Source organism: Atractosteus spatula, chromosome 11, assembly GCF_055471065.1.
Source record: "Atractosteus spatula isolate fAtrSpa1 chromosome 11, fAtrSpa1.hap1, whole genome shotgun sequence".
NCBI lineage: Eukaryota > Metazoa > Chordata > Actinopteri > Semionotiformes > Lepisosteidae > Atractosteus > Atractosteus spatula.
In genome coordinates, this window is record NC_142716.1 from 3426152 (window position 1) to 3656737 (window position 230586).

General features: G+C 44.7%; 10 protein-coding genes across 21 annotated transcripts; 3 read left to right on the top strand and 7 right to left on the bottom strand.

Moving 5' to 3' along the window:
* Positions 1 to 11777: 11777 nt before the first annotated feature.
* Positions 11778 to 30764, bottom strand: kncn (kinocilin). The gene is made up of 5 exons (XM_088927180.1): positions 30617 to 30764; positions 25294 to 25362; positions 19472 to 19543; positions 16565 to 16655; positions 11778 to 11853 (listed from the first exon to the last, which is right to left on the bottom strand). The coding sequence occupies exons 1-5, from the start codon at positions 30762 to 30764 to the stop codon at positions 11778 to 11780; spliced, it is 456 nt and encodes a 151-aa protein (XP_088783306.1).
* Positions 30765 to 37872: 7108 nt separating this feature from the next.
* mknk1 (MAPK interacting serine/threonine kinase 1) lies at positions 37873 to 53597 on the bottom strand. The gene is made up of 14 exons (XM_088928084.1): positions 53502 to 53597; positions 52416 to 52478; positions 51337 to 51457; positions 50130 to 50231; positions 49529 to 49626; positions 49077 to 49156; positions 47130 to 47203; positions 46680 to 46784; positions 45823 to 45878; positions 44525 to 44620; positions 44232 to 44426; positions 43363 to 43527; positions 42804 to 42847; positions 37873 to 40921 (listed from the first exon to the last, which is right to left on the bottom strand). The coding sequence occupies exons 1-14, from the start codon at positions 53550 to 53552 to the stop codon at positions 40699 to 40701; spliced, it is 1473 nt and encodes a 490-aa protein (XP_088784210.1). The 5' UTR covers positions 53553 to 53597; the 3' UTR covers positions 37873 to 40698.
* Positions 53598 to 56975: 3378 nt separating this feature from the next.
* mob3c (MOB kinase activator 3C) lies at positions 56976 to 73576 on the bottom strand. 3 transcript variants are annotated; one of them, XM_088927371.1, is made up of 5 exons: positions 73262 to 73553; positions 71115 to 71240; positions 67854 to 68444; positions 64715 to 64917; positions 56976 to 57824 (listed from the first exon to the last, which is right to left on the bottom strand). In XM_088927371.1, the coding sequence occupies exons 2-5, from the start codon at positions 71158 to 71160 to the stop codon at positions 57795 to 57797; spliced, it is 870 nt and encodes a 289-aa protein (XP_088783497.1). In that variant the 5' UTR covers positions 71161 to 71240; positions 73262 to 73553; the 3' UTR covers positions 56976 to 57794. The 3 variants fall into 3 exon arrangements, with proteins under 3 accessions (XP_088783497.1, XP_088783498.1, XP_088783496.1); XM_088927372.1 differs by lacking the exon at positions 71115 to 71240 and having other exon boundaries at positions 73262 to 73576; XM_088927370.1 differs by lacking the exons at positions 56976 to 57824; positions 71115 to 71240 and adding an exon at positions 58285 to 60532.
* Positions 73577 to 81981: 8405 nt separating this feature from the next.
* On the top strand, positions 81982 to 113019 carry elovl1a (ELOVL fatty acid elongase 1a). Of its 5 annotated transcripts, none has more exons than XM_088927377.1 (10): positions 81982 to 82130; positions 84261 to 84351; positions 95245 to 95339; positions 103560 to 103669; positions 104252 to 104442; positions 106524 to 106604; positions 107185 to 107241; positions 107987 to 108092; positions 110168 to 110304; positions 110944 to 113019. In XM_088927377.1, exons 4-10 carry the CDS (start codon positions 103609 to 103611, stop codon positions 111241 to 111243), a joined length of 933 nt encoding a protein of 310 aa, XP_088783503.1. In that variant the 5' UTR covers positions 81982 to 82130; positions 84261 to 84351; positions 95245 to 95339; positions 103560 to 103608; the 3' UTR covers positions 111244 to 113019. The 5 variants fall into 5 exon arrangements, with proteins under 5 accessions (XP_088783503.1, XP_088783500.1, XP_088783504.1 ...); XM_088927374.1 differs by having other exon boundaries at positions 82061 to 82130; positions 107987 to 108089; positions 110162 to 110304; XM_088927378.1 differs by lacking the exon at positions 95245 to 95339 and having other exon boundaries at positions 82061 to 82130.
* Positions 113020 to 113822: 803 nt separating this feature from the next.
* cdc20 (cell division cycle 20 homolog) lies at positions 113823 to 121495 on the bottom strand. The gene is made up of 11 exons (XM_088927373.1): positions 121458 to 121495; positions 120050 to 120278; positions 119320 to 119459; positions 118890 to 118986; positions 118427 to 118555; positions 117876 to 118072; positions 117649 to 117743; positions 117018 to 117246; positions 116790 to 116915; positions 116261 to 116378; positions 113823 to 115326 (listed from the first exon to the last, which is right to left on the bottom strand). The coding sequence occupies exons 2-11, from the start codon at positions 120252 to 120254 to the stop codon at positions 115148 to 115150; spliced, it is 1515 nt and encodes a 504-aa protein (XP_088783499.1). The 5' UTR covers positions 120255 to 120278; positions 121458 to 121495; the 3' UTR covers positions 113823 to 115147.
* A 1827-nt stretch (positions 121496 to 123322) lies between these two features.
* cc2d1b (coiled-coil and C2 domain containing 1B) lies at positions 123323 to 140894 on the top strand. 4 transcript variants are annotated; one of them, XM_088927001.1, is made up of 26 exons: positions 123323 to 123446; positions 123966 to 124158; positions 125195 to 125336; positions 125552 to 125655; positions 125771 to 125884; positions 127416 to 127553; positions 127961 to 128198; positions 128409 to 128533; positions 129237 to 129312; positions 129807 to 129911; positions 130114 to 130244; positions 130343 to 130415; positions 130656 to 130795; positions 131201 to 131333; positions 131533 to 131705; positions 132471 to 132596; positions 132837 to 132895; positions 134335 to 134451; positions 134861 to 134934; positions 135282 to 135340; positions 135488 to 135539; positions 135913 to 136012; positions 136639 to 136729; positions 137146 to 137268; positions 137664 to 137706; positions 139413 to 140894. In XM_088927001.1, exons 2-25 carry the CDS (start codon positions 124093 to 124095, stop codon positions 137673 to 137675), a joined length of 2571 nt encoding a protein of 856 aa, XP_088783127.1. In that variant the 5' UTR covers positions 123323 to 123446; positions 123966 to 124092; the 3' UTR covers positions 137676 to 137706; positions 139413 to 140894. The 4 variants fall into 4 exon arrangements, with proteins under 4 accessions (XP_088783127.1, XP_088783126.1, XP_088783128.1 ...); XM_088927000.1 differs by having other exon boundaries at positions 137664 to 140894; XM_088927002.1 differs by having other exon boundaries at positions 129813 to 129911; positions 137664 to 140894.
* Positions 140895 to 141769: 875 nt separating this feature from the next.
* Positions 141770 to 173625, bottom strand: zfyve9a (zinc finger, FYVE domain containing 9a). Of its 3 annotated transcripts, XM_088927005.1 has the most exons (20): positions 173418 to 173625; positions 169343 to 169557; positions 164354 to 164439; positions 163413 to 163520; positions 159463 to 161216; positions 156634 to 156733; positions 156191 to 156367; positions 155498 to 155667; positions 155065 to 155206; positions 154419 to 154541; positions 153749 to 153904; positions 152015 to 152239; positions 149153 to 149235; positions 148632 to 148736; positions 147916 to 148066; positions 146870 to 146950; positions 145982 to 146144; positions 145749 to 145854; positions 145036 to 145212; positions 141770 to 144412 (listed from the first exon to the last, which is right to left on the bottom strand). In XM_088927005.1, the coding sequence occupies exons 4-20, from the start codon at positions 163480 to 163482 to the stop codon at positions 144251 to 144253; spliced, it is 3945 nt and encodes a 1314-aa protein (XP_088783131.1). In that variant the 5' UTR covers positions 163483 to 163520; positions 164354 to 164439; positions 169343 to 169557; positions 173418 to 173625; the 3' UTR covers positions 141770 to 144250. The 3 variants fall into 3 exon arrangements, with proteins under 3 accessions (XP_088783131.1, XP_088783132.1, XP_088783130.1); XM_088927006.1 differs by lacking the exon at positions 169343 to 169557 and having other exon boundaries at positions 155086 to 155206; XM_088927004.1 differs by lacking the exon at positions 169343 to 169557.
* Positions 173626 to 175942: 2317 nt separating this feature from the next.
* btf3l4 (basic transcription factor 3 like 4) lies at positions 175943 to 181726 on the bottom strand. Its single transcript, XM_088926530.1, has 6 exons — positions 181550 to 181726; positions 180640 to 180701; positions 178767 to 178880; positions 178101 to 178302; positions 177171 to 177230; positions 175943 to 176350 (listed from the first exon to the last, which is right to left on the bottom strand). The coding sequence occupies exons 2-6, from the start codon at positions 180691 to 180693 to the stop codon at positions 176304 to 176306; spliced, it is 477 nt and encodes a 158-aa protein (XP_088782656.1). The 5' UTR covers positions 180694 to 180701; positions 181550 to 181726; the 3' UTR covers positions 175943 to 176303.
* Positions 181727 to 182543: 817 nt separating this feature from the next.
* txndc12 (thioredoxin domain containing 12 (endoplasmic reticulum)) lies at positions 182544 to 191311 on the top strand. The gene is made up of 7 exons (XM_088926529.1): positions 182544 to 182705; positions 184756 to 184816; positions 186366 to 186418; positions 187182 to 187255; positions 187760 to 187829; positions 188900 to 188983; positions 189839 to 191311. The coding sequence occupies exons 1-7, from the start codon at positions 182618 to 182620 to the stop codon at positions 189916 to 189918; spliced, it is 510 nt and encodes a 169-aa protein (XP_088782655.1). The 5' UTR covers positions 182544 to 182617; the 3' UTR covers positions 189919 to 191311.
* Positions 191312 to 193198: 1887 nt separating this feature from the next.
* On the bottom strand, positions 193199 to 204080 carry ptgfr (prostaglandin F receptor (FP)). Its single transcript, XM_088926531.1, has 3 exons — positions 203876 to 204080; positions 201384 to 202191; positions 193199 to 195114 (listed from the first exon to the last, which is right to left on the bottom strand). The coding sequence occupies exons 2-3, from the start codon at positions 202170 to 202172 to the stop codon at positions 194788 to 194790; spliced, it is 1116 nt and encodes a 371-aa protein (XP_088782657.1). The 5' UTR covers positions 202173 to 202191; positions 203876 to 204080; the 3' UTR covers positions 193199 to 194787.
* Between the last annotated feature and the right edge of the window lie 26506 nt (positions 204081 to 230586).

Consider the following 230586-nt stretch of genomic DNA (forward strand, 5'->3'; position numbering starts at 1 on the left):
CAGATAGTGAGGAAGCAAAGGAGAAAATTACTAAGCCATGACAATCCTGAACCATGACAGTGAGCAAAGCATAGATTTAAACACTGAAAATTGATTTAAAGAAACACTTTACAGCTTTAGAGGTTTATATAAGTTAGCAACGTGATTCTAAATGTGATAAGAAAATCCAGCTAAAGATCTTAGCAGGGCTCAGCAGGAAGTCAGTTTGGAGCAGAGAGCTCTGCCTTCTTGACAGATCCTGTCCTCGTTCCCCTCCAGGTTAGACTTGGTAAGTTTACAAATTCCAAGTATTTCTGTCCTTTATTCTTTGTTTTTTGGGAGGTCGTTCACTGCTGCAATTGTTATATACGGAGTCGCATTGCTTGCAGTAAATCACAACTATTATTCTTTGATTTTTTTTAAATTGAATTTTGTCCCAGTGTTATTTGTAAAACGATGCCCAGCTATTGCTCTCAATGAAAGGGCCTGGCACAGTTATTGGGGAAACGGATAAGTTAGTTGTTGCCCTAAGAGGTGTGTTGAGTCTTCTGGGATGGAACTGGTGAAGGGAGACAAGTTGCTTCAGGGAATTGGGGTGAAATGCAATTGTTTGTTTCGTCTTTTTTCCTAGGCCCTGGTATTACCTGCTTTGCCTGCACAGAACTTCTGATACTTAAACCAGCCCGACAATAATTGTAGACCTGCTGTGGGGAGGCTCTGGCATAGGGAAGGCTGAATTTAGAAAGGAAAAGGCACAAATAAAATCAGGGCTAAAGTGTTAAAAAAGCCTTTCTAAACTGCTTGTCTCAGTCCTCTCAGTCCGGTGACTTCAGAGCTTGTACATATTCATTTGCACACTTTTAAACATCCACGATGGGTCATGACACCTACCAAGGTTTAGAAGTGGTTGTGTATGAGCTCTTTATGTGATGAAGGGCTTTTTTGTCATGTGATCTCCTACGAGATCTTTCATACACATACATTCGTTGTTTACTTACCTGTTTTATATAATTGGAATCCCGTTTCATCATCATCCTGCAGCATATATAAAGAAAAGCACATTTTTAGTATATCTGTCCTCGTTGTTGTTATTCTAAATTGTGTATTAGATGTTGTCTCTCGTTCTCGTACTTTTGTTTTTAGTATTTTCTGTGTATTACCTATTGTTGTGGTGGTTCCACACTAACTCTTCATTTCTCTTGTTGCCTGTCCGTTTTGTCGGGTAACAGACCCTGACTCACCTCTGATTCACACAAATCCTTGCCTGCCCATCAGGGTGAGCTGGGGATGGAGCCAGTCTTTGTTTAGATATAACCTAATCTTTCCTGTGTGCCGTTTCGCAGATAGCTTTAATCTTAAAACTCTGATATGAAGCTTTCTTAAATAGAAACTTGTTCTGCTCCTCATTTTGATTTCCTGTGCAGTTCCTTCTGACCTGCCCTGTGACGTAATGCCAGGAAGTTTAATGACACTGTCCCATACCATTACTTTTACAGCAGCTTGATGATTTTTGACAATTCATCAGACAGGCTCATAGTGGGCGTGGTTATTCGACAGACACGCCCATGGTGGGAGTAACACCCAAAACGAGTTCTCTGTTTTTATTCCGTAGAGATCCATTGTATGTCAGGCAACCCACCTGAATGAGTGAAGTTTCAAAACTCAGAAATTGGTACAGGGTTGACACCAATTACGAATCCCGTTTGTAAAGAGCTGAAGAAAAATTAGCAAATATGCTCCAGATTGAAAACAGAAAATCAACAGACAGGACTGGGAACCATGCTATAGGGACACATCTGGACAGCTGGGATGGCAATAAATACCACCTCATTTTAAAAATCATCTCACATAAGTAGAGTTAAAAAGAAGCTTTCTATGCAGATGTTTACCGTACTTATTTCTGCTGTTTTCAGATAATTTCTGGATGTGTGCTTACATAGTTAATTAAGGTGTGGTTGTTAAATATGCATAAAGGACAGTACACTTATCACAGCTGCCCTTTTCCTGCAAGGCAATTATACTGTTGCCCTAGGACTTTTACAGTGGAAGAGTAAAGACTCTGGGAACCTAAGGAAATAAGTACAGAAACTGAAATGATATTGTACCATACTGTATTTCAACCAGCAAGCTGAAGAAAGGAAATACAGACAGAACATCTTTTGAGCTAAACTATAATGAGTACTTCCAATCAGTGCATTCTAATGCAGATTATGTCATCAAATGTCTCTCCTTCAAATAGCTGGGGGGTATTGGTATTCAAAAACCAACCATACTGTATTAAAATTACTCATATCAGTTCAGAGCTCATTTCTTATGCAGGATCATTTCAGCGGCGAGGATTATGCAGGACTGCAGAGCATTTGGAAAGGACAGAAAATGTAGAAAGCACAGTACTGAAACTGTGCAGCAATTGCACAAGTGAGCCACACATATTTAATATTACTGGCCAGCTTTGCCCTGGCAGGGTATTGATAATTAAAGTTTGGAGGGCCTACTGCATGATGTTTTCAGCTCAGTGTCTGTGAGAAGGAGCATCCTCTCAATGGCCAAGAGGGTTACTGGTTCCAGTCATTGTTAACAGTGTCGTGCTGACATTTTAGGTTTTACATTAATATTTTATTATGTTTTTTTCAGCTTCTTTTCAATAAGAATTTTGTAGCATTTCCTGAGTTTTCGTACAAAGAAATGAAACAATTCTCCTTTTGATTTCAAAGGGACATGAGACTCCAAAGAAATTTCCATCTGAAAAGTGATCCGTCTCCTTGGTTGTAAACTGTTGAGAAAATGTGCAAGATTCAGCTTACACTTTACTACAGTATTGTCTTGTCTGCCTAGGGTTGCAAACCCTCAACTAACTGAAACACCGACTATGTCCAGTGTCATTTATATGTTGGTCACAGTCATATATTCTTACAACACTTGACAGCCTAATATTCTTCCAGTTTAACCTGCTAAATATATGGCACTCAGTGTTACTTCCTCTTTCTTATTCCTTCTGCTTTCTGTGATAATCCTCCAAATCAATGGCTTCTTACTTGTTGGGATTTGTACACTAGTGTAGTTTTTGCACTTGTCTAATGATCTGTGTGGGCACCCAACAAGCTATTTTATTAGCTTGCTTGCATGCATTTCTGTATGCAAGATCTCATTTTCCACTTGGAGACTTGGAACACTACTGCTTGACAAAATAACACTGGATGTTGAAACAGAGCAAGAAAAACCATCAGCAGAACTGCTCAGTGTGTTGCAATTAAAACAGGCTGGAATAATTAGGTGCATCAAATCGAATCGGAATTAATGCAATATCTGATGAGAGCATGTGGATATCACTTCTGCGGTGTTTGCTCATTCAGCTCATGCTTTGTTTACATTTCCAAACCCTCCCACTCCTCAGAGAAGGGCTATCATCTGATGAATGTGTTTCCTGAGCTCAAATTGACCTTGTTAAAGAACCATTGCATTTTAAGCTTTCCTACTGTACATTTCATTTTATAGTAATTCTATTAATGCTGGATGTGCTTGTTCGGACCAAAAGTTCATACTTTTGTCTTTTGCTATGGGGACCTATTTATTCAGCAACCTTTAGCCTGTGAAGTGCCAGCTACTGGAACATGCAACTTTTTTTTGGTTTCCCTAAAACTAAATCGTGCAAGTGACGGGTAAAGGCTTAATCAGGGCGGATGGTCAGAGTGTCTTTGTTTTGCCCTATCATGGCTTTGGTCTTGGTCAGCAAGCTGCTGTCCCAGATCCTGCTCCTTGTCTTTGTGATGCGATGGTTGTATTCGCAGGAACTGTCTGCTGTATCTGCCCACAGACAATTGGGGAGGGTGGGACTAATTGCATCAAGCAAGGAAACTAAAGCAGAAAAGAGCAAGGAAGATGGATTAGAAACGAGAGGAGGCCATTCGGCCCGTTACTCATTGCTTGTAGCATATTTATCTAATCCGGCCTTTTCCTGAAAGCAGCCGAGGTATCAACTTCAACAACAAGGCTAGGATTCTCATTCCATATTACCTCAGCCCTGCCTCTAAATGTAAAAGGCGCCAAAAAAGATTTGGACACCTGAAGAAGGCTCCACGGCCGAAACGTTGTGTTCTCTTTCTTCTTTTTTTCAGCATGGAATAAACCTATTACTTGTTCCAAGATTCAGATATGTCAGGCGTGCACTGTGCTCCGCAGTACAGGTATGTACAAATGTGCATGGCACCAACTTATACAGAGGATATGAAGAACAGCATGGCCAGGAAAACGTGAAACAACCAAATGATAGACCGTTGTAGATCTGCTCTGCAGGCTGTGTGCCCACTGTGGTTCTGATCTGGGCATGCACCTGCCACTGTTTGTGGGGTGCCAACGTGCGTGCAGCAGACATAAACTCCAGCCTGTCCTTCGTCGGGGCTGTGCAGGACCCCCTCCTGCCTCCTCTGTGTAAGCTCACATGACAAAGACTCGACCCCATTCTCCCTGTGAGCCTCTCTGCCTGCTCCCACCCAGGAGGGACTGGGATCTCCTCCTGCAAGTCGACGTGCGTCTGAATGATGGGACTCGGGTCTGATCGGAAGAAGAGGGAAGAATCTAAATGGCAGTGCACCGTAATGTGCACGGATGGCTCCAGGAGAGAGGGGCCGAGCAGGGATTGAGATACTGGATACAGGAGTATGCAGGATACCAGTGAAGGGTGGATTCGTAACTACACTTACAACCACAGTTAATATAACACCTGGGCAGAGCTGAACGTCGGCGAGACAAGTTGGGTCTTCTCTTCTGTTTGAAGCACAAGTTTGAAGGATGTTTTAAGGTAAAAGGTCTAAACTCAAGGAATTATTATGAATGTGCACTTAAATTAGCACTTGAGTTTGTTTTTCTTCTGGCATTTGAATCTTCTGAAATCCTGTTGCTCATTTTCAGAGCCCTAGTGAAGCCTCAGCAGATCGTATGCTTTTCGCTCAGGGCTACAAAAATGGACACGAAAGTAGAGTAAGGACAAGGACTTCGTGTGTGTTTCTTCAATTTTATTTTGTCTTGTAGATTTGATTTTTTTTTTCAGAAAGCTATCAAATGACAGTATAATCATAGCTCCCTAATAAAACATTCGAACTATAAGAATTGTAAGCAAATTTAAGTCGTTTTCCCATCAGATGCAAACGAAATGAAATCCCTAACAGTTACCTTTGACATTTTCTTATAGCACAATCAGTGAAGAAACATGATGCCAACACACATACAATCTAGATGTTTTTTTAAAACCTGTAATATTCTTGTCTGGTAGCACTTGTTAGTTGTAATTCAGTAATGAGGTTAGTTATTCTAATTATTCTTACAAAAACTAAAACGACAAATTACAAGCAAATAGCGGTAGCATAAATAGTGTTTTCTTCATTTCTTTTTTTTAACATAGCGTCTACTTATCGGGAGAAACGAACCCATTCTTTATTCACCCGGGCGAACGACAAACCGATTATCTATAACTTCAAATGCAATCTCCCTGCTCATTGCCCTCCATCGCCTGTCCCAGACCGGCATCAAGCCTGCTAGATTATACGTATTCAACTCACAGCCGTACGATTTTACATAAACCCAGTCAGCGCTGCGACTGAACAGGCAAGCGAGCCGAGAAAAAAACATCAGTGTTATCTTGGTAATGATGACTGTCGCGTCCGTACGCTTCTGTAGCACTGGTGTGGTACTAGCAAGAGGCTTGCGTCTGTGCCCTTTTCGCGTGTACAGATTAAAACGGGAAAATATTAATAAACGTGTATAAAAATATCGGAGCACAGACTACCCGCATACTTCAAATTAAAAATACAGGATAAAAGGAGAGAAAGTAGGAGACGTCGACGGTCGATTATAAAACGCATTTTATAGTTAAGCGGTATTATATTGACTGTTGCAATTCAAAGGGTATGTAAACACTACTGTACTCCTTTGTCGAAGAGCACATCGGGGAATGATGCGATTTAAACGAGCGAGGTGAGTGATGTTTTAAGTCCTATTATAACATTCGCCTTACCTTTTCAAAAATTCTTCAGGTGAGTCGTTTGCGCAAAGCTGTGGTGCAGGCGTGTTTTTCCTCGGATCAACTCTGCCTTCTCCGACTTACACAAGGGTTTTGAAACGCTGAAACACAGGCTCGCTTGCCTGACTGCTTGAGAGAGAGGGGGAAAAAAACGGGGAAAAGGGTGTGTGTGTTTTTTTTTTAAAAAAACCCTTGAAGAAAACACCGCTGTCTTTCTGCTCCGTTTTGAGATCGAACCAAGACGTCTTTTCGAAAACTTTGCATAAAACCAAAGAGCTACTCGCGCTTTGCATCTGCTCCCGTCCTTCGTCAGTCCTTATTCATTTTCGGGGGAGGGTTGTATTGAGGGACAGCGGAGGATGTACTGTATCGTGGTTGTAGTGTTTAGGAGATCTTTTGCCCTCTCTCGAAAGCACAAGCAGACTAGCGGGCATGCGGCTCTCTTGCCTCAGACCTTCCTCGTCTGAATGCAATACTTTAACGCTTGGACCTAAACGCAGTTTCCTTCGCATAGTTTTAACTTCTTGCTCGTAAGAAGATGACTGAAGACTAAGTAACGCAACCTAAGACAAGTGTAGGTTTTCCGTCTCCTTGAAAATCATCGCCGTTGCATTAACTTGCCGCAGCATTCGACCCCAAAAGTGACGACATCCCTGCATCTGATTTTCTGAGGAAAAAGTATAACCTTCCGCCTCTTACATGCAACGTCACTGAGTGTTTTTAAGATATGCAGTTGCAGAACCTTGAATCAGCGTCCCTCTCATTCATTCCCCTCCCCGTCTAACCCGCACACACACACAGTACACACAGTCACCCTCTCTCCTGTGTGACGCCTTGGGTTTTAAAAGTTAATCTTGCCCACTGGAGGCGCTGTGCAGCTCTAAATCAGGCCGCGGACAGCTCCCGGTTCTGAAGCGAAATTCTGTTCGGTCGATTTTGATGGTCTTCCCGCTTGAAGCGCCTCGGTGTTCAGTCGTAAACAAGAGATGCAATAATTCCGCCATCCCCTTTCAAGCACGTTAGCATGACGCTTATTACTGCGCAGAAAAGGAGATCTGGAAGCTTCTCGTCGTGCATGGAGAGAAAAAGTAAATTGATTAGGACAAGAGTGGAGGACAGTTACCTGATACAATGTGAGGCTTCTGAACTTGCAACCTTAATCAGTCTAAACTTAAGTTTTAAGCCTCCAGGGTGTCACTGTCTCTCAACTTTCTGTTTATATATCGCATCAGACAGACATGGTAACCTTAAACCTACTGTAGGTCCTGTGTTGGCTATGGACCTTGTACAAGTTGTAGATCAGGAAGAACGAAATGCAGTTTGACCATAGGTGGTGTTCAGGCTGTGTTGCTCAGTGTAATTGTGAATTATTCTTTACTGAACAAACTTTGCTTGTGAGTGTCTCAAGTTCCCCAGTGAAATATTTAATGCTCCTACCATATGTTGCCTTTTTAATTAGCAATGTGTGTGTGAATGTAATGAGTCACAACTGAATATATTATTTTATCTTCCCCGTGGTTGAGTTTTAGAGTAGAGTCTGAAGACGTGTACAGTGCTGAGGTTACACAAGTACTTCTTCTTCAGACGTGCTTTTCTCAGGGTTTGCCAGTCTCGCAGAGTGCTCTGGACATTTGGAATAAGAAGCTCCTGAAGATCTTAATGGCCTTAACAGTGAAGACCTTCTTAGGGAGATGTAGTCAATACAGCGATATTATTGCTTAGTGTCAGGCAGCAGCCTTTGGGCTAAATTTTGAACAACCTTCTGATTTTCGCACAGGGAAGATCACCAGGTAAGCATCTGTGAAACAAGAAGTAGATTCGCATAATAACGCGTCAGCATCCCTCAAGTTAAGTACGTTTCAATCAAGCTGGATTTCTGAGATGGTAAATCGCAGTCTTGATCGTAGAAGTCAAATGATACTCGAGAGAGCGCTCCGAGCATAGTGTAACATTCTCATAGATGTACAGTAGCACGTTCAATCAAGGATGTCGTGAATGTGGTCGTGAGTTCCCAACCACAGTCTAGGGTCAATGAAGAAAATTGTTTGTTTCCCTGGTATTAAACACGTAACTGAATGATCCCTAATTCTTTTCTCACTGGCTTGGGGACAGTAATTGTGTCCTCACATGCTGCAGTTCAGGTACGTGGGTGAAGATGTGCTTGGGAGACTCAGCCCACCACATTGTATGCACTAGACCTTTTCCACACACATCACAATTCATCTGGTCAGGGGGGTGCATAATGGACCCTTACTGAGACTCTAATGGCAGTAAGAAAGTATCTCATATCTTCTCTGTTAGAAGGAATGAATATTATTCGCTCAGCTTAAACCTTAAGGGCAGTATTTCCATATGGTCCGCCAGCTGTTCTGTGAATCCAGTGGCACCCAGTGCATCTCTGCTCCCGTTGCATTGACATAGAGAGAGACACGGAAAAGGTCTGTTTTTTCCGTTATCCTGACCCGTCAGAGAGCGGTTGACTGAATTCTAAATATCTTTCTTCAGCAGAAGTGAGTGGGCAGGAAGCACTCTGGTGAGTCATATTCCTAATTGGTGTGTTAACAGGATGTCTTTAGGGTCATGTTGGACTGAAACACACAGGCACTGCGTTGGTATGAAAGCTCCAGTGATAGTAGGTGGGTGAGCATCTCGATTTTCCTCTAGTGGCTGGTCAGTGAGCAGGATTCCTCTGCTCAGAAATCTCTGGAGTTCAAGGTGGTGGGATACAGCAAATTCCACAGCTCTCCAAAGAGGGGAAGGCGATGGAGTGAGTATCTGGCTCTTGCTGAAAGTGTTTGTGACAGTTGTGCTGCAAACATTCGCAGCTTATTGGCCTTCCCCAACTGTTTACCTAGAATTACCTTTGTAGGAGGAGAGGATAGGGTGTTAAAGGAAAATGGTTTTCTTTCTGAAGAATCTGTATTTATTAATTTGAGGAAAAAAGGTAGGGTCTTATTTCTTTGGGTTCAAGTGGATATTCACTAAAATATAAACACATACAGTAGATTCTTAGAACATATGTATTTATTCTTTGTGCAACATTCACACTAATTAAAATCTAAATTGTAATGTGATCATTTTGTAACGCTGGTTTACTGGAGGCTAACTGGTGTCTGTGCCCAGTGAGGACCTGGTGCTGTTGTCAAGGTCTAGTCTTGTTTTGCACCCTGTATCTAGAGATAGACTCCGCGTTGCCAAGACCTTTACTGGGATCACATGGCTTTCTGATAATGGAAGGATCAGGAATATGCTTTCTCTTTCTCAAAGCCTTCCCCTGAGAACCAAATTATTTCAAATCCATTATTGATAATCTCTTGGGGCACGGAGGTCACCTGCTTTGTGGAATGAAAGCAGTATTTTTACCGGGCATGGATGAATAAAAAAAAACACAAAAAGAAAAGAAAATAGGCTGGATGAGGAAATTGCAGTTAATGAAACCGTGCATACGATAGAACTGCCAATAAGAGCTGACTTGGGTTTTCTGACACACTGAATGGGACATTTTTGTTCTATAATTGAGCTTAATTTCACTCTGGAAGAAAAACTGGAACAAGATGTTTCATTTTAGTCAAGAAAATAGTATCGAAGAAAGAGTTTAATATAAACACAAATAAAATATCGAAGCATATATGGGTTGTTAAATCATCTGCAGAAGAAAATGGAATGGCTTATACCATACCTACCAAGTCGACTTCTAAGAGAAAGCACAAGCCATGATTTATTTTGTTGTTGTGTTCTACTTTCTCATTCAAAATTGTTTCCTGTAAAAAAAAAAAAAAAAAGAATGACTTTTTGCATTTCTGATTAACAAGTGGCTTCTCTGACATTTAGCTCGCAGCCTGTGGAGGCTGATCCATGATTCAGAACCAGTGAAGTGTGATTTAACCTCCAAACTCTCTGGACCTTCAGGCAAACACATTCACTCGCTGTTCTGTTTTCATTTTGTCCCTTTATCAGAGCCAAAGGTTTTCCAGCTGCCTGCATCTTCTGTGCACTTAGTCAGCAGCAATGTAACGGTCAGATCTACAGTCCACAGGCTTTTCTGTTCAGGATGGACAAAACGGAACAAAAGATGCATAAACCATTGTATGCAAGGGCATTCTTCACTCTTTCCCTGTTTAGAAAGTTGGTAGTTTAGAAAGTTTATATACAGTATATGTGTAATGATTGTGCATGTGTATTGTTAATGAATCCTTCATGCCATTATACATGAAATGAAAACCAAAAAGGTGAACAGTCTTACATTCTTTTCCACCCCAGCACATTGTTGAGATTTTTTTTCCAACAGAAGGTGAGGTCAGTCACAATGCTCACTATCTGATTTGCAAGGACAAACTCCATCTTTTCTTCTGCTTTAAACAGCCTCGAACAGCAGCTCTACCAGTGTCCTTCACCAGCTCTTTCACTACACTTCAGAAGGATTGCGCTGTGTTGTGTGCATGCTTTTGCATTTTAAATGCCTCTTAATGTCTCGATTTAGGCAAAGGCTGAGGCCAATCATTCTTAGTAACTGACTGACGTTGTCCTGCTTTTTAGTCCAGAAAGGCCATGTGACCTCTTGAGCAAAACTGGATTCAAAGTATTCAGAGCTGGCTGTGGTGCAGTTGTGCAGTGCTGTGAGATACCCCTGCATCAGAGCTATAATGAAACAGTTGCACAATTGGCCAGATCAGCTACTGAGGTTATTTTGATTGTTTTACAATGTCTACTTTTTTTTTTACTTGAGACTCCATCCAAATCGCCAGAACCATTACTGCTCTTGGCCAAATGATAGATTTTTAGTACTGAATTTTGATTAAGAAATAACCGCAAGTATTTGTGTATCATTTTGTTTTTAGCAAGGACGGCATTTATTTGTCTGGCCAAACTTTAGTTGAGCGGTTGCAAATCAACATTTTACAAAAGGACTGAAATTCACCGGTCATACCAATAAAGCTTCTAGAATTGCATTTATGAGAAGAAAGTTGTAAATACATTTATAAATGTGTTTTTTATTGTCTGAAACAAGATTCAATCTGCAAATAGCCCTAGGTTTAAGGCTAGATCTGTTTTTCAGGATTAAGGTCTAATTATCATACAATTAATCTAAAGTATGGGGGGGGGGTTAATATCACATTAATATCATTAAATTGACTTTAAACATGTTACTGTTCTTTTTACATGATGAGCAATTTGAACAGTCAATCAGTTGAACAGTACCTTCGTTTTATTCCTACTTTCACCCTTGCCATTTGACCTCGTTTTTATGAGATGCCGTAGAGATGTTTCAGAAGCGAGAGGAGAGACACTGTGGCATTGCCTTTCTCTCCCCTCTTGCATTCCTGCAGTGTGACTGAGCTGTCTGACTGTGCCACTGTCTGTTACGGTGCTGACCCGCTAAATTGACCTTTTCCAGGTGACGCACAATACCTGCTGACACCCAGCTCTGTGAAAGATCAAGCGTTTTTTGCCTCTTTCACGACATGAAAACGCCAGTAAAAGGAAGCAGGGAGTGGTACTGGAAGTGGATATCTGACTTTCTTCATCTTGAGGAGTATGATGGAAAGCTGGCTGGGGGGGGGGGGGGTACTGTTCTTTTGAGAAGAAATGTGCTGGTGTTTAGCTGGTATACAAGATGAAACATTCAGACTCAATGTCTTAGTGAGCTATTTATTAACCAAAAGGGCAACGCAGGACCTCCAAGTTGCTGCATACATCATGTTTCATTTCCTTTGCTGTTAAGTATTTACCCTTTACAAAAAGGGTTTCATTTTTCCAAAACCTTGTTGAGATATCTTGGAGATCAATGGTCATCTAAATCAGATGGCGACTGTTTGAACTTCCGTTTGGCGATGATGTCAGGTGTGTCCGACGAAGGCCTGTGGGATAAACAAAGATCAAATCAGATTTGAACAGCACCCAGATCTGAGAATACCGAAATGCAGCAGCCTATTCCCTTGCCTGAGCACAGAGAGATCCATTGAAAGCTGGCTTCCATTCAAGCAATGAATGGCACTGTGAATATCTACTGAGCACTGGTAACAACAGGGCTACAAGAAAGCTGGCAGATTGTCCTCTTCATTGCTTTAGAATGGGTGAGATTAAGAAGATCATGTTTATCACAAGATGAACACAAAAAGTGAACTACAAGGAAGATCTCCCCTAGACTGACTTTCAGGTTGTATTTTTTTTTAATGAAAGTCAACATTAAAGCAGGGTATGATTGAACATTGTTTTCATACTGAGGAATATATAATGGAGATTAAGTGTTATAAACATCTCCACTGTACCTTTGTGAAGTGTATACAGTAAATATGAATACTTACGCACTGTACCTGATGAAATATTTACATTAGTTATTGGATGCAGTATTAGCCTGCTTATAGAATACAAGACAAATACAAATACTGTAATTTCATTTCATGCATTTAAAGTTGAAGATACATTTTTTTTTTTCCTCGTATGACCTGCATTTTAAAGTCAGGACAGTTTCATCAGCTCCAGCACTCCACTCGGCCAGTTGATTTAAAAAAAGGTAATGCACAGTTCATCACTGGTAACTGCTGTTAGTCTGCTGGGCTGTCAGTGGTAAAATCATGACAACCACCCAAAAACCTGTTCTGGGGGGTCAACAGCAGTAACGGGAGAAAGGTGATGTTGTTTGTATGCAGTTGTAAGCAGTGAATGATGATGACTGAGAGATGAGTCTCTGTAACCACGGCAACAGATGGGAGAGCTGCTCAATGAGAAGCTGTAACTAACAATGTAGCAGAACTGAATGAACTTCCCTGTGGCTTTAAAGAGGAAAGAGGGGCACAGGTTGAAGTCACCTCCACCTTTATGTGTCAGCACTGCACTTGCTACACGTATTAGAAGGAACAACTCTGAATGTGAAAATTATTACCCATGAGTGGAAGCTATCTGGCCCATCCAGGACACTTGGCTTTTCAATAGCTAAAAGATCCAGGATTCCCTCGGGCGTTTCTGGAAAGAAACCGGGGCATCGGCTTCACCAACATGGCAGGGTAGCTTGTTCCACACTCCCACAACCCTTTGTGTAAAGAAGCACTTCCTGTTCTCGGTTTCTAAATGCACTTTGCTCTAGCAACTGGATGTCTGCTTCTGTGTTGACACTTGCCATCAGGACCTGACGATATTAGAACATGCTGAACACCGCAAAGTGTTGTTTTTAGGGGGAGATATATTCAATCCAAATGTTATAGCCCTTTTAGAAAAAAGATAAACTCATGCAACTCCCAGTCAGAGGGAATATAAGGCATTTGAAGTTTACAAAGAATCTTAAATTAACTATTTTTTTACTTTTTATGTAAAAAAACCCGAGAATTCCCACTTTTTTTTACTGTATGTGGTTTAACGATTTCTGTCCTTACCTTCGTTTTTATATTTTAACAGTTAATGCAACATTTTAAATGTTCTTTCAGACAGTAGTCATAGCAGTTGCTGTAGGTAAACATTACACCTTCTGAATCTTGTGCCATATGGTGCAAGGCTCTTTTGTGAACGTTAAGAAACTCAGATTGTACAAATTATTGCCTTTTTCTAAATAAACATTGGTGTGTAACTCGCAGGGATCGCACTGCCTGTTATACGCCTGTTGCTTTTATGCACTGGAGAATCCCAGTGCAATACGTTGCTAGAATCTAATAAAATCGACCAGCTTTTTTTTTTATTATTGAAACAAGGAACACTTCAATCAAGATCTGTGTGAAATTATACTTTAGCTGATGGCATCCTTGTCTATTAAATAGAAAGGCTAATAATCATAATCTGATGAAACTCATACAGTATTGTTGACCCCCATCGAGAATGAAAGAGCTTTGATTACGCATTTTGGAGCCGCACACATGGTATTACAATTTCAATATATTTATAGCATAATTGAGGGTATATCGCATATACTGTACTGTGTTTCTTTCTATCTACTCCTGGACACATCTGTGAAAACCTGCCATAATCAATGTTTCCAAAGTTTTTATCACTGATCCAAAATTCAAACATAATACTTTTATTCTGACATACCACAAAATAGAAAAAAAAACTATGCTGGCATTACTCCCCGAATAGTACAGCAGCTCATTGCGAAACGGGTGTTTTTGATGTGCAGTCCTGGCACAGTTTTGAATAGGATGTGATTGCGGTCTTCGAGCTTTATACATGCCAGAGAGTGCAGCTCATTTCAAACAGTAATCAGCTTCGTGTTTCGGGGGAACAGATTCCGCAAACATTTGCTCCTCGATGCCCTCCGTGGAGAAGAAGGGATTATCTGAGAGGCCAGGCAAAGAGCAGAGGCCGGGCATCTGAGGCCGATGCGGCCCAGCTCCTGCCAGTCGTGTGAGAGATGGCCCTAAAGAAACTGGGCCCGAGAGCAGAGCTGTGGCCCGGCTGTGGAAGAGGTCACTGGGGTTGCACACGCGACACGCGCTGACCACCTGTAACTTCTCCCGCCCGGGGTCAATCGGAGCAGGACGCGAACTACACTTGCTGTTCTCGTTGTGAAGAAAAGGAGTTGTCTCTGCAGTGAGTCAGGGGATCAGACTGGATCGCTCTTCGTGGTCTTTTTGCAGGTTTCTATGATCTTAATCCAGTTGATGCCAATAGGTAGGATTTCTTCTGTCCATCTGTTGTGCAACTCACTGGTCACACTTAAAAAGGGCCGTGGCCCAGCCTTCTGATTTATCTTCGTGTGGAGTCTGAATGCAGGGATTCACCGTCAGTTGCTCACATCAGACGCAGAAAGTTTACGGGGAGCGTGCGGCTGTGGGTGTCGGCGTCTCGCCAAGAGAGAGTGACACAGGCTATTAAATTCTTGAACAAATGATCCAAAACCATTAGACCATCACAGTATTGGTTCTCATATCCAATTATCGTCACTCTGCCAGGCAGCGTGCCCTGAGTCTTCCTGGAAGTGCCTTTCCAGATATACCGTTGAACTGTAGCAAGGATGTTAGAGTCTGAATGCAATCCTTTGGTTTCAGTTTGAACTAGAAATACAGTTTGGATTTAGTGTAAACTTGAAGCATGTCAATATACAGGTGTCTCCTGCAGAACCCTCACGAAAGCAGCACAGGCTCAGAGTATCTCCCAATCCACCATAACCCATAATATCTGTATTTTGGGGGTGGTGATTGAGTTAGACTTGTTATCCACAGTAAATGAAGAGAGGAGCATCCTCGGATTTCAAAATCATCACTAATCTGTTATGATATTCCTCCCCCTCTGCAAAACGTTTCTGAAGCCTTGCTGTCTGTGCCTTATTTCAATAAATAGTGTTATAATTCTGTGAATTATAATACAAGTTATAAATCTGTGATCCCTTCTTGAAGTGGTACAGTGATTTGTTTCTGATGGGGAAACACCATGCCTGTTAATGCTGGGAAGAAAGGAGGCACAGCTACCTCTCCCAGCCCCCTGTGCTGCTGATATGAAGCAGTATGATGTCAGGTGTGAAAGTGTCTCATTTTCCTCAATCTAAGGCAAGCGTCATGATGCAAAACACATGGTCACAGTATTGTGCATATAATCTGGAAGTACATCGTAATGTCTTTACTTTGCTGAACAGATGTCTCATTCTGTAAACAGATTTTCCAATGTATATTTTAAACAACTGTTCTCAGCCTAAACTTTGGTAAACAAGTTTTTTTTTCCAGGTTTTGTAAGCAGCATGGGTAACACTTCACAAAGAAGCAGATAAATCTTCAAAGCAAAATGAAAATGAGTTACTCTTTATAAAAGGGCTGTGAATACCAGATGAAGGCACCAATAAGACAGCTCTCAAAAAGAACATCTGCAGACTTTGACTTATTTACAGGCGTGTGGGAGATCTGTTCAAAAAAAACGGAAAACAAGGCAAATCTCCCACACACTGCAATAGGCAAAAGTCCAATTTTGCTGTAAAAAGAAAAGCTTTTTATTCTCTGTACAATAATGTGTTTTGCATATTGCAATGCGTGTGTCTCGTTTTTTCAAATGAGACAATTTGTCACTGTCGACAAATCAGTCTTCCTGCTCAATGTCACCTGTCAATCATCTAAGGATGAACAACCAATTAGGAACTTGCTGGGTAGGTAAGGACACTACACCTGATGATGTCATGACCAATCGCCAACTATGAGTACTGGACCTAAAACTGGCCAGAGTTTTGGCATTTTGTTGCTTTAAAGCTAGCTTTCATGTACTGTACTTCAGAGTAGCAATTAATATTTGTTATACACACAGTGTTTTTCAAACAATCAAACCAGACAAGAAAAAGAAAAACAGACAAAAAATGATTACAATGAAATAAAAATGGAAAAGTCATGATTTTATAATTAATCAAAGTCTGTGGTTTGGCAAACTTAAATTAATTTTGGTGCCCAAAACTGCTGTAACAAACTACTCAAATAGTTGAGTCTGTATGCATATCAAAACTGAAATAGCCGTCTTGTTGGACCCCGAGTAGGTGCATAACATTTGTGTTCCAGTGAACAGTATGAAGTGTTGAGCTACTAAATGATCCATTAGCAATGAAGCAGCTGTGGAGTCACCTGTTGGAAATGGAGAAAGAGATAATAGGGAAACAGCATGTCTTACCCCTCTTCTGGTGACAAATCCTTAGTCTGGGCATCCTGGAATGTTCCCATTCTGCTCTTCGACAGTTCTTGATCCAGGTGGGCTTGTGTTGCTAAAAAAAAGAATACCCCAAAATATAGTAATGACAGAACTTATTTGCCATATCCTAGGGATAATCAAACTCACATGCCCTCTTTCTCCTGTTCAGAGAACAAAAACTGTTTATTTTAACGTGCTCTGCTTCCAAGGAATTTAAATGCGTAACAGGGCTTAACCTAAGCCTCTCTCTCATATTTCCAATTAATTAAAATGTGTTCGTTTCGAAAAAGATAACAGATTCGAATTAAAAAACAATATATTTACTAGTAGGAACGTAAATGTGGTCCAACCAAAGCCTGAATAAATATTTATGGGTTCAAAGTCCTTGATGAGATTGAATTGAATAGATATCCTATTAGTGTCACAACACGAGACAATTAAAATAACAATTGAGGAAGCAAGTAAATCATTATTTGTAAAAAGGTTTTTGGACTTCTGTACACATCTAAATGAAATGCAGACGATATCTCTAAGGAAATGAAGAAGGATTAAAATGAAAGAAGTGTGGGTTTTTTAATCAGCAGGTGCTCTAGGCAGTGCTCTGAAAATATTATTTAATAAACAAGGAAACAAAACGGCTACAACGGGCAACAACTGTGTTGAACGCACTGGAAAGACATCGTGGGTGAGGGTGTTGATCCAGGGAAGGGAATAACAAACTCCTCACTAACAATGAGCTGGAGCAACGCAGCCGGGATTAATTCTCACTGCCAGAAACGTCTTGCTGATCGGTCGGCAGTCCATTTCCGGCAGGAGGAAAAGAGGGCTGGAAGCCTAAAAACCCGAGAACGTGTTCACTGTTCAGTCTGTGTCCGACAGAGCTGCTCCTGCAAGGCGAGCAAGATGCATCGACGCAAAGGCAGCGGGCGCAGGCTCTCCTTTAAGTGTCGAAAGAGCAGCAGCCTCTTCGACGTGACGTAGCTTTGTGGAATGCAAGAGAGGCTGTCGGTCGAGAAAATCCAGTTTGGGAATACGTGAAATGGACTCTAGGAATAAAGACCTAGCAGCACGGGATCTAGCCGGCATGTCAGCTTTGTAACGGGGTGTTTCGCACGTGAAAACACCAGCACAGGAGCGAAAAGGTCCCTTTCTGAATCGGTTTTTAAACCATATTTCACTTACCACAGTCCAAATAGCATTGTTATCCTTTCCAAGAAAACTTGGTTACAGAGCAAATTGGAATAGAATATATTTGTTAAAACAGCCAAAGTGAGGGAACCCCAGAGAGCTGAAGTCTCAGCCTGAGAGGTGCACATGCATCTAAATTATATGTTAGAGGAAGAGAGAGCCACTGTGGCACTCTGCTGTAGACATATTGCCCATGGGAAGTCATGAACCTGTCTTCGGCAGAGGAATCTGATTTACTCCCTGCTAAGTGGTTTTTTTTCAACTGTTTATTCGATATTAAAAGGAATATGACCCTCTGGTTACTGCACTTTAATTTGATCTGCTCAGCCTATCACAGACGTAATTAGCCTTCATTGTTTCCTCTCCCTCGGTGATTATAAAGTTTGTCACTTGCGCAAGAAGGCAGTCACGCACTTTGTCTGAGGTGTGGCCAACTGACACAGAGAGAGAGACCAGCCAGGCAATCTGAACCTGAGCCTCCGACTCGGACTGCGTCCAGCTGGCTACGTCAACCCGACGGGTGAGGTTTTCTTCATTCCTACGGAGATGCTGTTACTGTGTTACCGTTCAGTGTCTTTCACAGTAAGGGTCCATCCATCCCTTGTGACGGGACTGAATTCTACAACACAGGGAGTCTGGGCTTCATCATCATTTGTGCACAACGGGCCGAGTGCCCCCGGGTCAGAGTGGCCGTGAAGGAGCTAGAATGCCCTCCTCACGCTGTGCAGTAAAGGCCTCTGACTTTCTGGACACCTGGCAGAGAATGATTGCCTTTTCCGTTTCTTCGGCATCCTTATTTTCAGTATTGTTTCTTCCCCATGCAGAAAAAAATAAACTGATTGCAGAACTATTGTTGTGTGTTTGTTGGGGGGTGAGGCGGGGGATCGTGGCTGAGAAGAGTAGAAGTGAAAAGGGGAAAATATAGGGACATTTTCAAGACCTCGTCTCGCCAAACTCAAGGGAGGTCTCAGTGTTGCAGTAGGAAACAGAAAAATTCCCCTCCTATCACTATAAAAATCCGGTGCTAAATGACTTTATCATTAATTTCTGTACCCAACCACTGTGCTGAGCTTAACTGTGAGAAATGCCATGTAAGGATTTGGCTATGTATGCTAATTTTAGGCTCTCAGTTTTCAGTACTGTCCCAGCTTTATGTGGGAGGCTTTAATCTATCTTTATGATTTCCTTCTAATAAAGTGTGTGCCCTGCATTATATTCACCCTTTTGCAACAATCCATTTCACATAGCGCTACGGTCGTCAACCACAATGCCACAAGATGATCAATAACGTAAATAACATGTTTCAGTCATTCTGTGGTTTCTTCCCACTGGGAGATCACACTGACTTACACATCAGACATTTCACTTCATCATCATAATCCAAACACGGGGGGGGACAAGTTCTTTTTCTTGCAACCCTTCTTGCAAGTCCGAAAAATATCAACAAAGATTAAACAAAATTATAGGAAAACATCTTAATTGTGTATTGTATGAAAAAGTGGTTCTGTACTAGTAAGAATCTGAATCAAGGGTTTAGGATATCTGATAGTATTGGGTGTTTGATGCTAGTCTGGTCTCTGTTGTTGATGAAATAATAGAGACACAGTGACAAAGAGAGTAATCTAGTGTTGAAATCTCCTGGGGTCTCCAGGAGACACTGTGTGTGCCATGTGACATTTCCATGATGCTGTGCGCACTTACCTTCTCGTTTAAATGCTTCTGCGGGTTGTTCTGCGTTGCTGTGGTGGGGCCTGGGGTGAACACGAAAATTTCCTGGAGGAAAACGGAGAGGATTCCCGAAATAAGTGGAATTAGAACACTTTGTCAAAGCAGCCCGGGTCTTGGCTTTGACAGCGTGACTGGGCAGCTTGTTCCATTCTCCCAGAACCCTCTGTACGTCGCAATGCCTCCTGTTTTCTGTGTTTAAAAGCGCCTTGTGTTGATTCTGAGGAGTTCGCATGGGTTGACTTTTTGTCAGTGCCCTTGGGGATTTATGAATCCTTTACACACGTTCCTCTACTTTACTTTAGGACATTCCTTTAAGCCCAGGATTGCACCTGGAAACGGAACAGCAAGTGTGTGGAAGTAAACCAGGAAGGCGGAATGATTTCAGTCTCCACAGCATGCTTTTTTCTGGTACATCCATTGCAGTGGCACTTAATGCAGTGTAACTTCAGAGCAGGGTTTCAGTGTTTCAGAGACTCCTGTTCCATTGGAACCCACTCTTTCCTCACCAAGTACATGCATCTTTCACAATCAGCAAGACTGAGATCAGTCTTCGGGATGGGCTCCCTGAAAGATCTCTTGCTCTCGCCTCTTTTTTCATGATCTTTGTACCGTTTCTCTTCGTCTTTCCCTTTACAATAGATCGGTGACTGAAGGGGAAGATAATGTAGATGATAGGATATTGTTAAACTCCGTTTAAAAAAAAAAAAGCAGGTCAATGTCTCAGTTTCAGGTACTGGGCCTCTATAAAAGCTTCAGATCTTAGCATTGTACTGCAGCTTCAAGTTGAGGTGATTGTAAAAGGGTTAGCTAAAGACAGAAATGAGAGCAGTAGAAGCCCGGTCTTGTAACAGATGTTTAATCAACAAGCCAAATGTGGTGACTGATGTGAGGGGTCAGCCTGAGTTTCTTTTACTGGACCTCTAGGTGTGGCTGTGAAGTCTCCAGTGTGGGGGGGTGACTACACCTGATAGCTAACATCTTCACCGAAATTCAGCTGCACTCCTTGGGAACTGGCCACCTGCATGCTTAGCCTGGCGAAGGCCTTTCCAGGGAATTAACTGAAACATGCAATTAGAGAATCTCCCAGGATCTCAAGAGAATCGGAGATCTCAACAGGCATGTTCCTTAACTGAGAGGAGATGTAAGACTTTCTGTAATACTCTAGTAAGAATTGCAGTACACACTTTACTAAATCTGAATGCAATTATATAGTACTCGAAATAAAATCCTTGAACGATTTTGTTATTTTTACCTTGAATTTTCAAGGAATGAATCTGACATCCTTTTGGGCTGTTTCATACTTCTTTAGTGTTGTGAAGGTTCTTTCACTGTATAATCTCCAGCAGCAAAACTGTGATTCTCCAGTAACACTCTGTTATAATCCCTGTCACAGCCTTCCAGTGACATGACCCGGACTTGAACCTACAGTCACAGAGCTCAGGTGAGCACACCTGCGCATTCCAGAGCCCCTGGAAGCCTTTCTAAATCTTTCTAATCCGGCGTCTCGTCTAATCCGGCGGGACAAGAGCTAGCTCAAACCTAAGGATGAATGGGATGATCCCATGAATGTCTAGATGGGGGTATTTCAGACACAAAAAAGCCTGTTAGCTCTGCACCGTTTTCTCTAGAAATTATTATTCAAATAGGAGTGATAGATGCAGAAATGCTATCAGCAAGCACTTCTGCTGTTGCTAAGATGACTGATACCTTTATTTCAAAATCATACAAATCATACAAAAAAAAAGGCTTAATTGTGTCCATTCAGACCTTGGGTGAACAGATAATATATAATTACCAGTACAGAATGGAGATAGAAGGCGAATTCAGTTTGCCTTATGGCTTATCTTCCTGAAGGTTCTCTGCGGCTGTGCTTTGTAGTTCTATTCAAACTTTATAAAACTCTTTTTGTCTCTCTCTTTAGTCGGCCCCGATCGATTGATCACCCTTATAAGTGCAATCCATGTACTTTATGATGTTGCTTTTATTATCTACAGTATAAAGGTTCTTTTTCTTAATAATAAAAGGGCTTGAAATGATTGTGTCCAGGAACAAGGTCAGAGCCTCTTTGAGTGACTTCATTGGGTTGAATCTAATTTCAGCTTTGTTTTTTTGAAGATATATGTCAGAATTGTTATAAGCAAAGAAGAGCGGAGGAACTTGAGCTGAAGGGTATTGAAATACTCCAAGATTGATTAGTCATGTTTGTTAGGCCCTCAGTTTCACCTATTTGTATGAAATAATTACTATTGAAACCGACATAAAGAATCCACAATTGCATCTTCTTAAACACTGGGAATGTTTTGTTCGTGATTTTTTTCAAATGATGTGACATTGTCCCACCCCTTTTCTGAGTGATTCACCAGCGTAATTGTCTTTCTGACATTCTAGGACCATCACATTTTTATCAAAATTAAACAGATTTAGTAAAATAATTACAGGAGAGGAGATGAGAGTGGCAGTATTCTCTCCCGCTGAGTAAAGAGCAGATAAGGGCTGTGTTTTAACAGGTTTTACAAAAAGGAGCCAAGCATGAAGCATCAATAGGTTAGATCATTTGTAGCGGTTGATAGTTAAAACCAAAGGCTTTATTCACAATAAGGCAATTAAAAAAATCTGCTGTCAAATGTACTGTCAAAAAATCACTATTAAATGGATTTTTAAATTAATTTGCTGACTAAATAATTGGAATTGTCCCCCGAGCAAAATTATTATTCATATCTCATTTCCAAAACTTGTCTTTATTTACGTTTTAATGCAATTAGCCTGCTGACTCTCCATTGCTGTATCTCTGGGAGCTCTTGTGCACACAGGGGTGATGCACACATCTTCCAGGAGGGGGCAGTACTAATAACATGGGGCAGTTTCCCTATGTAAGGCACTCTGGGATGAAAAGCACTATGTTAAATGCAAAGAATGATTAATTATTATAAATGGAACTCTCTTTGTTCTCCCCATTCTGAAAAACGTGCACTGAAACCCTGTGTTTCACTTTATACTGCCTGTAAAAAAGCGCCATGTGACTGTACCTTATCCCACTCCTCTCCTGTCTTGTGTCTAACATGCTGTATATCTTTTGAATCAAGCTCTTTCAGGGTACAGGGATTCATGCTCTGAAAACGAAACCCTCCAGTGGCACTTGGGCATAGAATTAATGTCTATGTTTTGCATAAAGAGCAGTTTTTCATCTGCAGCACATTCAGACAACTTGCAAACTAACAGAAGCGCGGAAACAAACTGGGAGCCATTTTTAGGGGACCCCTCCTGCACCAATGCAAAATCACAAGACTGCAAATTTCAGTCCAGTGACAACACATGACCGAGAGCATGGCGTGATGACAAGGCTTCACCGGAATCCTTATTGTAGCAAAGGGTGTCTATACAGATAGAGTGGACAATATTCAGAAGCGGCAGGCACAAAGATTCCCAGAGAACATCAGAAGCATTTAAACTAGGATGGAGAGGGGAGAGAATAAAACATATACACTGTGTATCAGACATTCCCACACAAGGAACTTTTTTTTTTCCTACTGCAGAGGTCCAGTTGTTTGCACTTGAGTGAGGGCAGTTCTGCAACACTGAAATCGGTACAGGATTGATACCAATTACAAATCCTGTTTGACCTTTCAAAAGCCAAAAGCACATTTACAGACATCCCCCAAAGAGCAAACCGCATTCAAGATTTCCTGGGATTAGGCACTGAAAGCCTCAGATCAATTAACTAGAAAAAAAACCAGACAAATGAGTTTAGATTGATAGAATGGCCTCCACTCCTTTGTGACATTTCTGGTGCTCTAATCATTTTGAGGTGCAAAAATGGTCCAAAAGTGCTCAAACACCCTTGTTATCATCCGGTGCCTTCAGAGCCATCACACCAATGCATGATTCTCGCATGTGTCTGGTGCTATTGTAAAGCATGTCACCTGCAATTTCAGTGCATCAAGGCTCTGGGAAACATACAGATCAGCAGGGATCAGAATAAATAAGATTTAAAACCCAGTAGCAAACAGGTGTTGTGGCAATTCAGCTCAGTTGCCTAAATATGTACTTTAAAGCCACACTTTTTAGTCAGCTTTGTTCCTCTGTTTCACAGTTACCTCTTAACTGATAAACCTCTTTAAAACCGTTTGGCAAACATTTATTTCTCCTCTTACAAGACTTCCTTTTTTCCCCAGATAGCTTTGACTTATTAGCTGCAGATTATTTGCAAACGTGCACTCGAGTTGCTAAAAAGACAGCACACCAGAAAACTCAGGAGGGCTTCTGCGGGAGGTTCAAGTCATCCCATTAACCTCACTGTGCGGCTCAGACAGTGACCCTGTTTCATTACACTGCCCTCAGCCCGGAAGACAAGAGGGGACAATTAACACACGGCACAGCGTGTGCACATCTACTCCTGTTCCTTTCTCTGCTGAGAGAAAAGAACACAAACTTATCCCGACTTAAGTTTAAAAAAAAAAAAACCCAGACCGGATGAAAATTTAATAACTCCCTATAGGAAAACATGGAATTAATCGTGCTGGCGGCTATGCTATGGTTGCTATGGAAACCCACCTCGGCTGTACCGAGATGAAAGGCAGGACAGAGGGTCTCCCGGGGGGGCTGGGAGTGCGGCTGCTTTCTGGGAGGGAGCGGATCATCAGGGAGTAGGGGGTCCGAAGAAGGAACAGCCGGACTGCGGCTGCAGGGGTCCCGTCGGCGGATCCAGGCTGCGGTACGGCCCTGACCCCTGACCCCTGACCCCCGACCTCTCCCCTTTCCCCTCTCACCCAGGGCTCCTAGCAGCTTTCTACTCCTACACCCCGCTTCCGAAATGCGTGCGGCCTGCACGGCTCTCTGACCCCCCGATCATTGATTGGGCACGCCGGACGAAGCCGAGCTATCGAGAAGGATGTCGACTTGATTACGATTTCCCGCTACTTTTCCCTCCCCCTCCCGCCCCCACAGCTTCCCACTTCGAGGAGGCGTGAGGAAGCTGTGAAAGCAGTTGTGCACCACGGACGCAGCCGAGACACAAGAAGTCTCTCTGATTATTTCCAGACCCCTGGACTGTCGCTGGCCACAGCTCTGAATCTGCTGCTCCACAGTGAGGAAACAACTGCTCCTCATTCCCAGTATTAACCTGCTGTTAACAGAGGGATGCAAGGCCACGTGCTGCAGATCTCCAGCTCTGAGTGTTTGCTTACAATTACATTCTGGTGAGGGTTATGGAGGGTTATTTTTTTCACGTGTCTTTGCTCACGACTTTTGAAGGTTAATATCTGCGTGGTGGGCGCGGTGTTAAACGCACTCTCTCGAGCTCTCAAAATACACTCCAGCGAGGATAGTCCCCAGAAACAATATCATTTTAAAACATTAAAAAAAAAACAACATCTGCATTAAAACCTTAATTAATTTGAAATTAAAAGTGGTGCTGATTGTTTAATTTTATGTCGTGTACTCCTAAGTCTTGTTACGATGGAAAACATAGCCCAAGAGTATACCTTCTCGAACACAGACTGTTTAGTGTCCTAAAGTTAGTGTTTTCCTGATTTCTGTGAGGACGTAAAGTCCCGGGCCAAGTGTTCATGTATGTCTGATGTCAGTGAGGGCTCTGTACACTTTTGCTGCAAAGGTCTGCAGTTATGACATTCAAGCCAACAGGTCTTCTATGTCATGTAGTGACATGAATTTGGCCTTGATCCTTCAGTTTCCACGAGTTTGAGACACCACCTACTGTACAAACCAAAGGCAAGCATTGCCTGTTGTACTTGATGAGCATGCAATGCTCATGAGAACAAGCAGAGGAGATGTCTTACCTAGAACTGGCAAAATGTGATTGAAGTTGAGCCAGGCTTTTATAAAAGGGAAGATGGAGATGATGAGACCTGGAATGAAATAAGGACAAGCAGTTATTGAGCAGTGGGTGGCTCAACCAGGAATCACAGTACAGTACATCAAATTATATTCTTAATGAATGGAAATGCTCTGTCAAAAGAAAATATTACTGTAAGTGTTCTAGATTAACTATTAGATTGCAAGAACAAAGTAGACTAAAGAAGACATGTAGAAGGAACATAAACCCTCTGTACATTTTCAGTAAACATATTATCTTTGTAAGGTGTCAGTCCACAGAGACAGGACACAAGATGGGAGTACTCCCTGGATGGGGTGCCAGTCTATCAAAGGGCACACACAATTGTTCACAGTCATAAATGGTGGGCATACAGAGGCACACAATATCCTGGGCAGCATGATTTCAGACTGTGGGATTAAACTGGAGCACCTGGAGAAAACGCACGCAGTCACGCACACTGACAGAACATGCAGACTTCATACAGAAGGTGACAAAGGCTAGTATCAAACCCAGGTCCCAGGAGCAGACCACCATCCATACATGAATCATACTCTTAATAAACAGCAGTTGTGTGCATAGTTTACACAGTTCAGAAAGACAACATTCATTTTCATACTAAGTACACTTTAAAATGAATGTCTTTATACCATGAATATTTTAATTCCCCTTGCTTATCCTTGTGATCATTAATATTGCAATGTATGGCATATTCAATCTCATTAGGGGAGCTGGACAAGAGAGATATTTCCTCTATAATTGTATAATTTCCTTTTTTCTTTAATTAAATACAGATATTTGTTTCTGAATGGCACACTTATTCATTACACATACTGTATATGTTAGGGTTGATCCTGTATTGTCCAGTGAGACACTTCTCTCCACCGAAACATAAAGGGCTTTGGAAAACAGCAAAAAGTGGGTTGTGAAGTCTGTGTTTTTGAGTATCTGTGAATTCAGCTGTGAGGCAAACCAGAGGCCTAATTAACTTTTAAAGCCAGCTTAAAATGGAATTTTAAATAATTTTCTCCATGGTTAGCTTCTGAATAAATTTCAGGCCATACATAAAAGCCCAAATACTAAACCCCATTAATCTATCATTTTTATGTGCTGCAAAACAGGAATCATGTCTTTGTCAGATAATAACCCTCCTTTTTTTTCTTTTGTTATTTCAGCCACAAAAACAGCACCCAGGGTTGTCCTTCAGATATGACAAGCCTAGTGGGTTAGTGCAAAAGCATTATCTATAAAACTACAAGCATTAACCAACTCCATGTCACGCACTGGAATAATACAGGTTCAATATTATCGATCTAGCATTGTAAATCAGTCTTTATTCTATATCCCCAGCATCTCCAGGGACAAAGATAATTGCCCAGAATTCCCATTCCAACATAGCTATTGCTACAGTATGTAAACCGTTATGCTTGACTATACTGACCTAATCTACAGATGGTCTACTGAAAGCAACAACCAATCACATGTGACAGCTGCAGGTGAAATTACCCAGAACACAGAGTTGTTTCCTATTATTATTTTACCTCTTCACTGAATGACTTTTGCAGCCTCCCCTGCTGTGCAGATTCATACTGTGTGTTTCTATACTGTATGTACATAGTTATTTGATAGTTTGTCAATTTGTGTTTCGAAGAATAAAAGAACAAACTGCACGTGCCAGGTCTAGATTGACTGGCTCTTTCATCAGCCCGTTAACAGCCAGTAGAATGACAATGTTTGCACAGTGAGAAGTTAAGCAGTTTCCTGGCCTAGAGACAACATGGTACCAAAGCTTGCTTGATGGTTTTGGATTGTAAACTGTGGCTGGTACAGTACAGCAGAGATGAATACATTACCTAAACAGATCTCAAACACATCACATCAGATTGGTGTGATAAGCTGGCCACGGCTCACAGTGGCTGTGCTGCTCCAGCTATACTGGACAAAAGTCTATTTGGTTTTATTGTTATTTGAGAGGAGAGTTTACTGCTTTCGCTATATGAATTCCTGACAGCAAATCTACTTTTCTTCTGAAATGATGTTTTGCTGGAAAGCGCGTCATTCGTCTTCCTTTCATCTACAGTAGCTGTCACTGAGCAGTCCACTACAGTCTCGTGGACGCCTCTGTACAGCGTTAGCAATATGTATCAGAAGGAGATTTCAATTTGCACTAGAGTACCAGCTGCTACATGATTTTCTTTTCTTTTCCTTTTTCCTAAGCAGCCAGATACTTCTGTACAGCAATAACTAGAGATTTGAAATGGTAACATCCAATCTGCAATGTCCAAAAGATTCCTCAAAACTGAATTGCAGGACACTCTGAAACAAGTAATAGTTTCTCGGGTGTGGCGCAGGTGCATCTCCTAAATGTGACCAAAATGACAAAAAGATTGACTTGTGTTATGGTAGACTCTGACAGGTTTCTTTCTCCGTATACAGAAAGAAACTATTCATCTCTACTCTGAGTCCCTGGGGAGACAACATGCATCTTTATAGGATATTCAACACCGAACATGTCTACCATTCTGCTCCTATTAATCATTTATTAATCAAATTAAAAATGATTCCAACAATTTTAGATTTGAATGTAGTTGAAATACAATACTAAAACACTAAACGTATTGATTCAGAATATTAAATAAAAACAAAGTTTACTTCATGACTTAAAAAGCCAGGGAGTATGTGAGCTGCCTCTTTAATATAAATCCAGAATATTTTCTTCTAATTGACAGAAGTGCTTGAATAATATAACCTAATCCAGCAGAAGCCAAAGTGTGGTCAGAGTGCACCAGGACTCAGAAAACCCACTACAAGGTCTGTTAAAATTATTCTTTTAGTTTCTTGCTTCCTGAATCCTCAGTGCTTCAGTGACAGCTCCACATTCTTCACTGTAGTATCTCTTCTAAATAATGTAGAGCAGTGTTCAGGAGCTGGCTTCAAAAATCACAATTTCACATTCACTTTTGGGACGAATTATGTGTCATTAATCACCAGCTCTCTTTGTGAGGGCTCTCTGTCTGTCTCTGAGTCTGAAGGTAAAGACAAATACATCCTCCAGAGAGGCTTGTCCTACTACTCATTCCCCTCTTCCTCCTCCTCGCAGTGCTGGAACCTTTCCAGAATTACTTGCTTGTTGCTTCATACAGTCTTTTCTTATTTCTGTATAGATCAAAGCTGTGTCTCGCAGGTTTAACCTAGAACATTTCCAGATGTCTAAGGAATTGCTTGGCTCACTGGGATACTCACACTCCCGGGAGCTTGCAGAGGAGGTTTGGTGTAATACATTTACATGACATCTGAGCACCTTCAGAGACAAACCCCCTTTTTTATCAAGACTGGCCAGAGGGATAATACAGAATGAAGCCAGGAGATGCTATTAAATCTTGATTGCAGCCATATCCTACACGAGCTTTCATTTTCATTTCATTTTCATTCAGTCCGGTTTCAAAAGCTAAAAATGTTAGGGGTAATGTAAAAACAAGTGTGAGAATCTAGGCTGGTGTATTTAAAGCAGTGCCTTCTAGCAGAGCTACAAAAATGGCTTTGAGGGATGGGCAAGGCACTGCTTGAGAGTCTGTATCCGTGTCCGTGTAAACCGTGCTCTTCAACACTTATCAACATTACTGAACAACAATGACAGATGCTCAGTAAATGTAGTGAATGTCCAGCCATTGACAGAATCAAACTGTGGAGAACATTATAGGCTAGTTTGCACATGATCACAGTGCCTGTTGTGCACCAGAAGTAAAATTCTCCTCTCTCTTTGAAGGAGTTCAATAAATCACAATTTTGGGCTGTACTAAAAATACCTTTTAACATCCACAGGACATTTTTATAGGAAAGGCTTTGCTCTCTGAAGCTTTGAAAGGTAGAGGCTGCATCTCTTTGCTGGATTCAGTTTCATTGTGGCTTAATCTGGCTTTTCGTGAAGAAGAGAACTGCTATCATATATTTGACTCTTAGCACTAAATGCCTGAAAGCCCAGGGTCCTGATTACCAGCCTGCATTGTGACTGGCATCCTCAGGTTACACCCCAAGATCAGATGACATTTAATGTAGACAAGTGCAGATTGTGACATACAGGTAGAAGAAACACACTATAAATATAAGATAAGAAACACAGAAGAAGCTACTGATGAAAAAGATAATTCTGATCTTCTAGACAATGTGGGGAAACAATGGATAAGGCACACAACAATAGCATATACAGTGGTATAGTGTATAGAAATTAAATCAAGGGGTATTATGTTAAAATTGGGCTTTGCATTAGTAAGGCCTCATTCAGAACATCATATATAATTGTGGTCACCACGTTACAAAAGACACACTGCTACTCTGGAAGCTGTCCAGACAAGAGGGACCAGATACGTCTTTGCACTCAAAGGTATTGTCTACTCCGTCAGGTTAAAGGAACAGAATCTATTTAGTCTCAAGCACAGAGGGTATGGGGAGACTTGATTTGAGTATTCAAGATCCCCAAGAGATTCAACAAAGGCAGCCCAGAATCAAGAGGGGAACATGAACCAGAGGATGCTGTAGGCAAATCAGAGGATTAAAACTGAGAGGAGGAGGTTGCTCGTTTACACAAAGTGCTGTAGGAGTCGCTGGCTTCCTTTAGAAATGAGCAGGTTTTCCTGAACAGACGATCTTCAAGTCCGCATACACTCACTCACAGCGCACTGTCCAGAGCACAATGCGCCTCCTCCCTCAGCTGAGCTATTTCTTTACTGTATCATTTGTTTCAGTGAGACGCTATTCACCTCTGCTCTGCGTCCTTAGGGAGACATGTGTCTTAATAGAATATTCAACCTTGAACATGCTAAATATTCCTTATCTATTACAATTTAATCAATCAAAAAGTTTTCAATCAATTTTAGATCAGCTTGTAGCTGAAAAATAATACCAAAAATACTAAAGTGTCATTTCACAAATATAGATTCTGATTATCGCTATGGATTATGGGACTGGCTCTTTTAAATTAAGCAAACCCAGATTGTTCCTTTCTTTGGACTCAAGAGATGTGCTGCCACAATGTAACTAGGAGAGGCTAACTGTAGTTCTCTGGGGTCAGGGTCCTGCAGGGCTTAAGGCCTCAGCAAACTTGCAAACTGCATATAACCCTAAAAGAAGGGTTAAAGATATCCAGCTAAACCATTAATATTCCATCTGTGCCCTCGCCAGGACCGAAACTCTTCACAGCCACGACTTGGCCACTGTGACCTGGAAACCTTTAAGTGTCTCATCGGCAGGGATGAGGTGCTGGATGAAATGGCAGTGTGAAATGTACTCACCCAGCCCGCCCGCTCCCAGGAAGATGCCCCCCACAGCATCCGCGCCGCAGTCTCGGGACACCCCAATGATGATGCACCCTGCCACGATGCTGAGCAGGGCGCAGCTCACGCGCAGGCAGTGGAATTCACTGATGCTGACAGCGTTCATCCACCGCGCGGCCTGCCGGCGGCCAGCCTTCAGCCCCTACTGCACGGGCAGCGCGTCTCACTTTCACTGCCTGCCACTCCACCGCCGGACTTCCTCCCAGCTCCTCGTGAAACTTGAACCACTGAGCTTGTGTTTCCCCTGCGGGCTGGGCTCGCTACTGCAGGTGAACTCCGGTCCAGATCCCCTGCACAACCTCAAATCGCTGTCACTTCAGTAAGAATATTAAAATCCCGTCACTGCCCTGTGACACCGTACTGTTGCAAAACAGATTATGTGTCAGAGTGCAGTGCAGCTTCATATAGAGCCATACAGAGAATATAGAGATGCTCCGACTGGCAAGCTACCATAAATAACCACAAATGGAAGGGACCCCAGATGTACAATGTAAACTTATGTTGGGTGGTATGGCGGCACTGTAATTAACATTGCTGCCTCGAAGCACAAGGGCCCCGGGTTCAATTCCTGAGGTGCTGTCTGCATGGAGTTTGTCTGTTCTTCTCATGGTCAGGTGAGCTTCCCGCAGTCTCCCAGTCTCCCTCCACAGTCCAAAGACATGGGGGTAGGCTGATGAGCTTCAGGAAAAACTGGCCCTGGTTTCAGTGTACGCATGTGTGTCTGCTCTACGATAGACTGGCGTCCCATCCCAGGGTGTGTCCTACCTTGCTTGCCATAATAGGCACCAGCTCCCCTCACAAGCCTGTGTTTTAAAGCAGTTAGAAGACGGATGGATGGATTACCTCATATTAAAAGCGGTGTTTTTCGCTGCAAAGTTTATGATAACAATGAAAAGCTACTCCACGTATTCTTACTCAGCATAACTTGTGCCTTTTCAGACTCTACAGACAGCCCATCTGCAGCCAGCAGCTCAGATCAGCATCACGGCTTCCGTCTGCGGTAGTCTCTTATGGACTGGGCTACAGAAGTATGCCCTGAGTGTCTCACAAGCTGTGTTCTGCAGCTCTGTTAGCTCCGGAGCACACACTGAGTTCATTACCACAACACAGGGCAGGCTGGCCTTCAAGGACTGTCACAGAGACATTTCTTCTTGCTTTTCAATAGCAGCACCGAAGGAATAAGGAGCAGAATGTTATTACTCAAATGCCAACTTCAATTTTCGGTGTTAACACAATTGCCTCTTAGGAAGTAAAAGATTACAGTTTGAAAGAGCTGAGGCTGGAGGATATGCTAATGAAAACAGTTTCCGGCCAGAGGAAGAATGAAAACCAAATGTTCATTTACTGGGATTTATTTTATAGAGGTGATATGGGAAAGTATTAAAGCACTACTGTATGGTTTCAGGGGGGGGTGATTACTACAGGCTTCGGCTGCAAGAATTAGATTGCATTCAAAACGCAATCGACAGGAAATGGAACTTACAAAGGAACAGGTATTTAATTGCTCTTTGTACTCTTGCAAGATTTCTGAAACAAAAACCTCTCTTGGGGATCATAAAGTGTGTTTGGCTAATTAAACTCGGGGTCCCATTCTGAGCCGCGGTGCAATAAAGCACAAGGAAATCTCCATCGATGTGGCAGCAGGGTGCTTCAAAGAGTTCAGGTGCGTTTCGCTGTAGCCTGAATGAGGTACAAGAATGAAGAAGCTGACGTTAAGGAAACCAGGCCAGACCCAAACAAAGACCGACGAGCTGGGGATGAGCTGTGTGCTTTTGTTCAGCCTCTAATCTTCACCATCACCTGCTATATAGCTTGCAAGCATCGTTGCTTTTAGATGCATGGATGATAAGCGCAGAAGATTAGGGAATATTACTAGATATGGAGTACAGTATTGACCTATTTTGAGTGTTGAACACACCAGTCAAATAACAAATCCTTTCCTTCTTATGTTACACATAAGCTTTAGCAGTTTTAGATTTTTTTCAGATTTCTGAGTTTGTACTCGAATGGTATCTGAAAATATATGACTCGCAGTCACTTCTTTAGACGGATGGTTTTCTTGTCAGATACTATTTATCGTTTTCTTTTTTTCTTTCTTTGCCTCCAGAACTTGTTAACGGTGCCCACCACGACTTGTGCAGTTGTTCCTCTTTCATCAAATTAATCCCAGAGGGAAGACATTGTAATAAAAAATGGATTTTGGAACTGTTTTGTCAGATCCATATTGGCTGACTGCATGGTGCTTTTATAAGGAAGATCTCTACACTCTCACTTTCAGACAACAGTTGTTTTAATGGAACCACATGTAAAGAGCAACCAGAAACAGAAATGAAAAATGTCAATAAATCGCTTTTACTTTTCCAGAGAAGAAGAACACAAATTCGGTAGGATTAACAGATCACCCTTTTGTGACACAAGGCAGAAACAAAGCAGGTATTATTATTCTGGGCAAGTCATAGTACAATGCAAAGCACAGTAATTTGGAAGAAGAGAGCAACACTTTTGCTGTGCTTTTATTAAGACTTGAAACAGACACCGAAGTAACTATTCCCAGATCGAGTTAGTTAAGAATGTCTCTGGAATACCAATATTTAAACTGTTTAAGGCCTGTGACTGAAGTGATGTATCATTTAGAAATAATTTTAAGGTACTGTTCAATAATACATTCAAAGCTTTAAATTAAGAAACCAAATCTGAAATAAATATATGTTGCTGTAACCTTGTAAGTAACCCCCACTTTTAAAATATGCAGTAACGGCTGTTGTTCTGATCACATATTTACTGACAAGCACCTTTCACGATCACATTTTCTTCTTCTAACAACATTAGAAACTCCCATTCTTACTTTTCTAGTACACTGTGTGTGTGTTATGGACATACGTCTATTTTAGATGCCACCTGTATCCAGGGATATAATTAATAAAATGTAAAGCAGCAGAAGTACAAGAGCGGATTATAGCAAGTGAATTTAAATGAGGAAATATGTGTTTATGTCAAAAAACAATTCCACACAGGTAATGTAGTCTATACTAAGTAAACTAAAGTATTACAGTACGGTACAATATATTATTACTTATGGTACTTATGGTAGATTTTGTCATGAAAAAAATTGAAGTATCCTGTTTCTACTCATGTGGTTCAGCAGCAAAACAATTAGGAAAAAAACAAATTTAATTAATTTATGGACATAAGAAATTACCAATTTTGTTTCCTGCAGACTGTTGGTGTCCATAGCAACTTAAATTACTTCTGGTGGTGACAGCATGAAGGACATCAATCCTTACTACAATACTGGAGGTTAACTTTATGTGTGGTAACACTTTCTTGTCCAGTAGGAGCCTGAGGGAATTTACAGCCCACAAAAACACATGCCAGTGATAAACACTCCAGTTCTGACCAACCCTGAGCAGTAGGTTACACACACTTCAGAAAAAAAAAGTATTTTGTTAAATGTATGAGCTTCTCCCTATCAGTATTAGGGTGTAAGAAAGTGTGCAATACTTTATTGTTGTATACACCTTTTTAAAATGATACACAAAGCTGGCTATTGAAACAAAAACCCAAATCATAGTAATTTTAACAAAGTACCAGACATATCGGAGTAGTTTTGACAGTATTATTTTACAAAATTAGAATGGTTTTCCTCTGGAATGCAATCTCTGATCAGTTAACCCAGGCAATCAGTGCTGACATAGCCCTTAAACAACATTTACAAACTCCACAGCTTAGATAAACCTTTACCTACTGTACGTAGTGGAGAGGATAAAGTGTGGAGAAGGAAAGGAGCTGCAGAGGCTCCAAAGGACACCAGCTCATCTGTGAAGCCTGGCAGAGGTGGGGTCATGGCTTGGCCATGCAGGGCGCCTCTGGAACTGGCTCACTGGTCTTTATCGATCACTTAACTTATGATGGCAGCAGCAGAATGAACCCCCGAAGTTTCCAGAAATGTTGTGTTCTCTCCTCTGATCCTATTAGGCAAACTCATAAGTGCGTAGCGAAACTGCAGGACACAAAAGGGCTCAGCAAGACAGCAGAACTGGCCTTAAGCATCATGACGTAAAACTTAAAGTTCTGCGGATGTAACATTCTCCCACTTCAGGCAATTAACTTGTCATCCTCATTATTCCAGGCACCTGGGCTAAAGAACTATAGGATTACAGTCAGGAACCGAGGAAATAAAAAAGTAATGAGGGGAGCAAGCACCTAAGATCAAGTTCATCACAAATCCGACTAATTTGATGCCCCATTTATACATTCCCTTCCAAGTGGAACTTCTCCAATTGCTATATCCCCACTCCTACATTGTTAAAGAGTTCGAGAGCTAGGGCATGATGTGAAGGTCACATAGCGGACCTACAAGCTGGTACATGTGAAGAAATGTATAATTAGCATAAAAAAAGATTGTTCATTTTACACAAAAAAGGATTTTTGACACCGATTACATGTGTTGATTAATTGATTATTCATGACAGCCCATGAGGCACTCAAGTGCCTTTGTTGCACTAGTAGCAACTCAGTCCATTAGTGAGAGAGAGCTGACTGGGCGCAGACAATGGGGTGATTTAACCTGTTGTTGAATGTCACTCCTGGGGAAAATCAAGACAGGAAGAGACAGAGAAGAACCAAAGTGCCCTGCTTTATAAAGACAACAATGCCTTCAGTGTGCTCAACTCACCAGCAGTGGAACCAAGTCCTCTTTAGGGAGGTTTTGTGCAGACCACCCTGATGAACATCAGAAAGCGTTGGCGCATGCATGGAATGTTTTAATATAATTACCAGATGCAACAGACCAGTCGATGGGGAGGTCCGAGTGTGATGGTCTGGGTAGGAGTGTCTAGTGGCTACAGGAGTCCTGTTGTAGTGTTTGATGGCAGCCTCACAGCACGGCGCTGACTTGGATCCTGGGACCTCACCGGCTGCCCTTCCTGCAGGACAGCGTTTCCTCCCGCTGTTGTAGTGCGAGATGAGAGTGACAGCAGAGCTCTGCTCACCAGACTTGAACCCCACCGAACACTGTGGGATGAGCTGGGATGAAGGGGCTCGGAGACCAGTGAAACGTTAATCAGCATAAAGAAGTTATACATCATATCTGCTCACTATAATATCAGTGCACCATCTACAAGAAGCAGTAATTTTTCTAATGCCTTTATAAGCAGTATGTTATTTTTTTATGCTCAATATACTGTACTTCCATATACTTGTCTTTCAAAATGGCATAATACTGCTATGTTACGTCAACACGATGGATCTATTGTTTCTGTGAGCTCCATGAAAGTTATTTTCTATTAAGACAATTTAAAAATGGTTGATGTTTTTTTTGTAATCTTAGGCACTTTTAATAACTTCTTGCATTTATATGCATAAGTTTCATGAACTGAGAAGCTGCTTCACCCATTGAATTAAAGTGGAACTTCAGGGATGCCAGGTTGTGCCAGGTATTGCTCTCGGGATATTGTTTATACAGCTCGATTTTCCACCTTAAGTTCACATTTGAATACCTGGATTTGTTTTTTTCAGACAGAACAATTGCACGTTTAGCACAGCTCTTTCTATTGAAATTCAGAATACAGAATACAGTCCAGGTCTTCACTGGACAGCCTTGGTCACCATCCCACAGACTTTGTAGGACTGTGAAAAACAGGCCAGTGTTTATTTTGGTAAATAACGGGTTCAATTATGGACACAGGTTTAATGGACACAAACTCTGTGGCCCACAAAGACCTTGGTCATCTCCCGCCAACTTAAATCAGAGGCTCTGAGAAGCTTCTTCCTCTGTAGCAGAACCTGTGAAGGGTTCACAGTTGCTATGGGGATACAGTAGCCATGGCAACTGTGTTGAGATGCTGGTCTATGCAGTTTACACTGGCGATGAGGGAACAAATGAAGCCAAAATGCTGGCGAAAATTCCTCGCTGCACAAAGTGCACAATGGTACATTGCGTTAGGGTGGGTGGGTAGTTGACCGTTACTACGAGTAATTAGCCCTCAGGAGGGTTGCAGGAAGCCACAACCAGTTCATGCTCAGGCAGAACCGTGACATGTCATGGCTGGGCTCTTGCTCTGGATGTGTCACCAGTCCTTTGTAGGGCCACAAAGAAAGGAAAAAATCAGAGGAGCCAATCGAATCCCGCCAGCAAAGCCCACGTGAACACAGGGAGAACACGCAAACTCAGCACAGACAGAGCTGGCACCTGGAGCCATGAGGCACGGCTCACGACAACTGCGAGGTGAAAAACGGTCTTTGTGGAAAAAAACGCAGAGAACACAAACAGCCATATTCCAGACAGCTGTATGAACTGATCATTTTAAATCCCCTAGGGTACCCGGGTGGAATAAATCTGCACCTTCAATAATACATCTTACACATTTTATTTCAATTTAAAAACTGTTAGAAATTGAAGACCGAGAGTCAGTGTCAAAAACAACGGAATGAAAATGCTCTATATACTCCAATACTCTCGGTGTGTTTTCTCCGAGGCTCCAATGGACTACATTAAAATACGAGAGCTTTTTACTACATTAAGTAATGCTCAGAACCTAAAATGTATCTAAAATGATAACTAAGGACATTACCACATACGATTTTTGCTAGTATAGTATTCAATTTGCTGGAAAACATGTGACTTGCTGGGAAAACAGTTCAAATGATTGGGGCCATAAAGACAAACGCGCACTAACATGGTTCACATCCTTCATTTACAATGCTGCTGAGCAATTATTCTTCAATCAATCGGTGTTCAGTACATGAAATGAGAAAACTGAAAATGTAATCAAATGCATTATAATATTCAGTATATTTTAGTTATATAGTTAACATTACTCCTTGACTAGAAAGAAGAGGACCAAATTTCTTTATGACGTGCAACTACTGGCGTACCATCACTTTGCTGAAGCAGAATGCTTGAGGCCACATTACTGTAGCTGAACAAAATTACATCAAAGCTAAAACAAATGACACTTCTTCACTGTGAATTTTTCAACTCTTCTCTTTGGATTATGATATTGTCATGTCTGCTCCTTTCCAGATGGGTTGAAATAATGTAACTAAGCACAGTACTTAGGCTTATTTAACTTTTACTCCATGAAGTAACAGCAGTCTACAGATTCCATGCAATTTAACTATACAATACACACTTTACAAAGTACATATTCAATTATTTTCTAAATGTTGTTTAGAGACTGAGGTAGTTAGAGATAAAGAAAACAGCTGCAGACCTGTACCAAAGAATAATCTTTATTTTTATAAATGGCTTAGATGAAACTTTGGGGCTCACAAATGAAATAGGTCACATTCCTGTTAGGTTCTTTCAACCAATAAAAAAAGTGACTTGCGTGTTCCAGGCAGAAATTCAGTCTTAACAATGTATCCAAAAGCAAAAAAATAAAAAGCCTGACCAAGTTCAGTATCTTTCTCACAAATCACACTGAACAGCTAACATTAAGTGGAAACTGTTTTATGACCTACAGTATATAACCCAGTACTGCAGTGACCGAAAAACATCCCATTTTGTACTATAAGCCTCAGAAGGACACCAGGCTTCTTACAGGCCAGACTTTACTTCCTTTAATGCAACTGATTTCACTGGTGCTGCAAAAAGCCCTGAGTTTCTCCCACAGTGCTGCCAGCTCAAATCACTCCACTGCATTATTAGCTTTATAACAGGTTATTTTAGACAGAAGTCTAATCAACTCATCTGAACTATCGCACTGTTGTGCCGAAACTTAGGTTTTTGCATGAACAGTTAGAGAAATATTTTCACATGCATTTTATACCCCTTTTAGGACCCTAAAATACACCTCACTGTGCAGTAATTTATATGCAAATGTTTGCCATTTTTCAGAGATGAGATGAAACATAAATATGGCTACCTAGCTGTCATCTGTTCCTTCAATTTGATCCTTCCATGTGGAGCTAGTTCACAGCCATCTATCACACAGCCTGTAAGATGATGCCCCTTGACTCCCATACCCACCAAGAAGGTGCCACTTGAAAAAAAAATGACATTTGGTAGTATTTGACATTTATGACACACAAACACTACAACAGAATTCTGCAGAGATGGTGAAAAAAATACATGAACCACAATGGATCCAAAACGCCACTGAACATTTGTTTTACCAGCTCAATAATGTGGTTTTCACAGAACTATCAATACTAAATCTACTTCAGCCCTGAATTGTGCTTCAAACCAACATAAAAAGCACACTTAGAATGTGTACATAAGAACTATGCACTTCAACCAAAGATGACAATTCTTGACCTATGACAATTTACCTTACAAATCTAGTTAAAAAATGAGAGTTAATGAGAGTCTGTAACAAATACAAACTAACTCAAATTTAGTATTCTGCATCAGGTGAATTCGTTTGACAGCATTCATCTGTTACACTGCCTTACCGATACAGAAGGAAAGCTCTGACAGGGCAGAAAGGGGTGTATTGATACATGTAAATCTAATGTGCAAACAGCAATGTGCAATTTTTGCATGAATCAAAAGACTGAGGTAATATGCACAATTTCAAAAATCAGGTTCTGCGCACAGGAACTGCAGACTGTCACTAATTTTAGCAATCAGACACAATCATATCCAGTAAGAATTAATTTGCAGTTAATAGGAATGTAATACTCAGACAATGCAATAAACCTAAAAAAAACTATCAGCTATGCATACATTTCTATTTCAAACATAAAAGGTAACATTTAAGAGCTTTGACAAATTCATAATTTTCATTAAAAGTTCCAAGTTTAAAATGCAAAGCAGCTCAGTGGAAAATTTAAAAGTGCTGAACAGGCTTTTTTTCGGCTTGTTCAAACGGCATAAAAACTGCTTTGTCTTTTTAAAATGTAAGAAGCCTGTATAAAAAAAAATTCTAGAAGAATAAAAAAGTAATTTGCAACAACACTGTGGGTGGATGCATTCTTGACATTTTGGAAATATCAACTCTATTTCTAAAATATTTTTAAATGTTCATGGAAGGATTCTGCAATTTAACACCCCAAGTGTTCCCAGATGTTCTTTTTAAGTGTTCTAATGTAACTTCAATGTTTCTCTACAGACCATACAAAAAAAAAAGATGTTTACTCAGTACTTGTAAAAGTCACATCCTCAGAAAAAAATAACTAGGTAATGTTTCATGTGACTTATTCAGAATCTGCAGCAAAGAAGTGCAGAAAGAACATTTATGCATGTATAATCACAGCCCTGATGCCCTGCCTCCAGGAATACAGCAGCCTCTCCATATCCTGACTTGATATTATCTGAAACTCAAATGAATATGAAGATTGGACTACACTCTACAAGACATGAAGTCCGATATCCCGGTGGGGGGGACTACCATTTCTTACCAGTTACCATTTCTTCACTGATGATGACTGCGATAAAAACCCAAATGGCCCTTTAAGACTATCCGTATTCAAACGCATGATCGACTTTCAGGTCTAGAGGCCCCCGAGGCTAGCACAATGATCACGGGCCAAACACTACTGGGCAGAAACAACGTCCTCGGGCCTGTTCTTACACGTTTAAAATTCCCAAAACCCATCGCTTGAGATAGTGGCATAAACGCTCACTGAACCACACTTCACAGCTTGTTCTCAGGAAAAATAGCTTATTAAAATAAAATAAAACAAGAACAAAAATAGGAAGGAAACAGTAACCCCATTCAAAGAGCACCTCACTGTCACTCATTACTCCGTTGATAAAAATGAAATTATTACGAACGATTACACAGGTTACCGACAACCTGGGCTGTAATTTAGCACAATGGAGAACGCCTACGTAGTGTTATTTAGGCCTCCAGCCTTTGTTGTGATATAAAAGTCACATCATTACGGATATGCTGGGTGGCTACATTACTGCTCTGTTTGGAAAGTGTGCCGTATCCTTTTACCTCTCATCTTGTGTAATCACAGTGAACAGTGAACGAGGCTTCTGAACCCAAGGGACGCCTCCCCCTAAGCCCACCTATTCCTGCTGGGGATGTCACTGGTGGGCTAAAACTAAGCTGGAGCAATCGGCACACTGCTCACGTCCCGTCAAGTTAAAACAAGCCCGATGCGTCAGAACCAGACTGGAAGTCCTCGGCCCGGAGGGCGTGTGTCTGAGCCCTGCGCCGGGCCAGCCGGGAGTTGGACGGAGGGGAGAGTCTCATGGAGCAGATGATGGCGGTCATGTCTTCCTGCTCCTCGTCGTGCTGGGACAGCTGCCGGTTAAAGGCGATGGCGTCGGCTGCAAACTGGGTCAGGTCTTTGGTGCTGCTATTCCTGGAGAGCAGGTGGGAAGGACAAGCACAAACTCTCCCTCGTGAAGTTGTCAGAAAAATAAACATGCACTTGAACTGGCCCGAAAGAATAAATCACTTGCGCGTCACTGGAGGTATTTTGTATAAAAATCCAAGAACAGCAGCACAGTTTCATGAGATTAAGATTAAATGCAAAGTTCAGCTGCCCATGCATGTTATACAGCTGAAGCATGGTTACTCATCAGGTCACCCATGTCTATGCAAGTAGGACAATCACCTCTCTTGCATTTATATTCCTATGAATGGATCACATACCCTCTGATCCCAGTCTGCCATTAAGCACACACATTACTTCCAGTGGTAGGAAACTATCTCTAGTATAAAACAACCTGACACACCTGCAACTTAGGTAACTTAATCCGACCAAAAGCCATAGTTTTTAGGTTCAATTTGAAAATTTTAAGAATTCTACCTGCAAATTCCAACATGCAATGCATATATCTGTCATTTAAAACATAGGTAGTTGTAATATACCTTTCTGGTCCATTAAGAAAAGCTGAAGACTGTATTGCCCTGTCTTTAACAGATGAGGCTGTTTCCATATACAGTATATATACAGCACATATGGAAAAACATTTCTGATTTTTTTGTCCATGCTGTGTAAAACGTCCACAGCCAGTCCAGGGCTTTTATACAGCACTCAAAGTCATTTCATTGTGAACTAATATGGAACTCCCAAATACCATTACACTTCGCAAGTAAATGAGATTAAACATTTTAAGGTACTGAAATTTACCACTGTAGTGTAACCATTTCTGAAAGAAATCAGATGTATTCTTACATACACTTTCCACTCAGTATATGAGAACTGTGCTTTCCAATGCATCTACTTCCCAGCCATTAGCAAAAAACCTTACGCTGCTGTGCCTTTCGATATAGGCCTAGCTATTAAACTTATTACCACTGACAAAGGTGTATAATGCACCGGCCTTTTAAACCAAGCTGTTCACTAATAAGATCTGTATTAAAGGCTATAACAAAGTTCAACTCATCGCAGCAGCCACCACATGACAGGACATTTATCAAAAGAGCAAAGATTGTGGAAATGTCATCTGCATGCTATTAAGCAGCAATATTAACCCTGTTACAAAGTGTAAGATATTCACGCTCTTTCATTTTCCCACATCCACTTTTAGATATGACTACTGAAATGTCTAAGATGACAGATGCTGAGTGTCACCACTACAAAGACAGTAAAGGCCTGTATTAAATTAGGAGACATCATCATCTTCTGCCCTGACCATCACAACAGCAGAGGAAAACAGCAAAAAAATCTTCATTATTGTGTATTGAAGCAAGACAGCCACTTATGAAAATTAAGCTGTACTGCGTGCTGCGCTTCCCAATACCTTTAAAACGGACGTGGTATAGCTCCGTTAACGCACTGCTCCATTACCTTCAGTAAAGTGGAAGTTCATGTTTAATATAATTTACATGGTAATTGGAAAAAAAAGAAATAGTTTACTCTGACTTTCTAGGAGTCAGCGGCAAGAACAAAAACTTACAGTAATGACTGACCACATGTTGGAAAATATTTCCTGAAATACAAACGGTGTTCTGCCATTCAAACAGTCACACAACCATAATGAAGTAGTTGCTTATTAGGAGATAGCCAATCAGGTTAAATGGACTCTGAACACTGCTGACTCACTCTGGAGCACAGAATCAGAAAACTAACATGACATTACACTGGTTTTCACAATACACCTATCGAATTTCTTGCATTGTTACTTTTTTCATGGATTAATTCCTTTCTACATCTCATATAGGTACTGCTGTTTCCTTCTTGCTGGCCTATTTTCGATCTCATTTCAGATGAGAATTACGTAGTCTAAGTAGCTCACCTTTGCAGTACATGCGGGGTAGGAAGGCCTCTCTCAGGAGCATTCTGGAAGCAGAGCAAATTCAGAAAATAAAAGCTGATGAAGATCTCGCAGAAGACACACTGGCCCCTCTCTACAGGTCACGACAGGAACATAATGAGCGCACTCACACAAAACGCATGCAATTTTAGAGAGTAAATCGTGAATGAAGTGACCAAAGACACAACTAAGGAATTGAAAAGTAAGTCTGCGTGTTAGAAAGTGGAAATCTCTTGCAATGAAACTTAAAATGAAAAGCATTCTTCACAGGAATTTTACGATGGTGCTACGAGGCCAACAAGCTTTTAGCAGCCTGTAAATGCCAGAATCTATTCCTTTATTCTGGTTTAATTACTCTGAGAACAACGTAAGGGTGCCGTTTCTGCAGGTCATTTTAGGGCAAGATATTTCACTGAACTTTTGAAAGAACCTATGAGCATGACTAAGAATGCTTCGACGAAAAAGAAGCACAGTTGAAAGCTTTTAAAAAAACAGAACCTGGTTAGAATTTTACATTCGAAGTAGTTGGCAGAGCACTTACCCCCTGCACCCAGGGGTGCTGTAGGACCTGGGCAGCACTCAGTCTCTGCTTGGCATCACGCACAAGGAGCTTGGAAATGAGGTCTTTAGCCCCTTCAGATATGTGAGCCCAATCCTTCTCCGGAAACTCGTATTTCCCCTCTTGGATGCTCTCAAATAAGTTGTTCTAAGGAGAAATAAAAAAAATAAAAGATAAATTGGCTGGCCAAATAAATATATATTACTACTGTTACAAGATGCCAATTGTTTTGACAATGCAAGGAAAATGAACTGCAAAATTATATTAGTGATAGAAAATTTGCATTTACTAGACTTAAAATTCTCAATTATTAAGCCATAATTTCTGCACTAAGAAGAATACTCGTTGTCCACAGTGTTTTGTAATCTATGAGGTGTGAAGTACACACATCCCTTGAATTTCAACACCTGGTTTATGACGTTTCAGGGTCCAGGGTTACACACCTACTCTTTACAAGAAACGCCCCGGGATCTTTAAAGACCACAGAGAGTCAGGACCTCGGTTTTACGTCTCACCCGAAGGATGGCACCTTTTTACAGAATAGTGTCCCCATCATTATACGGGGGCATTAGGACCCACACAGACTGCAGGGTGAGCGCCCCCCCTACTGGGCCCTCTAACACCTCTTCCAGCAGCAACCTTAGCTTTCCCAGGAGGTCTCCCATCCAGATACTGGCCAGGCTCCCACCTGCTGAGCTCCAGTGGGCTGTCAGATGTGGGTTTCGGGGCGATAAGGCTGCTGAAAACACTAAGTGACTTTCTAGGCCTCAGAAAGGAATCTGAATGGTTTTCCTCTTGTGAAGGTGTTTTCTGATGAACGGACTGCATTCGGAGCCCCCCCCACCCCCCACCTGACAGGCGCGGCACGTCTCTCCCCGCTCCCAGCCGCAGTCCGTGCCGCAGTGCCCGGTGAAGGGAGGGCAGCCGCTCAGGAGGATGTAGAGGATGACGCCCAGGCTCCACAGGTCGCAGCGCTTGTCGTAGAAGGAGGCCTCGTCCGTGAACACCTCCACCACTTCTGGAGCCATGTACTCTGCTGAGCCGCACTACAAGACAGGCACAGGCACCTCGCATCCAAGAGCACATCTTATCTTAATAACAAGGCGTCACGGAACAGGAAGCCTCCAGTCTTAGGCTGGATTACCGGGGTGGTGAGCTCAGGAGTAGTTATGGGCGTACAGGCACTGCTCAGCTTCACTCCACTCCCCAGGTCAAAGTCACAGATCTTCACCGGAGACACCTGAGGCAGGGATACGAGTGTCAACGCCATGCACCCCTCTGCCACTGCTGAACTGTTTACCGAGCACCCAATTCAAAGAAAGACCGCCGACCTTCAAATGCGAATACAGACAGACTCTGCCTTCAGCGAATAAAAAAATCATTTGGTCACAACGAGGTTACTACTTAACAATTGATCTGCCAACACTGAACCAATCCTGAAGGGCTCTTGCAGATGTCTAAAATCGCTACTGGAGATTTACTATTATGCCGGCAATAATAATTTTGAATAAAAAGATGCAGAGCACAGATAAGGCAAGAAAGAAAACCAGAGATGCGTCAACATCTATTATAACAGCAGTAAAGGCCGAGAACGAGATCCACTTGTTGTGGGCTGATCTTTTATCTTCTACAATCATGGAGCTCCCAGCTTTTCAGTGATGAGACAATATGAAACTAACACTCAGTGTCTCAATAAAGTATTCTTTTAAATTGATTAAGTTGAGTTCTCTCTAAACCTCGCTTTATTTCACAAAGTACTGTACACAAAGGAGAAAATCTGTGAAGGTAGACGCACTTAACGGTACATACTGTATGTGCTGGGCAGTCAAAGCCAGATGTCAGAAATAGCACTTCATGATATCCTTTTTACTAAAAAAAGTCCTTTTTTAAAAAGTTATTTTAGAACTTATTACACACTACCAAAAAAGAACAATTCATATTTTCTAGATATTTCTTATAACCAGTCAAAATGATTTGAGAAGCATGACTGAGGATTTTATGAATAATGTTTATAACCGAGTATAAACTGTTAAAGAAAACTGAAAAATAGAATTTTAGAATGTTATTGAAGTTTCTTTTTAATTTTGTTTTATTTTAGAGAACAAATAAAACCATATTACACAACCATCCTTTTATACTACAAATTCGCAAACATACATTAGACATAAGAATTTAGTCTGTTCTTATCTGTTCCCTTAATATTTTACAATTATTTTACTTGGTTCTAACCAAACTATATACATTCAAAATTCTGCGTTTATGATTATGAAGAAAGTTATGTATACATTCTTTTACAGAAGATGCAGAATAAACTAATTCAAGTTTTAGTTATTCTGTATCTCAACAAATCCAGACTTCAAAGGTTTAATGTACTTAACCCATTGAGCCCAATAGTAGAAAAACTTGTTCATCTGTAACTTACAGTAAGTGGACAAACCTTACCTGATCAGTGAATTCACAAAGAATATTCTCAGGTTTCAGGTCTCTGTGGGCAATGCCTGGAATGAATGCCAGTATTAGTGAAAAGTGACACCACTGATTTGAAAAAATAACATGTCAGTGATTCGGAGGGGGAAAAAAAAGTGTCGGGCATTTCCTGTTCCCTTACAACTCTTGGTCTGTTCGCCACCGGAGCGAACAAGCAAGGGAGACTAGTGATGACCCAAGCAAGGGTTTCTAGGTCTTATCCATCCCGTGGCAAACTCACACAATTCTAAAAACGTTCACATCGCACCTCCCCGCACGCTATATCATTATAAGCAATACTCATTGCACCCTTTCACTAGTTTGCCTAGTGTCTAGTCCCCTCTGGACACAGGGAACCGGAGCTCTTCCTCCGCCTCTCTCAAGTGTTCTCCCTTTATGTTTATGCCTTGAACAGCCATAGTGCGCCAGAACGCTCCCCACACATCAGCTATCAGTGGGGAGGAGAGCAGAGTGATGAAGCCAGTTCAGGGATGGGGATTATTAGGAGGCCATGACTGGTAAGGGCCAATGGGAAATTTGGCCAGGAATTAACAGGGCTGCCATGTGGTGGCAAGTAACTGGCTGTGCCACTATGGCAGTCACTGGCTAGCCAGGGTCCTCCTGTCATGCAGGGGAGGGGACCAAGGGTCCCGCAGGCTAGCGGAGACCGTGCGAGCCGTGCGAGAGACTGCCCTCCACCAGCCGGTGCAAACTCTCCTGTCTGGCGCTGTGGAGCTCACGGCACGTGCCAAGAAAACACACGGCGAATTTCAGAGTGGGCGGGGTGGGTGAACACTGCACTCGGAGAAGCACCCTTCGCCCGACTTCCTCACCTTTCGTGTGCAGGAAATCCAAGGCTGTTGCGATGTCCCTCACCACCCGGCTGGCCTCCCTCTCGTCGAAGTGCTTGCGGCTCTGTATGTGAGTCAGAATGGAGCCTGAGGACAGGACAGGACAGGACAGGACAGGACATCAGAGTGGGGTACATTACAGAATACCCGTTACTCTTCACAGCTGCTTCTCACTTTTATTAACTCATAATAATTATCAAAAAACATATATTCAGTATACGTGATCGATAGGTCGCTGAATGTATAAACTAATAACATTTAGCCAAACTAATTATTTCAATCATTTATTTGTATTTCCTTCCCATGCATGTCTGTCATATTAAATATCATACTGAATGCATCCAAATTGTTATAAATCTGTTTGACTAGCAATATTTTTGTTTTGTTTTTTTTAAACAGAAGAAAGGTTTCCTTAACAGGCCTATACTGTACCTCCTCGCAGCTTCTCGAACACCAAATAAAACCGGGTCTCATCTTCAAAAAATTCAATCAGCTCCAAAATATTCCTAAAAATAGAAACGGCTTCAACGTATGAAGCTACAAGATAAACAAGTACAAGTGACACTACGGATTGCAGTGACCCTGTGCGTTTCTGAGCATTCCCCCTCCGTCGAGAGGTACAGTCAATGTGACAACGAGCAGAGCTATGCCACACACTACATCCCCAGCTCTGGCACAGCTCTGCTTCTGAAACGCAGCACAGCTCTTTTCTAGCTTTGACAAAAACTGGTTGAGAGACAATCCACTCTGTGACTGCGACCACCGCCTCAGCCTTTGCCAACTATTATCTCAATGAGCAAAATAATTAATTCCCCCACACAATATTCATCACACCTTATTACAGAACAGTCAGCAAACACCGACTTTAATACTGTCCTTATAAGTAGGCAGATTATCTACTGGAGAGTCACAGAAACGACACACATTAAGAATGTCAATTAATAACATTAACAAACAAGAGCTTGGTTTAATAACAGACCACCAGTAGTTCCACTTTTACTCGTCTATGCAACACTACCTGGTGCGTACTGTTATCTGTTGTTTTAAAACCAACACTAAATGTCAGCACCTCAGTTTTTTGGGGGGAGAAGAAGTAACTGTAAAAAGATATAAATTAGATCAGTATTGCCCTGAATGCTAAAGGTACTGAACCTTTAGGTAGGTGAAACATGATACCCAGACATCTCAGATGTTTTTTAATTGAATTATGCTGCAACCTGTTAAAAGCAGCACATGTTCTATGCATGTTTTATATTTTAATTGTTACTCTGCATAAAGAAAGTCAGCAAAACCTTATGATGACAGTGGTCATAATTATCCTTTCCACCTCTCACAGGTAAAGATGTGCTACTGTACAATAATAATAATATAATACACTGTGTAATTAGGCTTCCCATATAGGAGGGGCCCCACTTCATCCATCATTGACCTGCAGCATGAAGAGCCTGAAGCCCCACTACACTGCAGATCAGGCAGAAAAGTGAGATTGACAACTGAATTCAGAGAAGCCAGACTGTCCAAGCCCATAGGACGATGGAGTTAAGACCCCTCCCTACTTTATTAGTAGTAACCTGGAATCTTTAATGGCACCTCCTGGTGCACTGCATCTGCAGTCACCTTTACCTGCTAACTTACTGGTGCGGGTTTGGAAATCGTGCTCAAGACGGAAGAGTGCCACCTTCTGGTCACCTGCGCCACTTACAGAACTAACCCATCTTTCCTTAGACGTCTCCAATCCCAGCACTGACCAGGCTCAGCTGTGCATCACTCCCAAGATCTAATCAGGTCAGGTTAAGTGGTCGTAAATGCTGCTTTCGAGTTATTACCAACAGCCCCAGCAGCACTGCTTTAATACAAATAGCAGTATGGGGGACCTCCCTGCTGGTAAGATCTAGCTATCCACCACCAGGAAGTTGTGTTGAATCAGTGCCTAACTTGGAAGAAGAGGGCACAGAACAGGCCTGAGAACCCACAGCAGCTCCTTCACAGAGCTTGTCCTTCACAGAGCAACAGAGCAAGAGTCAATCCAGCACTGGGAGGAGGCAGGAAACAAGCATATTTTCTTTTTTTTTTAAAAAAAGAACCTGCTGTCTATACGTCTATAACCCATACCCCAGGAAGAACACGCAGACTTCACCCAAGACCGGGATTAAAGCCAGGTGCAGCTCTGGGACGGCACCAGTAATGACTGTACCACCAAGCTGCCCTACAGCACAGACCACAAAAGAGTACGTTCCGAAATGGTTCTGGTATAGCTCGACTCCCTGCAAGCAGGAAACGAGAGACTCAACAAAAGACAGGATCGCCGCTTCCTTGAGGCCATCGCGCACAGGTCTCGGCTACGGGCTGGTTGCTATGCCGAGCTGAGCAGCTGCTTACCGGCTGCCCTGGCACTGGTAGAGCGTCTCCACCTCCCGGAAGACGCGGCTGCGGCTGTGTCCCACGTTCTTCTCGATGATCTGCGGGGCACAAAACACCGAACGCTGACACCACGGCGAACTCCCGCGCGCGTGAGGGTTACTATACTAAGAGCCCGTGCGCCAGCACAGCCGTCCTGCTGACCAGCGGTTTGGTTGTTGCCGCACAGGAAGAGTGAACTGCTAACGTTACTGATCATGTGGCCTCAAGCAGCACAACGCAGAACTGCTTCTTCCACCATGTCTTAAAAATTAAAAGCTGCAGTGTGCTTACAGTACACTTTTGATTCTATAATAAAGGAAATGCGCTGTTAATCCATTCACTTCCAGTTATTTCTTATCGAGAGCCTATGCACACCTACAGCAATGCTGCCGCTGCAGTAAAATGCAGAGACGCCTCACTGACCCCCTTACCTTGGCAGCAAATTCCTTCCCATTCTGCAGGCTGACACAACCCTGGACCTTAGCATAGGCCCCCTGGCCCAGCAGCTCATCCGTGAGTTTGTACACGTCTGGGGAAAACAAGGAAAAGGCCACGGAGTCACGCCCCTTTCTTGCCTCACCCTTCATTTCACCAGGTGAGTCACCCCTGAACAAATTCTCATCCGCGATGAAGACCTAGATGGTGCTCACTCACACAACGGGGTCACTGCAGCAGTTCTGCGTGAAGTGCCTTGCTCAAGGGTACAGAGTCACGCCGCGGTTCAGAACCCAAGACCATCCAGAGTCCAGGGCTCTAACCACTAATCCCAGCTGCAGAGATGGTATCAGCCCTCCCTAGAACTGATACCTTTTATTTTTAGTCAGCTAGACCTCTTCGCCCCCCAGAACCATCTAAGAGCTTTCGAACATCGCTGTCCCTCCTAATAATGGCACATATCATCTCAACATGTCATTATCAGTAATAAAACTGTATCTTTTCTTGAGGCAGAGGCGGCGTTGTGCAAAAAAAAACACACGCAATATAAAAACTCCACCCAAGCATGCCTCCGATTTTAGAGGGGAAAGGTCTTACCGTTGAAGTTCCCGGTGAAGCTGTCAGTAGCTTTCGTTTTCCTTTTCTTCTTCCTCTTTTTCCCTGAATCCGGTATGCTGAGCGGCTCGCGGGCTCCCACCGCTGGGGCAGCAGATGCAGGGAATTCCATTGGAGGGATAAAGGTAGGCAGGCACATGAGTGTGGAGCAATGTTGAGGTACAAAGCACAGAAGAACTTGGCCAGACAAGACAATGGACATGGGCTCAAATTCTGCTTATACAAATAACAATACAGATACATTACAGATACATTAAAAAAAAAGTCCATTGTTTTCCATTTTTTAATTCATAAACTTGGAAAATCTTTCAAATAAAAAACATTTAATTTTTTATCAGCAAGCTAAGTGGAGTCCTTGGAACATAGACGCATCTCTTCCAACATCCAATCTGCCCGGATTATTTCTAAAAGCTGCTGCTGTTGAGGCCTTTTCATGCCTTCATGTGTTACATCTGACCCTCACCTGACCTGAAGGGTTTCGTCTACACTGCTGCGCCAGCCCATTTTAACCCGAATCAAGACAACTGAACACGCTTCGCTTAGGGATAAGAACAAAGTTCAAAAAGAGCACCGTTTAACTATTTATCTCACGTAAACCAAAAGAAAAGCAGTAGGGAAATCTAAATCAAAGTAATTTCCTATTAATGTGTCACTTCCTCCTCGGTATGACTAATAGTGGTTTCAAGGGAATATCTACAGATAAGATCGCCGATTTCTTGAGAAACGCCAGTGTAGATACGCAAGGATGTTGCTACATAGTGTGGTGCCGATAAAGTCTTTATACGAACAAGAACCTATTGGCAAAACACGAAGCGACGCGAGCCTTAAAAACAACATGATATTTAAAAACATGCCACCAAATGACACCCGGCCCCATGAACGAGACGCTTCCTCATGCAAAAGCTGTACTATCCCATCCAGTATCCTGAAAGGCTCACAGCTTACAGCTGATGAGAAGACTGTCCTTCCCATTGCTTTAAAAAAGCCACCCATTAATTAAGAATTATTCCTGTATTAAACAGCAGCCTATTTTAAATCCCTCAAGTACGCCGCTACTCATTTCAAAGTGGCGGGGGCAGTACCGCTCTCGAGTGAGCTCTGCGCTTGCTAATTTACAGAATCCCAGCAGGCAGGCAGGCAGGAGACGCGCGGCAGTGAGGCTCTGCCCGCCTCGGAGGGGGGCTCTTACCGGTTGTGGCGCCCGTGTCGGGTGCCAGCTCCTCGGAGGTGACGGCTGAGCTTTGGGGGAGGGCGGCAAGTCCCGCACAGCCCCCCCCAGCTGGGACAGCGGCCAAGGAGCCGTTCTGCAACTGGAGGAGGGGGCAAAAAACACAAAACGTCGCCATCGCCCTTCAACACGACTGCATGCAAGCACACGGATTCAGTTTCCTCCTTTTTGCATGTTCGGCGTTAGGCATGGGCATTTCTGCTGTCAAATGGTTAAATTTAGGGATCTTTCCAAAGGTATGAAACGGCGGAAAGCGAAAGACATCTACAGGAGGAATAAGAGACACCTAACTGGAAGCACACGAGGGGAACACACAGTAGCATTTTCACTTCTGCTTTAAACAGGGTTCATTCCTCTTCCTAGTGATAACAGAATCAAATACTGACCAAACACAGATCTCATAATACTGCACTGACTGAAAAGGAAATGAAAGTGTTAAAACAGGCATCTTTTTTAAACAGATTTACACTAAATTTCCTGACTCTTTGAATTGAATCCACACCACAACTGACCACACTCAAAAAAACATAGCATCCATTCTAAACTGCATAACAGGAAGAATGTGCAATCGTTGACAAGATATTTTTAAAAAGGTTTCCCTACCATTTTTTCCCCACGAAGAAATAAAGGTCTTAAACTTCAGCTGAGGAGACACCCCAACACTAACTGCACATGTAGTTTAATTCATGTACTTTTTGCCTTTGTAACAGTGAATGCCAGGTTTCTCAGAAACGGCATTCTTTTTTAGTGCACAGGAACATGTGGGTTTGAGGTTTGCCTGGTGATGACAAAAAAGTTAGGCTGCTCTTTTTTTTTTAAAAAAAAAGTAGCCTACATCACAGTGGTCTATTCTGCGGTCTAGCCTAGGCAACACTGTCTTAGACACTGTGAAGCCCTTCCCGAGTTTCCAACAGCTCTAGTAAGCTGTGCGTCTGCGGGAGGGGGTGCTCTGTTAACCATAAAACCACATGAGAGGCAGGCAGGCGGATCCTGGCAAGGGGCAACTCAGGGACAAGATGAACACGGATCTGGGCGTTTACCTGCAGAGTGTGCTGAAAGGCCTGCAGCTCAGCAATCTTGCTGTGTCGCACCATCTCCGCCAGCTAGAAATGACAAAGCACATTCTCAACATGAGCAGAAACCCTCTCCATGCAGGAAGTCAGAAAGGGAGCAAGCTCTGGTCTGTCGATCTCTTGGTGCGTGCATGTTGCAACTAGCAGGAGAAGGCTTAGGGTTGCTCTCTCCCCGCCCAGAGCAATTTCTGTCTCCACCACTGAAGATCATCCATATTGAACCACAGATGCACTGGGAAATATACTATACCCTTTCCAGACCAACATGACAACAGCGCTTGGCAAGCATACCTCGGGAACATGCAAACACAGGCTGACAAGGGTCAAAGTAAATTTCCAGATCCTACGCAGATGAAACCGCGCCGTACTGACCAGCAGAATTCCTGTGTTTTAATTAAATTAGAAATATATATATATAATGGCTGTGTGTGAACATTGTAACGGTAAGAGAACAGCCCTTAACAGAAACTAGAGAGGGCAATGAACACAGATTAGCAAACTGTCCACCAAACGGTCTCATCTGAAATATACGACTTAAGAAATACACTGCAATATGTAACCACTGAAACATTAATCATTTAAAGGTAGTCACAGATTTTAGTCTAGTTGCGACCTCATTTAGTTCACAAACGTTTGCAGGCTACTATATCCCTAGTCTAGTTGATACAAATACATCATGTCTCAGAGACATTAAATCGTCATTATTATTCTCTAACGAGCCTGCAACTACAATATTTCGCAATAACTGAATGGGTTACACAACAACAGAACAACGTTTCGCAAGAAACTGCAGATTTTTATCAAGTCTAGTACATTTTTATCAAGAAGGAGAGTGTTAAGCGTGCTATACCGATGAAACTCACAATAAGTAAGAATTTACTGTACTACTACGTGTCCAGCACTGAAGTTAACCCCAAAGACGGAGCACATAGTCACCAGGGTAAACCGGTCGGTGCCCACTGAATAATGTCGGTGTTTTTTAAACTTAGTCACGCTGGAAATCGGAGTTTAGGTGTACATAAATATACCTGCCCAACGTAAACAGACACAAACCTGAAAACTGCGCCCGTAGCAGCTTAACTCCGCCTTCAAACCCTCCGCCATCTTCCAAACCCCAACATCAAACCCCTCGGTGCTGTCCAGCTGCTCCAGATCGCCTGCTGTCGGCCGCGGCGGGGGGCACTGTCTCCGCATGCGCAGATCGCAAAATGGGTGTCCATGTCCGCCATCTTGGTAAGGTCTCCGTAATGCAAACGGCCAGATCGAAACTTGTCGCTTTTATGTTATACTTTTACTACACGTGGGCGTACATTACGCAAAACAAAACCAAATTATACTATAAAAAGTCGTTGTTTTTTTTTTTCAAAAAATGAATTTAAACTAGACTTTAAAGCTCTCGTGAATTTGTCTTTGATTTCTTTTGGGGTGGTGTTTTAGAGCTACAGTGTGAGGCATGGCAAAAAAGCAAGACCAAGTCCACTATGTATGGTATGTCATCTATATAGTGTACATAGAGGGACAAGGAGACTCCAATCCCAGGATCCACGTAGTCTTACAGGTGCCTGCACTCCCTGCTTATAAAGATTAGAAGCACTTAAATGTTATGGCTATTGAAGGATGAAGCGTTACAGTATTTTATTCCAGATGATCTTTAAATTAGCTAATTTAAGAAGTCACCTGTCTGAGCTGATGCCAGTTTAGTTGTTTCAGATCTTTAGAAACTGGTGGTTTAATGCTTATATGCAAAATGCGCTGGTTCTGGGCTCTCCATGAGGTTCTGCAGGTTAGCACCTGTTCAAGCTGGTCAATTGGCCTCATTAAGCCAGTAACGAGCTGATTGAGCTCGTTAAGAGCTGAGTTGAAATGAGAACCCGCAGGCACTCTGGCCCTCCAGGAACAAGACTGGATACCCCACACAACGACATGTGCCGAGAAGGTTTTTCTGTTTTTCCTGTTATCTCAGTCCTAACTCATCTGAGGCAGGATAAATATCCTGACAAACTTTCTACCAACATTTAATATGATTCAAGACATTGTTTCAAAATCTATTAATGCCTTTTGACATTTTAACTAATGTTCTAATTAATTGTTCATCAAAGACACTAATCTTTTTGCATGGACTCCTCTGCCTGTTATGGTACTGTGCTCATCTTCCCAGTATATTTCCTGGCAACCAACTAAGAGACATCTTAGCAAGAATCTAGCCATTAATCTAACAAACTGCTTTTTTGTCTTTCTGTTTAAACACATTTATCAGCACAGCCTAGCCTGAACTGAAATAAAAAAAATAAAGACCCGACTTGTTTTTCAAGTTCAGTAATGAAATAGGTAAGGAATTGATGATAGGAGAGATGTGGCAATAGCACTAAATCTAATAAAACAACTTCTAAAGCTATAAAGTAGTTTTTTTTTCCATTAGCTCCAAGGCAGAAGAAACCCAGACACTTTTCAGTTCAAAACTTCCAGACATTTCTGTAGGAATACGTCACATCCATCTGGAGACTGGACTTGCATCAGCTACGTTGCCTGCTGGCTTGCGGCCCGATTATTCTTGTCTTGGAAAGACAGGAGCTCCAAGTCACCCTGAGAAAGAATGTGAACTGTTTTGCTTGGCTGCGGTTTCAGCTAGAGTACAACAGTTCACAGGGCTGTGGTGTATTTCGGGCTACCAACAGCATGATTTTCCAAAGACGCTGAAGGGCACTTTAAGTACATTAAGTTAAATTTAGACAGCTGTTAAATTCTTCAGAAAGGCAATGCATCCAAGTTAAAGAATGTGAAAAACTGAACCGTGTTATAGGCATCTCCGGGGAATTCATTTCCAGTATTAGTGCTGATCAAGAGCAGTGCAGTGGGAGAGGAATTGTCAATGCTCTATATTTCTGATGACATGTTATATTGGGAAGTTATATTAATATTAATTACTGTATATGAACAATATTAAGCTCATAACCACCTGACAGAGGCCTGGATTAAGACTGCCAATAGCAAATATGCTTTGCAAATTGAACTTGTTCTTCTCAGAAAAAAAAAACAAGTTTCATGTCCAGATTTTTATTTGTGATGCATTTCACCTGTGAAACAGAATAAAGTGCCTTTCAAGAGAGTTCCTCTGTCTAGTTCTCTACACAGCCAAAGATATGAGAATGCCACACATTAGATACATTTTGGCAAAATCTAAAGAAGATGAAATGGAATTCTAAGCAGCAGTATATCATAAAGAACATTCAGAATGTCATAAATAATAAAAAAACATAATCAATTCCCAATTTTCATAGAACCACATATGCAGGAGTTAAGGAGTTGCTCCTTAATATCTGAATATTTGTACCATAGTGGTGCTTATAGTAATACATTAAATTAACAAATGTAGAGAATTTAGTATCACGCAATAGGAAACCGCTGCTATTTCTCCAGCACTGGCGGTGGAGCTGGATTATGTGTGTCAGTGGCATGTACTGTATAAGTGAGAGACAGAGGGAAGGAGCATGGGGAGTCTTTTCACAGGGCCTGGTGCTGACGCGTTACAGCAATGTGGCTGTGCAGCTGACATGCTAATGGGGCATCAGGAGGCAGCAGTGCGAGGTCACTGCTCACTGCCTGAACCAGGCAGCCTGCCACCTTCTGCTCCTGACAACTTCGTAATAAATGTGCCTTGAAAGAGAAAACAGAAAACTTCCGCATGGAGCAGAATAAGGATGGCTGACAGATGTAGTTTTTTTTTTCCCTGAAAACACTATTTTCAGTCCTATTGTAACCAACAAAAACATGGAAAAGAAATTAGGCGATTTGTCGAAGATTTCCTATTCAACGCCATTAGCGGGACCAATGGACTTTTTATCTCAACTGCATTTTCTATCTTGTTGGTGTGCCTACGCTGCACGGATTTATCATCTTTCAAGGAGATAGGGTCGTCTGATATCAGACAGTGTGTTTGCAAGTTTTCCAGGTCTCTTTAAAGCTTTATCAGCTAAAGAGCTAAGAGAAGCTGATCGATTGGTCCAGTTAAGTCAGTAACCAGCAGGTTTAGCTTGTCCAGAGGTTTAGTTGGAATGAAGAAACCCTGCAGAGACACCCGACCGCCAGGGCCAGAAGTGGACACCCCTGTCTTACATGCAGTTATATTCAGAAAGTTTTCGGGTGAAGTTATGGAATGAGACTTTGACATGCAATACTTCAATTCGCAGTGGGCCAGAGAAAGGAGTCCTTAAGCTTTCACACTTGAACACATGAGATAAAATGTGGCACAGCGAGTCGAGGAAGGTATAAGAAAACATCTTAATCTACACATGGTTCAAAGCAGACCTTAAGAAAAGCTTTCAGACTGAACCACTAAAGGCCAGCCATCCAAAAAGCCTTCTGCACCCACCAAATTAAAAAGATAAGAGTGTAAATTTGTCACTTCTGGGATTGGGACAGTAAAACAGCACCAGAATGTTAACCCTGTTTAATTCAGAGGTATTCAGTGAACAGTCAATATAAGAGAGCAAAAGTGAGGAGGGTCAAATCAACAATAAAACAAAACACAATTTTGGTCTGTACAATAAATCAGTTTTACTGAAAAGATCATCATGTAAAATGCATCATCTGAAAATACAGGTAAAAAGTCATATAAAAATCAGAACACTATTTACAAAAAGCTTTTATTGCTGTTAATTGTTGAAGCTCTCTTTGTCACTGAGAGGAATGAAATGATATTCAAATGCAAAACCTGGGTGCAGATTGTACCTCTTCAGTAATGTATTATTTTTCAAACGAGCCCTGCACAGTACCTACACTTAGATATAAACTGCCTTATTTTACTTTAGTTTCTGGTTTAGGTTTAATTTGATAACCTGACCAGTCAATTGAACCCCCTTCACTAAGAAAGAAGAAAAGAAATGTACGTTTTTTGTTTTTCTGCAGGTCCAAGGTAGACAGCACAAAATCTCTCTCTGTAAGGACCCCCAGTTTTGTAAGAATTTAAGAATAATTCTGCTGTGGTTCTACTATGGAATTGTGGTTCAACAAATTCACCTTGAACTCTGCCAGAGGAGATTTGACATTCCACCACATTTGACACAGGAGAAAGGTTCCTCTTTGTATCCTGGGACCCACTGTCCTGGGAATGGACTCTGAAGACCTCTGGAGTCTCTGATCTCCCAAATGAAAACTCCTGATTTAGGTTCCATGTATAAGGTGGCCCAGTGATGATGTCTGTGAGTGTCCACGTCTCAGTGTCAAACTACACTGCCCTACACAGTTTTGCACTGGAAAAAAAAAATCTGATTAAAAATCAGAAGGATTCTAACTGTTGGTCTCACGTCACATGTAAAGCTAATACGTTTTCCTAGAAATGTTTTAGGTTTAGGTGCAGATCTTTTCAGTCATTTCTTTCTGTAAGAAAAACAAAAGAGAGGAAAAGTCACAGAACCTGTCAGGGACAGTACAGTGCTGTATATACTTCATGATCTACTACAGTATCTTTCCGCGGGTTTCGATAAAGTTCTTGCTTGCTAGTAAATGTTTGCGAATTGTCTCTGCAAGGGATAATCTTCCAGCTTTCCTGATCAATACACACTGCAGCTTTGCCAAATTTGCAATGAAATGCTTATTAGATTTTGTTTTAAAAAGCAGGATGACATAGCCTTTGTAGACTTGCTGAGACCCGCGCTTCGCCCTGTCCCGATGCCAGACAGCGAGAGAAACAGATCCCCACTGGCGTGACAAGCTATCTGGCTTGGGAGTGGTCAGTTCACTCACTATGCTCAGGCTCTCTGGCTGCGAGAGTCACAGAAGGGCTGCCACCCTCCGCAGCCCCTCCCAGCCACTCGTCCTGACATCAAAGGCTTCATCACTAGGGGATCTTTTTCTTCATCCCCTAATTACCTCTAAACAAGCGCCCAAGTAGATGAAAGTCTTTTTTTGCCTGTGTTTTTTAGTGCAGTTATATTCAATTATCCCCGGGGATTCGCGACGAGGTCGTCTGTTGTTGTTATCATTATCAAGGAGAGAAGTAGTATTTAATGATGGGAGTGATTGTAATCGCATGCTTGGCGGGAATAATGAGGTGTTTGCGACAGAAGCACTGTGCCGTTTCCAGGACACCTTCACAGCCCATTGGGAGGTGTAAATTCTTTCATCGATAGAGTCCTGCTGATGAAGCTCATGGGAGACACGAGCAGCTTGTTGGCTTTTTTTTAAAAATGTCGGAGAGACAATGGCTGCTATCACGTACACCAGAGAGTAATTATATAACCTGACAAAACCAGAGGTAACGCAGCATTAAAAGACTGGAAACGCCTGCTGTCTGTGGCCTCAGAAACTGAGCGAGACTGGATCTGGTCAGCACTGGGAGGAGGGACTCTCCAGCTAATTCAGGCGCCTGCCTGAAGTGGCGCTGGTGGACCAATAGGTGGCGCCCTTCCTTTGGAAACCAATGCCATTGTGCAGTACGGGGGGATACTGTGTTATGGGCAGTGCCCTCCTATGGATGAGACATTAAAACCGAGATCCTGACTACCCAGCCAGTAAAGACGCTATGGCTGTCTGTAAGAGTACTCTGGGCTTGGACTCTCTGGCCTCCCTAAAGCTCCCCTCTAACCCGGCTGCTGCTCCAGCTGAACCACAGTGTAGTGGGGTGCTGGGGCAGGATGGCAGCAACATGTCACCCCAGGAGCCTTGGAATCCTTAAGGATCATAAACACTACAGCACATACAGCACATGTAAGGAATTATTATATTTATTATCATACAACAGATATGAAATACAACATAAAAAGCATCCAATGCAGAGAAGAAACATTGAAAAACATTCACTGAGCCCTGTAGCCCTAAAATATACCTAAACCTGCTTAATACACACTATATCACTCATTCGCTGCAACTGATTTCAGTACCAACTCAAAGACAAAGACAAGAATACAGCAGGTGTAGGACAAGTACCTTCTGAGTGAACACCATCACACACACTCTTTTACAGAGCACTATCAATTGTCCTCCACTCAGTATGAGTGTTGGTTTACAGCTGACCTGAAACAATGACACCGGTCCCTGGCACTCAGAGGTAAAGGGGTATAAGTGACCCATCTGTGAAACATGTTGTTGAATATGTGAGTTGGGAAACCGCCTCTTTCACTCCCACTCCTGTTAGTCCCTTTGCAGAAACAAGGCTATAGCTTGGACGAGCTCTCCCGTTTTGCGGAATGAAGGGAAGTACGATCAAAGGACAACATCCTGATTCCAAAATGGTTAATAAGAAAATAAAATACAATTCCCCGACTCCCTCACTCCTGAGTGCAATCAGCGCGGTTTCTCTGTCTGTGAGCAGGAGAAACGAGGGAGTAAGAAACTAATTCCATTTTAATGAAGGCTGATGCTAAACACGATTAACGAGCCAAGGACAGGCAACAAAACTATTCGCTTCCTCGGAAAATCTTCCCAGGAGGCAGGCTGTGGGGAAAGGCCAGCTGTCTCTGCTGGTTGCAGCTTCCCCCGACAAACTGAGGGTCGGACTTCTCAGCAGGATGACAGCAGTAAGGCGCTACAGGCGATAATTACAAATGTAATTTGTAATTACAGCCAGACTGTGCTGCAGAAAGACTGGATTGGAATAAGTTGGTTTGAAGAGAGACCCTAAAATCTCTTGCACGATGCTGAGAGCTTAGACTGCTTGGTTGCTGATCTCAGTCAGCCTTTTGGATGGCTTTTTAAATTCCCCATAATTATCAAAACAGGATAATGATAATAAAAACTAATTACCAGCACTGCAGGGTTTTGGCACTGGCTTGTGATGCGTGTTCCTTTCTGCTGCTTAGTGTTTGCACATCTTGGGTTAACAAAAGAAACTGAGAATCAGATGTGCATTTCAACACGTTACTGTTATGTGTTACCACAAACATTCCAGTCCAAAAATTAGAAAAAGAAATTCTGCAGCATGGATAGAAGGTCATGAGAGGATTTGAAAATTAGGGATGCACAATGTTCCGAACACCATTAGTCCAGCGCTATGCTCCTGATCCTGTACCATCTCTGCGTATTTCCCCAGCTCCCCCCTTTGGCTTGCAGTCTCCAGGAATGTGTCCAGTGGCAGGCACTTGCTTATTCTGATGAATTGTTACAGAGAAATGAAGTAAAAGGAAGGGGAATAAATTTTCACATCCAGATGTTTTTCTATTGGTTTGCGTTTTAACAGAAACTGCATCTAAATTGGGTCTTTGTTTAGTTCACTGTAGATTCCTCCAGGCACTAATTAGCACCACCTCATAAAACACAGTTGAAGAAAAAAAAAAGATGAAAAATAAAACATCCTCGGCTACAAGCATCTCGATAATTGCAATAAAAGAGGATTTTAAAAAGCCTCCTTAATATGTGGAGGTCGAAAAGGCATCTAAAAGTGAAGTCAGCACAGTGGTTTCATCCTACCTTCTTTCTCAAATAATCAACAACTGGATTCTGTCCTGGTTCTGAGGTTCTGTGATGGTTGGTATACACAGAACACAGAACTGCCATCATACCTGGGGGGTCTGAACACAGAACTACAGTCATGGCTGGGGGGCTGGGGACAGTGTGGCATTGTGCTCTCATATCATTCTGGAATTTAAAACGAATACAGCGGCCCCCAGAAACAACTGCTGTCCTGCTCTTGATAACGCCAGCCAATGGGAGCCGCTGGCTGACAGATCTGGGCGCCTGCGGCAGTGGTCAGAGGATTATTAATAGGAATCTGACAGGCCGAGATGAAACTCTACCTAGAGCGACTCTGCCACACAGACAGGCCTGCGATACTGTCACTGTGAATAGCGAGAGAGCTGCACAAACTCCGCTGGAAGGTCAGACTGTTAATGCTGAGCATTCTCCCACCCTGACTGCATGGCATCTTGGCTCCAGCTGCAGGATTTAATTGTACACCTGACAGCATGCACGCTGTGAGGCATTTAATTTTCTGTGCCTTAGCCTCACTGGCAAGTCAGATAAAGACCCTCTGAGAATTGGTGTGCATGAGCTAATACTGCGAAATTACACTCTTGATCTTCCTCTCAGAGAGACTGTTTTCAGGCTGCCCCGTCAAACTAATGACCAGGGTCAGATGGTGCTTTTCAACAGTGTGCTCAGTTTGTTTAAAGAGCCGTCAGCCCCATCTTAACTTTTCGAATATCTCAGATTCGGCTCAGCCTTGATATACGGAAAATCAGGCAAAAACGTGAGTATAAAAAAGCTTATAATCTCTTCCAGCTGTGTCACGCAAAGTGTAATCACTTCCAAATGTCCCCGATATTTACAGTTGTAAACCTGTAGAACTTCCTTTTTTTTTTTCATTTTAACATCTCATAAAAATGTAGCTCTCTACAACTGCAGCAGCAGTGGCAAAAGCAAAGGTCACAAACTCTATGGGAGGAGAAAGGGAAAACTAGTATTCATTCACCAGGAAAACCATGAGTCTATCTGTGATAACGTGACCATGGATCCGTTTAAACCTTTCTACACAGAAACAGAAAGCAGCATTTAATTGAACACAGAACGGAATTTCTGATTCAGTTTGAAATGTGTAATATATCTGAAGTCAAGCACTTTGTCACAGGACACCAGCATTTGCAGTGCATTCTCCAGTCACTAGTCTGCTCCAGATTATAGGTCTCTGGTTACCAGTCACTGGTGTCCTACTGTACCTCGACCAAAGGTTTGTCTTTACTGGTCTGGCTTCACTTTTGAGAATTTCAGGTCATGAGTTTCTTGTTGAGAATTCAATGCATGGCAATGAGCAGCTGTATAGAATCAGCCAGGAGCACTCCATGTTTCATAAACGTAGTGTGGGTTTATGAACACTCTAGGTAAATGTCGTTCATGTGATTTAATCGCAATTATCTTCCACATGATGGGCTTGTCTGACAGCCACACAGATAGTCAAGCTGTAGGTTCAATGCACTGTGAAAAAGCCAATTCAAACAGAAGGGCCACCCGGCTTGCCCTGATAAACAGTCTGGCAAGTCATCTACAGATTTGCAGGCAGCAGTAAGGTGCAGAGGTTGGGGTTCTGGTCTTGTTACTAGAAAAGTGTGGGTTCATATCCTGGATGAGAAATGGCTGTTCCAGTAACCCAGTACCCAGCTGTATGAATGAGTGCTAAATTGCTTTGGATAAAAGCATCATCCAGTACATTAGTAATTAAAGCACTAGAGGTTGCAAGAGCTTTAATTAGGCTCTTGTCAAGAGGCACTGCAAGAATAAAATCTGTTCATCCCTGGAGAAGACAAAGAACGCATTCGATTTCAGAAGCACATTAGGAAATCCTCAGGCTGATTAAATGTTATGAAAAACGCATGCTTTGCTTGTTGCTTTATTTATAGAACATATAATTTTTTAGATCCCCATAATGTGATCTCAGAGATTTGCAGAAATAATGCGAGAAAAGTCATATCACGCTGTGTCGGCTTCAACACACGAAAAAAGCCTGTGTTTGAATGATTTGTGTAATACCCCCTCTGTCTTCACTTTCTTATTTTTAAAGAAATAATGTTTGTCCCGGAGTCTTGAAGCTTAAGAAGGGTCATGTCTATAGAAACTGCTGAAGCCCCTCTGCTAAACGAATACACTGGGCCTTTCTGCTCTCTTGAAATATTAACGCTGTTCTGCCCTGTACACTTCCCCTAGGAGTCAGGGGGACAGCAGCACATCACAGCCAGGAAATCAAATGTCTCTGCTGAACAAGTCAAGGAAGAACTGCCCTCCGCTCCTGTGTGACACAACCGCAACACTGGGAACACACTGAGCAGAGCCCAGGACTGCGGGCCACCCCGCTCACACGGATCTTTTTTTATTATCAAATACACACATCCCCTTCCGTTTTCCGTCCTGCCTTGGGTAGTCTGTCTGCCCCTTTTCTTCTATTAACTTGGATTCCCCGACCGCACCTAACGAGCAGAGCTACAGAGTGCAAAGAACATTCAAGTGCCACACTGCAACAAACTTCCTGAAGCTCCGAAACTTCTCTTGCTCCAGTTGATTCAACACAATCACGCCGGAGGTGCTGTTTCTTTAAAAGACACTTGTTTGGCAACGCTCTTTCAAATATCAGCTCTCTTTCCTGCACAACAGTGTCTCTACCTTTACGTTGGGTACCGGGAATTGAGCATTCTGTACTGGGCATCAAGTTAAGGGGATGTAGAGGTTTGTCTTTGAGCCTGAAGACTGCAAGGAGATTACATAATACAGCCTAGTTTACACTTGGATGTTAACACAAGATTTTCCTGGAATCATTCATCTGGAATTTGAGGACCCGTCATTTTTGGGTTTATCCACTGGGATTTAATGCCTATGTGGAATAAAAGAGACAATCCAAGATTGATGCAAGCATTTCAATAAGGATTCCCTTCAGATCAGCTCCGGACATTAAGGGTCAACAACTAAAAAACGAATCTATACAACCTAATAACACGCTGGCAAAATCCATTAGTGCTGTTTCGTCATAGGAGTTCCAGATAGACTTCCATGAATTGTTGTGATTACAGTACATGTGTTTAATATAATGCGTTATTTGGTTATTTGGTTTTGGGTGGGTATAATAATAATTCCTTACAGTTATATATAAGCTTTTCTGGACACTCAACTCTAAGCACTTTACAGGTAATGGGGACTCTCCTCCACCACCACCAGCGTGGAGCCCCACCTGGATGATAAGACAGCACCCATAGCTCCCCACACACCAGCTCTCAGCGGGGAGGAGAGCAGAGTGATGAAGCCAATTCATAGATGGGGATTATCAGGAGGCCATGACTGGTAAAGGCCAATGGGAAATTTGGCCAGGACTCCAGGGTAACACCCCTACTCTTTTCGAGAAACGCCCTGGGATAACCACGGAGGGTCAGGACCTCGGTATTACGTCTCATCTGAAGGACGGCGGCTTTTTTACGGAACAATGTCTCCATTACCAACCGGAGGCATTAGGACCCACAGAAACCGCAGGGTGAGCGCCCCCTACTGGCCCTCACAAACATCTTCCAGCAGCAACCTGAGCTCTCCCAGGAGTCTCCCACTGACCAGGCTCCCTCCTGCTGAGCTGCGGTGGGCTGCCAGCTGGGAGCTGCAGGGCGATACAGCTGCTGGCCGTGCTCGTCTGTCAAAGGGAGCTTGAGAATCTGGGGGAGCTCCGCACACGTGCCCCTCTGTTGTCCGTTCTGTGATCCGCATGAACGTTTCAGGTGACTTTTCCGAGGTTTCCCGTTTTTCCATTTTCTGGCGGCACGGGATTACAGGTAGATACACGCCCCCCCCCCTCCAAACACACTCACCAGGGGCTCCAGCTCGGAGTGCTCGATGAGGCTGAACTCAGTGATGAAGTAGTAGTAATGCTTGTAGCAGGTGTTGATGTGGGCCTCCGCCCCCATGCTGCAGATGCGGTCGAAGTGGTGGATGTAGACGTGCACGAAGACCCGGAAGAGCCGGCTCAGGATCTTCTTACAGACCTGCTGGAAGTTCTTGGGGAAGGGGACCCCTAGAAAGAACGAGATCAGCCCGTCACAGCGACACAGGACACAGGGACACAGGGACACAGGGACACAGGGACACAGGGACACAGAGGCTCCTGCCTTCCTTCAGAGCTTTGCACTGGTAGATAGATCCCCCTTTATGACCCCCGCATCCATGACTGCCTTTCCCCGGTAGCCAACTTCAGTGTTTACAAGTCAAATACTGGTAGCTGGAAGAACGACCATTCAAATCAGTTTCAGGAAATACCTAATATGGACCACAACAGGAAAGGCCAGAAGGGTGCTCGAGGCCTCTCTTTTGTGCTGAAGTCAGATGCAAAGGGTGTTTTGCATTATCATAGACAACAGTCCCTATTAAAAACAGAAGGCACCTGTTTCTTTATCCTGCCAATATATGTCCAGAATGTGAAAAAACCCCAAAAATATATCATATACTGCTCCAGAGCGATCCATTCAATTATATGGGATTCTTTAAATTCTGTTTATGAATGTCATAAGCCCAGTATTCAATAAACAGTAGCACTGGTGCATTAGAACACAAGAACGGTCTTGTACGAGAGGAAGACTTTTTGGTAATTAGCCGCTAAATGATTGAAGACTTTCATCCAGCTGTTTCTTGGAACAAGCCGGGGTATCGACTTCAACAGCATGGCTGTGTAGCTTGTACCACACTCCCACAAACCTTGGTGTAAAGAATCACACCCTGTTCTCATTTTAAATGCATTTCTATATAGCTTCCACCTGTGCCCCCTGGTGTGTGTTTCAGAATTCATTCTGAAGAAGGCGGCACATCATTAAGGTAACAGCTTTAATAATTCAAACCCAATGTCTCCTGTCCTGCACGGCAAAGAACGCCATAGGCCAACACTGGGATCAACTGTGCAATACTGTTTCCATGGCAGGCTATTAATGAATTAAACTGGTCATTTCGGCTAACTGTTTTCCAGCCAAGCCCTCACTCCTCTCTCCAGCCCCTGCAGCTGCATCACACTGATGTGTGAGGAACATATCCTCTCCCGTCACCCGGATGATTTCTTTCAAATGTCAGCATCCCGATTTTAATTAACCCCTCTGACCCCTGCTGGATGACGCCAAGTACAGAAGGCATTTCCACTGTTCGGCTGGCCTTCCCACCACATCACAGAGAGCTTTGTGGATGCACCGTGCTGAACGCATAAAATCAACCTGCGTGCATCTATTTTCTAAAAAGATTTTCTCAGTCTCCGCGATGGACTAGCTCCCCATCCAGGGTGCGTCCTGCCTTGTGCCCACTGCCTGCCGGGTCAGGCCCTGGCTCCCCCGGGAACCTGTATGGGATAAAGCGGTCAGAAAGTGGACGGATGGATCTTCTCCATCGATGGACCCCGACCGTGTCGCAATGTGGTGCTCAGAAAAGCCGCAGTCCCACGTTGAAGAGAATCGCGGCCCATTGCGGAGCACGAACACTGAACAGGTAATCGTACGGCTGAGTGTGGTCTAGCAAAGAAAGGAAAGTGTAAGCCAATGTCAGTGCATTGCTGTGGTGGTTAGACATGAAAGACAAAATGTAGATACTGCACCGTTAAGTACTGTAGGTGCTCTCCCCATAATTATACAAAATTGGTTTAAAACCTGCAGAGCGGAAAATCAATATTCTTTCACGCTTGGAGCCACTTTCAAAACCAGATGCATACTGTCTTCGCTTTCAGAGCTGCTGTCCTTTTACTCTCTCCCCGTTTGGCCTGAAAGAGTTACAGTTCTGTAACATCACCCCAGGCTGGTCACCCAGGCTTCTGAAAAATTACCTGCAGATGACCTGTAGTTTCTGAAGAAACATCCCAGTTCCAAATAAAGCATACAGTTCTATTTCTATAGAAACCTTAAGGATACTCCAATAAAAAAACGTTGTTAAGTTTCAAAGAAAAGCAGATGAGGAGCAAAGTGACCATTATAATACAGCATAATCCCGTCTAACCAGAAGGGACAGCACGGCTGGGGATTTGGGTTGAGGGTTCGAGTGCCCAGTGCAGAGCAGTGCGTTTGAATCCTGTTGCACTAATACTGTGAGTCCAGCATCCTCTGCTAAAACTAGTCTCCCAGGCAGGAGGAGATTGTTTCAATGTGCAAAACACTCAGGAGCTCAAGGACTGAGTCAGATCAGCTAAAGAAGAATGTTGAATCTACCAAACTAGGACCACAATCAGACCCTTTAACTGAAGCACTGAAAGGTCTTCTCAGCTCCTGATTATAGCTTAGATACAGTGCACTGACAAGCAAGTCCTGTAATCCTGCCTGTAATTGCTCCTTTAAAAACAAAATAAAATGTTTTTTTATGTTTATTATTTTTTTAAGCATCATGAAAATGTAATTGAATGCTTCACATTAAAATAGAATAATTTCCCCGACACAGTAAATATGTTATATGTTGGTGCCAGTCAGGAAATGAACAGAGACGGGGATTTCTGCTCTATTGTCTGGAATACTACTAATATATAAAAAAAACAATAAAAGAAATGATGTTGTCCTTAGGTTTCCTGCCCTCAGGACACAGTGGTGAAACTGTAGTTCTCACGTACGTAATTTACTGCATCCAAGAGGGATCTTTATAGAAAGAATGTAACAAAGGCTACATTTTTCAGGCTGGTCTGTTCAGATCGAGATGGCTCCAGCTCAGGGTGTGAGCGGCCATGCCCCCAGGCACAACAAGGTAGCACACTACCGTTTCCAGAACAGGGCCAGACCCAGAGATGAGCACAGAGGAGGCTGTTTTTCTCTCCTATAGCCACAGGGGTGAACTTCTCCACGTTCCCAGCAGAGGTCGCCCTTACGCAGCTGTCTCTCTGCTAGGCCTATTACAGCCCTGGACGGTGCTGTGCCCAGACCTTTCACTCTCCTTTTATACATTCCAGAAGAGCACGCGTCGGCACTCGCCAGGGGCTCTTAGGCAGAAGCGCGCACCTACCTATCCGGGTGGGGAAGATGTTCTCGTTGTTGATGAGTGTCTCGATCCAGTCCATCAGCAGGTTCATGTACTGCAGGGCGGGCAGCTTGGTGGGCTTCTTGTAGAGGTGGCCGTCCTGCCAGCGGTACTCGTAGCGCTGGCCGCCGGACATGACGGGGCAGGAGCGCTCGGTGCAGAACTCGCTGACCGTGCCGTAGATGAGGTTGATGCGGTTGAAGAAGTCCACCACGTGCACGGCGATCCAGTCGTTGATGCTCTCCCCCTCGGGCAGCTGCACCACCTTCCTCAGGTCCAGCCCTGACTTAAGCGACGCCTGCGCTTTCTTGTACAGCTCGAAGCGCTGGGTCCCGGGTTCGAAGCGCTTCCGAGGCCTGAAGGTCTTATCCTTGCTGAAGACCTGTCCCAGACACAGGGCCATTCTGTTTAACGCCAGGGGGAGGGGCAATGGGAAGATTCCTGGGTATTTATCTGGGAAACCTCTGGGGGTCCTGGATTCCGGATGGGACGTCCCGACTGAACGGTCCAGCTCCTCCTCAAGAAGCAGAGCTCTCTGTCCTCTGAAGCAGCGGGTGGAAGGAGGGAGGGGTCCCGCTGTGAGGAACAGTGAGGGACAGTGACGTCAGTGAGAATCACCCACAACCCTTCGCTATGACTGAAAGAAATAAGGAGGCAACAAAATTGATTTACTTGGTCAAATTCTACAAGTCATAAAAAGAAAATAGAAAAAAAATGCAAGTCGCTTCAGAAGCTCTGAAAAGCTACTAACGTTTTTTATCAGAAAGTTGCAGTTTATAGTAACCTCAAGCGTGCAAAATCTTCAGTTTTCTATCTTTGTTCTTTCTCTTTTTTAGAAAGAGTGTGCCGAGCGACGCAGCTCCCTCAAGGAAGATGTAAGAAGGCTGTTTTTAACTTGCACCAGGAGTAGGCTGATCTTCAGGACTAGAATTATGAGAAATCTCAAGTTATGCTGAGGTATTATTTAGGGTTAGACGGAAAATTTCAGGATTCCCCATCTTGGCGTAAAGACACATCACGGCCTTCATGAAACACTCCCTGTTCTTTGCTCTCCTTTAAGTTTGGACTGATGCTGCTCCAGAGGAAATTGATATTTTCCACACTCGTTTTATCAGCAGGGCAGCAGCTTCTGTCATGTCTCCTCAACGCCGATTACTTGGAGGAGTGCAGAGGGGCGGGCTTGTGAGGCACGGGGAGCCTGAATTTGCACGGATGTGCTCATGTACTTCCCCATCTCACTTCCTGCCCAGCTGTAGCCGAACCTTCTTTTCGGCCGTGACTTCCCTTCCATGTGTTGTCCCGCACCTTTTCCCCTCCGCAAAAATCGGAATGGCACGATTAGAAATCGTTTCAGACCGTTTGAAACAGACGGCAGGCAGGGGGCGGGACATGACGTTTTTTTGCCGTGCGTGTGTCATCAGATAGGATCACTTTGTAAAGGCTTCCGCCAAGGCCGAGCACATCTGGTGGTCTGAGATAAGGAGCCGCAACAGTGGGAATGGGCCTCACAGCACTTGCTTCGCTGTCACCCGGGCCGGGCCGGGAAACGGTCCCTTTCTCGTCTACCCAGCCAAGTACGAAAAGCTTGTGTCACCATGTGCTTCGCTAACATCTGTTGCTTCCTTCAAATTAGTAATTGTCTTGCTGCGACCCCTTTCTGAGAAAATCGGATGATTACAGATCACTAGTTCCTGATTTTACTGTACTCGCAACAACCTGCTTGCATCCACAGTATAATTGCGATTTACAGCACAAACAAAACTGTGATGATGTAAAATATTATCCAGCATTACTCAATCATCACGTTTTATAACATTTAAAACTTAAGGGAAAAAAAGATTTGAGCAGATCATTTTTGTAATCAATAGTCTTTTTAAGTGTCTTTTAAGGACAGATATCATGTCATTGACCTTGATAAGTGATTGTCTTCTAATGTAAGTCTTGCAAGCTTAGATATATTTATTAATTTAACATGCCATTACTTCTGTGCACTTGACCATTTCTATTATCTACTTGTTATATTATACGTCCTGATATCTTTTTTATACATATGTTTCTTTTATCTTGTTTGTTGTGTCCTGCCCAAGGACAACAGATGCAAATGAGCTTTTGAGCTAGCTCTGGTGCAGCCTAAGAGCTGTGCATTGCCCCTGCTCACTAGACTAAACCAGGACCTCTTTCTTCAGCGTGGAATCTCTCTCCTGCCTGCTGCACGAACAGGAACAGGTAAGAGTCCGCACCTGAGACAGAGCCAGTGTGGGCTGTCAGGTCAGGTCAGGCCATGGACAGCATATCACAGCAGTCCAGCAGCACTGAACAAGCGACTGGCCTTCCGACACAAACACAAAAAAACAGCCTAAGTATTTAGCTATCGTGATCACTGGAAATATATTAACACACTGAATATGTAAGAGAATGTATTAAAAAATGCAAAAGTGAGAATAATATAGAAAACATAGAAGAGATTGTTTCTCTTTAGTTCTTATTTATCTCACCATGCTGTATGTACAGTATAACCAGACGATATTAAGTATGTAAAGTCAGAGAAAATGGTATAGTGTTCAGACAAATCAGAAAATGTATAAAAGTGTCAAGTTCCAAATGTTTACGTTTTTTAGTTTAATAATGAATAAAAGAAGGAAGACCGAGACAAATATTATGTGAGGGTTTGTTTTTGTTTGCTCACCTAACAGATACAGCAGCATTAAAGGAAAAGACTGAACATGGAAACTCAGTTAATGGTGTCTCCAGTACATACTGGGGACACTTCCATCACAGAATAGGGCAGTATAGGCCTGTGTCACATTGACTTCAGTAAGAGTCTGACCACTTGCACACAAGCAAGCAGCAGTTGTTGACAGTCACTGAGCTGATGGTAAAAATCAATATTTAAAATTAAAGTTAATGCAATTTCCCCACATACAATAAGCGCAGAGGAATTTTAAAGTAAAGCAGCTTTTTCCCAGAAACAAACTCCTTACTAAATGCTAACCACATCTTCAACCAGCATGACTTGGGTTTGCACAGTCCGTCAGCACTTGGACCAAAGGATTTACAGTAGGACTTGGATCAAATGGCCAGGATTATTCAGGACAGTAACAACACTGGAGCACTCTACCCAGCGTGCTATTTAGTGCAATGTGTTCACCCCCAGGGAAATTAAACACTGCAGTTTCTAATGCAGGCTTGAAATTAGATCAAAACTATAGCAGCTTTATAGCCTCGTGTTCAGCTACAGAGACTTACTGGTCCTTAGCAATGTGTCAGTGCAGGAGAAGAAAAACAAACTCATCCATCACTTTGCGCCCAGTCCTCAGCACAAGAGGCAAGGGTTTCAGTTTAACAGCTGTCTCAGTTAACTCACTGACACACCTATGAAAAAAAACACAGATAATTTTTTTAAAATCTAAAAAAAAGTTTAGTCTGTCTTGTTTCTAATTACTTGCTTGATAAGAACTACCTATTTTTGACACACACAACCCCCAAACCGAAATTGTTTGAATGACTAAGTTTCACTTAATTATATTCATTGTATTATATCTAGTGTGTGTCAGATGCAACACATAGAGAAATGCAAAATGAAAGTTCTCGTAAAAGTCTGAGGATCTTGGGGCAGAATAAAATATCAACACGCTCTGCAACAATTATAATGATTGACCATTTTAAAGTAGCTCACATAATGACTTTAAAACCATACTTAATAAACAAACCCTACCCTCCCACTCAGGACAGCTTTAACCAAATAACACGAAATACGATACAAATATTCAAACGGGATGGGTGTTACATGTTCAACTTATGCTAAACTCCTTCTGAAAATTTGACTAGGATTAGTCACGCACCCTTTTTAACTGCAGGGATGGTAAGGGAAACTAATTGCGACTGGAGAAGGAGCACAAGTGGAATTAAGACCACAGGCAGCAACCACACATCAGAGACAGACTGAGGGAAGTTAGGAGGTGGATAATGAAATTGTCCGTCTCCTGAGATTCTACAGCCAGCCGAGCAGATACCAGCCTGTCTGGAAGAGGGTGACCCTTTCCTAGCAAACAGATAATCAGACAACCTCTGAAGCAACTCTGATGTGTTAACTGGCTCAATAACGTTGCCGATTTGCAGATAAGGGACTGTACCACCGTCCAAAACCTGGTCCTGAACTACTTTTCTTTATAGGGGGAGTCAGTTAACAGACACTTAGAGGCTAGTGGGCTATTAGTCAGTGTTTGTCATTCATCTAGCTGTGCTGGGCCTTTGGTTCAAGTACAGTGGCATTTCTACATCTGCATATGTGACCTGCATCCTGCTTCATTAAGGACTTGCTCTGCATTTCCTGTCTTTGTCTTATATCCTGCGTTTTCTACAGTATACTGTACATTTTACCCCTCTTGTGCTCCAGCAACGTATGCAACTTTGTGGAAAACCGAGAAACATCACTAAATCTCCATATGCAGATTCACCATCTTCTGATATTGATTATAACAACATGCCAAAATTGGAACTTCAGTGTTTTTTCAAAAAGGGAATGCTGGGAGATATTTTTAGTTTTTTTTTTCCATTTGGTTTTGCTCTGCCCCTGCTCAGCAGGATACTGCTTCATAGTTCCTTTTCAAAGAAGGCTCAGTTAGAGGAAATGATCGATCTTCCTGGCAACGTGTTTTTCTTTCGTGAGACAACAGGTCTTCCCCTGAAAGGAGAGGCTGTCTGCCCTGCCTTCAGCCTCCATCTGATATCTGACACACGCACCACAGTCCCAGGAAACCAAAACAGGTCTGATATACATTTGTCCCTGTGATGCAATGGCAATGATGGGCCTTAGGCTGAAGATTAATTCCACAAATATTTAAACTCCCCAGGCTGAATTAGAGAACTTGTCTGTGAAATGGGCATAAACATGAAGAAGCTGTATTAGTCAAAACTCTGACTCTTCATGCTTTACAAATCTCACAGTTAGCCTCTAGGCCTGCATTGTCCCAAAAACGTCTTCTTAAAAAGTTATTGTAGAAGCCCCCTGCCTATCTTCAGCTGACAACGCAAAATGAAAAAGCAAAAGAGCTTAAACCAACAGTGGAGTCTGAATCAGAAACTACTGTTCTCTGAACCCAGAGCGCCCCCAGAGATCTATAAGCCTTCATGTTTTAACATAAAAGCTGTTCTGCAGCACTACGAGGGTGAGTGGATCTAGAAACATCTGTGAACACCCCAGCAAGAGCCCAATACTCCAAAAAGTACGCACTGTGCGCCTCCTACACCCTCTTCCCAGATGGGATGACTAAGAACAAAAGTAAACAGATTACTTTGGAAAAAAACACAAAGTGTATTAACAATTCATTAACAATATTGAATAATATATCAAAGGAAGAAGAAAATAAACCTCTTAACCATTAATACGGTACCTGGCCAGTTTCCCAGCATGGACAGATCGGATTGGAATGTCTGAAGTCGTATGCTGTGTGGAGTGGCCGGAGACCACTGTCCGTCTCTTTTTAAACCTCCTTTCCTGAGAGGAATTAAATTTGGTACCAGTTTATTTCTGCTGTGGACACTCCCTCCAGATCAGCAATCGGGGAGTTTTGGAGTCACCAGCTCCAGTTCACAGAGAAAAAAAAATAGGAAAAAAAAAGTGTTTGGGGCTTCTTTTTTTTGTGCTGGCAGTGATGTCACATCCTGATTTTGTCTTGCAGCCTCGGCTGTGTGTCTTTGGAAAGTGTAAGCTGATACAGGAGGGGTTACACTGATGAAGTGTGTGTGTCGGGGGGGAGTCGCACATCTCTCCGCCCTTTTCCAAACTTCTCTGCCACTCCTTTTCCCTCCCCGTCTTCCCAAGCCATCCCACTGCCAGCTCTTCCTGACCAAACTCCCTTCTCTGCCTGAGTCAGTGAGGCACTGTGAAGGCAGCAGTGAATTGCAGTGCAGTACCACATATAGCACAGAGCTCCCCCTGCTGACTGAAGGAGGTCATTGTCATGAGCACAGCTCCAGGGTGCACCGAGAGGGCAGGGTCTACTGTCACACCATGCTCCTGACAGCCTAGACTAGAGGAAAGTTTGACAAGAGCACAATTCCCAAAATAAAAAGGCCTTTGACACATAAAAAAATGCTTCTTGACAAGCGTTTTGCACTGCAATGAAGGTATAATCCAGAATTGTGGATTCTTTTGTCCATATTTGGCTTCCTACACATTTCAGAAAAGTTCCACGCATGCATCTGTTTACCAGTTAATAAGTTCAGGTCAGTCTTGCTCTTCTGACGGGCACTGACCTGCAGGGTTGAGCTCCCAGCATACAGAGTAGGAATTTTTAAACCCAGCCTTTCAATGCAGCTACTTCTGGAGGTCTTTCTTCCACCACGCCTTCGGTTTATTTACTATAAGAAAGGTGACAAACGACAGGAGGCCATTCCCCCAGGGTAGCTCATCTGGCAGTCCGTAGCTAATTGATCAGGGGATCTCATCCAGCCATTTCCTTGAGAGAAGCCAGACTTCTTTTTTTAACCTGGCCATGTTGCAATCAAACCACAAATGACCATATTTGCTTAGCTGAAAACAAACAAACAAATAGTTCCTTACTCATGCACATACTGTAATGATACATAATGATGCTCTTTGTTGACGTACGACACTGTTGATCTAAATATAGCTGAAAAGGCATCTTCCCAAAAGCCAGAGAATGCACTGGCCTGACAGAGAAAGCTCACATCTCCCCGAGATGCTCTGCAGACTGACGTCAGGGCAGCAGGACCTCACTGGATCATGTGAGCTGACACATGACACAAGGGGGCTGGGACTCTGCCGTGTGGCCCATGTCCCTAGAGAATCCTAACGGCCTGGGGTGATCTTTGATGCCACGAATCGAAGTAGACAAAAAGCGGATAGAAAGTGACCCCAAGACAAGCTACTGTGGGCCTGAAATTTACGTCGTAAATAGGCGTGGAACTGTAACAGCACGGAATCAGTAAGCATGTGGCTGAAGCTGACTGTCATTACTGTTGACCTTTGTGAAAAGTGAGCTCGATGTTTGTGAGAAGCATACAGTTGCCTGTTTTGGGGCAAAATCTGAGCTGAAAACCTGACCACGGCAGACTAGCTTTTTCAAAGCAACTTTGTACAGAGTGTGTGCAGTAGAATGCACCAGCAATGATTTCCTTGTTTTAAGCACATCTACTATAAAATTGCAGGATAATGCATCAACTACTGGGATAACTTCATTCTGTTTTAATTTGGTGTTCTTGTGATGTGCAAAGTTCTGCTGGTGTTCAGTTTATAGAAGTGCAGAAATGTGGTCCTGGCCTGGGGCCATTACTCCTGACCTGGCTTGAGAGACACCTGCTGTTGTATGTGGCACCTCAGGAATAGCAGAAAGGTGGGAATAGCATCATCAGGAATAGCCACAGGGTCTTAAAAGGAATGCACACTCATAAACCCCCCTTCATGGATATTAACATGGCTGGACTTGGACTGTGAAACCCTCAGTAACGTTCGGGGCACTCTGGGAAGCACAGCTTGTCTGTGTCTCCTTCCGTGTTCTCCGGAAGTGGCCACTTCTGCTCCAATTAAACTCCAGTCTTCACTGCACTGCGCTGTGACTCCTTGCACCCCCCCAGAAGCATGCGAACGAAACGGGTTTTATTCTACAACTCTTCACCGAGAACGTCAAGCCGTCTTCCTGCCTTTTGATTGACTCTGTCCAACTTAGGGAACTGAACCATTTTTTTAATGGACATTGGACTCTGCACTCTGGCCCGGTGACGGAGGAGCACGTCATGGACCAAGCGGGTAGCCTCCTAATCCAGCGCCGCGCGGAAGGGTTTTCTGCGGCACACCTCCTGCTGTGTTTCGTTTTCTTGGCTGAAACCACCTCAGGCTCTGGAAGCAACGAGACAGGTTTTTCCACCTTATTACACCCATGTGATCTGGGCTGACCAAATTTTACGTAGTTGAAGTTAAGAAATAATAATGCATTAACAATGAACTGAGCATGTATATAGTGTATTTTAATTTTTATATGAACCAGAAGTTAGTGTAGTAATCTGTATCTCTTCATATTATATCTATGAACGAGATTCGGAAAAGCCTTTACACGGTGACACCACTAGAGGGAGACATATGTTCGTGGTTTTCTCGGCCAAAACAATTTGACTTTTTAAACTTCGTCCTTTTTAGAAGTTATGTTTTAGAACATGGCGAATGTTTCAGTTTCACCATGGACATCACATCCTTGTACAGCGTCGTTCCCCACAATGACGGTCTTACTGACCTCAGGCGCACGCTGAGCAAATAAACACGCATTGGTCCACAAACCCACACTCTTGTACGTCTTGAGAAATTGGTCCTCACACACTGAATGCTTTCTCTTCAATAACCTCTTTTACCAGCAGGTTAGTGGAGTTGCCATGGGCACCAGGATGGGACCCTGCTATATTTTTGTTTGTTTGGTAGAAGAACGCTTCTTCGCTTCCTTCACTGGCTTTGTCCCGGACCTCTACAGGCGATACTGGATCTGTGCGGCCACATGCTCTAATGACCAGTTAGAGCATTTCTGCATCACTTCACCAACCTCCACCCATCCCTCAAGTATACAGTTAACATATCTTCCACTACTCTTTCGTTTCTGGACAAAAAACTATCCTTCAACCATCCCCGGCTCTCTACTTCTATCACAATACAAACCCACTGATGTCCCATCATCTCACACAGCACCTGTATCCCCAGGACAGCTCTTTCCACCTCACACCTATTAAGAACTCTCTCCCTTTCTTCACAGTTGTCCAGGCTCTGATGACTTTGCAGTGACAACATGAACGTCCACAACCAAGCCCTCAGAATCTGCTCTTTTTTTCTTTTTTCTTTTTAACAGGGGATACCCGACACATGGTTTTGACAGAGCTCTCACCCGAGCCAAAAACAGTCCCCCGGATCATCAACTCAAACAGGAACTCCCAGATTCACGATCCCATTCCACTGGCGCTATCCTACCACGCTAACACACTTTCTGTTCCCAGGACTGTCAATGACAACTTCCCCATCTTACAGGATGAGCCCACCCCTGGTACCCTCTTTCATGACCGCCCATCGTCTCATATCGCTGACCACATAATCTGCGTGACCTTCTTGTTCACAGCTCCCTTGACCGCCCCCACCACCATCCCCACCAGGCACTTTCCCTGCAACAGAGCTCGCTGTATCACCTGCAAACAGATATCCAACACCTCACACGTTCAAGGCCCCTCTGGGCAATTCCAGATCACTCAGATGACATCGTGTATTTCCAGCTACCTCGTTTACTGCCTCTCCTGTAGGAAATGCCCAGCCGTTTCCATTGGCGAGACCGGAGGAAGACTGGCAGAACGTTTCAGGGAACGTGTCAGAGCTGTGAGGATCAACGATCTCTCCAAACCAGTCGTGCCCCATTTCACTTCTGATGACCACGACCCGTCTGATCTCTCCGCCTGTGTCTTCACACAGGGGTTTTGGAACGTCTATTGCAGAATGGCATCCAAAACTGGTCACACCTTTCTAGATGTTATAGATAAACCGATTCAGCCCGGATTTATTTTTTCTTAAAGTTGATTGTGCTGCACAGACATTGTTCATAATGGCAAATGTTGCAGGGAATATGAGTGTATAAAGGCATAACACATGTTGGATTAGCTCCTCGAAGCTGTTCCTTTCTGTGTAGCCTTGCGGTAGACTGGTGTCTCACCCAGAGGAAGAAGACAGCCACTTGCTTGCAGTTTTGTATTTTTGGGTTGTAATGACCCTCGGCAGGCTTTCTGGCAATGAATCGGAAGCAGAAATCTCTTCGTTTTCTTTACTGACCCAAAGATTTTCACAAGAGATACTGCAGTTTTCCTGACTACAACTGGTAGTTCCTCCTCGTGAGACTGAAATCCTTCCATACGTAGGCAGCTTGCAAATTCGGTGAGAACAATTTCATTATAATGGCTGCAAGGCCTGCAAATAATTGAGGGACTTTACAGAGTTTACTCATAGCAGAGCCACGTGGTTGGGAAAATGCTAGAAGGTTCACTCCTAATTGATTTTTCAAAACTTAATCGATGAATTATTAAAATTATTATCCAGATAAAAATACAAAAAAAAAAGTGGTAAACACTACCCCCTGCAGGTAATAAAGGTCTTTCACATCACTTGTACATAGCAAGCAGAAATTTCCATTTTTTAGGCAATTTTTGCAGGTGCCAAATTAGAAACAAAAAATGAATTACTACACTGCATGTCCACGTAGTCTTTAAAACAGAATTCCTGTTCATTTGAAGCCTTTTTTAAACCAAAAACGTCTTCACTGTCCCTGGTTTTCATTGCTTAACTTTTAAAACTTAACAAAAGAGCATTAAAGGAGTGATTCTGAGAATCAGTCACAAAGTCCTTGGTTTGAAATTGAAATCTCCCCCATGTGAAGTTAATATTTCTTTTCTCAGGTGCAATAAGAGTGTTGGAGCAGCAAAGAGTGGCAGGAGAGTTTATTTACTATTTGTCCAAAGATGAAAATCTGAGATCTGTGCTTTCTGTGTTTGGGAGGCAGCTTGATCCCAAAATCACGGACAAAAGACTCGTCTCTTCTTTTTCGTGTTTCTCTTGTCAGACTTGCTCTACACGTTTTTGTTGTTTTAGTTTTACTGCTAAGGCAAATCATTTAGCAAGAGATTAAGGGAGTTCTTAACTCCCTGAGCCTCACCAAGAATCCTTACTTGAACATCCCCTCAGCATTAGTGAACAATCCAGCCAGTTACAGAACCCACGAGGTGTGAATTTCCAACTTACGTTCATGCTGGTCTATTATTTTCCTTTAAGGAGGCAAAATCAATTTTAAAGAATATAAAAAGTGTAACAAGCTAGTAAACTGTGATTAATTTGGAAAACGTAGATCTTTTATTCAGGAACAAATCCTTTATTCAGCGGTGCTCAATCTGTCATGAACGATGTGCTTAAAGAAGTGATTTACATATCAGACGCTGTGTTTTCATTTGAATGAATTCACAGAGATAATTCCCATTATCTCTGCCTTTGAGAATCACTGTCATTTGTATTTATAACGGCTTTAAAAGAAAAAACCAAAACCTCTGTTTCTGTTTACAAATGCTTTCTTGCATTGACAGGTGAAGAGAATTGCCTCATTTTCCTCTTCTATGGGGGGGAGGGGGGGACAAGCTATATATTCTAGTAGCTTTTCTTCATTTTTTAAAGGCTAAATCACCTCTTTCGGTATCACCGCAACCCCGCCTTTCCTGATGAACCCAGCAGTCAGTTTCTACAGTTCCACTCCATGGGCCTTTAGTGACTCAGAACATGTGTGTCTGACAGCCTGAAGTTCCTCATACTGTACCAACTGCTTATGGGACTCCACTGTTGTAATAGTGCAAGGGACAAAGGACGAGTGATCTCTGTGCTCTTGACCTGCTGTGTTCCTCTCGGACTCACGACTGTACTCCAGTCTCATTCTGCTGGCTGGGACATTGCTGTGCCTCTCATGGTCTTCCCTTATTTCTTATAATATGTATAATTTCTTTATTTCATTTGACGAACCATCTACAGTATATCATCTTCCACTCTGTACAAGATACTCCTTGTACATGATACTACTTTTTATTGGAACACTTAGGGGATACCTCATTTGGATAAATGCCAGTTTAATAATAAGTCGGGAGAAAACATAATCTTTTAATTCAATGGCCTGGAAAGACAGGGCTCCTCTTACAAGTACAGGCAAAACTAAATTATTCCAGTTGGCCAAAATGACGATAATTTCACCTCTTCTTCCTTTTGTACTTCTCTTTCTCATCTTGACAGTCCGTGAGCCAGTAAGAGGTGAGGTTGACTTCAAAGACTTGTATCCCTACTGTCATGTCTGAAAAGGTCAATTCTAGGGGTTCATGACTTAAATAACTTTCAAAATAATTTTTGAAATAGTCTACTTTATTGTATTGTGACAATGTTTCCCTTGAAGCATTCCAAACATTATTCAACTATGTGAAGAAGTGCTATCTTAATTGTTGATCTCTAACTTAACCTGTTACTACAACCTCCTACACAGAGAGAGAGGCGCTCAGGATAAAAGCTTGCTGATTGTATCAGCTCTATACAAATTCAGCCCTGCCACAGCACAGGAGGGCCTTCAGATGGAAATTAAGTGGAGTAGTATATTCCGCTAATGCGTTTCAAGGTGAAGCTACAATCCAACACATGTAAGGAATAATCGCTGTTTATCAACCAGGCTGACTCAAGTACAACTTTGTGAGCTTCTCTTCATTTACTCCTGACGTACAGGTAACTGCAACTGAAGGCAGAAGAAAACAAAAAGCCCCCAGGAGTTATCCAGCGATTCGGCTTAAATTGATATGAACATCAATTCATATTAGTCATGAGTTAGAGTGAGAGGAGATCCAAGGCACAGAGGTGGGGAGGGGCATCTGTCCAACACTGGTGTTGCAGAATCACTTACAATAAGATCTTGGTTTAATGTTTCAAGCATGGAACAAAGAACAAGGGTGTGGGGTTACATGTTCAGGGATGGGCAGCAAATCTATAAAATGCTGGACAACAAGCCCCAGTCCCTCAACGACAGGACCACTCAGCGTAACTAGGGGTGACCCTCCACATAATCAGTTATGCTTAGTCAGCACCTACCACACCCAGCTGAGTAGCTCCTTGTGTAGATAAAGGCCTTTTATGCGTGGGTCAAGGGTCAGTTCTTCAGACGATTCACCAGGCAACGCCTCTGTGTGCTGAAATGAAATTAATGGCGACGTGAAGGTGAGGAAGCTCTTGGAAAAGCTTGGGCATCACCTGCTTCTTTTCCTCATCCACACCACCCCCCTTCAGAGCATGAAGGGTAACACACTGTAATACACTGGGCTAGTTCTCCCGCTGAAGCCAAACTACACATCCATCCTATTTCACTAACCACTCTGTCCCCAGAGTGATGTGGTGAACTGGAAACCCCAGGCACAGGACAGGACACAAGGCAGGACTATTTCGAGACGCCTAGACCTAACGTGACCTTCCTAACCTGGACCAGCATGCCTTTGAACCGTGCCAGGAAACAGGAGCGGGCACAAGAAGAACATGCAGACTCCACACGGACAGCGCTCGATTCAAACCCAGGGTCCTGGTGCCGTGAGGCAGCAACACAGACCACTGCTCCGGTGTGCTGCTCTGCTGTACATCAGCTTGACAGCAGCTCACACTGTGTTACACAACTGTGTCCAGGGTGCCGATTCGAGATCAAAGACCCGTGGATATCAACCAGTGACCCCTTACATCCAGCGCCCCATTTCTACATCAAAGGATCATATGAGGCATGCTCAACAAATTAAATGTCCTAAGGATTTCAGCTGGGTCATATCTACCACAGTAATTCTCATTTTAATCTGGCTGCGTATATTGCAAAATCCGTCGACGGGCCGTTGTTATCTGTTACTGTTTTATTTATTAAGTATTAACAAATTTTATCTTTAATTGCTGAAGCCTTAAATCCGTAACCTAGGTAAAAGCGAGGCAGGGCTATATAAAAAGGTGGACGCTATGGAGCAGGAAAACTGATACTATTTACTATATACTGATATGAAGGGCGCACCCACGGATAACATTAGCGGTACAATTAGGGGAGGTATCTGCCGACTCTCGCCGAAACGCGCGGCTGGGGTTGGCGGACAGGCGAGTTTGCGCACAGGGGAGGAGGAGAGATAATTTAGCTCTGTGGCGTCGACCTTTCCTCCGGAGCTAAATACTTTACCGAGACTTAATCCTCGGTACGGAAGAAGAATCATCCATTTCAGATTTCAAGCCTTTGTTTAGTTTGGTGGTCGTGGTCGGGGTGGTGTACTGTGCGTAAATGATTAAATTCAATTTAGCACCAAGCGAGCCGCCTGACTTGTTTTGTTTTCAGTCCCTCTCATACCCCTCGTTCACTAGACAGCGCGCTTGATGCGGAAAAATGTACTTCACATGCGTCAAAAACGCCTCAGATCATCGGTGAATAATTTTTTTTTCTATACCATGTGCTATGCCGGCTGCGAGTCGCTTAGGGAGGGCGGGATCGATGCGCTACTTCACAAATATCCTCTCGCCTCTACACCGCCCACCTGCCTGTCTTCACAAGGGGCTGGGTCTCTGGTTTTGCTTTCCGGAGAGAGAGAGGAGCGAGAATCATATGATACAGAAGTAGGCGGAACCCTAAAAAAAAAAAGCAGCGTTTTTAAAATACAGAATTGGGGGCCGAGGGCATCGTCTCTTCGTGTGTTGTCAAGGTGGGTTTGGTTCATTTTCACCTCCAGGGCTCGTCAGTACCGCAGGGTTTCTGCGTTATGGTTTCTAGGCGGGACCGAGAAGCTGTGTTTTTTTTTTTAAACTTTTCCAGTACTCATAGAAGTTCTTGGGGAAAAATTGAGAGGGTTCGGCGTATTTAAAGCTTGCTGTGCGGCAGGAAAGTTGCCTCCTAATAAAATCTACATGCACGACTCAAACTGTCCCTGCAGAAGATTCGCGGCAATAGGTGTACAAGAAAAACGGTGCTAACTCTTTGGTTTTGTTGTAAAAAAAAACAACCTTAATATCTACAGTTCTTAAGTATGTTATTTCTTTAAACAGTGTGACTGCCTGTAATCATATGCTATATTGACATGGGGTTTTGCAGATATTTTAAAATGTAATCTTTTTTTCCACCAAACGTCAGTCTGATCGCTTCTGTGCTGAGTGGACACCTACCGATCCTTACCTTTGTAAAGTTCAGATAACTGGAGTAGATTGCTTCTGTCTTGTTCTGCAAGTGTGTCAAATATATTATGATCTTCGTGTTGACAGCATTCGTCTCCGTTTCCTGTCGTTCAAAAGCCCCCCTCAAAGCGCTTTTCATCGTTTTCAAGGGTCTAAATAAGTACACCCACGGTGCAGTTCTCAGACCCTTGAGATGCTGTCATGGGTTAAGAAAAACCTGGGGGGAATGACCCCTTTTAATGCATTTGATATTGAGTGGGGCAGTTGTTTCACATCCACGGTTAATAAGGACCCACACATCTGTTTTTGTACTGATAATGTATCATCCAGCTAGAACTGTACAGCTGCTATTGTTAAAATTCTTTGTAGTACTTTTGTGAAATGCACTAGAACTAGATTAACTCATGGAATAGGTTAAAAAAAGAACTCCACACATAAAGTTAAATATATGTACCAACACACATCCTCGCCCATAGAATGCCATCTGCTTATTGTCAATCTGTTGAAAGGTGGCAATTATTTCTATAGAGATCTATGTCTTGCTGGAGCAATTCTGGTTTCGAATCGACTGACTGTCCCTTTTCAGTGTGTTGAAAATGCCTCTTAAAGTGGGACACAGCCCAGGAACACAGACGGGTATGTGGTGAACAATTGGACAAGCTTCATTTCAGGTCTTCAAAATGGGCGAGGTCGTTTTGCACACAATAAAAGGGTAGATCATAAAAAAAAAACCTTGGTATATCATAATATACGAAAAAATGCGCAGCAACAATTAGGGCAAACAGTAACAGCTGTCAACAGCGTAAAACACAGAGATGGGTCACCATGGAGCACGTCTGGACTGCAAGATTTTGTCAGTACAGAAAACATTCAGTGACCCTTGGGACATAAAAACAGGTCCTGAGGGACTCAAAACAGGCATGGATTTAATGAATCACATCATGACAGCAGCTTCACTGTTTTAAACGGACCCTGAGAATAATACCAAGGCTTAGAATGACCATCATTTTTCTGATTTTAGAAGTAAATGTTACAATTCTGGGGGGGGGTAATCAATCAGCATATTGTCTATAACGGAGGACATATGTAGAGATGTATTTGGTTTTGTTAAAAAAACTAAAAAAGGCCACACAGTGGCAAGTTTGTAAAAAATAAAGGTGCTTAAGAAACTGGTAAAACTGCTAAATGAATGTGTCCAAAGATAGCTTGAGATTAATGGAACTGTTCAATAATGTATGCCTGGTATAAAGGAGTGTGAATCAGTGGAGGTTTTACCCTTTATACGAACAAGTGCAAAAAGTTAGGAAGGGCCAATGAAATAGTGGACAGAGATATAGCCCAGCTTTCTGCCATGTGAAATTTAAATTGTATGCTGAAAACTAATGTTGGATGATTACAGATTGAGAGGTCTGCATAGGAACAATAGTTGTTGTTTTTTTTTTTAAGTAAAGGCTTTTCATTTTTCAGAGGAGCCTAATTTAGAAAAGCTTTGGATAATCATTCTGGTCCTGCCCTCTCTGACATCTCATTGGCCAGACCTGCTGCCAGTCGTGTTGAGGAGGTTGAGGAGGAGGGGGGGGAAGCTGGCTGTTTCGGTTTCAGATTCTGTCTTTCCGGGAGAGTGAGGCTCAGCGTTTTTCTGCTCTCTTTGCTCTCTGGTTTAGAAGAAAGCTACTGCCGCCTTCAGAGTCCGGTGCCCATAGGGACTGCTTTGCATCAGCAGGTGGAAGTTCAGGTCTTCTCTGCTGAGTCTGGGTGAGTTTGCACTTTATTCATTCTGCTGAGCTCCGAGTAGCTAGCACAAATAGCATTAGTGAGTATGTGAGTAGAGTCTCAAATTACACCCCCAGCTTCACATGGCTTCAGAGTGATCATTCCCAGAAACAACTTTTTCATGGCTAGAAGTATCGGATTTGTTCAAAACTGTGCAAAGATCGGAATGAGATCTGTACAAAGATTCTTTTTCTTCAGAAGTGCATCTTTTTCTCAAGGCCATTAACGTTCCTGGAACACATTTGGTTCAAAATTTTGGTCCCTTTTTGAGAGCTAAATTTTGGAGATGAACTCCTTCCTTGGTAAAAGACTCTAATGCTTTGAATTATTGTTGACCACCAAAGCTATCGTAAGGTGGTGTGCTATAGATCTGTGAGCATGGAGGTTTCGTAAGCAGACTACGGTTAAGAACCTGTGTGTCTGCTTGAGTAGTGTCCTGCTCTCTCCTCTTTGATCTCTGTTATGGTCTGGTTTGATGTCAGCTGACATGGTTCAAAATATGGAGGTTTACCACTCAAGTTTTATTGTAAGTGTACACATGCTGGGCAAACCCGTTCTTATGTGCTCAACAGGGGTCCAGAGACAAGTGCCCAGCTCACTTGAGCTGCCAGCTTGAGTCTGTGTCACACTGCAGTGCCACTGGCTGAAACAGGCCAAAACCTCAGCCCCCTTTACAGATATTTCACACAGGAAGGCTTAATGACTGTCATTCTCCCTTTCCATTTTTCTTGATAAAAAAGAGCCCAGCGTGCCTAGTTTATGGAAAACCGTGAAGTCTGTATACAGTATATAGAGCACTGCGGACAAGTTTGTCAATGAAATTGAAACGTTTTGCTCTTTACAAGTTTAGCATTGTTTTCAAATCGTGCATAATGTGAAACAATTGTGACGCGCAGATGTACCAAGTTGTAAATCCTCCATTATCAGAAGGTCGCTATAGCCTGGACCCCATCCCAGAAGGACTGGGCGCAAGGGGGGGGGGAATACATTCGGGACACCGTGGGATCTCCGAGAAAATGAACCCTTTGTCCGGCTATCCGTGTTATTCAATGCTCCTGTTATCTATGTGAGATGGCACTGGCTTCCCAGTCGCGTTTTCGTGCTCCAGAATTTAACCATATATGTGAGTGTCGCATGTCAGTCATTTCTGAGTTCTAATGTATATCTGCTCCTGGGTGCGTGTTTAGGCCAGTGCTGATCATGCATGTACTTCCGAAAGTCTCACCGTTAGCCGAGGTGCAGTGCATCATGGAATCACCCGGTGTCGAATGGGGTTTCTATTATATACAGTAATTACACATTGAGATCTGTTATTTTTCTGACTTTGATCCAGCCTCTTTGCTGTCCTCTAAAGATCTCAAGGCTTAACTTAAGACACTTCAGAGCACCAGGATGCTTCAGTTCCACCGACATGCAGTTGCCACCAGGGAAAAGAGGAGGAGAAGTAGTCCCTCCGTGTACTTTTACGAATATTTGGTGTCCAATGGAATTTTGTCATGAAATCTGCATTGGGCAGCCCAGTCTTTTGTATAATATTGCTCTAGCCCTGTCCTCACCTTGTTGTGTGACCGGTCACTATCGGATACGTTAGCACTGGTCAGACTGGAGACTTTCACGATATCTGTGTTTCTTCAGCTCGGCAAGCGCTAGTTTTTCGGTGTGCCATTTTCAGTTTCCGTTCTGAAACATCCATCCCATGGAGGTTTCGTTGAAGTTGTCACGGATGTTGAGACTGCTGGGAATATGTCTCACCAGAGGATGAAGGTATTTAAAGGTGCAAGGCAGAAGCTCCCAGCACGCTTTGTCTGCTCGAAGGCATGCTGTTCTCCCTCCGGCCACTGGGGGCGCCCACACCAGAACCGTGGGCCAGCAGAGAGCCCACATGAGCTAATAAGGTATCTGTTCCCGAATCAGCTTGGAAAGATTTACAGGGGCTTCTTCATTTAACACCGACCCTAAGATACAGATCCCCTGTGTTCAGGAGTACAAACAATCTAGTCAGAAGGGAGCGTTCCTCAGTCTAGCGAGATCTAAGTGTTCCCTTGTGGTGCTTAATTTGTTCACCATCTGACAGTGTTAGAATAAAATGTTCGCAACTGGAGTATGTGTGTTTTAACGGTCACAAGGCTCTTACCCGAAGGATGCCGACCTAATTATTCCCTGTTAAGGAGAACTGCAACAGGCGACCCGGTGAGAGAAATCAGGTCTGCTCTTTCAGGTCTGAGTCGGGTCCCAGATGACTGGGTGACTCCAGGGGACAGGGTTTGCAGGAGATTTCAGCAGCAGGCTGTGGGAAGTGTGAAGCCCAACCCCAGGATTTCTGTCTGGCCAAGATGAAACCAGATCCTCGACAGCGCCCGATCCAGTCAAGTGCCAGATGCAGGGCTCGAAGCAGGTGTTTCCCCGAGGCTCCTAGTCCGGGCCCGGCCCGTAGCTGTGACAAGTTGGTCCGACTGGCACCCCAGTTGAATGGGGTCGCCCCGTGCCGGCGAGCTGCGTTGCACGTGAGGGGTTGGGGCTGTGGCCGCTCTCGATGGCGATCCCCCGGGCTGGAGCTTCCGGACCCCCGTGCTCCTCGAGGTCCTGGGCGTGGTCGGGTCTCGCCCGATCGCCGGCGGGGACTCGGCGGCAGGCTGCGCTCGAGGACACTGGTTCCCCCTGCGGGGCGCCGATGCCTGGCACAGAGGGAAGGGTGGCGCCCAGCTGTGGGATGGTGGCCTGAAGGTCGAGAGCCGCTTGTGATTGGCGGAGCCCCCAGTGGCCTGAGATTCCACTGTCACGGGCGTCTGGCAGAACAGCCGTCCCGCCGTGCCCTGCCCTGCCCGGCCTCCCTCCTCTTTCCCTCCCCTGCGGCTCTCTCACACTCCAGCTTTGTCTGGGCTCCGCAGTTCCTCAGGGCAGCTGAGAAAGCTCTTTCATTTCATCCCTTTTTAATTGTTTGCACTGCTGTCGGAGGGAAGTGCTTTGGGTTCGTTGTGGGTTTTGTTTTTTAAGTCAGTTAAACTCTTCGAGAGGCTAAATTCATGTTGAGTGAGCTCCGTGTGGCAGATCCTCGAGAGATGATGTGCTCGATCGCATAACGCTCCTGAATCACATGGGGGGGATTCTAGGGCAAGTCATGATTTAAAAAAAAACAAAACTAGATATACCCCCCGCTGGGAACCGAGTCCCGGTGTACTCCCTGGTTCGTGCATCTGCCGTCCTCGTCCGGGCTGGCCTTCCATAGGCACAGAACTCGCCACCCAGCCAGGAGGGGACGCTGTGTTAATGTGTCGTGAAATATCCAGGTTATAATTACCAGGGGCCCGGGTCAGACCCTAGGAAAGGGGCGCCCGTTGAAGGTATGACTCGATTTGTCAAAAGTCGCGCCCCGTTCATTAATCTCTGCAGTTAATGCCTTGACCCCTCATGCAGGACAGGGCTCCTGTACTGAAGCCTCTAGGGCTCTTCCTGTGTCACCTCCACCCGGTCTGTTAATGTCGGCAGCTGTAACTGTCAGGATGATAAGAACGTGAAGTTGGAAACACACTTTTCCACGCTGTAGACTGCAATCTGGCCCTGAAATTACACAGCCAGTGCAGACATGCTGTGACGTAGAAAGAGTCATGCAATCACAGAAGACATGGGCGCTCGTAAACCCCTTCGCGTGCAGTCCTCCTCTCTGTCCTTCACACTTGAGGGAGGACATGCGTGCTTCTGGATGTCTTAAGTGAGTATTTAATGCCCTTCACTCAGTCCAAGGCTTGCAGTCACAGTACGAGCTTCCAGGCTCTACTTTCTCTATTTGCATCTCTGTTCTTCAGCGGTTGCCTGCGACGCCTCCTGTGGAGTGAGGCTGTCTTTACACCCACTGCACAATGTGTACACAGTGCATTTCCCACAGGGTAAATAATCTGACTTCTGAAAGAGTAATAAATACTAGCGGTCTCTTCTAACTCTACCAAGATGTTTGAAGCTGAAATCCTGGAACAGCTGAATGAGATCCTGGGATCGATAAGTTACTAACTTACAATCGGGCCTCCTGTCATTCATAAGCCTTTCTCATATTCTGAGGTGAGTATGAAATGAAACAGGCAGTCTTGCTCCCCAGATAATATGATCTCTTCTCGTAGACAAGTTAAAATCAGTAAAAAAAAAAGGTAAAATCTGGGATTGTTTTCTTCAGATGCCTGTAAAGGACTTTTCTATAGCACTGTCGTGAACAAGCAAGGAAATTGATTTGTTGCTAAATCAAACACAGAAACTGACCACCTACTAAGGTGCACTTGGCCAAGACTTTGACGCCACTGAAGGACATCTGTTAGCACAGTGGGTAACTCAGGACACTTTAGAAGTGGCATACAGTATATACTGCTCCTTGGAGTCAATAGAATACCTTATCTTATTAAATAAGAATCTTCAACGGGGCTGTGGCAGCTATAAAACTCAATCGAAAGCATGAATTTAGATTTGTATCATTTTTGAAAAAGCAACGGCTGCTACTAGGGTCTATAAGTAAGGCAGCTAGTGTGCTATGTGTGCTCATTGTGCTGTGAGTGTAATTCAGTCTCTTCTCAAGCCTCCTAGAAAATCTGAAATCCAGCAGGCCAAGGGGCTGGCAAAACCTCCTGTAGATTCTAATTGAAGCCGATATCGGTGCGATTTAGGCTCCAGAATAGCTTGTATCTCTCCGTTCTTTCGGCTGCAGCGTAGGATTTTTTTAAATGTAATTTTGTTTGCTAACAGCTGTGATTAAGATTGATTTTAATCCCCCTTCCCATACAGCATCTGGAAAGTTATGAAAATATACCCATGTGGTTCCTAAAAACCACACAGGAGAAGGAAGGGTGGTGTCCTTCTTGGAAACATTGATGATTTTAAAGTATACCTACAAATGGCTCTGCTGGATTTTCTTTTCTTGTTCTAAGTCGTGTAGAATACATTGAGCTTGCTGGGATATCAGTCTTGATCAGTCCATTGAGACAAGGTGAGAAACTACTGTCAGAAAAAGCTGTTAACCTGTAGATTGTAGCGCTGATATACACATTATCTTAGTGCACGGGTCTTTTTTCTGGACTTATCGGGGACTGACAGAAGTGGATTTCCTAAACGATTTCCTCCGGTGTTTGTAAAAGGTGAACAAAGCAGAGCAGCGTTCAAATAATGTGGTCTTGGAAATTTGAGTCGGTACTTTAAAACAATTCTGGTGTCTACGAATTGAACTCAGAAGGTCCAGCCTCAGCATGAGAAATAAACATGAAGCAGGTCTGTACATTCTGATGGAGAGATTGTTTGCTTTTAATGGAAGTGACACTCCAGCATACCTTTAATAAGATTACATCACACTAACAGCCCAGAGGTGAATGTTGCATAAGCTGAATGTTTCAGATTTAATATTTTACTCTGTTGGATGTTGAGTTTGTGTTAATTAAACAGTCTTCACATTTCTTTGATTCAAAAGACCTGTATTTAGCCTATAGTAACGTGCAAACCATAACAAAATCTAAACTGGTTTGAAGCACTTTTTTCCGCACATGAATATTTCCATTTTTTCCAAGTTAAAAATAGGTAACCTCGTTGTTATAATGCCTAGAAAAAAATCGGTCATCACTAATTAAAGAGATCATCCATGTTACTGAGATTAATGGTGTGGCTGGATTAAAAATGAGAAAACTCTGCGTTTCTCCAGGGCAGAGGAATGATGTCTGTTCATTAAAAAGCCACTGGAATTAGGATTTGCTGGGAATATTTAGCTTTTAAAACAGGAACTCTGCTCTGAACTGCGTGAACTGGCGGATTTCTGCAGAGTTCAAGTAGTGGACTCCAAACTACAGGTCCTTAATGTACTGTGGTAATCTAGCTCATCTCTCGTTTACTAATTTAATTAACAGGCTAAGGATCTGACAATGATCCAATTCTTAGTAATGGCAGCAGAATAGTTTATTGCCCATGCTGGGTTGTACATTACACTTGACTTCTCCAAGTGCTTAGGTTTCCTTATGATCAGTTTGATCATTTTAAATCAGATTAGGCTGTTTAAAAAATGGGCAGCGTGGAATTCAAACAATCCACCCTTTAGATGCTCTGCAGTCAGCTTGTCTGAATACAGCTTGTGCTGGATACAGAATTGCCCTCTGTGGTGTCATGGTAGAAATTGTGTAATCTGCTGCCACCACCCACCTCCTCCCTTATTCTAAGTTGAGCAACCACCTGCCATGTGAGTGAGCGCTATGAGTAGCCAGGCTCGTCTGGCGAGTTTCTCCACTGGAATCTTCCCATGCCCTCCTCGCCCAGGGCCTGACCGTCTGCTTGCTCTCCTGGTTGAGCAGGGGGTCTCGTGTCAACAGGCTTGACCTCGAAGAGCAGAGATACCCCTGGAGCTGAAATTCTCCGGAGATCCACGGAGGCATTCCAGCTAGGGGTTAGAAAAATTCAGATTGCGTGCATCGTTTTGCTTTTCCTGATGCGAGCTCGGATAAATCAGTATGGTGATAAACATCAGCGGGTACAGAGAAGAGAACGCGGTAGCTATAGCGAGCAGATGTTGAGGCTCCCCAGACCTGTTGGTTCGAGGACTTGGGGAGCCTGGAAATGGCAGCCCAGCCACGGCTTCCCTGACACCTGTCAAGAAAAAAGGCTGGATGAGATGCTCGGATCAATTGGCTCCCAGCCAACACACGAGCTAGATTTTGTCCGTTCCAGTCCGTCTCGTGTTCAGTGCCAGGCAGGAGCTCGTCGCGTTCCAGCAGCGAGCGAAGGAAGCTCAGGCTGGTGGCGACTGCTTTCACTGCAGCCTTCATCAGAAGCGTGATTCAGACCGGCATTAAAAATGTTTTCGGCCACAATTATAGACACAGGGTTGACAGTCGTGTTCCACCACATAGCAGTTTCCTAAGATAAGAAAGGTGATAGGAGATAGGATACACCCCCTTTCACATGTGGGGGCTATAGTACTGCTCTTCAATCCAACCTGTTTTATCACAGCGGTGATACATTCTTCATTTCTCAGACCATCAGCGACCATTAAACGCCTTGAGTGTAGGCACTGCACAGAGTGGCATCTCTCTGTCTAGTACATTTTTCATCCCAGTGATTGCTGAGAGTGCCAAGCATTTTATTTCCTTCATCAGAAACGTGATCTATTGTTTTAGCTTCCGTAGAAAGGAAGCTGCCATGTGATTCTTTCCACAGACGGCATAATAGAGACAAATCTTTTATCTATCTGCTGCGTGTATTAAGGAGTGTGTGTAACACTAGTCCTCGTGCCCATTGCTTGCCCGGCATCCCTGTATTGGGAAAAATCGGTCAGAAGATGGATGGGCGTAACTCAAAACGATGGTTTTCCATGCACAAAATCAATTTGTGTTTATTCCATGATGAACTCTCGAAGCAGAAGTGTAGGCGGTATTTGTGCTTTTACTCTCTGAAGCTGTGTATCTTCAGACATGGTTGCTGGTGCCTGACATGGAAGCGTGTCCTTAACTCGTTCGTGCGCCTGCTCGTTGAAGCAGTGGCACTACCTTTCCTGTCGCCACCCTGGGTGATGCCCTGCGAGGCCTTGGGTTGTGTTCCAGGAAGCTGCGCTGTCAGGCACCTGTCTTCCAGCTCAATAGGTAGATGATGCCGACCTCCTGCGTCCACTGTTGCCAGGAGACGACTGAAACGGCAGAGACCTTTGTCCGGTGGAGTTGTTGCCGAAATGAAGAGCACGCGCGGGTCAGGTATTCGGCGGGGGACAAGGCAGCGTTCTGAATTCTCTAGTCACTCAGGCAGCTGGCGACACGGTCAGAGGCCGAGAGAGCCTGGCCGTTCTGTTTGTGAACAGCTCGAGCCGGACAGCCAGCAAACGGATCCCTGCATTCACCGGCCTTTTTTTAGCCGAGGCTCCATTAATCCGTTACTCGCAACAGCCCCCGCGCTGCTGGGAAGCCTCTTGTAAAATATTTTCCCCTTGGAGTGCGAGTCGAAAGTCATGTCTGTGGAATCCGAGTCACGTCGAAGAGAAAATGGGCTATTTCTTTTCTTGTGGGTGTGTGAAGATCCCACGGTCCAAGGGCATAAAATAATCCGCTATGAATTTAAATCATTCTTCCTACTTGGCGCCTGTTGGAAATGCGGTTTCGGCGTAGCGACAGCCTTTTCGTCGTAGGCGACGTCGCTGTGACGGCCTCGGCCACCACTAGCCACCTGCGATGCCTGTGGCCGTTTTTCTCACATCCTCTGCTCGAGTCCCCCGAAAGAAAGAGAGGACAGGCTTTCACGGCCTGCGTTTCTACCCAGTATTTGCGCTTCTGCTCCAAGGGAGGCTTCTGTCCTGCCTGGACTGGCCACGGGGCGCTTGTGTTACCGTTTGACAGGTGTACCGCCCCGGCCAAGCTCCCACACCTGCTGCTGTCCCCCCGAGCGGGTCACAGCCAGCAGACGCAGGCCCTTTGACACCAGAAACAAGAACCTGCTGGGTAAGTGAGGAAACCACTGGGGATTTAGAAGGAGCCTCTCTGCGCACCTGTTTTTGTGCTGATTCTTGACGCGTTCGTCATTTTCTGTCATTCTCATCCCGCTGGCACTTCCCTGGACGAGGGGCTGGATTCTGACGGTCCGTCCTCCCCCCTCTCGCTCAGCCAGGGAAACGGGTTGGACCAGACCAGCTGGGTTGTGGTGAAACCAGCAAACCAGCTCCAGCAGCACGCTGGCATTCAGCGGCCCCGCGGCTGTGGAATAGACTGTTCTGGCATTTCAGCTATTTTTGTCACACAAACAGATCTGGTGTTACATAATTTTTTTTTTAATGCAATTAACTATTCAAGTAAACACGTTCATGTTCAGTTGAACTGGGGAGGAGGGAGGCCGGGGAGCGAGGGACAGTCGAGCCGTCGCTGTGCTGTCCCCCTTCTTGCTCGTATGCGAGAGCAGCACGTTGCTGTGGTTCCAGTCCACAAAGGGCTTTGCAGGACTGGGCCCAGCCTCTGACGGGGCTCCAGAGACGTGCCAGGCCCAGGGGGTAAGGGAGTAAGCTCCACGGGGAGGAGTTGTGGATATTTCCAGGTGCCTCAGAATTCATTCATGCTTTTCATGAATGGTGGCTTACAACCGAGCGTGGTAACCCTGGTGTGCGTTTGGTATTTTTGTGATGCAAATCAACCACAGAATTTAAAATATTGTGTGAATAGACAATATCTGTTGCAAATCGTTATGGGTGTCTCCACATGCATGACGGTCAAATTTATTGAAACCTCAGCATGCACTAATTCGTGAGCACTCTTTTGACTTTGCTGACCCTTAATTGGCGTTTCCTGTAGCCTTTTCAGAACTTCATCTGCTGGATATTTCACCAGTCCTCCATGCGGAACCTCTCTGTACATCTCGGTTGCACTATTTTCTTCAGCTCATCTGGTCATCTTTTCGCTGGAGGCTGAGATGGCCAGTCAAGATTTTTCATGCGGTCTTCACCAAGTGGTCATTGAGGTTTGCGGTTCTTAACTTTGTAAAGAATGAGGTATGCAGGCTTTATAAAGCAAAAGGACTTTACAGTAGGACAGCAACCAAGCCTGAGCTTCCCAAGGGAGGGAAGTTTTTGGCGAAAGTATTCTCACAAACTTCCGACAGGTTAGACTTCTGCTGCTATGTTGAGCCTTGTTCAATACACATTACCAATCAGTGTGACTATAATATTTCAGAGGCTTCATGAAACTATCAAAATGGGTAAAAAAAGAATAAAATTGACAGCATTGATTTCTACTGTCAAGGCATGTTTAAATGTGAACTTTGTGTATGTAGAAATGTCGGCTTTGCTCGACAACGCTGCTCAGCAGTCACTCCGAGCGAGGGAGGTCTTCACTCCAGGGTGCGCTTGGAGTAGAACTCCACTAGTGCAGACAGCTCGTGCTCACCAGGAAAAGCATGACTCTGCTCTTGCGCGATGCTATTGCTTCTCCCTTAGCTCACAGGGGTTGTGTAAGTGTGAGATGGGGGAGATTAGCGTCCTCTGCGCCGCTACTTGTCATGTACTTCGTTTCCTTCGTTCGCTGCAAGCTCTTCGCACGAGGGAGTCTCGAACTCTTCTAGATGTATGCGGTGGCTGTGTTCATCAAATCATGGATGCTGGTTCCTTGGGCATGCTTACCTTTTAGTCTGACGGGGGTAAAAACAGACAGCTCAATTCCCCAGAGAGCTGTCTGCGAGAAGCATTCATTTAAAACGGGGGTTCCCCTGGGGTTCGCTGCCTGAGTCACGGTTATTGTGGAAAATACTGCTGCCTAATTCATTACTACAGATTGGTAGTTAACGTCTGTGTCAGAAGAAAAGCACCCATTAAAAATAGTGCTGCTGGAATCCAGTGTGCTTATTTCTGATTACCCTGTCCTGGGGCAGTAGATGTTACCGTTTGCCATTGCGGGTGCCAAGAGAGGCCTGTTCGTTTATCCTTTCAGAGCACTTTGCTGTACAGTGAGAGCTTCATCCTACCACAGTTGCCTGGGATTTCTCGCGAGCGGGGCCCGAGTACTACAAGTCGGAAAGCTCTGCGTCTCTACCATGCTCACCTTCCACAGACAGAGCCAGTGGTTAGACAGGGGGAGGGGAAAGGGGAGGAATCGGAGCCTTCAAGTGCCGAGAGTGAGAGAGAGGCTGGGCGGACACTGTAACTTTTTTTTTTCTTCTGCTCCCCAGCGTGTGCATGTTTAAACTGAGGAGGGTGTGTTTCCTTGTAGGCCTGCTTTCTCTCTCTCTCTATATATATTTCTGAGCCGGTTATTCATCCAGCCTGTGTGACTCAGGGAGGGTGGGGACACAGAGGGCTGCAGTACCAGTCGCACTTTGTCAGTTTGTTTCTCTCTCACTTTTCTCGCTCTCTTTCTCCCTCTCTCCCTCGCTTTCCTCTCTCCCCGTCCTTTCCAGCTTGCCTCCAGCGAGCCGGGACTCGGAGGTCAGTCCTGTCCACACGCACACTCGGCCTTGCCCAGCTGTACGGAGCACAGCGAGTAAAGAAACAGGTGAGTTTCGGATGGGAAACTTTTACCAGACAACGAGAGATGCCAGCTTGACTTACCCTTTCTCTGTTTAAACTTTAAACTAGTTTAATTCTCTTCCCCTCTACGTTTAGGAATGCTTTTATTGTCGTGTTGTCTACCTGTTACTTTCTTTAACTATGAGCTTAACTGAAATTTAGGCCTTTGAACTGAATGTTTAATACAGAAAGGCAACTTTGTAGGCAGCACGGCGCAAGAGTTGGGGGGTGTTTTTCTGATGTTAGACTTGTTGAACCAGCACAATGTGGTCGGTGCTTTTTTTCGGTGTTCTGTTTTGTAGTCCTTGTAGTGAATCTGGCATATATTATGGAGCTTGTGCATGAAGTGCCAGTTATTTTCCATTTCAGACCTCTGAAATCTCAGAGCCAGCATTTGAGGTGGTAACTGAGACTGAGCTTTCAGAAATGTTTACAGTTTTGTACTTTTTATCCTTTCGGTTTTTTTCTACTTCCCTCCTTCCCCCTGGCTGTGATTTCTCTGCCTGCTGCGCTCATGAGTTTCTGGGCAGCTGATGAGTGTTTCCCAGCAGATTCGTATTCTGGTCCGTTCATTATTAACCCTGACCCCCTGATGCGTTGACACACTCACACTGTGAGCTCACCTATGGACTTTTCTCTTCTGTTCCTCTCTCAACCACCCTCTCCCATTCCATTTACAAATTCCTTACTTGTAACGTCTGAAAGCTATTGGGTCCAAACTCTGGGTTTTATTTCCCACGGGCTAATGTTTTGTAGTTTTTAAGCCACATTAGTGGGAATTAGGATTTATTTTGCCAAAAATTGTGGTGGTGAGGCTAGGAGTTCCTTAAGTTAAGTCTTTAAAAAAGCATGTACTTGTATGCCTACTGGCATGCAGCCTGGTCTTCAGATTAAAAGCAGGTCCCTGTAACTACCAATTGAAGGTTATCAATGGCATGGGGGTATACCCTGTTCCTGTTCAGATTTCACTGCACTCTTGAGAGGCCATGTGATGCAGTCTCCTGATTTATTTCACATCTGTGTAAAAGCATGATGCTTTATTATAACTCAGCCTGAGCCAAGCTACAGAGCTACTGTTATAGCTGTCCTTAGCACTGTACATGTATGTTCTAAATTACTGCACCTATTGACTCATAAAAAGGATTCATTTGTTGCATTGTTTTTTTTTTAATGTTTTAAACAGCACTGGAGTAAATTAGAAATTTCACAAGAACTGTGTAATTTAGTGTATGGAGGTGGTGGTGGGGGGGGGTTAATAATTTAGTAGTGCATCTTGGGTCCTTCATCGCTGTGCTAGTGGGGCCCAGTCAGTTCCTTCTCCCCAGTATCTCTGCAGTGTTGCAAGCTGTCAGGCCTGTAATGTAGGATGGTGGTAGCAGACTAAAGAGGGAACAGGAAACTCGTATCTGTTGAGAAAAAGCTTGTAATCGGTGGGCAGCGGGAGACACGTGCGGCGCAGGGATACGAAATATCTGTTGCCTGTGACCGGGGAGAATCGTCGTTCGTTAATCTGCTTGTGCAACACTGCATTAAGGGGCATATGTGTTTAATTTCATACAGCACTCTGGCCTGTCTTGCACTGAATGCTGCTTACGTTACAGACGAATCGGTGAATTGTGTTTAGACCGCACGGCCAGGAATTTAAAACAAGGCTCCCAGATACCTCTAATCTAAGCTGGTGGGTGTGAGGCCCATGAGCCTGGAGCGGGACCAGTAATTGCAGACAGCCCCTGATGAGAGATCAGAAACGTGCTCTGTACAGCACAGAGGGGCCTGGCCGCTGCACTGCACTTCGAGCAAACACCAGTGGGATGAAAGCGAGTCAAAAACTGAAAGTACTTTCCAAACCTTGTGCCCAAGTACAACACTTTTAAAAAAAAAATAACTGCCTGTTGGTGTTCCAGAGTAAATTGGACATAGCATGTAGCATCACTTGTTTACAGTTGGGACCCTTGGAAGAGTTTTTCTGTACTGAGGAATTGTACCCAAAGTTGTATCAAAGGCCATTCCATCTCCTTCTCTCATTCCTGTTTAGCAACTAGCCGGCTTTAGACTCTATCAGGGTGTGTGAACTCACATTTTTGCAAGAAAGGATTTTGTGTGAGTAATACTGTATACGCTCCTCCTTTGTGGCGTGGAGCCAGACTGCATGTGCCGGTTTTGGAAATTTGAAGCATTTTCCATTTTCTTTGTAGACCGCCGTTATGTTTATTGTAATCTTCAAAAAGCTGAGGATAAATATTTCAGATGTAGACAGTGTTTTGTTCCGTTTTCAGAACAGTATACTGTCTCCACATACTGTATCTTTTGTTTTGGGTATTTCAGAATGGTTTACTTTCTGCAGCACCTGGAAATTTAATATCGGGGTCTTTCTAACTGCGCTAGAAAGGTACGGTACGAAACAGTCTTCATGACCTTGTTTTGCAAAGCTCTGCATGTGGGCCTCACATGTCTTAAGTACTCCATGCCTTCAGGCCACTCCTTGTTGTTTAAGGTTGACTCTGTGATAGGTCATAAATTGTACCCTTACAATGTACTATTTGTACCTGGTACTGAAGTGGTAAGTGATCATTAGTAGCTTTTTATCCAGGAGTCCTGAAAAGAGTGGAGATCTGGTTTGAGTTTTGAATGGGTCTGAAGGACCATGAGACAGCTCTCTGGCTTGCAGTGTTCCTAATTGGCTGTGTTAGCACAAGTGATATGTAAACTGTAAAATACAAGGGACAAAAGAGTTTCTGCTTGTTATATATGTGACCATCTCTTCAGGAGTACAACAGGAGTTATGGGAGCCTTTTTTAATGGATTCATTAGTTCTGTAGTGGTACAGCACCAATTCCTAGTCATGCTCTTTTTAAAACTTTTTTCAATGATAAAAGAACATTACTGAGTAACACTGCCTATTTTTAAAGCTATGACTATGATTCTCTTGTCATACTTTTTTTGTATTTCATCATACATCTTTCTTGTGTAAACTGTAAATTGTGCTGCTTATGTAGAAACGCAGCATGCATTTTCTATTAAATGAATCCTGGCTAGGAATAATACTTAGCACTCTGCCCAAGCACAATGCTGCAAGCAACATTCTACCTTTTTGCATATGTAATTCAAAGTAAGCAGCCACATACAGTTGTTTTGCCCTTATTAGGACTTATCAGTGTGGCATAGCTGACCTTAATCGGCGATACAGGCTGATATCAGCACCTGGGCCCTGCAGTGTGATTCTGATCAGGATTCTGAGAAGGAGAGGGAGAAACTGGAAGACTTCTCGGTATCACTTTGTCCTCTTTTTTTCAAGCGCCGGTTGGACCTGACCTTTCCGAACTAGGAGAGGGTGGCAGCACAACAGCAGGAAGCCATACGTTGCTTTTGCTCTGATGTGAGCGTGTCGTAGACAGATCCCTGTTTGGTCTTGCTCCATTCAGATCGAATGAAAAAGATGGAGGCATTCAGCTTGCAGGTTTCCTTCCCCAGGCAGGGCTGTGACCCTTAAAGAAAGTTTATAGACTGCGGGGACGCGCTAGATCACAAGACGCAAGGAGGTCTGGAGTAATGAGCACTAACAGAGTCAGCGTTTATACACGCATCCCTGCTGTATGGAACAGTTCCCTCCATACTTCTCAATCCATCCGTATTAATAAAACATTTGATTCAGTGTCTGGATTTATAGCACTGCTGAAATTAGGTCATATATTTCAGCTGTTGTGGAGCTGACAATTCTTTCTGTGCTCGCTGTACATTTCCCTGCTGTCAGAGTGAGCGTTCTGGCATCATTCCGTTTTTAGGCAATTTCTGGCCTCAATAATGAAGAGGCTTGCAACCAACAAGGGATCAAATACCCCATCCCTGGGCCAAGTAGGGTGGAGAAGACACCGGCTTGTAAGCAATCAGGGTTAATTGCAGTGTGTGTCACAGAAGGAAACTCAAAACACCCCCAATAGAAAGTGCATGGGAATATTGAATAATTTGAATATTACCTCAATCATGTAAAGAAGAGGTCAGACGGACATTTTAGAGGATGCGAGAAGTTGCAGTAAGGTTGAGCGAAGCTTTGCGACGCGTTTTAACGTGTTGCGGCAAATGCGATTCTGGCGTGCAAGGTGCATCCCCCACAGCGCTCTGAGTCTGAGTGTAGCTCTGGTGACAATCCATTACCCCCACGAATGGGTGTGGAGAAGTGATCATTGCAAATGCATTGGATCTGTATCATAACTCCCACACATTGCACAAGGGATATTTCCGAAATCGGGCTCTCAGGCCGGGTTGGGAATGAACCCAGGTCCGGTCAGGTTCTCCAGGCTGGAAAACCACCTTGTTTTAAAACCGCAGCTTCAGCAACAGTCCCGTCCGTATTCGTTTTTGTTTCTTCGGGGGGGGGGGGGTTCTCTGTGAATTGGATGGGTACGTTCATTTTTTGTTTTCCAGATCGAACAGTTTAAGGCTGACGGTTTTGTAACGGCCCCCTCCTTCCCCGCCGCTCCTGAGCGCCGCTGCCGCTGCCGGCTCCGGGCCTCGATCTCTGCAGACGCAGCGTCTCGGGGTGTGGCCCCCGTGCAGGAAGGGAGAGGGCAGCATGCGTCCCGGTTTGGGGGGGGGGGGGGGGCAGTTTTCTGGGCAGTGACAGGATAGCTCTGCAGGTTTCCTCTCAATAAGGTCCAAGGGGGGAGATGCTGCTGTCCTAGCTACAGCGTTAAAGATCCTGGCCTCACTGTCACCTTTGTCCTACATAATGCAACAATGTGCGTGTCTGTTCCAGTGACACACCTCCTCGCAGTATGCTGATGCTTGGGTAAGGAGGTGCTGTAACTGTGGTAATGGCAGCTGCCTGAGGCTCCGGTTCCGTACAGGGGAAGGGGAAGTGGAAGGATCCACATGTCAGACGTTTTCTGCTGTGAGTTTGCAGGTCAGAGCTGCAGCTGTGTGGCGCAGACAGCAGGGTCTGAATGTGACAGAGTCTGTGTTAAATCCTCACTGGACTCTGTACAGACATATCCCCCCGTTAGCTTAATGCTCTGCACACAATGGGAGTCTTTAACAGCTGGCAGCATGAGAGAATAGGACAGAGCTGTTGTCAAAACAGAGAAAAACAATTCGTCTTGGTCTCCATTCGACAAACGTGGTTGTTTGGGCTTGTCTTTGCGTTGTGACATTGGGGCTGGGGTACGTGGGAGAGTCTGAACAATGGGCTTCTGAACAGTGTGTGGCTTTTAGTTGGTAGATTGGAAAAACGGCCACTTTTCCCATTGTCTTGGGATTGGAATAACGTTTATCAAATTGCTATATAATTAGGGTAATTGTGGTTAGTGCAGGCACATGTCACCTGTCTATGCTGTGCTGTCATAATAGGTACTGACCTCGTTGCTCTCCCTAATGTGTGCTTATCTACAAAGCAGCTATACTATATTTCACGAACTGCAGCGCGTAGCTCCAATTGTTTGATTATGTGTTTTTCAGGCCTGTCAATTTAGACAGCTGTTCAAATACTTATAAACTAATTAATATGCTTTGCGGTTAGCGCATGCACATCTTCCACATGGATGTGTTTCATTGTGTTTTTGGAATTGGAAAATATCATCATGCATGGAAGATAGAAATAGCCTGGTTAGATTTCCCCATCCATTCATTTTGGCTCTGTCTTACAGAGGGAATGTGCTACTGAGAAAGAAAAGATGTAGTTACCGGACAGTGATTGAGTATTTTATAGCCTGTTGAGACTTGAAAGTCCTACCAGTAGAGAAAGTCTATGAACTCTGAATCTGAACTTCTTTCCTGGTGGGACTGCTAGCTTGTGATGAAAGGTGGGACGCACCAGAGTCGAGGCAGACTGGTCAGATTTCATCTTGCCACTTGTAAAATTGAATCTCAGCCATATTCATGTGCACACTCTGCACCACACATGACATAACATTAATGGTTTATTTAATTAAACTGGAGACACTGTTCCTGAATCATTGAAGAGGGCAATACATTAATTCGTAAGAGACTTGAATACATTCAACACAGGTGCAGAGAGATCTGCTCGAATACCAAACTACTTCTGGCCGTAAATATTGTTGTACAACAATAAAAAGTTTTTCCAACCTATTTATCTACCAAAGGCAGGGTCCCAACAATGGATGAGCCCACCTTTTGTTTTTACACTGCAACAACATTTCCAGCCATGAAGGGTTAAAAGAAAGTTGGAATATTTCACTTGGAAGTTCATAGGTCATTTAGGGACCCATTAATTATTTCCATTCCCAGTTCCAAAGTGGACACAAGCTGGAAGGTTGTTTTTTTTTTTCCTCCCCACTGGTGCCAGGTAGTCAGTCCAGATCTGAAGGTTATCTTCCTGTCCCACTGCTCTCCAGTGTCAGGCCTTGTCCTCAGGGGTCAGTTAAGAACAGCCCGGCCCAAGAGCAAACTGTAAGACACACCAAGGCTGGTTTCCTACCAGTTACAGTACAAGACCTCAAACGTCATCTTCTTCTGGGGGCTCTGAGATGGCGTCCCAGCAGATTCATGCTAGACCACAAATAGCAGTTGTAAGCTGATAAAGAAGCATACGGGAGCACTGCACTCTGGCCCCGTGTGCTGATTTCCTGAGTCATGCCCAGAGCAGGCCCTCTGTAACAGAGCCTCCTGCACTGCTGCTCCTAGCTCCCAGCTCCCAGCGCAGACCCGCCTGCCTGTGGAATCACACCCCGCCGAAGCCGAACCCACTGACCTCATCCTTGGCAGCTCCAGGCTCCGGTTCGCTCCGCCTGCTGACTGGCACTGCGTGCTCTGCGCGGCCCACAGCATGGGGCCGGCCCTGGCACAGCAGCTCTGGGGCACAGGCCCTCGCCCTGCGCTCCTGGCCGGGTGTGTTTGTGTGGGCTGGGAGCGGAGCGGGTTGTCCCTTGGAAGTCTCCACCGACACTCTGGTGTGTCACAGTGATTTGCTGCTCCCGTTTCCTCAAGCACGAGCAGGGTCTCTGCTCTGCTCAGCTGCAGGCTGTTTGGCCTGATAAGATTTGGGTTTTTTTATGGGGACAGGGAGATGAAGTGCTGGAGCTGGATAAGTTATCTGTAATGAGTCTGTTCATTATCTTTATTTCCAAGATAATGAGGGCGCTGCTCTTTCTTTTAGGCTGTTGCACTTCAGAGCCTGTGACAGGTTTCAATACAGGTAGCTTCTACAGAGAAAGCCACCTTTTTATATTCAAAAAACATTTCTTCCCTCCTCCTCCTGCCCTCAAAGGGGCAATTAAAAAAAGTAAGCGGGTTTCTGTCTCTACTCTCCCTTGAGTAGTCTCGCCTGTCTGCATTTCCTTTTCAGATGTTTTTCACTGTTTCTTATCCACAGCACATCACAACATCGGAGTCCGACAGCTGGCTGTTTTAGCAAACAGGCAGCTACACAACCCTGGCATCGCCCGTCACCTGATTGGAAAAGGGACTTTGTACCCAATTTAAAAAATAAAATATCATTTCCAACAGGCCAGTGTGTCTAGTAGGTTTTCAAAAGCCTTATGTCAGCAGGCTGTGGGTATTCGTGTAGAAAGTTAATCCATCACACTCATCAGCGTGAGTGTGCCTGGCTGGGACATAAATCTGAAATAAACAAATGGCCTGTCTTCTGTTAAACATTCAGTCTCTGCTTATTAATTGGAGGAGCCACACACATCATTTTATAAGGGCGGGGGGGTCATGTTTTTCTTCCAGTAAATGAAGAGCCTTTCACTTTTTTAATTCTTTTTTAAAGAACTGCTTCGAGATGGAATCACGCACGGAGTTTTGTTTTGTAGTTCTTCGCGGATCAGCTTACACACACGAGATATTACAGTATCTGAAAGAGTGTCGGTGGCGCGATCTCGGGAAGGACAGTTTAGTAGCTTCCACCAGTGAGCTCTGTAAACCATGTGTCACACTGTGTCTCCCTGAATGAATCTTTCTCCTGCTGCGTCCCTTCGCTGCCTTATCTGTGACTAGTAGGGATGCCCCGATTGTCCGATTCTCAGCCACAAGGCTTAGCTCTTCATTGATTTCAAAGCTATCCCCATTTTAACAAAAAGTCTTTGCCACTGAGCTTCTGTTTCTTCCTAAGACTCACCTGATCACAGGGTGTTTCTTGCTCACAGCACGAGCTGGGTGTCGTACACAAGATGTTGATCGCGAACAGCTTATGCCGTGTTAAACTACTCTCACGTCTGGGAACCTAACCATGCGGTTTGTTCGTTCTCCACAGGTCCTTGATTTTGACAGTCCCTTAGGAAAGACCGAAAACAGAAGTCAGGATGCTAATAGAACTGGGAACCAAAGCCATTGAAATGTACCGTGACTTCTTGAAGAAAACCGGTATGAGCTCTCTTCAGGGTCCAGTGTCTTTCAAAGTGTGGTACAGTTTGGGATTCTGTAACACCGTATAAGCATTACTCGATCACTTCTGAGCTGAGGAAGACTCCATAACTGAAGGATTGTTTTCTTTTTCCTTTTTAAACCTGTACGTGTTGCTGTAGGCCTGTAGCAGCAGTAAAGAATGGAGGGGTCGATGGGTCTTGACTTTTCCACTTACCCCTGGCAGTGCTTTCTGCCATTGAGCCTTACAGTCGTTATTCCCTGTAGCCCTGCGCTGTTATACATAAAGAGTAGTCACAGATTATAGTTACTTTATTTTAGTTAAAGCCTGTAGAGTACTACAGTGTCGTAATATTTAATTTAATATTAGATATTTGATAATTAAATGTCTTGTTTTTAATACAATAAGACCCTTCTGTATTGGACGACATTTCTATTATTATTGATGTATTAGTATGGCTCATGAGCTGTGTTTCTCCGGAGGGGTTGTAAGGCTCCCTGCGCTGGCCAGGGTGCCTGCTCGCTCCTGGCCTGTGACTGAGTGCCAGGCGCGGCTGACGACAGGCTGTGCTCTGTCCTCAGATTCCCGGGTGAAGAGCTACCCCCTGATGCAGGGCCCCGTCCCGATGACTCTCATTCTACTGGCCTACGTGCTCTTCGTCCTGTACGTGGGACCCCGCCTCATGGCCAAGAGGAAACCATTTCAGCTCAAGTGGCCCATGATCATCTATAACTTCTCGATGGTCGCCCTGTCCTCCTACATCGTCTATGAGGTGAGGCTCACGGGGAATCCAACAGCTGCTTTTCTGCACTCACCTGTCTGTCCCTGTTATCGATGTACTGTGTCCCCTTTCTGAACCTGCAGCTTCTCCACTGAGCTACACACAGGTCCTCCCTGTGTTGAGTTCCTTAAAAATGTATCAACGTTTTCTACTGCTTATTTAGCAGAATTGCATGTTGTTCCTTCGGACAGCTCGGAACCAGCACCTGTAGTGCGAGTGTTAGCGTCCGGATGTGCGCTGTGGTCTTCTGTCCTCCCGGCTTCTCTCGCTCCCCTGCCAGTGTCGTCTGTGCCTCGGTCTAGCCTTAGTCACCACATTTCCATGCAAGGAGAGGAATTTATTTTCCTTTTATTTGAGTACATGCCAGCAAGGCAGACGAGAGAAGCATAAACCTGATTCATTATAAACTTCCTGGCGTTATTCCTATTTCACTTTTCCACTTAAAAAATAAAAGATTAGTCTCTCGAATCCATCAGAAGCATTTCTTGATTGTTGAGTGTTGGGGCATTTTGGCCTGCCAGTTCTGCATTAACCTGGCAAGGGACACTGCAGCATAATTCACATTTTATCATTCAGCCATGAAATGAATACGTGAATTGGGTCCGTTTGGTATTTAGTATAACCGGTTCAGCATTTTCAGGAAGCTGTATGATAGTGGCTTGTAGAGCCTGAAAGATACTTGAGCAAGATTTGATTTCAAAGACATTTCTTTCATACATTTTTAAATGAATAAGCATGTTGAACACTCCAACAGTCGGTGTGCCTGTGATGGATGAGTGAAAAATATTGGAGCGCGTCACATGAAAAAAATATTTCTGTTTCAAAAAAACAAAAAATGTTTCGTGTCGTGGTGCTCTTGGTCACATACTGAGCGACTGAAAACTCACTCTGGCCGTGTGCAAGATCTTGCACAACAGCTGTATCACAGTTACACCAGACTGGCAAGCAGAGACGCATTTCATAAAGGGAGTGGTGGACAAAGAGCCCTTCCCTTTACTTATTACAGTACCACAGCCTTCCCTAAACTACATCATGTCAGGCCTATGGAGGTAATGGGAAGACATTAATGCTAAAGTGTACCACGGCTTTCGACTGCATTATTATTTCATTTTCAAAAGCCAAATAGTTTCCAGGCCTCGAGAGTTAATTTAGCAACTGCTTGCCAGGACAGAAGTGTCGGAAACAATAAAATGCGTTGCTGCAGTTATTGCCCATAGCAGTACTCAGATTTTCTTCTTCCCCAGCCTGAAATGCTCTCATCCCCCAGCATAATGTAAATCCACACATCCCACTTCGGCTGTTAAGGGCATCTGGTAAAAGTACTCTAATACCTTAGCTGATACCATTGCAATTATACTTGTACAAATATGCTCCAGCAGTTATTTGAAGTCATTGGCAATAAGCCAGGTTTAAATGAGACCAAAGCAAAAACATACAGAGAAAATGTGACACTTAATTTTTTACTAGAAAAAATGATTACATTTTAAAACAGTGAATTTAGTTTAGTTATATTATAAAGCATAAATCATATATTAAAATTATTAAAAGTAATATTTTTTTATTTCTTTAAATTTTGAATGCACCAAAAATAATAGATTGCCCCATATCATTATATCGTCTTTGTCTTAGGTAATATTCACAGTTTTACCTCCATTAAAATGAGTAAATAACGATCCACACGATTATACCTTGCTGGTGTTTCAGAAGTGCTCAGTAGCCGTGAGGGAAAGGCCTGACTGCTGATTGTCCCCAGAGGACACAGGTGGTTTGAAGGTTTACCAGATTGAAAGAAATGGCTTTTGCTCAGTGTGAGCCAAGAGGAAATGCCAAAACTCAGCAGCTGGAATACAGAGCACGTATTAGCCTTCCAGACATGTTTTCTTTTTGGAAAAGAGAGTTTAGGCTCTTTGTGTTGCGTTATCGCTGGGCTGATTACAGTAACAGTCCGTAACACCGTGCACACTTGTGTCTGTGGGGCACTGATAGTGTTAGAAAAAAATGACCGGACACCTGAAAATCTGGAGGTCTTACTTCCTGGCTTATTGGCGCTTACAGTGCTTTCTCTTCTTCAGTTTCTGATGTCTGGATGGGCGACCACCTACACCTGGAGATGTGACCTCTGCGATTATTCAGACAGCCCAGAAGCCCTCAGAGTAAGTGTAGAGATGGCTTGATGTGCATGACGTGTCTTAGTTATTGATCTCTACGCCCTCGACAGTGGGTGGGGGGGCTGTATTGACAAATTTACCAAGTGTGCGCCATCAAGAAGAGTCCCCAAGGGGGGTTAGAGGAGTCCTGTGATGGGGTCTACAGAGCTGGAGCTTGGCTTTCACACCAGCAAAGTCTAAACTGTTAAGAGGCCCCTAGAGTCTCAGCACAGGCTGCAACTCCCAATGACGAGCCATTGAAACATAGCAGACGTTTTGCAGAGAAATGTGGCACCAGTCGACAACCGAATAGATGCACCAGTTGTGATGTAGAAATTTGAGGATAAATGAGTGGCTACCAGCTGAAGAAACTGCAGCTGGCTGAGGAAGGTCCCATGCTAACCTGCTTTTTAATCGGTGTGGAGAAATAAATAAAAACCCATCTATGGACAGCCAGCATCTGGCTTCCTTACCCACAGCAAATCGGTTGGAAAAATCATCTGCTTGTCTAACGATGCCTGCAGTGGTTTGCTTGTTTAGTTTCATCATGACATTTTTCTGATTCCCTTTTCTTTTTTTGCTCCAGATGGTTCGAGTTGCCTGGCTGTTTTTTTTCTCTAAATTTATCGAGCTACTGGACACGGTATGTCGTTTCGTTTTACTGCGATGTTGATGTTTCCATATTGTCCTTTTGCATTGTGCCGCATTTGTATGATAAAATTAAACTGCCGCTGAAGTTAGATCAGCATGATTCTCATTATCCACATCCCAGCAGAGTATTAACCAGCACCCTGAGAGCAGAGTATATGGATGTGTTGCATACAGATGTAACTTGCTGTTTAAGCAAAAAATGGTCAAGTTTACGCTTATTCAGTTGGAACTGCTTTGGACACAATCTGCATGGATGTCAAAACCATTGCAAAGATGAGGTGAGGACAGGTGCAGTTACTGTTAAAGGTTTGACATGTCTAAGGCTTGTAGGAGCCCAATCCAGTACTCATACTCAAAGTGGAATCATCCAGAATTTTTGGTTCAATTGGGCCAGTTACAGAAAAGACGCAGCTGTGACTTTACAGAACTTCACCGTTAAACAACAAAATGTAAAAATGTGGTAAATAATGTAGCAAGCGTGTTGTTTTAATACACATGCCAGATCAATGAGTCAAAATTCGGACAGTGTGAAGGACTGAGACTTACAGTACCTTGGTGACTCGTGACTGTGACCCGGACCCGGGCTTGAGGTCTGCGGACCCGACTAAAGGCCCGACGGTTCTGCAGTTCGGCACCAGCAGGGCGTCTCTGGATCACCCCAGTTTGGGTATTAGGCCGTGCCAGGCTGGTGTGACTTCGGGGTGACTGATGGTCTTGTTCCGGTGGCACCCGCACAGGTGTTCTTCGTCCTGAGGAAGAAGCACAGCCAGATCACCTTCCTCCACATCTTCCACCACTCCGTCATGCCCTGGACCTGGTGGTGGGGCGTCACCATTGCGCCTGGTAAGTGTTAGGTCCCTGCTGGTCTGCTCCTCTCGGAGCCTCTGAGAAGCATCTGGCCTTCCGGATGCTTGATTACCGTGTTTTATTTTAGTAGCATGATTTCCAAGTGACTGACGAAAAGGAAAGAGACTATATAGATATATAACTCTGTTTCAAGGGGGAATCTGGTCTGCAGCAAAAATCAAACATAAATTGTACCAAACTGCAGTTAATGAAGTATTACGCCATTGTGTGTTAATCAGTACTCGCAGGCATCTCCCCAGAGTCACCCCGCACATCTTGAAGTCCATCTTGAGCCAGCAGATGCCTTCCTGCAGCACAGCCTGCATGAGCACCCTGAACTGTCTGTGTTCAGTCAAAACAGCAGCTGCAAAGGGCAAACATGGTCTCACATGTCACCCTGAACACCGGCAGCACTCTGCCTTCGTTAATTTAATCATGAGGCCTCCGCATTTCATTGTTAAATTTTGCATAGCTACCAGTGAGTAGGAGGTATTTTATGTTATAAATAATTATCTTTAATCCTAATGCCTTGCGTTTTTAAAGGCCTTTAAATCGTGAAGTACTTCACACAGAGGAGGACACTCACTTCATCCACCGTTACACGGCGGCCATTCTGCCCCAAGGGCCCCACTACTTGACAGCTTGGCAGACCGTCGAATGAAGGGGCGGACTTATTGTCGAAGCCCAGAGTAGAATTTGGCCAGGACACTGAGGTTAACACCCCTACCCTTACGAGCAGCGCCACGCGATTTTAATGACCAAAGAGCCGGGGGGCTCGGTTTCATGTCTTAATCAAACAATAGCTGCTCCCTCAGCGGTGTCCCCCGGCACCATACTGAGGCATTGGTTTGGAAATTGTGTTCCATAGGGAACAGCTCCCCCTACTGGTCCACCAACGCCACTTACAGCCGCCCCTTTTTGTTTTTGCTAAGAGGTCTCTCAGTACTCGTTACTGACCCGGTCCAGGCTTGCCAAGATTCTGAGATCTGTTGCCATTGTAGTGAGCAAGTAATATAGATGGATAATGACTACTTTTGGTTCCCAATTCAGATAACGCATTGTGTGGTATCGACAGTATTGGTTTGTATTGACACTTATACATCACATTTCCATCCTCCAAATAGAATTGAAAAAGTTACGTACTTTTTTTTGTCCGTTTTCTTCTCCGCCTCCATTTTTAAATATTAACACCATAATAATCCTTTTATATCTACTCCTTCACAAGCAGTTAGAGTGCCACTTTTTTTTCAGAATCGGGGTAAGTATAGAGATGATCTAAACAGGGGTGGGTTTTCATACAGCTTCCTCTCATACTTGCAGATTTGTTTTCTCTCCATTGTTTTGGGTTTCTGCGAATAAACACGGCAGACACTCCTGTGATATCAATCTGCACATAACTGGGGTCAGAGGTCAAAACCCACCACTGTTTATATCAGAGTTCATAAAACTACTGGCGGAAATGGGACTCTGGGTGTTGGCCACTTTTTAATGTCTCTAACATTCTTTAAAGGGCAAAGGTTAAAAAAACTGTGAATGTAACTGAGTAGCCAGAATAGAGCAGGCTCCTATTTTAGTGATGTGTTCAAAGGAATAAGTAGACACGAGTACTTGATGCTCATGGTATACCCTTTCGGTAGCTGTTCCTCGAAACCTGACTAACATGGACTTTCTACAACAAGGCAGACTGCTTTTCTTGAGGCCTGGTTTTTAAAAGCTGATATCTGAAGATTTTTCTTTTACAACCTACAGTACATAAGTACAATAGAGATGAAATTCCAGAATTTAAAAGTCACATTTTCGCATGGTTTTCTTTTGGGGCAAAAGAGATTAAGAATTGAAATACACCGATGCTTCTATTCAGGCAACAGAAGGAACATGTGAGCAAAAACGACAAAAAAGCTCAGTTTTCAAATTCCGGGCCCAAACCGAAGTCTGTTCTGTATGGTTCTGCGGTTCATTCTCTTTTTCCAGCTGGGACTCATGGGATACGGAAACAAGCCAGAGCCAGACAGGTATTGTATCTGCGGAATGTGAGAACTATACTATTTGCATGTTTTTCATAATTACTGCAGGGGGAATGGGTTCATTCCACGCCATGGTAAACTCAGTTGTCCACGTCATCATGTACTTTTACTATGGACTGTCTGCTGCTGGCCCCAGGTTCCAGAAGTACCTCTGGTGGAAAAAATACATGACAGCAATCCAACTTGTGAGTATAACTTCCTTTTTTTTTTCCTCTGTTGGCCCTGTATGCAGTACTTTTCTGGGAAATTGGTTTTCTTGTTTTGTACAAGAAGCTGACCGTTAACCAGTATGTCATCTTGCATGTCAATGCACTCACGGGACAGCAGCGTGGGGCAATGGTTAGGGTTCGGGACTTGTAACTGGCGGGCTCAAATCGCAGTTGAGACGCTGTGTTGTACCCTAGACCGAGGTGCCCCTAATTGCTCCAGTCAGTTCTCCACCCAGTATCAATGAGCACAAATGTAAATTGTGATGCATAAAAACAGCACCGAATAAATACATGGAAATGAATGTCAGCATTCATAAGTGAGGCTTTTGATCTTTTGCAGCCAAAAATTGTTTTGTGTCATCTCGTAAGACCTGATGTGCAGGTGATCATTGCACAGGGGGTTAGAAATGATCCGCTTGCTTATGTGCTTCCTAGACAAAGGTCGAACCACGAGACAGAAATTAAGACTGTCACGGTGTACCCGAGTGTCAACTTTCGATCTTTTGTTGAAATGAAATGCCCATCCTCTCTCGGCACGCCAGCTGTTGATTACAAACCTACTCCTTAGTGCACGAGGTTCCCGCTCGGCTAACCTGGGCCTGCTTCCCCCCTCAGGTCCAGTTCGTCATGGTGTCCCTCCACATCAGCCAGTACTACTTCATGGAGACGTGCGGCTACCAGGTCCCCCTCTTCGTCCACCTCATCTGGATGTACGGCACCTTCTTCTTCATCCTCTTCTCCAATTTCTGGTACCAGGCCTACGTGAAGGGCAAGAGGCTGCCCAAGGTGCTGGAGGCGGAGAAGGAGAAGCAGAACGGCGTGGAGCCCCTGATGGCCAACGGCAAGCACGCGGAGAACGGGGTGGCGCACCGGGAGAATGGCACAGCCCACAACGGCAAGATGAAGGAAGTCTAACGGACAACGGGTGGGGGGGCGGAACAAAAACACAAAAGCGCCATGGATTCCAAAGTACATCTATATCAAATGAATATTTTTTCCAGATTACTTTTTTTACGCACAAGACGCGGGAGATGAAATGGCCGACGCACTCAAGGGGCGTTTTGTTTTGTTTTTTTTTTCCTCGTCTGGTCTCCGGACAGCGGCGGCGGCGGCGGCTTGCGGTGAGCCACGTATGAAGAGAAGACCACCCACGCGTGTGTCGCCTTCACCGATGTTACCTGCGAGCGAGCCCAGGGTCAAAACTGCCTGTGTTAGCCATCCAGGGCACCCCCCACCTCCTCCCGTTCCTCCTTAGGGCAGGCATGACACCCCCCCCCCGCAGCCTGAGAGACAGCCGGGCTTCCTCTAGCGCAGTGGTGTACAGCTCCCCTTCAGACACGTGAAGCTGATTGTAAATAACCTGCAAGGGCCAAAACCGTTTCAGACACAAATTCTCGTGCTGTTCTGTAAATTAAAGACGACACGCACTATTAAAATTATTTAAAAGGTCAGTGGAAAAACACAGACTGGCTTGTGGCCGTTTAGCCCCCCCCCTCCCTTTTGTCCCCCCGCGGATGGTCCGTCGTCGTTTTTGTTTTCGGAAGACCTCGGGGCCGTGCTGTTCCCAGTAAGGCCCAGGCAGCCACCCCAACCCTCTCCTCGGCCGGTTTTCTATCGCCGCCTTTTGCTTGCTGTAGGGCAGCCAAGCCGGGACCCGGGACCCGGGACCCGGGAGAAGCCTCACAGAGGTACAGGAGGCCGCAGTGGCCTCCCCCACAGGCAGTTTTGACCCCGAGCTTCCTTTCGGCAGGTGGAAAGGTGGTCGCGGATCTATGTAGGATTGAGATATAAAAGCGTTAGGAGAGAGAAGGAGCGAAATTTGGGGGGAAATGGTTGTTTTTTGTATTTTGTTTTTTAAAAGAAAGAATTCTATTTATAAGTTTGTATGATTCCTAACTGTTATCGTGTTGCACTTCCTTCCTTTGGCAGGTGGGGGGAGGGGACGGGCAAGAGCTACAGTTTGATGAAAATGCCCCCTTTTTCCTTTTCCAGCTCGATCTAGTCAGGTCCTTTGTCTTTCAATGATGCGTAGCTCCACGGACCAAACGACAAACAAAACAAAATCAAATAAAAATACAAAAAGTGGGTTGGGAGGAGCTGAAATAGTACTGTAATGGCCAAATCATCATTTCAGCAGCAGGGAAGAGTGAAGACCACAAAGGTGAAAGAATCATTTTGCAACAATATTTATGAGTAGGGCAACATTTGTGAGAGAACAACACGCATGTAACGATAATCATAGTCTGGGACGTGTTATCCCAATATCCTTTACAAATTAACACCACTTGGGAATGTCACATATTGCTTTGTTCAGCCAGTACCACTAAGCTTAACACACAGAGGGGAAAAAAAAGACTGCTTAACTTAAAGGGTTATTAATGTGGGTTTTGTCAGCTCAGAACTTGCATGTATAGAAACAGTGACAATCCTTGCTGTGGTCTCTATTCCTTCCTCCTCGGGACAATTTCTACAGGAAGGCTGATGCGGGGTAGCAAGCTGTTTCCCCAGTAGTCTTTTTTTAGTCTTAGACTGAAACAGCTGTCCTGGAGAACCCCTGTTTAACCCTCACCACCCAGTCCTTGGAGTAGCTCATGGATAGGTACAGGTTAGGGGCCCTGCCAGACAACCCAGCTCTTCCCCTGTAAGTGGTTTCAATAAAAGCTGGGGCTATCCAACTTGACCACTCCTAAACTCTTGCTTCATGTTGCATTTTTATCAGTTGAGTTCGGATTCCTTTCTTTCAGCTGGATGGAGTAGGAGTGCCTGGAGGGCTAGTGAAGCAGACATTTTCCAAACTCAATGTTTTTATGGGCAAAATGGAAGTGCAGGGGGAGGGGGGTAGGGGACAGTTTACAGAGGAGGAAGTTTGGAACCTTTCAGCTCTTCCTCCCTACACAAGCCATTTAGATGGTGGAAACACTTCCCCCCCATAGTCCCCCTTTGATTTAACTAAAATACATTGATCAAAATAAAATAAAAACCATCTGTACACTTTTTACAGATGCATAGGCCAGTCCAAACATGAAAAGGCTTCCACACAAGTTTTATTGAAGAGGAAGCTACAGTTGTGTTCTATGGCCCCTCACAACGTGATAAATAAGCTGCCTGCCAGCAAATCAGGTTTAAGATTACCAAGCCATTAAAAATCACCTCCCCATCAAAGTATTTTCTCAAAACCCATAGGTAAGTTCAGGTACATCTAGAACACAATTGGAGAGAATACTTAAGCATACTTATTCTACAGTAGTAGAAAATTCATTGCACTGTGAACAGAAAACTTAATACTTTCATACCATTACTATAGGTCTGCACAAAAGACACTACACAGCTATTGCAACTACTCAAAAGAAAGTACAGAAAGACCCACCCTCTTCCCCATCACTAGTATCCAATAAAAGGTAGAAGAAATGACATGTTTGAAACCACTCCTGGAACTATTTAATACAGTTTCTGCAGCTCAGACTGAATCATTATGCTCTTTCACCAAGTTATTAAAAAAGTCCTTTATTGAAAGGATACAGGACAGCAAGGGGTACAGTACTATCTAATATAGCATGTTACATTGGCCACCCACTGTTGACATTTCATCTTCAAGTGAAATGCAGCTTTCATTTTTACACACTGGTCCTGGAAAGCCTCCTTCACCTGTTACAGTGGTCTGCAATAACAAATCTTGAGCAATTGGCTCTGTACATTAAAGCACCCAATTGGAATGAAGAAAAAACTTGCAAACTCAGTATGTACTTACACATGTGACCCCATCCATATTGTACACTACCCAAGAAAATTAAAATGTAAAAGGACAAATGACTGATAAAAAGATCCAATTGAAAAAGTTAAGGATACATAGCAACACAGGAGATAAAACAGACAAGAGCATTAAAAAGAAAAGCCTCATGAAGTCATGGGATGGCTACCAAATGCTGTGGCAGTTCTTAGCAAAATTAACCTGTCTTTTACACAAGGCCTGTGGGCAAGACCAGCTTAAGATGCCATCATGTAATAAAATTGTGAACTCTTGGTAGCAATGGCAAAACCAGCCCTTTTAGAACTTTTGGCAACATATGAAACCTCACCCACAAAGCTCAAATGTACACTGATCTGTGAACAAATGCAAAGTCATCTTTAAAACATGATAAAGGTGCACAAATCAGTGCGCAGAGACCTTTGAGCTTAGTTGCATCAGAAGCACATCAAGACTTTTAGCCATTACAAGAAATGGAGTCACTGATGCAGGCATTAGGTTTTAAAATGTAAACACAAACCACCAGTGGCAAGATATTAGACCACAGGGAACTAAGAAAATATCCCCCAGACAGCAAGGTTAATTCGCTTTCCCAGGACAGGAGCCTTTTTGAAGCACTTCACACTACTACTAGCTACAGACCGAACAATTCACAAGGGAAAAATGCACCTGGTCACAGCTCACTAAGCATGAGGGGGGAAAAAAAAAAAAAAAAAGGTGTTGTGCAAATTTAAAGCAGTTAGTAAGTGGAATGTCAGTGGTTTTAAGAGTTTCCTTGAAGACTTGCCTAAAAAAAAAAAAATTAAGATCGCATGCCAATTCAAGAAGCTCTCAAAAGAGAAGACGATGGATTGTGCCACTGCAGAACAGAATACACACATGTAGTATAAAATTTATTTCCAATAAAAAGTTGACAAAGTAAAAGCAGCAAATGTTAATAACAGTGACACCTTCTGGTGTGAAAATCCCTCTGCTACCACCATCATACAGGTGTACCACCATAATTCTTTAATTGACATTAAAACTGAACATCAGTAATAACCCATCTTCCCCACCCCAAGTCTGAATTAGTGCTCATCGGATTCCATGGTGAATTATGCTACCAGTTGACTTGGCAGTCCTCTCCTTGGCTTTTTTCTTCAAAGGATCCAATTCGAAACACTTCCACAAGCGCACCGTTTCATCCGCTGCTATAGATGCCACAGTAGAGCCGTCCGGACTGAGCGTCATCGTTAACACTCTTCCCTGGTGTCCTGATTTGAAACAAAGCTGCTTTAGTACCGGCAAGTTCACCACTATTTACTACAGCAATGGGGCTGGAGTATCACCATGGAGACTCGTAGGCTTTTAAATCCCATCATATACAAGATTTTCTACCACTATATACAAACCTGCAAGGAGTGACCGTGTGCTGACCAGTTCAAAATGCATTTTTCGTGGAGGTTGAAAATTAGAATTGGAGTATTTTAAATGCACAAGGTTATCAACTGTGGTTTCAGTCATATTTGAAGTGACTTTCATAAGAGTCAGTTTTACAGAGCATGAGAATCAGTTTACTATATTTATAAAACAGCCTCTGTTTAGATCACAACTACACTATTAAACCCGTCTCAATCCCCTGCTGTCAAGTTCCAGGGTAAATGCTTTATTACCACTTGGTTTAAGCATCAACATTATAGTGCCTGGTTGGATATGATCGGAAACTGTACTTTCCAAAATGCAAGTGAACTATAGAGGAATCATACCGGTATGATTTGGCCATTCCATCCCAACCCCACTTTAACAGGAAATTGGCAAAAAAATAGCATATACTTTACTTGTAGACAAATTAAAATGTACCTTCCACTTGGGGGAAAAAAAACCAAGGCAAGCAGCATTTATTCATGTTCCTGGTAAAGATGTAAAACCTAAAGCACCTTATAAACAAAGCGCATCAATCAACATTAGTGCATTAACAAATGATCTTCCTCCCCAACAGAAGTTGTGTGCGATGTCTTGAACAAGCTAGCCTGCTGTTAAAGCAGATATCCAGCTCTTCTGAAGAATCCGGGAGTCTTTGTATCAATTAGATACTAAACAGGCCCAAAGGCCTCCCCTCTTGCAACAAGGAGCAAAAAAAAAAAAAAATGTACAAAAGTTTCATCATGGAAAATCCCATTTTAAGGCAGCTTTCCAATTCAGACATACCTGCAAGCTCTGTGACTTTAGTCATAGCAGGATATTTCCAGATGATCAGGCTGTCAAGTGGATCTCCGTGGCTAGAAATCAGTTCCTTGTAGTTTGATGAAAATGCCAGGGATGTGACCTGGATAAATTTATATAAAAAACTCACTTTACATTTAGTAACAAGCTAGGCCAAGAACCTTGGAATATTGCTTTAAATACAGTGCCTTTATATCAGTTTATCTCCCACTTAAAAAAAGTGCTTGCCTTCCCCCCCCCCCCCCAATTATACAACAGAGTAAATGCATTTGTATTCAGAGATATTCAATATCATGGCTTTGAAATACTGCTGCTCACCTTCAAGGACCTGTTGTCAACTGCACACATTGGCCATTTTTAAACTCTAGCCTCCACAGCCAGCTCTCAAAACAAGGCTCTGGTCTTTATCAAGAATTTTATGGAATCATTTTCCACACTACATTACCCCAGTTTTGTACACAACTGGTGTTATTCTAAAACACCATGAGGTATCCCACAAAGATCCGTTTCCTACCTGTGATTGTACATCTTTGTATAAGAAACAAGCTCCTGAGTTTACATTCCATATGCGAATGTGCTGGTCACTTGTGCCACCCCCTGTGGCAAGTGTGGTGGGCTGCCATGGGCACCAGGCTACTGCCTAAGGACAAAGACAGTTCACATTAAACTTCCCAGCTTGGAAGACCTCAAGGCTCAGAGCTAATGCACTGACCTAGAGTGCAAGAAATGCCATACTCCTCACCTTGACTGCTCCACGGTGAAGGTTAAAGGTGTGCAGTGCAGACTGGGTTGTGCCTTCCTGCACACCTTGCCATACATACACCAGGTTGTCGTTGCCCCCGCTGGCTAGGTATTTCCCATCAGGGGACCACTTCAGACCACACACCTCCTGCGAATGGCCAGCCAAGGTAGCCACATGGTGATTGGCCACTCGGACGTCATGATGATGGATGTGTCCAGACCTAGAACCACTTAAAAAAAAAGGAGTTATATGCATTAGTTCCAATCCCTGCACATTAATCATATTAAATGCATTGCGTGATAGGACAAATGGCTGCTTAAAAAGGCAGAGATTTCATAAAATGGCCTCATTGAAAAGTCACAAATCAGGATGTGATGAGGATCACCACAAACCATAAAAGTCTACCATATTGCAAGGCCTGAGTCATGATTCAGCCTCTTCAAATGTGTTCTCTACGTGAGCATTGCAAGAGTTCTTTCTTCCAGAACATGCTACACTAGGATGTAAGCCTTCAACGGATGGGCAGAGGGCAGTCAGGTTCACCTGATGCCATGGTACTCAATCTGATGAATCAGGCCCAGGTTTATCACAACCCAACATAAGTATATAGATAAAACCTATAGAAAGTTACCTAGACAGAATATGGTTGTTCCAGCTTAGACAGCCGACACGGGCAGTGTGGCTTGCCATGCTTCGCAGCCGCTTCTGAGAATCCACATCCCAGAGCTAGAAGGTTTAAAAAAGACTCGGATTACCAGATAGAACTTAAACTTGCATCACCCAACTCAAGATGAAATGGTAATCCCACCGTGCAGGACATCAAAACCCAAGCCGTGTGCATCAATAGATTATCTTTACCTGCACTTTTCCATCACTTGTCCCTATAGCCAGGAAGTTCCCTTCTTTGACCCAAGACACACAAGTGATGTAGTCCTCTTCATTCTCCAATTTCATCAGTTGGGTAATCTCGCACGTGGAGGCATTCCACAAGTACACACTGTTGTGCAGAGCTACAGCCATTACATTCTGGCTGCTCCAGTCAATGAGGTTCAGATCTAGGGAAAACAGCAGGGCAATAAGAAATGGCATGTGGGAAGATTCCTCAAGTGGAAAAGGAATTCATGAGTTTTAGTGGGGTCATTTGGAGAACATCTTAACAGGAAAGGCAGCCAAACTCGGGTACATCAGAAATATCTGGAGACATTTAAGTAGCTCAAACAGTACCCTTACCCACCCCTTAAGGTAATAAACCACCTTGGATTACAGAAACGTGTCCACTTAACCAAAGATCTTCCACATATAACCTGGACATGTCCTGTAACTGGCCCTACCGAAAAGATGAATAAACAACTAACATGATCAGCCACTATCTGCCGTCTCTATAAGAAGTGCACAAGAAAACACCTTACAGAAATCATTCCTGAGATCAGGAGCATCCAGGATTCTGTCCGGCACAGAGGAGATGTATCGGCTCGTCTTTTTATTTGAAGCAGGTGTGGCTCCCTGGCTATAGAGGACTTTCAGGTTTTTCTGATAGCCTGTAAAACACATGAGGCATGGAGTTTTAATTAAAAAATGCAAATCAGCTACAGTAAGGGAAACCCGATTCTGTATTGAACTCCTAAATAGTTCTTGATCCGACAAGGATGCCAGATAATACTAAGCTTAATTCATAGTTAACAACCCAAACCAAGAATACCGCTGAAAGAGCTTTAGCCTTAAAGAAAAAGGTCTTGTTTAATAAAACCCATATTTGAACACTGAATATTTAGAGATACTAGTTTGGTACATTGACAATATCTACCAAAGGAGAAAGGATAAACTTAAGCACGCTCTTGAAGGAGATTATATGGCACAGGGTGAAAGACTGACCTTCTGGTGCATTCATGGGGTTTCCTCCTAAATGCAAGATCTTGACATCCTCTACATCATAACCATTGAGGTTCACAGACCAGGCCTTCTGGCTGCCCTAGGAAGGAACATTGCCATTTTAAACCAAGGCTCTCTGCATAATGAATATATAGTGGAAAGTAGTTCAGGTGGGGAGCTGCGTCAGCATGCGTAAGTTGCAAAGGATCAAGTAATAGGTTTATTCCATGCTGAAAAAAGGGAGAAAGAAAACATTTCGGCTGTGAAGCCTTCTTCAGGTGTGAAGACCTCAAGAAGGCGAAACGTTTTCTATCTCCTTTTTTTTCCCCAGCATGGAATAAACCTATTACTCATTCCCACATAGTGGAAAGGAATAGGCTGGAGGAGGGAAGGGGGTTAAAACATAAGAAAACTCCAAAGCCCACATGCTTACTGAAGATGAAGACTCCACTGGCTCATTCTCTTTACTGATCAAGAAACTGGCCACGTCCATTTGTTTGGGATTCCGGTGTGGGATGTAGCGGTCGCCCCCAGCTTTGGAGGGGGTGTTCTGGGTCTTGCTTGCGTTTCGACCTGTTGTGGGAAGGGAAGTACCAGCGTGATGTGGGTGGGAAGCTGGACACTCGCTTCGACGCACATTTCACATTCAGGCACCAAGCCCAGAGGTCTATTACAGTCTCCGAACCTGGTATTCCATCAGATACATATGGAACCCAAAATATGTTCATTAGTTTTAAGACCTTAAGACCCAGCTCCCCCCCCCCCCCCACCCCATTCCTCAAACAAGTTGGTAACCAGCTACTACACTTATTTCAACCGATCAGCCCCACTTTGATGTGATGGGAACATTATATTGGTGGAATAATCTGATCTCCAAGTGTACAAGCTCCGTTCAGACATTGAAAGACTTAACCGCATCTAGAAATCAAATGTCAACTACTCACAAAGCTCAATGCCCATCTTGTCCGCAAACGTTTAAGCAATGAGAGGCTCAAATGGACATCATTACACCACCACCTATCCTTCACAATACCATACCATATGGCAGGACTGGCGATCATGACACCAGCAGGGGGGTGGGCGCTACCCTAACGAGACCTAATGAACAACACCCCCCGCCCCTTTCCCGAAAGGGCCAAGTGACCGGAGATCGGGCCACTTACCTGGCGTCTTCGCGGGAGTCTTGGACAAGCTCAGGGAGCGGCTCATCGACTTGCCGGGAGAGACGCTGCTGCTGTTGAGCGAGCCCTGCCCGGCCCCGGAGGTGGAGCTCGCCTTGCGCTGCCAGCGGGCCATGGGCGCGTTTGTGATGGGCATGTCCAGCTTGAGGATATTCTGCAGGTCATTTTCAAACTCGAAGTGCGCCATGCTCGTCAGAAGCCGTCAGCCACCCTGCGGAGTGAGAAGCAGATGGCGAGAGGTGAGTGTCGCCCACTCGCCACGACTCCGGCTAGACATGTCATCGTTAACCCCCACCCACACACCGCTATAGCTTCAAGTGTGAAGCATCATTTTAACAAATTGCGATATTTAATTCAAGAGTCAATTCCATGAAGTAGAAGGATGGGACCTTTCCTCCTAAAACTTAAACCGCCTAAGGCAGCAACAAACCGATGATACAATAGTAGGACATAAGACCCACACGATTGTTGTTTGTTTTTTTTTTTACAAATCAGCAACTTTCAACAGAAAGCAAGGACCTGACGTGGAACTACAGCCCAGTTATCGCCAGAGGGGTTACACGGACTTACTGAACTACCAAAAAAAAAAGAAAGTTATGCTCGTATTCACATGAAATTTCAAATTAGTTTAAACGTTGAGCTGCATTTCTGACACGATCCACCTAGCAAAGTCGGACAACGAAAAGACACCGGTACGACTTCAAAAGCCATATGCAATTTAGCACTGAAAAAATACTTTAAGTTTGTAATCCAGAAGTAAAGACGCACTATATACCCAGCGCTTTCGACATCCTTGTCATTAGCCAACTCTCAGTATTACTTGTACTTAACACTTGATATCCCGCATAAGCACACAACCCTCCCTCAGCCTCTGTCACGTTAACGACTCAGCTAACCCAGCCTCACGGCGGCCCTGAGCGTTTAAGAAAGAGGCGTTAGAGACCGCTCATTTACAGCTTGATCAAAGCTCAAACTGGCCTGGAGGAAATAGAGATGACTCGATTAAACATCCATCTGCAGCAAGTGACTAAAGAGAGCCGATAGAAATGTCTGGCAGATGACTCCATGTAAAGTTAGGTTCCCCGTTTCTCTGAACCGCTGAGGTTGCTTTGCGTACTCATCTGCTCTAAAACGACTAGTGTAGACAAGAGAGAACGCAAACGCAATAATCTTTTGAATACTTGAAATTTTAAGGGATGTATATATACACACACACACAAACACCAGCTACGTTAAAACAACCAAGCACAAGTTGAAGGTTAGTAAAAAGTGCCCAGGATACTGAATACTTAACGCGGTTAAACAAGAAGTCCGTTCTTTAAGCACGTACACGAACCTAGGAACTTAGTTTATTAATAAGACAAACAGTATTAAATTAAAAGCCGGGTACCTTTCCTCCGAAAAACAGACACTCCGCATTTAAAAAAGAGAATAACCTCCCCCTTCCTCTACATTTTTAAATGCCCCGGGGAGGACGTTCCGATTGGTGGATTCAAAATTCGTTAAGACCGTCACCCCGGTAACGGCGTCCAACGCAACGCGCTGATTGGCCTGAGGAAGGGGGAGGGAAGTGACGTACAACGCAACGAAGTTGGACTTCCTCAGGCCCGAAGAAGATTTTATAGCTGCATGATGCATTCATTTGTTTTTTTCGGGGGATTACAGTACTTTTTGGCATTGGCAGGAATGAAGTAGAGGTTTTGGAAGCTAGGATTATCTTAGAGAGCTCACTTATTTACATTTTTGTACCTTTGGTGTGATGTCAAGAATGTTGTTAATATTTATTTTAGTTGTCAACAGGTGAGATAAACTCTCTAAGGCGTGTCATTAATATCTAGAATGTACTAAAGTATTTAGACAGTCGGGTAGGCTGGAGAATACATAAAGCATTAGATCATTAAAAAGCAGGTGTAGATGTGGTCTAAGCAAATCAAAAGAGTTCGATCGCAACGCAGAATCACAATCTATGGAACATATTTATCTAGGTTATGGGGGGGAAAAACGTTTAAGCCCGGTTACAACCTAAACGTGTAGTAATTTTTACTTTGGCTTTGATTTTCGGTGATGAGGATGGAAACAGATAAAATTGTTGTATAATTTCTTAGACCAACTACCCTGGTTGCCAGGATGTAAAACGGGAAACTATTGTGTACCTCTGATGATGTTATATGTACTCCTGTGTGTATTGTATGTATTTTTTATTTTTTGTTTTGTTTGTTGTTGGAATTAAAAAAAAATGTAGAAAACGAGAGTATATCGGTTGCAATGTCTGCTCCATAACAGCAGGTGACACACTGGAAATGAAAAACGCCCATAAAGACAACAGGTGAATCTACCTTGGCGATTAATAATCTACCAAGGTCTACCTTGATAACTGTAAATTCAAGGTTCAATTGAGGAAGATCAAATTTTAAATTCTGTGTAAATTTACAGGGAAAGACCGAAAGAATATTACCGTAAAAAATAGTTACTGTACCACATCAGATAAATACTTATTGTGCCTGTTAGTAGACCTTTTTTAGATTGAATCCATCTGAACTGAAGTCTATTAGAGTGGTTCATTTTTGGTTATTTCAGATGACTTTTTTTGTTATTCAGGTAGTAAATGTTATGGAGAAATCAAGTACTATTTAAGATTTTATGAAACAGGTCAGGGTTAAGTCAGGGAGTGTCCGTAGAGACACAAGAGAAGAGAAGAAGCGTTTCGGCTGTACAGCTTTCTTTTTCTTCTTCTTCACACCCAGAGAAGGCTCCACAGCCGAAACGTTGTGTTTCTTTTCTTCTCTTTCCAGCATGGGATAAACCTATTCCTCGTTCATTCGCGGATATTTAATTCCTGTTGTCCCGCAAATTAGGCTCGGGGGTGGGGGGGGGGCTCGCTTTTTAATCTTTGATCAGATGAAATAGATGCATGTTCATACATCGAAGCAGAAGTATCCCAAAACGAAAACTCACAAAAAAGTCTAGCCGTGTCACACACACACACAGAGTCCATTGGCGTTCCCTGACTGCGCATCTAGTGGACTTGTTGACCTGCAGCATTGCCTATTATATATAACTTAGTGGGAGACGAAGATACAGAGTGCAAGTAGCAAAAAGCCGTCGATGGCACCGATAAGCGGTAAGTGAAGGTCCAGCTGACCCCCCTCCGTCCAGCCCGGCCGGGGTCGGGGCGAGGCGCCGCACGGCACTGCCGGCTCCGGCCTCCAGGTGTCGCTGTCTGCCAGGCGCGTCGCTGTTCCGCCCCGCCCCGTCTCTCGCCTGTATTTCCGAAGAGCGCTGTCACATGCTTGCTGAGTGGCTTGTTGTGACCAGGAAAGAAAGGAAGAATAATAATAGTAATAATAATAAAAAGTCTTACTAGGCATTGGGCTGTAAGGTAGGTTTACACTCGCGTCTGTTGTATTTGGGGCGGAAGACGTTAAGTAACTACATCAGTATTTGTTTAAGGTAATAACGTCAAGACACATTTGATTATTTAAAATTAAAGGCTGCACTACCGTGTTCCGTGTCGTATGTTATACCACTCGGCTGGGAAGTGTCTCACTTTAGGTTATGTGGTGTACACAGATATTTGTTGTTTGATCCGGCGCCGGGCAGACTAGTTTTATTTTTGGGGGGGGGGGGGGGGTTTGCTTTCCCGGACCGGAGTTTCTGTTTGACAAATCGTCGTTGCGATTTTAAAATAAAAAAAAGTTCATGGATCTCCCCCACTGTCTAGAAACGTGACTTGCTCTCCCCCGATCGCAGTTAATTGGATCGGGCCTTTAGAAATTTGGCGATTTAACCGGGGGGAAGAAATTAAAAGGGGGGGGGGGTATTTGAACTTAATCAACCTCTGAAGCGACGGAGCCGACTAGCTGGTAATGGGGTTGTTGTTTTTTCTCCACACAACCAGGCCATCGTGATTCCCGGAGTCTGGCCCGACCCCGTTCCTGCCTGTTCTGGAGAGGTGATCCGTGTTTCGTCAACTCCCCGTGTAGGGGCGGCTCCCCCGCGACAGCGCGGCCGCCTGTTGAGCCGAGATGCTGGGCAAGAAGAACAGAAGAGCCCCGCTGCCGAAAGGCCAGGGCGCCGCCGCGGCCAGGCAGGTAAATAACTCTTCACCTCTTCACGGGAGGAAGTGGGTGTGTGAACGCGGAGACCTTGTTGTTGTTGTTGTTGTTGTTTTTGGAAACAAATGGTCTGACGAGCAGCTGTTCCCCCAGCCCAGTCAGTCTCAGGCAGGCTGATGGCCTGGAAAAATGACCTGTAAATCCTGAGCAGAGGCCATAAGTCGTGCAGCCATGTAGGAGAGCTTTGGTCCTTCAGAGCCGAGGGGCAAAAAAAAAAAAAAAAAGAATGTGGTCCTAAACGATCCCTAAATGACATAACCGAGCGACTCACCTGTTGAGCCGACCGCAGTTCAAGTGTCCCAGGCCTTTAGAAATGGGTGGTTTAATGATGATCTTTGAAACCTGCTCTGTGAGACCAGGATTGAACCCCACCCCAATGTGCACTGAGCTACCTGCGTGATTAATTTTGCTCTTTGATCTCAGCTTGGTGCATCCATCGTGGTTTTAAGACGGGGCGGATGTCGGAATAAGGAAGTTAGTTCTGGGCCTAAACCCAGTGAGTGACTGCAACAGGAACTGGCCAGGAAGGTTATCCTTTGAGTACCTGCTTACTGAATGCCCCCTTTACAACAGGACTAGAGTATATTTTCAAACGTGTGTACCTGTATATGTTGAACCAGCACGGAGGGAATCGGCTACAAATACACAGCAGCTCCACAGCAGTCGAAGTGTTGAAACCGGAAAGCTGATGGGGATCACGAGCCCTTCCGCTCTCTGTCAAACAGCGATGCTACGAAGGTGACGGTAGTAACTAGTAGTTGCGTTGTGGCCAGTTGGGGGCCACCCTGTTCGTCTGCAATCCTGCTGTCACATTTCATACTGCTGGTTTCCTGTCGGATGCGCCGGCTGGTGTGGAAGGAGGTGCTGTGGGCCTGAGCTGGGGTGCGGGGGGTGTCGGGGGTCAGGAGCGCGGTGTGTAAAAGCACGCAGGGAGCTGTCCTTCACCGACCAGGCCCGGCCGTGCTGTACGTGCTGTACACCCGCCTCGCGGTTTCTCTCCCCCCGCTGGCAGATGGGCCTGTTCGTGGACTTGAGCCCGGAGGAGATGATGGACATGGACGGGCAGCTGGACGACGCGGACCTGGAGGCGGAGTTTGCCGCCGTCGTGGGGAGGAGACCCGCTGGAGGGGCGAAGCCGAAGCCCAAGGGGAAGAGTGAGTGTGGCGCCATTCTGGAGTGCCTGCCACCGGGGGGAGCCCACAGCGGGTGTGCTCGGGGCGGGGGGGGGGTTGTAATGTGCTTGAACGGCTGGGAGCTGGAAGTGTTGTTGCTTCCCGAGCGCGGGAAGAACAAATGAGACAGTTGGGACAGTGAGGTTCTGTGCTCCTCGCGAGCCGTGGTGCAACAGCGCGTCTCTTTCTCCCTGCAGCCCCCTTGCCGATGGAGCACATAGAGAAGCTGGCTGAGGAATGCATGAAAGATATAGACGACGAGGACAGCGATGGGGATCTGGAAGACGACGAGGACCTGCTGGTAATACGGACGCTGTAATTTATACAAGCTCTGCCAGTGCTCTTTTCTTATGGAGGGAGGAGTAGCGTAGCTGTACTCGAAAACCTGTCGTTATGTCTTATTGTGGCGTTTGCAGGCGGAGCTGCAGGAAGTGGTGGGTGAGGAGGAGGCCGAGGAGGAAGAAGAGTCCATTGAACCCCCTGTGACTGTGAAAACGCCCCCCAGTGCTGAAACTCAGTCAAAAGAGCAGGTATAAACCTCAGTTCTGTCTGGAAGGGGTATCGTTTGTGCTCATGCGTTGTACATTGTAGATGAGAGACATGCATGGTAGCTTTTAGAAAGCTCAGCTGTATGTCTGATATTATATTGTTATATTGACAATTAAGAGCATTTCAGCAGTACTCTTCTATGACAGTGAAATGCTGTTACGGTTTACTGACAACCAAGTCGGTCTGCATGTACGACTGTAGATTGTCCACATAGCTTTTTGCCATGCCTGCTCCAGTTAATTTTGTTCTTGCCAAAGACTTTTGTATTCCAGTCAGACGTTAAACATCTCTTGCCAGCAAGCGAAAACAGTGGCTGTCCCAGTTCCAGCTTGAGTGTAAGCATTATTCTACACAGAAAGCAGCTTTAGTAACAGAATGGACTGGGCAGCTCACTGTAAATTCCAAACGCACTTTGTCATTCGGGTTATTTTTGCAGTAGGAAAGAGCTGAGACGAAAGCCAGAAAAAGAACACAGAGGCTTCCTAAGACCAACCAGTTTGTTTGATCTTTTAGTCCCCGTGTAGGGAACCTGCGGTAGTTTTCTTACGATTTGTTTTGGCACAGGGAGCATAAATGTCCACCTTGAAAGTGGAGAAAGAGTGGGAGGATGGAGGATGTTCGGAATGGAAAATGCTGCCGATGTTTCCTGCCCTTCTCCCAGCAAGGCCATCAGAATGAAAGGCCTCCTTGTTGCGTTGCCCATCTGACCTGCAGTTTCCCTTTTGCATTTGACATTTGCTTTCTCTTTTGCGGTGGGCGTAGGCATAAGGACACAAAGGGGGGGGGGAAGCTTGTGAGCAAGAGCTGTCTCGTTCATCTGATTACATGTATATGACCGATGTTGAGGACGTCGTCCAGCCCTATCCGGAAAGAAGCCAGAGTATCGGTTTCAACAGCTTCCAGACTCCCGTATCCCTCTGTGTACTGAAGTGCCTCCTGTTCTCAGTCCTAAATGCATCTCGCCCACCCAGGATTCTGCTTGTTTACTCTGGCTGGGGCTGCAGTGTTGACCTTGAAAAAGCCCATTGGATTGAAGCTGTCAGTGCTTTTTTAGGGTTTGGGTATTGAATGCCTGACTCGGGACCTCTTGTAGTCTCCTCTCTTTTTAGGCTGAAGTGATTTGGTTGTATTAACTGTAGGACAATCCCTCAAGCCTCGGAATGTACCTAGTAATTCTTGACTCGAGATCAGCATTGCAGTGTTTACACGGGCTGTGTGACAGAGAGCAGTATGGATGCTAAGATGGAGGAGACATGACTGATAACAGTGGTTTCACCTGCCAAATTATAGTGTTATGATGTAGGTTTCTCTGAACCGAAAGCAGTGAAGGAGCGAAACAAAGTATTTTGAAAACGTTTGTTCGGATAATGTTCGTTTCCTATAATGAAGTAAGAGCGCGCTGTTGTTAAATAATAAGTAGTATGTAATTCAGGAGACTAAGGAAGTGTGGAGGCTTGTACAGAAATACACGCACCGATGTGAATGCTCTCTCTTGTCTGCGTTGTGTTACAGGTAGCTAAAGTGCCTGCAGTGCCTGGTAGTGTAGAGCACACCTTAGAAGAAAGAATAGAAATGTACCAGGCTGCGATTAGCAATGCCAAGTCCACGGGTGACTCCTCCAAAGCTCGGAGATACGAAAGGGGCCTGAAGGTAGGTTGGGCGAAGAGGAGAGTGGAAGTCGGAGCACGCGCGTGCTGTGCTTGATGTGAAACTTAAGTGCACGCAGCCGGATAAGAAGGCCAGGGGCCATTGGAAAGTCAAGGGCAGAAGGGAAAGGAGTCATTCATGCCCAGACTGAGCTAAACCGAGTGAAAGCACGTCTTGACCTTGATACACTTGCTAAGAGCTGAGAAGTATAGAGGAGATATTGTACGCCTCCAATTCCATAGCAGGTGTGCAATGATTAGCTCATAAATTATTTCAGATTTTATAGCAGCTGTGTAGTTGTAGTCTCACAGGCCGGTTGCAGCTTCTAGCAAACTGTGTTGTTGAATAGAACATGGTCTTCTTAATTCTTATAAATGAGAGGTGGCTGGTGTTTTTTTTTTTTCACTTAGACCCTGCAGACAATGCTGGCATCTGTGCAGAAAGGAAACCAGATAAATGAAGCAGAAATACCGCCACCGGTAGCCAGCGGGAAACCGGCAGCTCGTGGCATAGCGGCGCCGGCAGCAGTGCCAGAGCCCGTGTCCGATACCGCTCCCGAGCACGCCGAGGCGCCCGCGGAGCATCCCGAGACCGCGCCCTCGCCCGCCCCGGAGGAAGAGGAGGAGAGGGGCCGAGACGCAGCTGCTGGTGAGGTTTGATGTGTGATCTGCGCACATGAGCACAGTCCAGGCAGTGCTGAAAAAAGCTAGTAGTTTGAAATGAAATGAACCCAGATTGCCCAGAGGTCAGTCACACACGCGCAGAGTAAACGTCCTCTTGCTGTGGTCTTGTGTGGACGCCTCTGATGGAAGCGTTGTATGTATTTTTTGGCCTCTGCTTGATTTTTCACATTGACAGGGCCGGACCAGGAGTCCACCAAGGCGCTGCTGCAGGGGAGGCAGAGGGAGTATAAAATCGCAGCGGTTAAGGCAAAGCAAGAGGGAGACCTGGACCGAGCCAGGCAGTACATGAGGACGCTCAAGGTGAACCAGCGGCCTGGGGGGGGTGAGGAAGATCTCGGGGGTTTTGAAAGGATATTTTGTCTGGCAGAAGCGCTTGTGATTGTCAAGGGCTAGGGCAGATAAGATACACGCATGGTAAGGGAGAGGAATGTTGTGGATGCAGAAAGGGCATCGCAGGAAAGCCAGTGTGGTGTTTCTCAATGGGGGGAGTTGGAACTTTGCAGCGTATCGTAAGGTTTATTGACACACAAGTCCTGCAGGGTTAAAATGTTTTCCTTTGAAAGGAGATATATGTATCACGTTTTTTACATATCTAACAAAAACCATTGACAGGCTTTTTTCTTTATTAGAACACATGCGTAATCTGTGCTGCAGCACGTGTTAGTCACAGGACAATGCTGTCTATGTAACCGACTGTTAAACTAATTCAGAATAGCGTGTCTCTTGTCACAGATTTGGTCTTTATGTTGATTGAAGGTCATATAAGGGATTTTAACTTCTTGTTTGGAACTGGTTATAGAAATTAATCTTCTTTTTTAGTGTCTATTGTTAAGTGGCAACACTAAAATCCTGAAAATGTTGTGTTGTTGTAATGCCATTTTGGACAGTTGCATTTTTTTTGCATTGAGTTGTCGTGGGTGGGGACTGATCCTCCAGATCTTTTTACCTGCTCAGCCCAATGGTTAAACGAGCACCTCTCTCTGCTTTGTGTTCGGGGGAACAGAAGTTTGACTTGGTGCTGGAAGCTCTGGAGAGCGGTCAGCCTGTGGATCTGAGCCAGATGCCCCCCCCGCCTGGAGGTAAGAGTCAGTACCAGGACCGGGTCGGGACAGAGCAAGAGATGCCTGCAGAGCTGAGGTGAATCAGCTCCAAGATAACTTCTACGGGCCCGAAGAAACTCCAGTCTGCAAATTCTAATGAAATGGGTGACATCATTTGGATCCATCCAAGTTTATGGCTGGTGACGGATATTGTTGTAAGAATATGGACGTAGGCTTTTTTTGAGATAGGAGCAGTTTTGGTTTGCTTTGTTGTGTACTATTTTACCCCTTTCTGGCCTCCATGTATCAGAATCACAGCTTCTGAAGGATGTTTTCACGCATAATACAGGAGGCAGTTCTGCCTTTTAATGCAGTTGAATAGTTATGTAAACGCCAATGTGTTGTAACCCTGTGAATCGACCAAAGTGATTGAGTCAGCAGGAAAATCAGTAGTTACAGGGCTTGCAGCTTTTTATCGAAGCAGTCTCTGTGTTCTGTGTTTATTTTAGTGACTAGGTTACTCTGTGTTTCAGCTGTAGAAGTGAAAGTGAAAGAGCCTTCCCCTTCGCAGAAGACAGGTGGCGCTGTTGAGGAGAATCGCTCTTTGCAGGCAGCAGATAGCACATCAGTACCACCAGGTGAAGGAGAATTCAGCTTTTCCCTTATTAGTCCTGAGAAGGGCACAGAACTTGTAAAACGTTGGTTTAAATGATCCTTTACATTTCCATTAAGAGAAGGTTTACAGGAGATCTGTCCTGTCTCCTGTCTTCGGGATGCTGTTTCATTGTGCGATCAATTGAAGACAAGAAAAGTCAGTACAAAACTCCTGCTCCTTCTCAGCTGCACCTCCCCAGCCCAAAAGCGTGCTGGAGGCTTTGGAACAGAGGATGGCCAAGTATAAGGAGGCGTGCGCTCAGGCCAAGCAGAGTGGAGACGACCGCAAAGCCAGGATGCATGACCGCATCGCCAAGGTGAGAACGCCGGTTGTGTGAATTGGAGGGAGAGGCCGGTGGCGAGGCTGGAGGAGTTGTCTTTATTAGATCTTCTGACCTCTTCTGTCTCCATGCAGCAATACCAGAGTGCCATCCGAGCGCACAAAGCAGGAAGGCCAGTCAACCTTGAGGAGTTGCCAGTCCCACCAGGTTGGTAACTCGACCACAGCCAGCTCCTCCCACGCAGCTGGTAGAAGGCATTGAGAGGTATTTTGAGCAGCTGAACGCTGTTTAATTATGCGATCGACTGGAGAAGGTGCTGCGAAGGGTCGTGCATTCGCCTGCGAGATCTCATGGGAAAAGTCGGACGCTCCTATTGCGTCTCTTGTCTCGGGCCAGGCCTGGGTGCGGCGCGTCTTTGTGAGAGGTGCCTTTTATTTCTCCCTGCAGGGTTCCCCCCGATCCCGGGGCTGGAGGGAGCCGGAGTGGACAAGGGCATCGCGGCCGCGCTGGAGGCAGCCTCTAGGCTGACTGCCGACGAGAACCAGGAGGGGGAGGATGATGACGGCGCAGAGGACGAAGAGCATGAGGTTGTGGGCGGCGTCTCCTTCGCTAGCTGGTAGAATGGCATGAGTCTGGCTGCCTCCGTCTAGGCCGAGGTGCAGGAAGTCATGCTTCTTCGAGTGCGGTTCCGCTCATCAGATTACATTTCGAGACCATGGCATTGAGAATTTATACTGCTGCGCCTGCTCATGCCCCTTTCGACTGCGTTAATCTAATGTTTGGTTTTAAAATGCAGGGTAAGCCGCCTTTTGTGTTCTTCCTGTGAAGGTGTTTGAAAAGCACCCCTGAGGATAAACAGCAGCTTTTAGAGGCTCAAGGCTCTCCATCAGCAAATTGCTTCTTCTTTGAACGTTCGCGAAGGGGGGAATTTTGAATTGTCTGCTGTGCTCACTTCGTGTCTCTCTCTCTCTCTCTCTCTCCCCCTATGGCAGGTCAAGCAGTCTTCCTCCATCCCTCAGAAGCCCAAAAAGCCGATGCTGGCAGTGCCGCCCACAATGCAGGGTCCCAAGACTCCGTCCCCTTTGCCAGAGAAACGTGTCCCGACAGCGGGGCTCAGTCACACAGGTACCTCCGGAACAGCAGCGCGTCACTTTGTGCTACAAAGACACTCTTCATTCAGTTAGCATTTAAACAAATCTATTTTTTTTTGTAAAGATGCTTAAAGTGTGCATCGGCTGTCCTGTCAAGGGATGTTGGTAAGGGTGCCCTGTTCCTTGCCGGGAGCAGTCCCTGATTCCACACCCCCCTCCCCTGTCCTCCACAGCTCAGCAGCAGCTGGACTTCCTGGAGAGCCGCAGGAAGCAGTACATGAAGGCCGCTCTTCAGGCCAAGCAGAAGAATGACCTGGAGCAGGCCAGGAACTTCCTGAGAACCGCCAAGGTCTTCGAGCCCATGATCGAGGCAGCCAGGAGCGGGAAATCGGTCGACATAACCAAGGTACCCTCAAGCCGCCGGACCCTGCAGACACGGGCCAGGGGCGCAGGGGGCACAAATCCACATGGAACTCGGCGGAGTCTTTCACATCGCAGTAATTGTGCTAAAAAGGACAAACTTTAACAATACATCTCATGCTGACAGAGTCTTATGTCAACAGGAAGTTGGCATGTTAGGTGATCAGTCTTTTCCTACTGTCAGTAAAGTCAGAAAGCACACATGACTTGCATGTACATATGCTTATTGAATGCTTTGTCGGTTGTTGTGATAAAATATCATTCTGCAGGCTTAGTGTTTGTTATACAGAGTATATATGAGTGGCTTAAGAGGTGTGCTGAAGCCACAGATTGTCGTAAAGCAGCAGTGTTAGCTCCTCTACCTGAATCTTGTCAACTCTCGGAAGCGAAGCAAGGCTGGGCCTCCTCATTGCTGGGATGGGACGCCTCCAGAAAAAGAAACAGGCTGCTGCTGTAAGTCTTGTTGATGACCACTAGGTGGTGCTCTTTCTCCAGTAGACCAGAATTTCAAGCCAGTATCCCTGCATGGTGGCCATTGCAGAGACCCTGTTTTTTTTTTAAATAAATAGAGGTGACTCAGGTACACTTCTATCATGGCCTCCCTAAAGCTGTTCCTTAATTTAGTCGGTGAAGCCGTTTCTGACATTTCTGCCTGGGTGCTGTGCGTTGCTAAGGTGGAGCTTCTCCTGATTTGTAAAAGTGCTTGGGGTGGAAAAGCTCTTTATAGAGGCTTATAAAGGCTTCTTTTCAGGTGCCATCTCCCCCCGGTGACGAAGACGAGGACTTCATCTTAATCCATCACAGTGACGTCCAGATCTCGGAGAGAGCTGAGGAGGTTTACAGTCAGCTCGCCAAGATTCTGAAGGAACAGTACGAGGTGATTGAACCTAGTAGTGACCCACACACTGATCCACTGTTTCTTTATCCATGAAGTGACACTTCAGTACGTGTCATTTTAGAGTAGAAAGGCTAAGCCCAGTAAGCTCTGGGTTTGAATTGCTTTTTTTTCTAAATTGTGCCTGTAGTAAGCAGCATAAATAGTTCAGTTCACACATCGGATGCAGTTCCCTACTCAGTCCTCTGCCCTGACTCTCGCTTGTCCTGTGTTCTTTTACAGAAATGCATTGCTTATTCGAAGCAGTTTACTCATCTTGGGAATATAACAGAAACTACAAAGTAAGTGGATCATTTCCGTTAGGTGTGTGCCTCCAAACTGACTTGAGAACGCAAGGAGGTTTGCAAACAACATGAGGCCATTTGCCTCAGTTCCCCCTGTTGCTGGCTTAAGAGGTCACTGATCAGAGGACAGGGCTCTCCCAGCGGTGTCGGGGCAGCGCAGGAACACAAGGCGCTGTCACCCCACAGAGTAGCAGACGGAAGGGAGCTCAGCGATGTGTAATGGCCATCCATGTAGAGCCATGAGCATAAGCCGAAGACGGACGCTGTGGGGGTTACGTCCGCACAGTGCAAAGGACTTTTTTTTTTTAGATACCGCAGGGCATGGTGGTCAGATCTATAGATGTCAAAGCCGTTTTTCAGTCCCTGTGTTGAGTGTAGAATAGTAAATAAAACAGGAGATTATCGTGAGGACAGAAAGACAACGTGGGTCTCGGGCAGCGTGAGCTGGGCTCTGCTACCCTCTGCAGAGAGGAGCTGGGCACCGCTGCGCTCTAGAACAGGGGGGGTTCAGTCCTGCAGTACCAGGACAGCTGGGAGAAGTTCTTACAGTTGTGCCATTCAGCCAGCAGTGAGCTGATTCGGCTTGCTCACCTGCAGACACACAGGCCCCCCAGGACCGGCACTGCCCACCCCTGCCCTCAGCGCAGAGTGGGCTTAACTGCCCCGTGCGTGTGTGCTCTCTGCAGTGCCAGGGAGAGCTGCAGCGCTTAGCAGGCACGCTGGCTCCTGTCAGAGTGGCAGTCCTGTTGATTCTTAAGTTTTGCTTTTATTCTAAATCCCCTGGGCAAGTGAGAATACAGCTGCCCATCTCCTTAGACGAGAGGTGATACAATGCTTCGGTATAGCCAAGTAGTTCAGGTGGGGAGCTGCGTCAGCATGCGTAGGCTGCAAAGGAACAAGTAATAGGTTTATTCCGTGCTGAAAAAAAGAAGAAAGAGAACACAACGTTTCGGCCGTGGAGCCTTCTTCAGGTGTGAGAGAGACACCTGAAGAAGGTGTCTCTTACCTTCTTGGACACTTGGAAGGCGTCCAAGTGTCTATCTGTGCTTTTGTCCTAGTGCCACTGACTGTTTTAGCAAATGAATTTCATTATTTTAAGGGTAATTGCTTCATATTTCAATTAAGTCCCGTTAATAGTAGTATTTTTCTCATTTCCATTCGCTATAACCTACCCTTTAAACGTGGTTTTAGTATCATTTTTGCTTTCATTAACATCATGAGAGTTTGCTTTCATTTGGGTACTGTAGACTTTTTAAGATGTTTTCTGTGATGATCCGGTTTTGTTCTGCCTGGGACTCGTTGGGCACTGTAAGAGCACTGTAATTGTAAGTGGTGCTGAAAGCTCAGCCCTGGCACAGATCTGCCTGACACTTGACTGTTAGAGCCCAGTGGTTTCCTTTACACTTGTACTTCACTGTGACACCTTCAATTTTTAGGTTCGAAAAGATGGCAGAAAGCTGTAAGAAGAGCCTGGAAATCCTAAAACTGTCCCAGAGCCAAGGCCTGGATCCTCCCAAACACCATTTTGAGGAGAGGACATACAAAACCATGCGGTAGGCCCATCATCAGTAGGACTGCAGACTATTTCAAATGATGAACTCGGGAGTTGCAGGGTGGGGTTATGCATGTGAAAGTAAAGATTAAGTGTAGATTGTGAATTTTTTATACCAAAAGAAAGAGTTTAATGTGTGCATGTTACTGAAATCAAAACTTTTTACCGGCTAAGAAATTTGTCAAGGTGTTTCATGCTTAAAACAAACCACTGTGTTGGTCACTCTTTTTAGTTGTCATTCTGCACATCTTCTGTTTGAGTGCAGGGGACGACGATCCCTAACCCTGGTCATGAGGTGTGTGCTGGGTTTTGTTCCAGCCACCACATGCGGTGCTCCAGTCTGGCCTATTTTAGTTTTAAGGGAGAGCCTTCAGCTGAGCCAAATATTCCTTCTCTCTCCTTTTGTCAAGGATTTTCCCAGAGCTCAGCAGCACGGAGATGGTAGTAATCATTGCTAAAGGAATCAATCTGCCTGCGCCTCAAGGTAAGAGACCAGATCCAACCAATACAAGCTGTTTGTTCCCCAGGAGCTGCTGGCGCTGAATTACTTCGCTGACTCTTGCAGTTTTGAACCCTTATTATTAGGAAGACGTTTCACTGTTAATTCCATTAAAAAAATGTTTTCTACATGGATGCTTAAGACGTGCAGGGTCGCCTTGAGTGACTGTGGTACAAGACCAAGCTGAAGAGAGCTGGGGTTAATGGTTCTCTTTCCTGTTCTACGAAGGCTTCTTGTGATTTTAGTTGTTGTTGTTGTTGTTAACTTTGCGTTGTTGTGGTCCGAGATCACATGGGTGTGAAAACGTCACGGTCTTTCTGTTCTTCCCCCAGGTGTAGTGCCAAATGATCTAGATGCATACGTGAAATTTGAATTCCCCTATCCCAGTGTGGTGAGCATCTTTTCATTTGGATTAAGACTTATGAAGATGCTATTGAAGTACTCTTCCTCAAAAAAGTATTATTTTTGTCCTTTTTATTGGGGAGATGGGAAGAAGGTGCTTTTAGGTTGTGCTCATACCGGTTTCTTGTCCTCGCAGGAACAAGCACAGAAGCATAAAACAGCAGTGATCAAGAATACTAACTGTCCAGGTATGTGTTTGTGTTCTTGCTCAGTCCCTGTCTAGAGTGGTGAAACACAGTTGTTTGGAAAAAGCTGAGGTTTCTGTCGGGCTCGGCCTGTTAAGGTGCTTGCTGTTTTGCTCAGGTTGAAGTCTGTGATCTAGATGTCGCGGGCTGGAACCCTGATCATAATTATTATCGTGATCAGTAACGAGCTAGGTGTGACAGGGATAGCCAGTGAAACAAGAAACAAAGATTACTTATCAGAGAGGGGAATCGCCTCCGCTGTTGGCACATTTTGGACACCACGCCTACTCCGAAGTCTGAACTGGCTTGGGAAATCGGGCAGACTTGCGGAGATCGGGCAGCACGAGGCTCATCAGCTTGTGCCTTTTTTCCCCAGAGTACAACCAAAGTTTCAATCTCAGCATTAACAGGAACCACAGGGGCTTCAGGAGAGCCATTCAGTCCAAAGGCCTGAAGCTGGAGGTGTTCCACAAAGGGTGAGCTCTTCAGCTTTTATCTTCGCAAAAATAATTTTACAGCTCCACACCAGGCGCTGGCCGTCTCGCAGTGTTCATGGTTAGAGCAGGTTCTGCCTCACATTATTCGAGTAACATTCTTAAAGAGGTCATAGTGAGCTGTCTGGCGTTCTTTAGACCCATCCATCCATTTTCTAACGGCTTCATCTAATTCAGGGACAGCGGGGAGCTGGAGTGCAAGGCAGGGTACACTGTGGGTGGGACGCCAGTCCATGGCAGGGCACAAACTCACACAAGGGCCAGTCTTCCCAGAAGCCCATTAACCTACCAGCATGTCTTTGGACTGTGGGAGGAAAACGGAGCCCCCAGTGGAAACCCGTGCAAGCACAGGGAGAACATGCAAACTCCACTCAGATAGCACCCCAGGTCAGGAATTGAACCCGGGGCCCCAGTGCTGGTAACCGCTGTGCCACCAGGCCTTCCTCAGATCCTGATCCTTTGTGCGCAGTAATCTGTGTCTGCTGGACCTTTCAGCTGTCTTTTCTGGTGCTCTGTCAGTTGTTGCCTTTGCTCCTCACTCTTGCGGGTGGGGTGTGCAAAAGCACTCGCCGAGTCTAGACAACAGTGTCCGAATCCGTGTTTCACAGTGGCTTCCTGAGAAGCGATAAGCCGGTGGGCACGGCGCACCTGAAGCTGGAGAAGCTGGAAAAGGAGAGTGAAGTGCGAGAAATTATCGAGGTAAGGGCTCAGGCAGTTCAAACCACCTGGGGCCAAGCGCCCAGGAACCCTACACCGCCTACAGAAAAGGACTGAAAAAAGCAAAGGTGCTTGTTAACGCAGTCTGTGATTTCTAGATATTGACACTACCTTACAAGAACATGAAAGTATACAGCACATGGCTTACTACCGCCGTTTTAAACCTGTGGTTTTTTTTAAAGGGTTTTTGTGTTGTGTTTTTTTTAAACTTGTACATCTTGTGATTGATGGTCTGTGCCAAAGAGAAGTCAGTTTTCAGAAAAATACTCAGAGAAACACCGAGGCAGCTGCTCGACATTTCCACTGCCTCCCCGCCCTGTCAGTGATGTAGGTTGTGGTTGTGTTGACAAGCGAAGTTCCCTGCCCGGGCTGACGGGGTCTTCTGTGCTCTGGGTAAGGTCATGGACGGGCGCAAGCCCACGGGGGGCAGGCTGGAGGTGAAGGTGCGTCTGCGAGAGCCGCTGAGCGGGCAGGATGTCCAGACGACCTCCGAGCGCTGGCTCGTGCTGGAGCAGCCCAAGGTAGGACCGCCAGTGGCTCTGTGGCTCAGGATCTGCGCCTGTGGCTGGAAGGTTGCCGGTTCGTTTCCCACAGCTGCCAGAGGAATCCTACTCCGCTGGGCCCCTGAACAAGGCCCTTAACCCCAGCTGCTCCAGGGGCGCTGTATAAACGGCCGACCCTGCGCTCTGACCCCCAGCTTCTCTCCCTGTCTGTGTGTCTCATGGAGAGCAAGCTGGGGTCTGCGAACAGACAAATTCCTAATACAAGAAATTGTATACGGCCAATAAAGTGATCTTATCTTTCCCCCGTTTGCACCGGGCTCTCCTTTCCATAGCACTGATATCCCAAAACGCTAAACAGCTTGTTCATTCGCCCTCCTCCTGCTGCAGTTATTTTTTTCTCATCTTGATCTTAGGTCGTTCTGTAACGGTCGAGGCCAGTACGGGACGGCTCAGCAGGTACGTGGCGCCCTCGTCCTTTCCCTGTTCCTTCCTGCGGTGCAATGAGAAAGGCAGACGTGCGAGGAACCTGCTCAGCTTCAAGGCCGTCGAGAGAGCCGCTGAAAGTGGGTTGTGCTCCGATGGCCAGGGGAGTGTTTGCTTTCGCTGCTGTGCTGCAGGCTCTTGGTGTGTCCCTGGAGCAGCAGGAATGAGCAGCGCAAACCCTGACCCACAAATCAGTGGAGCTGCAGGGTCCTTGAACAACCGGCTGTTTGAAACCAGTTTTAGCAGTACGTTCTATTTATATATTTAAGACCAAGTGATTTTGCATACTCGACAGGAATTGTGCCCCTTAGTACTTCAGGCTAATACAATAATAACGTAAATAGTTCCCTTTGCACAAAAAATATTTGTTGTATAGGTTTTATTTCCAATCTATAAAATTGTTTTTTTTTTTGCATTTTTGTTTTTGCTTTACTGTTAATTTAAAAAAAACACAAATATTTCTTGTATGCGCTAATGCACGTTTTTACCATGTACTGTTAAGTAAAGTGAAGAGCAAGGGTGTAAGGCTACCTTTTTAAAAGGCTGTGCTGCAGTTAACCTTTAAGGCTGTGGTGACAGACTGAGATCCTGCATAGTGTTTTATATCTTACAGAACTCACAAACAAGTTACAGTGCTCTTCTTTGCTTATAGTCACAGTCAATAGGCAAATATGCAATTACTTTATGCAAGCAATAAGCTGTCAAAATAATCATAATGCTGTTTAATATTACATGTAGTATGAAGATTCATGCAAGTGAACCTAACCATTTCAACACATTCTGGTTTTTTTTTTGCTGTTGCTGAAGTAATGTTACCGTTGTGCACATTGAATGTTGTAAATGTTTATCGTTAATCTCCCAGGGTCTTGGTCATTCATCTGATACCTTTGTATTATGAGGTTTATCTTTGTTTTCCTGAAGTACATTCAGGTACGGCTACATTCATGCTGTTAACGGCTGCTCACTACCCGATTTCTGTAAATGGGGATTGTTCACCCTTCGAACTCTTAAACGTTAGCTTCTAGTTAATGCATCACTTTCAGAGAGCACTTGCTTTAATTACTGTTTGTTTGGTGTGCAGATATTTATGGATGTTTACTTTTCATGGAATTATTTAGGGGGGCTCCACGTGAACACTAGTGTCACACAAGGAATAGCAGTGGGTTAGCTTTAGGAGTCACGTATGTGGATTAACCTCACTCTGCTGCTGGGGACGGACAATATACAGTAGCTGAAGACTGGTCAGTCCTGGGGTGCCTTGACGAATTAGCTGAACGGACTTCAGCCAGAGAAATAAGGAGGTGATCAGCAGGGGTTGGGAGAAACCTTCAGACCCTGTAATGACAACAGACTACCAAATGCTTATAGTGTCATGTGTAATCTTGTTGAGTTGTAGACTACTGGTTAAATAGGACTTACTACACTGGCAAGTATCCAGCTACCATAAATGTTCATCAGAGCACTTCAGTAAAATTCTTGTTAGTTTATTGTGGTGTACTGACCATGATAATTATTCTGATACAACTTGACCATTGGAACACATAAGTGGTAACGAGTGTCTCATGTTTAATAACCATGTGATAATTTCTCTAGCCAAAATATCTGAAGCTAACCTAATGTGTTGTCTGAAGACCATGAATGTGGCAGTAACTCTCTGGACAAATTGTTTTGTTTTTCAGAAAGCCAATTCTCATCTAAACCACACATTGTGTATGGATGATGACTGGATTCTCATATTATCATGTGGTTCTAGTTTACTGATATATTTTTGTACATATTTATAAAAGTGCTGTGTTTATAGGGTGATGTAATATCAGCTGTTTACTGATTTAAAAATACTTCTGAAGCGGGTAATCTACTTAAAAATATGCACACTGCATGGTACCTTCACAATGTCAAACCTGAATATGGTTTCGAGTGACGAACTGAAGCTCAGATACTTGTGTGATCAATTTTCAGACTGAATCCTGAAAGAACTTGGTTTCAGTGTGGAAAGGGAGAGACGTTCTAACCAATACCAACATTTGGCCTATACTGGGGCAATCTTTCACTCAGGAAATTTAACAGACTATGTTTTCAGCGTTTTGCTTAAAAGCCTCAAAGGCCGTTGTCTAAAGGTGAATATTCACCTCTAGCAATTCTAGGTGGAGGTGGGGGGGTCAGCACTAAAGAGCTGTCCTTTTAATACTGAACTTTAACTATGTTGCTACTTAAAATATGTCAGCAGTTGAATGAAAATAAAGTGCATTGTCAGAGGATGTCCTGACTACATCGGCATAATATATTCAAGGCCATAAATTACTGTAACTGCTTTCACAACTCTTATACGCCAGAATAGCACTTTAAACATCTCTGGGCACAGAACCTTTATCAGCTAAGTACTGCAATAATTTACTCTTCTTGCGTGTTTGGACTTAAAGGTACTATTTTTGTGTTTTTCAGAAGATTCTGTATTACCAAAGTGTGGTACTGTCCCCAACCTATCAATTCTCCTTTTATATTTGTCTTCCATCTATGGTCTCCAAGACTGGCTCGCTTATGGACAGGCACCACTGAATGTTTTGTTAGGTGGGGGGGAAAAATCTTGCCTGTAATTGTCTTGCTGTTTCTTTTTTGCAATTTCTGCTCTACTGGACAGTTGTATACTCGGATAGAGAACAGCTGCATACTGATCACCCAGCCAGTATGCAAGACTGTATTCTGGACACAGTCCGGGTCACTGGGGAAAGTCACCATAGAAAAGTAATTCACTACAGTGACAAAGTTCTTATGTGGAGGGTTACTTTTTTTTAAAGAATGGGGGAGATTTTTCTTTTAAAAGCGTATGTATTAAGCTCCTTAGCAATTATCCACACACTACATGGGTAACTAATTGCTGACATTAGTTTTCCCCCTCCAGCTTCAGTGTAGCGGTTCACCAGGTAGTGGATTGCTTTGAAAAGTGGCCTCCCCCAGCTGAGCTCAGTGCAGTTGGCATGGCCACCGGCATGCGGTTTGAAGCCAAAGCTGTGCTTTAATCTACAGCGCATATCCTCCTTGTACACCAAGCTTCACTTGGAATGTCAGCGCTCTGCTTTCAGAAGGGCTTTTCCCTGTTCACGCCAGATGTGGGTCTGTCGGACTGAATGTAAATACACAGCACAATAAAGTACTGAAAAGATCTGTTTCTGGCTTTCTCTCACTACCCCTCCCCTCTCCCTGTCTAAAGGTATTCGGAGTTAATGTCAGAAAATACAAGCTTCTGTTCCTTAAAGCGAAACTGAATATTTTATCAAGTATTTGCAAAATGTTAAATTCAGGGGAAACGAGTGCCAGGATATATCAAAGAGCCCAGTGCAGGTTTTGGATTATCAGAACCCTAACTTCTGCTGGGCAGAGACTTTGACCACAAATACTACAACTTGTGGTCATTTGACTTAAGGGTAGAAAAAAAACCCCAAGGAGGTCATGTTCATTTTGACACAGTACTAAGAATTTGTCATCTCAGTCCAGCCTAAAAACAGGTGTTTAAAATGGCAGCAGATCATGTTTTCTACAGTATCGAGCAAACAGATAGCACAGTTCCTAAGACTAATACAAGACAGCACTGAGGGTCACACGGTCTCCCCGGTGAGCATGAGGAGACAGGCAAGACCCAGGGCTTCGACCCCGAGCTGTGATCCCTCACTATGGCACAGTGAACACAGCCAAGACAGCATCATCTTATCCTGGACAGCAGCAACCTTACTGTCCCTGCAAGTCCCAGCTCCCGGCAGATGCTCCAAACGCTGGGAGAGCACACAGCAGGGGCAGGTTGGGATCGAGGGCACCGATTTGGTAATCCAGCACTCCTGAGGGAAAACCAGGCCTGCTCTCCTTGGAGGGTACCCCAGAAATGCTGGGGTCTCCCTGGCAAGAATCATTCATGGATTCCCTGGTTGAAAATAAAACAGGTATGATACCAGGAAAACGATATGCACTGGAAAGGGGTTTAAAATAATGGCGATTTTGAGTCCATAAGCTAATTTGTCATTTGAAACCATCACACGACGTGTCAGTTTTCTATAAGTTTTATTTTACAGATACTACAGTTTTCAATAAAGACTTCTTATTGACATTTGTAGTGTACATTAGAAAAAGATGTACAGTTTATTTTTTGGCTTTAAAATACATGTAACAGTTCTCTTATTTCTCCCTTTACGATGCCAGTGTTTCGGACAGTGTTGGGACTGATTTTTTTTGTCAGCTTGATGACTGTTTTAGAGAAACTTCCACTGAAGTGCTACAGATTTCAATGCTGGAGGAACACAAGCTGCCACACCGGCACAAATGCTGTATTCATTAGTGTTAATTAACCCCACACCATCGCCCTTCCCACATACAACTCCCGCTGAAGTCTTTGGCCGATACAGATTCTCCAAGTCTGACGGGGTCGCCCTCTTTGAGATGAAGCCAGTGTTACTGACAAACTTTTGAAAGTTCTTGAAAATTGCATCAGCTCCCAGCAGGCGAGAACGAAATCACTTCGGATAAGTGCCATCACATTACGTAAGGAAAGGAACGTTGATGGAACGCTAACGCAGGTGTTGACACACACTTTTTTTTCTTTAACACTGAAAGAACAAAGGGGGGGAAGGCTAGTTTTAAAACGGGGTCGCGTCAAAGAAGTTTCTTTTCCTGCACAAAAGAGCCTGTGAATGAAGTTTTCTATGACTTCGTCTCCCACCTGACGGAAGGCTTTGCCGTCAGTGTGTTCAGTAAGGGTTAGGCCTAGCCTCTTAAGGAGCTGGGGAAAAAAAAAGCTCTCCATGAGCGCGGAGGCATGTCTTCTCTCTTCCAGTTCCCCATCTCCGCAACGTCCGTCAGGACCATCCTCAAAGTGCAATATCTGGAGCCATCTTGTCTTCCTCCCAGAACAGTGTCGTGCGCAGACCTTGAAAGAGCTCTGCAGAAAAATACAGCTCCGACGTGAACTTCCAGCAGTCTCGAGAGGGCTGGGAATATCGGGGAACTGCCCTTGTGTCGTTCAGTAGTAAGACAACGCACTGGCAGTAAATACAAAGGGCGACTCGAAGAACCGATTTCTCGAGAGGAGCCGTTAATCTGGGACGGGCTGTGCCAGTGAGAAAAGCAGGATACAGAAGCTGGCAGTGCGACGGTTTTTGGTAGATCAGAAGAAAGCGCCAATCTCAGAATAATGACGTCTCGGTTTGCGGTCTGTGGAGGACACAGTGTGAAACAGTGTAAGCGGTGTAACAGATAGACCAGTGCTTCTTTTCCCCCTTGAATCTCCTTCAGCCTGCGAGTTTCTACCTTGTCTGTTCAGGCTCTGCTGCCAATTCTTTACATTGGCATCTGTGCAGTCTTTGTTACACATTTCAGAACATGAATCTTCTTCACCACTTTTCTTTTCATTTGTTCAATGGCTCAGGATCCATAAATTACATTGCATCTTTTAATTTTTTACATATATATATATCTATCTTAACAGAACTTGTCCATTTGCAAACAATTCATATTTTATGGTTAAGTGCTGAAACCAACTAACTGGTCAAAAGGTTTTTTTTTTAAATACTACAAGATGAAGAGCTGATTGATCATGAGATGAACCTAGACGCTAATGTCCATTCACAACTGGGTCTTTTGCCAGCTATACCACTAAGCCTTTTCAGTGAACCTCTGATAAAGACGGAGACGGTATGAGCCAGTGACATTTTCCAGTCCTATTAGTGGAGCTCAAGGAACCAAGATCCTCAGGCGGATGGAACGCACAACTTTAAAAATCACTCCACGTTGTACATCTGAATACTTCCAAAGCAAATGTCCCTTATTCCACATAGCGGAGTTTCGGGATTTGCATTAGGAAGAACCTACCAAGCACGTTTTAGCAAAAAAAAGTCCACCAATCATGGAAAAAAAACAAAGCATCTCACTGTTAATTTCGTAAAGCCGAGAAGTCAGAAAAGCTGCTTCTCCTCTATGTATCACAGCCCAGGCACAGGGCACTCGCGTTACCAGGAAAACGTCCCGATCAAGGAAGTAAACTCTGCCCTCTGGGAAAAGCCCAGTTGTGAAAGAGCATGGCTGGCATCTAGACGCAGGCATGAGACGTCCCCCCGAGAGGTGCTGCCGCTCTGCTGTAGAGCCAGCAGCTGGCAGACGCCAACCGGAGCCGCGCACGGAAATCCACGCCAAGCAAGGCGAGGACAGTGCAGGCGCTGCCCAGGAGTGTCGAAGCCCCACAAGACAATTCGGGAGAGGCAAACAATTTCCTAGGGACACACGGGTAACACATGGAAGCCCACTGGGTCGATAAGGCAGGCCGTGCTGTTCGCCACAAAAGCCCAAGTTGGATCTGCAGGTCTCCGTCCTGTCTCCGAGCTGCCCTGGCCGGGTACAGAAGTTGGATATGGTGCATAGAAGGTCTGGAGAAATGTTTCCCAGCACAGCGTTTAGGCTCTTTTTGAAGTGCAAATGAGAGGAGGCGAGCTGGATGCAGCGGGGGAGAGGGTTTGGGGGGGAGGGGGGGCACCCCGCTCTACGAGATATGCTCCAGGATGTAGAAGATGAGCTCCATGACCACCGGGCCCTCGCTGAGCTGGCAGGCGCCGCTGTGGATCACCGGCACCAGGGCGCTGTCCAGGTCGTTCATGTACTGAGGCAGGAGCGGCTGCCCGTTGCTGCCAGCCTGGTACCCCACCTGCATCCAGGCAACACAGCGGTTAGAGCGCGAGCCGTTCTCCAGCCTCCGTCCGGGGAGAGGCTCCCGCCCGCGACCGCAGTCAGGAGACACACATGAATAACAGCACTGAACAGTTTTCAGATGTAATCCTTCTGTTAAAAACACTGAAGACTACTGCCATGATCTTAGAACATGGGCTCCCAGTCCCGGAGGCTCACACACCCACAGACCTGCTGGCTGTCACTCCAGCAAAGCTCTCCGTTAAACACCAGGAGTATGGACCGACTCCATAACAGAATTAACACCAACTGTTTGACTGTTCTCAGCTGTTATGTTTGTTTGACGTTGCCTTTTGGCGATTGCGTTTCCCCGGTCAAATAAAATCCCAGTTGCAGATGGTCCAATCAGGTCACTCGTTAGTTCAATTAAAGCTTTGATTAGATCATTAAGCTGGGCTGGAATGAAGTCCTGTGGCCATGTGGACCTCCAGACAGCAGGACTGGGAACACCTGTCTTAGAGGATGAACTCCTCCCAACACGTCTCCTTTCTGCAGAGACTTTGCAGCACCTATTAATATGCTTTGATCTGACAGCTTGACCTTTCTGCACAACAGACGCACGACGCTGAAGAACGAGCTCACCTGGTCCGCGTCCAGCGTGACGCGCAGGCCCAGCTTGGCCATGCCGTCCTCCTTGAGCAGCTTGAGGTGCGGGCACAGCGCCACACAGAACGCCCGCGCGACATTCTCAGTCAGGCGGCTGTGGTCGGCAGGGTCGCTCAGCCCATTGGGCTGCTCGTCGCTCTGGAGGAAGAACACCTGGAGGAGGAGGAGGGGGGGGGGTCAGACATGCAGCCCCGAGACCCAGCTGACACACCGGCAAGCAAAACGATCCACTTTCTGTACACGCACCCAGCCCCTCGAGTGTCCCGTTTTTCACAGCTCTAAAGAGATTTGCGCTACAACGGTGGCGTGTCCTTCATCCCCAAGAGGTTATTACTGTATCAGGGTAAATAACTATCAAAGAACAAGAACAGTGCTGTTCCTTTGAAAATTCGGGGCTCCGCTAGGATAAAAACAATGCATCGGAAGACTGCACCAGTGAAGTCATGGGAATTTCTCTATTGGCTAAAGAATTTTCACCTTCTTGAAAAATCTGTGAGGAACAAATTACGCTCGGACATCAAAGGGCGTGCTTTGTTTTACCAGGGGGGCTATACAGAGGGTAAAGTCTTTGAAGTGTCACCAAGACCAGCCGTGCCCTTCCTGAATACTTCCCAGCTCAAGCGATGACAGATAAGCACGAATCAAACATCAGGCACACAAGACGGCAGCAGGAAGACTCTCCCCGATACCTCTGTCCAGCGGATAACCTTCCCGCTGGCTTTGTACTCCGCCCCGTGAAAGATCTTGACGCTGGTGATGGACTCCAGGGAGCGGCCATCGATGGGGCTGATGACACTGCGTGGCAGAGCACAGGGACAGACGGGGTTAGCGGGGGTGGGGGGGGGGAGAATTCCGGTCTCTCCCCGCTTCCCTCTGGCAGCGTGACCTCCCTCCCGCGGCCCGCCGGCACGTGCAGCCTCACCCCTTGTTGAAGCTGCGGTCGTCCTCCAGCCACTGCACGGAGACGTGCTCCTGGCTCTCCTCCTGGTCCGCCTTCCCGCAGGGGAAGGAGAAGTCCTTCATCTCCCGCAGCGCCTGGCGGAGGGCCTCCATCGTCTCGGCCGTGATCTGCACCATCACGCCATCTGGGGGGGGGGGGGGGTCAGACCGTCAGCTACAGCAACTGCGCACACATGCGCACACATGGGCAGCAGGGAAGAAGCTCACAGCACTGGACTTCAATTCAAGATGGCGGCAGATTCATTCATTCACCTCTGGCTAAACAATGAGGTTTTGGCTTAAGAATCCAGAAAAATAAGGATGGTTACAGACGAGAGGAGGGCATTCAGCCCATCTAGCTGGTTTGGTTAATGGCTGTGATGATCTCAATTCAATATCTAAGGTGGCTTTGTGCTGCTGAGAAGTTTGGGCTTGATCTGGATTCAGAGATGAATAAGTTCTTCAAGGGACCCTTTAACACCAAATTTGTCAGAAGAATAGATGTTTCCACAAACACATTATATCACGTATAATCAGTTAAACACTGATCCAAAGCCACGTGCATTTGTACTGTACATCGTCTGTGCCTCACCTTGCACTTGAGACCTTACCAAGGCCGCACACTGCTGTGCTACTCTGCACCCTCAGGCACTTGCACAGTACCAACGTGTGAAGACGTGATGCAAAACGATGACATTTAGCCCTCATCTTGGACGGAAATGAGAAAAGCAGGTCTTCGTCCATTATGAAAGAGCTGGTAGATATTTTAACTCCAGGCAGCCAAGGATAACAGCACAGTCTCCACAAAAAAAAAATCAAATGGGGAAATACAGCCGGATACAAAGAGAACAGCCAAAATGAAAACCTTTACCTTCCACGATGCTGGATTTGGCCAGGTATCCGGAGGACGGTTTCAAAGCGCCACTGAACACAAAGAAACAGGCTCCTGTAACTGAACCAGACAGGACAACTTTCAACACCACACGGCTTAGAAGAATTTAAGCTTAACACCAGACTCCGATTATTCATCAACCTTCCATCCCCCAACTCAGGGTTACTAAAATCTGCCACACTGTACAATGTTACTCCAACCTGTTTCTTAATTATTTAGACAACAATTAGCAGGATCAGTAAAATAAAGGGATTGGCCTGCAGTAGGGCACCAACTTGCACTGAACACAAGAACGACCACAAACACAAGGCCACTCAGATCACCACGTGTGGTAGCCAATCAATCCAATTATCCAGCCGTTTCTTGAAAGACGCCAGGGATTCGGCTTCAATGCAGCTGGTTAGCTCGTTCCACACTCCCAACTCTTGGTGTAAAGAAGGGTAGTAATAACAATAATTCCTTACACTTATATAGCGCTTTTCTGGACACTCCGCTCAAAGCGCTTTACGGGTAATGGAGATCCCCTCCACCCCCACCAGTGTGCAGCCCCACCTGGATGATGCACCAGTACGCTCCCCACACACCAGCTCTCAGTGGGGAGGAGAGCAGAGTGATGAAGCCAGTTCAGCGATGCAGATTATTAGGAGGCCATGACTGGTAAAGGTCAGGGGGAAATTTGGCCAAGACACCTGGGTAACACCCCTACTCTTTTCAAGAAACGCCCTGGGATTTTTAATGACCACAGAGAGTCAGGACCTCATCCCAGGACAGTGCCTATTTTGTACATTGTACAGTGTCCCCATCACTATACTGGGGCATTAGGAGCCACACAGATCACAAGGTGAGTGCCCCTTACTGGCCCCACTAACACCTCTTCCAGCAGGACCCTTAGTTTCTGCCAGGAGATCTCCCACCCAGGCGCTGGCCAGGCCCACACCTGCTGAGCTTCAGTTGATTGTACAGTGTAAAGAAGTGCCTCCCGTAAAAAAAGACGCTGCCCTAAGGTCCACCGTGTGTTGACCTACCTTTGCGAGGCTGGTTGTGGATGCTGATGGCCTGAGTCTGATAGTTCCCATCGTCGTTCTGCACGCACACCAGGTGAGAATCCGCCCTTTCGTTGAAACAGGCTCCCATGGCCAGCACGTGCTCGTTTGACTTGTTCATCGCCTTCATAAGCTGCCAAAGGAATCACACGGCCCATCTGTCTAGAGCCATTCTCAGCAGGAAGAGAACACTGACCACAAGCACAGCGCTTATTACACCTGGAAATAAAGACCGCTCTTTACCGATCATCTTCCTCGTAAGGTTCCGTCAGAAGGCACCAAACAGCCTCGCTCTCCACCTGCCCTTCATTGATCTGCTACCTAATCAAAGCAAAACCTGAAATGCATTCTTCTCCACCTGCTGGTGAACAAGATCGGTGCAGGGCACACCCGGCTCTGCCTCCGCATGAGTAACAGCAGAGAAGCTGTCCATGCGAGGTGGACTCCCTGCAAACATGTTCCCAACAGACAGGGTTGCAGTTAATGCCACTACGTGACGCGCAAAAAAAAACTGAGCTTCGAGGATGCCCAGTTTTAGAAGAACGAGAAATGATCAATACTGACATGTTTGCATCACCTTTGCAGTCAGTAAAAGCCAAAGTACTTGTGTAAAGAGATCCATGGATCAGTGCCAAGGGGTAATAAGACAGTTGTGTTAAATGTCACGAGATCCAAACTGAACCACAACACAGACTCACCTCATTGTATCTATTGCTGGGAATCTTAATGCAGGTCTTTCTCACTTCCATGTCCACCACCAGCCCATTTACCACTGGCAATGTGTACTGGTAATTCCGAAAATCCTGGAAATATAACCACAGCAGTTACTGGAGAAGCAACAAGAACAATACGGACAATTCTGCAGCATACTACAGATACGCACGCTCTGCGAACTTCATGTTATTTCAGGAAAAAAACCACAACTTAAAGTAATGCTGACTGAGGAAAACAAGTACAATGTTTTTAACAAAGACAGCTATCAATGTCAAATACCAGCTTCAGAAAAATACATCTGGGATTTAAGTCTTGCAGGAGGTATCCCCCAGGGACAGCAGGGCAGGCTGATAACTCATCCCGTTTCAGTAAGTTCAGGTTATACATGTGCCCCTAAACTACAAGGAAATTAACCTCTGCAGATACAGTCATGATTTCCACATGGGAATCAGAAGAGGTGGAGACGTGAAGGAGGAGGAGGAGAGAGGAAGGCCTCAGCACTCACCGCCAGCAGGTTCATGATGGTGTGGCCGGTCTCCCCGAACAGAGGCTTCCGGAAGCGCACGCTGAACAGGGGGCAGGGATAGACTGTGAGGGGGAACAAGAGGGAAGGGCTGAATCCCACAGGAGCTGGCAGGACGGGCTCTCCTCCGGCCACGAATGGGCCCGAGAGCGGGGCCGTCGCCGCGAGCAAAGGAGCCTCCCCACACAAGTCGATCGAGGCCGATGGGATACAGTACGTTTCTGTGGTTTTGTTTCCAGAAAAACCCTCGGTAAAGTTTTCCACAGAAACCGTGTCTCTTTCGAGAGCATGAGCACTGAGCCCTTCTGATTTTAAAAAACGGCTCCATCTAAAACCCAGATTTTAGCACAGTATCCTGGATTAGGAAGCAGTGCGGAGGGTGGAGTTGTCCACATGGTCAGCATATTGCCAGGAGAGGAAGAGAGAGGGAAACACTGCAGATTACTGCCTCCCAGACTGCGAGGACACAGTGGTCAATCCTCCATGTTGTCTTTCCTCACCACTCCCTCCTCACTGTCTCCTCGCCAGCCCCTGCAGGGCCTCACAGCCTCGCCTCCAGGCCTCACTGTCTGTCTCCTCGCCAGCCCCTGCAGGGCCTCACTGCCTCGCCTCCAGGCCTCACTGTCTGTCTCCTCGCCAGCCCCTGCAGGGCCTCACAGCCTCGCCTCCAGGCCTCACTGTCTGTCTCCTCGCCAGCCCCTGCAGGGCCTCACAGCCTCGCCTCCAGGCCTCACTGTCTGTCTCCTCGCCAGCCCCTGCAGGGCCTCACAGCCTCGCCTCCAGGCCTCACTGTCTGTCTCCTCGCCAGCCCCTGCAGGGCCTCACAGCCTCGCCTCCAGGCCTCACTGTCTGTCTCCTCGCCAGCCCCTGCAGGGCCTCACTGCCTCGCCTCCAGGCCTCACTGTCTGTCTCCTCGCCAGCCCCTGCAGGGCCTCACAGCCTCGCCTCCAGGCCTCACTGTCTGTCTCCTCGCCAGCCCCTGCAGGGCCTCACTGCCTCGCCTCCAGGCCTCACTGTCTGTCTCCTCGCCAGCCCCTGCAGGGCCTCACAGCCTCGCCTCCAGGCCTCACTGTCTGTCTCCTCGCCAGCCCCTGCAGGGCCTCACTGCCTCGCCTCCAGGCCTCACTGTCTGTCTCCTCGCCAGCCCCTGCAGGGCCTCACAGCCTCGACTCCAGGCCTCACTGTCTGTCTCCTCGCCAGTCTGCAGCACCGAAGACTTCTCCGGCCTCCTCTAGGAGAGCTCTCCCTCTCTCAGTGCTGCACGGTGCTTTCAGGAAGCCATCAGTCTCTCACTGGTCTGCCCGTGGCCGGCTGACCAGCTGGCCGCCCGGAACGAACAGCCGTTTATACAAGAACCGAGACGGGTCGCCCGCACGTCTGACAGCTACATGCGCTCCATTTAAGAGCTCCTCTTGAATTAATCATCGACAAAAGCAAACGACAAAAGCAAACGGCACATAAAACACTACAAAACAGCTAAAAAAGAAAATTAAAACATAGAGCCTATCAATAGGTTATATCCTGCTTTGAATCACCTCTTTCTTGCAGTAAAGTAGTTTATTGGGGGATCTAATTTCTTTCTGTTTTTTACAATACATTATTGATACAATATGGTCTAAAGCAAAGGCTTACGATAAATGTTTATTACATCACCTTGTGGACTTATTCCATCAAAGCCATTTAATCTTTATTTGTTGAGCCACATGAGATACTAGTGAGGGTTTTGTGGTGAACCTCAAAGGTCGTACTTTGGTTTGACATGCATTTCAACCAATGTCTTTCATTACGTGTGTGAAAGTCACTCATGTGGCACTGGGAAAATGTAAGTAACTGACTAATCTTCTCATGACGAAGGACATGCAACTTGTTGCTGGTCCAGAATTAAGCAAAATCGCCAATTTATAACACTGCTACGGTTTTAGATTGATCGTTACCCAGACTGCTAGCAGATTTGAAGAAGATCCTGAAAAGGCAAAAATACTGTTCATTCATACGAAATACTCTTTACCTTATGAACACTAGATGGCGCTGTCAGCACTCAGAAAAGTAAAGCCAAGTAAATGATCTTATTGTGTGTTTAACCAAGTGCTTTTCAAACTCTGTGCCGTGGCATCAGAAGAGATCAGGTTTAAAAAGCGTGGTCCAGGAGCGTCACACGGCTCTTTCCAGCACTGCGCCAAGTACGACACCACCCTGTTCACCAAACAAAGTTCTCACTCTGAAAGTCAGGGCACAATAGCAAAGTCAAATATAGTCCTTAGTCTACAACTGAGCTTAAAATAAATGCGATTTCTAGAACTAGCTCCGTTTTTAAAATGATTTGCTCTGTGCCATGAAAAACTTGGGAAGTGCTGGTTTTAAGCTGGCCACATGTGGCTACCTTGTGCTCAAACGTGGACAGGTTCAGTTCCAAAGATCAAGGTGGCGGAGTTATTAGGTGAAGTACTGGAAGATACCAGGTGCCCCGCATGGTGAGATCACAAGGGTTACTGCTGGACCTCCATGCCCACTGCTGTAGTAAATACTGAACAGATTCCTCTGCCATTCAGAAGTTGCGCTAATTGGACACAAACCACATGCTCACCGCTAAGGCAACACCGGGTTCATTTCACCTGCGCTCGTGCGTGTGCATGGAAACGAAGCGCCGACTGGTGAAAGTCAGGTTCATTTTGCAAAGCACCTGGAACAAAACCCACTGGCTCTAAAAGGGTGTGTTCACGGCCCCCCTGCGTGGCTGGGGTCCGACACCCACGCTTTGGGAACCTGCCGCGTTCGAGGGAAGAGTTCTGTACTCAACGCCCCACGTGGATCTCCGTGCTAAGTGGTCTCTGAAGCTGTGCTCACATCGGTACTCTGCTCCCAGCCGCAGCATGAGGCGAATGGGGAAGACCTTGGCCCAGGGGGTCTCCCACTTCTGGATGAGGATGCCGAAGAGGTAGGGAGGGTTGGGCAGCAGCAGGTCCTGCAGGGACTGGAAGGTGGGGCTGATGTAGAGAAATCCGCCGTGCTCCTTGCTGCCCAGGAAACTCTGCGTGAAGAAGGAGTGACCCAGGTTGCTCACTACGTTCCCTGCAAACACACAACACGCAGAGTCAATGGAGGGCAAAAGGGGGGGGGGGAGGGGAGGGGAGGGCTGTAATCTCTCCCAGTGGCTTCTGCTGCAAGCTCTTAAATCCAGCCCCGGCGATGAATCTGAACGAGATTAATTTGAACAGCTTCTCCAACTAGGCAGTGCCTTTGTGCAGAGAAGAGGAGAACTAGCTGCCCTGACTGGCCGGGTCAGGAAGGAAGAGCAGGCTTTTGCATCTCCTGGTATAGAAGAGCATTCATGGCAAATCCCAGCGAAACGGGCCACCATGGGCCAGCCTCTCTCAGCATGCCAGCAGTAAGATTTATTTTCGTTCCAAAAAACATCCCGCGAGCACGCAGCCGCAGGCCCGAGCGGGCAGTATTAAACAGCTGGGGTGGAAGAGGAGACAATGTGGCTTTGACACGCAGTGGGAGGCCAGACAAAGCGTCAGTCAGCAGCAAAACCTGCTCTGCCCGTGCAGGACCCAGGCGTCGCCAGCCCGCACAAAGACCGAAAGAGAAAAGTGTGAAGTGTTTCAATGAAATGCCACTAAATCAGCAGAGGAACATGAACTCTGCTCTTGGAGAGGTGCCCGAGCTGAAGCCACTGGCGCAAACCAGCGCTGTGACCATGTGACCATGTTCAGCAGCTTGACTTGACTTGGATAATGCTTGCGCGTTAAAACCGATGGCAGGCCACAACAAAATGAACCTCCGCACGGGAGACCACCCTTTATCATCCAGATAATTCCTCGACGTTTTTACGATCAACCAAAGCTGACGCAGATCATCTCCCGATAATAAAACTGAACCACTTCCCAAAGTAGGGTGGATAGATTTCTCCCACGGACTTGACGCGACTATAAACAATCTATTTCATGGCGGTGGGGGGGGGGGGGCTTTTTACCCATGTACAGCAGTTATTCCCTACGGGGGTGTATATTCTCACTTACAAATACACTGAAGGGATTTTACTAATTGAATGCAACCAGCACTTCACGCATACACATCCAAACAAGCGCTTTCAGGACTCCGTCAGACAAGTTAAACGCATCTGCCGGGCCGAGGGATAACTGGCGCCAGTCGTGTCCTGAACATTTCTCATTCCCCTCGCTCTCAGGCAGGCGTGAGCTTATCAGGCTCACAGTGTAGCCCCGCCACCTGCTCCGGCAGGGGTTCAACTGGGTTTTACTACACAGCTTCAGGAACCAGGCCAGCTTCCTGTCCAGAAACTGAACTCGTGTGAGGCTCCTGGGGGGCGTGATGACAGAGAGAGGTCGCCCTGATCAGGAATTGAAGCCAAGCTCAGATCCCAATGGCCCGGACACGGAGGACGAAAAGTGCAAAGTGCCCAGAAGCAGGGGTGTCTGCAGGATGTTACTCCCGAGGGGATGTGGTCAAGGTCACAGGGGTCACTGTCGCTAAGAGCCATGGGCGATTCCCTGGCCACCGCCGGCAAAGGCCGTGACCCGGACTCGAACCCGTGACTCAGCCGGGCCTGCCGCTCACCTGCCAGCGCGTCCTGGTAGAGCTGGACGAAGTGGCTGAAGACGTCCTTGGGGATGCTCTTCTCGTCGGGGAGACACTGCAGCAGCACCACCGCCTCGGCCTGGCCCACCGCGTGCATCCCCTTCGTCGTCAAGCACCAGCACTTCCTGTTCACGTCTGGTGGCGAGGGAGCAGCGTCAGATCCGCGGCCGACTGTACCCTTCCCTTGCCCCCACGCCGCCAAGACCGATCTACAACGGAAACCGAACCCCACTGGACAGCAGGCTTGAAGACGTCGCAAACACCAAGGTTGTAGGAAGCCAAGTTAATGATTAACTATTCTAGACCCAAGCTTGACAATATATAAGCATGTATAAAACGCTACAGAGCCGTATTGCCCCCTAAAAATATCAAGTGCTCTGCTAGTATCTTGAAAATAACCAGAGCTGTTTATTCAAACAGTAAGCAAAAAACCTTAAATGCCTCTTCATATTTTTTTACTAAACACGTTTTCATGATTATATCCTAAGTGAGGAAAATCACGGCACGGGGATGATCTTGGTTTTCCACTGCAAGGTAACGCCATTATTCTGCTGAAAGAACAGCTTTCAGCCGTCCAGACTGATAAGGGACAGCAGGCCTCCGAACCCGAGACCGCCTGGCCGAGAGACGCTTGGTGCAGCGAACTCACAGTTGACCAGCTTGACCATGGCCAGCAGGTTGGCGTTGAGAACGAAGACCAGCGGGTCGGGGCCGCCCTCCTCCAGCTGCTGCATCACCGCGATCTCCGAGGGCCGCTCCTCCACTGCGTAGTCTGAGGGGTGGGAGCACAGGCGTCAGGGAGCGGCCGGGCGCCAGCGCGGGAAGACAACGGGGGGGGGGGGGGGGCAGCCACAGCAGGGGCAGTGGGCACCGCAGTGAGCCTGCCCACGCCAGGGGGACGCTCGTCTGACTTCTGAGGAAGCGAGCGCCCGGAGGAAACCGAGTGGAGCTCCTAACCCGACGGGCAGGCGCACACCCATCGAAACGAGCTGCAACGGGAGCTCATCCGATTGGCAAAGCACCAGCAGAGCTCTTATTGATTATTGATTAGTCCCCCGGGAGATCAAATCAACAGCTGGTGTCCAAGGGCACAGAGATCCTGCCATTTGTTTTGTACCGGACGAACTGTGTATTATGCATTGAGCTGTAGGGAATAAGTTCTCACACCATCCAGATCCAGTAACGCTGCTCACCTATTTACAGTAAACGTTCTCAAACTGATTCCTAGGGGCACGGGACACACTCGACCACAGGGGTCGTACCACAGCGGAGACTCAGGAGGCATGAACAAGCACCTGTGAGCTGGCTCCCCGTACCTCCTTTGACGCCGGTGGAGATGAGGATGGGAGGGAGACCGTCCTCGGGGATCAGGTTCACCGAGCTGCCCACGGGGCTGCCCACAGGGGCGGCGGCGGCAGCCCGCGCTGGCGAGGCGGCCTGCAGAGAACAGCGCCGGGGTTAGCAGGGACAAGCCCTCCCGAGCCAACAGCCGATGACAGTCGGATGCCAGCTGAACTGAGACCAGATGCGCAAAAGCCAGTAAAAGCATTTCAAGAGGTATTAAGACTTTTCCCAGGCGTGTAGCACGTACCGAGGTTTTCTACAGACTCGCGGCGAATGAGACTGAATACGACTTTCAGGCCGAGCGCAGTATTTAAGGGAAGGCGTGCCGTCAGCAAACCCTGCACATGCAGCTCACAAAGGGTTAACCCCCGCTAGCAGCTTTACCTCTGAAGTGCAGGGATTGGCTGCTGGGGGCTTGCATGAGTCATGTGACACCGTCAGGGGTCCTGAAGGGGCTGTCCCACTCACTGCCACCTTTGACGAGTCGGCTACTTCTCCATTCGGGAGGATCCCATCAGCAAACCAAACCCTCCTCTGTTCCCTGGGGAGTGAGCCTATAGCCGTGGGGTACAAACACAGACAATTACCTGTGTGCCCAGTGGCATGAGCTTGGATATAGTCATCCTCACTGCAAGCAGCACTTTGGCTCCACTGTCGGGCACCTCCTGCTTCCATGCAGTCAAGCGGACCTGAAAACAGTTTAGCACTACAGGCGGTGCGGTGGCTCTGTGGCTCAGGATCTGCTCCTGTTGCTGGCTCGTATCCCGTGGCCGGTAGAGGAATCCTACTCCATCGGGACTACAAGAGACTACAACCTTTTCTGAAGTTTCTATTCACGTTATAGATAACCATCCTGCAAGGGGACCCAAAACCTACCCCGTGTAAGAACTCATTTTTACCCAGTTTACTGAACATGCATGATTTGCAGATTTTCTTCAAAACCAAAAAGGAACTCAAAATCCTGACAACTACAACCCCAAAGCAAAAACGTTTGTGACCATATTATGTGCTACCGTACTGAACGCGGTGCAGCCAATCAGTGGAGTGGTGGTACACCGCAAGGGACCGGCATCCTACCTTCAGTCCCAGGATGCTTCAGGACACCCACAGGCACCATGACGGTGGGAGGGGGCGAGCTGAGAGCCCCAGAAGCCTGAGCCTGCTGCAGCGGAGGAATAGTAGAACAGTATTCTGCAGGATTGTTGGGGTTGGGACTCTGGTTACAGGTGCTCACCATGCTCTCCCAGGCTTGAACTGATTAAAGGGAGAGAAAACTTTCTTTTAAAAGGTATGCTGGATTTATTTGAAAGGTTGGGGGAAGGGAAGGGAACGGGGGGGGGAATTAAAAAGCTCCTCTAAGCGCTCAGTGCTCGTGAGAGGCTACGTCAAGGACAAACATGATGCAAAAAACATCCTGTTACTATATAAATATCAAAAAAGCCCCCCCTGCTTCGCCAGAATTCTGCTGTGCAGGGCCCCAGGAGCTGCACAGCTGCTGCGTCCGCCGTGTGAATACTCACCATTCATCAGCACCGAGTGACAGGTGACACAGACGCGGGCTTCCTTCCTGTCCATGTACACCAGCCTGCACTTCAGGCTGCAGCACGCCGCGCAGAACACCTGCACACAAACAGAGTGGGCGACGCCAACAGGTCTTTGACTGCAGTTTAATGGGTCGTAAACACAAGTACTTAAGCTCTGCTGAGCTATTCAAAAGCTGCCCTCTGATTATTTAATATCTGCTCAAATATCCAAGGCGTGTGGCGTCTGTGGAACACGGCTTATTCTTCAGATTTATAATTTACACAAGCTGAGAAATACCTGCCTTACTATTAAACTGACGAGACAACTACAAGAACGCCAGTACAATTAAAGCTCCTTAACAGCACCACCAGGCTTCTGCTACAACAGCTATGCTTTGCCGTGTAGGACACCTGCACTAGAACTGCTGTTATCACCTGAGGAAGTACAACCCCTACCAGTTAACTGCTTGAACCCCACCCTCGTCTTTAAATTGAAATCTTCGTGAAGGCCGCAGGGCCTTTAGTGGGTTAAAGTAGCCGAGGGAAGACTCCCGCAGCCTCTCTCTTGCAGGGACAGGAGGGGAGGGGACACAGCCAAGTCCTCTCCGAGCTGCTCGAGAACGGATGCGGACTGATGCCACAACCCAGCTGACCAAGCTGTCACGAGACTGCACAGCGTGTCAGCCTGTAACTCTGCGTACAGACATGTGTACACACGCACACAACATTTTCAGACGTCGGTTTGAAACCGAAAACAAAACTTTTCAAAGTTCTCCATCTCTAGTCTGAACCCTCAGATCAAAACACTATAGCTTACTGTAAATCAGGACATTACAGAACACACAAAATCAATATTAAATGGTGCTGAGACTAATGATTTTTTTAATTACTTTTACAAATTCATTAAGCTTCAGCTGCTTTGCAAAGCTTACATCACCATTTTCTCGGTGGTGTAACTGATTGTAAGGGGCAGGCTAACTAAACTAGTAGCAGAGAAATGACTACGCTATTATGAAACTTTAAAACGTTTCAAGTAAAGGCTTCTCTTTAACACTTCAGTGACCGCACAAGATGGAAAAAAATGAAAATATGATTTTAATCCCAAACCTCAGCTCTAGATATATTGCATTCAGAAGCATCTAAATCAGACATGTCCTATCCTGATCCTTGATGACCGGTATGTCTGCAGGTTTCGCTGGTATCTTTAAAGCAGAAGCATCTCCAAGCACCTACTGGAGTCACTGAGCTCCCTGTTGTACTCAAGCACAAGCTAACTGAGCCCGAGACGCTCAGTCACTGAGCTCCCTGTTGTACTCAAGCACAAGCTAACTGAGCCCAAGACGCTCAGTCACTGAGCTCCCTGTTGTATTCAAGCACAATCTAACTGAGCCCGAGACGCTCAGTCACTGAGCTCCCTCTTGTACTCAAGCACAATCTAACTGAGCCCGAGACGCTCAGTCACTGAGCTCCCTGTTGTATTCAAGCACAAGCTAACTGAGCCCGAGACGCTGAGAGTCACTGAGCTCCCTGTTGTATTCAAGCACAAGCTAACTCAGCCCGAGACGCTCAGTCACTGAGCTCCCTCTTGTACTCAAGCACAAGCTAACTCAGCCCGAGACGCTCAGTCACTGAGCTCCCTCTTGTACTCAAGCACAAGCTAACTGAGCCCGAGACGCTCAGTCACTGAGCTCCCTGTTGTATTCAAGCACAAGCTAACTCAGCCCGAGACGCTCAGTCACTGAGCTCCCTCTTGTACTCAAGCACAAGCTAACTGAGCCCGAGACGCTCAGTCACTGAGCTCCCTGTTGTACTCAAGCACAAGCTAACTGAGCCCGAGACGCTCAGTCACTGAGCTCCCTCTTGTACTCAAGCACAAGCTAACTGAGCCCGAGACGCTCAGTCACTGAGCTCCCTGTTGTATTCAAGCACAAGCTAACTGAGCCCGAGACGCTCAGTCACTGAGCTCCCTGTTGTATTCAAGCACAAGCTAACTGAGCCCGAGACGCTGAGAGTCACTGAGCTCCCTGTTGTATTCAAGCACAAGCTAACTGAGCCCGAGACGCTCAGTCACTGAGCTCCCTGTTGTATTCAAGCACAAGCTAACTGAGCCTGAGACGCTCAGTCACTGAGCTCCCTGTTGTATTCAAGCACAAGCTAACTGAGCCCGAGACGCTCAGTCACTGAGCTCCCTCTTGTACTCAAGCACAAGCTAACTGAGCCCAAGACGCTCAGTCACTGAGCTCCCTGTTGTATTCAAGCACAAGCTAACTGAGCCCGAGACGCTCAGTCACTGAGCTCCCTGTTGTATTCAAGCACAAGCTAACTGAGCCCGAGACGCTCAGTCACTGAGCTCCCTGTTGTATTCAAGCACAAGCTAACTCAGCCCGAGACGCTCAGTCACTGAGCTCCCTGTTGTATTCAAGTACAAGCTAACTGAGCCCGAGACGCTCAGTCACTGAGCTCCCTGTTGTACTCAAGCACAAGCTAACTGAGCCCGAGACGCTCAGTCACTGAGCTCCCTCTTGTACTCAAGCACAAGCTAACTGAGCCCGAGACGCTCAGTCACTGAGCTCCCTCTTGTACACAAGCACAAGCTAACTCAGCCCGAGACGCTCAGTCACTGAGCTCCCTGTTGTACTCAAGCACAAGCTAACTGAGCCCGAGACGCTCAGTCACTGAGCTCCCTCTTGTACTCAAGCACAAGCTAACTGAGCCCGAGACGCCGAGAGTCACTGAGCTCCCTCTTGTACTCAAGCACAAGCTAACTGAGCCCGAGACGCTCTTGGACGGACACGGCACTGTCCCGCCGTGCGCGGAAGTCCTCACCTTGCCACAAGCCCGGCAGTGGTGCCTCCTCTTGGTGAAAGTGAACTTGACCTCGCATTTCATGCAGATCGGCGCCTGGGAATCTGGGACCCACACCGGGGCCACCTCTCCGAGGGCAGTGAACGTTTTTTTCGAGAGCTGCCCAAGGTGCCCCGCCTGGAGGTCGTTATCGGGGCTTTCCGGGGGCAGCAGCAGCCCAGGCGGAGCGAGAGACGCGCCAGAGTCAAACGCCCCCTCGATCTCGCCGTTCACGCCCGTTGTCCCTGCCTCCTCGCTGTAGCCGTTGGCACAGGACAGGTCCCCAGCACAGGGCCGGCCCTGCGGCTCCAGGTTTTTGTTCTTGCTGTGCGGACCGAGCTCGTTCTGCACCTGGCCCGACAGCGGCCGTGGGATCTGCAGCTTCAGACTGACCGGCTGCTTGGGCCGAGCACCTCCGTAGGGAATGCTGACAGGCTGCACGCTGCTGTTGTTCAGCTTCTGCACTGCGGGAGAAGGTCCAGTATTCCCTTGCCCGGCCTCCAAGCCTCTCGTCTGCTCGTAGCATTCCATCTTGCTCTCCTCCACCTCCTTCTCCTCAGTCACAGAGTCCTCTTTAGAGGGCAGAGGCTGAGAAGACTCGTCGTCCTGGTCATTGCCCAAGCCCTCCCCATCCAGGCCATTGGGAAGGAAGGAAACTGTGGAAGGGGACTCGGGCGAGAAAGCACACTCGAGATCCTTTTCTCCGTCTGAGGAGGCGGAGGACTGTCCCGTCCCGAGTCTCTCCTCCGTCTTCCTCGGTTCCCCAGTCGAGGAAACCTGGGGCTGCGAGGGTTGATTATCCTTCTGTGGAGATTCGTCTAGACCCGTCGATACGTCACACATGACCCCTCCCGAGTGAGCATTGGCTTCGGAAGCCAGCTGAGCCATTCCCAGTAGCGACTTGTCCGGAGAATCGGATTCTCCGTTGCCGCAACCCAACTCTTCAGCAAGAGCTGCACGTTCCGTTCCCCCTTCGAACCCGAGAGCGCCTGCATTCTGATCTCCCTTTGGTGAGCCATTAGCCGCGGCGTCACACCCAGGTGGCTGTGAAGCAGTCCTGCCTGTCGGGTCCTTAAAAGTGCATTCGCTTGCCGCAACAAAACCGTCCTTCTCTTTCGCTTCAGCAAACGTGCCGAGGAACGCACAATCCCTGTCCTTCTGAACGGAACCCCCTTCCGGGGTCGCGTTCGAGCAATTCACGTCTATAATCCCATTCCAGTCAGGAGAGCCGGCCTCAAACGGAGCCCGATCACAGGGGACTCCCTCCGCACATCCGTTGATGTCCGGTACGGCCGGACCGCTGTTGTCCAGAGCCGTGTTTTCCTTGCTACAGACTGCCGGATGGCTCCAAACGTCTTTGCTCAGCAATGTCCTGCCGTCACCTGCGCTGGCTGAAAGCTTCCCATCTCCGTCCACATTTCGCTGTGATGGCGGCGGATGTGGACCGGAGTCCCCATTCCGGCCCAGGGAGCCGATCTGCTCCGCGGACCGCTGGTCCGGGATCGCCGAGGCCGGGGGCTCAGGAGCCTGGAGCTCCTGGCTCCCGTTAGCGCAGCAGTCCCCTTGCGTTCCCTCCCGGCTCGCCGTGGGATTCTCGTAGAGGGGCAGCTGGCCATCGCCGGTGTGCAGGTTCCCTCCTGGGCTGGCCGAGCCGGGATTCAGGGAAAGCAGGTGAGGAGACGGGGTTAAAATCTGAGTCCACTTTGTATCCGATACCGCGGGGGGGTCCGTTTCATCTGTGGAGAGAATAAAAAAAAACGAGTGAAAGGAGCAGCAGAGAAACGACTACGCTACAACGAACTAGATTTGTCCTCTGTAAAAAACAGAACCACCAGAACCACCGCAAGGTCACGACATCATCGGACAACAGTTATTCAGACACACACCATTAACCCAGAACCCTTGAGCCTCACAGCAAACTCGTATTGGAAATTCACCCTGCTGCAGCGGCACCCACGCTTGGGACTGTACCAGTCCCGACAGGACATTTATTTTTGTGCCAGGGGAAATGATTTGAGAAAAAAAAATAATCAGCCGAGCGTTAAGCATCCATCCCAGCAGGAGCCTGTGCCAGGCCAGTGGTGTTTCGGGGTGCGTGCCCGGTGCTGCCATGCTTTCTCTGGGTTCCGGCCTGATCTTGCTGCTGCAGCCCTGCCCCCTTTGATCCAACGCCCCCCCTCCCCTCCCCGTCCCATCCATCACATTGACACCTGAATGCTTCACGCGGAGAGCAAGAACTCCACAGACCCCACCCCTCCCCGAGCACTCCTCTGAGAGGACTGCATTCTTCAAATACGCCACCGCTACACTGCTGCCACTCCCCGCATCACAGAAACAGCCTGCGGAGCGATACATAACACGCATGGCTGCACACGCACGTGCACCAGCGAGAAGGGGTACAGGGAGCGCCCCCTTTTGCTACAGAACTGGTACATGCCGAGGCACGGCCTGCCAAGCACAAGAACACCCTTCGTCACACAGGCATCACATGGCTGCTACACGAATGTCGACGGATGCACAGCAACGCACTACGACAAAAAAAAAATCAGAATACAGTGCAGTGCCTGGAAGAAAAAGCACCTGAATAGGCACGAAAAAGTGCTCATGTAATTTAAGGTAAAGGAATTGGAGGTTTTTTGGATTCTTGTATAAGGCCAATTCAAGTAGGGAGCTGCGTCAGCAGGCATAGGATGCAAAGAAACAGGAAAAGGTTTATTTCCTGCAGAAAGGAGACCACGTCAGGCCTTCTTCAAGTGTCAAGAAGAAGGCTCCACAGCTGAAATGTTGCGTCTCTTCTTTTCCTCTCAGCACGGAATTCCAATACCAGACCTTTCTTGCAGTCCTTTCAGCAAATCAGTGTTAACTGTTGCATTTCCCTGAAGAACATCCTGCTTTTCCCTGTCCAATGTTAAACAGCTGAGCGATCCAGCTTGGTTTTAACTCTCAAGGGAAGAAGCAGCCTCGAGCACGATTCTGTGGTTGCTTGTGCAGCTTTCCCCGAAACTGCTGTCTGATCAAAGCTGCTACTTTTGGAAGGGTGTAACTGAAGAACTGTCAGTGCCTCTTTCACAAAACTACAAACCAACTGCAAACCTAGAGGCGTTTCTGTGGCTTATTCAATTCATCAAGGTTGTCAGGTGAGGAGTTTCTCAGTGACACCCACTGCACTGGCCCCACAGCGCATTCAGAAACTACCGTGAACCCCTAGTGTCCACCTTGTGCAGTGAGCCCCAGCTAGAGCTTGCAGACTTCCCCCTCTCACATTGACAAAAAAAACTAAAAATGATTCCTTGTGCTTACATGAACCTCAGTCACGTGAACTTGCTATGTGGTTGTGAAGCTGGGAGTCATACTGGAAGGAGACACTTAAAAATGACATCTCAAGCACTCAAATAAACAACACAGTGCGAACTGAAGGACAACCCAGGAAGCCGAAGCCACGTGGCTCTTCAATCAAGTCAGGTCATGTAATACAGTATTTTAGACCTCCACATTCAGCTAGCCTGAGGCGGGCTTGAATTTATTAACTGCGCTGAATATAGTTCCCCACCTCATTTGTCTTCCCCACAACATAATGCATGCTCTAAAGCCTCTAAAAATGCAAAGGTTAACAGGAGTTCAACAGCTTTCTGTCAGAGCAGAAACTTTTAGGAAGGAGGTTCAGGTTCAACGTACAGTATAGCAAGGAGCCAGAGGAATCACCGCACAGACTTGTAATGGCTCACAGCGTAATTTCACAAACAGCAACCGCACAGATTAACAATGGAAATACCAGTAGTCTAAATAGCAGGCTGTAGGCTGTGCAGCAGCATCATTACAGAACACCTGACAGAAACCAGCCAGGCACTCTGAAGGATAGTTCCAGTTCAGCCCAGAAACGTTACTACCTTGTGATGAGACAGGCTGCCCACAGACAAAGAGCAGTGACTCACCTTCGTTCTGTTCAAACTCATCCAGCACCTTGTCAAGGTTAAAGGCCTCTGCCTGGAAATAATTCTCCATTTGTCAGGACGTCCCACCCTGCCGGGCGGCGTGTGAACCTGAAGGGAAGGAGAAAACAGAAACAGATCAAGCTGTGGCCAAGAAGACAGCCCGACACGAGACTACTGTCGCGACAACGGGGGTGTGCTCTGGAAGGATTCCAACTGTATTACACAAGAGAAGAAATAATTACGCTACACGAGGAGCGCATCTTCTATTTGAGCCATCACTCTTTGTTTAATGCATTTATCAGCTGCTCCTTCTTTAAAGATTGGCTTCAGCACACAGCTTTGAATAACCCAAAATACGAATAAGGACACAGGCTCATACAAGAATGCAAATAACACACATTTCGCCACGAACTGCTCACTGATCTTGATGGGAAGAAAACCAGAGCACGTTTCCCCTCTTGTTTTGGTTTTGCAGCGTTTCTGCATTTCCATCCCCTTCCCCCTCCTCCCCTGCCACATGCCTCTGGACAGGAGCAGAGGGTAGGCTGCTCCATCTACTGGCACACAGCGCGACCATGTGGCACCCGTCCTGGCAACCGGTCAATACCCGCTCGGCACTGAGCCTCATCCCCGCCTTCTGAATTCTTGCTGTGCTGGTCACACATCCACCAGAACTAGAGGGCAGCGTCCCGAGGACTCGGATGGAAAGAGGATGTGGACAGCAGCCAGTGGGCTCCTTCCATACGAGGCCACGCATGTGAAAATAATCTTCTTTAACCACCACAGCATCGGGGGGCAGCTCGAAGCACCATACCTGTCACCACTGGCAGCTGGTACCAGTGCCAGTCCTTACCGTGGTATTTCCTCCTCACTCATAACACCTTGCATTTCATTTTTTCATCTTCTAGATGGAGCCTGTCTTGGGCACACCCCCCACTCACCTGCTCGCAGGTCCGCTTTAACACAGATGCTGGTCACGGGCTGAGCGGTCTCTCCGGCGAGTCATGCACGCGCTGCGCACCCACACCTGCAACAGGAGGCACAGCACGCAGGGTTCGGAGATCAGAGGAGAGGGAGTCGGTACAGCATTAAACACACGTGCTCTCGCGCGCATATCCATAATGCAGAATGGGTTAAGACTGCAGGCTTTAAACGGGAAACCTCAATACAGCTTAGTCAGAGTTTTTCAGCCCTGCAACAGCTGTAGAAATGCTGCAGCAAGCGAATTCGCATACAGAATGAGACCTGGGTGCGAAGGTGACGAGAATTTTGAATCACACTTGGCCCTATGAGGAGATTCTGTTAATAATGCAGCCACTCAGCAGGAATGAGGTAAAGAGGCGTTTCTGTCGCTTTCTGTAGACCCTCAATAGATCATTCAGAGAGCCTTAAACCTGTATTTACGAAGGGATCTAAGCCGTGGATGAATCTGGCGACCTGTAGACCCCAGGATGAGAGAACCACACCAGACTTTGATATTTAATCCCATTCTGGCACCCCATTTGTATCTCTCCACCAGATCATGTGCTTGCTGCAGCCATGCTCTGAATTATTTAACCTTACCAATTAAGCCAGCTCCTTAGGTAATTAATAATTTAATTACAGTTTTAACCCTGCAGCACAATGGCCCTTTAGGAGCAGATTAAGCCCAATGCTGAACAAGACCTAAATTTAAAAAATATATATTCTTAGGACCATCCGTTACATCAGCAAGCAGTTCATCGCTGTTGATTTTTTTAAAAAGCCTAAGCAATGACACTTCATTACAGAGAAGTTCAGGTGCACACCGCAATGCAGCACAGGTGGATATGATTTCTGATGCTATGGCTACAGGTAAAATCCTCCAGAATGATACAGTGTATGCAGGCAAAGCTACACTTACAGACTACGAGAGAGTCTGCACCGATATCGCAATGCTAAAGATTTAGAATACACATTTTATGAACCACACTACAGAACCAACCCACTGGGCACAGTTTGTTTGCTAAGCTAATGTCAAATGACCACACGTGAAATCACCACATCTCAAGTGCAGGTAATGATTCACAATTAAAGTGTGATCTCAAAGTCTAAGATTTACAGCTCAAAAAATAAGTATGAGTTTTTACCACCACAGCTAAACACCTCTGTACTTCACACAATAAAGAAGCTGATGCTTTCGGAATGTAAACTGCTCATTTTTAAGTGAATATAAGATAAGATCGCTTTATTAGCCAGATACAATTTCTTGCATTAGGAATTCATCTTTTCGCAGACCCCAGCTTGCTCTCCATGAGACACACGGGCGGGGAGAGAGAAGCTGGGGGTCATAGCGCAGGGTCAGCCATTTATACAGCACCCCTGGAGCAGTTGGGGTTAAGGGCCTTGCTCAGGGGCCCAACGGTGTAGGATTCCTCTGGCAGCTGTGGGATACGAACCGGCAACCTCCCAGCCACAGGCGCAGATCCCGAGCCACAGAGCCACCGCTCCGCCCCACTTACAGTCTGATAAGCACACCTACCAGGCAGGTTAGACAAATGTTAGACAATGTTTTGTTTCTACTCCCAGCATTCCGAGAATGTCTTTAAAAACAGGGCGAGTGCGTCACCCAACCCCTGCAGCAGCTGATGCAGTCTGCTGACCCTCTCTTTCATTCCCTGCGTTTCTGGGGTACAACACCAGAGCTTCCCAAGCGAGCAGCTACACGGGCTCTAAAAAACCAAGAACCAAGCCAGCCGATCACGTCTACGTGCGCCGTCGCTTTACTTGTGCCCCAGAATAAAAACACGAGAAAGATCACAAATGTGAAAAGGCCCTTCGGTCCGTCAAGCCCACGTGGTAGCCGGTAACCAATCGATTCCAGCAGCGTCTTGAGTGAAGCCAGATCAATAGCATGGCTTGTTGCACATGTCCACCACCACTTGTCTAACAAGAAGTCCCTCGCATTCTAGAGTTTGAAATGCACGTCACTGTACTTTCCACTTGTACCCTGTGGTTTGTCTATTGGTTGTTAACTCTGTTAGTGCCTTTGAGGATTGTGAATCCAGAGGACCTCCATCAGTTCCCCTCTTACTCTTACTCAAGACGAAAAAGGTTCAGTTCTTTGAGCCCATGAGTGTAGGACATTCCTTTCAGCCTGGGAGTGTCTCTGGTTGCTCACCTCTGGACTGATTCCAGCATAGCAATATCTTATTTTTAACATGGTGAGCAAAACAGAACCCTATTCTAAATCGGATCTTACCAGTGCCTTTTACAACTTTACCATAGTGCTCACACCTGAAGAAGGCTCCACGGCCGAAACGTTATGTTTTCTTTCTTCTCTTCTCAGCATGGGATAAACCTATTACTTGCTCCTTCATAGCTCTAGATGTTCACTATGTACTGTACATCTAGAAGTGTATCCAGAAGAAACGCTCAACAGCCGAATCACTTTCTTCTTTCTGCTTTTCAGGGATGAATTAACCTTTACTTGTTCCTTTGCAACCAGCAGCTACGCAACAAAACATATACAGTATATACTTTTATTAAATAGAAATTACGATGAGCAGTGCTCTGTGCGCGTGGACTACACAGGCTCCAGCAGGCCCAGACAAGTCTTGGACTGGATCCTGGCCAGGGCTCTCCAGGGCCACAACTGGGCTGTGGTCACTATGTTTAAAACCACAGGTCTAAAACATTCTCATTATCTCAAAGAAACGTCATCATTTTCTGTTCTTCGGCTGTCATAGTAATGAAAAAGCTCATTTATTTTAGCCTCCATTAAAATATTCTTCTCTCTCCGGTTTGTAAAATACCCCCTTTAACTCGTACTGGCAATTTATGGTACTCCATTTTTTAAAAAAGGTTAAGAAAGAGAAGTAATCATTTTTATATAGTGCTTTTTTCTTTACCGATTTATTTAATCAGTTGGGTCGCAGATTTCGAGCCTTTGATTGGCTAACTCTAGAGATGCATTTGGTCTGTGCTTCAAGCAGAATATATTTTAAAACTTTGCCATTGAACCTTCTTCCACAGTTGGCTTTCCCGAAACTGTATCCTACAATCGGTGGGGGACATAACCAACTCTCCTCCAACTGGTGCTGAACCACCGGAATGGGGCTGTTTAGCCAATGACAGGTTAGGAGACCAGAGATGGACAGTGGGAGGAGCCTACCTACACTTCCTCATTCTCCTGTGTGCAGCTACAGGGTTCAGAACTGCTAGCTAAGATGAGAAAAAAAGATAACTGGCTATTCCAGATTGGGTGGGTTCAACAATCATCACTAGTCATTACGAAATAAAGGGGAAAATGCTGTGCACGAAACTGTACCTAGCTGTGATGTGGAAAGCCTTTTAATCTCTGGTCTAGGATTAAATATTCTCTCATCTTGGACATTTCCAATATCCTTCCTATTTACCGTGTTGCTTACTTAGCACTATGTCACTCTCAGCCGCATTTAATAAGAGCCTCCAGACCAGAAGAAGCACCTATTGCAATTCATGGAGCGTCTCTCCTCAGCAACGCGTTAAATGGATTAAAGCCAAGGCTCAGTTAAAACTTCTTGCAATGACGGCAGCATGGATTGCTTTTTCTCCCTCCCCCCCTTTTTGGCATAAAGATTCGGATTTGTTGGAGAGTTTGTTCAGCATTAGGACCACCATACCTCTGTTAACAGGTATTTTTTATACAATACACACGAGTGTCCCTCTCTCAGCCAGTTAAAGCAGAACTGCAATGCTATTTTTATATTTCTGGGTTAGAAAGAATCAGCACTGATGTGTGCATTTCAAACCACAATGAAAGTAAAATTTACACAATAACTTGTAAAACCTCCAATTTACATTCATCAATTTCCCTTCGGGATCAATAAAGTATTATCTACATCACAAAAACTATTTACATACATTTCCAGGCATGTGCAACACCATGTTCTGCGATTCAGAATGAGGCAGCAAAACTTCTGGTGACCTGTGCGGCCCTATTACACTGTAAACAAACGGGCTTGTGAACACATATCTTTTAATCCCATACAAATATTGCTCTTGACTTTGAGAGCAGATAAATGGAGCTTATTTGTTAACTCATGCTGATCATGTTGGAACATTTCTGCGGCGAAATGTCTGCTGCACAACCTGTACTTATCCCCTCGCACATCACAGTATACCAGTCGGTACAGTGACTAGTGAGCAGGAAGGGCCGCACCATGTCGCAATTCTCTTGAATTCTCACTCTCACCCGTGGTGAGACCAAAGGTTTAATTGGAAATTTGTCAAATGTTTCTACACTGTCAATGACTTTATCTTTTTACTGACATGTAATAACCAGTCTGGGAAATTGGGACTGCAGTTCCCCATTAACAACTTAACTCAACAAGGGAGAGCATCACGCTAAATGTGCCTCTTAATAAATTAATTTTAGACATATTTTAATATTAAATTTTGATTACTCAATAAAGGTCCTACTTACATTTTGGCATGCAAATCCGTAAGAACGAGTGCACGAGCTAACTCCTGACACGCCCCTTCTGACTGGCCCCTGGCCTCGAGCTTCAAACTCCACACAACCTTGCACAGTCACAAGCAACAGAAAACCAGGAACTGGACAGAACTGGGCCTCACGCACCAACATTCCCTATACCGCTCACTCAGCACTTCCATCTATACCTGCACGGCAAGATCCCTGTACCTACAGCACAGAATTCCCACCCTAATCTGATGAATTTGAAATCAGGGGGTGTGCATACACCGCCCAAAACGCGGCCAGGAAGGTTTAGCTAATGCCACCTATCTGTCCAGCCTCTCAAGTGATGCCTGTACCCCCAGATGAAGAAAATACTGGAATTCAGCCTGTGGCAGAAGTCCAGTTTCCAGCTGCCTCCCGAGTTTCACAGCGGCATTCCTGGCAGCGCTGTTAAGCGACTCGCCACATGTAAATATGAGGCCGGGTGCTGCATTCCAAGCCGAGGACTTACAGTCTCGTCCGGCCTTTCCCTCAAGACTTTCTTTTTGTGTTCTTCGGAGTGGGAGGAACCGAGTACGAGGAGCTCCTACCAGGCAACCAGAGGCACAGAGAACGCCTGACACGTCCCCTCACCGGTCAGGCGGCTTGGGAGCCCGGAAGGGCCAACCAGGGTTCTGCGGTTCTACGCCTCAGTTCCTGTCCCAAGTGCTATCTGCCCTGGCCATGCTGGGAGAGACAGAGGGCGGCAACAGGAAATGCCGATTAATGATTTCCTTGGGTGAAGAATGGTGGGGGGCGGGTGGGAGAGGGAGATCAGGGGTGTATCCTCACACAGGAGAATGCCTGGCCTCTCCAAGTTTTTACAATGCTCTGTTGCCAGCCGGAGAGCTGCTTAGTCCGGATTTAAGCTCAATGTGGAGCTACAATAGAGGCTTGAGATTTGGGGAACAACGAGTTCTCGCTGAAGGCCTCCAAACCATTTGACAACTGTTTTTTTTTCTGTACACGCAGTACGTCAGCAGACTTATCTGAAAGGAGGTAAGAAATAGATGGTAGCACAAACCTTGACAAGAAATGGGAGCTCCAGTACTGGCCGACAGTACCTTCCTACGGGACACAACACACCCAAAAACTTTCTGGCTAAAAAAAAAGAGAAAGGTCTCAAACATTTAAAAAACCCGGGAGCAATAACGCACATTCCCTTGAATTTTTACCTAGGTAGGGGAAAAAAATTGGCCAAGAAAACCTCATTTTTACACCGATATTGAACTGAAAACCAAAACTGTCACGAAACCGCGTCTGCTTGCCAAACAACGGGATGTGTGCTGTGCAGCGCTACAGCGAGCCTTGACAGCTATTACAAGACTCTCCCCTGTGCTTTGAACTAGATCTCACTGGAGGCGACGAAACAACACGAAGAACAACCTGACACCCTCGAGGGTTGATGCTGGAATGAAGTGGCCTAAACATCTTACAAGACTGCAGCGGAGACTGCGACAGCACGCACACAGTGATCAGACAGCAGACTCGCAGCTCTGCCCTCCTGAACGGCCACAGGTAAATCTTCCAGGAGAGGTCAAACATCCCCTCTCCAGTGAGCAGAGCTCTCCTCTCCTTTTTAATGCGCCTCCTGAAATAAAGACCAGCCACCGACACCACTCAGCCTCCCTGGCCGGGTCTCGCAGACAAAGCCTGACTTTACGAGGCTCAGACAGCAAATCGGGGTGTAACACAGGGATTCCCAATGACCTAGTGACCCACACATCCGGTGGTTTTCATTCCTCCTCTCCTTCAATAGAACACTGAAGCTTTGGTTGACCTAAAAAGCCATTTCACCTTTTGGGATATTTGCATTTTATTTCACTTACAAATCACAACATGTCAACTAGAGCTCCAACGCGTTGAAGAGCTGGGAACAAATAGTTCAGGCTTAATCTTATTATTAAGCCAATGAAGGCGTTTGATTGTGTCACCGAGAAAGGAAAACAATGGGTGTGCGGGGTCACCCTGACCCACTGGCGTAACAGGAAAGACTCTCAGTCCCGTCACACCCATCCCCTGTCATCACGTTCCAGGGGGCATCACTTCAGCAGCAAGTGTTGGTGGACAAAACCGAGGCTACAGAACGAGCAGAAGTATTTTCTGATCAAGCTCAGGCGGGTATTAATATCCTCCACTTCATTCCAGTGGAGAAATTAGCAGAAAGCAAAACCTCGTGCTGGATTATGCAAATGCTCCCATTACAATATAAGAAGTTTCAGGATGGCGTCAAAGTGACAGTTATTTAAGAGTGGATTAGAGAGCCCTGGATTCTCTCTTTGAAGTACTTCCCCCCCCCCCCCAACATTGTGTATAATCGCAGTAATCTTCCGTCTTAATTATGCTTATAAAACAGAAGACTCCAACATATGTACAGAAGCTGCAAAATAAGGAGGGATGTCGAACCCGACCCGATTACTTCAGAATCTGTATGAGGAATTCTTGTACAGCGAGTACACACTCTTTGTTTAAGGACTAGATATGGATGCAAACCTCCAGCCCCTAAAACAGAGCCCAGAAACACGGTCTTCTCCCTCCAGAAATCCGTGGTGAAGAGAGGGGTTGTGAAGCAACAGTTTAACGGCTGACAACCCGATCCCCAACACGAACGAAAATGACAGCTCACTTGAAGTGGGGAGAATAACGTTTTAACAGCCGACACACGAAGGCCTGCCACCCCAAACGGTGAAGCGCCGTGAGCGGGGCCAAAATAAAACACCTCTCCATACAGCGAAGACCGGTTTTTATTGGCTTACTGACTTTTAGGACGCGCCTTTACAAATCCAAGTCTTAAAACGATGCGAGCGACGTATCTACCGAGTGTGTGTGTGCGTGTTTTTTTTTTTGTCTTTAAAACAAAATTTGAAAGAAAAGACACTGTGATGGGCGGGTATCGCAACAGGGCGAAGACTTTTCAAGCAGGTTCCCCCGCCAGGCACAAACGCAGGTAGCCGAGAGTCTTCTCAAATGATGATGATGATGAGGAGGAGGAGGAGGAGGAGAACATGCAATCGTGCATTTTTTGCGTGCACTGGGTGGGGGGGGGGGGACGCTGAGGCGTCCTCGGCTGACCATGCGGGCCACGAGATGCTTTACATTCGGCCTGTGACGTACCGCCCCGCCGCAGCCAATCACAGCGCGGCGTCGGTGCGCACCCCGGCTCGAGACCCACAGAGTTCCGCCGCCCACCCGTCTCCGCGAGCCGCTATAGACCCCCCCCCCCCTTGCAGACACCAGCGAGGGAATTAGCACGGCGGTGATCAAATATGCAAATCCCCATGTACGGAATGACTCAACTACCGTACTGTGACATAAGATCTGTATCTTTTCAGGAACAGATTTTCTTTTTCTACGATTGCAGTCATCAGGACACCCAGCAAGCAAATTATTACAAACTAAAAAAATAAAAATACAATGATCCGAGACGTTCAGCTCCTTCTATGTACACAAGTTTCTCTTCCTAGACTAGACTGGCGATAGTCAGCTCTTGGGGACACAGATCGGCAATTTCAGATCCGATCTCGAAACACGCAGGACTCCAGACGCCGAAGGATCCCCAGATCCATTTAACTTTTTTTTATCTGAAAGGAAAGGGAAAGTCACTCGCTCTCTCCAAATCACACGCTGGTGGGGGCTGGGTTTTTTTTTTCCCGGCCCCGTTTCTCGAAAACAACCAAAAAATGCCACCCCCAAGATGAGGCGAGAGAGCGTGTGTAAAATTCAGCAGTCTCAGCTCGACACTTATCAATCGCCTTTAAAGGGCATGCGTCTACGGCCCAGGCCAGCCGTGAGCACTAAATGCACAGGACGGGGGTTCTCTCCGCGTTGATCCCGGTTTGTGAAACAGCAGCGGGGGGTCCCCCCCACTCCTGCACCAGTCCGTCCCGCTGTCACTGCGGTTGGGACAGGGCTCTGCCGCGGCCGGGGTGGATAAAGGCCGAGCTTCAACTTCGTGTAAACAACGGGACCAACCGCGGCTTTACAAAAAAATAAAAACACTCGTGCTAAAGCCACAGCCCCTCACGGGGAAAGCGCTTACCCCATGTTCTGCATTAGCAGGAGCAGCTGGAAAGCGCCAAGACCGTAGAGGAGGCGGACGACAAGACCAAACTCTATGATGCACTTTTGGAAATAACAACAGCCTCTGCAGTGACTTTCCACGGCCGGGCTCGGGCATGATCACCGATTTGCAGAACGAAATGCGATCACGCTCCGGGGAGCCGGTTCCTCTTCGGATTAATGTACAACTGGCAAAGCACCGTGGTCTGCGCTGCTAAAGAATGTGACACGCTAGGATCTTCGTTTGAGGAATTACGACCCTTAACATTTTATTCACCGGCAGGTAAAAAAAAAAAGACAACAGACACCTTTCCAGCCTCCGATTTCACTGCGTTTTCCCGAAGCTTGCAATTTTATTTTGCGTGTAAAATGAGACATACAGCCCGCTTGCAATCTGGGGTGTGAATTAATTAATATCCATCCCCCACCCCTTTCAAAAATCATTGCTTCAACATGACATGCAACAAACTCGAGCGTTTCTGTCTCACCTGCGGTCCCCTCATCTTCTCAAGATCCTAAAACGCCACGAAACACGTCCCTCCACATCCCGCGTATTTTCGGGGAACTAACGAGTCCGAAAGGCTTCTCCTTGGATATCTATTTCTTTTTTTTTCTATATTAACGATCTATAAGTCTCCTCGTTTGAACTCCCGATGTCTCCAGGCTCCAGAACAAGTCGGGTAGTTGAGATAGGGAACAGAAGGACACCTCCCCCAAGTATTATAACGTAGAGAAGGTTAAGGAAACTGCACGGCAGCACGCCATTTTGGCTCCGAGTGCTGCAAATATGTATCGCTCCGCCGGGTTCTCATTTAGAGCCGGAATGGCATCCGCGTCACACTAGCCCCTGCTCGACAATTCTCCCAGCTCAGGCCAATAGAATATCTGCGGATAGTGTAAGGCAGGAAAACACAGCACCCTCTAGGCCGGAGGAAAGGTAGGCGCAGGCATCTTATGATGCAAAATAAATAACCGTAGCTCTTCTACTTAGGTAGGCAAACAGGCAATCGGCTTGTTATCTCGTCTCCTTTGCCATGTTTCTTGAACCGAAATGCACAGTCAGAACAGAGCGGTCTGTGCTGTGAAACAAACATCGGTAATTATGTCAGAAACGCCAGGACTCTCACGCTGCCCGCGAAGAAACTGCTAAATAATTATCCCCCGTCACTTAAGCACGTAAATATTTTGCCTAAATACGAATATACAACTTTTTTTTTTAAATCTTAAAGTCTGCGGCAGACGGCATTTTACGCCGAAAGCTCGCGTTGCGAATGGAGTTGCAGAAAAATTAACTTGGTCGTCCGTCGGCTAATCTCTGTTTGTGAATGACTGATGCGCACTAAAATTTGAACCGTGGAAGACAACGCCTTCGGCGCCTCATTGGGCGCTGAAAAAGATGCTACAAGATAGCTTTACGACTCGTACAAAAGTCTTTTTCAAACCGGGCTTCACTTTAAGTCGAGGGCTCGGAGAAGCAATGTGAAATTATTAAAAGACGAGACCGCTTTTATACAGATGTCACGGTGATCGTAGATTTCTGAATTCCTAACAAATTAAAAGTTGGGATTAATTCGACTCACCGTTTTGTTGGGACGTCACAGTAATCGGACGGATCCGTAAATTCCTGAATGCCTCACACATTTACCAGTTGGATTCATTCGACTCACCGACCAATAGAAAATGTAAAAACGGAGTTAAATCGTGCTGTGACTCACACCATGATCTGCAGTGCATTCACAACTTCTCAGTGCACGTCTGAAACACTTCATCTTGCGTGCACCTTACCGTGTGACCTGTCACCGTTAACAGACTCCCTGTGCACCGCTTGCCCTGCATAAAAGCTTCATTTTCATTGGAAGCAAGCGTGTGGTACAGGTTTCTAGAAAAGTCGTCACATTTAAACACAAAAATCGTAAAATAAACTTGAAACGTTTGATGTTTTTTAATACATATAGCGATTCACCCGCAATTACATGTAACTACCGGTTATGTTTAAGCCTTTGTATTGGTCAGAGGAAATGCTATTACGCCTTTACCTTAACTTTTTATTTGGCGTCCATCTCTGTCCAGGGATGCTAGTGAAACTGCATTAATACGCCACTAGCAACGATGCCGGATCGCTGGCAAAACTTTCTTGCTCAAGCTGTTGAAAACTGTGCGACCGTGCAAGTAACCAGTATCCAGCTCTTCCCCCCCCAGTACAGATATTAAAAAGAAAGAAACAGTGCCCCCTGTTGGATATTTCCATTTTGGGGAAAAACATACCGCTGGATTATTTTTTTTCAGGTTACGGAATATATAGAAAATGTTCATCGAGACTCGCTGCGTTAATTGATGGATCACTTTGACGGCTGGACGTGAAACCTCTTACAGGCACTGCTTCGGTGGGAAGAGCAGAGATGTCGATTTCAACCCGGGAACACAAAAGCATGATTTACAGTCCCTGGCTGAACCCAGATTATTACCCTTAGGCTCTAGGCTGGCCGAACTGTTAAATCGGCTCACTCGGAGATCCAGTCCAGCTGCCCAAGGTGCGAGGCATAAGAACATGTGAGCAGGTACCAACGAGAGGAGACTACCCAGGCCCTTTGGTGCTTGAGCAGTTAACTGATCCAAGGCCACGTGGCTGGGTAGCTTGTTCCATACACCCACTAAATTATGCTCTGGGGGGCGATAAGAGCATCGCTTGAGCTGTGACACTAGCAGACCGTGACCGGGCTCCACCAGGTGGGGGCAGACTCCAGCCAGCCAGAGTATGACACCCCTCCCATCAATGCCAATTCTCCTGCAATGCTTTATGGGGTTTACAGTGTGTGAAATGACCTTACAAAAGCAGGTTTCTGAGAAGAGAACGGACAGTACTCATGTCCCCTGTGCCCTCATGAACATCCCAGGGTCAAGCCAAGGTGATTCACAAGTACCATTTCCCTTAATAAAATAGCCATCAAATTTCCTTTACCAGCCGTATCCATACAAAGTGTTGCACTGTCTAATGAAACAGCACCATATAGAAAAGGTTAATCAATCTTTTATTGTGTAGTTTGCAAGGAGAAAAAAAAATTAAATAAGACTAGCTTTCACCTTCACCACTGCATTCGCAGCCAGGCCGCTTCAAAACAAAACAAAAAATTAAATGCTGGGAACCTTTTTTTCAGGAAATTGTGTCGATGGCGTTTTAGTGCACAAATCGGTCCAGAATGGAAGATCCCGAAGCGGGCAGCCTGTTAAAAATACAAAAAAGTCTTTTCGTCCGTCGCAACGCTGAAATAATAACTCCTGTTTCTAAGGTTAAAACACTGAAACGAGCCGCTTCCTTGAACGTCGTCGCCCCTCCCCGGCGCAGGAAGAGCTCCGGCCCCCCTCTCCAGCCGGCCTCAGTTCGCCTCGTTCTTGGACGCTTCGTCGAAGTTCTCTACGAGGTCTGCAAGGGGAGAAAGAGTCGGCCAGGTGGGGTCAGCTCGAGAAACGCCACGGCTCACACTTCAGCACAAAAGGCACAGCCTTCACGTCTCGGCATCTCCATGCTCTGGCTCTTCTGGGGGCTGTGGGGTGGGTAGCGACCGCCCCGTGCCTCCTCATCACGGCCACTTCAATCCTGTGGCGATTCCTTTTCATGAACGCACCCCCCCCACCCCCCCCGGTCACGAGTCCGTGAGTAATTCAATAAATTTCACTGCACTGCTCCGGCATCGACCCAAAGACGTAACCAGCACTGTACTGACTGCCTCGAGCATCTGGTGTTTTTACACAATCTTTAACTCCCTCCTACTACAGCCATCTGGAGTAAAGACTTGATTTAGGGAAAAAAAACAGCCAGCTTCAGAGGAAAGACAAACAGCAGTCTGCTGATGCATAACCACACATTTCTAGATGCAGGAGAAGATGTAGAAGACAAGTATGCACGTCTCAAGGAGATCTTTTGTCCTCTCCTCAAGCTGCAAACACATTTTGTCAGCCATGTCCATCAAGAAAAAAGTTACTTGCTTCTCCGGTCATGCATTTCCAACCCAACAACAAACATTCATAGATATGATGAAATTAAGAGAATATCATCTAAAGTCGTCGCTAAATTGAGCGATACAAAATCTACTTATAATTACATAAGTCAATACTTTTATCAGAGTGGATCAAATCAAATAACCTTTTTTGACGTGAAGGTTCACCAGACTCTTAACACAATGTTAAGTTTTAGTTAATGCATCTTGCAGGTCGGATATAATGAGTGTAAACAACATCAGTACCTGGGACATCGTCGTCTTCTTCGTCAATATCCTCTGCTTTGGGCGCTTTGTTATCAAGCACTACATGGGACAAAAAAAAAAGCATGTCAAGTTTACTCAATCTATTCATTCATTTTAGGTTTGGATCCCTCAAAAGATTGATATACTGCCAGCTCTTTTCACAGAAGAAGGCAGTGAAAGAGTTCTGCAACTTGAACAGATGAGGAGGCAGGGTGTATGTGAGCAAACATGTTCGGGTGGGTTAAGAACATGACTGACGCACAAGCCAGGGCCAAAATCTTGCGCTGCTTTCACAACGAGCGGCGTAGGAACGGTCTACTACAATCTGCCGCCTGTCTGCCCACACCGACTGCTGCTAATATAGGCTACATGTACGCTCTCTGAAAAAACAGCTTAGATGCATCATAATTGTTTCCTACATTTACGTTTTATTTTGTTGGTAAATTTATGACTGCAAGATTTTAGGCAACGCCGAAAATGGGGAGGCAGCTGGGGAGGCAAAGCCATATTTAGTGCTTCCCCTCTGGCTACACCCCTGGAGCTGGAGCCTATCCCAGCAAGCAACGGGCGAAAAGCAGGATACACCCTGGACAGGACGCCAATCCATCACAGGGCAGACAGACACCGACCAACACGCACACCCCCCCCCACACCAGGCCCAATTTTCTCAGAAGCCAATTAACCTGCCTACAGCGGGAGGAAATCGGAGCACCCAAAGGAGAAAACCAAAGCAAACCAGGGGAGAACATGCAAACCCCACCCAGATAGCTCCCCGGGTCTTGGAATTGAACTCGGGGGGGGGCCAGCGCTGCGAGGCAGCAACGTTCAGCACTGCGCCACCGCAGCACCCTGAAACGGCACACATCACTATCAAAACAAAAGCGGGCATCTCGAGACCTCTTGACCTGCAATCACCTGCAGGACACACACCTTGCCGCGGGAACTGCTCTGCGAGTTTGCGGAGGCTGGTCAGGCTGTCGGCGCCCAGCTGGCTGAGGATGCCCGGGAGCATCTCTGTGAGCTGCTTGGTTTCCGCGTGGCCGGTGATGGCGAAAGTGTTGGCAGACAGGGAGGCCTGCACCTTGGGGTTGTTAAAGTGAATCACGGTCCCGTCGTCCTTGATCATGTTCACCTGCGGAGACAGCCCGCCGATCAGAACAAGCTCCCGATGTGGGGGGGGGATAAATCACGCTGCTATCCGGGTCTTTTCTTTTCACTATCAACGTCTGCCTTCACATGCCACATTAAAGACAGTCAGGCTAAACAAAGTGGTTTTGCTATTTTACGCACGTTAAGGAACTCCTTTCAAGATTGTTTCAGATCACGAAAGGGCCAGAAGATCCTTAAGTACATAACTATCAGTTGGCTCATACTTTTATCCAATGTGACTTACCTTTGCACCCATTTTATACATCTGGGCGTTCTACAAAAACAATCCAAGTGAAGTGCCATGCTCAAAAGTGCAACTCCAGTGCCTCACACCCAGGATTTGAACCCACAACTTTCTCAATACAAGCCCAGATCCCTCACCGCTGCTTTACACTGGTGTCCAATGAAACAGACCCTACGACACTGGGCTTGTATGAGGTTACTCACCTCCTCAATGCCTGCAATGTTGTTCACAGCCAGTTTCTTGAGAGAACTTTGAAGTTTTTTGTCATCGGCCGTTGCTGTTCTGTGTACAACCTTCTTCTTCCTACGCGCTGTTCCCTGCAGACCGAACAGGAGAAAACGTGGGACAGAGGCACACATGCGCGCACAGCAAAACCACAGGAAGGAAAGAGAAAAGAGTGGAGGAAGCCAGGAACAGTTTTGAGGACCCAGGATGTGGAAAGGAACGAATAACCAAAACAAAACTGCAAGAGAATGACAACATTTCTCTTTGAGATAAAGCTAACATTTCAGCCGATTCCCGTTAATCACAAAGAACATAGGTTTTCATTGAAAACCTGGAAGAACGGGCTTAAATTAAACCCGTGAATGTTTTCCATCGTCCATCCCAAAACCCAGGGTCCAAAATTTGCTAGAAGCCGTACTACTAAAAGAACTTCTACAGAATGGCTTTGAAGAGATGGGACAGTAGAGGGACATGAGCCTCTTGTCCTTTTTAAATCGCAGAGCTGGTAAAAGCCACCAGCGCCCTGCATGAATGGCACAAACCAAACACCACCATGAAAGGAATGCAGACGCAAGCAGAACTAGGGCCTGTGTGAACAGCAGGAAGAGCTGTTTTTTGTGTTTTTTTTTACCGCTTCGCTTTGACCAAGCGGCAAATAACGGAGGTCTCCAAACAGTGCTCAACGGGTCCGTGTCCCACTCCACCGAACGGAGGGTGAGCTTCAAAGTCATCCCTTTCATCCGCCGTTATCAAGGGATGCTCAGCTCTATCAGAGTCGCGAGACTTTTAAATGGACGAGACAATTGACACTGCCATTTCCGATTCTCATCCAGTCTACCCAGTAGTACTTGACCCCACTCCCAGAACGGTAGGGTGAATGATCGTGGATCCTGCCTCGGACTGCATGTTCTCCTCAGGGGTGTGGTGGCTTTCCAGGAAGAGGAATGAACAGCTTTTCAAGTGACCGACGTCACTAAGAGCACGAGAAAGGCTACAAACGAGACGAGGCCATTCGGCCCGTCTTGTCCCTTTTGTAGTTACAAGCTTAACGCCTCGAGGATCCCACTGGGCTGCTCCTCGTGGGAAGCCAGAGTATCGGCTTCAGCCGTGTGGCAGTCTGATCCCGTGCAAATGCTCAGACTGAGCAAGCATCGAGCAGCAGATGTTGCGGTTGATGGCAAAAAAAAAAATGTCGCCCAGAATGCCCATCAAGTAAAACCTGGCCTCCATGTGTTGGTGTTGCATTGACTGGCGGCACACCACTGTATAACCAGGTGGGTTACTGAGTTATTGATCTCTGGGCCAACCCGCACGCAAGGCCCTCTGCCGATCCGACCTAGAGTGGACTGTAAACGCAGGGCTTCTCATCACGATCAAACGTTCCGAGATCATCCGATCCTGACTGGGAACGGCAGTGTACACGCGCCCAGGGATGGAAGTTGACAGGGACAGGCCTGGTGCGGCTTTATCGACAGGTTTAAAGGTCCAGCGTTTCAAAACGGACCGTCCGCCGGCAAACAGAACTCAGTCCTCGTCTATCAATTAAACAAGCCAGGTGGCCTCCTTGCTTGTAACCTGGTGTTCTTGAAGAAGCTTTAGTCAGCAATGTGACTGCCTCAGATCTGCCTTGTTCTATTGGGAAGAAATCACAAAAGTACCCTTAAAAACGTTATTTCACATCTGACTTCAACTCAGGTTTGCCTTTATACATAACAAAAGCAGACATATGGTTCAAAATAATTGTACTAATGAAAGCAATTTGAGAGGGATAACTTGACCGGATTTCATTCTGTTACTACTTTGAATAACACAGACAAGCTGTAGAGGAGATCGGGGGGGGAAGACTCCTACCTTTCCACCTATTCGAACCTGGGCCTGAAGCTTGGCTAATTTTTCTTGATTCATAGCGTTATCTGAAACACAAAAAGAACACAGCAGCTTCTGTTACTTTTACAAGAAAGAGCCGGTACCTCACTCAGCAGCCGTGCCTGACGGAGCGCAGGAGAGGCAGGTGGTTAATAAAGCTGTTAAGTTACAGTCATCTACAGGAGTCTTTAAGAACTTAAGTCAAAACCTCAAACTTACTTTCTTCTGCAGGGGGACAACTGAGTTTTACTTAAGTGCTTTAAAAACCTTGTTTAGGTCCAGCATTCATCAAGAGCTTGCAACCTAAAACTCGGTTTAGATGCAAAAAAAAATTACAGGAATAATCATAGAGTGACCATTCACGTAAAAAACCAAGGCTGTCCCCAACAGATCCACTTCACACGAGAAGGGACAGACATAAATGTCAATAAAAACACGTGTTAACGACAGAGGACATTTAATCGGCGCCTTGATAAAACCTCACTCTTTCACGGGCATGTCAGCACACACTGAGTGATCAGGAAAGAAAAAAAAAAAGAGAAACTGCAACTGGGTTCTGCCCTCGGCGCACTGCCTACCGTACGAGATAAAACACACACACTGTAGTCACAATGAACGTGCCTTTATTAAAATGACCAGCACACCCAGCAAGAATGCGCCCACTTGTTCCGATACGCGATAGAGGTATTACATACGAACAAAAATACCCACAAATCCAGCTCCAGGTTTATGCCAGCACTTGAATTTCTTACGAATAAACGCTAAGGCCCATTTTCAGCCAACACAGTAGTATTTACGCAAGCTACCATTAGCAAATACCACACTGTGGCCGGGGAAAAAAAAAGATGACAACATTCTATTGGTTCGTTTCGCACGGTAACCGTCTTCCCCGCACCTTTTTTACTGTTTTTCTATTTTCCGTCCCCTCTGCACCACTACAGCAGAGATGGCCTCTCTCTTGACGGGGATCCAGACACAGACGCAGAGACAGGAACACGCGGCGACGAAAGATGGCGGATCTAAGGGAGAACCTGCGTCCGCGATCACGTGACGGCGAGAGGCCCCGCCCCCCGCCTTGGCGGAAGAGAGGGCTGTCGCGGTGTCGCAGTAAATAACAGTCCGCCGGCGCGACTTCCGGTGGGCACAAGAATTTATTATTCAGTACAGTGGATAGAAAATTCTGTAACAGTAGTTTACTTAATGACTTGTAACACTTAATAACTCCTTAAATATCACACAATTATTATATTTAAATTATATCACAAATTATTTTCAATAATACAATAATTTTGGAACGTCATACTACTGCTCAATAATATTTTAGCCAAATATGTATCTTGTTGCTTCATCCCATCGCTGACTGCTCTCACATATTGCCAGCCGCATCACATATTGTAGCCAATATTAAAATAGATCGTCCATTTCTTGTTTTATTGTTTTATTTCATAGAAGCCATGCATTGATATAATAGCAATTAACAACAACATTGTTATCTGAACGTTGAGTTTAATAGTTTAAGATATTTGATCACATATGAAAGAGGAGGTTAAAATTCCCGTTTAAGCAACCGTATATGAGTGCTACCTTTTATTTCATTGAAATAATAAATATACAAAAATATTGCTGGAATAGTTTTTTCGTCTCAAAAGTAACTCAAGATAGAGTTGGAATCCCCCGGAGCGCGGCTTGGAAAAGGGCTCTTCTCTGCTTAGCACTGCCGTGCGCCTACAGTATATGGAAAATGGAGGTGAAATATTTACGATGTTATTTTTCCTGCACAAAAGCCCTGTCCCTTTAATAACAAAAAAGCGCAGACCGAGCCAGCCGTATGTCGTCACTTCCTCGATGAGGTCGGACCGGGAGTGTAAAATTACGCTGGGTGAGGGGGGGGGTTGGATTTTTTTTTGTTTTGGTGGCTTGGCACAAGGTTGAGTCCTATAATTACCGAGATCTGAAACTCATAATGAAGATGCAGATGCCGCTGGTTCATTTTACTGTGCTGTGTTTTTTATACGTCCTCTCCGTGGCTACTGGAGAGGGGCTTGGCAGAGGTGAGGTGTGCTATATTTTGGTTATGAATGTTGAATTCATGTTGGTCGGCAGTGCGTTTCACTGAAGGCATCACTGCATGTCTGTTACAGAAATCTTTATGAACCTTGTGTGGGTGAGAGAGAGAGACGAACCGTTTTTTTTTAGTTAATAGTTATTCTCCGAAAATCGTGAAATTCATACTACAGTTCTACTAGTGAGATCCATGTACAGTAGTAGCATGTAGATTTCATTTGAGACTGAAGAGGTGAACTAATCATGTTTTCTGGTGTATACGTAAAATCCTTCGTGAAATATCTATTACGCTCGCATGTACTGTACTAAAACAAAATTTTATCGCCTCTTGCATACTCACACTCACGAATCCTTAATGGCCTGGCTGATGAGTTACAGTGTTGTGAAAGTAATTAGGGATACGTTTAAGACATTTGTAACAAATCGTTTACGCAAACAGTCCAACATGTAACACACACTGCGAGACTTCCACGACAATGCCAGCAAATTAAGTTCAAAAAGTGTTGTCTAATGTGCTGTTGATGGAAATCCGATTCTCTTTGCGTCAAAAATAAGTAGTTTCGCTGCAAAACATACCTGGTTATCTCCTTTTAAATGCTACCGTTTTTTTTTTCTTCATTTGTACTCTTTTCTACAATAAAACTTCACCATTCATGTGATTCTACAGTTCGACCATAAATGAAGGGAGGTCATCAGACTTTCTTATTTTAGGACAGACGGTTTGATCTTTATTTAATAAAGTAAATCAGATTCATTTAGGACATGAGAACGGTTACAAACGTGAGCAGGCCGTTGCTGAGCATTTTTGTTGGATTATTGTTACTTTTTCAAAACCTAAGCACACTGACCTGCTCCTCAAAGTGCAGTTGTCCTGCGGGTTTCTAATGTCCCGTGAATATGCTGAAGACTGTAAAACCAGTGGAATGAGCTTGGCCATCACAGTTAAGGAAAGGTAGGTTCCATGAGGGGCTAACCAGCTTGGGTAAAAGGAAAGCTCGATAGCAGTGCCTATGGAGGCTGCCAGATATGCACTGGTCCTTCATCATTTACGTCCTCTTCCTCAGTGTTTTAAGCCTCCTCTCGGTGGAGACTGATCTCTTTCCTGCAGCTGGTGGAGAACAGAGCCCTGACAATAAGTGCACAGCGGGAAAGGCAACCTGTTCTGTAGAGAGGAAGGGGTAATCTACTGTGAGAATACAATGTGATATACAAAACTGAAATACAGGTCTAGGAGTGTCGCAAAACACTAAAGGCCCGTCAAGCTAGTGAATAAGATCATTGTTGTACCTGGAGCTGTCACTCAGTCAGGTTTTGTAGTAACAGAACAGTGGCTGTGAAAGGTATTCATTGCTATTACTTTGTCCAGCAGACACTTCAGTGCAAAATGACCTATTTATACAGCTAGGTTTCTTACTGAAGAAGTCTCTGGGAAGTTCTGTGCTCAAGGGTACAGCAGCAATACCTCGCACAGGAACTAAAACTACTACCTTACAGTGAGCAGCCCGGAGGCCTCAACACTGCTCCTCACTGCTGCCTCAATCTAAAACAGCACTGGAACTCTGGGAGACCTCCTCTTGCTTTCTTTGAGTTCATTAAAGAAGGAAGCATATCTTCATAAGCTCTTTCAGCACGTTTTCCCCCACTGACTGCATTTTTATGTGTGTGACTCTTCTAAGCGGTTTTGGTTTGATCTTGCTAGTAAACTATTAAAATAGTTCCTGAAATGAATTCTCCAAGCTGTTAGCAAGTGTACTGGAGCAGTTAGCAAGTGTACTCTTAGCAAGAGGTAACTGGTACGGCGCACAGTGCACTGAAAGCCATTTACTAGTATTGCATTCAAAGGATGGTTACGGTATCAGTCAAAGCCATCTTGCTGAAGCCTTTGAAGAACTTTTTCCCTCATTCCGGTCTAGGTGCTTTGGCTACTCTTTTGTTTTTTTTTTAAAGACCAAAGAGAGTAAAACTCCCTCTGAGCTTGTGCCAGCTTGACTCCACCACTGGCAGAGGGATGATCCCACTGTTCCTGTTGTTCTGCAGGGTTTGGCGATAATATTCACTGGAGGAGTCTGGAGGATGGCAAAAGGGAAGCAGAAGCCAGGTAAGAACATGAGACGCCCCAGCCAGCCAGTTCGGTATATAGTCGCCAATTGAACCCTGGATCTCATGCAGCCAGTGTATTGGTTTCAACTGCATGGCAGGGTAGCTTGTTCAACACCCCCACCACTCTTTGTGTGAAGAAGTGTGTCCTGTTCTCGATTTTACAGGCACTTTTTCCCCATTGTTTCCACTGTGATCCGCTGGTTTGTGTTGGCCTGGTCCCCTTTGTAATATTCTCTCTTTCCAGACGAAAATATTTAGTTCTTTTAGCCTGTCGATGTGGCACATGTTAAGTCTGAGAATGTATCTGGTCACTCTTCTTAGGACTGATTCCAAAGCAGCAATATTTATTTTTGTAAGAAAGAAAATTGTACACAATATTCTAAATGAGGTATTAGTTGATTGTTGTACAAGGTTGGCATACAATTCCTCCATTTAAACTCTACACTTCAAATAAGATATCCTAACATTATTTAATTAGAACTATATAATTTATATACTACATTTACCCAAAAAATACCAAAGCTCTTGTTATTGTATAAACTTAAACATCATTCACCCCTTGTTTAATATTGAGTAGAAGAGCAATACAAGGTATCATTCAAGGGTATCGGCTTCCACAACTGGGCTGGGCAGCTTGTTCCAGGGTCCTGCAACAACTTATTAGATGCACAACTTCTGAGTTTCCACCCGCGTCCCCTTTCTTTAATTTTCACTGTCGATCTTTGCAAGATGGACATCTTTAAATATTTACCCCTTCCAAATTGCTTGTGTATACAATTTTAAAAAGATTGAATATAAATTAATTTTTAAGAAATGATCTGAGCTAGACTTAAGAGGGAAACTAAGAGTTGAAAGGAATAGGGTGCTTATCTTCTGTGCCAGCCGCTGTATTAGAACATGAAATTCATAGATCCGCTCGCACTTATGGCATGCTGCACTTGAAGTGCAGTGGACACCAGTTTTGATCCGAATATTTTCATTTCAACGGAGTAATCGGATCAATTTGTGAAATAGGAGCTTCTGGCTGCATGTTCAATGAGAGTCCGAGAGCTCCTGTATTTCTCGAGGACAATGCAACATACAGGAGTTCTCCCTGCTGGAAAAGTCAAGTTCACTCCTTTCAGCTGCATCACAGTTGGTCCACTTGCTTTCGCATAACCTCTGTCGTTCTCAAAAAAGCCTCAACATACTGTATGATCTTGGTTGTCAAGAGACGCGGGTGGAAAGGGTGAGAGACTTCCCTTTGGGATCTAGTGTTCATCTCTGTCACCTGCTGCAGTAACCCAATACTTTGAAGCACAGGCACTGTACTGTAGGTTGCTTTCTTCTTTGATGTAATCCTTTTATGTCTGTACTTAATGCAGTACTCATGATAGGATTACAGATGTCCAAAACAAGCACGATAACAGACAGCTAGACAATACAGCAACTGGGACACAATAAAGTGCCTTTTGTGACAAGATGCTGCAGAGTGGACTGGGATGTACTTGTAAGTGATGATCAGTGACCACGTGGTCTGACTGTGTGTTCTGTGTCCTCGTGTGCAGTGGCCTGCCCCTCATGGTCATCATACACAAGTCCTGGTGTGGAGCCTGCAAAGGTAATATTTTATACAGCGCCTTTCATGAATCATCAAGGCGATTTACAGTAAAACATACCAAATGCAAAGACACGAGAAATGCACAGGTGCATGTTTGAATACATAAAACAAAATTAGACGTGGGATAAAAGTGTTTTTTATGATGGGTTTTAGAAGATGTGCCCACTACTGTCCTTCCTTTCTTCTGTAAGCCTGTCGGCTGTACAGTCTTTCTGCAGTTCCCCCTGCAATTCCAAAGCAACACATGAGTAAATTAGCATGCTGCTGTACAGGAAGGACAGCAAGATTACAAATCAGAGGAGGCCATACAAGTTACAGGTAGCAATGTGAAATGTAAGAAACAAAACAGAGATAAGTGCAATGTATTTCCTAATTCTTCCTGAGCATTATTTGATGTGCTGTCTTTATAAACTCACCTTCTTATAAAATGTTCATTTCTTTTGTATTTTGAAATAAACTACTTAAACAATTTACAATCTGTTTACACTTATAATTTTGCAAAATAACTTTTACGCACCCTCTGCCCTAGTCAGTTCGTCCTTCTTAATCTGGCATCTGGATATCTGAACTGATCCGGAATTCTTGAGCTCCTTCTGGTCGCCCACACTGAATTGTCTGCTGCTTGTGTTGGGTTATAGCATTACAGGAATCTTTATTTTGATGGAAATCACAGTACATAAATGTGCCCATATATTATTGATCTGACAGGTGGTGAACGCAGAGGTGAGGTTTAATTTTCCTTTCCCTATTCGTGTCTCAAAAGCCCTGAAGCCCAAGTTCGCTGAGTCTAAAGAGATTTCTGAGCTGGCCCACAACTTTGTCATGGTCAACCTTGAGGTGAGGGTACCGCCATCCGGGTTTTCATTTGGTATCTAAAAGAATACATGGTTCACAAATAGGATTAATAAACAGTCGGTTTGAGATTATATGAAATGGTTTCAAGTTGCAACAGGTAGGTAAGACGCCTGTCTAGCTGCGCTCTGGTTTAGAATGGTATGTGGCCAGCTGAGAGACTGGAAAGAATTCCCATGAGTACTGGTATCAGTAAAAAGCTTATAACCCACCTAAAATATATCACTGAATTTCTTTTTTTTCTTCCTCAAAGATCAATAGATAACAATCTGATCAATTTGCAAGACTTGGTACCTTTGCATGATGTTATCAGTAGCTACAATGTTACGAGTCTTTTCCCTGTCAGAATAGTTTGTTTTTCTCCCCCAGTTTTCCCACCTTTTAAGGTGTTGTGTTGAGAAGGTAGTGAGGGGTTGCTGCCCTTGGATGAGCGAGTGATTTTACCTCACAGCAGGAAGCTAATGAAATGAAACTGCTTCACGCTCGCAGGATGAAGAGGAGCCCAAAGATGACGCTTTCAGCCCAGATGGAGGCTACATTCCCAGAATTCTCTTCCTCGGTAAGAGACTTGCCGACAGGCGTTCAACAGAAACCCACTGCTGAATTCTGCTGTGTCCCAGAAGTCGCGTGGAGCCCTAGGCCTTTCCGCCAGGACTGCACTTTAGTGACGTACAGTAGAGCAGGTGTGTCCTTGGGGTACACAAGCATTCGAGGTTGTACTGTGACAGAAAGGGTATTGGGACAGCCTCGCATGACATGACTCATTAATCATAGCTCCCTGTCTAAATATCAAATACTTTCTTTCCATGTACAAGATAAAACTTAGGTTAACAAACACTCATCGGTAGAAATGGGGTACTCAGTTAATGAACTAATAGCTTTATGTCCACACTTTGCAACTAGAATACATGTGTATCTGAAGCAGCCTAATGAATTTTTTACATAAAATACCATGAGTTTTAAAACTGTAAAAAAAAAAGTTGTTTTACTTTATTCAACATACACTTGAATATTTCATTCTCTGTGGCAGCTTCACTCCACTTTGATAGCTTAGAACATGAAACGTCACCTTGTTGCAAGGAATTTGGGGTATCGGCTCTCATGTAGACTTACGGGGAGGGCATGTAAAGGGCTCATTGGGGGAGCCCGTGAGCACCCTTGTTAAACAAGCTAGAAATGAGACGCTTAGCTCTTGCAGACCCCTGCAGGAATGCACATATGAAGGCCACAAGACCGCAGGTGTGGATGTTGGGTCACGTCCTTAGTGCAGATGACGAGCCCTTTGAAAGTCACAATTAATTACAACACCCTAGTCCTTGCTGATTAAGTAACTGCATTATATGGGTCCTTTAGGCGACCTACATTCATCTTTACATCCAAAATACATGCTCACAGCTGCACTGAAAATCGGCAAAAAGGTATGTCATTGGACATGAAAGGAAATGATAAATGTGTGCTCTGAATTTGAACAGCTTGTGTGCTTTGTCTATAAAACAATATTACAGTTATTCTTTTTTAGTGCAGGAATATGATTTAGCCAACATATTAATAGTCCTCTTTGTTTTTGTTATTTAATTTATATATGTATGTTTTTTCATAAAACACCTCTTTGCTTTGGTTTTTTTTCAGACCCCTCTGGCAAGGTGCACCCGGAGATAACCAACAAGAATGGGAACCCCAACTACAAGTACTTCTACAGCAACGCTGACCAAGGTAAGGTGGGCATCATCCTGGTCTCCGCTGGCTCTTGGCTTTCTGCTTTGGAGCTAAACGGCGACGGTTCCAAATTTTCCAGGTTTTCCCAGAGGCTCAACCGGTAAGGGCGCTACCTTTAGCACAGGTGGAGCTTTGAGATCCAGGTGTCGTGGGTCCGAGCCCCAGTTATGACACTAGCTAACTGTGACCGGGATTGGGATTAGTCAAACAGGGCAGTCTTCGTGACACAGCGACCCCTTGTGGCACCACTGGTACTTGCGGGCATGCAGTGCTGTCTGTGACGGGCACGCCTCTCCTCCAGTCAACACTGAACCTCTTGTATTGGGAGGCGGGGCCTGTGACGCGTGGAAGGGGCGTGGCTTGTATGTGAGCGGAGTCAGAGGGTTGTTCCTGCACGTCCTCATTCTCTCCCGTGTGCGGCTATGGGGTTGGTAGGCGTGAGCAGAGACAACACACGAAACACAACTGGCTGTTTCAGGTTGGCTCTATACTATGTAGTAAAACAACTCTACATTCATATTAAAAATAGCCACTTGACACGGACCTGGCCATAAACCTTTAGGATTTCACATGTGGAAACGACACTCAGGAGCTCGGTGAAAAGCAATGCAGATTTCCCTGGAATGGAAGATTTTTCTGGTGTGTATCAAAACATACTTTTAAAACTTTATTAAAAAATATCATAACTTGGTAGGTCTAGTGAAAATGATAGTATGTGAAAGACGGACTCGGAAGCGAAGGTGTGCATTATCCTGACTGACCAGTAGGTGGGGGGAGTGCTCCTTGAGGAGATGGGGCGTGTTGGCTGTGCTCACGGTGCTGTCCGTCTCTCCCCTGTCCGGTGCTCTGCAGTCGTGGCCGGAATGAAGGAAGCCCAGGGGCGGCTGACGGGAGATGCCTTCCGACAGGCCCACGCTGCGGACGAGCTGTAGACACACGGCCCTGCGCCGCCGCCGCCCGGGGCGGTGGGGGGCGGGGCGTGGGGGGGGGGAGGAGCCAGGGAGCCGGCGGCGCGCCCGCTGTGGGCCAGTACGCGCACGCAGCCGGATCCTTGCAGCCGCGTCGCCAGAGACCCCCCCCCCGGTACAAGGCGCAATTGAAAACCTACCGAGACCCGCATCTCCCCCAGGGCTGCCAGCAGACCCAGCCAACCCACTAAACTCCAGCTCGCTGCTGTCAGTGAGGAACTGAAGGAAAAGCTCTCCATGTCACTAGTAGGCGTCAAGGGCGATGAAGTCTGTAGTTCCCCCTTACAGGGAGAACACGTTGCATTTGAGTTCATTTTTGTATCAACCTTTTCTAAGCCAGTGTTGTACTGCTAGGGTGTTATCTACCGTTGACTGACAAACTGCAATAAGGTTTATAAACCCCGTGCTTATGTTTTTAAAAGATTGTTACCTCGAAGCAGTTGTTCTTATGCAGACCTGTTATGTTTGAAGTTTCTGGACTGTGAGATGAAGAAATGTGATTTTTAGCAGAGCCACATGTCATAACTACACGAATTCCGTTTTTTTTATAAAGCAAAGCCAATAGGACTTTTGAAAACAACGCTACATATAAATGTATCTTTTTAGCGCTGCTGTCTGAATGTTAAAACTGGTTTGTGTGGCCTTATGAGAACTAAACCTCACTGGAATAATGGCCAGGTTTAGTTTCTTTAAAATACAGCTGCTTTTTGTATTTTATTTGTGGGAAGACGTTTTCTCCCGATTAAAATGTCCAGAAATTAAAACAAATGCTTTACTGTAAATGAGGAAGCCGTCCTAAGATAAATAATCTCAATATTATCATTAACAAACTATGTTTAATTTTAACTCCTGTGATAAAAACCACAATGTCAAAGTCACAGTGTTGTGATTACTTTGGCTAGCATTGACATCGTTCAGGCAGTTGCAGTAAGAGGTATGTAGTATTACTCACCATACTGCTTCATCAGGATATTAATTGTGTGAGCAGAAATAATCATTTACTAATTTATTGACTCCTGAATTCCAGACTTGCTCTGGTGAAAACACCCTCTTCTTGGGAAGCCAAATGTGAAAGGCCTGTCTGGTGTCTGTTTTCATTGGCATGGCAATTATAGTGCATGTTTAAAACCTTTTTAATTTCAACCGCATCCAAAAAATGTTTTTTTTCTAACAGTCATTGCACTTTCGATTCTTTGTGTTAAACTACAGACGTAGTGTGCAACCTGTGATTTATACCTAAATTCCTGAGCTTTGTATCCCTGTCTCTCCGATGGGCATGTGAGTATTGTCTGCAGTGAAGGGTGGTCTTGTTTCTTTTTATATGGCTGACTGTACAATAAAGTTTTGAACAGAAAGGGTTCACCTTGTGCTTTGCTAATGTCCAGGTACAAGATTTTTCACACTGTGTAGGTTATCATTGCTGACTCTTATTTTCATATGACTGCAGAGAAGTTGAATAATAATCGCTTACACTTACAGTATATAGTGCTTTTCTGGACACTCCTGTCAAAGCTCTTTACAGGTAATGGGGATCCCCTCCACCACCAGTGTGCAGCCCCACCTGGATGATGTGACAGCAGCCAGAGTGTGCCAATACACTCCCCACACACCAGCTCTCAGTGATAAGGCCAGTTCAGAGATGGGGATTACTAAAAGGCCATGATTGGTAAAGGCCAGGGTGGGTAACACCCCTATTCTTTTTAAGAGACACCCTGGAATTATTAATGACTACAGAGCACCAGAACCTCTGTTTTGCATCTCATCCAAAGGACGGCGCCTTTTTACAGTATAGTGTCCCCGTCGCCATGCTGGAGCATTAGGACCCACACAGACCGCAGGGTGAGGGCCCCCCTACTGGCCCCACTAACACCTCTTCCAGCAGCAACCTTAGTTTTTCCCAGGAGGTCTCCCATCCAGGTACTGGCTGGGCTGGGCTCACACCTGCTGAGCTTCAGTGGGGCTGCCAGTGGTGAGCTGTCGTGTGATATAGCCACGCTACCAGTCGAGCTGTGCTTTTTCTACAATGTCAATTCGAAGGCATTCTAAGGCGTTTTTCACTTAAGCTCGCCCCTAAGCAGCTGTCCCTGGCTTCCAGCCAGCTGGCCTCACACCAAACGGCCCCTCCACTTGGCGAGAGTGATGATGAGGGAGTGTCTGGGTGATGTGTTATTTATTGCCTGCAAAGAGTTCCCGAGGTTTAATAGACGACTGAGCCTGTTTTGTCCACACGGTGGCGCCGCACATAGTAATGGACCTGGAAACGCGCAGAGCAGTTTCTACTAGGGGGCGACCAGACCCGGAGTGCGGAGCAGCTAGCTCTCCTTCTCTCTTGCAAGTCCGGGAGAGTGAGCAGGGACGTCCGCGACAGAGTGTTCTCGTCCAATGTGACCGATCCCGCTCATCGGCAGAATCGCCCGAGAGTGATTCTCGGGGAAGGTGATGACTGAACACTTTTCGTAACCTGGATATATTGTGACTCAGCGCTTTCGAGTTTTTGAAGAGCTCTTATAAGTGTTACTTAAATCTGGAGATAGATGAAACGTCAGATACCTTTTTGACAAGCCCCCTCCCCGCGTATTTTCTACAGTTTTCCCAGAATGTTGTTGCTTGTTTTTTGTTGTTTTATGTTATAAAAGAAACACGATTTAAGCGAGCAGGGCTAGTGCTTTCCCAGACCTACACCCGAGACTCCTGCGGCTTAGCCTAGATTTTCTTTTTTAGTCTCCAAGTTGTATAATGGCATCCTTGTGTGGTGTTTTCCTGCTTCGTGCAGGGTGCTATAGGTGCAGACCGCTGGATTGCAGGAGTCTGGTACAAGCTATTCAGCCGTGCTGCTGAAGCCAATACTGTGGTTTATTTCAAGACAGCTGGACAAGATTTTCACATCTGTTATGTGCTAAAAACTAAACCAGTCAGAGTTGAATTCTGTTATATATGTCTGTGGCTACTGGTCATAAGTAATAGTAAAAGGACTGCAGAAAAGTCCCTTTAGAAATGCTTATAGAAATAACAAAAATCACTTTAGGTCTGTTAATATACAGTACTGTTCCGCTCATGTGTGTTGGAAGGTGATGTACAGTATATGGCTCGTCTGATGCCTGTAAGAGCTACAGGTAGCCTTTACAGTTAGAGAATAGGAGTTGTATTTGTTTGAGAAAATTATAATTGCACCTTTTTATTTCCTATTACAAACAAACATTTATCTGCATTATTGTAATATATTTATAACCTTCATAAACTTGACTGATGATACCATTTCTTTATTATTTCCTTTGAATTATTCCATACATTCAAAAAAATTAATCATCACAACGACAGGTGACAATACAGCCCGTGTGAATGTCCCCTTTCGAAAATACATTCAGTTGGTACGCTCCTGACAAAAGCAGAAAAGTTAGACAAGTTCTTCGAGAACAGAAATAACTGAAAATCTTAAAACTCTTAAGATGAGCTAAAAAAATCAGGAACCTCCTCAACCTTTGTTTCAAGATGTCTTTTTTTAAAATAGGTAATGCAATGAGGTAATGTTTAAATAATTTAGTTAATATAATTAAACATTGATAAGTCATTTGTTCGTAGTCTGAATGTTTCTCACCCTTGTGTTGACAACAGCTGTGAATCATATGTGACATTTTACGAACTGCCCCACAAACACAAGAGGTTGCAGCCAAAAACATTTTTACAACAATAAGGAAAAGTTTCTCCTGCGTTTGGCAGGTACAGACATCTGGTGGACCTCAAATAACAAAGACTAGACAAAGACTACAAGGGGACATGATCCAAGCATTCAGAATCCGCAAAGGCACCGACAGAGTCACCACAGAGGACTGCCTCAGAACCGACGGTGAAACACCGACCCGATTCAGAGTAATGACTGTCTTTCAGGTCGGTTCTCTAAGACCCCGCCCAGTGCGCAAAGCACTTTTACTAGTGTCTCTCCTGTGCATGGAATTCACTCCAGCTGTGCGTCTACACTTAAAAATGTCCAGCTCTTATGCATCCATACCGCAGGGTGTGGGCCATCGGATCAAGAGAGCTGTCCCGGCAAGTTGGGGAGCTGGGGGTCACAAAGATATATACTGAGGCACTGAAGATGCTATGCATGAGCTTAGAACTGGCAGCATCTGCTGCGCCTCCAGTGCCTCTCAGCGTGGAATATGACATTTAAACATCACATATCTAGTTACAATCCGGAAATGAAAAATGAACACATTTACAAAGGCATTCTCACACAGTGACATATAACATTTAACCACAATTCTGCTGCGTAGGTTTGTATCTATAGTACATGGATATGGAATTGTACTATGTAAATCAGAATATAGTGCTCGGCAGGTGGAGTCATTGTAACAACTCGCAGAGGTCGATGAACAAAGAATTGAGTCCACATATTAAATCATAGTTTGAAGCCCGACAGCACAAAACCAGCACTAGCTGAAGCTATGGTCCACATTCACTGGTTACAGAACAAACGTGAAAATATGTAGCACCATCCCAAATCCTTCTTGTTCCACCGTATTACTGTAACAGGCTCCTTCATACTGACAGGATGTTTGCAAAGCGCTGAAATGGTTTGCATTTTTTCTTTAGTGTCTCGGCAGTGAGGTTTTTCCAAAGGCAAGCACTCAAAGTACAGTACATGACTGATGACAGTGATGCATCGAAGTAACACCAACAAAATCGCAGTCTGCCGAAATGCCGGCTGGTGGCCTGCTTTACGTCCAGCGTTCTTCCCTGTTTTAAGGACGCGTTCCTCTTTCATCGCGGCTAGCCTCCACCAGCTCACGTTCAGCACAGCTGGGTCCTCATGTTGCGCGCCAAGTACGTTGCGGATCAAGTACAGGGCGCGGAGCAGTGAGTCACCGTGTTCGGGGTGCTCTTCCGCACCGAGCTGCTCACGCTGAAATCTGGCCTGCTGCTGATGGAGCTGCCCTTCATGGAGCCTTTGATGGAGCTGCAGTTCCACTTGTAAATGGAGATGACCTTGTGGCCACAGCACTCCTTGGTTATCAGAAAGAGCTTCTTCAGCACTGCCTTCCTGAGCAGGATGTAAACCCAGGGGTCCAGAATTTGGTTCCAGGTCGCCATTCGGACAGCAAGGAGCATCCTTTCATAGCTGCGGTCATCCTGGGTTTGAGTGCTCCCTATTATAACATTGACCTGCACGAGCAACAACAAAAGAACACACAAAAAAAGCATTGGTGACGATGTATAATGTGGCTCTGGATTTGACCCACAGTACAGTCAGTACAGTGTGAATCACCACAGCTGCTGGTTTGGACCAGTCAAGTGTCAGAAAGGATCTCAGATTTATTACGTTACAACTCCATGACTCAGAACCACAGATCTCTGACTTACAGCCAAATTTAAGAGCTTCATAGCCAAAACTGTCTGGCCCTCTTTTGTGAGAAAACAAATGGTCACAACTTATCAGTTTGCAGACCATGAATAAAAAGAGGTGCTTACTTTTCTCCCTTGGAATACATGCTATAGTGTACAGTCCAGGCTAGAGGGAAGCGGTGGTTAGGGTTGAGATCCCTGGTGAAACACTGCTGTTGTACCGTTGAGCTTACCCATATTGCTCCAGTAACGTGCCCATCTGAATGAATGGGTACAAGTTCAAGCTGCACTGGGTAGAAATACCGGTCAAATAAACTTTGTGGGTTTCGCTTTGGCTTATGTTTCACATTCTCCGTCAGGAAAGAAAACAAAAGAGGTCCAGCTCTGAATATTCAGCTCCCCCTGGAGTGTGATTTCTAAGCTCCGGAGTGAAGTTAAGCTGGAGCATGGCTGGTGAGTGTTTTACAGAGATGCAAATAGCTGTTTGACAACAGACAGGAAGTGAAAAACTGAATTTCCAGGGTCAGCAGGCGAGTAAGGAAACAAAAGGTGTTCCGGTGTAGGACAGCACTGTATTGTCATCATATCAATAACACAGCCCATAGATCTTTCTTCAAAAAAGTGAAACATGATTTAACATGATTATCTATTTGGAGTTTGCCTGGTCTCCCATGTCTCCTCTGGGTTTCCTCTCACCTCCCAAAGACATGCTGTGTAGGCTAAGTGGTGCATCTCAGTTGTGTGTATCCCTGCGACAGACCCACCCAGAGTCCCACCCAGGGTGTCCCACCTGGCCTTGCGCCCTAAACTTGTGGGACAGGCTCCGGGTCGCCACAACCCACATCAGGAATAAGCAGCTTTCTCATCCTGGACGGATGGATGCCGTTGTAAATTATATTCCAATTAACATCTGTTTTAATCACCCCAACTATCATTTGTGTCAGTACCAATGCTAACAGGTCTGCGACTGACAGATCGCAGACATAAAGCTCTAATGAAAAACATTACTTAACACAAATTTTAATGAATAAGTAATCAAGCGGGACCATTAAACTAAATGGGCGGGATGATTCTTGGCAGCTCAGAACAGGAAACCAATTCTATCTACAGGGAAAAAGAAATAAGCTGCTTTCAAAAAGACCCCTACTGCAGCCTTTGGAAGGTCACTTCTAGCAATTTGTCTGCCATTAAGCCACAATATCATATCTGTGCTCTGGATACAAGACCTGTGCTTGGTAGCTGAAGCACGTTTAAAGAGAACACCAACAACGTCAAACGCAATCAAAGTTAATGTCTTTCCCCTGTTAAAAACAATATGTTCGAAATCTTGCTGCCCTTCGGAACTCTAGACACAGAGAAGGTGGAATCATTTTCCGCTTTACTGATCCAAACAGAACCGCTGCCACTTGCAGGAGCTCGTTTGAAGTTGCCTAGGAAGGCCTGTGGGTCTTGAAGCTACTTTGTCTCGAGCCAGAGGGGTGGAACGTAGGTTGGACTGACGCCTGCATCACTTTCAAATCCCCCCGTCACTGTGAGCAGAATGAGACAGATGTGTAGAAACAGCTCGATAGCAGCACACCGGAGCAATTAATAAAGTGAACCCCGGATTTATTTTTTAATTACGTCAACAGAATACAAAAATATTTAAATAGCTGTGTTCGACCACCGTACTGGGGCTACTGAGCATCTGGCCAGTGCAATCCATTCCACAGCTGGATTTTGTACTGTCTAGCTCCTTATTTAGCTATTTGCTATCTATCAGGATGTAGTTAGTGGTTACGGTGTTGGTTGTTTAGAAGTACAGCAATGGAGTAGGCTGGTCAGGCCACGGGTCAGGTTTTGCCCTGCTCTTCAGGCTGAATGGCTTCAATAAGAACAGGGCTGTCCGGTCCTGGTCCCGGATGGCCCCAGCCTCACCGGGTTTTCCAAGTCTCTTTGAATCAGCAGCACCTGAAAAGCTGGAAGGAGCTGTCCAAGCAGGTCCGGCTGAGCCAGGAACCAGGTGGTGTAACTCCTTATGAGCTAAGCTGGAATGAAAACCCACAGACCCACCGGACCTCCAGAAACAGGACTGGACACCCCTGAATTAGAGCTCATACGCCCACCCAGTAGAAGTGAGGTATTTAAGGTATAAGGTCACTTCCTCAGGCTATCAGTTTCAGTTTTCATTATGGGCGGTGAAGCATGAAATGAATAATATATCAAGACTGACTGTCAGAGTCAAAGGTATTGATTGTTTCCTGAATGTCAGACCTATTGATCAGCTGTAGAATTGGTTATTATACATCCATTAAGATTTGTAAAGCAAAGATAAACTGGGGATTTTATAAGGTATAGACCTATCATAGAGCATTACAACTCCAAATTGTAACTTATTATTCACCATTCCGCTAATTTTGTTTTAAAATAAGTAATGTGCACACTAGACGTTTGGGAATTTGAAATAATCAATATTTCATCAAGGAGGGGGGGGGGGGATGGAAAGCGTTACATTAGTTTAAATCAGGAGGAACACGTTTGTTGACATTCTTATAGTAAAGGCAAATCAATTATGCTACAGCAAAAAGACGCAAGTTCTCCAGTTTCAAAAAAGGTTTATCCTGCAATCACAGTCATATTTCAGTCTGTAGTTGTAAGACGGGGAGGGGAGATGTGTTGTGTATAATAACCTAATAAAAACCACTTTTAATTTGAAAAATAAAGATGGAGAATCAATACTTAAGTAATTATCACAGCACTTCCTTCACTATATAGGAAAAAAATGAGGCTATAAACAATTAGGAACATGCTATTTTGAATTCATTAAAAAAAAACGCAGAATCTCGCAGTAACAAAGACTATGGTAAATCAATTCAAGGCTAGGATTTTTAGGGGTATAAATACAAAAACACATCTTTAGTGCCAGAGAATGCATCAAACCTTTCTGCCTTGATAACAGATAATCTTGTCTGATGCCTTCAACACCAGGAAACAAGACAGGACATTTAGATACCGTGCCCTCCTTGCTTTCTCCTGTGGCGTACAGTACAGAAAAACAAAATATATACCACTTCACCTCACACACACGTCATATCTCCACTGGAGGACAGACGTAATCTCATTTGACAATGCATAAAAAACTCAATGAAATTAAAACAGCTTAGACTTAAAAATTATCATGTTTAAAATGCACAATTTAATCTTGGTTATAATGCAGAAAAATAAACATTGCACTAGTGAGACGTCATGTAGAATATTTTTTATGATTTTGGTCAATGTTTTACAAAAAAAAACATTACTGCAAGTACAGGTAAGACTGACCAGATGAATTTCGTAGCTCAAAGGAATGTCCCACACTTACAGGCTAAAACAACTGAATTTTTGAGCCTTGAACAGAGAAGACAACAAGGAAACCTGATTCGAATGTCCCTGAAGTACTGGCATAAGAAACGGCTGTGAAACTTGAGCCAGAGGCGAAGGGAGAAACTGAAGGAAGTGGGTTTAGAACTGGGAACTTGAAGCATTTTTGACACAAAGGGTTGTGGGAATCTGGAACAAGCTATCCAGCCATGTTGTTGAAGCTGATTCCCTGGTTTGTCTTAAAAAACATCTGGATGAGAGCCAGGGATCACTTAGCTACTGACACCCAAAAGACCTAGAGGGGCCAAAGAGATGCTGTGTCTTGTCTCGTTCTTAACCTTCCTCATCTTCCTTGGGATTTTTAAAGCCATCTCTAGTGAGCAGTGGTGTGTTCACTTGCATTGACCTCCTTCCCTGTCTTCACCTGCTTCCTGGGGGGAGTGGCAGCAAACAACATCCCTGCCCAGGGCTGCGCTGGTCAGGCAGGCCGAGCTTGAAGCACAGGGACACAATAAAGAGTCAGGCCAACGGCCAATGAGGTCATTCTGACAGCACAAGGCTTAACAAGCACCTGCTGTCATGAGCCGTCAGCACTGAACCACATTTTAACTTATACACTGTCCTAATGATTAACTCTAGGCTCTAGAGGAGAATACTATATTTTATAAATGCATTAAACAATTGAAAAAAAAATACTTTAGTTCCCCCAATCCATGTCCTTGCGCACCTGCAGAAAACACACACCTCTGTTCCTAACAACGCTACTCCGCATTAAGAAATTGCCTCTGTTTTTTTTCTGTAAACTCTTGCATGACCCTTTTACACCACCCTGCACCAATAACCTTAATGTTTCACATTTGTATATATTTGAGAACGGGGAAAAAAACATGCTCTAACTTCAAAGCAAAAGTAGAATTAATTCAAGTGAGGAATGGAAACTAATGGAAAATAAATAGAGCCAGAGGCTGGCTTGTAATTACACTTAATCCAAAGAAATGAGAAACTGCAAACCAGTTGACTCTTTACAGACGACTTGCTGTTGCCCGGGAGTGGAAAAGTATTTCCTTCTCAGCCTATGTCTGACGCATTTAAACTCCAGGTTAAATCTCAAATCGAATGTAAAATAACTCTCCTAATCCTGTCCTGCAATCTTCCATCACTTACCAGTCCCTAAATGTAAAACCCCCCACCCTCACTCGCTCTGACGTGTGGAAGTATTGTGTAAGGGGTGTGCATGTGTCCAGAGTCTCCCACATTGCACCTACTATTAAGATTTTAGTCTTTCGGTGACCAGAAGGACGTCAATGTGCACGTGCGTATTGTTTAAAAGTCATGGATGGTGAGAAACATGGGATTTTACAGTTAACATGAATCCTCCCTTCCAAACAGGCAATTGAAAATTGGAATTTTTTTTCTCGCAATTTCAGTCTGGTTTTGAAACTCCAATTCCCCTGCTTTCTCCTAGCTTCCTCTCCAACCGTATATTTGTTTTGTGTCAAGAGGGCAGGGATGAAAATGAGACTGTGGTCTCTGCTCTTTTTTAATAAAACATATGCACGATGGTGTAACACAAAGAATAAATGTCATTGTTGTTCCACAACGACGCTGGTGAATACTCTTTTTTTTAAGGTGTTTTTTAAAAGCTGCAACCAGACTGAAAGGAAATAAAAATGATCTTCTCCAAAACACTCATTTTAGATGCACACTGGAGAATTTAAAATCAAAGAAACATTTGGAAAAATAAATAAAATATATTTTAACCCCATGGTCCCCCTCATTTACATTTTAATATATTTTCAGCACATACTGACATATATTTCAAATGTATATTTGCATACCAAAATGTGTCTGAAAGGATTTCAAGTACAAGATAGTATATATATATACAGCATACATTAATGCACTTACTTGCATTTTTCAAATGTATTTCAACATTTGTCTGATTCTCCTCTGTGCTACAATATTGCTACATGTGTGGAAAATGTTCTTTCTTGTCATTTTCCAAATGTGTCTCTATTAGGTGGCAGAGACCCAGCCATTTGAAGTGCACCATTTACATCTACTAAAGCAGCTACTGTGAGTGGACTGAATGCACTATACAAGAGGAATAAAATGTGAGATGGCTGGCTAAGCACGAGAAATAGACTGCTATATTTGTTTTTTTCCCTCAGTGCCTGTGAAAATTTGTACAAGACACGCCTGCAATATTTAATATTTATTCACAGGCGTGCTACTTCTTTATCCTGGGACAAAATGTACGCTTAGTACCGTTTGTAATAGAAAAATTCAAAATAACAATATATTAATATTTACTTTAAATCCCTTTTGTCCTCCAGCAAATTTACTTTCTATTCAGGTGAAATATTTCACATCCACAGCAGATTTGAGCTGGATATTCTATCATGTTTCAGTCGATATCGTCGGGTGGAATCTGTTTATCAGAACCACATTTCATTCTGTGCTGAAAAACACAAAGGGGGGTTTAAGTACAACTGCGCTGTTTTCAATGAACCACACTCTTGCTTTGTGAGTTTAAAAAAATCCGTCAGTCTGACTTTCTACTGCACATGGGGGTGTCCAGTAAGAACGGGTATTGCTCATTTCGGGAGAGTGTGCTTATTCGGCGGACCCTGCCAGTGCAAGAGGAATAAAAGCTTGCCAGGAAACAGCAAAACTGCTCTCTAGAGCACCACGGCACGCTGATTTATGTCCGGTGCAGCACATACCAGAGATGATCTACAGGCTCTTACCAGGAAAGGGCCCCAGCAGATGCAGGACACCAGCATGATGGCCAGCAGCTGGCAGATCATCTCGAAGTGGTGGGACGTCCCTTTCCTGTGCCCCTGGTTCTTCATCTTGGAGCGGATGAGGGTGACCCCGGTGACCGTGTTGCACAGGATGGAGATGGCAAGGGACAGCAGGCCCAGGACGGAGAAGAGCATGGGGAAGAAGACGTCCAGCCAGTCGCTCTTGCCCATCTTGAAGAAGCACCAGCTCCCGGACTTCTGCACCTCGTAGGGCTTTCCCGCCAGGATGGGCAGCAGGGCGACCAGCACGGCGGACAGCCAGATCACCGCCAGCAGCTTCTTCATGTGCCTGGACGTGACCTTGGTGGAGTGGAAGATGGGCATGGTGACGCCCACGCAGCGCTCCACCGCCATCACGCTGCCCAGGAGCAGGGGGCACAGCCCGAAGAACACCATGGAGGCCCCGAAGAAGCCGCACAGGACCTTCTGGGGGTCGAACCTCTCCCACTCTTTGTGCAGGCAGTACACGTGCAGCACAATGGAACCGTTGATGAGGTGCCCCAAAAAGTCAGTGACAACCAAGCCGGTCGCGAAGAGCAGGAAGGACGCCTTGGACTTGAGCTTGAAGCGCCGGTAGGCTTTCACCAGGATGAAGAGCGCCAGGCTGTTGGACAGGATTCCCACCGTCATGGAGATGATGGACACGATGACCGACAGCTCCACCCTGGTGCGGGTGGTGTTCGAGGAATTGACCGCGCTGAGTCCCAGCGTGACCGTAATGTTGCCAGACATGGCTGTCTCACGGGGAAGCCTGGAATTATAGAAACAAACAAACAGACGGAATTGTTTCAGGTAAGTCTGCGGGATGGCCTCCTGATCGGAATATCACAACGATCCTTTCATCTTCCAGGGAGAGAGAGCGCCTTCAGATTTCACGCGCTTGAATCACAAAGTACTGTACAAGCACTTGTGAGAGCTTCCCCTTCGAAACCGTCTCCCGAGCAAGCCTGCTTGCCGGCACCGACACTTTGTGAGCCGAACACGACAAAGCCGAGGCTCACTCCCCTGCACTGAACTGGGGGTGGCAACAGCCTGGAGGGGCTTCAATCTCCACAAACTAAGCATTCAACAAACCAAATCATCCATTTCCAGGGTTTCTGTAACAAATCTTGCAAAGCAGTGCTCTCCAGACAATTTCTTACTTGGCTTTTAAAACCACTGGGATTCCATTAGTTCTCATTTCAAGGCACACGGCTTCTAAAATTATTATTTTAAAAGTTGACATGGACAACAGGAACTCCATGTGAAGCATGAGTGTGGCTTGCTAATTAGAATTTTGCCCTTTTGACATTTGAAAGCAGATAAGTGAAAACCACTGGCATTATGACAATATTGGGCAAAACTTTCCACTCTGAGTCACAACACAGTTATAGCTAAATTGTTGCAAAACAGAAAAGGGTCAGAAATTAAAGTTTAATTAACTAAAGGTGCATAGGATCTTGAAGGGATTGCTCAAAGCTTATTCACCGGCTAACTTCTTTGTTCTAAACAAAATAAGACCTAGAAAAACGGCCCACAGAGGCCTTTAAAATTACAATTGATCTTATTTTTTCTCAAACATTTTGATTTCTTCTTTTACATTTCAAAATTGACAGTGTAACTCATAAATTCTCTATCGGGGCAGCCTGATAGGCGTTGAGCTTCTCCACCGATTTCAAATGGGTTTATTCAAAAATGTATTTTTATCAAAGGATTTGTGTCAGATTTTTCTTAAGGTATAGGAGAAGTGAAGTTATTGAAGTATAAACATAGTTTTAGGAAAACACTGAAAACGAACCTATCAAGATATAGTGCAGTATAATCTTTATCTCTTGAACAGTCGTGTCCGTGCTACACACGGTAGTTGTGTATTTGATTTTGATTTGGTTTTCCCAACCAAATGCGAACATTCTTATTAAAAGCTGTTGTTTTTCTAGTTCATTTCTGTTTCAGGAAAAAAAAACCCAAGAATATTTCAATTTACAGGAGTGTCGCAGTCGCACACTTCAGCGATTACTGACCACTGGCCGATGTACACAAAAGCTCAGTGTACTTTCAGCTGTTTAATATTTGTAGTAGTAGGTTGCTTCAACGCACCTTTTTTTTGCTAAACATTTTAACAGCGACACTACAAACATCACAGAAGCTCAAGTATAGTTTACTATAACAGTGTTTTCTGTTTATCAAACCTTAAGCCATTATTTATAAATGGGGAAAAAAAAAATTTAATCAAGGGGAAACTTCACATCCTGCACGATCGAATAGAATGCTTTTAACGCAACTGCGCGATCTTTGTTTTTTTTAAACTTTTTTTTAAAACAAATAACCCAGTTTGTAACCATAGGAGTCAACAAGATGAAACACACTCATCGGAGCGTGTTCAACTTTTCACCGCAGCCATCGACAAGCCAGAAATAAAAAAAAATAATAATCATAATAAATTAAAAAAAAAATACCTTGTACTAGGGCGATCGCCGCGCTCCTGTGCGAGAGCTGTGCTGCGGGCAGCCTGCGTGCGGGTTCGCCTCCGAGCGCCGCTCGCCGTGTGCTCGGCTGCTGCCCAAGTGGCGAGTCTGCGGGACGCGGCGGCTTTATAAAAAGTACCCGATGAGAAAGAGACGTCAGCGCAAACTTGAGCCCAGGCTCCTTATAGCAGACTGCTGAGCGGGCGGCGCGGTGGGGAATATGCGCTTTTTTTTTTCAACAGCGCTCTCCTGCAATCATCGCACCTTTAGAGCGCGGAGACGACCCCCCCACCAAAAAAAAGGCACGACTGCTGCATTTGCATTTAAGTCTCCTTGGTGCCGTGCATGGACCTGACTTGCCCTCCGCAGTGACACTGCTCAGTTCGGAAAGAACTACATGTTGACTCATATTGACTTCCATGACGCTTTCGTGGTGTGATGTATACCCAGATAGGGTATACTCCTTCCGACGAAAGCGGTCTCGCAAAAGCCTCGTTGATCTGTACACCTTGTTGGTTTCATTCTAGGACTGTTATGGACCACCGGGTACTGCCTGTAGGCAGTTTGGGGCTGATAGTGTTCTGTCCAGTACAGTGTTTGCGGAGCTGAGAGGGAGAGCACTTAACACTATCACTGCAACAGAATGACAACAGGCAGCCGGAGTCGTGCGTTAGGAGAGGGCAGCGTGCTCCAGCGAGGGCTGTACCCCCAACTCGGAGAGATGCACAGAGCTCGATTCCCTTCCTGTAGGACTTAACTCTCTATGAGGCAGATGGACAGAGAGAGCGGATCTTGCTGTTTAATATCCGAATGAGAGCTGAAAGTATCGCATTACCCAGACATACTGTATATAGTTCAACAGACATCTATAGCAGGGAACTCTACAGCCGCGTCGTCACGACAGGCTGGTAGAGTTGTGTTGATAAACGCAGTATTTCTTTTTAATTTAATCATTAACGTCTCAATCTCCCCGTGTATGGTGTGATTAAAATTCTAGTTCGCCTAGCTCTGCTGCTTTTGTGAATAAGGACATAAGGGTTAAGAATGCATCAGTGATTTTGGACCACGGAAATGATATTGTGCCATCCAGGCTGTTAGTAGTCCCGGGAACCTGTGACAGACACAGGGGACACATCTCACTCATTGCTGGGGCTCACGCTAACTCTGAATTCTCCAACCTCGCTCCTTTCAGAATTGTGCGCAAATTAAATGTCACCTTCGTCACTATACCGTGTTTGACTGCTTCCTCGCAGTCGGGTTTATGCGCTGTCTTGAATTTGCTGTGCAAGCGTTAGCCGGTGCCCGTCTTGCAAGCCAGTGAAAAACTTCACATTTTACCACGAATTTGCTATCTTTCCTCACGGCGTTTGCCATAGTATACCACGGTAAATCTTTAGGACTGTAAATGCTTTGTCCAAACAATTTAAATCAGCTGTTTTTTCCTACAGAAAATCGATTATTTCTCCAATGTCGCCTGCTTGGCGCTTTTCTGAGGGGTGTGTATACAGTAGCCTTTTTTCCTGCATGGCCTTATCTGGGCTAATGTTCTGTCATTATTCGTGCAGTGGCACCTGAGCATGTGTGATGATCTGTAATGTTCCTCCTCGTCTGTTACTGTACAAAGAGGCCCATTTCCCAAATTATCTACATCTGAGTTACCTCCCGTCCTCAGCCTCACCGAGCCAGTGCCAGTTTTTTAGTTAAGAGGAAGCTTTCATCTCTGTATAAACAACCTGTACAAAAGCAGAGGCTGAGCAGTGCAGTGGGACTGAGACAACATGTCAGCAAAGAAGTACAAAAACCTCTTCTGTTCAACAAAGCACATGATGTTTTGCTGTCAAAGAATCATAGAATAGATTTGAGATTTGTTTCTTTCCTTTTAAAAATTTGCCCCCTGTTCCTCTTCTGAAAATATCTCATGAAACCTGCCTCATCTTGAATAACAAACAGCTGCTCAGAACCTGTTGACTTCTTTTGAATTCTAAATTTCCTGCCCCGGTGAAATTTCTCCTTTTGAATGAAGTCAGACTTCAGTTCTAATTCAATTACTGTTGTTTGCTGGGAGTGCAGACATTTCAAATGGGCTGTTTTGTTTCCCACTAAATATGTCCGACATGTGGGGATTTTCTGTCCATGCAGACTACACTCCAAAACAGTTTCGCTCTCAAGTAAACAGGTTAACTGAACACCTGATTCTAGTGACATTTGTGTAATGAAGTACTCTAGGGTCACAGATTTTCTCCTCAAGAACACAAATTTCTTTTATGAATACATCATTTAATACCGTGCTATCTGAGCAGGTGAAGGATGTGTGGGATCATATCTGATCATTGCTGAGTATCAAATACTTTCCATTAAACAGCTGGAACACGGCTTCTCCTGCCACCAACCTGTGTTAAAATAACAATGGGCATAAAATAAGAATCAAATGCAATTTCTCCTAAAACAAGGAACTAATCTGGATTCACACGAAAACAGATGAGGCATGATATGGTATTGTCCCAGTTTTGAAATTGTCTCTGGGTTGGAGTGTTTTTTTGCATTCTGAAGAATATATTTAAAACCAATTTTTAAAGAATATATTTACAATGGCTTTATAAAGCTTGTCAGGATAGGTTCCACGACCCTGAATTGGAAGAAGCAGTTAGAAAATGGATGGACGGATGTCTTTATTTAGAATACTTTGCGGATGTATTGTTCAACTTAAAGTTGAGATCACTATTTCTTCCAAGACAAATACATCTATGCCAACAAAACTTTGTTAGAGTCTACATCTTTGTAAATATTTAACAATGTGCCACATTTTCAATTTAAATTAGTGGAGTAATCTTCAAAAGTGACTTTAACACCTTTCTTATACTGTTGTAACTAGAAATTCACAGTTTTAGAATGTGTCAAGGACGAGTTAAAATGTTTATTCAAATTCTGTCTTGTTTTGGCTGAAGTAACATTTCCGGGTGGGAAAAGAAGAGGAAACGGCAGAGGATGCTCTCCTGAACACAGAAATGTGAAACCTGAAATAAACTTTTGTTGCTATGTAAAAGATAATGTAGTTTTATTTTTTCATTTTCATTATAAGTTTTAGTAGATGAAGAGGGCTACTGTGGGCCTTTCTCACTGTCAATTGAAAAAACACTCTTCATGTTTGCTGTGAATACAGATCTCTCAAAGCTCAAAGACTGTGGAAACATTGCACACCATTTACACACATAGCCTTGGCTCACCACGAATTTTGCATTTTGGATCTTTTGTTCACAACAGAATAAGATATGCTGTAAGAGTCAATCTTCAGTAGCAGTTTAACTCCAAATGCAATTTAAAGAGTACCTTTATTATAAAAAACTTGTAATACATTTTTACATATTTAAAATAATAATAGCATATGAATAATCAAGTAAACATTTAGACAGAACTATAATTATCTCACTTTAATGCTAATTTAGGACCACGAAGGGGTTTTGCAGACTGTCGCCTTCAGTTGCTCTTTTTGTCTGTCATATAAATATTATACATCTATGGGATCCTATAACTTAAGATTCATCTATTGCTTCATATCAGTCAACACTGCATGGGCAATGAAATGTATTTAAGGAAAACAAATCACATTACTACTGGGAAATTCAAAGATGTCTTTTGGTCTCATCTCAGAAAACACACAGGTGTGCATCTGTGGTGCTGCTAGTAAATTGTGGTGGTTGCAGGGGGCTGAATAAGCCGCTGACTCCCAATGTGAAACTATTTCATTTACAGAAAAATACTATCCCTGCAGATTTATCTCTCTAAACAATCTGGAATTAAATAATTTTATTTCAGGATACCCCCAAAGTTCAGAGAATCCTGAAAAGAGTTCAAAAACCCCACTAAGTCCTGCCAAAATACTGAAACATGTCCTATGGTTCCTAGTCTTTATTTGAGAGGATATGCTGTGGTTTTCTCCCCACAGGACAACGCAGAGACAGTCTGTAAAGGAGGTCATGATGTACTGTGAGCGGCTTGTTTTCTTGAAGCAATAAATGAGGGAACAGAGAAAACATGTGAAGTGAGAGAAAATTAAATGAATGCACAGTGACTGCAGTGACTGCTATATTTGTTTATTTGTTTACTGGCAACAACAATCATTACAGATTCAGACTGTAATTAAAATAATTACCTTATACCTTTTGTAAAATAATTGCTCTCGTTTCTGCAGACTGAAATTAAAAACCTTTAAATGCTGCTTTTCTATTGAATTTCTTTGCTAAAAAAGAATCTGTAGCAGTTGAAGATGTCAACAACCCGAACTTTGAGGATTTTGAATGCTTTAATCACAGTCTCATGGTCTTCTCTGTTCAACACTAGAAAGTTGTAGTTTTTTTTATATACAGTATTTCCTAACATTTATTTTTGCAATTCTTTTATTTCATTCTAGATTACATGGTAATGATGTAGACATATTTAAGCCTTTTTTGTTAATTGCTTCTTGTAACCTATAGTGTTTCTCATTTTAAATTTATAGTCTAGGTTTTTGCTACCTCCACATACAGTAACACTCTGCACATTAAATATTAACTCACGTTTGCTTTGAATTTTATCTAAATCTTTTTCAAGTTCATTTTCAGCTGTTATACCTGTTTGCTAATCTATCATCAGCAAACATACGAGAATTGAGATCATTGATATTAAACAAGAACAGCAATGGTCCTAATACAGATCCCTGTGGAACTCCGTTCATTACTTTACTCCTGTTTGAGCACTCACTCCTCATCTGCACTCTTTATTTTCTGTCCATTCACCAGTTGCCAATCCAAGTACAAGCACTGCCTTGAATGTCTGCTGCCTATATACTGAAAAAGTAATCATTTATGAGGAAGTATGTTTAGAAAATCCCACTGAAAGTCTACATCATCAGCTCGGTTTATGCCCATTGCTGCAAAACTCTCCAACAAAACCTATTTTTTTTTCTAAATCTGTTGTATTTCTCCTTAATCAGATTCAGGATGTATGTTTGCTTCAGTAACCTAGCTGTAACCTTACCTAGCTGTATAAATATACTCCACAGTCAATGTGTATAGAAATGTTGGTGATTCTGTGGGAACTAGGATTGGCCTACTGAACTAGGATCGAACTAGTGAAGCACAGCACTTTACAGGTCCTAAAACTAATGCTAATTTACAGCACGTGCTATTCATCTTTTATTTCCAACGAATGCTGAATTTATCCTGAATTTGTTTGTCAAAAACATAAGTTTGTGATGTTTCCATCAGGAATGTTTCCAAAGAATTACAAAGAGATCTCACTGCCTCTATACCCCTCTTGCTCTGTTTTTCTTAATGGGAAGAATCCATCAGTTTCTCCACAGAACAGATTGCATTCATAGGCAATCTACCTGCAGAAGGATGATTTCTGACAGTGGACCTTTTGGGCTATTATTAAATCTATGCCATCATTACTACGTTTCCAAAGAAAGCATTGTGGACACGGTTTGGTAACGAACATTCCTCCACCTGGCCCATGGAAGGTCACTTCACAGGCCCAGGCTGATTTCACTCCACTGCCAAGATGGGAGATAAAAAATCCGCAAAAGGCAAATGTATCTCTGATGTCTAGGCTCATCTGTGTTTGTGCTGGAGTAGCATCTGGTTGTACTGTAGATGAGGACACAGCCATGTCTCCGTTGATCGAGAAACTAGTGGACACGCTGAAGAGCCGTAGAAAAAGAGAGAGATGCAAAGGCTTCCAGTCCTTCTGTCCGAAACGCCGCGCGAGAGACTCATCCGCAGGCCACGCTGAGCATTTCCTGCAGGTACAGGAGAACAGAACGATCCCACTGAGCCACCAGGGAGAGGAGAGTAATTACGGGGAACGACAGCGTCTGTGTCGGCCGCACCGGCACCCTCGTACTGTGGACTCTCAGAACAGACCAGTCCCTCTGCGTGAACAGAACAAGTTCTGCTGTAGCAAAAATGAAAAGAGTTGCTCTTGTATCGATTAGCCTTTCCTTTTTTTTCGAAATAAAAAAAAGGCTAAGACTGAAAAGCCAATGTAAACTATGTTTTTGCTTGCTGCAAAGTGATATCGGGAGGGCTCAGAACTAGGCAGCAGAATCTTTTCACATTTAATAAGAATAAGAATGCCACCTCATGTTATACAGCATCCCCAAAACATTAGGATTCCTTAACGAACTAAACCAATTACTGAAAAATAAAGTGGTGCAAGTGAACTAACTTAATTTTAATCAAAGAATGGTATGACATTAAAGCACTTCCATTTATTTAAATGTCAGCATTAATGAACTTTATATAGTACAGTTACGTAACATTTAATAGGACAGTGCCCCATCTATACGGTATGCCTACTTTAGTAGACAGTGGCTACAGAAATTGCAAAAGCAAAAAAAGGACAGAAAACTGAGAATAAGGAAAAATAGGAAAATAAATCTAATTTCAATAGGAAACATCTACCTTGTAGCAATCAATCTGATTTGAGGAACTAGCTCGACTGCTCCTTTAAAATGTTAACGAAGAACAATTTGAGAAGAATTTAAAATGAATATTTTAAGTTGACATTTTTGAATGTTTCCATTTTCAGCTCACTGTCAAATGTCTTTATATTACACAGGAGTTTTGAGTTTTTAAAAGTGAAAAACACAGGAAACTATTGGCCATCACAGGTATGAGTGCACACATCACACTGACACCAAATTCATCATGGGAGCCTCTTTTAAAAAGCAATCCTTAGCAGGCAAGCTTTAATACTCCACTCTTACCGTTAATATGCTTGGTCTCTTAGGTATTCATAAATTCGATAACTGAAACAAATCAAGATTTGAGCAAAGGTCATAATTTGTGCAATTATTATTTCTCAAACAGAAGCACACAGGGGCCCGATGAGGAGAACTTGATCAGTTAGCATTGAGCAAACAAATGCTCGGCATTTCTTTCTCATCATCCGTGGCGCGTGCTCCAAGAATATTCTGTGCTTCCCTGCAAAATAATGTCACAGGACATCTGATGGATCGCTCAAAAAACTGCTCAGGCGCTAAAATGCCTGAGCAACCCCGAATCTAAATCTGAGGGAAAGGAAAACTTCCTGTGCAAGTGTCATACTGCAAATCATTTTCTTGGCCATGGTGCTCACAGCTGTGCCAGAGCATGCGAGAGGGACTGTGTGTTTCCCAGTGACCTTCCACGCCAGCTGCTATCTCCCGCCAGGAAATCGATCAATCCCCTCGGGGAATGTTCATTTCCATCTTTTTATTTCAGACAAGAATGAAATTCATCGGGCAACTCTAACATTAGCGGACGGATGATATTCTTTACAAAACACCTCCAGTTAGCCTCCAGTTCAAAGAGCTCAAGTCGATTCTGAAGAAACCTTCTCTCTAAGCAGGAAGAAGGATGAAACTCTATCAGAAATGTGTTAGTCAACCATAAGGGAGAACAGGTCTTATGACGGGCTCAAAAAGCTTGCTATCGCCATCGTTTAAAGCTCTCCGTTTAATCACAAGCACTGACTATAAATGGAAGTTATTAACGGATGTTCAGGAGCAATAACAACCACAAGTCAATCACACACAGCTGTTCGTAATCCCAGATCCTAATGGACTTTAGCTCTATATATCGAACACAAACACCTCCCTTCTCTTTCGTCTCCAGCCTCCCTCCTCCACCTTGCAGCTGCCCCTGGGCTCACCCAGTCTGAATGGGGTTCGAGTCTCCTTGTCCTGTGGCCAGGAAGCTGCCCATTTACCAAGCAGATAAAGCCAAACCTGTTCCACCAAGTATCCCGTACATTCCCAGAGCATTCCGTTACTGGATGGTGCTGTTCCCAGTGAAATCATTTGGGTTTCAGTCTAGGAAATGGTTGGCTTACACCTTCGAGAGGGGAAATGCACATTTTGTAGCTGATTGTAATTATCTTGAAAAGACATTCATTGCCTAAAAATGAAACACCAGTCTGTGAAGTAGACTGCTATCCAGGTGAAATGGTGGGAAATAGACTACTGCAACGTGCTGGGCACCTACAGTGACGTCAGCGAGAGACTCGCCTCTCCTGCAGTCGATGCAGAGCTTCTTGTTGCCCAGCTTGTGAAAATGTGAAGGGGTCCAGGGGCAAGCAGGCCAGAGGTCCCGTTAGTAATCCCTCATTCTCCCCTGTGCGTACTGGGGGTTGCTGCTATAAGATGAGTCATGAACACAAAACTGGCGATTCCACATTGGATGGGAACAGAATAAAAAGGAATGGTCTATTCTAAGACTTAAAGCGACACGGATTTATTACAGTTACGTAAAATTAATGCGATGGCACACGCTTGTTCTACAGGAGCTACTATGGCACAAAATCAATTGTACTACCACTTAAATCATTATCTGTGGTTTCCATTACATTCTGGGAAATACATCAAGGTTCTTAAATTATGACAAAAAGACTTATATAGTTACAAAATAGAAGCATGTGTTTTATGCATGCCGTATTTCTTAATTATTGCATTTTACTCCCTACTACAAGCTTGATTGGTTGTGATTAGGCGATTATTCTGTTCATTTCCCTAAAGCCAGCCAGGGTATCAGTTTCTTCCAGACCTCAACTACCATTCAATCGTTTCCTAACTGCTTCATCCAATTCAGGATCGTGGGGGAGCTGGAACCTACACTGGCAAGCTACGGGTTCCAGGCAGGACACCCCCTGGATGGGACGCCAGTCTACCGCAGGATTGACGAAGACAGACGTACACTCAATGCCAGGGACAATTTCCTCACTGGTCAATTGACCTACCAGTATGCCCTGGGGCTGTGCAAGGAAATTAAAAACAACTGGAGAAAAACTCATGCAAACACAGGGAGAACATACTGTACAAACACCACGCTGGCTGCACCCCAGGTCCAGAACTGGACCCAGGACCCCGGCGCTGCAAGCCAGCAATGCTAACCACTGCACCACCCACCCCTCAACAACCCTTCGTATGAACACTGCCTCCTGTTCCCTGTCCACTTGTGACCTCTGGGTTCTGTTTCAGTGTAAATCCTAAAGACGTCCACTGGGTACCATTTTCAAATACCTGCAAGAAACTTTAATGCTTGAATAAAGTCCACTCACAGGGTTTTAACTTGTCAGGGTAATCAAATCTTTTATGCCTGAGAATGTACAGTACCTAAGGTTTGGAACGATTCCAGGGCACCATAGCCTTTTTTATAACATGGTGATACATTGAACAGTACCTGAAATCATCTCCATTCTAGTCATGAACACTTATTTTTCTTCAAGAGATCCTTTGCAGCTACAGTTTCTTGTACGCTGTACAATCTTGCTCATCTTCAAAATGTTCTTTCCAAAAAGCACAGACAGGAAATTTTACAAATGTTACTCTTCTAAACCTGACACCCCTTTTTAATTGCTGTTTCTAGGACTTCATGATAATCCTGCGAGTCTATAGCTAAGCCAGGAGGAACACGACACATCAGAAAATGTACAGTTCTAATAAGAGCTGGCCTGTAATGTTATATACCTGTCATAAACTGCAATAGTAAAACTGTCTTCCAGCATTTCACTTTTATTTTGTACTGTGCCTGGGATGACTAATGGAGGTCATTTAAAATAACTGCTACCAAACCAGCTATTGAATGGTTGGAGGATCGTAAAACAGAGAAGCAGATTTAAGGAGTAGATTTAAAGTGAGTAGTAACACATAAAATTGCTTGAATTTAAAAGGGTTCCTCTTGAGACCATGTTTTTGATATTTATAGAGCTGTTTTAACTGCTCCGGCTTTCATTAATGTAGAATTACCACTAATGTATTTCTGCTACTGTAATGGAAGGATTAGCATTAAAAAGTTTAAATACAAGTACTAACTGTGCCTGAAAACAGGGTTTTCTAATCCATTTCCTGTTCATTAATCTCGACCTTTCACATTAAACCTCATTTCAAAAGCAACCCCAATATTTCTCTAGCACTATATTATTAGTTTCTCAACGAACCACAAGCTGAGCTTCCTTCTTGTTCTCTGATATACTTTATTACTCTTCGACACAGTGAAGCTCTTACACACGGTGGCACGAACCCGATCTGGGACACAAATCAGACAGCACTGCATTTTCACTGTCTTAATCAAATAAGACTGAGGTGCACGCTCAGAATTCGTTGAAAAATACACCACTCTCTTTACAACCCAAATCAGCTCATTTCAGATGAAGTCTGAAAAGAAATGTATTTACAGTGTGTTACTCTGAGTGTGTTAATTCTTTAAGGATATACATTCTTCTAATGCAGCCTAGGCTAAATACAGGACAGGGTATCACTATTTTTAATTTCAAAATGTAGTTCTCAATCTTGTGCACTATAGTGGACAAGTGTGTTCGCTTACATAGTGCCAAATCTACTTTAAATTAATTCTTCTTCATAGACTTTGGCAGTCTTGCAGGAGTGTGATTCACTGGAAAAATACCCACTTAGCAAAGCTGGAACGGACGATGGCAATGTATTATAGTTAATGCGGAGAAGGATGTTATATATTGCAAGGAGCATCACTGTTAACATTAATTATACTATCATCAGTAACTGGTTTTCTCCTAAATTAACAAGCTTATCCTTTAACATATGGTAATTATGAAGTTGAAAACCAGTCACTGAAACCTATTTCTGCATCACCTATGGCTTTAGAATGGGTTCCTGATGTCACTGCCACATTTATCCATGCAGTCTTTCCACTGGAAATGGGCTGTATCTTTCCGGCAGTCCCAGCCTGTAGAAAGTCACTACAATTACACAGAGAGACTTTGCCAGACCTTGCTTTAACTGAAACTTAAATGTTCATGCAGAATAAGAGTGTAAGAGAGAAGCGACGTACTCAATCACTCAATGAATCACATCAACAAAGATGTAAAGGACAGTCTGACATGTCTTCATCATGGTCAGAGACATTGAGCTTACATCTTTGGTGCCCCAGACCTGACAGTTGAATACAACTGCAAACCTGCACACAGAAAAGGCATCGATGCAATCGAGATGTTAAGCAGAGCCCAAATAACAAAAATACAGGAGAACACATTTTGAGAAATGTGAAATGTGACTTATTTATAGGAAAACATCATTTTATCACAAAGCAGTCAATGATTGCGTTCATGAACGAACATTTTGGTGGTGATTGAAAAAGTCTTCGAATGGTGATAATGGTGGCCAGGACGAGGGGCATGTGGGAAGGTATTCTTAATTTAATATACAACAGCAAAAAAAAAAAAAAAAAGCTCTATGCCAAACATAACAAAGCTAGAAACAAATCTATTTAGGTTCTTGTGATTCACACATAGCACATACAGCAACCAATTACACATTTTGGATGAAAACTGGTGAACGTACTGTATGAAAAGTATCCATGGAAACACCTGTGGGAACAGTGCAGTGTTTCGGTAGACACACACACTGAGCAGCCATTAAAGAAAATGTGCGTTTGCTCCAAGAGTGTCCCAACAGGTGGCTGCAGACTGCCTCGGATGTCACCGAAGCACACGGGTGCGACTCTGAAGCTCTGCAATGCCAGGGCACACGAAGGGGGCTCACATGAAACCCCACCGACGCACGACAGATGGGTCAGAATCACGTTCCTGACAGCAGCCGCTGTCACAGCCGGAAAACGCCAGCCTGCCAGCCTCTGCAAGGCCCAGGTGTCTTGCAGTCATCAGTGCTCACGGCCATGTTAGATAATTGACCACCACACCTTTCATTTCCATTGCCCTAGGGCTGCTCTAGACACCACGAATGCAGAGTTCAAAGGGTTGCATCTGTGTGCGCCGATTTAGGAAGATGCCACTTTCTGTCGATCTAGTTATTTTGTTTCATTTCTTACACAAAATCAGCTTTAGTAGTGCGGTATATATTTAGCATAGATATTTTAAGGTAGATTCAGAATGCATTGCAGAGTTCATACACTGCAGAGTTCCTACATGCTGCTTACAGTCCCCGGTTACAGAAGTAAAACTAGCCATGCTGTTGGGGGTTTTTATTTTGTTTTGACTTTTCCCTCCTCCTTTAGACTTTCAAACGTGAATCAGTGAATTTTTTCCATGACTCTGTGCAAGTGTGCCTCATGTTGTGGTCTCCCCTGCGTTTTCTCTGGGATGGTCAGAACACTCACTGCACAGCAGAAACCTAAAGAAGCACCAGCAGTGGGAACAATCAACCATCCCTTTCATACTCCAATCCACAGCCATCTGAAACATGCTCCAGTTGTTATTTTGTCTGACAGGGAATAAAAACCAGCTTCCAAAATGAGTTGCATAGCCTGGTATCGCTACTTCTTTCTTTCTACAGCAGTTCCAGATCATTATAACATCCTGTTGAACTAAAGGGGATGCAGTGCAGTTCAGTTGCTTCGTCATACGCACAAGTGCAATGAAATGCTTAATGCAGAAGAGAAACATACAATTAAGAAAGATCCATTTGGTGAGATGGCTTACTATTCTGTTGATTCTTGATCAATTGCAATTCCACTTGTAGCAGAAATCCATGTTAGCCCTGCATGCTTAATTTGTTTATTTGTTAAATTAGATATTATTTCTATTGGACATTACTGAACCCGAGATTATATGAAGTCACTTAAAAAGCCTACCTCAAAATAACTGCTTTGCCATGAAAATTGAAAACAGTACAGTTACTGATAGCAGTGTGAACGAAATGGCATATAGGAACTCCTTAGTCCCCAAAGCCGAAGTACATTTTGTATTCCCACCAATCAAACCTTTATTATGGGCAATTTAACCAAATAAAATGAGTATGCTTCTCGGCAGGTGAACAGAACTGCTTGTCTAAGAGGGGCAACTCTTCAGTTGCAGACAAATGTCAAGATGTGTAAGACAGAGATAGAGAGATCGACACAAAGTGTGCTACAGGTACGTGGTAAACGCAGACCTGCTTCCTAGCTCAAGGGAATCAGATGTATTCCTCCTTATTTTGGTGTGTTGCATTGTGCTGCAAAGAGGCTTAAGACAGTCCATGACAGTGCCACACACCTGGGAACCTAGGTGTTGCTAGGTTAGAATTTTATGCCAAGCGTAGTGCCTAAAACCCCATCTCAATTCGAAGACGTGGCGATAATGATAAATAAGAGCCCAAACTGTCAGCAGAATCCCCCTGAACTGAACTTCTTGCGAAGAGGCCGAGGCAGATCGCAATCCTTAAAAGCCGCGGACCGCCAGCCTTTCATTGGGTTTTCTTTCAAGATGAAAGATGTCGTTCTGCCAGCCTGCCACGTCCTTAAGCACAGACCGGCTTCTGAATCGCACCACAATTAGCCGTCCTGGTCGGGTTCCTACTCATGGTTAATGAGTTTGCTCTTGCTCGGCCACTGAAATGTTCTACATAATCCCCCTTGTTCTGCTCACTTCACTTCCTCAGGCACGGCACCAGCACGAAGGACTAAGCGCTGGATCCTGTCCAACATTTTACACAGCAGTTGGGAATTATTAAGACTGAGGTTGCAGTGAGGTATTCCTGAACAATTCTTTTTGATATTTTATTCATTAAAACCCCACCCCACAGGGGAGGGATAACAAGCAGCTATTGAACAAAACAAACCACAATACAATTCCTCCGCGGGTACACAAAGTACAGCACAGCGCTGTAGTCCAAAAAACACACACACACACAAGAAACAGTGAACCGCAAAACATCTGAGCTCATCAACGAGCCGCACAGCAAACGTATCGAACAAGAAAACCCCGATCGCTTCTCAGCCTGGTGTGCTCTTCCTCTTAATCAGCTCTAGATTGCATAATTGATAGCACAGGGAGGAGTCTGATATTCTGAGAAATCAGTATAGCGAACAGGGGTGCGAAGATGGCGGAGCGCGCTGGTTGTCAGTATCCAGTATTTTGTTTTATTAAGAGCAGAATTCACAACGTCGCCAGGGACATTACTGGAACAGATGTGGAGGTTCGTTGGAGAGCACTTCCAACAAGGGATTAAAACAAGCATTCCTGGTTCATGCTTAGGTATGGAAGTTGGAACAAAATGTGCAGAGTTTTTCCACATGGCTATATTTTATTGAAGATCTACGAAGCATTGTCTGCTGGGCATTTAAAAAAAGAACAGCAAAAACAAGCTCTGCCTTGCAATTTCAGCCAGATGTTGTTGGTTAGAGAAGAAATCTTCTGTCTTTTACCACTTTTTTCAGCAGTGATAATATGCTTAAAATATGTGAGACACACAATAGGACTCAAAACAGAAGCATTTTGTTTGTTAAATTATTTTCATTCCAAATACTCACCACAAGTTTTTTTTTAAAAAAAGATTGTTCTAATCGCTCTCTAATGAGTTACTGCAGGCCTGCTGATGAAAGGGAACCGATAAGGGAGATCACCTCCAAATTCACAAGAATCTGACAACAGGAATTTCTGTCCAGACTTAAGAGGCATATGAAGGAGTCAGGGGGCAAAGGCCAAGTAGCTCTTTTAAAATTAAGTTTCTGTTATCGGAGGACGGTTTATTTAACGTTTCGGCCTTGAAAAACTGCACGTCTGGCTCGCAGAAATTCCAGCTGTTCCAGTTTCCCATCAAAGTCTCTTTTGCTCGTGTTGTCTACGGCTCTCCCCCCTCCCACCATTTCATCTCCTCTTCTCACTCACAAAGTTAACAGATACAAAAAAAAAATTAAAAACACATGTCCGACGTAGCAGCACAACAGGGTGTAACTGAGAGAGTGAAACTAAGTATCCAAGAACTCCTCTGGATACTGAGGCTCAATATTGTAACATTTTAATTGTGGGGGTACTGTAGAAGAAACATACACATCTGACAAACGATTTGCCATTTGCCTTTTTTTGGTAAAACGCTCCCGAACTCACTCAATGCACCAAAACCCTCTGCGTGCACACCCCTCAAAAGGCTCCCCTTCCATGAAAAGCATACCTCCGGCGGGGGCTGGGATTACCTTGTGCTTCGGCAGGTACGGATGCCCGGCCGAGGGCAGGCCGAGCTTCGCCCGTTATCCAGGGCTCCAGCACAGAGCGACCGGGATTCCTAAACCGAGCACCGCCGTGGGCAGCCAGCGCCTAGCTGGCCGGGGCTCTCAGCGGCACAGCGCCCCCTGCAGCTTGCCCAGCGCTAGCTCATGTTTGTGAGGGGCACGCCTCTTCTCCTATTGACTGAGAACCTCCCGTGTATCCGGAGCACAGGTGACGCGTTGAAAGACGTGCTTGTGCGTTTTTTTCTCCGTCACACCCGTGAGGAAACGGCGCAGACCAGGTAATGATACCAAACGTGTAACTGGCGGTTCCGACATAGAAAAAAGACCACATACAATAAATAATAAACGCACCTGCTGAAGGACACATTTCAGCTCCCCTGAGCAGAGGGGACCTAAGCAGCATAACAGACACTACTCTATTTAATCAACAAACATGTCCTCGCTTTGATTAGCTATTTAACAGCTTTTAGTCTCTCTGTAAAGTTTTGGCACGTCGTTGGCAACATCATCTCGTGATGTGGGTCGGTTCATTCCTGTTTTCTTCCGAGGACGGACTTTAAACGCCCGTGTGCAGTTTTCCGTTTTAACTGCTTGAACGCATTTTGGAAAATGTGTTCGTCGTGCTTCGAATTTAACTCTGATTCTAGATCTGCTTTGTGCGCATACCGCTGAGAAGGTCATCCTCATTCCATTTGTGCAATACGCCACCGTGGTTTAAATGCTTCAAAAGGTTGTCCTTACCAGAGCCACCATCTAATGGCCGTCCATCAGAATCCCAAATTCATATTTTGCTTTTTATTGAAAATCCGTATTAATTCGTTCACTTCAGTTCTGTTTCATTGATACTTTGGTGCCCTGGGAATCACCACGTACTTTTTTGATGAGCAGAAAAAAACCCACATAGAGTACAATTAATACTAATTGCACCTATTGATGGACACATATCGTACAATAATTTTTATTTATTTCTTTTTCAAGCATAAATTGACATTTATGTTGCTTTACTGTATTACTGTGTTTTCCTCTACAACTGAAAGTATATCTCTTAATTTTAAGATGTTATTTTTAAGCTTGGTTTGTAAAGGACTTTGAGCTTCTATTTGTATGAACGGTGCTCTATAAAGTTTTTATTATTATTATTATTATTATTATTATTATTCACTGTTCCTGCATAAATGTTCAACGTTTCAATTCTTAACAATTAAACAGAAGTTGAAGACGGGATTACATGGGATGTTTCTGTTTTTAAAGTCACAATGCTCTGGTCTTTACTGTGCTTAGTGTTGACAAAATGAACTTTCACCAATTACACTTATACTTATTGATAAGGCTATACAGACTGATTATTTCAGTCATGTGTGCTTCGGAAGAATATACAGTTAGACTGTGCTATAAAGCGCTGTGCTACTTTGGTCTTGTGAAGCTCAGGCACAATGTGCAGTTCTTTCAGATGAAACTGCAAAGGAAATGTAGCTCCTGCAATTGGAGAAGCTCTTCAGCAGAGTTAATAATGCAGCGTTAGAGCTACATCAGGCCGTGTGTTTGGAAAAGAGCTTCTGTATTGTGTCTGTCCCGAAGGGAAATTCACAGCTCTTGAGGGAGTATTAATTATTATAGCCAGAATCCTAGGGTATCCATAGCTACAGGTACATTTCTGGCACCAGCATGTACTGTACATGAGACTCATTATAAAAAGTAACCTCTCTGACTTTATTGTGAGAACTTCTCGTCCAATATTGTCATGATGTTACGAATGTTCTTTACCATGCAATCTTAGATTGTAAAAAGGGCAGGTCAGGCTGATTGAGTTTGGCACTTTTCTGGGAAACAATATTAAGAGTTTTTTCAGTACCCCTGATTTAAATCAGAGTGAAGACAGGACGGACGGACACTTTTACACCAGATGTGTGCACACTATGAACACCCACTCTAGGGAAACCAGTGCACTTTTCTGAAGTTGCTTATGCGTTATGGAATTTCTGCTCTGCCTTCTCCATGTGTTTCTTTTTCCGTGATCGACCTGCAAACCATTTGTTTTAGCAAACTGACACACCGCCCATAAATACGGCAGTTAATGACACAGTTATTCACTTGTCAAGCCATCATTATCAAACCGATTCCCTGTCAGCTACCATTCCAAGCAAATTCCCAGACTGCACAAGATGTGACGTGCACGCCATGCACCTCAGTTCTAGATTCCAGTGTGCCGTTCCAAACCTTTCACAATTCCGGAAATTCTCAGGCATGATAGATTCATGAAATATATGTTCTCCCTGTCTTTCCAGAACAGAGCATCGGGAAACCGGCAGTACTTGAGATAAACCAGCGATTTCTGGCCTTTCTTCTGCTTTAATTTATTTCTTGGGTGAACCCGATAACTGCGATGATATTGACATGGCAGCAGATTCTTAACCGGTGATATCAGTTCAGCTTAGGACTTCAGTTTCACCACTGTGCATCTCAAAGTTTCAGGATTTCAGTTGAGGCTCAACTCAAGTTCATGGACACAGCTGTGAAAATGCTCCAGGTTTCTCTTTTCTTTTTGCTTTGCACTTCACAGTTTGGTTAGATATAACCGCAGTCTTGTACAGGTACAGTACATTGAGAACATCCCTCAGGTTGATTTCATGTTGTATTTAATAAATGTGGTGTTAAAAACAATGGGTGGAGGCCTGGTGCATAGCACTGCATGCCAGCTGGGGTATGCAACCAGTTCAGCCAGCCCTGAACTCCTCTCCCACTGCGAGACAATCTTCCACACGCTGAGGCTGTAGGCCTCCATGACGCACATCTCCTAGTCACTTATTGAGCAGCTGGATGCAGATGCTTTGTTGTAGAAGTTGTAACGGCTCTGTGCATAAATGACCATTTAAACAGGGGCAGGCCAATCCTCTTTTCAGGCAAGGGGCATGCATTATTGACAAGCTGATATAACTGGTACTAGAGCCCTGCTGAGATTAAACTACAGAGGCCACTTCAGCGGTGATTCATGTGCAACAAAGAAGCCTGTGGAAAAGCTAACAGGCATTTTAAAAGAAGGGAAAAGTGAAGTAGGAACTGTTCCAAATGTAATGAGAGCTAAAGGAGACTGAAATAAGAATGTCGTCATACTTCCTTTTGACAATCTTTCCACTGTGAGTGCATTCCGGTAGTGAACATGCTCTTGTTGGTCTTTAATCGATATGCTGTTACCTACTGTATATCGATCCATCTCTTTCTGTGCTCAAAGCTATATTGTTACAACTGCACACTTGGGTCAGGTAGGATTGGGATGAGTCAGTCAGGGTTGGCTAGGAAACAGAGACTCCTGGAACCTGCTAATCACCATTTTAGGTAAATATACATATACATATATATAAAAAAGGAATTGATGATTTAAAATGAAAAAATAAGCCACATTACCCGTGTCTCTGCAGGAAAACCGAACCACTAAGAATAATCGTTGCTGATCGGGGAGGAAATGGAGAGATCAGCATGAAAGATTATTATAGAAAATCTGTTATTGAAATAAATTGCAAGTGAACTAAAATCCTAAGACACAAATATCATTTTTCAGCCAAACCAAATGCATTATTATGGTATGACCCAGTCTCCAGCCAAAGATAATGAATGCAAGGTCCATTTTCATCTGGGCTAGTGTTTTAATAACTTGCTCATTTGATTGATTGGTTTGGTCAGAAGGAAAAAACGTCAATTTGCTTAGTCTGATGTATTTCACTAAAGGGAATTAACTCAAACCCTCAGTATCACTACTATACAGCGTGTCAGTGCCACCAGAGTTTCTGAAACAGTGAAATGGAGACATTACTGAAGCTTACTCTTGTGCTCTGTCTGTTAATCAAACATTTGAATTTCATTTTTTTACTAGGAATCATAAAAAACAACATGAAGGCGATGTCTGTAAAAATGACAGATAAGACCAAGTAAACAAACGCAGAATGACTAAAACCAGTCGATAGAGATGCTTGACTGACTACACACTGCCTGAGCTGTCCCAGACAGAGGATCTCCCTGCCTCTCTACACAGGCATTGAAGATTGTGCCAGGCCTCCTCAGCACTGTGTGGATGTCACTAGATGCTGTGTCTGTCTTCCATCTGACACTATAAATCTGCTTTGTTTCAACAGGACATGGCTCCAGTCTGGCGTAACAGTGGCATGTCATTTTTAATAACATTATGCCAAGGTAGAGAAAAAAGACAGGGCTGTGTGTGTGGTAGTGGTGGTGGAAGATATTGTCAATTCTAAAAATAAAGAAGTTGTGTGTACTGAGAAACAGTTTGGGTCTTCTTTCCCTCTCTCTTTTTTCTTTGTGGAGCAACTTGAGTTTTTTATGTTGTTCTCTAAGTCAGTTTTTTTATGCTTTCCAAAATCCACAACGCCAGTAATGCATGCTTATCAACGCTTGGCCAAAAATTGCACAACAGTTCCAACTTCCAACGAGCACCTTAAAAGAGCAGAAAAACAGGGACACTTTTTTTCCTTTTTAAGCAAGCAGCTGCTTTTTCTTGTATCAAGTTGACTCAAAGCCAGCCAGGATTTCCCAACTGCTGTGCCTAAGAGTGTTCAGTTCACCTACAGTATATGTAATGTTGTAAGAATGATCCATTAATAATCCCTGACTGAACTGAACACATTACAAAATACCCTTCGTAGCCCGGGATGATGTTACGGGAAGCTGTGCTACTGACTGTATTTTTGGAATTCATTGTTAATGAATAAATTGTAAATAGGATCCCACTCTGAACCCATTCCTGTTACTATTCCTGTTAGCATCTTGTGGTCCAAAGCCATTACAGTTAATTAATTTTATAATACATCAAAAGGGTTAGAATTTGTTGGGGTTTTTTATTTAGGAAATGTTATTACGTGAAATGATGGCTTTCTTCCAATGTGTAGTTTTTGCTTGAGTTGTGTGCTTCCAGAGTGGATTCTAGCTTGCAGGAACCTTTATCAAGAATAAGCAGCTTCTTAATAATGGCTGAATGTTGATTTACAGTAACAGACGGGGGAAGAGAATTTTATCAGCCTTTGTACTATCCCTCACCTCAGACTTGGAAGAGTCAAACATTGTGATTAGTGAACAACAAGGATGCAATTTTTCCACTTCCTAAAGTGTAGTTTTCTGAATGGTTGGCCTGAAGTTCGTAATGCATTATTTGTTGTTAATTTATACAGATCCGTTTGAAAAAGCGGTTATCTGACACGGCACACACTAATTTGAGCCAAATTCACACCTGTCTTGGCTTCCAAGCAGGATGTCTCTATGTGAGTGGACTGTAGCTCGAATGTAAGGACGACTCCTGCGTTGGTCAGACCTGAAAATGCACCCTGGTGTACATCACTACCTCACACCCTGTATGGCTAGACCTCTAAAACTACTCCAAAACTAAGTGTTTTCGGCAAGAATTCATGGCTCAATTAAAAGGAATTGGTTTATTATTCAATACTTGTAACTTCTAGACATGACACAATAGCTCATCAAGTTTTATTGCACTGGATAGATCTGTAACCATAAAGTTGTCATTTCAAGCCTGGGTCGTGCTCCTGGGATTCTCCAAGCTGTGGAGCACGACAGGCAGGGCTCTTCCAGGGCAGGGCCGGAGCTTAGTCAGCCAGGGTTCCCTCGGCAGCTTCCCAGGCAGGTGCAGGCTTGCAGTGACATCAGAGGAGGAGGTAGTGCTCCTCCAGTCGGCGGGGACTCTCCTGTAGGACTCTGTGGAGCTCGAAGCTTGTGGAGACTGCTTAAAGATGGGTGCCAGAGGAGCACGTGTGCCTTTCCTCACTCTGCCCGTACTGCCTGTTGTACTTTCATGCCTTCATTCAGCATCAAGTCATTGATGTGACCCGAGACAAATAAGAAGTGATTGACGATTCCGAATTGGGTAGATTTAAAATTCTCAATGCATACAAATATAAGATTAAGATTTTAGTTTATATAGTATTATATAGACTATATAAGATTATATAGTATTACAGTATATTTTTATACTATAAAAATAAAAGGTTGGAGATGTTGTGCCATGACGGTTGTTACCTAATACTAGCAAACGAGGAGGAAGTTCTTTAGTTCTCTAAGCCAGAGCCATTAACAAAGGCCCTTCCTTTTTCACGCAGACAGCCATTGTTACTGAGCTTTCAGCCCTGCGAAGTCTGGAAAAAGATCACTCACGTCTTAATGCTCTTTCCTGAAAGCATGCATCAGTCACACACAGTACAACCAAAAATCAAACTGCCAGGAAACGGAGATAAGTCCATTAACAGAAGGATCTCTAAGAATTACATCTCTAAGGATAACATTTCTAAGCATAGCTACACAAGACATACCAACACAGTTATCTTTCAGGATGTTTGTCGTGATGCATTTTTATTATTATAAAGAGATATGACGATCAAGTCCTGAGCACAAGCCTGCTCATTTGTTTTCATTTGGCAGATCAAAAGAATGTTTTTCTTTTCTTGTAGTCTGTTTTTTTTTTTCTGCCTTTTGCTTTTAGCAGTTTCATTTCAAGTTGCAGTGCTGATTTCAATTCTAATACACAACACTGAGAAGAGCATAAGACAGGCTGCAAACGAGAGCCTTTCTACCCTTCTGGCCTGTTTGTAGCTGATCGATCCAAGCACCTCAAGCACCATTTCTGAAAGAAGACAGGGTGTCAGCTCGACCTAGTGACTGGATACCCAGATGGTTGGGCAGTGAATCTGGGGGTGCACGGACCCTGAAATCTTGAAGCTGATTATTATGAGGATTGCGATGCAAAATGACGAGTGCTTGTGTTACTTAAAGAATTTAAGTAAAGAGTTTAATACTTAAAGAATTTAAGTCACAGAAAAAATATTCAGCTTAAAACTGGTCGATGAAACAAGCGATTCAATCAGAGCTATATAAAGAGATGCATTAGATTAGATAAAAACTTGAGATGTCTAGTTTCTATTGTTTAAGGCTAGGAAAATCCCTTTCACAAAACAGATTTTATTTTCTTCTGGCGAATTAAGAGTCATGCAGTACTTCCCCAACTCACGTCAGGAATAGCGTGCTCATGTGTTTCTTAACTGTCTTGATGTTTTAGCATGTGTTGTTGTACTGTACGACATTAGAGGTACCGTGATATGGGCTGTGAGGAAGTGCTTATGCTGTTGGTCTGGTACATTAAAAGGTTTCCGTTCTTTTTTTAAACATTGTTTTCAGAATATCGAACATGTTCTGAATTTCCAGCTGTTCCGTGTATGTGACATTGCGCACAAAAGTGACTGTAAACAGCTTCACGATAGCAAATGAAAAAAAGTGGGAAGCTATTAGAGATACAGAACTGATATGTAAGTTACAGTGATACAGAGATTCATTTTAATTTCATGCAAAAGTCATGTTCTGGAGCCCCTCTGCACATCTCTCCAGCAGCCATATCACTCTGCAGCTCACAACTGGCAGCCCACTGGAGCTCAGCAGGGGTGAGCCTGGTCAGTACCTGGACGGGAGACCACCTGGGAAAAACTAAGGTTGCTGCTGGAAGAGGTGTTGCTGGGGCTCACCCTGCAGTCTGTGTGGGTCCTAATGCCCCACTATAGTGACGGGGACACTATATTGTAAAATGGTGCCGTCCTTTGGATAAGATGTAAAACTTAGGTCCTGACTCTCTGTGGTCATTAAAAATGTTTTTCTTGAAAAGAGTAGGCGTGTTACTCCTGTGTCCTAATCCCCATCTATGAATTGGCTTCATCACTCTGCTCTCCTCCACACTGAGAGCTGGTGTGTGTGAGAGAACTTGTGAATCATCCAGGTGGGGCTGCACACTAGTGGTGGTGGAGGGGATTCCCATTACCTGTAAAGGGCTCTGAGTGGAGTGTCCAGAAAAGTACAATAGAAGTGTAAGCAATTATTATTATTATTATTATTATTATTATTACAATGGAAAAGGTCTCAAGTACCAGCAATCTCAGAGGAGACTGTGAGTGCAGAAAGCCAGCACCAGTGTTCCCACTAGCACTTGAAACTGACGAGAGGTACTGTACCTGCACATCAGGTGCACAGAGTGAACATGGCCACTACTGCTTTCCAAAACAGCATGAAGACAAAATATCGTTTTCAACGTCGGAGCAATTTCAAAAAATGCTAAAACTAGCGTCAAATACAATTTTTTTTCAATGGACAAAAAAAAAGCTATTCCTATGAAGCAACGTCTTGGTTCACTTAAGGCTTCAATTAGGTAATTAAGGTTGAATGAAAGGAAAACCAGTCAGTATGTGATCCTCTAGGACCAGGACTGTCCTGTTCCAGAGCAATATTATAAATTAGAATAGCTCTTTTCCAATAGCTTGACAGTGTATGTTTCTTCACTGGCAACAAAACCCCTAAAGGAGTCACTACATTAACTTCTCATTCTCAAAATGGAAGGGTGGAATTGCTCAATTTAGGAAAAACGCACTTACAACATGTCAGATTTATAATGATGGATGGAGGCCTCTCTGTTTCATACAATCTCTGAGCCACACCAGCTCAGACAGAGTTACAATCTACCCACCTGGTCCTATGGCTACATGGAACACTAGAGCCAGCAGACAGGAGGTAGTCATGCCTAACAGATCTGCCTCTTCTGTCTGGAAGGCCTGCACAGTGCTCAACTCCCATGTACTGTTAACTCCCTATATACTGTATAAGGTTGCCACATTGAACATTCCACCTAATGGCAGTAGCAGAGTTTTGCTTTGAGGTTTCTGCATTCCTTTTTCCATCCAGATCAATAGGATGGAAATTGCTTTTATCCGTGTAGAATCTGCCCAAAAGGATGGAAAAGGCTGCAACAGAAAATTTCTCATCTGGTGATGGGCTGTGAACAGACCCCATGAAAGCAACACGCTCTTTTTCTAATTTACTGGCACAATAGGCACTGTGCAAAAAGGATGTGACAGGGCAGGAAATGTTATCCTTTCTCCCAGGGTTTTAGGATCCTGTTAGCTCAGGTGAAATGTGTTCCTCATAAAAACACATGCTGGCGTCTTCACTCCACTCTCGCCCCCGACACATGTCAGTGTGTCGGTGTGTAGAGACAGCAGAGAACACGGTGATGCAATGTGCTCTCTGGATCAGCCACTTACTTTCTACCACAGAGACCTACTCATTGAGCACTGCCATTCCCATATCTCCCATCAGGCCAGACTGGGTACGTTACAGTACAGCAGGTCGGTAGGGTCTCGTCTCACTCATTAAGCTATCTGCTGTTCCCACTGTTGTTCTGTCACATCAGAAAAGAGTAACTAGGTGACAGCTTAATGAGTCTTTAATGCACTTTACAAATAAGCATCATCTTTACATATATATATATGAGGAAAGACTAAGGGCTAAGAATGTATTTGTTGTTATCTCAAGAGTACATGGTCAGTACTGACTTATACTTTATTTTAATTGATTTTCTTTAAAAAAAAGTGTTATTTTATACTTCCTCGGTGTAACAAAGAAACTGCTTATGCTCATGTGGAGTACAGTGCTGCTGGATGAGTGAATTTCCCCGACGCGTACAATACGCCCCGCCTGTGGTAAGTGGAATGTGTAAGGTGACGGTCTCTCTTGCAGGCTGCTGTTCACTCTTTCCAGCATCACACAGGGTGCTGTCAGCCTTCCTCCTGCTAAGCTAAAGAGTCACAGAGGGGTCTCAAGTTCCTCCCAGTGACATATTGCTATCATCACACGACAATAGCAAGAAATCCGCTTTGAGACCACAAGAACGGTTAAAAATGAGAGGAAGCCATTACTTAGCCAGTTTGGGAGGTGGAAGCTAATTGACCTAAAGATCTCATCAAGCTGTTTCATAAAACAGCCAAAGTGTCAGGTTGAACAACATGGCTGTGTAGCCTGTCCCACAGACCCATAACCCTTTGGATGAAGCAAAGCTTCTTGTTCTCAGTTTTATATGCATTTCCCCATAGTAAATGTTGAGAGGATGACAACCATTCCTTAAATATTGAACGTCCTACAGTGTGTTCTTATTGAAATACTCCCAAGGACAGAAATACAGGAAGGATTACATCCACATCTTCTGAAAAGTCCTCTCATTCTCTTGTTTTGTGGAGGAAGGAAGAAATGGATAATAAGGTGAAAGTTAAAAAAAACTTTGGTTATCATCAAGTATTAATTTCAGGTCTTGTTCGTTTTTTAATTCATGTCTCTTTTTTAACAATGAGCAGAAGAATTTCCTTCTAAAATTAAGGGTGGAAAGCTGTTCACAATGTAGGCGAGTGGCTGTTGTTTCCAGTTCTTTCAAGTTTGATTTGAGCAGCAGATGCAGATCGATATGAGATAGAGGGGCCGTACGCTCCGGCCTTGCTGGCAGACTTTCCAAAACCATTCACTTCCAGGATGTGGTGATGCCGTGGGCTGCCGTACCAAGAACTATGAATAAAGTGTTGAAATATACTGAATGTTCTTTGATGACACTGGTTATAGACAAGTATCAGAAAGGGTACACATTTTGTCAGATGTTTTAATTCACGCAAGTCCTAACTATATTTTCTTGACACAATTTGATAGCGACAGAGATGCAGCAAGCCAAGACAGACTGCAGACATCCTCAGACAGTCAGGAAAGAGCAGCTTAGTGCAGTTGTGAAGTGACACTCGGAATGAAATGGTCACCATGATTCTATTTTTGTGGTCGTGTTCTAGGAGATATTTTTTCATTTCCAGGGACATGCCAATACACCTGAAAATTATAGCTGCTTTCATCACCATAATATCGCTTCAGAAAAAGGGATCGATGTCATGTGAAAGACACCAGTGAGAGCACCCCCCTCTGCACAAATACATTTGGTTATCTTGAAAATAAAAGCAAAAGATGACCAAAAACTTAGAAGTTTACAAATCTTGAAAGGGCTAGAGCTGCTAAATTTCACAATATGCACGAATCCTACACAAGCTGAAGGTCATGAACATTATTTTAAGTCCTTTTTGAAGTCTTAGTAAAAAAAAAAACCAACACGAAAAACAATGGAAATCTTAAATCCGCTCTTCAGTTTGTACTACGGCCTCCAGCAAGACAAACTCTAAAGACCAAGCTACCAAACAAGGATTCGTTGGGCTCGTAGCTCTGGCTTGAACTTGCATTTTTCTGATTTAAGTCACATCTAACTGCCCCTTTTAATAAAAAATTATCCTGGTGACTGGAGAGGAAAAAAATGTTGTTGGAGAGTTATGGACAACTCTGCCTTTCCCATTTTAAGAAGGTCATCTGTTAATATAATACTGTATATCTTCATTGGACATACAGTATCTCCAGACAGCCAGAATTTTTTTTTTTAAATATGATTAGGAAAGGCTTTTGCAGTGTAACTGGCTGTGCAATGCTATATGTAGATGGCCACCCTGGGGAAAAAGGTTACACTTTTCATGATGGATGAACTTAGTGCTAGATAAAGTTATACACACACACACACACACAATAGCTATAAAAATATCTCCCTAAAAAATGACTTTCTCCAGGACAAGAAATTATTTTCTTTCTTTTTTCAAGAGTATCACTTGACTGAGTTATACCCATTATTTTTTAGTCCATTTTAAAAATTATTTTGAACCCATGGATTGACTATTTCACTAATTATAATAACCTTATTAAGTTAATTATACATAATTAACATCCTCTCAAGAGAACAGCTCGGTTTGGTACAAGGACTGACAAGAAAGTTACTGGTATATTGATATGTCAAATGTGCATTACAGGATAGTCAAATAAGAAGTTCCATTACTGTAAACACATACACAAACACGCAGTCATTTTTAA

Coding starts and splice junctions, on each gene's coding strand:
- kncn (XM_088927180.1), bottom strand. CDS start 30,764: ATGAACGCTGTCAGCATCAGTGAATTCCACTGCCTGCGCGTGAGCTGC. Junction 19,544..25,293: donor TCACATTTTGCCAGTTCTAG/GTAAGACATCTC, acceptor GTTTTCCTCCAG/GAAATTTTCGTGTTCACCCC. Junction 16,656..19,471: donor AGAAGCATTTAAACGAGAAG/GTAAGTGCGCAC, acceptor TCTTTTTTTTAG/CAACACAAGCCCACCTGGAT.
- mknk1 (XM_088928084.1), bottom strand. CDS start 53,552: ATGGCGGAGGGTTTGAAGGCGGAGTTAAGCTGCTACGGGCGCAGTTTT. Junction 44,621..45,822: donor TTTGTGAATTCACTGATCAG/GTAAGGTTTGTC, acceptor TCCCTGCCTCAG/GTGTCTCCGGTGAAGATCTG. Junction 42,848..43,362: donor AGCACCCCTGGGTGCAGGGG/GTAAGTGCTCTG, acceptor CTCTGCTTCCAG/AATGCTCCTGAGAGAGGCCT.
- mob3c (XM_088927370.1), bottom strand. Junction 64,918..67,853: donor CATCTTCCCCACCCGGATAG/GTAGGTGCGCGC, acceptor CGTTCTTTCTAG/GGGTCCCCTTCCCCAAGAAC. Junction 60,533..64,714: donor ACTCCGAGCTGGAGCCCCTG/GTGAGTGTGTTT, acceptor ACAATTCATCAG/AATAAGCAAGTGCCTGCCAC.
- elovl1a (XM_088927374.1), top strand. CDS start 103,609: ATGCTAATAGAACTGGGAACCAAAGCCATTGAAATGTACCGTGACTTC. Junction 108,090..110,161: donor GTGGGGCGTCACCATTGCGC/CTGGTAAGTGTT, acceptor TTTTCATAATTA/CTGCAGGGGGAATGGGTTCA. Junction 110,305..110,943: donor ACATGACAGCAATCCAACTT/GTGAGTATAACT, acceptor TTCCCCCCTCAG/GTCCAGTTCGTCATGGTGTC.
- cdc20 (XM_088927373.1), bottom strand. CDS start 120,254: ATGGCGCACTTCGAGTTTGAAAATGACCTGCAGAATATCCTCAAGCTG. Junction 116,916..117,017: donor TTCACCGTGGAGCAGTCAAG/GTGAGGAGTATG, acceptor CTTTGTCCTTAG/GCAGTAGCCTGGTGCCCATG. Junction 116,379..116,789: donor ACAAAGATGTACAATCACAG/GTAGGAAACGGA, acceptor AAATTTATCCAG/GTCACATCCCTGGCATTTTC.
- cc2d1b (XM_088927000.1), top strand. CDS start 124,093: ATGCTGGGCAAGAAGAACAGAAGAGCCCCGCTGCCGAAAGGCCAGGGC. Junction 131,706..132,470: donor AATCGGTCGACATAACCAAG/GTACCCTCAAGC, acceptor GCTTCTTTTCAG/GTGCCATCTCCCCCCGGTGA. Junction 132,597..132,836: donor TTCTGAAGGAACAGTACGAG/GTGATTGAACCT, acceptor GTTCTTTTACAG/AAATGCATTGCTTATTCGAA.
- zfyve9a (XM_088927004.1), bottom strand. CDS start 163,482: ATGGAGAATTATTTCCAGGCAGAGGCCTTTAACCTTGACAAGGTGCTG. Junction 146,145..146,869: donor CAAATCCAGCATCGTGGAAG/GTAAAGGTTTTC, acceptor CCCCCCCCCCAG/ATGGCGTGATGGTGCAGATC. Junction 145,213..145,748: donor AGGTTATCCGCTGGACAGAG/GTATCGGGGAGA, acceptor CTCCTCCTCCAG/GTGTTCTTCCTCCAGAGCGA.
- btf3l4 (XM_088926530.1), bottom strand. CDS start 180,693: ATGAATCAAGAAAAATTAGCCAAGCTTCAGGCCCAGGTTCGAATAGGT. Junction 178,303..178,766: donor ACATTGCAGGCATTGAGGAG/GTGAGTAACCTC, acceptor CTGTCTCCGCAG/GTGAACATGATCAAGGACGA. Junction 177,231..178,100: donor AGAGCAGTTCCCGCGGCAAG/GTGTGTGTCCTG, acceptor TGTCCCATGTAG/TGCTTGATAACAAAGCGCCC.
- txndc12 (XM_088926529.1), top strand. CDS start 182,618: ATGAAGATGCAGATGCCGCTGGTTCATTTTACTGTGCTGTGTTTTTTA. Junction 186,419..187,181: donor CTGGTGTGGAGCCTGCAAAG/GTAATATTTTAT, acceptor GTGTCTCAAAAG/CCCTGAAGCCCAAGTTCGCT. Junction 188,984..189,838: donor CTACAGCAACGCTGACCAAG/GTAAGGTGGGCA, acceptor GGTGCTCTGCAG/TCGTGGCCGGAATGAAGGAA.
- ptgfr (XM_088926531.1), bottom strand. CDS start 202,172: ATGTCTGGCAACATTACGGTCACGCTGGGACTCAGCGCGGTCAATTCC. Junction 195,115..201,383: donor TCTGCTGGGGCCCTTTCCTG/GTAAGAGCCTGT, acceptor TTGCTCGTGCAG/GTCAATGTTATAATAGGGAG.